The 288,358-nt window shown below is 39.6% G+C and overlaps 1 protein-coding gene across 10 annotated transcripts; it reads right to left on the bottom strand.

Moving 5' to 3' along the window:
* Positions 1–20,743: 20,743 nt before the first annotated feature.
* Positions 20,744–220,718, bottom strand: NRG1 (neuregulin 1). 10 transcript variants are annotated; one of them, XM_036011627.1, is made up of 13 exons: positions 220,103–220,717; positions 176,762–176,939; positions 167,179–167,300; positions 158,959–159,009; positions 156,649–156,699; positions 57,412–57,541; positions 44,756–44,814; positions 37,567–37,590; positions 33,030–33,132; positions 31,379–31,505; positions 28,942–29,072; positions 27,946–28,152; positions 20,744–25,242 (listed from the first exon to the last, which is right to left on the bottom strand). In XM_036011627.1, exons 1-13 carry the CDS (start codon positions 220,206–220,208, stop codon positions 24,591–24,593), a joined length of 1,941 nt encoding a protein of 646 aa, XP_035867520.1. In that variant the 5' UTR covers positions 220,209–220,717; the 3' UTR covers positions 20,744–24,590. The 10 variants fall into 10 exon arrangements, with proteins under 10 accessions (XP_035867520.1, XP_035867522.1, XP_035867521.1 ...); XM_036011633.1 differs by lacking the exon at positions 37,567–37,590 and adding an exon at positions 25,625–25,766 and having other exon boundaries at positions 25,109–25,242; positions 220,103–220,718; XM_036011632.1 differs by lacking the exons at positions 37,567–37,590; positions 44,756–44,814 and adding exons at positions 25,625–25,766; positions 45,418–45,485 and having other exon boundaries at positions 25,109–25,242; positions 220,103–220,718.
* Positions 220,719–288,358: the final 67,640 nt, after the last annotated feature.

The raw sequence follows: 288,358 nt of genomic DNA on the forward strand, positions 1-288,358 counted from the left end.
TCTGCTAATTCATACCAAAAAGTTATTCGTGCTTTGGGTCATCCCTCCCTGGTAATTATGGGCATTTTGCCAATGCTATTCTGTACATTAACTCAGAGGTGTGAGGTGTGTGGGCATTCCAAGCATTATAAAGGTGACATTGAGAGAGATGAGAGGGAAGGATGAGAAGAGTTATTTGCTGTTTTCCTCCAGCTCGATGCCCTGAAGGTCACGTCATTCTCTTCTCAAAACCCAGTGGCATTCTGCTGCCTTTACAAGGCTGCCCTTCTGCTTACACAGGCTTCCGAGGCCGCCACTTCTGTTGTATGGGATCAAGAAGGCTCCTTGGGGTCAGGATAGCCCTGGCTTCAAATCTCAATTCCTCTTACAACATAGCAGTTTTGAGCAACTCACTTAAGCTGAGGGAGCTTCAGAGTCTCATCTGAATAAACGGAAGAAATAATAAGCGTCTTACAGGCTGTGCTAAGGAGAATGAGACGCTGCAGACACAAGCTCAGGCAGCATTTGGCCCCCCCCATGCGTGGAGTTTCACTGGATGCTAGCTAGAGCTCCTAGGCCCCACTGCTTCCCTTTAGTCCCTGCATCTCAGCTGCAAGTTGCCTGCTGGTCTGCAGCTCCACACTGATCCTTGCCAATCTCATTTATCTGTTCACGTTGTGTCTTTAGCTTGGGAGCCTGCCCTTGCTCCTCATCATTACCCTTATTCGTTCTTTCATTTTGGTAACACTGATGCCCAGCTGTGTGCCAGTCTCTGTGCTTTGCACGGTGATGAACAAGAAGGACGAGAAAGCCTCTGCCCTCATGTTGCTTAGGCCATGAGGGAAGGTGCAAAACTACAAAATGGGAGGAGAAATAGTCTTGCCCAAATTCCACCCAAGCCTCAAACCGAACCAGACATGTTCTGACAGGACTGGTTTTTTTCCACAACAATGTTTATTTTTATAATTATAAATGAGTGCCTTTCATTGTAGAAAATTTGAAAAATACAGAAAGGCATGACAAAAAAAAGAAATATTACCTATAATTCTACTAAGGATACCTATTATGCTTGTTCTGAAGTGTCAGTCATCTATCTATCTATCTATATATATATACACACACACATATATATGAATATCAATGAATATGTAACATACACATTTTTCAGTATTTAAATATTAGATATTAAAACCTTAATATATTTTGAACATTAAAATTCCCACCTCATTAAAATTCTTGGCAAATGTGTAGGTTAATGACTTTATAATATTTCTTAGTATCATTCTTCAGTTGCTCAACATATAGAAAATATTTTAACATGAGAAATTACATTTTAATAGAATTGAATCATTTTTTGATTTATTACCTGGAGTGCAGTTAGGGTCTCAAAATTAAATTAAACATCCTTAAGTTCCCAGCCTATATTTTCCAATGTATATGATGAATCAGTAATTCTTTCAAGCAGAAATTTCTCTTCATTGATTTCTAGTTAAAGATGAATTCATTACCACAGGCAGGAAGGTGGGGAGGTGGTAAAGTTTGCTAGATTGAACAATAAGGAAACACCTATTTGCTTTTTAGAAAACAATTAAAATAATTAGGAATTGTTGATATAAACAAGGATTCTCTCAAATTTGTCTTACTTTAATCAGGAATAAAAATATTTTTTTAAGATTTTATTTATTTATTTTTAGAGAGGGAAGGGAGAGAGATAGAGAGAGAAACATCAATGTGCAGTTGCTGGGGGTTATGGCCTGCAACCGAGGCATGTACCCTGGCTGGGAATCGAACCTGGGACACTTTGGTTCCCAGCCTGCGCCCCATCCACTGAGCTATGCCAGCCAGGGCTAGGAATAAAAATATTGTTAGTGAACTTATATCAGCAAAGTGTTTTAGTGGTAAAACTGTTGCTTGGGATTACCCTCCTCAACAATCATATACTTCTAGTCATTTTCCCTGGAGCTATCAGGAAAAAAAGTCAAGAGATTAGTGCGCTTGTGAATCTGAATACAATTTTATCCTAAGAAAGAGAGATCATCATTACATAGCTATTCCTTCAAGTTCTGTTTAAATTACTAAGTACTAGATAATAAGCTGTTTCTGGTGTTGCTCAGTGCTGCACCTTATTTATTATTTTTATTTTTTCCTTTGAGTCCTTTTAACCACAAGTTTTATTAGTTTTACAAAGGGTAGAGGGGGCTTTTCACCACATTATCTTATTCTAACCACTATTATCTAGGACAGGGAGAGAAGTATACTAATTTCCATTTTTAGGGATACAAGAAGTGTACAGATTATATTATTTATCCTTAGGGGTGGACTGATGGAGGAAAAAAGAAAAAGGACTCAAGGACATGGTCAACAGTATGCTGATTGCCAGAGGGGAAAGGGTGGATGGAGGAGGAAGAGGGTATAAGGGGGATGAACGTAATGAAAAAATACAATAAAAATAAATTAAATTTTTTTTAAAGTACAAAAAATAGGAGTAACTCCTGAAAGGAGTTTTTTTTTTAACTCCTGAGATTTTTCTAAAATCTATGACATCGTATTTTTCTTTGTAATCATAATATATAATAAGTTGTCTCATTTTAGCTCAGTCTCAAAGCCAGTTTCCACAAATTATCTGATGCATAATTTTTTCCTTCAAAAATTTAAAGAGTGGACATCCTTATGTTAAAGACCATACTACATGTCAGGACCAGACTAATTGGGGGGTGTTTGGCATTTGTCTTGGGCAGAGCGCCCACAGAGACCTTGAAAACCCACTCCTCTAGATGGCCTCACTCACTCACACATGTTCTGGCCATGAGATACCAGTACGGGAAGAGCAACAACAAGCAGGGAATGTTGTCTGCTGCCTCTTCCCCATATCTCCAAGTTATCAATCATTTGGTTATAGTCAGGTTGTTCCGGAAGCAGACACTGAGCCAAAGATTTAGGACTAGTGATTTATTAAGGAAGAGCTCCCAGAAGAAACTAGTAAGGAAGCAAGAGAAGTAAATAAGGAAGAAAGAAGCAAGCGAGGTGTGATCTTGAAGTCCCAGCCTCAATGGCTCTCACAGAGAACTCCAGTATAAATGACCCTGGAGATCGCCGTTCCACCTGGAGGTAAGGAAGCTGGGGTCCTGTACTCCATGCCATCCAGTCATTGGCTTTGGACCAATGCAGTGCATGGTGGGCAGCTATAAATACCCTCCCACCCCAGTCACAGAACAATCCTCTGAAGTTTGTGGCTAGAGAACATTAGCCATGGGCCATTACCGACTGAGGCTGGGGCAGGAGGGTACAGAGCTGGAAAAAGAGATGGCAGGGGATTTGTTCAAAAACCTAGAGTGCCTCACCTACATTCTAAACCAGAGACTGCAACTGCCTGTGTTCTGTTCTCTGCTGGCAGAGGAGGTTCACTCAGAATCAGCCTGTGCTCTCCCCCCCCATGTCTGGCCCTTCTATAGGACCAGAGAGCTAACTGATGGGAATCCTGATCCTCTCCAAGTGCTCCAGAGATTTCTCTCATTATCTGGTGACTCGGAGTTGATCTATGTCATTACAAGGATTCTGGGTTGCAGGACATCTTTTTAAAAACTGTACCACTTGTAACTTTAAACTACTTTTATTAAATACTTCTATTACAGCTTCAAGGATAGGCCCAATCAACTTGAGCTACCGCTCTGTAAAACCTCAATTGTATTCAAAGAAACATTACTCTGATGCTAACAATAAAAAAGCAAATACAATCTTAATTGTGTGTTATGTCAAAAAGCTATTATAGTTAAGAATGCATGTATACACAAATATTACAAGTCTGTTTTTTTTTTCATTTTGCTCACTTTCCTTCTTTCATACTTGTGGTTGGAACATCAATCCTTACTCCTTCTTCATCCCAAAATTTAAAAAAGCCTTGTCTTACAAACTCAGACCTGGAAGGCTCTCTTCTGTCTCTCACCCTCTCCTCTTCCTACCTGTTCTCTTTCTGTGTCCTTTAGCTCTTAGCCTTCAGCCAGCTTCTCTGGCTACTCAAGCTCTTCTCTCACCTAAAGTCCTCAGGTATACTGTCAAGATTCCAGAACTAATGAGGCAAAACAGAATGCTCTCGATGTCACAGTAGAGAAGGAAAGCCCATGAGAGGATTCTTATAACTGCCGGGCAAGGGAACATACTGTGAACATTTTTTTCCACTTGTCACATCAGCCATCTAGATGGCCCTGGGTGCTTTCCCATAAGCCACCAGGGCACTATGTAATGGACATACCCAAAGAGCCTGGAGGCACTCTGATTGCACCATCATTCACAGTTAAATGAGTCTTGAGACCGTCTCTTCTGAAGGGGTCCTTGTGACAGTGCTGCTGAGTTCCTTGGCTAACACAAAGTCACCTGGGTGAGATTAAGTTTCCCCATGACCTTCTTTAAAGATAAGTAAGATGAAAAATTGAGGTGTGGGTAGGTACACTTTGTTTCCTTGCAAAACCGAAAGAAGAACAACAAATTTAAAAACAAAAAAAACCCAGAACTTCCAGACAACTGAACTGTATGGAAGTCCGACAACCAAGGAGTTAAAGAAGAAACATTAATTCAGACCAGTAGGAGGGGTGGAGATGGGCAGCCAGGTGGAGAGGACTTGCAGCAAGGCAGTGTGTGAAGGACCAGGGTGGGCAAGGTGGTGGTTGGCAGACCAGGCAGTCCCACATTCGCATGCAGATAAACTGGGAGAAACAACTGGGGAGTGAGACAGACCGTGGAACCCAGTATGGATAAATAAAGCCTCAAAACCTCCAACTGAAAACACCTGTGGGTGTTGTGGCAGTGGGAAAAACTCCCAACTTCACAGGAGAGTTTGTTGGAGAGACCCACAGGGTCCTAGAATGTACGTAAACCCACCCATTGGGAATCAGCACCAACTTGAGCCCAATTAGCTTGTGGGTGGTGGGGGAAGCGACTGAAAACTGGCAGAGAGTGGAGCAAGCAGCACTGTTCCCTCTTGGACCCCTCCCCCACATACAGTGCCACAAAGCAGCAACATGGGTTGCTCCACCCTGGTGAACACCTAAGGCTCTGCCCCTTACTATGTAACAGGCACGCCAAGACAGGAAAAAAAATGGCCCAAATGAAAGAACAGATCAAAGCTCTGGAAAAAATATAACTAAATGATGAAGAGATAGCCAACCTATCAGATGCAGAGTTCAAAACACTGTTAATCAGGATGATCACAGAAATGGTTCAATATAGTTGCAAAATAGAGCAAAAAGTGAAGGCTATGAAAAGTGAAATAAAGGAAAATGTACAGGGAACCAACAGTGAATGGGAGGAAATGGGACTCAAATCAAAGGTGTGGATCAGAAGAAAGAAATAAACATTCAACCAGAACAGAATGAAAAAACAAGAACTCAAAAAAATGAGGAGGCTTGGAGCCTCTGGGAAAATTTTAGACATTCCAACATCCGAATCATAGGGTTGCCAGAAGGAGAAGAGGAAGTCCAAGAAATTGAAAACTTTTTTGAAAAAATAATGAAGGAGAACTTCCCCAATCTGGCAAAGGAAATAGACTTTCAGGAAGTCCAGGAAGCTCAGAGAGTCGCAAAGAAGATGGACCTAAGGAGGAACACACCAAGGCACACCATAATTACACTGCCCAAGATTAAAGATAAGGAGAGAATCTTAAAAGCAGCAAGAGGAAAAGAGTTACCTACAAAGGAGTTCCCATAAGACTCAGCTGATTTCTCAAAAGAAACCCTACAGGTAAGAAGGGGCTGGAAAGAAGTATTCCAAGTCATGAAAGGCAAGGACCTACATCTAAGATTACTCTATCCAGCAAAGCTTTCATTTAGAATGGAATGACAGATAAAGTGCTTCTGAGATAAAGTCAAGTTAAAGGAGTTCATCATCATCAAGCCCTTATATGAAATGTTAAAGGGACTCATCAAAGAAAAAGATCAGAAATATGAACAGTAAAGTTATAACAAACTCACAACCTTGAACAATGGAACCTAAAATAACAAAAACAAAAACAATAAGCAAACAACTAGAACTGGAACAGAATCACAGAAATGGAGATCACATGGAGAGTTTTCAGCAGGGAGGGAGAAGGAGAGCATGGGGAAAAGGTACAGGGAATAAGTAGCATAAATGGTAGGTAGAAAATAGACAGGGAAGATTAAGAATAGTATAAGAAATGTAGAAGCCAAAGAATTTGTGTGTAAGACCCATGGACATGAACTAAAGAGGGTGGAATGTTGGTGGGAGAGGTGGTGCAGGGCAGAGGGGAGTAAAGGGGGGAAATGGGACAACTGTAATAGCATAATCAAATTATACTTGAACAAATAGAAACAAGGTAAGACGGACACCTAGAAGTTGGTGTGACCTCAGGGGCTTTCCATAGAGCTCCCAGTCCTACATATTCCTTGCAGCAGCAAGGAATTCCTGGCCTTGCTGCTAAAGATCTTATGATAGAGCATGCTCTCCTCTAGAAAGAAAGAAGAAAGAAAGAAAGAAAGAAAGAAAGAAAGAAAGAAAGAAGAAAGAAAGAAAGAAAGAAAGAAGAAAGAGACAGAAAGGAAAAAGAAAGACTAAAGAAAGACGAAAGAAAGAAAGAAAGAAAGAAAGAAATAAAAGAAAGACAGAAAGAAAGAAAGAAAGAACTAAAGAAAGAAAGAAAAACCTGAAAGGAAAGGGAGCCTGTTTAAACTCTCTGGAGTAGAGCCTCAGTAAACGTGGAGTCACCAGGGAGCAGGATTCTCAGGCAGGAAAGGGTGCATCATGTTGGTGAAAGGGGGGAAGAAAAGGGGTGTGGAGGTCTTCAAGTTAAATTTTCCATGTGTCAAAGCTTTACCTAAGAGCTTCTTATTGTTTTCTTTTGTCTACCTCCATTTCTGAGTTGGTATCACAGGAACATTCTAGGACGGTCACATATGTATTGTCAGCATGTGTTCTAAGCAAAAGTTTGAAGCCATGATCTGATGGTCAGGTTTGTTTTTCCCCTCAGCTTTATTTGAAATATAACGGACATAAAATCGTGTATGAGTTTAAAGTATACAATGGGATGAATTGATACATATGCCATGAAATGATTACCACAATAAAGTTCGTTAATACATCCGTCCCCTCACATGTTACCATTTTTGTGTGTGTGGCGAGAACATTTAAGATTTATTTTCTCAGCAACTTTCAAGTATTTAATGCAATTTTGTTAACTATAATCACCATGCTGTACATTAAATCTCCAGCACTTACTCATCTTATAACTAGAATGGTTTTATTTAAAAAATGTTTCCCATTATAAATTTTAAAAAATATTTTAAAATATTAAATATAAATTAGCTGTAAATAATACTTTTGTTGAGTTTACAATTATTATTAATTTCCCCTTACTTGATAAGCTTCTGCAACCAAGGTAGCCACTTGCTGATACTTGCTTCGGGCATTTGTCCGTGCCTCTCCTGGCCAGGGCAGAGATTTATTGGTTGTGCAGGGTGTGCTGTGCACTTATTGGCCACGTTGGGAGTGAAGGATGCACTTCAGTTTGCAGCACCGAACCACGTGCCCAGTGTTATTTGATCAGGTAAAAGAAGGAGGAAAAAACATAAATTAGGATAAGACATGATTCTTGGTGTCCTTTCTGAGTGTTGGCATCTGTCTCCTAAATTCAGGTTATTGGTGCTTTTCTCTCTGGATAGTGGGGGTGAGGAGGTAAAGACTATCCTGAAAAACAAAAGGACTTGGAAGGTATGGAAACAAAAATGCCCATAAGTCTACACTATGGCTACAGTGGAAACCCCAACTTAAAATTTAAATAGAGGAGGATTAAATGTTTTCATTGCTTCACGTATTCTTACTTTGTTTCATCTCACTGCAATGTTTGCATTTTTACAACCTAACTTAATTCCTGTGGGACTAAATTAAGAAAGAATTTAAAATATAAACTAAATATTTGAATTCAGGATTCCTCAGTTTGTGAAAGGATTTATTTAAAGAGAGCATCACATTGGATTCAATTTACTTTAGAAAAGAAAGCTAACCACCAATGATTTTTTTAGATACAACCAGGGGATATAGGCTCCCAAACAACCTGAGCTAGGGATTCATGATCCTGTTATGTTCAGTGGCGTTGGTTCTTTCAATTGTGCTTGTACTGGTGTTGTAGCATCCTTTGATAGCACCCTCACAGCACCACCATTTACTCCTGGTACCACTGGTAGATTGGATGCAACAATTCCCATCAGCCCTGTGTTAAAGACCACTTTGTGCTTCTGCTGCTACATTTCAGGTGCAGACATATCTCAGTGAGTATCGTCTGGATGGCACCACATCCTCCAGGCTTTGGTTCTTAGTGCTTCGCTGGACACCAATTCTCCCCTGGTACTGTTGCCGCTCTGCTATGCACTGCAATGAGTATGTTGGTGGTATCCCCTTACCAAACCGTATTTCAAATAAGAAAGGGGAAATTGCTTCTCTTCCATTTAGGTTTTAGTCGATCAGGTAGATCCCGAAGCTCTGAATTTTATTTACTCCAATGTTTTAAAAAGATATTAATAAAGCTGGTTCATTTTTCTCCACCTTTGTACATTTAGACTCCCCACTCTCCACAGCACTTAGGCTTATATTCGTGTCATTCAGCTGGGAGGACGAGCTGGAGGACAGATACCACACTGTACTCAGGCTTCCTTGCTCCTCTGTTGGGTAATGCTGTCTCCATGGGTCAAACTCTTGTTGCCAGGCAACTTCTTTCTTCTGAATGAGAACTCTCCCAAGAGGGCTCTCAATCCATATGCAAACAAGCTTCTGGCAGCTGCTCCTCTCAATTCAATAGACAGGCCCAGGCATGACTCTCTCTTATAGCTAAATTGAGATACCCATTACATAAATTGAAGGTACCACACATTCTTCATTCTGTTTTTTCTTCATTGAAAATTTTGTTTCTTTTATGCTATATTAGAGACATAATAAAAGAACAATAGGCAGGAGTCTACAGGAGCTGAGCAGGGCTGGTGAGGGCAGGACATTGTGAACATTATCCATTCATAGTGTCCCCGAGTCAGAACTGACTCAATGGCAAGTAACACACACACAGTAAAAGATTAATGTTATAATATTAGAATACATCTTTTTAAAAAGTATTTTTAATTTTTTTATTATATTAGAATACACCTTCATTTATAAAAGCATTCATTCTTCTGCCCTCTCCTAACCAACATTTTTTTTGCCATTCATCTTGGGCAAGAATGCAGGCAGAAGAATTTGGGTGAATTACTTTCTTCTGTTAAAAAAATTTTCCTGTCTACAGTTATGCTAAAGCAGTAACTCTGAACAATTTCAAGGACCTTCTAAGTTCAAGGTGCTGAGCATTTGGGATAAAGGTGATCCCGCTTAATTCCTAAAAGCTCAAGACTAGTTGGAAGTCAGCCATGAAAGTAAGTCTAATATAATGCAGTTCATGATGTAGCTGACCATCTGAAAACCAGAGCAAAGAGGTGATCCAGTCCTTCTAGAAGAAGGTGCGCTGTGTGTGGAGGGGAATATTAAGTTGCCCCTCTGATTCTCAACCCTGAGATCTGGAATTTTCATTCACAGTCATTAGACTCACCCTGTTACATGTACTAGTGTCTATATTCTGAAAGTCACAGCCTGCTTTCCATATTACACTTTCATTGAGATCAGATCCACTCATCTTCAGAACAAGCATGAATATCTCATTTTGAGAGCAGGCATGAATACCTGGGTGTCCAGAACTGTCCAGCGGCACTCATTCTGCGAACCACCATGTTCCATACGAAACAGTCACACCTGAGGCCTATGGACCCACTGATAGGCCAGCCTAGCCTTCCCTGATATGGTGGCTTTACCTAAACTAAACGAAACCAAACTGAACTAACCTAAACTAAACTGAAATTGAGACTAAAACCTTAGTTTTCTGAAAGACTGATGAGGCAGATCCCAACATAGGTCCTCAAATGCTAAGTTAAAAATGATCTGCAGCATTTTCAACAATTCCAGAAATGAGAGAGACATTTAATCCTCTGTGAGCTGTCAGAATGTCAAAGGGGTAACTGTTTTTTTCATGGAAGGTAGTAAGATGAAGAATAGCAGCCGGAGAGGTTTCCAAAAGTATCCCATACACCTTTAAATAATTGACACAGGACTGGAGAGCAAAGAGGATTGGTAGGTTGCTGCCAATAGGTGGTGGGTGAGTGAATGAGTGTTGAATGAATGAATGAGTGAATATAAATAGATACGGGGAGGGTGATAGTTTCATGCCTGGGTTAGCCAAATGTTGCTACTATAATAAATAAACTGAAAGAGGAAGACAGCCTTGCTTTAGTGAGAAGGCAAGGTTGTCTTGCTTTACACGTTAAACCAAGGAAAATAATCTGTTAGTGTGGAAATTGTCTCTTTTTAAGGAAGGCGACACTCTAAAGTGGCTTTCCAGTATAAATTCTAAAGGTAGGTATCTCTGTAAGAGAAGCAGTTAGAGGGAAGTGGTTAAGAGAGGGGGCTTTGGCATGAGGCAAATCTTGGTTGACTTCCAGCTCCAGCATTTGCTGGTTGTATGACTTTACACATGATTCTTAACATAGCTGAGCTTCTGTTTTCTCATCGGTAGCATGAGAATGATAATACCTGCCTCCTAGCATTATTGGGAAGATTAAGTGAGGATATCCCCACAAATGCTAGCACAGCACAGCACTCACAGTTCACAGCTACAATTGGATCTGACTACAATGATGAACAGAGTGCTGGTCTTGTCTCAGGCCCTGCCTCTTGGACTCCTATTAGCGTATGAAGAGTGCTTCATCAAACTTCTCAGAACAGATGCTGGCAACCTTTCCAAAGCCCAAGCTCACTGACATCCTTGGATTCTCTCCCACGTCCCACCCCAAGTTTGTTTGGTCATCCAGTGTTTTTCTTTCCACCTCATAAATTCCCCTCCACTCTACTCCATCTCCTGGTCTCCATCTTCCTTGCCACTAGTCAGATTAGGTCTGCATCATCACCGCTCACCTGCAACATTACCTTCATGTCCTAAATGCTCTCTGTTTCCGTCCCTCTCTCTACTCCGCTGTCCTAGTGCCTGGTCTCTGGAATTAATTTTATAAATCCCGTTTCTGAACTTATCACCTCCTTAATTGCCTCCAATGCTTGCACAATGACATTATTCCAAAATTTGTCCCAGCTAAGTTTGCATCTGTTTGAATCCACTCTAACTCTATCACTTTCATCCTCCATATGAACATAAGAAGATCCTGCTCATTCACTTTCCTGGGCATTTTCTCATGAAATTTAATTTGCAGAACCTTTTTTTCCCCCCACATTTAAAAATTTTGTTCAAGAATTTTCTCATTTTCTCCCCATAACTCCCCCATCACCACCTCAGGCATCCCCACTTCCCACCCTTGATCCTACCCTCATTTGGTTTTGTCCATGTGTCCTTTAAGTTGTTCCTGAAAACCCTTCCCTCTTGTCCCCCCATTGTCCCCTCCCACCTCCCCTCTGATTACTGTCAGTTTGTTCTTAATTTCAATGTCTCTGGTTATATTTGGTTGCTTGTTTGTTGTTGATTAGGTTACTTATAGGTGAGATCATATGGTATTAGTCTTTCACCGCCTAGCTTACTTCACTTAGCATAATGCTCTCCAGATCCATCCATGCTGTCACAAAGAATAGGAGCTCCTTCTTTCTTTCTGCTGTGTGCTGTTCCATCGTAAATGTACCATAGTTTTTTGATCCATTCATTTACTGATGGGCACTTAGATTGCTTCTGGCACTCGGCTATTGTAAATTGTGCTGCTATGCACACTGGGGTGCATAGTTCTTTTAAATCAGTGTTTCGGGGTTCTTAGGGTATAATCCCAGCTGTGGAATTACCGGGTCAAAAGGCAGTGCCACTTTCAGTCTCCTGAGGAAATTCCACACTGTTTTCCATAGTGGCTAATTTGCAGCAATTGTTACCCAGCTCTCTGTTGGGTGAGCAACAATTCCTCTGTTGGGTTGGCCAAAAAGTTCATATTTTTTTTCTGTAAAATAAAAGACATGTCTTCCATTTTCACCAATAACTTTATTGATTTGGATATTTTGAGTATGTCCGCTCTGTCCCACATAGTAGAATGTTGGTTTTTCTCAATTAATGTCTTGATTTGATTGCTATCAACTTCAGCTGGTCTACCTAACCATGGAGCATCATCCAGCACAAAATCTCCAGCACAAAACTTTGCAAAGCACTTTTGAAACATTCAATCAGCCACAGTGCCTTCTCCATACACTACACAAATCTTTTTTTTTGAATTTCAGTTGCATTTATACCTTTCTTGAAATAATAAAGTATAATATGTCAAAACATGTGTATTTTCTTCCATTTTCAATATTAAAATGGCTACCCCTAAAGTCACCAATTTTGACAAGTTTTTTTTAAATGTCCACTAATATGACAGCTGTCACAAACAATCTAACAAAATTATTTCAAATGGAGTTAAAGACAACTAAGTGCTACTAGAGCCATACATGGGAAAAAAAACAAATGGATTTTTGGCCAACCCCAAAAAACCTAGCTAAATTATAACACCCAGAGAGTAGCTCTCTTTTCTGTGCTCTCATAGCACTTGTGACATCATTATCATGGTACCTTTGAATTCCCATTAAAGCTATGACTGAGCTGCTGCTCTGTGCCAGCTGAATATTTGGATGCTGTTATGCATATATTAGTGACCCCAACAGTATCCTTTTAAGGGTATTCAATTCCTACAGATAAATAAACTAGATTCCAGGAGGCTTGCGATATGCCAAAGTTCACATAGCACCTATGTGGCAGATTTGGCAGCAAAAACATGGTGGAAGATCCCAAATCCTCTCTTGTGACAGAATCAGGACCTTCTCAAGCAGTCACATTGCAGTTGTTTATGTATTAGTCTCCAGAACCAGAATGTGCTCTCTCTGAAGAATTAGGTATAGTCAAGTAAGAGGTATTTATTCTTCTTTGCATTGCCAGCAGTTACCCTGGGACTATGCATATGGCAGATACTCAGCCAGTGTTTGTTCAATGGAAGAATGAGCTTTGTATACATGAATGAGGTTCAAATGCCTCTGTTGCAAGGGTCAGTTCTGGAAGGGGCTGCAGGGCTGCAGGACAGTGTGGGCAGGCAGTGTGCTGAGCTCTGAGCAGGAGCAGATGGGCTCCCTTTCCAGCCCTGCCAGGCAGGTGTGGCTCGACCAACTGACCACATCCCTGAGCTTTGTCTCCTAGACCGTCTCTGGCACTGTGACTTAGCTTGCAACCTATTCATAAATGGAATGACTGGTCACACGTAGTAGAGACATGTAGTTGGGAAGTCATTTGTCACTTATGTAAAGCTTTCCTCATTTTCATCTTAAAAACAGTCTCCACAACTTGGCGCTTAGCCAACTGGTTATCTCTCCATCTTCTCTCTCTGAAGATCGCAAGTGAATGGAACTGGAGACAAGCTTTGTCCCCACAGGGATGCCTTTCGATCCAGACTGAACAGAGCTGCCAAAACATCCTGTGACTTCAGGGCCTCGGTTTGCTTCATGTTTGAAAAACAACATCTGTGAAGCAAGCGTCCCCAACAAGGATAATCAATATCAGAATTTGTGCACATATGAATTCTTGCAAAAGCATGAGGTAACTCAGCATCTGTCAGAATAAGTAAGACCATCTTGGTCCCCTGACTTGCCTGCCTGGGCTTCATGCCCTGGAGAAGCTCCCTGCTGACTGTAGTCCGCCTGCTCTCTTGGGGGCAGACACAATTGATCAAAGTCCCAGACGGCTGGGATTTTGCTATCTCCATCAGGGTCCTCAAGGTCCAAGAATAATTTCAAGGTCAGGCAGTGGTTTGCTATTATTTCACTGTAAGCATATTTTTAGATGATCTCGTGGGTGCAGAGCTACCAGGTGTTTAGATGTCTATTCCCAGGGAAGCTCTTTTAGTCACCTTGCCTGATCCCGTTGGGGAAAAAAAAAAAGAGTTTCATTGCTTTTCCACCAGCTGATGAGTCATCCAGCACATCTCATATTAGCTCTGCTTTTGAGGTTGCCTATGGGCAAATTGGAGCTCCTTCTGTAGCACAATTTCGTTGCTGAGCTATTACAGGAGATCTAATTAAATTAAGCCATAAAGCAGGAGAAAACTGTGCCATGACCTTCATAATCTGTGAAACCTTTCATCGTTTGCCAGCAGCCATTTCCTAAGATGGGGCCTTCAGCACCTCGCCGGGAGATGAATCCTAACATGGAAATTGTGATCGTTTACCATGTACGCAGGGATGCTGAGCCACAAAACCAGAGAGGGAGTGGAGCCAAAGCGCTGGGCACGTGATGAGGAGTACACCGCACACAATGACCTTGAAATCGAAATGAGCTCCTGCTAATTGGATGGAGTGAACTATCCTTTCCATTCTGAGTTTATGACATTGTTTCTTCTCAGGGAAAAAGAAACATCTGCTCGCTGGGCTCGCTCTGGTCTGAGTTAAGTTTGCCTTCCTGTGTTTTGGTGTAGCTGGGTAAGCAAAAGGGGACTCCATCTTGGAGGCAGGACCTGGAACCCAGCTTTCTGATGACACCCATCCTCAGCTAGCTTTCCCAGGGGGGTTGTCCCCAGGCAGGCCAGAACAAGCCCAAGCTAGCCAGATGCTAAGCTTGGGGACTGTCTAACCCTTCTCCCTCCCACACAGGCGAGCTTTCCTACACAAGAAATTTATCACCATCAAGGTGCAATATTTATTGAGCACTTACCATGACAGATTATATATTCCGCTGATTTATATAGCATGTTGATTGAATGTTTTACTCAAACAGTACACACACACACACCACAAAAAAAACCCCTTTTTTGTCCTAGCCAGTATGCTCAGTGGGTTGTAGTGTCATCCCATTAACTGACAGGCCATGTGTTTGATTCCCAGTCAGGACACAGGCCTCAGCTGTGGGTTCTGTCCCTGGTCAGGGCACATACGAGAGGCAACTAATATTGCTCTCTTACATTGGTGTTTCTCTCCTTCTCTCTCTCTCTTCCTTCCCCTCTCTCTACAATCATAAGCATGTCCTTGGGTGAAGATTTAAAAAAAAAACCCTTTTTAAAAAGCTTATTGTGTGCAAGGGTTCTTTGTACCTTTTCAAAGGACTGGGGGACTGAGGTTGGGTCTAAGCAAATGGTCAATGCTCTTCATAAAACTGGCCTACTTGAATACTACCTAATTAAAGGGCTTATTTTTAAGATCTTTCAAAGACATGGAGACAAGAAGGGAGACTAGATTTGAGGGTTAATTTTAAGCCATAGAGAAGAGGTGAAACCAAATGCGAAAGGCATATGAGGTAGTCATGTGTTCACTGTAAAATCTGGTCTAAACTGTGGGCTTCCTGTCCCTCAGACTCTGACCTCTGGTGGCTTTGACTGTGTCTTCGCAAACTTCATTCCGCTCTCATAGGCTTCTCATTTGTTTTCATGGCTTATAGGCTACTGCTTTGACCTTGGCTTTTAAAAAATGCCTACGATCACCTATATTCCTCACATGCTTATCATCTGTGTAAATACCCAAGTCTCTGTTTGTTTCCCTAGTATATTTCCCATCCCTCTAACACTCGCTGGCCCCCCTGTTTGTCAGAGAGCAGGAGGTGGCTCAGATACTTTAGCAGGCAACATTATCTTCTTAGAACTGTAATTATATTGTTTCAACTTTAGTATGTAAATTTTCACCACTTTATTTTTATAGTGGCAACTGATTTCAGTTTTCCATTCATAGCATGATGACAAAGTTTCATTTGAAATAACTTTATTTTAGTTAAAAATGAGGTCAATTAAAAAACAATATGCAAAAAATAATACAGGTGGTACATGAACATGGTAATAATCGTGAAGGTGACCAAGGCTGATAAACACTGGTGTGGCGTATTTGGGAAACAGGAACTCGTAAGGTGGAGTGGAGAGTGAGAATGGGAGACACACTTCAAGGGTTTGCAGAAGCCATCTGTGAAGAGCATCCTAGGCCAGGCTGTGGAGCTGAGCTTCATGAGGAGGCATAGGAGGATTATAACAAGGAGAGCGGCACAATGAAGTTGCAAGTGAGAGAGAACCTTCTAGTAGAATGTAAAGGATATCCTAGAGGAGCTGAAGGAAGCAGACCAGTTAGGAGGCTGTTGGGGGTCATATGAGAAAGGATGACAAGGGTGAGAGAGCAGCGGGCTCTGATGGGAGGGAGGGACTCGTCTGACATGCCAGTGGTACAGTCACCATTGTCACCAATTAGATGTGGCAGGGGAAATCTGAAATATTGCTCAGATCCTGGTATGGTCAATGGGTGACATATGGCTCCTCTTAACCGGAAGAGGGGATATTTACTCCTTACTTGATTATTTGTTTGACAACTGACATGATTTTGACCCTAAGCGGAGCTCTAAATCTCAATAGTTTGCTGTTAACAGCTTAATAGGAAAGGACCAAGGTCCTCCTGCCTAGAAATCTAATTCCTCAAACAGAGCAGAACTTAGAGTGTGTGGTAGAGTTAGCATCTTTCCACATTATGAAAGAAAAGTGTTTGGTCAAGCAAATAATGGAAAGGATGCAATGCCCCGTGGCTTGCCCTCAAAACTTTATAAAGGGACTGCAACAAATCAAAGAAGACCTCTAGTTTCATAAAGTTACTTTAAATCCTAAACCCCATGATTTCTGACTAAATTTCTGTTCCAAGTATGAAGTTACATGGCGCTGTGACTTCAGACGCTATAAACTAAGGAGTTACTGAGGGAAGTCTTTGCTTTGAAAACAAACCTAAAGGGAGGATGGGATCTTTGTGGGGAGGTTCTTCAGTGAGGACGGAAGCATCTCATCACTGGAAGGGACCTGGCTGCTGGGGACTGAGGAGCTCAGAGCAAGTGGCTCTCAGACGTGGTTATTTCCTGTCTTGCTCATTCTCCATGGCGAGACTCTAGGATCCAAAAGGAAGTTATCCGTTCTGTTACCTTACTGATTACTAAAGTGCACACCAATGATGAAGATGAGAAGTTCATGTTCAGCTCACCTGTGCAAAACCAGAAGGGCTCTACAAACTCCCTCCCCTGAAGTCTCTCTAAGCAACTCACACAAGAGAAGAGCTCAAGGTTAGGGGAGAAGGAATCACCTAGTGAGAGTCCCAGAGTAGAAGACAAGTGTTAGCTTCACTCACGCTGATAATTCACAATTAAAAAAATATAAAGTTTACATATAGATTTTTTTTAGGAAAGAAGAAAACTTCCTTATTTTAAAAAGCGAAGAAGACTTTATGTCAATCCAATACATTTTTATTTAAATGAATGATACTGCATGGACAATTATATTAGATTCACTTACTATTAACAATGTCTATACCACAAGCCTGGTGATGGATATCATAAGAGCCAGTCACCCACCACCCTTGCTGGAGGATGACATTTTAAAGGATTAAATCCAAAAAGCTTGAATCTATAAATCATTCATTGCTTCATACCCAAGACGAGAACACTGTTTTATGCATAGCATGAAGAATGAGTAGGACTTTAACAATGTTAGGTTAGGTCATGGTAGTGGCTGAAAAACACCCATAAGCAACGTGGTTTCTTACATTCAGGAGTCAGTCTGAGACCTGACTCCTTTAGTTTTGTTGCTCTGCAGACCTTTGCCTGGACCTGTGGATTTTGGTTTTTGTTTTGTTTTGTTTTTTAAGAAAATGGAATATATCTGAACATCCTGGTGCAAACTAAGGCAAACGGTGTGCACAGGTATCCTGTCAATTTAGGATCTTTTTGTTTATTTGTTTTTACTAGATATTTGCAATGAAGTCTGAAGGTATAATTATGAAAACTCTACAAAGAGTTATGTTTCCATAAATTTTTGTGAAATTATAATGAAACATTAGTAGAATAAGACACTAATAATTAGTTTATGTAAAATAGTGTGGTTACACAAGAAACAAACTTACAAAATACACAAAGTTACTTGACCTACAACTTTAATGTTATTTAGTGATTATGCTGCACAGCGTATAGTTGTCATTAAAAAGGAATTTACTTGCAAATATTTGCTTAGTAGATTGGAAAGTGATAAAATATGTTTATTTGATCAGTTTTGATCAGTTTGTGCAGTGTAGTGTTTCATTTGGAAGTGAGAAACTTAGGTGCCCCAACTTAAGAAGCTGGAAGGGAAAAAGCATATGGAAGGTGGTATTTGAAAATCACGAGAGGGTGGACATTTGCTGGCTTCCCTACCTATGCTCAACTTTATCCTCGCCACACCACAGCCTTGGAAAGCTAGTTGAAATGCACTGCCATGTGAGAGATCAGAAGATAAACTGGGAGAGGGAAATCATCCGACTTCATAGAGTTGCTAAGCGCTGGGGACAGGTTTGTGACTGTGAAGTCTGTACTTTTCACTGAAGGACGCTACCTGCTTCTTGAAACTGTGGCTCCATTCCTGTGGCTACATTTCATTTTCTTAGAAAGCAACATTTAGGGAAAGGTGCAGAGAGTCACTAAACTGAGCAAATTGGGCTTTAGAGAAACTCTAAACCAAAGCCAGAGGGGCTCACTGTCTTTCAAATGGAAACTTGGTTTTGGTTGTAACTTGTACTATCCATGCAATGAAAGGCCAAAAATGGAAGACTTGTCTGTACTTGGGTCAGCAGGAAGGGAGGATTGTGGTCAACGGAAATATGAGTTGTGGTCAGAAAACCTGGATATGAGTATTATCTCTGCAACTCACAAGATGATGGGTAGCTTCAGCAAACATTTTTTACCTCCCTGAGCCTAAATTTTCCTCAGCATTTATCATATCAACATTCCATGGGGTTAGAGAATAAAAAGCAATAAAGGATTTTTAAAGCTATAGACCATTATAAAATGTTATTTATATTTAACAGGTTATTTCTCTGTATATGAGCAAACCTATCCATGAGTTATTAAAGATGCTGACATCTACAAATAATTCTCTAACGTCTTCAGCACGCCATGGGCTGGGAAGGGAAGTTGATTCCTCCATCAGGTTCTGCCTGGAGAAGTCAGCTTGAAGGGAAAGAGTTAGAAAAAGATGCTGCCTGGAGCCATTACCCCATGTGTCTCCTCTTTGGGAACTGCTGGTCTCCTTCCCCTACTCTGTTTTCAGGAGGATCAGGTAGATCATGACATGATCTGATGGATGATACTTTGGAGCTTGCTGAAGTGCAAAACCAGCAGCTCCCTAGAGAGGTCCAACACCTGCAATCTCAGAATGCCAACAGGAGCACAGAGGCACATGCGGGATTGGGCCGAACTACTTTGTCCAACAACAGCCTGAAAATTTAGGAATATTGTTGCTGTGTGTAGCAGCAGGGTGGTTCTGGCTTTCATAAACTGAAAGCATTTGTATTTCCTTCCAAATTAATCTTTGGAGTAATAGTTTCCATAAATTCATTTTATGCTATCCATTTCAGAGAGGGCAAGCCAGAGGTAGAACACAGAGTGATGCGCGTGAGACCATCAACAACTTCCACTTTTTCCAGCATCCTAAATCTCTAGATTTCAGAATTGCCTCACTTCACCCCCATTCCTTGACATCAAGTCCTTTTGTCATTCGTCATCAAGACAGAGAGCATAGAAATCTAATGACGAGGAAGACAGTAGGTTGCAAAGACAGATTGTTTGCTAGTTTGGAGAGCTGGCCTGGGTTTGACCTTCAAGAGTGTATATGGTTGAACATATAGATTGTGCTGTTTACTCTCTCTCTACCACCCTCTACCACACACGCATCTGCCTCAAATATCCTAGGTACCCAATTTTAACCTGAATTCCTAAGAAAGCTACTTGTAGTCTTCAATTGGGAAGGTAGAAAAAGCCTCAGCTTAAACTTGAAGACAGAGGAAAATGTATTTGTCTTTAATTTTTAAATACTCTGTGTAATCCTTGATTTTCTGAATTGAGTAAGTGAAAGGATGTGGTAGCTTCAGGTTAGTGTGTGTTCAGAGTGTGTGTGTGTGTGTGTGTGTGTGTATCACAGTTGACACAAATATGAAGTTTCTGAATAGTTTCTGAAAACTTAGTAATATAAATAGTAAAAACTAGCACAGAAGTCCCTCTTTGAATGTCCTAGACACCCAGACTGTTTTGGAGAAGACACTAGAGGAGCCATTAGTAGGTCATAGGAATCACAAACATACATGGGATGATGTTGATGGGAAGCCTCATGGTGCCTTCAGACTTCAAAGGGGGCCACTGTGTACCCCAAAGGATGACTGGCCTCTTCTTCATATATGTCAGAAGCCCTTACCCTGTTTGGAATAATGAGTAAAATGCTTGAAATATATAGAAAGTACCACCCATGCAAAAAGCTATTTGTTAAAATATGGCTTTTGTTTAGGCTAATTTCAGTAAGAAAAGTAATATCCTCATTTCTATAAGTCTAAAGATGTGGGAACTTTCTCATGCAAAGGCCCTTCCCTGAGTGGTAAGATGGACATTGAGTTTAATTTATTGATAGAATGAGGGGAATGAGCCCAATTTAGCCTCATCTCTTCTTAAAACTATGAACTGATAAACTAAGAGTCTGATGGAAAACAAACTGACTGAAGCTATAGGAAAGCTTAGCATGGCCCACTGCTGACGGGTGCCCTCAGGTGCGGTGGCCATGACCATTTGGGTCACAGTGACCAGTTGTCCTTTCATAACTGCGTCAGGTTGCCATACTGACATTTCCATTAGCCTGGAGAAGCTTCTTGCTATCACTACAGAACATGCTGACAACCAAGACTTAGGCAATCTTGCCCTAAAGTGTCCTCTCTGATGGTATTGTGTGGGGGTGGGGGGGGGGGGGAGGGACTCATACAGCTTGGTCGTGGCCCCTTCAGCAAGGATTATAGTGGCAAGCAGAATCAGCAGGCAGAAGATGACTGAAGAATAGGTCATGTGGCATAAGCGACGGACAGACAAGCTGATCGTGGGGTCCACCGAACACATTCCTAAATGAACACAGCTGATGCAGGAACAGGACAGGTGCTGGTCTAACAGACTGAAACGCTAGTCTGCTGAGCAACACTCCGAGGTCTCCGCGGGGGAGCATTTTTTATTGCAGTATGTCTTTCATGGAAAATGAACAGAACTTGAAATAAATCACAATTACTTATTGCTTAATATTTTGGATAATAAATTCTTTAGTTTATCAGTACCCCACGCCTTCAAATGTGCATTCTTCAAATAGTTTCAATTACATATACATTCTTTCTCCTGAACAATAAATTATTTTAAAAAAATGAAAAAAGAAAAGATACATAATTTTAAAGCAAAGGAAAACAAAAAAACATATATTTTTGACATTTATCTTAAACTTATATGAAAACGACTCTATGTTAGATGCTTAAATATAAATAATAAAAGACATTATGTTATTTACAATGTTACACAGTAAGTTGAGGGAGTAAAAATCTGACATTAACTCATAAAGACAGTAAATGATTTAGGAAAACATCCAAGTAATGTACAATGTGTATTTACAAAAGAATATATAATAGAACTTGTGATATGTGGCCATTTCCTTTTGTCTGCGTTTCTCTGCAGTGTTTCATGGATCTTTGTAGATAGAAATCTCGGTGGCTGGTGGAATGCAGCCAGCATTGAATGAAAAAACCAGGCCTTTCTTATTTTCACCAGTGTGAACCATGCACCTTTCAACCCCAGACCAAAAAAAAAAAACAATTACTGAGCAAGTTACCCTGGATAAACTCCACTTTTATCAAGACGGTCACACTTAAACAAAGAAGATACAGCGTGTTGGTGTTTGAAACACATTCACATACACCCAGGTCGAGTGCTATTTTGTGGAATGCATGAGATTGTCCAGGTAAGAAAAGTCATACCAGGCAGAAAGGAAGGGTAGGACAGAGAAGGAATCTTGAGTGAGAAAAAGGAGTTTTGCATATACTATGTTCCTTTGCATACCCCTCAGTGGGACATGATTTCAGGCCCAGGGGAAGGAAGCTGCTGTTGAACTTCTGGGCAATTTCCACTGCCTGAAAACCCACGAAAGCTTTTCAGAGGTTGGGAACATTGGTTCGAGCTCCTTTGAATTGCCACAGCACTGCCTGTGTTTATAAACAGGGTTGGTTGAGAGCCATGTGGCAATTAAACATCATAGAGATGCCCCTGTGAACACAAAGTTGGTGGCTGCAGCAGATAGCCCTGAGGAGTCAGCTGGCCTTTCTTATCAAGGGAAGCTCTTATTCTACAGATGGCAATGCTGTCATGACTAATGCCACCTCTTTGAGTGCCCAGAATCAAGTTGGAAGTGAAATTTCCTCTTATCCTAAATTTTCACATACTTTTGCAACATAAAAATTTACAGCTATTTTCAAACTGATGAAAATGCTGGTCATTGATCTCAGCAGATTTTATTTATTCCCAGAATTCTCCAGAATGAGGCATTTGAATACTCCAAAGCCTGTAGCATTTGAAACACAAATTTTAGAGTTTTAATTCATGAGAGGAAGTTTTTTTTATTGAAACAGTCTAAGGCTGACTCAAGCCCTTCAAATGTTAGAATAATCTATAGAACTTCCTTATGTTGACTTGTCTTCTTGCTCCTGCCATGAATGCACTTGTTTCTACAGACCTGCAAAATCAGTGCAACTTATGCAGCCTGTGAGGGGCCCCTCCCTGTGGAGGAGCAAGCTGACTCGGGCACTGCTGGGCACGGAGAAAGTGGCATGTGAACAACGAAGGGCAGCTTGGGAGACCAAACACTCAGAGTGACATCAAGTACCTGCGGACAGCCATCTCTGTGAGTGGCAGAAACATGGAGGAGCTCAATGATAGGACTCATGCTCAGCCTGCATCTTTCTTCTAAGACCTGCTTGCATGCTATTTTTTCCCTTTACCTTTAACATAGAGACCTGGTGAAGAAATAGGTTCAGTTCACCTTCAAACAAGAAGCAGTTACTCTCATTGACTGCATGCCTGGTATTTTGAGCCCCGTGCTAACCTGTTTCCCGTTTTGTCACATGGTTCCTAGCATCTACATGGAACCTAAGTTAGGCTCCAACCTGATTTGACAGATTTCAGGCAGGTCATTAAATGGAGCCTCTGATTTTTAAAGAAATCTCTTATTTTCCTAGATTAGCAGTTATTTCAAATGTTAATACCTATAGGCCTTTCTTGGATTTACAATCACAAGAGAACATGCAAAGTTTAGGCCCATCTTAGTCCTGTTCTGTGACAGCAAAGCAAAAAGTCAGAAAGGGGGAAAATGGGTGATACAGGCTGCGAATTGAGAGGTCAGTACACAAGAGGGGGCATTTCTGCAAGGAAATGTGCCATCTTCCAACACGACTGATGCTTCCTGGTGAAGCATGGCTCGCGGAAGGTTCTTACTAATCACAAATCACATGCACATTGGCCATTCCTGACAAGAATGTTCATGCATAGTTATGACCTAATCAAGGCAACACTGGAAAACAAGAGAAAAAGAATGAGGAGAAAGGAGTGGTCAACAAAACTGTATGAAATTGCAACCCAGTCACACAGCTGCTCTCCACCTGTGTCTTCTACACAGTCACTCCTTCTAGACACTCTGTTTCCCCATGATGACAAGTCACCACTACGAACAGCAGGCACATTTCAGTCTAGAAGTGCTTCAGACAAACTGCTGAGTGTGCTGTTTCAGCTGGGGGTTTTGTGCCATAGTATGTCTGTTTTGAGCCAAGAAGACAACCAATTACTGGCTCCGAAATCGATGAAAAATACAAGTCAGGAATGATTGCACCTTTCTCAGCCATGGTTTGCTCTTCAACTAGATGAGCCGCTGTGTCATTCCCCCAGAGAGAAAGTGGCATTAAGTCCTCTCGTAAGGTGTTGGACATACCCTAGTAGCAAGCCAGAACACAATTTCTCTGCTACTCCCACCCCAAACTGTGGCTTGCTTGTCAAAAAAAAAAATCAAAATCAAGTAAATGGTAGCTCCTTTGAGTGAGAGCAAGCTGTCTTCTCATTAATAATATAGTTTTTTAAAAAAAATCACAATATTACTTTCTTCCTAATATTTAACATTACTTAATGCAGTTTCCTGCTGTAATTAATAGTAGCATGCTGTTGGATCTACTATTATCTCAGAGCCCAGTGAAGCAAACCTTTGGCTGGCAGAGTAGACACAACTCATTTCATATACTGAAAGCAAAATAAAACTTCATACAAAAGAGGAGAGTATTTGGATGGATGTGCCATTACAAGACGTACTGACTGATTGGGGGCTACAGGAAGCAAACAGAGGAACAGTTGCAAGTCTTGCAAATCATACATCCGGTCAACATCATAATGCAATGCACGAGAAGCCAGCAAAAACTGAATATATGGGAGGTTTTGCAGAAATACTGTGGAAAAGCAATCACGGTAATGGTACAAAACTTGCTCTCGACATAACATAACATAAAGGCACCATTGATATCTTTCTCATTTTGAAATACTGTAAAAAATTGCTACATATGGCACATAACACATTTTTACATACATATATTTAATTTATAAAAGTTTTTTTTCCTGTTTTCTATTTGCAGAACTGCTAAAATAAAATAAATTGTTTAATTTAAGGTGGAATACTTTATTATATAAAATAAAGTTTTACAGGTGAATCTATGTGTTTATTTAGGTTTTATACAGCGATAGGGTCTTGGTTAGCGATTACACTAGACAGCCTGGCCTGCAAATCCTCCTGCGTAGAGAAGCGGCCTGCGGGGTTAGTCCTGCTCTCAGCCAGGCGGAAGGCAGGGGCCGCCTCGAGACTGGCTGCCAGGGGGTTCTGTATGCCCAGGAAAGGTGTTGCTTCACCTACTCTCTCGTCTTCTGTTTCGCTCTCTGAGTTACTGCACTCAGCGCTTGTGTTGCTGTCCATTTCCAACCTGTTGGCAATGTGGCCATTGGGCTTGGTTCTTTTGGCCCGCCGGCTGTTGGTGAGTTTCTTAACAGGTTCTTGAGCTGGCTCGTACTCCTGGGTCGTTTCATACTCCTCATCCTCCACTATCCTCAAGGGGCTAGGGGGCAGGCTGTTGCTCTCATGCGCGGGGTTGTGGTGGAAGGAGTTGAACTGCTGAGGGTGGTGGTCGCACTTTTCCCGCAGCCTGGGCGGTGTCACCAGAAGCAGAGGTCTCTCTTCTTCCACAAAGGGACTGATGGCCATGGAGGGCACAGACGCTGTCGTGCTGGACACAGGTGGAGACATTTCCGAAGGGGGCGATTTGGGGGAGCTTGGCGTGTGGAAATCTACAGGTGACATACGAGCCGGGGTGGTCATGGCTGACACATACCTGTGTGAGCACAGAATACCCCGCATAAGTGTGGTGGAATAAGAGGCACGGCGTAGGGAGGGTCAGGGGACAGACTTCACGAAATTATAATCAGAGAACAAAGACTCTCTAATCGTTGTATACTTCTTGACTTTTACACTAGGACATTCGGCCCCCTGGGAAGCTAAAAGTATGTAGCCAATAGGCTCCTTACGGGAAGTACATGCACAGGTCAGCTACATTGCCTAGCTCATCAAATCCTTTAGGATGTTCAATCTCATCGTGATTTTAAACAAAAACACGAGTCAGATCAAGAGGGCACTAGGTCCTGGAAACCTGTCAGTTTATAAGGACCAAGGCTCAGGGGTTTGTAAAGGAAAGAAGTATTACTTAAATACTATACCTTCCTAAAGGCCAAGGGGTCTTAGAGAATGAAGCCCAAATGGGGAATGGAAGAAGATCTAAGATGAGTTGCTGAGAGCTGGATCTGCATGCATTTGGATCTGTGTGCCTTGTTTCTCCTTAGCTCAGCTATAAGGTTATGTCTTATGAAAAAAAGAGAGCATAGTGACTTAGATTTATTCCTGATAACAGTGTAACACATTTGTGTGCTTTAAATTTTTCCACGAAATGCTACTTCTTAACATTCAGTTTGCAACTATCCATCCCGGGGACCAAGATATCCACAGATAAGCCTGAGAGAATCTTACGTTGGCTTCGTAGTATGCTCAATCTCTGGCTACCTTTCTTCCAACGCTTACAGCTGCATCTGCCTTTGACTTATCTTTGTGACCGCTCAAGGTTGGTGTCCCATGTCACTTTATGTCACGCTATGTATGATGCTCAGTGAGTCTTGTTGTCAAGACATTGAGTGCACTGTTGTTGTTTTTTTAACAATATCATGTTTTTTTTTGTCCCCTCAGAATAAGAAGACCTGACTTGACACAGAAGATGTGGCTTATTCAGAGTCACATTTCTTGGCTTTTTATAAACACGTTGCCAATGCATAGCACTGAGTGACTCTCTTCTTCACACTGGCACTCTCAGAGTCTAATTTGACACGACCTGTGATGACACAGGACATCATCATCTGAGCACTAGCTAACAGGAACCCATTCACTTCCCTGCTTCTCGGCCGTGATCCCGAGCTGCGTGGATGTGAGATCTGGCTGTGTCTAAAATGGGACGTGTCTGGAGACTGAGATATTCGGGGCTCGAGTCTTCAGACTCTTTGCTTCGAGGACACTTAAATTAACCTCTCTGAGAACTGCTAACCCAAATTTAACCAGCACGTAAAAGTGATTTATCTTTTCTCTCCATGAACCCCAGGTTCAGGTATGTTTTGCAGTCCTAGAGAACATCTGGGGTATTCAAGGAGGCCTACCATAGTAGGGAAATGTCAACCGTTAAAGAGAAATGTCACATGTAGGGATGAAGGAAAAATTTATCACTAGCTTCTTTTTCAGGTTTCAGAAAAGACTAAAATAGGACAGATAAACTTTCTTCGTACATAAAGATACAATTATATGAATCTAAGTCCAATGTTTTACACCAGATTTGGATCAATACCTACTTTCTCATACATGAACAGAACCACCTTCAATTCCGTAACACTCTGAAATACCATTTTGGGGTATTTCATAGAAAGGCCCTTGAAGAAGTGATTAGCAGGTTTTACATGACCTGAAAGCCCAGAACTGGTCTGCCTTCATTTTAAGTACTTCTCAGTCCATGAGTGGAAAAAGCCTATCAGCATAATTTCTACCCGTGTAAACACCAATAAGTATGGATGTGACATTCTGTAAAGCTTTGAACAAATGGTCAAAGATTAGACCGAGATGACACAGTAAACAAAGAGACAAACCCCACTGATTTGAAAACAAGTGACAGCTTGCTGATAGGCTAGCAATGGTGGCTGATACAACTCTCTCCCAGTTTAGGTGACAATGGGTAAGGAGAACCCGTGAACTCAATATTCCCATTAAGCATCTCTTTCAGTTTACTTTCCTGTGTTCTGTGTTTTACTTTTGCCATAGCCCCCCCCAACCCCAATTCAACACCCCCAGAAGAGTCAAAACATTCAGGAATAAAGGGTCATATGGGAGGCAATATGGCTTTAAAAACCACCTGTGAAGACTGTCAATGCAGCATATAAAAGATTTATTTATTCATCCCTTCTTGGCATTTGATAAAAGGGATATTCTATGGTGGAACGCAAGCGCTTGTTCCCCATGACAGTCAGCAGCGACATAGCCCTTGACTTGATTTAGCTGAGGCTGGAAGGTAAGAAGAGTTAGCACATGAAAACACGAGGTCAGTTCAACCAGAGTTTGGACAACTGGCCAACTGGAATTATAGAAGGGTCCTTATCAATCACTGGTGCCATCTCTCTAAAGTTACAGCAGAGGAAACAGATCTCGAGTGGGGCTGAGCCTAAGGTCAGAGCTAGGAACTCCAAGTTTGCTGCACTTTCCACATCAAATCATTCCCGCTCTTTAAGAGTCTGTTGCCTGTTAGCCACTGGGACGCCGTGAGAAGCTCAGATGAAATGAGTTCAGTCAAACAAAAAGATGACTTCATCAACTAGGAGCACTCCTAGAACAGGCAACTGCTTCCCCTTATTCTCATTAGAGTAGATTTCCTTAGGTGAGACCGCAGGTGCTCATGGGGATTCTCTTACTGGGGTTCTCTCTCCTCTGCAGTAGCTTTGCCCTTCGGTTTTACCTTTCACTATGAGGAGAGTCTCGGTAGGAGTCAGGGGTTTCTCTGGCATGCCTGAGGAAGCTGTTACATTCACGAGGGCCTCCTATGCCATTTAGCCGTCCTCTCGCGCCCCCAGTCGGGCTGCCGTGCCTACTGTTTTCTACTGATGACATCATGATTACAGAGTGGCTTTCTGAAATGATGCTTTCGGTGTGTCCATTGCTCCAGCTAGAGGGGAAATGTGAAAGGCAAAGAGGTAATTTTAAAAAAAATTACAAGCAACAATGTAAATGAAAGAGAATGACCTGACAAATATTTCAAATTATCGGTGCATCAGTAGCTTACTGTGACATTGCTTGTCTCAGAATAGAATTGCTACGAAGATACTTGGTATAGAAAAGATCTTGATCTGCACTGGTTTTGGAAGGATATAGGTTCTTCATTTGTTCACTCAATTGACACTTTTATCAAATGTCACTATGTACTAAGTAGTCTTATAATCACGTGTTCTTGAGTGGCTTAGGTTAAGGAAACACTTGTCCAGTGGGCTGCACTTAGAAGCCTGGCGTTGCCCTTGGTAGCACACGCTCAGATATGGGTCACCAGGGCATTTGCGCATTCAACTGATTTCTCAGGTGCATTTCCCAGGGCAATTCAGTCACCGCAAGAAGTTAACTTCTAAGTATCCTGCAGCACCTATGCCTTTTCCCAGCATAGCAATTCAGTGAGTGGTGGGGCAAGAGTAAAGGCAATCTCTAAAAGGGGGAACAACAATCCTTGAGGGAGGTATTATTTCCCATTTTTTGACAATGAAAAAAATTAAGGCTCGCATTTAAACCTGAAATTAAATGGCAGAACCAGTTGATGTCTAAAGTCTGTTCTGGTCCCAAACCATACCTTTAATTGCACTTCACTGCCCCGTACATGTCCCTGTCCCTTCTCAGACAAGGACAGCACAAGGATATGTGCAAACGTCCGTGCGTGGAGGAATGCCATGCAGATTTTTTGTTCTCGTACCTGTGACTAGGAGTCTGGGTGACAGTAGTGGAGTGATGAGCTGTCGAGGTGTAGTGACTGGTGGAAAAAGATGTCTCCACTTCTCGCTCAACGATTTGCTCGCTGGAGATGATATTTTTAGATACATATTGCTGGATAAACAAAGAGACACAACTTGAAGATTCATGCAAATCAAAACACTAACATTGCCATGCACAAAAAATCTAGTACGAGTGCTTCATAACAAATTTCATTTCTCCAACACCCAGATAGCAAATCCTATCCTGGCTACTATGGCCTTTACATTCAGTAAGTGGAGTTGATAAATTAATCTTCGGTAGTGCCCTCAGTGTAGGTCCTATAATTATAACTGCATATTGTCAGAAACAGACCTATTTTTTCCGTTTGTTTCCTGTTGATGACTAGAATTCAACACAAATCACTACTCAGTATTCATTTTTGTCATGGATGGTACAAGTTAAGTAAAAGATTTTGTTTAAAGTCTCTATATTTTGGATCTGCCTCTCTCATAATTTTCTAGTGCCCATGTTGCCCAAGTAATACCACTGACATCGTTAACTTGTCAGTGGTAAGACTAACAAGGCTACGAGGGATCTGAAGGACTTATGGTAGCTGTCAAGGTCATGTATCTTGGCTACAGAAAGGGCCCATGTTCAGTGCAAATGTATTCTACTTCACTTTCATCAGCAAAGCACACAGTAGCTCTTACTGCCTTCTCTCGGTGAGAGAGACACATTCTGAAATTGTTTTTAAATGCTATTCATGTTTTTACCAAATTGAGTTAAATAAGAGGATAAGGCATGGAAAGGAATACTCTTAGATGACATATGCCACTTTGTAATCTGATGGGCTGTGGGCGCTAAAAGAGCCCGGTATATTTGTGGAAGCCACCAAAATATTCAGTTGGGTTGTGCTTGAAATTCTAACTGGTTCCCTTAGAGAAAAGGCTATTCCATGTGGATCTCTCTGGGCCATACGAACAGCTAGCTTGCTTTAAGGAAAAGGTGGCAGCGTCATATGTAATGAGCTACTTCCAGTCTGCGGCCCATTTCACTCTTGCTCCTTGCAAGGCAATGTAAGCTCAGTGAGACTAATGAAAATAATATTTAACAATTATTCAACACTCATTAAATGCCACTGGGTTAAGTGCTTTTTATAGATTCTTTTATTTAATGCTAACAAGAACTTTCTGAGGTAGGTATTAGTTTCAGGCCTGTTTTCATAATGAACAAATAGGATTTAGAAAGATTAATGCCTGAAGTACCACAGCCTGAGCCGTAGTTGGAATCCAGGCAGTCATTCAGCCTTTTATATATTGTACCATTCGTGGTGACAGCTTACAGGTGTGCCTCACTGAGTGCATTTATCAACTGTGCAGCGCGTTCTAGTGAACGCTGGTCAGGGGAGGACAGCAGCAGCGTGTGTTAACACACGAGCACCTCACTCTGACAACCTCCTGAAGGTCTTTGCCATGAGACTTACTGGTGGTTTAGTAACCTCCAACTCTGAACTTGGGTCCATGATACATTTGCTCCAGACAAAATATACCTTTTCCTACAGGATAGAAAATGTAGTGCAAGACCATCCTCAAGCTTTGCTTATAAAAAACCAAGCACCAGAAGGAAATGAAGAAAACAGGAAGAAATTACAGTGGACTTGAAAGGGCCATATTTCAAAAGCCAGGAAAACTGAGCCCAGCCCTGGCCCTAGTCTGCACAAAAGGGAGTTTCGGATAGTGGCATTGAAAGGCTTTCCACAGTCTAATATCCTAGGACTTAGTTATATTTAAAAGCTGAGTGCTTGGTACATTTTAAACAAAATACCTGAATGACTAAAGGATATGTTTTGTCTGGAGGGTGTGGCACCACATAGAAAGTGGAGGGGAATACGAAAGCGTTAAATGTTCTTCCAGTTTTGCCGAGAAGCAAGTTTGATAAGTCACTCGACCTTTCCGTGCCCTAATTTCTTCCTTTGTAAATCAATCAGCAAATCCTCAAGCACGGGGCAAAGCCTCTAATAAAAATCACTCTCAAGCCTTGAGCTCTGTTATCAGTACTAATCAGTTATAGCCTGGAGTAGCCTTCATTTCCAAATTGTGAAAATAAAACATTTCCTCCTTAGTCTTGTAACATTAATTTTCTTATTTTTCTCTTTGTGTTTTTCTTTTCTTTCTTCCAGTTACGGCCTCCCTGCAGAACAAACCCGACGTTATTATTCCAGCCCCTTAATGAACACTTCAGAGGAGGAAATGTGCTGGTTTTACAGTAACCAAATCCACTTTAAAAAATGTTCCCATTATTTTCTCCTGGCAAAACCCCGGATTCCTGGAAGCCGGGGAGATTAATGGCAGTGGCGAAGAGCCTAAGAGCTTTAGAAAACAAACTCCAAGGTGCCTGAACCGAGCAGACCGCTTTCCCACCGGCCAGGGTCAACATACGTTCACCAGCTGCACGTTCTCGGCGGGTGGGTTCGGGTGGTGAGGCCCGTTGGCGATGTTCACCATGTTGTTGCGCTCCGACCGCAGACTCTGCCGCAGCCGGTCGTGAAGCTTTTTCCGCTGCTTCCTGGACATGGAAAAGGGAACGTTGATTTTTTTTTCCTATTATGTACATTTCTTAGTACAGTCGATTCTTTCTTTTACCAACACCTAACTCAGGCAGTGGGCTAGTGGTGAGGGAGGGGGGAGGGGGTGCGCTATTTTATCTCAGAATCTGCCTGTGAAGGGCAGTCAGGGAACGGGACGTTCTCCGCAAAGAGATGTAAGAAGCCAAATGGGATTCTTACAGAAATTAAACTGGACTGCTGAGAGATAAGACAGAAAGAGATGAGGACAAGAGAAATCAAGTTGCCATTTGGCTAAAACCCCAGCTTCCCTAATCCACCCATCTGTGCCTATCCTATGTCTTACAGATGTCGTGGGCAATCTTTGTGCTGTGCAATTGAGAAAGCTGATTTCACTAATAATTTCAAATGTCTGTCTTTTAAGAAAATGCAGTTAGTTTTGAATCTGCACATTATACGTGGAGCGTGTGCATGTACAACCCTGCACATGAGTGAAGATATGTGCATATTTTGCCTGTAGATTTTGGCACAGTTGTAACACGATCCTACGCTAGTAACACTTTTGTGTATGATTTGGTAATAAATATTAAAATATCTACAAAGACTCTTAAACTTGACTCCATGAAGGCTTCTCTCTATCACTTACTCAATTCTGGCACTGAATCTTGGGGTATTAAGAAAACACCATCCATGCCCTTGGTTTTATGGTATAAAAGCTTATTGTCTTGTTCTTCAATGCAACATTTAGATCATAATAATATCCCCGTGATTAGTGTTGGTAAGAGAATTATGTGATGAAGCAACAAAACCGTTAATATTATTTTAGACTTGACGTGGAGGAGGTCAGAGAGAAAGTGGAGGGAATTCATGTCACAAAGTAGTTATATTTGTGGATCTGGACCCGGTTTAAAGGGTCAAACACGGTGAACACAAATCTGTTTTAATGTTGTCCCCTTTGTTCTCTCACAGCAAGGTTTTCTTGATTTCCCTCCCACGAGATTCCTTTGGTACATCTCCTACTTGAGAGCACCTGAGCGGGAAACTCAGATGGAATGGGAAAATAATCAGTGTAATGATCAGAAACTGACATTTCAACCACCAAGTGTTACCTTCTAAGCATCAGTGCAAATTGGACGTGTCCTCAGCAGCGTTTGCCACCTACCACTCTCCTCGCAGGAGATGGCGCGTGCACCCACATCCACATCCACGCACACACATACACGCATGCCTGTAGGACCCCATACAAGCCTGTCTCTCCCACCCTTTCTCTGGTCATGGGCTGTGGTCACTTATCAGAAGTTGGCTGAACATTTTCACACACATAGGCAGTGGTTTCTAACTCCGTGATTAGGAAAGGTGCTCAAAATGGATTATTCAGAAGAAAAAATACTGGGAAAGGTCCCCCTGGTGCCCCTCTGCCCCCTTTTTTATCAAGACTGGGCTGTGGAGGTGGGTTCCCACAGAGTCCCTGCGGGTGGCACTGCCTGTGCGAGTGGCGGGGGGAGGCGCGGAGGAGGAAGGTTTACTTGGTTTTGCAGTAGGCCACCACACACATGATGCCGACCACGAGCAGGGCGATGCAGATGCCGGTGATGGTCAGCACCCTCTTCTGGTAGAGCTCCTCCGCTTCTGGAAAGGGATGAGAGCGGATGTCACCACAGGTCCCTTACATGTGCCAGGACTTACAACTGAACAGTTTGCATGCTGCATGACATTGCCCATGGTCACAAGAAAATGAATATGTGACAACTCGTTACTTTTACAGACATACTTCAAATACAGCATACTCTGTACTACATTTTGAATGTAAACTTCAAAGCCAGATGAGGCCATTTACAATAAAAAGTAGTATGCTATATAATATTACTTTAATTATAAGCTATAGATACATATGGATTAAATTAGCAAATCATACACAGATTATAAAGTAACTTTGGTTACAACTGTGGTTTTTATTTTTTTTAAATCTCTTGCAAAGACAACAGGAATCAGGTCATTCAAGGAGCTGGGACCAGCACCCCGGGACCCTGCTGTCCTCCTTCTCTCCCCACCCCCAGGCTCTTTGGATTTCCCAGCTATTTTATATTCCAGTGGTCTTTACAAAGAACCATTTCTAACGTAATAAAATAAACTCAAAGACATTTGCAAACATGAGCTTGGCTTGTAGTTAGCAACAAAATGGGAGCAGGATCCCTATGCTTTCTCAGCATAATGGGAATGTAAGCCACACGATATGGAGCACCAAGGCGCTGGCCCAGGGAAAACCCAATATGATGGGTGGCACAGTCCTGGGCCAAGGTGAACCTTTGTTCTTTGGAGGACAATGATTATTATGTCACCAACTGTACTTACAGACCTCATCTACCTGCACAAAGGAACTACTGGCACGAACGGTGTGTGACTTGGAGTAGACATGCTCTCCTGCATTGATTAAGATGGCAAATTCATTCATGCAGGTTACACTTAAGGAAGTGTGATACTGAGAACATTGAACTAAAGGTACTCTAGCATCCCAAATGCAACTAGTCTCTTATTCACGGAGGCCTGTCTATTTGCAAATCAGTTTTTTGGTGGATGATTTGATTATATTGTAGGTCAGGTTATTAACAAGATTGGCTGACTTAATGGTGAACCCGATTCCCTAGGAGCTGAGCTTCCAACCATTGTAATTACACGTGTTGGAAGGCAGTCTCCAGTTTACAGAGCAAGAGAAGCCAACCAGTGCATAATAAGCAGCATAAGATCTACTTGGTTTTCTAATTAATAAGCTGGTTGAGAACTTGGGAACATGATACAAATGAATGTCTTTTATCTGGACATCAACATGGGGCCTCATGAACATTTTCAGTTCACATTCTCAGTCTCAGTAACCACACCTTTTTTTTTCCTCTACGACAGAGGGCAATTCACAGGAAATTTTCTTGGAATGAAAAAGTGCATTTTAATTTCTATGATATAGTCGACCTTATCATTAAACACAACATTTCCTACAAGCCAAGCCCATGGTAATCAAATTCCAGTTAACAGGTCAGGAACATTGTCAAATCCAATTAATACAGCACTGATTATTAACGGGAGGAGGAGGAGAACAGAAGTCAGTGGGTAAAAGACTAGAATGCCGCAGAGATTAGACAAAAACAAACCAAAAGGTTGGAAGTGGAAAAGGAAAAACAAACCAAGAGGACAGACAGACTGACAGAATGACAGAGAGGGAGGAAGTCAGGTACAGGGGAAGAGACGGTTAAAAGTGAAGGAGTCATCTGAAGTCCCTGGCACAGCATGCCTGATACTAAGGGAGGAAAAAGAAAGAAATAAAAGAAAACCAGAGGGAGGAAATGCTCAGGTGGGAAGAAGAGGTGGATGCAAAGTTGGAAGGGTTGCCCCATACAGCATAACTCCTAACCTAGGCTGGCCGGCACGTGGAAGCCACAATTAGGAAGCAAAGCAGCTGGCGCACTGCCGTGAAACAACCAGGAGACATTAAGAGTGCTGTTGCATAGTTTTTGTGCCGCAAAAGTCAAGTGAGGAGTGGAATGTGAATGCATCTGTGTTAATGGCTTGTGTCTGCTGCCTCCCCTCCCCCACAGAAATAGAACAGGGAATTACACTGGATGGGGTGTTAATCTGGGAGCTGGTGCCCGTGCAGCCTGCTCCTTGACCTGGCATCCAGATCAGCCCTTAGCATGTACCTGCTGGTCCTTCTCCATGGAACCCAGGACACAGAGCAAGGCGCCTTTGGTTATGGAGAGTTGATTAAGAAATAGGAGTGTGAAAGTATTATTGCTGAGAAAATAAAGACCCTGCCTTATGTAGCCTTTTTTTTTTCACTCACTCTATTTTTTTCTTCCTTTAAAACGATAAGGGTTTGGTAGCACTGACCTCTCAACATCTTATCTTTAGGAAAAAACCCAGAAATTGCTTCTGCAAACTACAAAAATAAGACCTATCCAAGGACTAAAGAAGGTATATGATACCTCACCCAGGCTGCCTGTGTTGTGTAGGAAGGCACCCACCTCCCAGCGAGATCAGTTATGGGAACGAAAGGGCCCAGTAAAGGCCGAGGGGTAGAGCAAAGTGCTAAGTGAAACGATGGAAGCAAAGGCCCACAGAATACAGATGTGGGGTTCAGATTCTGCATTCACATCAGCATTTATTGAATGCCTTACATGTTTCTCATCTAAGTTTCTGTTTGATTTTCAAATGTTTTACTAGATCAGGTGCCCTCCCCACCCCACAATATCAAATGGGTTAAAAGAAAAAGTCATGGTTAAAAATAACAAAAACAATGGCTTCTTTTAACCCCACGTTTCCCCGTATTTTTTTCTCAGTGTGATGAGGCCAGTAGGGTGACAGCACACTAGAGGCAGTGCTGAAAAACAGAAGTCCTCAGTGCAGTCGGCAGATGTGCCTTCACGAGTGGAAATGCCGCTGAGGCTTTCTGGTTCGGCTGGACGCATTCCGATCAGGCACGTTTTCCAGTATGATCTGGCCAGGCCACGCGACAGAGGCCTTGCCTTTCTCAATGTTAATTGACCTTTAAGGTCTGACTTTGCTTAGCCATGGGATTGCAGGGCCTCCGGATGAGGCATGCGAGTATCAACAGGCTGTGTCTTTATTAACCCTTGAGACCTTCCTGAGGGGGAGGTGGTATGTCTGAAGTATCCTTCACCTTACTCCACTGTTTGGGAGTGGAAATAATAATTCTACAGCCAGACTCTAAAGGGCTAAGGCAGCAAAGAGGCTGTTAGGAGGAAGAGGGGGGGTGATGGTGGAGTGTTTTTCCTCCCTGCAGGAAAGGCCAGTAAGCCCTTGTAGAAGTGGGTCCATTTTTATGCTGAGGGAAGCGGTCAATGTAGAAGACTCCCCGAAAGTAGACGGCCTGCCACTCAAGTGGCCCTGTGGGCCCTCTCTTGCCTCTCACTCCTGGGAGATGTCCTCTGACATTCAAAGGACCACATACAAATGTGGGAGGGTTTTCATCAGATGAACAGTTTTCTCTTGGTTTTTTGGAGGCGCAGGTGATCGAGTTTCTATTCCTGCAACTGCCAGAGGCAGCAATAGCCTCATTTTCCATGACTTACGGAAGTACACGAGCTGTCAACTGTGATGTATCGGCCCAAGGAGGATGGCAGCTGTAGGGTGCCCTCCGTGCACGATGTCACTGACACCGGCTGAATCGGGAGCAGACATTCTGTTCATCAGGACATTGTGGACTCATGACCACGGTCCAGGAGGTCTGGGGCCTGTGCCGTGGGGCCTCTGGGAAGGTAGGGCGGCTTCTTTTCCTCCCAAGACTGGCCGGTTCTACCAACTACTTAGGATGAGGACTTCAAAAGGAGCATGCCCCAACTTCACATGCTCATAGGAGATATTTTACATTTAGTGTTCGATTACTTGGATAATCTTAGTGACTCAAGTTTAATTGCATTAACACTAGGCTTTCCACCTAAAATAGCACATGGCTTATCTCTTTCTGTGTTCTCTTTCTTTCCTCATGAGACAATGAGGTTGACCGGAGTCCTGTTCGGAGAGCTCCAGAAAATCAGAGTAATTCATGTCTGTTCATGTAGTATTGTGTTGCAATGTAAGAGCTTTCTTGATGATGTTAGATATGATTTTTATAGTGTATGTCCAACTACCAGCAGCCTAAGATTTGCTGTTATTTTAAGGTGATGTATGTCACACTTCTTTGGTGCTCGGGCCCCTGGTTTGGTTCCTCCGGCAGCCTTGTGTACCGCTCCAACTTACCCCCGCTCTGAAATGACAGCATGGCCAGATCCAATCAGTGGGTGGAGGAACGTGGGATATACGTGAATTTGCAGCAGGTGAGATGGTTTTAAACTCTAAGTGAAGCTCGGGACTCTAAAAGCTGCTGCACTCAGTAACATTTCGGTAAATTGATCATCGACCGAAAACAGAGAAATCATTGTTATAGCTGTATGATCCCTTCTAAAGAAAAAGGAAGTTTGTTAGGAACTGAAAGGGAAGAGTGGGAAGGGGAAGAGATTTCAGCTCATAGGCTCTAAATTCTGCAGGCCAAAAGGAATGATGATTGGTCCATACCCATAAATTCAATCCCAAGATGCTCTGCCAATGCAGAAAGTTGACAAAAAAAGAAAGAAAGGGAAAAAAGTTTCAGAAAAGAGCAATACACTGCACTCCAAAACACATTACACATACTATTACAGCTCTCTGTGCGTGCACACGGAACAGGACCAACGGTGCTTGTTAACGAAGCAGTGCTCAGGTACGCCTCCAACAGCCCACACGGGGAACTTCTCTTTTAAGAGGTGTGCGAATACCAGCACACTGTGTCTTTATTAACCCTTAAAAGACTTTACTGAGGGAGAAGTTGTATAGCTGAACAACTATAGTTATATAGTTGTATACCTGCTCCTATGTAATTTGCGAATAGAAATACCGTATTTACAACTGGAAAAGGCATTTGGTATTATTTCACTCCTGTCTTTTTAAAAGGCAGAAGCAAAGTTCCAGACAGTTGAAATTTTTGTTTCCTCAAAGACACACAGTGGCAGAGCCAGGAATAGAAGCCAAGGGGGTAAAAATTTGAAAATTTTATCACATTGGATGTATATTTTTCATTAGTTATGCTCTCCTGTTTCTTGTGGCTTTGGTCATTTTTTGAAACTCTGTCTCCCCTCTCCTACCCTTCCACTCTCTCCACCATTTATGTGGTATTTAACAAACATTTCTGCCCCCGAAACCCGGTTGGGCACTGGGGCATCAGAACCTGCCCACACCTTTTTCGTGTCATTTCTGTTTGGCACAGGAAAGGTTCAATGGTTTTTGCAAATTATAAAAAAAGAATAAAAATATGGGGGAGGATACAATTCCAGGGATCTTTACAATTCCAGGGGTTCCTCAAAACACAGAGAGCCAGTTTAGATGATCACCCCGCTGTGCCGAGCGCGGATGCCTGGGTGCCAGCCTGCAGGCGTGGGCTTCGGAGAACCCGCCTGAGGGCAGCCCAGTGAAGGGGCCCGAGAGGCGTGAGCCCGCAATCCTGGCCGATCTGACTTGGGGGCACCAGGATTGCAGGGCTAGAGGGACCTGCACAGGCTTACATGAGTAAAGGGGGAAGTGGGACAAAGAAGGAAAAACACCCTGGCGATGACACTTTCCGTTCTTGAATTAAAAATAGCTAATCAAGTTCCACCAGTGTGGTTGGTGGGGAGGCAGGGGCAGAATGAAAACAGGGGTTCAGGAGTGTACTGACTGGGAAGCACCAGGGCGGTCCCAAAACATGACAGGGTGCCTCTGAAGTCTGAAAACAGGTCAGCTGGCAGTGGGGTATTTCTCTGACAGATCCGTCCATTTGAGCCTGGACAAAGCATCTCATACAGAAGGGGGAGAACAGGAGCGAGGAGTGATGCAGTCACCCTGGTTTCAGGTCCTGTCTCTGCCATTTAGCTGTTCAGTGACTTTGGACAAGTTAATTTCTCATTGACAAAATGCTTACGATACTAACACGTGCCTCACGGGCAACCCTGTGGAATAAAGAGCCCGTGAGATAGGCTGGCCAAGAGCTGAAGGGTTTAACAGCTTGGGGAATAGACACATTTGGACATTTAGCTTGGGCCAGTTACTGCACGGACATTTCACTTTTGACTAATTTCATGCCCAGGAAAACTCTGGAAGCTCCTGGGATATGTCAAGGATTTAGACTTGAAAAACTTGCCACCTCTTAAGGAAACGAGGTTTCACAGATTAAAAAAATATGTGTATCAAACAGCACATTGAGTCACAATGATGATGGCAGGCCTTATGTATAATATGGAGTCCCCTCTGCCTTGGGTTGAGGGTATGAGGCAGATAACCTAAGTTTTTCATAAATTAAAAGCCAGATGATGTAGGATTAATTTGACTACACAATATTCACAGCAAAACAATTTGCTGAAATGAAAACAAATTCCTCTTGCCTCTGTGCAACAACTTGACAAATGGGCGTTGTTTTTCCCATTTGTGTCCTTCACATTAACTTTGGAGCACCATGGCATGAAAATTCATGTTCAGAGGAAATAATACGTTTCCTTAGACATGTTCATGAGGCTGTGACTCCGTTTTCCTCTCTAGAACCCTCTCCATCTCTTGCCTTTTCCTCCTACCAGTCAGTAACAATTTAAGGGTTAAAATCAAGAGATATCTACAGAAACTCTTTCCAGAGAATCATTATTCCATGCCTACGTGAACACTGCTAATGACCTATATTAGTCGCATAGAAAGCTTGGTTAGGTCTTCAATAAAATTAGTAGCATGCCCATGCATACATATTACTGCATTTACAGTTTTATAGGTAAGTCTGTGAGCCTAACTCTAATTTCATTTCAGGGGAAGTCATTCATATCAGGCAGCTCCAATTTCAAATAATTCAAAGGGAAATTGGTACTTAAAATTGGAATCTCTTCTGGCCATAAGCCCTAACAAGGAAACAAGCAGAGGAAACATGCATCAGTCATTCTAGACCTGGAGCAAACACTACTCTAATTTATTTTTACTACTGGTGGCTACATTTCTTCTTTGTGAGTCAAGAAAAGCATAATACACAAACACTTTCCATTTTATGAAGAGGTTATTACTTTCTATCTATTCTATTTAATCTAATGTTGGCTTTGGCTCATTATGCATCATACGCTTCCTATTGAACTTCTGCCTACCCACTACATTTTTCAAATTAAATTAATAATTCAAAAACACAAAGGTTACTGTAAACAATTTAGTTTCCTTTTCTACATGTGATTTCCTGCTGTGCAGTAAGCAATATAAAAAATTAATTTAAATATAAGAGTCTGCAGACACTATTAAATATTGACTCACTAATCCGTTGTTTTAGGATTTTATAATTGTTTGAAGAAAACTGATTAACCTCTAGGTTAATTTAAATTTTCAATTCCATTAGAGAAAAAAAGATGACAACTTTCTTTTGCCAAAGTTATATGTACATGCAATTATGTTTTCGGGTAAAATTTGAAGGCATTCAGGATTTTACTCTTTAACATTTTGGGTCTCCTTATAGACATCATCTCAAAGACGGTGTGTAGTCTTGACTTTCTGCCCCTCTGAGATTTCCAAAGGAGTCTGTCAATGCTCATTCTAAATGGGGCCAATTGAATGTCTGACTTTTAATTTTCAACTTACCTTTATAGATGTAGGTACTTGCTTTTCACATATACCAATCCATGTGGTCACTGAGCCCTTGGAAATGTAATAGGAGACTTTCTCCTTACTCCCGTTTCCATGTGCCCGAGAGCACACGTGCAAACACGCACACAGTGAAATCTCACTGCACTCAGCTGCCATGCATGATGATTTTGTCAGAGACTGAGTGTGTGCCTTTATTCTACTGTCAGCAAGATACATGTTTGATAAACACGTTAATAACTTCCACCGATTTTTAAAGCATTTAGAAGTCAAAACAACTTATGCAGTAGCAACCTATCACTCAAAACTACTTTTAAGGATATCTGCTAAGTTTACTCATTCTGAGAATATGCCTAAAAGTTCTAAAATTGCACTTTTTAAAGATATCCTGTACTTTGGACTACTCTATAATTACTTCCTATGATGTCAGTTTCTGTATGTCACACACTAGCCCCATGCTTCCTTCCTCTAACTGTTGAAGCCTTGAGTGTTTATGTCCCCCACTCGTGAAGTCTGTATTGAGTATGGATCACCTGTACATACATACAAACACCCACACCCACACACATTGATGAACACAATCCTTTCAGGTAGAAATTCTGTTTCATTTCTTAAAGATTTTATTTATTTATTTTTAGACAGAGGAGAAGGGAGGGAGAGAGGGAAAGAAACATCAATGTGTGGCTGCTTCTCGAGCGCCCCCTACCTGGGACCTGGCCTGCAACCCAGGCATGTGCTCTGACTAGGAATAGAACTGGTGACCCTCTCATTCACAGGCTGGTGCTTAATCCACTGAGCCACACCAACCAGGGCAGAAATTCTGTCTCAATAGGTCAAATCTGAAGCTGAGTAGCCTTGGCAATATTGTCCTAGAAAGTACTATAAATGTTTTATTTCAAGGCACATGACTGTCTCCAAGAAAACATATAAAATAAACATTTGCTCCTTTCTTTCATAGTTTAAATCAGTTTTTCTAAGTCAATAAAATATCTCATAGGACACTCTGACCAAAAAAGTTGCATCAAATCCTGAAAATGTAATTTATGTGCTAATAAGCATTGTGAAAATTGTACATTCCTTTAGAATGTTATTTTTTAACTGGAAATGTGGTTTTGCAAGTTAGAACATACTTCTCTTAAAGCTGGGGAATATCTTTTATTTTAAAATTTATGCTATGTGTTTCAGACTTTAGGTACACTAACAATTAAATTTTAAACATTAGCACTGTGGGAATGTTTTTTACTCTTTATGCAGCCCTTGTTGCTACTTGAACATAAAGTTCTTAGGACAGCAAAAATTTATTTTCCTGCTTTCTATGCGGGACTTTGCAGAAATAAAAATTGAGAATTTAAGATGTAGAGGTGAGACAATTAACTCTGGGCTGGACAGCTTTGGAAAGCAGTTTCTGACTGGAAATTGCTCACTTTTCCGGGAAGGAGGCAGCACCTATGCACTGCCATTGCATATTTTTTTCATAAGTGTGCCTCTGAGCAATCTTTGTTAAATCAGGTTAAACTGAATGCTGCTTTCCTGGATGTCTTCCAGAAGTGCCACTGAAAGCGTACTAAAGAATTTATTTAAGGAACCCCATTCTGATTAAATACACAGTATGCCTCAGCCTTGACCTGGTGTCTCAGGTGGAGTGTCATACTGTGAACTGAAGGGTCGTGGGTCCAATCCCTGGTCTGGGAACATACCTAGATTGCAGGTTCGATCCCCAGTCAGGGCATGTACAGGAGGCAACCGATTGGTGTTTTCTCTCTCCTTCTCCCCCTACTTCCCTTCCTCTCTGTCTAAAATCAACTTAAAATTTATTAAAAATATACACAGTGTGGCTTTTTAAAAATAATATCTTATGAAAAATGGTCTAAAAGAGAAGTTGAGAATATTTCTCTGATTACAACTCTCAGATCCAATGGCATTATTATTTTTAGAAATAGCTTAATTTTTAATTCTTTTCTCTACGTAGTGCCCAACATCACCTTCAGTGCACAATGAAACTGTGTAACAACAAAAATTTAAGCATAATGCGAATGTTCAGAATTTTCACTAAATTATAAAATATAATTTCATTTTATTTATATGGTGTCAGGGACTTGATAAATCTATATTTTTAAATACAAATACATTTCTAAAAGGAATGGCTTTAATATATTAAATAAAATACTATTACTTCCCTTCTATTTTTACTTTCCATATTATCTACTTAAAAAAATCAAGCTATAGTTATGGAGAAAACTTCTGTTCACTAAATTCATATTATTTTAAGATTTGTCAGCCCTGGCTAGGTAGCTCTGTTGGTTAGAGCATTGTTTTAATAAGCCAAGGTTGTGGGTTTGATTCCTGGTCAGGGCACATACAAGAAGAAACTAATGAATGAATAAACAAATGAAACAAATCGATGTTTCTCTCTCTCTCTCTCTCTCTCAATGTGTTTCTCTCACTCTCTCCCTTCCTCTTTTCTTCTCTCTCACAAATCAATAAATAAAAAGATTTTTCAATAAAGTGAAGACTGTATTTCAAAATTTAGTAATGTCAATTTGCCACTTTTTTACAACAGAAAATGGCCAAATGGCCAAAACATAATCTTTGACATGTAGTCTATGTCAAACATAATAAGTACCACTTCACTAAATAAATGATTAAATATTGTGGGTCTAATTTCCTCCAAATGCACATGGAATCTATTTTCCCATGGAATTTATTATTCTATGACTAGTAACACAAGGAACAGAATTTTATTCTCTAAATGCATATGATTAAGGGCAAATCCCTCCTTTTAGGGACCCCAAATGACCATCTCTTATCACTGTATCTTGTGTTCCACAAACTCACACTGTAATGAGCTATGTGTAATATTATTGAGGGCGAGCAGCTGACTGTCTAAATCAGTGGTGGACAAATCCAGCCCACTGCCTTCTCTGATAAATCAAGTTTTGATAGCACACAGCCATGCTCACCAGTTTATGCACTGTCTATGGCTGCTTTTATTTTTTACTACAATTACAGAATTAAGTAGTTGATAGTAATGATATCATTTACAAATCCTAACGTATTTACTGTCTGATTCTTTGCAGAAAAAAAAAGTCAACCTTTGATCTAAATGGATAGTTTCATGGAATCCATTTTAAATACAGTGCTTTGGAAGCTCCAGAATGAAAAGCTATGATCCCAATTCACAATAGAAGGACAAATACACAATTTAGTTTCCATGCAATTATATGCAATGTGAATTAGGTTGTTTGGGAGTGATGTTTAAAACTTCCTGAAGCCATAGAAACCCATCAAAATTTCTCAGTTCTTCATTTAAAAAAAATATATCTATATATACATCTAGCAGCAAACTGTTAAATTTCAAAGTAAATAATAAATATTGAAAAAACCTACTTTCTCCTAAAATTATACTTGAAACTAACAATAAGGAAATGCTAACATAAATAAATAATTGTTTAAGCTGGTTCTGAATCACTTGTTTCCTAAGCATCATAAACAGAAGCTGGGCTATCTCACTTGCTGTGAAATGTTTGTTTTTAATTTTCCTACTCAGTGCTTTTTTAAAAAATACCTAAGTGCAAACTGCTGGTTAATGAAGAAAAACATCTGAACTCTTTTTATTATGTTTATTCGTAATAAATACATTCTGCAACCCAAATGAACTTACCATCATTTCAAGTGCATATTGGTTACAACTTAGCAACATCTTTTTCAGGATGTTGTCACTTTATAAAGAAGGTGGACTGTTCAGTGGAATGCTTTTATTTTATCAATAAAAGTGAGACTTTTAAATGCCTTTATTATCATTGCACTGCTTGATATTGACTATCATTCTGTATCACATTATTCAGTATCAATTTCAGAAACATCGGGAGCCTCACACACCTATTAGATTCTCAGAGCCAACTAGTCACGAACAGAGGAAGTAATACAATCGCTTTTGTTAATGGTCTCATGCGACAGGCAGAGGCAGTCAATGTTAGCCCTGCTCAAACACATCTAGCTCTAGGTGAAATCTGAGGGGAGATGCAGCAACAAGAAAGCAGCACCGACTGAGCATGCTCCTATTCAGGCAGAGACAGAAAGGGAGTGGACGTACTGTAGAAGCTGGCCATTACGTAGTTTTGGCAGCGATCACCAGTAAACTCATTTGGGCACCTGAGAGAAGAAACAAAAAAACAATGGTAGAAAAAACAGAGAAAAAGAGAAGAGGTGAATATATGCTAGAAAGAAGCTCCTTCAGTGTCATTTGACTGAACTTGGTGAGTTCACCCTCAGGAACTGAGTCTTTGTCCTCATCATGGCCTTCGGACTCTGGCATCTCGCCCACAGGGTTAAAAATTTGGACCAAACGTAGTCCTTGGGTTTGTGTGGCAGAAAGATCCCAGCATTTTAAGTGACTGCTTTCTTTCAGAAGGAGCCACTTAAAATTAAATCTGACATTTTCTTGATCTCAGTTTTCCATTTGATCACTTTAGTCAAAAATGTTGGGAGGAAATTTTTCCTTTTGGTTGGCCTGCCTGCCATCGCTGCTAGCGTCACGGGCCATCCTGGTGGGTCATTCTTTGAAATTTATGACCTTTGGGGGCCCATGTTAAGAGACAGGTAGAACAAGGTCAGATTGAATGGTTTGTGCCCCGAGTGGTCAAACCATAATTAGAACAAAAGGAATCAGTTACAACTGAGCTGTAAAAACACCAAGCGGTAGTGATTGTTGCTGTAGTTTGGGGAGAAAGCAAATTTCAGATTATTTTAACATACTTTCTTGGTTTTGGACTTTCATTGGCACATTCTCAGTACATCTCGCTCCAGTGAATCCAGGTTGGCACCTAGAGGGTAAAAATGTCATAAGCAATAGAATGCTAAAGACATTGAACTCTCAGACTGGCAATTTTCCTCCTATGGCATATGGAGATTCCTACAAATGACCTGGTGACTGAACAACACAAAGAAAGGAAAAAACATTTAGAAAACCGTGTCCCATGAAAACTGTGGGCTATACCGTGTGGTTGTGACTATTTGCTTCAGTCTTCATCAGTTAACCAAGTGAGGTTGAAAAGTGAATGGGGGTGGTAGCTAAACCCTCTGCCCTTGGCCATTTCCTTGTTTGCCACTGATCATCAACTCTTCCTATGTTAATGGGGTGATCACACTGTAAGGCAGGTCAACGTCTAGTCACTGTTTTTACACCTGAAATTAATATAGTATCACATGCCAACTGAAACTGAAAAATAATTTTAACAAAAACACTGGTTTGGGAAAGAGCTTACATGCTTCCGTCCATAATCTTCCGTTATTTAAACGATTCTGAGCTTTTACTTTTATGCACACTCAATTTTATACTTATTTTCTAGGGTTTTTTTTATAAGTGAAATCATCGAACTACACTAGAAGTGAAACACTCACACCCTAACGATAGTACTGAGAAGAAAAACTACATTCCCTGTTTTTTAAAGATATGACAAATCAGGTCGCACTTTTAATGTTGAAAGACAGAAAGAGGCATATTTTTATTAGAACAAATTTCACTTCATTCAATTATCCCAAATCAAAGACAAATACACTTTTAACACTTAGAACGTTAACACTTCTACAGTAGTACTTGATTTCATTTTGCTTTTAAGGTAAAAATATTTGAAAATTGTATAAAATTTACATTTTACCCACTCACATGAATGTATCAAAATTCTACAGTTGATATACTACTGTTTTCGAGGTTATGTAGTGGGGCTATTGTGCCTAAATATGGAAGTCTTTTACAACTAACTGCCCTTTTTGTGTTGCTTTTTCAGTAACTAAAGCCTTTCAGATTGGATTCATTTTACCCACATATCATACTCTAATAAGTGGGGCCACCGGGAGATTCTAGGAGGCAAATACACTTACAGATGTTCAACACCCAGACCCATAATTATTACTAATAGTGCAATTACACCATGAGAATCATGCAAAGTGTCTAATATAATAATAGTTCTCATAGCACAAAGCTCACGATTTACATATAACCTTTTCTTCTCCAGAGTAAATAAGAATAAATAAGTCATTTGGCATCAAAGAAATGTGTAAGAAAAACTATTCTTTTTTACAGGTGATTTTAAAAGTTTTCCCTTAAAGCCAAATTCAATGCCAAAAAAATGTTCTCACATGATTTGATACATATACTTCTCCTATTTCATGAGGAAGGCCTGGGAGATAAAATACTGGCAGTTGCCAATTTTCAGCCCTATGCATACTTGTTTCAAGTTAAAGTATAAATGGTCATTAACAATAATACCAATGAGCTTAATGACAAACATCTTACACTGATTGACATAGCGCCTTTGAACCCTTCAAAAACACTTTTATATAAATGAACTGGTTATTTTTGGTTAGAATACTTTTGTTGCAGTAAAAAGAGGAAGATCTACCCAGAGAAAATCAGAAATAAGAACTATAACCTTGCAGGCTGGGTCATTTTTCATAAAGATGACATTTTCACAGATACATAAGAAAAATACATGGAAACTTGCTTTCTGTGTAACTTATTTGTTATTTGACAATAATTTCTGAAGCATTTTGGGGTCTTGATTTGTGTATTTGCTTCTGAACCAGGACTATAAATCCATATAGACATACCCTATAGTTAAGCAGGTGATTTCAGAATTAAAGATATATTCCATAATGATTATTTCATCTTACCTGTTTGCCTCCTTGAAAAAAAAGTGAAATCCTCATACTGATCAACAATAATCCATGTTTTCACACAAAGAATATGGTATAAGATATGTGAGTGCTGTGGGTTTGTGTGTCTGTGTATGGGTGGGGAGAGAGAGAGAGAGACAAGCATTTGAGGTCAGGAATGTATTATTTAAGAACCATGAAATTAACAAATTAAGAGAAGGAATATGCATTTTATTAGAAAACTGTCATTGGCCCAGCTGTTGTGGCTCAGTGGAATTAGTGCCAGGCTGCAAACCAATGGGTCGCCAGTTGATTCCCAGTCAGGGCACGTGCCTGGGTTGTGGGCCAGGTCCCCAGTAGAGGGTGCATGAGAGGCAACCACACATTGATGTTTCTCTCCCTCTCTTTCTCTCTCCCTTCCCCTCCACTTAAAAATACATAAATAAAATCTTTAAAAAAAGAAAATTGTCATTTATGCATCTTAAATAACGGTTTGGAGATCAGAGGGCACAGAACAACTAGGTGAAGGGGATGAAAAATCTTATCCGATCAATTTTCTGGTTAGTATGAAATTCCAAAATGATGTTTCTTAGGAAGGTAGCATTGTGATGGTTTGGTTTATCGCTATCATAAGATAAGAAATATTTGGTGCAGTAACACTAGATCTCATGGTATGCCAATTCGCTTTGGAATTTTCAGCTACGTCTGAACCAGCGCTAGCCTTCCACGAACACTGATCTTCACTCAGATACATTTTCTTCGTGTGAAGCCTTGTTGTTTCGCAAAGTGTGGTCCACGGACCAAGAGCACCAGCCTCTTCTGGGTTTTTGTTAGTAGAAATCCAGAATCCCAGGCCCCCGTCCAGGACCACTGAATAAGAATCTGCATTTTAACAAGATTTCCCAAGATATCTGTATGTACATTAAAATGTAAGGTGTCAGGGGCCCTGACCTTGGAAGATGAAGACGAAGGCCCCCTGTCCTGGCACTGCAGTGTCTTGCTTGGATGTGGGTGGCCCACTGGGCTTCACTGGGCCTCGGATTTTCTCAGTGATAAGATTAAGGGATTTAAAAAAACCCAAATAGACAGACAATAGTATGGTCACTACCTGAGAGAAATGGGGGTAGGAGATGGCTGAAGAAGGTAAAGGGGAGCTAAAGGGTGATGGAAGAGATGTGACTTGGGGTGGTGAACACACAATACAATGTACAGATGATGTGTTGTAGAGTTGTACACCTGGAACCTATATAATTTTATTAACCAGTATCACCCCAATTAATTCAATAAAAATACAAATAAATAAATTTTAAAAAGATTAAGGGATTTAACTAAGTGATTATCAAAGGTTTCTTTTACCACAAAGGTTTTGGGAATGGCTCTAGCTCATCCTAATACATGGAATCGCTGTGCGAAAAATCCCTACAATCATTTCTTCTGGAGGCATTACCAGTCAGGGAGGGCTCAAGGTCTTCGAAAAACCATTTTTGATAGAATGAATTTCTAAGACAAACATGGAGGTAAAACAAATTGCAAACCCTATCCCCTAGCAATTCAAGTGTTTGGCAACAGCGGTCATCACGTAACTTCTGTGGATGTCTAACACTGTTGCCAAGTCAAATGGACAGAAGTGGAAACTGAGACAGTTTCCGCATAAGCTGACTGCAGACTCCATTGACTGTGTAGAAAAAGCATGTGTAGGTGCAAACTCATCTCCTCTCCAAGCCCCTATTAAACTCTATGGGATTCCTTCTACAGGAACAGGGAGACCATCTGGCCTCTGACTTATTTCTACATGAGCATTATATGTGACGCATCCAATCTTCCACTTTGCTCGGAGATAAGAGGATGGTCAACTTAATCTGATTTTGAACAATATATGCTTTGGCATGAGTCTGAGCAAATTCCAAGAATTTTATTTCTTAGAAGAACCTGGCTGAATAACCACCAAGCCCCTGCCGTAGCTTCAAAAATATATATACCATTTGTTCCACTGATTAGATTAGAAGATGGAAATGATTTTTAAATTTTAGTATCTGCTCATAATGTGATAAACATCCTTTGTTCTGTATTTGTTCTTAATGAGATGGAAGTTCACAGACAGTATGTCTGAACTTAGGTAGTACTTCCTCCAACTAGCCCTGACCTGCACCTCCCCATCTCCCCACTTCCTGTCCCGATCTCTTTGGCGCCCCTTATCTACCCGTGTTGTGATTATCTTTTTGTGAGGACGGTGACATTTTGATATTTTGTATTTCTAATGTTTAGTACAGCATCTGACTCATAAAGGTCTCTCATAAAATGTCTGTGAAACTGAGCCTAAGATAGGATAGAATTGCAGTGTCCAATGAAGAACTGTATCAAAGAGACTTTCGTATAGTCAATCGATTTGCCAAGTACAGGTGAATGTTGAACGTGTGGCTCTTATTTTTATAGTTTATGACAGATTCTCCTCTGTAGACTCCTAAATAACTTTTTTATGGCAACTCCAGCACTCTCTTCACAGACTCTCTCCCTTAAATAGAAACCTTTCACATTGTGTTTGGAATTTGAAAGGACTGTAACTCTTTAACTGCAAGTCTATTATCTCAATTTTAAATCCCGTTACTGAAAAAAACCGTTTACCTAGCATTCAGTAAAGCAATATAATCTGGGAACCAAGACTTCCACACAGCATCAGGAAAATAAAAACTGTCCTTTATAATAACCTAATACATTGTGAATATCCTGATGTGTTGAGCGTGTAATTGACCATAAAGTCATGTATTTTGAAAATCAGTTTAGCGCTCAGTATATTTTTTATGTTCTCATTGAATAAATTATTTCCCATATTTTTGGTGGGGATCCTAAATATATTCAATAATATTTAAGGACTCCCCCAAACAATTTTTGGTTATTTAGAGTTTGCTAATTTTAGGGACCATTATGAATGGTTTATGGTTTTATAAATGTATGGTCAAGTTATAAGTTAAATGTATGGCCATCCTTTGACATCCTTTCTCTTCTTTATTTTTTAGTTTTATTAATTTTCATCAGGTTCTTTCCTTGATGAGGCAGGAGAAGGGAAACAAGGTTCTCCTCTGATATTTCCTCTCTCCAGTCATCGCTCTACAAAAAAGTATTTGGAAAGTTTTAAATACCTTGTCTAAAAGGGAAGAGTCCCTATTGTCTTTTTGCTCAACCTGAGTATTAGTTTTGGCATTACCATCATATTGTAAAACATCTAAAATAATTTCTTTGGTGTCTATATTTATAAATGTCAAATAAAAGAAATGCCAACAAACAGCTATTGAGGAGTACCGGTGGGTTTGAGTGTGAGACGTTCAGGCCGTGCACGCGAGCTCACAGAGTGCTGGTCTGTGTGGCTGCAGTATTATATTGCCAACGCGGACTTGCCTCACCCCTTCGCCTGTTCAGCGTTCTGGCGAGACCTCACCTCCTCACCGGCTGAGTATCTGGGCTGTAGATTATTCTTTTCCTAACGTACTGTTACTATTAGTCTGCATTTTTCCAAGATGACCTTCATTCTGTTATCTACTTTTTTAAGTGAAATTTCTAGAGGTTTGGATATGCTTTTCTAATTTGTGTTTTCGTGATTTTTATGACATCATCTGCAAAAGACATTTATTTCCTCAGGGAATGCCTTCTTCAACATCATTAAAGAAAATATTAACTATAAAATGTTCCAATTACATTTCCTTCAGGTCCAGCTCTGTATCTTCCTATCTCTGTTCAGCTAATACGTATCATCCCTTTTCTTTTTAAACTATGATCTGGAGACTGATTCTTAGTCCATGAGATAACGGGATATGTACAGTGGCAAACACTGACGGGAGAACATCTCAGCTGTTCAATGTTATTCACTGGCTCTCCAAGGTTGTTTTTCAGTGTCTAAGGCACAGACGCCCACTAATGAGGATGGCGGTGTTTGTGAACTAACCCGCTCCTGTTTCAGCCTCGGCACCCTTCCCATCGCCGTGTTTGCACAGCTTGATCTGAAATGCGCCTCTGCGCGCTAAGACCCTGCCTCTGTTTATTCTACATGATGCATCTGGGAGTGGGGGGGTCAAGCAACTCAGTGGGATGTGGGGTCAGTCCACATCCCATACATCTCCCCATCGTGTGTGACACAATGACGCATTGGCTGCTGTCTGGCGGTTGGGTCTTCGTCTCCGGAGAATGCCCTTTCCTGTCTCATCAAAGAAAATTCTCTAAGTTCACAACTTGGCAATTTGGCCTACTCTCCTCACAGCCTCGGTTTTTGGTGATACACCTAAATATTCACATTTTACTTGTATCATTCAATACAAAATTTTTTAAAATTGCGTTTTATCTTTAAATAGACCATATGCCTTTCAAAGAGAGGGCTGCAGACACTTTTTTCTCAGTCTCTATCTCTGACTAGTTGAGGTCCCTCTTTACATGTTCCCTTCGCTCCCTAAATACCCTTCACAGCATTTGGCACACCTATAACTATAATTAAATTAGTTACTTGAAATACATTTATTATTCGCAATAGCCTGGAGGCTCCATGGGGGCTCAGCACGATGGTGTTCACAACTTCACACTGAGCACCCGCACGGAGGCCGCCTCAGAGAGGGAGCTCAGTCAATTCACTGGCTCTGTAGCTGACTTTAGAACAGAGGAAGCAAAGCTATGAAGACTATTTAGTTAGTGCCCCTGACTTTACGCAAAACTGCACCTAAACTGGTTCCTGTACAAGCAAAAGGATTCCCTCCAATCAATTAGTGAGTGAAAGTCAAAATGGGTTAATATATACCTAGAAGCACACCTCAGGATTCTAGCTGCATGAGGCTCACAAAAGGGATAGAAGACACGGTCCCCTGAAGGGCTCATGGTCTTGACCTAAGCCACTAGTCCCACCCACTCGCTCTCTCACAAATGCTTCTGCATCGGTTCAATGCTACAGTATTTAAAAACAGAGAAGGGTGATAGGTAGGTGTTGCACTCATACTGCAGAATGGACTCTCCCAGGGCCGGAGCTGGAGTACAGTTAGTGGTCTGCTCTCATGGACCCTAAGTTCTAATTCAATAGATAGCCCTTTTGTCTATTCCAAACCCCTCTTTCTATAGCCAAGATGATGAGGCTGCAGGGCACAACTATGAACTTGGATCGTCATGCTCCTTTTCATTATGTTTATCCAGCTGCTAATAAGTATCACACATATTATCATCACATCGATATTTTATATATTATGTCAAGATTTCGTAAAACTTTAACCTTAGCTAGTGTCTTTGACTTTCCATCTTACCTAGTCCCCAAATTTCTCTAGCCTGTACAGAAATCTCTCTTCCCTAAATATCTGCTATGTGTTGGTGTTCCTCTCCTGCTCTGGAAGTTCCTATGACTCCCATTAGCTATCATAATGTCCAATGTCCCCTGCCTGGCCTCCAGAGCTCCTAATCTGGCTCAATGTCAAACTTGGTTTTTTGTTTCTTTACTTCTCAGGACAGAGCTGCTGGTTTAGGTATGCATGTCACTGTGTCTCACAGAAACTGTCACTGCCACTGCAATGCCTGTCTGCTACACGGAAAAGGCTCCGCAACCGTTTATAAAGTCTTCTACAACGTTTTCCCCTCTTCTCCTTCTTTAAATTCTCATTACCATAATAATCAACGTTGCATCATTTGGAATATAGTCACTCTAATTAATTCACTCTTTTAGCTACTTAATTTTCCTAAACAGACAAGGTTTCCAGGGACAGGCACCATGTATTACATTTTCTCTGTGTTTTCAAAAATGCCTGGCAAAGATGTAGCTGTTCCGTAAACACATGTTAATTAATATTTCATTTATAGAGTTTAATTTATTATGTTTGTTGTGATCTAATGTACAGCTATAGACAATATAGACAAAAAATGAACATTATTTTTCATAACTGTCTCCAATAATAATACAATATAGGTCCTTATATACACTACAGTTTCATATGAATTATAAAAATCATCAGCTCATGCTTGAAGGCACCTTCCATCTTCCCAAGATTTTTTTTTTGTGTATAAGGTATATAATGATCAGAGCTATTAAATGGTCCGTCAAACACAAAGTTATAAAGCTCACTGGTGGCCCCACCAAATCAAGTAAGAGCTGCTGGTGTAAAGGAAGATGAGAAATCGGGGGATTAAACATGATAACACCGTCTGTTAAGACAGGTGTATGTATTTTGCCAATGTCCACAGAGAGTACGTAATATTACCATTTATTTTTTATTATAAGGAAAAAAATCTTGCTTTGCCAGAGTTAGAAGTACTTTAGCAGAAATGAATTCATTTCATTTCACTAACTTCCTGGAAAGAAATTTGGAGAACATATTAACTCTATGTTATAAATTAAGATATCGTTCAGAGAGTTGATGCGAAAGGGCTCACGACCATTCACCAAAATTGGTGGTAAAACGTCTAATACCCTCACGGGGCAGCCACATCTGTCCATGGGACAACATAATGGATTTATAAATACAGTCTGGTATAAAATCATTGTTAGATTTTCAAAATCACATAAACATATTCCAAGAAAACCATTCAGAAGAACAGATACACATGAATGAGGGGGGAAGCAGAGGAAAGTTTGGACAGTGCCACGTTCCCACTGACTTATTCCTCTCAACCATGTGACTACACAGGGCATCAGAGGGTAAAAGATGAAATGTTTCTTTTCCCCTCTTTATGTAATCTGGAATAACAACTATGTTTTTCCTCAGGATGAACTTTAAAGTACAAGAGAGGGAAGAGAAATATAAAAGATGGGAACTACCACTGAAATTCCCACACGGTCCCCAGGGGGAAGTCCACGTAACCGGCAAACCCCTCCTCAGAGAAGCATTTTACCGTTTTATGGTTAATCCACTGGGGACGCCCTGTGCTACATGGAGAGACAAAGGAGATTTGCTGTCAAGTCCTCAGCTTCAAATCCCAAGAAGACAGCGTGGATTAGGCGACCAAAGAGACTACTTGGAAACGTGCATGCTTGTGGTGTTTCTGAGTCATGTCTTCAGCCAGGGGATAAAGCTGATTTTGAATGATGTAACTCACGCTGCAGCAATGTTTTGCTCTAGACAGATGGCCCATATGGAAACTATGAACTGGCTTCGAGCACAGGACCGTGAGGAGCCAAGGCAACATTTTCATGTTTTCTGCTTCCATTCAAGTGGTCTAGTGAACAATGCATTATCCTCAGATGTGCCTTTGTTCCAATTCTGAGTTGTGATTATTTTTAATGCTATAAATGCTTTTAATACAGAAATTATTTTTCAAGGCACACTTTTGTTTCACAAAAAAAGGTCTGAAATATTTTGGATGTTAAAAATATTCCAGTTCTTTCTGTAAGGTACTGGCTTGCTTTGATGCATCAATAAAGACACAGTCTAAAAATCTGGTAAGGGGGGTACTTATCAAAATCATAAACATCACAGATTTTTCTCGCAATAAGATCCAATAATAAGCTTAATAAGCTTTAACACTTTTCTGAAAGATTCTAATTACAAAAAATAAAAATACAAGATGCCCATTTGCAGAGAACTAGAAGGCAACGGAACCCACTAGACAATGAGTGTGGGGGGCACAGTGTTCCTCCATGGTTTGCTGCTTTAGTCGTTTTTAGAGAAGTAACAAACATTTAACTATAAGATTTTTAAAAATATAGCACACATTTTTTTCTCTGGATTGGACTGCAAATTTAATGAAAAACTGTGTGGGTGAAAAAAATTGCAGTTGTTGGCACAGTACCAAGATGGAACAAATGAACAACACTTCTGTGATTGCATGTTTTGTGCAGGACGTGGGAGGGCTACAGAAGGGCTGAAATTAATACGTGGAAAATGGCTGCGCTGGTTCCTTGGAGGTATTTGGAAACTATCACATGTACACACTCAGCTTATAAATCTTTGCAAAGGCTATGATGAAAAATGATCATGTTTCATTATTATAATTAAAACATAGTGGTCTCAGATGTTTCTCTCAAGAAGTAAAAATATGGGGCATAGATAGTGTGGGGACTTTGTTTAAAAAGGAGAAGAATTTATAAGGAACCATAATTTCAATGTTTTCCAAAGAGATTTATTAAAATATAATTGGACTGTATGCCTGAGATTAGGACAAAATAACAAGATTTCCCCAAATAATAAATGAAGCTCATATTTTACAGATTGTAAGTCTCAGCTTCTGATGTTTTCTATTCTGATCTGAGAAAATCTTGAGGAAAACTATAAAATTGGTTCATCTTACTTCACCATGATAAATGTGGGGGTGCCAAGTTTGTGTTGCAGTGACAACAAATGGTCAGAACCAAAGAATCAAAGTGACCAATTTTAACTCTTTGCTCTAAGTATATAGATTTGAATACACAGGTATTCAAAAAGTGAATCTCCAAGATTGATTTTAAAACAATAAATATTGATAGCCATGTGAAATAATTTAAACCTGAAAGAAATCATTGGTTTCTACTTACTCTTCCATTTTTATTTTGCTTTAAATTTTTGAAAACACTTTTACCAATAATTTTATTGTGGCTTATAACTATTACACCCTACCTCTATCAAAGAGATGTGTAGTAACTGAAGCACTCTTGTGATTCCTAGATGTTTATTCACTCCAACAGACTGTGTTGACTTTTATATGTTGTCTGATGGACAAAATCAGCTATGCCACCAACAATCCTTGTCTTCTCCTGGGATTGCTTCTACTCTTCTAAGAGAAAAGCTTTTGAGGCCACAGGCAGTTCTGGGGGGCACGTGTGTGTGAGGTCCCTGAGTTCTCTACAGACAGCCCTGTCTTGATCACAGGGGGCAGCGAAACATTTCTTATGAAACGACATTTTGTTTGCATGTTATGGTTTTTAGAAGTGTCTTTTAAGATGCACTTTATTACTCACAAATAATTAAGGGTTGGTTGTTTTTTGAGGAACTGGCACATAAATATTTGTACACTATTTACATGATGCAAAATGGAAATGGCCTTCTTAGTTCTTGAGCTTTTTTCATTTTCCTAATTGCTTTATTAGCTCTCTAACAAACTTGCTCTTCTTTGTCAACATTTGAGTCACAAGCTAATATTCTAAAGCAGAAGACAATTTTTAGGTTGGCATGATTTTTTCCTCATGTAGGACAAGCAGTGCTACTTTAAAACAGTGGGACACAGCTCTCGGTTAACTGCAAAATGAATGTGTATTTTTAATCATTTAAGTGAGACATTAAATATCTTTTACTACATCAAATTATATGAGTCCCTGTTCCACACATAGCCTAACTATCAAGAGTAGAATTAAAATGCATGAAACAGTAAACACATGCTTTTTAATGAGACCTACTAATTTTAACTACAAGGTTCAATTATTTAATGTACTGATAATATTATTGTTTTATTCTGCCTGTTGTGAAAGAATAACTGTGACACTTATGAATGATGTATCAACCCCTGCAGGCCACTGGACGGAGTGCCATTCTAAATACATCCACAAACAATGGCAGTGCATAAAAGGACATTCTGCCTGCTATACACGATGATGCCACACCCACTGAATCCATTTCCAAACACCTGCAATTTGCTTTTTTGATCATTAGCGAGATCAACCTAAACTTCATTTTTAAAAATAATTATGAAACAATAAGTTAATGTCAAGTGCAACCATGGTGTCTGTAAAGAATCTTCTGTACTTCTCTATTTCTTAGCCCACTCATTTTGTGGGTGATCACCGGGGCGAAAAGGAACGTTATCTTACAGCTTAATCCACACATTGGATGGAGAAGTAGGGATCGATAGAGACCTCTACGCTATTTGCACATCTCTTCTAGGTAACAATGTTCAAAACCATAAGGAAAGCAACTTTATAAATATAAACACAAAAAAGGAAAAGAATTGTAAAAAGCAAAAAAACAAAACAAAACAAAACGATTCTGAATATAACCGAGATGACAAATGGTGTGAACTTTTTGCAAATGGAAAAACACTCTACAAATAAAAAGCGTTATTCAACAGGATGCAACGAAATTGGAAAAAGAAGCAACACCACATCATGAGACACGGAATCATCAGAAAGAAGCAGTTATGGACATAAGCCACACAGAGGGTTTCTGATCTTACTTGCACAAGTATCTTGAGGGGTTGGAAAGGTCTTTCACCATGAAGCACTCGCCTCCATTCACACAGAACGTTTTCTCCTTCTCTGCACATTTGACAAGATGACTTGTCCCCGTTGTAGATGTAGACGTAGCTGGATGGGAGATAAAGAAGGGCGAAGGTTTAGCTCTATCTTGCTGCTTGCCGCGCAGCCTTTAATCTTAAATTCTCTTAGGAGGGATCGTTCATAGAAGGCATGACAGTCCCCACTAAACTTGCAGGCTTAATAAACAATAGCAACAAAGTTAAGTAATTTCTGGCTGTAATTAAACAGAATAAAACTATAAAAAGGTAAGTATAATGAGTTGAATTATGATAATAGAAATATAGGCTCAACATTTTTTATAACCAGTATTTTCTCTTCCACGGAAGTGGAGAGAAGATCTATTGTCATTAAGTAAAACACATTTTCCAGGAAGGCTCAAAGATAATGATACAAAGTCACATCAGTGCAACTCACTTTAGGTATCAATTTTTAATAGCAACAAATTGACAAAATTATTTATTTTCGAAAGTATGTTTTATATGTATATTGACCATATTTTTTAGACATAATATATAGCAAAAAATACAAGATGGCTCATTTGTTCCTAATGAAAAATTACACATTAACTGAATATATATATATATATATATATATATATATATATTATCATATAGATCTGGGGCCATTCTTTCCATAATGTCCATTCTATTCTAAATTTTACTCAGAAGAACATTTTTGAAATATCCAACTGCCATCACACTTTTGAGAAAATGGAAAGACAGTCTCATATTGCTGAAAATGACAAAATGGGTGAATATTGTGATATTCACTCATTGTGAATCAGGAGTAGAAATGAGCTCAGTTTGGGTTCCTAACACCTTCCTTCCTGTCATAAGCTGGACACTCACTCACCCAGCTCCACAGTTATCTGCAAGTGAAGCCTCCACCAGGAGGTGCAGCGACTGAGTGCAGCCCAAGCTCTCAGTCCTGAGGCTCTAAGGGCATTTAGTATCAGAACTTCTGCTCTGAGCACTGGGAACATCACAGGTGATGCTCAGTCTCAGCCAAAAGTAGCTTAATTCACAGAATGTTTATCACTCGCATTATCAGGGCAAAAAACAAAACCAGTATGTCAAGCCAACGAGGACTACCCCTTCAGAAAAAAAAAATCCATCTCTAGACAAATTCTTTTTTCTTGTCTAGTGATCATTCTTCATGATTTTTAATCCTTCTCTTCCTTATTTTTATTTTGTATTTGCATATGATATTCAGATGCTCGTTTTCTTTAACCTCTCATGTATTGTTTTCCCATTTTCTTTTGCCTTTCTTTTGCATTTCCTTCACTAGTCCACATTTTCTTTTGACTTTTAACCCAATTTCTCCTCTAACTCTGCTTGATTTTTACTCTACTTGATAGAAACACTCAACATCTAATTATTCCGTTTCTGAATCACTCAAGACCCTTCTCACCTCTTCAAATCAGGCATGTTTTTGGACCATTTCACTGTTCTCAGCATGGCTTTCAGGAGTAACAGCAAAGGACGGTCAAAATGACTCGAGTTGTGGAGACAGATCTGGCTCAGATCCTGTCTCCTACTAGCTTTGCATCCTTGAGCAAGTCACTTAACCACCCAGATGTTCAATTTTCCCATTTAGGGTAATAGCACTCTTACGGGGGCTTTGTAGAGACTATGAATAATCTAGGTAAAAGAACTGGCACAAAGCTGGCACTAGTGAATAATAGCAGGTATTATTACTGGGCAAATAGGGACAGTATTTACTGATCAAATAAAAGCTTGATCATGGAAGTTTGGGGATTTCAAAGATGCACACTATTCTTGAGTTATTACTGTGGATAATTAAGAAGTTGTCCAACTTGACTTGAGGTGGTGAACAGGCAATATAATATACAGATGATGTATTACAGAATTGTACACCCGAAACCTATAATTTTATCAACCAATGTCACCCCAATAAATAATAAAATTCAAATTAAGAAAATAAATGGCTTATTTTTATTATTATTGGAACAAAAAGTCCTTTCCAAGATGCATTTCAAGGTATCCATCATAGGTCTACAAACCAAACAAAAGGCACCAGGGAGGGTGTGAAGAGAGGTGATTTTACCCCCATTATCGGCTATATTTTACCACCTTTGGCAGGAAGAGGGGAGTGTAATTAGCAACATGTGGTCTGTAAAATTATAGACAACACCACCATATATCATGTAACATAACATTTAAGACACCATTTCTATATGTCACAAAACTGTTTACTTCAGTGTTGGCTGTTAATATTTTCATCTATGGCAATTGCTTCTAAAAAATATTAGGAGGAAGTTTGCCTTCAATGTTCAAGTTTTTGTACTTAAGACTTGCAACTGCTGACAGGGTTCTGTGGGATGACAAATTGGGCAGGGTATCCTTGCCGCCCCAGGTGACAGCGCAGAAGGGACCACCTGTGGTGTGCTGTCACCACTCCCGTCCCTGCAGAGGAGCTCCGAGCCCCAAGCGCGCCCCAGTGGTCTCTGCATCCCTGACAGGCTGCTGAGGATCACCCCTCACCCACGCTGCACAGCCAACACTGCATCAGGCTCTTGCAGAACAAATCCCAAGGCTTTTGCTTAATATAACAAAACCAACATCCTCCCCAAAGCAGACACTCCATACAAACTATAAACTCACAATAAGGATTAGCAATAATATAAGCAAGAGACAGATGCATCACACCTATTCCTTGTATTTTCTGATCTTGTGTTATCACATAAGCAAGATGAATATGTGTGTTAATACTAGAAATAATTCCAGGTTTTTAGTCCTTTAAAAATATTTCCCCCTAAAACAATTATCCTTTTAAGGCCATCCTGCAGCTCCAAGTTATGACACACTCATTTGAACAATTCTTAGATGATCACTTGAAACTAGCAATGGGCTCTTTGATGGTAAAATAATTCTTGGAGACAATGAAATAGGAACGATGTCATATGGTCATGGACTATCGTGCGTGGCCCTCTTATCTGTTAGCAGCAGTGAGAACAAAAATAACCACGGAATTGTAAAGCAGCAACAAACTCCCAGGTGGTGTAAAGGGTGACTGACTGGGTACAGCTGTTCTCAACCAACAGACAAACAGAAATCAGCTGTAGTTGTCAGAAGAAGCTGGATGGAGACGGTGAGTGTGCACCTGTCAGATCTGTGCCAGGTTTCTTTAATTCTCCTTAGCTGACCGCAATGTGCACTTAATCCTGAACAGGCCTATCGGTTTTGCAGTGATGTCTTTTCTCTTTGGCTTACACACCCCTGTATTGTGACGTCGCCGTGCATGTGGTAATTCTGCCAGAAATTCATGAAACGGACAAAGCAGCTTCTTAAACCAAGCTGTGGAAGCACCATTCTTCCCGGGAGCTTTGAGAGGAGTTTATTAGAGGTGAAGGTAAAGGTTTTGCAGATAGAAAGTGCCTCAATGTATAAAAGATGACCCTCATAGCTGTTCTTGGAAGTAAGTGGAGTAGATCTCACTCATCATTCAGTACTTAATAAAGCCTGCCTCCCTCCACTTTGTGACTAGTTTGTCCTCATTTGGGAGTCTGTCACCTTCTAGTAAGAGCTAAATGAACAGCAATTAGGAACACTGCAAAATACGACTTCATTTCTCTTATGTTTGCCACTTATATAAGCACACTTTCCTTATGTGTTCACATCTATGTTATAAGGAAGAAAGTGTAAATAAAGCAGTTACTTGTTATCAGAGAATGTACTTCGGGGTGTTTCATTCCTGACTCGGTCTCTCTTGGCAACTTAGGTCAGGATCAAGGCTTTGGAGACTAAGATCACCATTTCTGGACTCCTGAAATTCCTTACCACACAGTAGGGACCCCTTCTTTCTTTCCGGCCTGCCTGCTTTCCTTCCTTCTTTCCCTCCTCCCTCCATTCTCCACCCTCCTTCCACAATCTTTTAATAATTGCCTATGCAAGGCATAATGACAACAACTAGAATTACTGGGGTTAAAAATTGAAAGACTGTGAACAGTTCTCCCTAAAAGGAGACCTTTATACATAAAATGTAGTGAAATGAACCCCGGAGTTAGCCGCGGAGAATTAGGGCCAAGGCGCTGTTTTAGTAAGTATTCCTTGTGCAACTTCGGTCCCGCTAACCGGCCTCAGTAATTTCAGCTGTAAGAATGAGCTATCACCACCAGGCTGTTGTCAAGTGCGATAAAATACTTCTTCAGCTGCAATACTGCACACAAATATATAATGCTGTTACTATTACTAATGCTGTAAATATGGAACAAAGAGAAGCAAAAACATTTCTGTGTAGGCTCTGGAATTGTATATAATCAAGCCTCAAATGTTGTTTCTTAGTAAGTTATTATTCTACGAAATATGAAGAGAGATGGTCTAATTGGGAAGGTTAACCACTGAATGATTATACAAAAGTAAGTAAATATCAATAATCTGCTCTATTTTAACCTTATCACAACTGCTCGTCGTTAATTTATAACCACTAAAGTTGCCTATAAAATAAATTGAAGTAATGTGCATTAAAAGAAAAAAACATCATAAATCTGTATTATTGTCAACTTTCAAGGCCCACACAAATCTTTAATATTCCTGACCGAACTTCCCAGTTACATGAATTCAGTTTACTTATAACACTGTGTGTCATCTTAACAGTTTAAAGGCTCTTAAAATATTTTTTTAAGTGCTGTGACATCCACAGAATAACTTAACGCTGTGGAAATCATATACTATTGCACACTTTAAAGACAGATGAAATAAAAATTTGAGGAGTTAATTAAGTGTTCTCTGTTTTATTGCTAAATATTTTCCCAAGAAATCACACAATATTTCCTGTAGAATGCCAGGCTTTTTCTGCTCAGGGAAAGGCTTAAAAAAAAAAAAAAAAACAACTCTGGAAAGGATGGCTTACTTCCCTGCCTGTTTTAAGTGGTGTTTTCCTTATCAGCAGAGTAGACAGCAGCAACAGACCAGGGCCCTTACACAAATGCAAATTGCTGATAAGAAGTCACTCTATTCTTCTTTGACAATTAGCAGGAATTAGCATGAATGTATGCTGTTTAACCCCAGGAGCAATCAGAGCAATCCCTAGATCCAGTCTTCCCGGAGTGAATGAGTCTGTACTAGCGCTTTTTAGTACAATTCTTAATGATGTACTTGGAAGAAAATTAAACTAAATGACTTTGCAGTTTTCTCAAATATACACATTTTAACAATTTTTACGTTCCAATATGGAACTGTCAATCACTACAACTTTAGAGGTTTGTTTGTTTTTTAAATCTTACCTGAGATATCTTCAGTGGCTACGGATTTGGAAATCTGCATGCTTTCTTGCTCTTTGGTCTCCCAGTTTAAAAAATCTAAAACCTGAAATTGTTCTTGCTCAGAATACAGCTCCTCTGCAGTGACTTACTAGAAGCTTTGAACCCCTACTGGGAAAAAAAGTGCTTATGCGGCTCCCGAAGATGAAGCTCTGGAGCAGAAGCTGAGCAGAAATGCTTCTGCAGATGCCAAGGGAATGACATTGGTTCTCCAAGGAGAAGTTCAGAGCCAGGCTCAGAACTACTGAAGCATGGTCATTTAAGGTTGGCATTTCTATTTTTCGTGAGGAGTAATTCAATCTTACGCTGAGTAGCATATAGGTACTTGAAAAGGAAAAAAACGACAGGAGGAGATAAAAGAAACCTATGCTGACTTGGAGGTTCCCAGAGCCAAAACTGATTTAAAGGAGCATACTGTCTCCTTGCCTCTCCTCCACTGCACTCTGCTAACGACACAAAAAGGGAAGCCAGCGATGAGCCATCAGGAGACCATAGCTGGAACCAGAACTTCCTAAGAAGAATTAGGACATCTCACTTCGTGGAACTGAGGCGGAAGTTCTTAGTAGTTTGGAGGCTACGTACAAGGTTTGTACGAAGAATAAGTTGACACCAAAAGCCAATGAAGATTAAGTGGTTTAAACAATGAACTTGGGTTTTGGAATCATTTAAACACACGCAGGTTGGCGGACCAGAAAGAACTTTAATATAGCTTATGGTTTAGCCCATATTTTAAAAGAGGATTCAAATTGTCTCAGAACAGTAATTCTGTGGTCTTTAATAAAATCCCTGTAGCTAAGATCTCACAAAAGCACACAGGGAAAGGCTGCCCAAGGTCACACAAGAGAATTAGGAAATGCTGGTTTTCTGTTTTGTGAAATGTATATCGGGGCTGGAGCAGGTTAACAAGATCGCCTGTAGGTCTTTCTCCCTCCCATAGGCTGTCTGGACAGACCCTAACGTTATTTCTTCCTTCTTCAGGAGAATGAAAAGTGACCTTTGGGTGTTTCTCCTCGTAAAACAAAATTATAATTTTTGTTATAACACTGAGCTCATTTGTAGCTGAACACAAAGCAAAGCCTAAGTTCCCAGCAGCTGCTGAGCAAATGATATGGTGTCATTAGATAGTATTATCCTTAGAAAAATAAAACTGTCAAGAAAGGTGATTTTTCAAACATAGAAGTTGCTGTTCGTTTTCTTTTGTTTTCTGACAGCGTATTTCACTCATGACCCGGTGTAACCGTCGCAGTCCACTACTCCTTAGAACAACATTTTGGTGACCCGAATGCCTTGCAGGCTGTCACGGCTTTTCTGAGGACCAGGGAGAGAGAGTCTTCCCACAGTGGGTCATTGACTGGGTGAAGCTACAAGAAAGCTACATTTTCTTCCTGACAAAGCCAATAATCTAAAAGGTGAAAACTCCAGAAATATAGCCCTGCCATATATTTTCTACTAATTACTGACAGTTTTATACGTGAATCTAAAATTTCCACAGCTGGGAGTTGACAAATTTTCAAGCTGTCCCTTGAATCTTTTCCTACCAATACCTGTTCTGAAAGATTGAAATCCACCTAGCCTTCAAAGCGAAAATGAGCAGTCCATCTGACTGGCTTAATTTGATATATTTACAGGTCTCCTAAGGTTAAAAGCGGAAGGCGGCACACGTTCTTTACTGTACTCTGCATTTTGTACCAGTATCAGTTTGACTGGGAGAAGGTCATGTCAAAATAGAAAATGTTCAACTGTCACTTTCCAAATCTGTCGAATGTTTTGAGACCCAATGAAACATATCAACGTGGACTGATCAAAGATTCAGGTATTCAGCGAGCTGCTAAAATTACCATGTGACATTTAATGACACAGGTTAATTTATTCATCAACTAAAATACGTTTAGAATGAAAGGAGTTGAAAGGTCAAAATGCAGAAGCTCCGAGGCAAATTCATATTCAACGAACTTTTAAAATTTGGGGCATAGCAAAAAATAACAGCCGCATATTATTTCAATAGGTACTGAATTGACACTTGATGAGATTAAAAAATCAATTTCTATAAAACCATCTGTCAAATATTTTTATCCCTAAAATCAAGCCTGGATTTAATCAAGCATCCAAATAAAACGACTGATTTACAGGAAGTACGAGGTCAGAGGAACACATTAAAAGACACCTTGGGATGCAACTGGCAAATCCCAGACTACGAAGAACTCTCCAGGGCAAATAACCTAGTTACTTACAAATATATATCTATCTCCCTTTGCCTCTCTCTCTATATATAAAGAGGCAAAGGGAGATAGAGCAACAGAATTACTAAGAGGGTGAGAGAAAAGAAAAATCCAAAATGCAGACATTTAAAAGAGAATTAGGAGACATAGAAACCAGTAACAATTTGTGAAGCTTACTTAGAACCTGATTTAAATAGTTACAAAAGTATGCTATTTAACATGAGACTCAAATATGATCACTGATTAGATGATTCATACTACTAAGGCGTTATCATTAATTTGCTTGGTGTCAAATACATCGTGCTTGTGTTTGAAAACAGTTATTATTCTTAAGAGCTATGCGCTAAAATATTTATACATTAAATGATAAGATGTTTGGGGTCTGCTTCCAAACAGTAAGAGGGAAGGTAAGTGAGGGGGTCAAGATGAACAAAGCTGACGACTGCTGACTCGGATGACGGCTACGTGCAGACCCACGGTACAGGACATGGCAGAAGTGGGTTCGCAGTTGTTCGTGTGGGTAAGGACATGCTGGTTGTGATGATCATAAGAGCTCTGTTAACTTTTTGTTTGTTGTACTCACGACTGCAATCCTAGTTTTGGCCCGTCCTGTACTGTTCTTTGTATTTTCATATATTTGATATGCATGTTTAAATGTATATTATACATGTACATGTTTAAATATATATTTATATATGTTTGAAATAAAATGCAAAAACTGTCAAATTTAGCCTTTTCAAACATGTCTTTTAATGTAGAATTAGAATAACACTCTATATCATCTATAAATATATTACTTGTAGCCAACAGCCTAAATCATACTTAACATGGAAATTCTAGAAGGGATTTCCATTAATGTCAACAAGCCAAGGATGTTGACACCTACAGATATTATTTAACATTGCTTTAACCAGTGTAATAAAGCAGGAATAAAAAAAAACAGGTAAAACTCAGAATTGAGAAGATAAAATAATCATTACTTGAAGATGACATTATTGGATGCCAGTATCAACTAGCAAGAAAACCCAATGAGATACAGGGATCATATTCAGAAAAGCAACAGGAAAAATAAATCAATTAGATTGGCCAGGTATGAATCTAACAATAAATATGCAAAACAGGAAATATCTTAAAAGGGTAATATATTAAGAAGGGAAGTAGGTCTATGCTTGGGGGAGAAGAAAGCATTCCATTAAAGGAAAAGCCAATGAATCTGTGGAGGTAGAAAAATGAATGTCATGTTCAGTGAAAGGCAGCAATTCAGTCTGCCTGGGAGATGGATTATAAATAGAAAGGTAAAGTTAATGAAGCTATGTAATAATAATGTATCCATATCAGAGAAGCCCTTGATAACCTGGCTCAAATTAATGTGTATTATGCATGCTGGAATTAATGTTTACTATGGAAAGAGTTAGGCGTTTGAGTAGGCCCATAATTAATAGAATTAAGAGCCTATTCTATAACCTTTGAAAGGGGAGGAATTGAAAATGAGGAGAGCAGTAAAGAAGCAATCGCAAAGGTCTAGGAGACAGAGGGAGATAGCTTAAATTAGCACACTAGTGATGGAAAAGGAATAGGAGCCTGGTCAAGAAATAACACAACTTTGCATTTAGATGAATTACAATTAGGTAGGAGCCACACGCTGGCGCTCATCTGTATTTCACACTTTGTGTCGCACCTCTTCCTGAGGCCATCAAACTGCTTACCACACATTGTCTTCTTACTCTTCACACAGTCTAGGAAATACCCGTGGTAGACAACAGGACTGAGGCCACTCTCAATATTCAATACTCATACAATGAAGTGAAGCTGTCTCAGTTACCCCCAAGTCACAGGATGGCTTTCTCATGTGCCTACAGCACATCTTTCAACCTAAAGGAACCCTCTAAATATAGATGGCTGAAAGTGTAAGTTACACTGATGACCAATGCCCCTAAAAGTTCTGGGAGCATCTCCATGATGGAGAACGATTTCAGACAGACTATTAAACTTTCAATGTTTTTCTCATAAATGAGCCTTCACAGAAGTGTAGAGAAACGGGGACTAGGCAATAAAACACAACCTTCCACGTGCTGTGCTTCAGGTTTGGGTGGGGTCCCTGATCAGTGGCTCTCTAACACAGGAGCCTGGGTGATACTCTTTGGAATGTCACCTTGGCAGCTCTGGAACACCAGATTGCTCATTGCCACATACCATTTAGCTGGATCACTGCAATTCTCAGTGTGTGTGAGGGTTGTGGACATAAATAGCCTGATTCTGTTTCCATAAGCACCACATTTTCCTCACGGAGGTGAAAGGTCGCTGTACATAGAGGAATGAAGTAGTAAAAGCAGGTTCGAACATATGAATCTCGCTCTGCAACACTTGGCTCATTTCAGTCCACATATTTTCCCAGAAGTCCCAGGAGTTCCCTGTTCCCAGGTTCATGATCAGAGGAGCAAAACACCCCTCCTGTAACTCGATGCATTATTAAACGTCTATCTGCAGTTTTTAGGTTCCCAAAATGCTGGGAATCCGAGGAACACTTGGAAATCTAACTTTTTTCAGTATGGTTACTGTCACTTCCACACGGCCAGTCTGAACAGGGGGAAAACAAGGCTTCGGAAAAACACGTAATTTTAAATGCTTCACTTCAAGAAAACACTTGCCCTGCCCCCAAAGGACTACACTGGTCTCATACTATTTAGTTCATAACAGGTTTTGTTTCTCTAAAGAGCATATACTTTTTAGAGATGGGGACATTGGGGGAGGTAATAACCAGGCAAACCATGGGCCTTTACAGGAACCAGGCCAAAATGATAAATTCGCCTTGATGACATTATGTATAAAGCTTCCCTTATGCCTTCATTTTTAGCTGCTGTTGGTGTTTTTAATTTCTGGGCCTCTATGTTCTGACCTAACAGGCACCTGTGTTTCTACTGTTGGCATTAAAACTCACTGTTCCATGGAAACAGACAGGTGCACAATTTGAATTCTGTTGCCAAAGTGCACGATATTTTATAAAAACCGGGGCCATGTGTTCAGTGTCTTACTCTCGTCATCTGGCCTGGCTGTTTTCTATCTATACCTCGTGCGGTTGTTGGAGGGACTCACTAGAAATCATCTTGCTTGTAGTTAAAACTGAAAAAGGACATGTTGAATCACATCATTAAAGAAAAGTGGAGGCCTGAGTCTTATCTAAGCTGGCCCGGCTACTTCCCTGCACCGCCTGCAACAGGGGCTATTAAGAAGGTCCACCCATGAGATCTTAGTTATAATTTATTAGTTTCTTTCCTGGTGGTGATATATCTATCTGTGAAGATGGACTAATAAAACACTTCCATCTCCTGGAGCTATAATCATTCACCATGGCTGAGGTCTTCCCCCTTTTAAAACATAAACCATTTTGTAGACACTGCAAGTATGTGTTTGATACACATATTCATTCTTTACATCCATCACTAACGTGCTTCTCACCCCAACGCTAATCAAGAAAACAACTTAGAGCGAGAAGCCATGGCTGTTTGTTCAGCGCGCCAGCCGGAAAAGGCTCATGGCTCTACAAAACCACCTGAAACTCAAATCACACAGAACCAAATCCAAGGCCACGTCCATTCTGCCAATTTAATCCCGCATGTTCCCATACAGGAGTCAACTGTCTTCAGCTGAGATTTGCCATTTATTCAGAAGCTTTCGAGAAGTCAAATACTTTTCAGGACCAAATTGCACGTCTAGCAAAAATGTGCACTGGTATTCTGCTCAAGTAGGCGCTGCCGATACCTAGTGAGAGTTTTCCAGTTCAGAAACTACAGAGTCCAGTGACCGGCACGATGGAGAGGCACGTGCACAGTTAGCGAGGCTCTGCACCTTTGCTAAGAACGTCGTCCTTAACTGAGTCTCATCACTTCTGTAATCAAAGCTCTGTTCCCAGAGCCAGCAACTGACCACGATATCCCAGGATCCCAGCCCCCACCCCCATTTTTGTTTTCTAGACTTCTTGTTTGTTTTAGTCTCATCAGTTGATATTAGTTCATCATAAAACCTCATATGATTTTAAGTGGACTGAATATAAGCACACTCATTAGATAACAATACTACTACTAGAGTGCATGATTACTGTTTACATTTTTTAAAATTCCATTTTATCCTTTGACAAATTCAACCCTCCAGATATACACTTGGTAATTCCATTTGTCTGTTTTCATTTTTTGCTTGTTATGTTTATTTGCTTTGAAGACACGAAGACCATTTCATCTGTGAATTATTTTAGTTGTAAATGGCACACATTTTAGTTGTTCGAAGGTGAACAGGTGGAACACGTGGACGAACAGATGGGAATTATAAATGAATGCAGAGTGTCAAAATATTTCTTCTGAAGTCAGAACGAGGCACTGGCAAACCCATAGTAATATCTATAGAAAATGCTGGCCGCACATACTTAAAGAACATAAAGAACTCACCCAGAATGTCAGAGAGAAAGCAAACAACAACAAGGAGTGCGGGGTGGGTGTGTGGGAGACGAGGAGAGCACAGGAAGTGTCTCGGCTCTGTGAGTGTGAGCTCTTCTCGGGGCCCAACCCTGCATCTGAAGCTCAACTCAGTTAGGAGGGTCTGGGACGACAGTTTTGTCGTGTAAATAAGGCTGTGAATACATTTAGACAAGCAGTCGAGGGTCTGCAGCCTCTGGAAGACTTCCGGTGCTCACCTGCAAGGTGGTTACTTCCCTCAGTTTGCTACTTCCTGCTGCATGAATGCACCGTAGTCCTTGGGCTGAAAAACTGTGATTTATGGTAAAGTCTAGCTTCAGATCCTGACATGAAGTTGGAGTTTCTCATGCAGAACCATGAAAATAGTGACATGGCAAAAGGGAAGTTACAGCAATCGAAAAGGTCTCCTGAAATGTAATCTGCGAAATGGGCAATGTAATCTGTGCTGCCGGAATCACAGTCTAGGGCTGAGACAGGTGAACCCTGCAAAGGTGGACAGGGAGATGGCTGAGTACAGAGCGAGGTGTGTCCTCTGGCTCATGGGACCAGTGCTTCCGGCTAAGGATGACACTGCCGACTACGTCAGCAACCCTTGGAAAGAAGTCATGAATGGTACGACTCTGAAAAGTAAGAAACATATCTAATTTACTGAAACTTTTGCTCTGTTTCACAAGAAACTCTGAGACTACACATAGCATGAAGTCAGGAAAAGGTCCAGCTGTCCTTAGATCACAGAACCAGAGGAGTGGAAGTTGAGACAGATGGAATCCATCACTATCATTAGTGATTACAAGAACTCCGGGGCTGGGGGGAGGGGTGGAAAGGATGGGCATTGAAGTCTTATCCAGACCTACTCTGAAAACGATCAGGGACATTTACATTTTCTAATCAGAATAACAGAGAATATGCCCTCCATGCTCATCTAAACTGGATGACTTAATGAGGTAAACACTGATATGTTTTAAGTTAGAGAAAAGTAATTATTTCAATGAGGTTGTTGTAGACCTGTTCTAATTCCAAAGATCCAATTCCCCAGGTATAATTTAGAGTAAGAGAAACATTTCTCACAATGACCATTTCCACTGAGCATGCCATCTGCTATGTTCTGGCTTTCTGGTGGTCTTCAGGGCGGGTCAAGGGAAAAACACAAAAGAAATGACAAGCAGAGAGAGAACACATCATCTCACGATGGCAAAGATCGAGCAGTTCTCTGCCTACCATATTTTCTTCTTAAGCACCTTTCACTTTATGTGATACAAACTATCATTTCCTCCAGTAATCTTTTGAAGTTGAAATCATATTCACCTAGGACAGTAGGTGACTGGCATCAAAGTGTTCATCGTAAATTGTAAAGGTATGTATTTTGCATCTGCTCTTTTTGATCCCTTTTTTTGGAGGAGAAATAAATGCTGAAGAAAACTCAAAAGTTACCTACATGTTGAAGGCAATACAATTCTTAGCAAGGAACAAGAAGACCTATACTCACTAAATACAGTGTGCCATATATTCTAGCCCTGTAGTCCTCACCACAATCCTAAGACATAGGTAAGATTTTAGCCTTTTCAAAGGTGATGAAACTGAGGTTGAAAGAGGTTAAATATAGCATGCATTTGTTCTCAGTATAATAAATAACGTGGAGAGGAATCGGCTAAGGCCGATTGATGGCAAGGCCGACAATATATCCACTAAAGCATTTTATCTCGTGATTCTTTCATTCCAGAACTACATATTTGATCTTGAAGTTAAAAATAAACAAAGAATAGAAATTAAAATTATTTCCACAGGCTATTAGAGAAGTCGTATTCTTTTACCTTCCACAAAGTGTTACTTTCTGAATATTTGCCCATGTTTGGAAACTGTATTTCAGGGAATGACTCTTACCATATTACTTTTAGATTTTACTTTCTTAGCAGAAGACAGCAGGCCAGTGTTGGTGGCACTGATGCTATTTTTTTTTTGTCTTAGCTCAGGGAAAACACTCAGTCCAAGTTATCTAGTATTCTGTTGTCTGTTTCAGAACAGAATGTTTATCACTTCAGTTAGCTTTCCTGTGAAGGAGAAAACTCGATTGATCCTGAGCAGTTTAGTTTAAATGAGGAGAGCTGTCAGAAATTTGACGATGTGACCTCTCAGTGCCGCAGGGTGGTGATGGGTGCCATTTAACTTCCGTTCAAATTAGCCTCATTTTTCTTCTTAAATCATTTTTAGAAAAGTAATTTAATTTTCCTTTATCAATAATCTCAAAGCTTTTTTTTTCAGAGAAACGACCTCATTTCTTTATAAAGCCAAGGTAAGAGAAATTATGCATGTGCATATAAATGCATGTACAAATGAAATGAGCTGAGGTACAGACAGCTTTGAGGGGTTGTAATGGTAGGAACTACTCCAAACGAAATGCTAACTTTAGTTACAATGATGCCTGCACAATATTTAACATTTGCCTCAGATCGCTGATTGACCTCAATGCAATATTAATACCACTAGTTCCTTTAGAAACTAATTGTAATCAGCAAAGAGAGAGGGGGAAAGAAAGAAAAATGTGTATTTAAAAGTGACACACACACATTATATAAAATTAAAAGTTTCTTAACTACACCAGTGGCATGTTAAACGAGGCTCATTTTGTTGGCTGGTAATTTTCTTTAATCTTATTTTCATGTAACATATAAATTACCCACAAGAAGGTTTTAGAAATGGGTTTGGGGGTAGCACCTCTAATTGAAAGTTAAATCCTGACAACTAAGTAATTGAAACAAGCAACTCTGACAAAGATGGACTATTCTAAATAGCTAATGTAAGACTGCTTTCTTTTGGTTAAGTTATACGTAGGGATCATCTAACCAGATTTGCTTTACATATTCATCCCTAAAAAAACTAATGCTATAAACAGAGTGGCTGTATACTTAAAGTGCTTACTAGTGACAAATGACTAAAAAACTAGAATAAGAACTAATAATATAAAGTTGAATCGCTTAATTTTCATCAGCTGCTTCTTTATTCAGTAGATTTTCACTAATTTTTTACTCCCTTGATTATACCAAGTCTTCGCTTATTTAAAGTTTGAAATATTGTAGTATAAGTCACTGATTTGTTCAAAATAAATTAAAGCTATGGAAGAAATCTGAGGATCCTAGAATTTTATATTTATTTTCGCAGTAAGATAAGACAACTGAGGCACATAAAAACGGTTATACAGTTTTTCAAACTATTTAAGTGCATGTAAGAGACATGACTAAAATATTGAACTTTGTACTTTCAAATGCACCATTAACATTGTAGTTTAGCATCCTTTGTTTCCTAAAAGTAAGCAGTCAGTGTTGAGCAGAAATGCCAGGAAATCAATACAAAGTAATTAGGAGGAGTGTTTCATGTCCTTGAGAAAGGCTCTGAAGGCGGAAAGGGGAGCTTCTGCACAGTGACCAGTTAACATTCTTTAGTTTTTTTCCCCCCATAATAAAAAGAAAAGGCAATGATTTAAATTACTTTATTAAAAAGTAACCATATAAATGTCAAGTGTCACCCTGGGCCATAACGCAGCTGATGTGGCTGCTTTCCATGACAAAAGCCACAGTGGAAAGCTGCCTTGGGGAGCTGACTCCTAGGTGTAGTGTTGGGTATGCCCATGTGTGATAAGCAACAAAGAAGAAAGCCTCCTGTTAACACCTAGTGGTTTTAACTATTTCTATCATCTCGGAGTAAAGATAGTGAGAAAAGGAAGTAATTGTCGAGTGATTTCAATGTACCAGGGAAAAATACATGACCTCATAAAGTTCCCACAATATCCTGTAAATTCTGTATTATTTCTCCGACTTTCTGATAAGCAGATAGTAAACAGTATTTCAAAGAGATTAAAGGCTCTGCCCGAGTCCTACAGATGAAAAATTTCAGTTAAGATTCTAACTCTGATTACAAAGTCTTTGCACTTTCCAAGACACCAGTGAAGAATTTTAAATGGTGCTTCTTATTATTTTCAAGGGCTGGACACTCCTTTCGGAATCCGGGGAATGCTATAGCTTTTTGTTTACACAGACAAGTAAAACACTAGCCTACAGTTTGGGGACTTCATGGACTCCCCCCTTCTCTGAAGGCAATCCATAGTTACTCCATGGATCTACAGTTAAAATTCTTCATGTGAGGTCAGAGTCTGAAAGACCTTTGACTTCTATAATTCAGAATCCTCACTGTCATGGTTCCATGAGACAAGAGATAAAGCTATTTCCCTCTATTCATTCTTTTTACTTGCTTTATTTCAGAGGCCTTTCTTAATACTCTGTGTTAACTACATTAGGGACAAATATAAAAACATTTAAGAACATCTGCAAAATTATTGCAGGTCACGATAAGATAAAACAACATAAATTAGGAAATGAATGCTCATTGAGGAGTTTGTTTTTTTATGTAAGTATAATAAGGGTGATTTAACCTTTAGCAGTGGGGGTTATAAATAATGCCACTATGGTTTACAGATTAGCTAGGAAAATAAAAGAATATTTTATTAAAGGGGCCCCCATAACTTAAAAACACCAAATCCTTTGTACTTATAATTTCAGAAACTTTTGGGGGTGGGACAAAAAGGAAGAGGGTCTCCAGCTACTTAAGAGTCTTAGATATTCTTAATTTTAAACTTGGACTGGCATTATTTAAGATAGAAACTCAATTTTCTGAAAGAGAGCTGTGGCAACAACTTCATTTAATAAAAATCACATTCCTCCTAAAAGAAACAAATCACAAATACCATGAACCTTTCAGACATATTTTTGTTTATGTATGTGTCTGGTGTTTTGATGTGCATAGCTTTAAACCAGAGGGTGCTACTTAAATCTTTAAAAAAATAATTTGAATAGAAAATTCAAAGTTGGAATATTTTAACATTTAGTATGTAAATCCATTCATAAAATTCTAAATATCGTTGGCCACAAAACATAAATGTGTGTAATGGCATGAACAAAGTAAGACTTTATTTCACGTTCAATTTCATTAAAACAATCTCTTGACTAGTTTTTTCCTTCTGAATTGCTCTGAAAACAGCTTTAAGGAAGAAGTGTGTTATAGTGACATTTTTTCCTCCTGTCCTTCTCAAGAGTATGACAAAAGATCAGGAAGAGAATCTAGCTCTTATTCTGAACAATTGTTTCACCCTAGAACATTATTGTTACTGATTTTAGACAACGTTTTATTACTACTACTAATCAGAAGAAATATAACAATGCATGTTTATTTTATAGAAAAGGAAAAGCAATTCTGCTGTGTCTAATAATTGGTTATGAATTGTTCTAATTAACTGAATTAAAGTATCATTTATCAAGCAATAAGTCAACATGACATTCAACACAGAACGCACTTTGGTTTGAAACATACTGCTTTCACTATATATGGATTGCTTTTTGTTTTTCTAGAATATTCAGATAATATTGGAATAAAAAGAAATAAAAACTGATTTTACAATAGGAGTTTGTAATTGATCACTCAACTCTAACAGTACATGGCATCTTAAGTGTTTCCTTTGCTAAGTGGATGTACAATTCCACCTCCCTCACCACACACACACACACACACACACACACACAGTCATAAAAACAAACCATGAGGCTGTATTTTTTTCATTCTGTCCTGAGACTGGTTTTTATCAAAAAGGTTAGAATTACACTGCTATATTGCTGAGGTCCCTCAGGGATTTCTACTCCATTTCTGTTGTGATTGAACCAAAGACGGTGGGGGAGGCTTTCAAATTAAAACTCACTGCAGGCTAAGAAAATACACCCCCCACACATACACACGCACACTCTGCTGCCTCTTTCTTGGTGCTCTGATGATAGTCTCAGGACTCAAGTCCAAGGCAATAATAACAGGAGTCAATAACTCCTGTCTCAGTGGGAAGACCTGCTTTCGGGCTCCCAGCAGTCCAGGGCCAGGGAGCGTCCTGGTTCTAGAGCCAGGCTTTCATCAGTATTGCAAGTCTGTTGGTCTCACCACATCGTGGAGGTTAAAGCACATTTGGTATCCCCAAGTCAGGCCGAATTTGCAGTAGAACTGCTCTGTCTTCAGCACAGGCACCACAGAAGAGAAGGAACTCCCGAGTGCCCTTGGCTGAAGGGAGGTGAAGGGCGCAGGGGCAACTTCTCCCGCTGTGTGCTGCTAATACTGCTAGCAGCGTCCCTGAAGCGGAGGCCCAGAAAAAGAGGGGCAAAGTTTGGTCATCCTATCCGTATTTCGCTTGGCTACCATGCATGTCACTGACTCTGTCATTGTAGAAAACAGACTTCAGAAGAAAAGAAGAAGGAACACTGGCAAAATGTAACATAGAGGACAGAGATCTGCTAGTTAAGAGGCTCCAGTGTCACCATATAAAGAACGTAGATGAGATTGGCGTTTGCTGCAGGGGAGTCTGGAGGAATGGAACTGGTCTTCCAATATATCAGAGCTGGACATATGAAACATTTAGTTACATGGTGAGGCAAAGGCAGGTTTACAGTTGTGAGTATGAAAAACACAGAGTTTATCTTGTATCATTATTTGTTAACTATTATATTATTTTCCATACAAACAACTGTAAGCCTACTTTTACCCCAACCTGTAGATGAGGGGGAGAAACTGAATTGAATTAATGGAGGCTACAGGAACACAAATATTCAGCTGAGTATGTGAACAAATTTGTACAGCTAAACAAGGATAAAATGGGCAAGCTTTGGGAGGTTGGGCATTTCCTTGTAACAAAAGAAAGCACAAACTAGTTTTTCTTTGGTGGGACTCATGGCAATGAGGGATAGGGTTAGGCCTGGCACCATTCCAGGATTTTCCAAATTTGAGGTTCTATGATGTTAACGAGAAAATTAAATAATTTATCAGCAATGCTGATGGTTTGGACTAAATGCAACAATTTTCATATTGAAGCAAGACCTGGCATGATTTTTACAGAGCACAAAAATGCTACATCTTCATCTTAATTTCAAGCACCTGATTCTAATTCGTCAATCTGTACCTGGTGCACATTGGGACAGAAAAAAGAGCAGCAGATCAAGAAGAGACACCTCTCAAAGTGGAAAAATACCCAATGCCTCTCACAAATTTTCTACTTCTGTAAGAGCCTAAAGCAAAAATTTTGCTCTTTTAGCAGTTTTTGTCAAATACAGTAGAAACCGGTTAAAATATGTGCTCACAAATCATATGCTGATTGCTATTCCTAAAAGCTCTAATTTATTAGATATTTTTAAAAATTTATTTTGGCTATGTAAAAATATTTTTGTGTTCAGAATTTTAAAATATACTTAACAATAGGAAGAAGCTAATATTTTCAATGGCTATAAGAAGCATAACCCATGATCACAAATCTGGATTGACAGGCATTAATTGCATCTCTGTCCCCACAGATTACTAATTTCATTGACGAGACTTCCTATAGCTTTTATTGGCCATCAGCAGATGAATGGGGGTGGAAGTGACTAAATGCATCAGGACCAATAAAACCTGCCTGGAAGTGATAAATATGAGCTTGTTTGTGCTATGACTTGAAAAACACTGTATTATAGTGATGTTTTCCCAACAGAAGTACTTACACATCTTCCATTAATTTCATGACAGTAGTAGCAAAATAAAGCATGAAATAATCAAATTTACCATACAGATAGGCAGGCAATATCTATGCATTTTTCTCAAATCACAAACTGGTTTGAGCCTTGGGAAATCAGATCTTGCCTTTTAATTTTTTGTTTGTTTTTCTTTTGCTGTTGTCACATCATAACATATATAATATATGTGTCTAACTTTGGGTGTCATGCAGATTAATCTTCCAGTCTATTATACAAAAGGTCTTTCATTGTGTCATAATGCAAAGCATCTTATACAATTTAGTAAATTTTAGATTTAAGCCTGACAGAATCACCTTTCCCCAAATGAAAACATCTAAATTACAAATAAACCCTTGAAAAAAGAAATGATTTTCAAGATTCAACTCTAAATTCATTTACTCTGGCTCAACAAATCACTGTTTAAAATTCACCAATTTGCCACACTTTTGGTTTAATATGTCCTCCTGCCCCCACTTTTACAGCCTCCCCAGACGATATTGGGAAGATGGAGAAGAGGGAATAAAATCATTAAAAAAAATTCTTTTTAGCACACCTCGCATATACCACTATTCTGCTTAGATGGCTGGTGGGCGACTGGCAATTTGTTAAATTAACCATTTCCTCTGTATCATTCCGTGTTATGGAAGGGCCACTGCTCTGTACCACACGGAGCCATTAGTTGTAAGTGCTTGCTCAGCACAGTCCATTTTTGCTGATGGTATCAAGGCACCATGTGCAAACGAGTCTGAGAGACACTGGAGTGAAGACCATCTGCATTTCCCTATAGAACATGTTGCTTTTTCAAAGGCTGCAGGTGTTGTAACACTGTCTCAATGAAAACAATAGGTATTTAGCCACTAACTGTTTGAAAAGCCCCCAAACTAAAAACTAGAGCATAACTAGAGCATATTTAACTTGTGTGAATATTTTTATTTCAAATACTTGACAAAATTTTCCTGCATTAATGACAAATTTTAAGAACAGCTCACTTTGCTGCTATTATTTTTTTAAAAGTATGTTGTTTATAAGTAAGAATATAATAGATTTTCATTTCTACATTTTCCTTCTCATGATTAAACTGACCAGAAGATAATATAGTTTCATTGCCCACAAATTTATCAAAAAAAGACAATTTTACACCCTGGCTGGCATAGCTCAGTGGATTGAGTGCGGGCTGCGAACCAGGCATCACAGGTTCGATTCCCATTCAGGGCACATGCCTAGGTTGCAGGCCATGACCCCCAGCAACCACACATTGATGTCTCTCTCTCTCTCCTTCCCTTCCCTCTCTAAAAAAAATAAATAAATAAAATCTTTTTTTAAAAAGACAATTTTACCAATGAATTTTACTTAAAAACGAATTAGAACTGCCTTTTAAACCAGCCCTTATCAGTCCCCCAAATTCCCAAAGAAACTATTTTAGCAGAAAATTTATATAAGTTAAAGAGAAAGTAATAAAACACAGTATTTCTATATAAGATTCATTTATATGTGCTTATGTGTTAGGAAAATTCTTTTTCTTCTTCCAAATAATACTGCTACTTCAAAGATATACAACTGACATGTGGCTGGCAAAAAGTTTATTTTTCTCCAGCCCCAGGCCTGCTCCCGTTTTGTTTTGTTTTGTTTTGAGCCTGGTTTCAGATGCGCGATGCAGAACACTAGACCAAGGAGTACGCTTTGCATGGACCTTTAGGAGCCGCACATTTTCATCACCTATTGTTATTGGGGTGGGGAGATTCATTGTGTTTGTTTTTATTATTTTTTTTTTTTACTTCCAAACTGGTGTCTTAGATCTCACTAGAAAAGTCTAGGAATTAGAATAATCTGAATTGCTTTGCACATAGGAAAGTTATAAATATGGCATTATGGCCTAAGTCAAATATTTGTGAAAAAATAATTATTTTAAAAATCATCAGCAGGACAGTTCTACAATATCATGAGACAAAAATCATCAAAGCATTTCTCATATCAATTGGGAAACTAGAGAGATAAAAGGATGTTTTAAAATGAATAGTATTTATGAGCTTATTCTCCCCACTACAGAACAACCGAGAAGAGAAAATCTGAAGACACTAAGGGGTCGGTGGAACATCCAACCCCTGCCGCCCCGCACCCACCCTGGGCAATGTTGTTTGTGTTCAGGTTCTAAGGGGCTCAACGTCCTGTAGGGTTTCAGGGCCAGACAGTAAGGACAGAGAGGTAGGGAGTGCCTCTGGTCTTCTCGTGTTTTCTCTGAGCCTCTCCCATCCATTAGCCAAGATAAACAGCATTACTTAGGAAATCCAAATATAAAAATATCTCTGTAAACAAATAAAAACTATAGTGAAATGCTACCCTGTAAAATTATTGATTCATTTGAGGTAAACACAAACAAATTTGCACTTTTAGATACATTTAGTACTTTTATGCTCGCTTGCATTTTTTGTTGAAAAATCCATCCATTTGAGAAAGGAAAGAATAAAAGACAAAAATAGGACTGTAAGATATTAAAATAGTCTAAGCAAATAATTCACCTCCATGCTTTGACGCCTCTCTTCTTCAAGTCCCAAGAGCTGGCTGATAATTTTGCAAGTAAAATTCACAATAATACTGAAAATATGACTAACATTCATAACATCCATGAATCCATTCTCCTTTGAAGATCCACAAACATGCCCCAAACCCAGGTTGCTGTGGGTTTCAGCAGGTTCACTGGATTTCATCTCTGACTATTAGGCACATTTGAACTTAGACCCATGTGCTTTTTAAAAGCACACATGTTTAGCCATGTGCTTTCTAGAAGTGACACAGTGGAGTCATTTTTTAGGTGTGGGTAGTGTCTCACCAATGCCTTAAAGACAGCAGTTGGGACATGTTTTCCTGAAATACCCTCTTCTTTTTCTTAGATTTTCCATTATTGATATTAGGTGTGCAAGCCAAGTCTCAATGATGAGAAGTTATTAGTTTTAGGAAAAAAGTTATCCTTAGAAGCATGCTTCATTTCTGGGAAAAGAGAAAAATCCAATTCCTAGCACTTAACTTACTTTATGATGAAATAAATCATAACTTTATGATGAAATCTCAAGGCTGTCTCATTTTTGTAATCTCATGATCTTGGAATCACATGGCAGTTTATGGATTTCAAATTCAGCTGGAAGAGTTTCTATTCAAGTGGTCCTTCCTCCATCAAACTGCAACATTCGTGTTTTCTTTTTGTTCAAGCAAATGTGTGCTGGACAGTTAGAATACCTTAAACCCTCCACAGAAGGAAGCAGGGTAAAAATAGATAACTAATTCAGAAAGTGACAGCTGATAAATAATCTATGATTTTTGTCAAGTTTTGCAAAGCAATCATCTTTTAGTTGAGCACACTGTCTTTAGTTGACAGTTTTGCCTATTTCAAAATAGGTTTTAGTACATTGACAAATCAGGGTTCTAATGAGATTTTTAAAATCAGAATTATTTCAATGAAAGAGCACAGCAATCAATATTTAAAAACCATTTTTGCACATGCTGACCCTTTGGTTGTTATGCCCCTCTATCACTGAATTGTCATTCTTTTGAGAGAAAGATGCTGGTTTATTTAACAGTGAAAACCAACCAATTCTGAGAAGTAACCATTTTTGGCATTTTTGCCTTTTGATTTAAACACAGAGAATAACTCTCACAGTACTAATCTGTAAAAAAAAATTCTGAGTTCTCAAAAGGAGGTGAGGTCTGATCTATTATAAAGTCTAAAACGTAGATTTTTTCAGAATGCTACTGGATCGTTAGCAAACGTACAGTGAGCACATGAGGGCAGGCGTGTGTCTCACAGCTAAGCCAGTGTTTCCTAAGGCTTGTTACATCTTGGAAAATAATGGGGCTTCATGTAGGGTCCTGAGCGTTACGGAAATCGTGGGGCTCTGAGAACACTGACAAGGACCTGGCTTCATCTGGAGGCTGCAAAGGCTTCCGGGGGTGAGGACTGCTGAGGTGAGAGTCAAAGGACGGGTTATCTACGTCAGCAAAGGGCAGGGTGGTGCAGGAGGTGGGTGGACGAGCTGTAGATATGCACTCAAGAGGACCTGTTTGAAGATCCCGGGGCAGGAAGGGACGTAGCCAGTTCCAGGGAGCGCAGGTCAGTGTGGGTTAGCGTCTGGAGGGCTGGCCTGCGCTTGAGAAGGAGGGAGGGCAAGAGCATACAGAATCCTGCAATAAATGGTGACTGTTACTTTAAGACCTGCTCAGTATATTTACTTACATAAATTGCCATGCTCCGTTTGTACCTCATCAAATAACTTATCGAGCCCTTTTGTCCACAGAGATAAACTTTAACTCAATTATTTTAGCTGACATGCAGGGTAAACCCAAGGCACCCATTAGCAGAGGTGAACAGAAGAATAAGGATTTACTGAGTTTGTGGTGAAAGAAAGTATTTTTTGAATAAATAAAAAGGGATGCAGATTTTTAAAAGGTAATTCTCATCCGAGGTCTATTTATATGGTTACACAATTTATATTTGTGCAGTAAAGAAAAGTAATGAATTTGCTTCTTTAAGAGAATTTATCTAATATACCTAATAATTCAATTTTCTGTTTATGTGAATTTTGAGTTAGAGAAAAGCATTCCTTTTAGCTCTCTCATTTCATTCACAATATTGTAAAAGTTATTTCATCACACATATTTAAATAGTCATTAAAATGGAACAAAAACATTCTAGGAATCACATATGATACTATATATGTGGAATTAATTGTTTTAAATAAATAAAAATTTTGCTAGCTATAAACACGGAACACAGATGTAGAGTTCTAATCAGAACCTTTTCTTCAGAAGTCACTGGAACGGGGGGAGAGAGAAGGAGGAAGTGGGCAGTGACATCTAATAGGAACAAGGTTTGTTTTGGGGACGATGAACATGTGCTGGGACTAAGCAGTGATGTGGGTTGCACGATTTTGGAAACACTAAAAGAATGAATTACACACTTTGAAAGGACGAATCTTATGGTATGTTACTTACATCACAGTCAAGTTGTCAGTAAAAAATTGTTTCTCAATACCTTGACCTATTAAATCCTCAGAAGAGGAGACACATGCATTGGAATATTTTCCTACATATTTCTTGGTCCTATCAATACCCAAACCCCTGTGTTACCAATTAAGAATATACTTATTGACATTAGAGCATTAGTAATATGAACACGTTTCCAGAGAAAAGACAGCAGAAGGCAAGAAATTCTAAAAGAATGATCTCAAAAGCTGTTACATGAATCATACTCATGCAATGGCATAACACAAAAAATAAAGACACCAGAAAATCTTGTTCTCTTACATTTGAAGTCATCTCTCCATTCTTTTTTTAAGTCCCAATATTGTTACATCTACACTTGACTACATTCGAAGATGGTTCACACAGTCGGACAACTGCCATGTAACTCTATTCTCTCCTGACTTCCGTAGGAAAGCAGATTTCATCCCCCACAATGGCACTCATCACTAACCCAGGCAAGCTGTTCAACCAATCAGAATCTGCATCTGACAACTGCTTTCATTTACTGACTCCGTTTCTGTGCCACCGTGGGCACGCCGAGGCCCTCAATCACTGTCAAGGGCGGAATGGGAGGAAACAGACAAGTTCCATTTGTAATAATTACTTAATTAAAGGCAGAGTTACTTACACTTGCACAGCAGTTTTATCCACACAAAATTACTCAATCACAGTTTCTCACTAACTATGAAGAGGGAACCCAAATACAAATTTGCAGAGATGACAGTGAGAAAAGAGGTGTCATTAGTTTATAATAACACATTTAAATATCATTGGGAAAATAACTGTGGGTTAGCTTTAGGGTCTTCATCACTGGAAGCATTTATAAAGGTAATTGAGGACTTTCGTCCAGGAAGCATTATGGCCTCTCTGTGAATGGATCGGGCAGGTATTATATTTCCTTGGTCTAGCAAGGTGAGTGGTTAGATGCAACACCTTCAGCACATCCCTCCCAGCCCTAAGGTTTCAATATTATATTGAAAGTCACACCTGAGGAACAGCTGTATGCAGAGCAGTTTTACCATCTCACCTCCTTGGTAAATTTGGTCCGAAAAAGACAGGCTAGAGATTCTCTGTACAGAGCCTTAGTCAAGTAGAGAGAGCCATAGAGGATGCGAGCCATTGCCCTTACAAAAGCCATCCTGAGTTAAACCGAAGTAGGGCCCTTTCCTTCTTTACCCAGGTCGCTAGCTGACCCCTTCATAGGCCTTTATTTTATCATTATCCTCAGTTACAGATACTCAGGTTATTTTATAAGCCCCTTACTTCTTAAGACCTTCTACCCTCTGGGTTTTCTCTCCAGAGCAATCAGAGGCAGGTATGGCTGCTACTGTAATACCTTAACACTGTGCTGTTTTATAAGCTGGACTAGGGGCACATTACCATATAGCTACTTGAGAGCTAAAAGATCCTATGTGCCCTAGTAACTCTCCTGTAATGAACTTTGCCTATAGTTGAGTCACTGATGTGTATTTCTTGATGTTTCACTCCGTTATGCTTCCTCCCTTTTCCAGCTGTTCCTTGAATGCTATATAAAAAAGCAATTGTATTCTATGTGCCTCACCTATGTGTTTACTTGTTGAAAATTCCTGTTATCTTTTCAGCACATTAATGTCTAACAGATTGTTCCATATTGTACGGGGGTATCATCAACAGCGCTGAAATTTGTTTTTCTAATTCTTAATAAGCCTAAGCCATAATTCAGATGCTATAAAAAGTAACAGAGCCATACTTCCCTGATTTATGAAAATGATATCTGCATTTGCAATTTATTTTTGTAATACAGTTTTATTCTAACTGATTGCCATGTTTTTTTGATTGGTCTTCTATGCTCTGTATTAACCAGTTCCAGCTCACGTATATATAGGTTGGAGGTAGGTCTAGTTTCAGCTCTAAATGTAATCAGCTCTCTTTCTTAGAAAGACATGACGTGAAAGTTGACTGCAGTGTGCATCTGTTCTGGAGGACCACATCAGCTCCAAGAAGGTGTGTCGACATGTGGGGGTAGTTCAACATCATCACATTAATTAGTTAGAAAGTTTTTAAAAATTCTTACCTACAGAACAGAGAGAGAAGAATTTGGCACAAAGCCATCCCCTGAGTTACTCAAGCCAAACATGAATGGTTTACTTCGGACATAAAGGAAACATTTAATAATTAAATTTAGAATGTCTTTGTATTATCCATGATAAAAGAGAGAGAGAGAGTCCTCTCAGAGAGATGACTAGCCCAGGCTCTCTCTCCGGGTGCGCCACACTAATTCTTCAGCAGAAGAGGCCGACTCAGGCTCGGCCCACATGACTCTGCTGTAAGTTTTCTCATTCCGCTTCAATGTAGAACTTGAGCTCTCACGTTTAATGTGACGAGAAAGTCGGGACCAAGAATGGAATCGCAGGCAACATCCATCGAATCCTACAGTTTACAGAACTTTGATTCTATTTACCCACATCAAATGCACAAATCAGACATCTGAAACATTCTTTAAAGATTGATTACCTTGCATTTTAAGGTTCTTGGAAAAGAATCATGAGCCTTTACTACCTCTCACCCTCAATGAACTTGTGGAAAAAAACCCTAAAGACAGCTATGGATAAAAGCAGGAGAAGTTCCGCGGCTGCTTGATAGAATCAAAATTTCTGAAACAGTGCTAATTGTCAAGGCTCTTGTGTTCTTCAACATGTGGAACAGCAGGGGCTTTCTGCTGACGGAGGAGTTAAATGTCAAGGAAAAGAGGCTTGAGAAATTCAAGAGGGTTTTCCACTGACAAGTGCTATGCTCTTTTTTACGAGAAGAAAAAAAGAAACGCAGATTTCCACCACTTGTATCTTTTTCCCCTCTCTAAGGTAATTAAGGAACTTTGAAAGTGAAGAGGATCGTGACATTAGCCAACATGATCCAACTCTTGGGAAAGCTTTTCTAAGACATGACTCGTTTTTTTCATGTTCCCTGTCTTCCTGAGAGTCTCGGTTCTGATGGGAACAGCCTCCTTCGCATTATAGTTCAGTGACATAAAGCTCTCTCTTCAAAACTAAACAAATGGAAAACCGTCCTAATTTCCACCTGGGACTGGGGGTGCAGAGGAGAAACACAGAAATGGAAACCTGGCAAACACTGTTGGAAAGGAAGCTAGTGCATTCTTTTGGGTCAAAATCATCTAATTTTGTGGTCACTTTCATTGACTAGTCAGTCTGATTTTTAGCGTCCAGACACTGGCTTAAAATACTGTGGACATTCCTTTGCTTCACTCCTGGACTGTCTGCCTTGTTCGATCATATCCTCATCTGGACATTGCTTCCTCCCATATTTAAAGAGTCTCGTTTCTAAGCATCTGAGTTTTAGTAGATGGTACTTAATAATATGATCAGGAAACAAGTGGTACTTCTCCTGATCATGTGGCATTCTATGAATCTGGAGACCCACGTACACCCCACAGAGGGCCACCTCCCAAGACCACAGTGAATGCCCAGTCACCCAACTTTAAACTGGGTCTTAAACAGTGTGTGACTTTCATGATTCTGTCTTTGAATCCCAGGGGGAACATTCTGCCTGTAACTAATTCTTCCCCAACTAGTCTGCAGTGCTCCATTCGCTAGGTATAGAAGGTGTTATTATTTGCTTTTTACAAATTTCTGCACTTCCCATAAAACTGTGATCATGTTACACAGACATTTTTCAGTTTTGTTTAGCAACTCTTTTTTTAAACTCCTAACAGATATCAAAGTGCTTTTCTCTCATTTTAGTTACTTTATTTTTACAAAATTTTATTGTATTTTTTCCATTACCATTTAACCCCCTTGTACTCTCCTCCCCCAGTAATCTCCACGCTGTTGTCCATGCCCATGAGTCCTCTCTCCTTTTTGTTCCATCCCTCCACCGCCTAACCTTAGCGACCCCTGAATTCACAATCTTGCTGGCAACTTTAGAATCTCAAGGCTGATTGGTAGACTCAGATTTCCCCTGCCCTCTCCTTTGGTATCCTCAGCACTTGACTGCCAGGTGGAGTTGCAGGTCCCGCTCAGAGCTGGCTTAGAGTACAGAGGGCTGGGCTGGGAGCACAGTGGGAGACCTGGGTCCTAGTCCAGTTAGGCTGAGCTCTGCAGGATTTTAGGCAAATCACATGTGCTTTCTAGGCTGTCTGGTCCTAATCTGTTACATGAATACTAGATACACGCCAAAGCTCCTTTCATTTTGCTACAAGGACACTGTGTGGGAGCTGCCGGAGGAAATGCAGTCTCTCTGTTTTGCATGTGCACACACCCACGCATTTAGCCTGATTCACAAATGATTTGAGACATGACCTAATTTCATTTAGGCTCAGGATCTTGTCAGTGTGGGTCTTCGTAGTTGCTTTATACAATTAAAATATGGAATATGAGGCCGGAACTCTGACTTTATTATTATTAGTCGTGCTCAAAGGAAAAATAAGAAACTGATCTAGTGGGATGATGGATCAGCAAGGAAAAAACACAATGAAAAGAGCACGTTAAAAAGTGCAGCACCTCATGAGACTAAAATGATAGGAATACTACAACTCCTGAAATGTCAGGACAGTTATATATTGAAAACTCTTGAAAAGAAAATACTTAAATTGGAACACTCATCTGTGGGAAAAAAAGATACGAGAATATTGGCAAAGTCTAAGGATGAACATCTGCAATCTAGGATTTGAAATTATGATCATAATTGATACTAGCAAGTGTTAGGTATAATTTAGGACATACATATTTAAAATGTGCGTTTTAAGCAGACAGATTCTAGGGGTAAAAGGCAGAACAGCAGATTAAATTACCACTCTGTGGCCTCAGTGAAAAGAACATACTAGCCTCTGCCTGGTAGAAAGTGCTGGACGCACAGCAGTTAAGAAATCACTGCTGAACTCATGCCAAAAACCCGCTCCTGAGGCTAGACAGGAAGAAACAAAAGGTGAATGGGAAAGCGACAAGCAGGAGGTATGTACACATCATTATGCACAGTCTTTCAAAAATGGGTCCAAGGAGAAAGCAGAGCGTCCGTGCCGCTAAGGTTTCTTGTGCTTACTTTTAGCAAATATAATGTATGAATAATGAAACAAACATTTTTCTTATCCATGGGAGCATCTCCCCCTAGCCCACCATGGTTCACGAGATTTTGATTTTACTGCATCAAACAGAAGAAAAGGAACAAAAGTGATATATATGTTAACCCTCAGTTTCTCCAAGGGAAATCAGAATGCTGCAGTTTTTGTAGACTGGGCACCTTGCATTTAATGATTTCTAAAGCAGAGACTGCTGGCTAGAAAGGAAGCACGCTGCCCCTGCCTTCTATTTCCAATTCCAAGGCCTTCGAGAATGTGACTTCTTTGAAAACTAAGGAATTCACTTAAAAATGAGTGACCTATAGAGAAAAAAAATGAGGTTGTCCAGAAGCCTTTGGCTAAAACAATAATCTTTCTGCATAATGTATCTTTCTTGCATAATGTGATCTCTTTCAAGATTATGTGTATGTACAAACAGCAGCCCTTACTTCATCTTCTTTCAGAATAAAAATGGCTTCCTAGTTGTTCACAACCAATCAAAACAGCTACTAGCAAAAACCATGTGGGGACAGGGCTCTCCTCCACAAGGACCATGATAATTTGCTCTGACATGTATGATGCCTCACTTCCAAGTACCTACCTGGACTTGGACATGTTGATCCAGTGACCCCGACAGACAAATCACATGCATGGCAATCTTGGAGGGGGAGGGTGTATAGGAGTGTTCACCTCCCCTCCTGCCAAGACTTGGTCCCCTGTCCCCATCTACACTGGGCAGACTTCCTTAAAAGGAGCTGCACTGGCTTTCAACACTGGGGTAGGACTCAGGTTTATTACCAGATGCTATTCAGTCCCTTCTAGGTGTACCCGCTTTCACTATGTTTCTGCAACCTAAAATAGAAGGGGCAATTGGGCCTGGAGTAATCAAAACACAGATGCTGTTCTTTACTGCACACAGAAATACGATGCCAACTTAATACATGGTTATGTTTGTGGCCCACTTTTAACAGAGGGGGAGGGTGGAGTCCAACTCATTTTTCTAGGGAATCTTTCATTTCACCATTTCTCCTCTTAAGAGGGGACTTTGATTCCCTCTAGACCAGCCGTATGGGGCCAAAGCCCAGCTGGAGTCTAGAGATGCAGAAACAGGCCTAGCCTGTCGCAGCAGTGCCAGGCAAAGACCCTGCGTGACAGAAAATCGTGTGCTGCTGGACAAATTGACTTTGCTCAGGGTCTGAATGAAACTGACTCACTCATGATCCATTAGGCAACTGGCTGGCGTCCAACAGGCCAGAAAATAACTACGCAGAAGAAATCTCTGGGTCTGTTGCCAGCAGCCAACTGTGCTAAATTCTCATAGTGTATGTAGGTGATAGGTAGTGTTACCCTGCCCTGAGAACACTTAAAAAAATTCCTGATTGAATTTGGAATATACTTAGTCATTATGCATATTAGAATTGGGTTGGGGAGGCTAATTAAGTTATGGAAATACAGGAGGAAGAATAGGAAATAGATCTCAAAAGTTTATTTATCTGCTTGTCTGAGATTAGCACAGTGCTATGCCTACAGTGATTCTCAATAAAGGTATTTTGCTGCTAGCTGTGAAGAAGATGATGAGGTGATAAAATCAGTATCACTTTTTTCTTCATGGAAAACTGGATACATATAAACTGCTTTTGATTTTCAAGACAGAAAGCAGCCCAACCATTTACACAAAAAGCTAAAAGAAGGATGTCACTCAAGTGTCTCCTTAACACAATGCAACTAACTCCCCAATTAGTAGGGGAAAAATAGCAATTTGCAAATAAGTCACACTAACAATTCCCACAACTTTTTTGCTATTATTACTGTACTTAACTTATGCATAATCTTCCTACTTACAAAGCCTCCTTTTTCCAAAGTTTTAATCAAAGAAGAGTACATAAACACTTTTTAAGAACTGTGCAAAGCACCATGTCACAAAAATGATCTCTATCAATTTACTGGTATATTTAAAAAAATTGGCGATGGCAATTGAAATTCCCTTTTCAGAGAGGCTATTTTCAGGGTCTGTGTTTCTTACCAGCCTGTCTAGTGCAACCTGGGGAAATGAAGCCCTAGGCAAGACAGGGGGCAGTGACACGGAGCATGAGGCTCAGTGGAATCACGCGGAGAACCTGCATTTCCCCTTCTTCTAACCTGCGAGACAAAGTTTATAGATTGCCTTTTCTGCAGGCACACAGGAATTTATGATCAATAAAGGGCTAGCACACACACACACACAGAGATAGAGACAGCAAACAAGAAATTCACTAGCTTACCCTGTAACTTTCAGAAGGATGGATCGGAATTATGTGATGGATCATATAATAAATTGTGAGACAGTCCTACTGGGAATGAGATAAAGTAAAAGTCACCTTAAATTCCTAACTCTTTTGTGACGGCTACCCACCCAGCTAAGTATTCAGAGCTCGGATGGAGAGTCATTCTGCTCAAGGCCATTACTGATATTCAAAAGATAAAAAAAGAAAGGTCATTGTGTGTATCTTCCTTGCTTTCTTTACACGCCCACAGAGTTTATCTTCAGCAGTAGGTCTACATCGGTGATTTTAATCCTTTGGAACCCTGGGTCTTTACAGGCTATTACTGTCTAGGAGCTTTAGAGTCTAAAGAAAATCAATCAGGGCTGAAAAGACTGGGGTAAGTGCCCTGCCGTAATACAGCAAACCCTCTTGGTAATGCAGTAGGAGGCACTTGGCAAACAGTGATCTGATCCCTGCTGTCCCCACTGCACACACGGCCAGCATGGTTCAGCCCTGTTGAACAACCGGTCCCCGCAGTGGGTCCCGTCTGGCTGGAGGGGAGCAGAGGTTTTCACTTGGTGCTGCAGAAGGGAGTTGTCCTCAACTCAGCAAGTCGGTATAGCTGCCTCAGGGCGTGCTGCAGGGCATTAAGTAGAACCTGGGGCCAATGGAATTATGGGTTCCTGGGCTCCCGTAATCACTGCAATAGAGGACATCTATTTTATTGTTTTAAAACAAAAGAACAGAATTTAATTTGAGAAAACAAAATTTCCAATGTTTTTAAAAAATTGAAGAGAGCCGGCATGTAAACCAGCACTGATAGCTGGCGGTCGGAGCCTGACTCATGCAAGGTGATGCTATGTCCAGGGTCTTGAGGTTGAGGGTGTATGAAAGCTTGGCTCAGGAAGGTCATGGACATCTCTGACCGCCTGACCTAAGACAGACCTAACATCTCAGATAGAAGCCAGAACAAAATCAGCTTCCTATTGGTTTCCCCTATTCTAGACCAGGCCAAACAATATTATAATTCAAACTACTAAGATTAGAACAGAAGCTAAAACATTTCCAGGGGCAAGTGGTAGGAAAAACTTGAATGAACTTCTACAGTTCTTTAGGGTTTGACACACATGGCCATGAGCTATGTTACTAGTTATAAAAAAAGATGCGGAGCAGTTAATAAGCCAATGAAATGAAAATATAAATGTAATGTTGCCACAGTGTTTCTTTGTTAATTGGAATGTAAGCCAAAAAGAGCTCTCACTGCAAAAAATATATATAATTTAGCTACTTTGGGGAATAAAAAAAAACAATTTCAGGTGCTTTTGTGTTTTTGCTCACTGCAAAAATACAAAAGGCAAAAATAGAGACCGCCAGAGCAGTTTTTTCATAGTTACTGCAGTCTAAGTATAGTTCTAGAAGCAATTTTTGCTCATTCTTTTTGTTACTTGCAAATATGGGGAAAGAAAGGTAATTTTTTATCATATCACATTTACGGAGAAACAATACCCAGTCCGTGAACTCTCTCTCCTTCTTCCGTGCTGCTGCTATAATCCTAGTTTATCTACAAACTGCCAAACGCCCAAGTCTGCACTAGAAAAGCAGATATTATGAGACTCTGTGAGGCGAAAGGTCTTATCATAAAAATTTTTTCGAATTCTACTATTTGATCACAAAAACTCCAACTATACAAATAATAGGCTCGCTTTTTCTTGGACAGCTATTCAGTTGGCTATATGGCTGCTTTTTTAGTCCTATCGGTCCCTGCGGGTATTCAAGATACTATCTTGCTTTTCTTGGCTGCGGTTCTCCCTCTTGGAAAACATCTGGGCCACAAGCACATGTTGTGTTTAAGATTACGGTGTGACGACCCTAAGAGGCTGACTAGAGCCCAGACAATACAAGACCAAATACGATGCAGAGTAATGCAACATTTCAAATGCCTAATAGATGAACGCGCAACAAGGTGTGGCTTCAGGAGTACAATAAAAACAGAGACAGAATTCACTGATAACTGAACTGAGCCAACAGAGAAGAGTCTGTTTACTTATTTTTATTAACCACCTAAAGTGGCAATTATTTTAATAACCTCATTGAGTATTTAAGCAATTGTTGAAAAGCTGTCACTATTATTGCACTGGGTCTGTGGGGCCTGGAAAAAGATTTTCTAAGGGTTTTCCCAGGGAGTGAAACCTCTTGCTTATACAGAGTTGGGATTCATAACTCAGTGAGTATGTTTTGGGCACATAATAAAACAAGGGATCGGGATTGGGTATGAGGGAGGGACAGACAAGTGAAGAGTAAAAACAGTAAGTACTAATAATAACAGGATTTTTGTCTTACAAGAGTTTACAATATAACAAGAAAAGTAAGGCATGTTCAGAAGTCATCTTTATGGAAAGCGGCTTTCAGCAAATCCTTGTGGCCAGGAATAAAGGCAGGGCTGTGCTCCATGCCTTGAAAGATGGGACACTGTTGATCAATGATAACCGGTGATGGGGCGAAAAGCATTCCAGGTGGGGTGAGTGGAAGAGGTGGGAAAGACAATCACCACGAGCACTGAAGAACCAGGTATCTTAGCTCTTATTGGCTGTACATTTTCTAAGTATTACAGACACAATTCTTTGTTTCTTTCATTAAAAATATCTGTAGCCTGCCCCTGGCTGGTGTAGGTCAGCGGATTGAGCTCGGGCTGGGAACCAAAATGTCCCAGGTTCGATTCCCAGCCAGGGTACATTCCTGGGTTGCAGGCCATAACCCCCAGCAACCGCACATTGATGTTTCTCTCTCTCTCTATCTCCCTCCCTTCCCTCCCTAAAAAAATAAATAAATAAAAATCTTAAAAAATATATCTGTAGCCTTATGCCTTGCCCTGGCTTCTCATGGTTTTTCTTGCTTTATACCATCAAGCTAATTCCTATTTTTTTTTTAAAGAACTAGCCAGGATATTAGAGAAGCCCATTTCTCTTCTTCTGTGCCAGCTATGTGCCCACCCAACATTGCTCTTTGCCCACGGGCCCTGTGGATAGGCTCCTGCACGTGCACACCCACATGTAGCTCCGGGGATCATAGAAGGAAGTGATGGAGAGAGCAAAACAATGTGTTGGGTGGTGATGTTCACTATGTGCCAGGCCCTGTCAAAGCACCTTACATATAATATCACATCTAAACGTCCTGACTCTGATTTAAGTGCTATTTTTAATCCCCATTTTATGGATGGGCACACTGAGGCTTCACACCCTTAGTAAATTGTCTAGGGCTGCTTAGCTCATGAGGAAGTGGAGGCAAGAATAAACGGAGGCAGTTGTGTTCCATCTGTGCTCTTCAACACTTCATGACACTGTCTCTGACAGGTGGACAGTCGGGGATGGTGATGACCTAAAGCATGCAAAAGTAACATTTCTAAAAGCAATGATTACCAGCCTTTTTCCTCCTCCAAACACACATAATGCATTCTTTTAAAAATAAAGTCTTTCCTTGACACATTTTGAAAATAAAAGTCCAGCACCATTAGCACTGTTGTAGGAAGGATTTATGTGCATGCTAAATGGGTATGTCCTGGTAAGTACCCCCGAGCTGCAGGCTGGCCATGGGTAGGAGCATCTTAAATTTAACAATTTGTTCCATCTTTCACACCCTAGTGTGTGGTTTGGTCCTAGTGACGTTCTCAGGATGGTCATGTAAGAAGCAGTACCATTCCTGGACGGATTCTGATGGGCTCTCCCAGCACTCAGCCGGGTTCCCCGCCTGCCTGAGAGGATTACAGCCTCGGCTAATGGTTTTGAGCTTCTTGGTTTCCACTGGTAATGGATCATCTGTCTAGGCTGACAACCTCCTTAATGGCTCTTCCTCCTCACAGCGAGCTCAGGCTCATGCTCAGCTTTGCTGATCCCCTATGTGGTTTCCGGTTGTCCTTTGTTCTTTTTCTACTGAGAAGAGATTCAGGTCACTTTAGATGACAGTGCTCTGTTTTGTCTTTCAATGCACATATCCAGTTTAGCATGCATCCATCTGTCCATCCATCCATCCATCATTTATCTGCCCATTTTCCTTCGGAAATAGCTTGTCTAAAATTCTCCCAGATGATACCAAAACAATCTTGTTTCACCCTTTACTGAAATGTTGGGGATGATAATATATTTTACCAAGTCTTTATAGCTTCTCTTCTCTGCCAATGATCCATATTATCTTTGATATTTTATTAATATAGAGTGGTATGCTGAAAATGGTTGTTTGTGGTTGGTATATCTTTATAGATGTACCAGAAAATGAGGATTTTATTTTTATAAGAAGTATCAATAATCTCAAAGTCTCCTGAACCTGGTACTCATTCAGAACCAAGATTATAAAGATTAGGGTAGCTGGTACCACCCAGGCTCTTGCATTGAGATTCTGACCCTGGGTTAACACAAATCAAATTTTTACTTCAGTAGTAACTGGCTACACCTTCTGTCCCCTGTGGTATCAATCTATCAATAATACCAAATGATTTGTCTTACATACCACTCTGAATTTGCCTATAAATTGAACACACTTCCCCCCACGTCCTGTGAGTCATTACGGATGCTCTCAAGCACAGAGCTGGGCTGCCCTGACAGCCTCTGGGGCTGTCCCTCGGAGACCTCACTCAGTGCATTACTGCAGAGCTGGCGATTCATCTCCTAGGGCAGCTGTGTCACTCGACTCAGAGAATTAGAGGCTCTTGCTTGATATCAGGTACCCAGGCTCCGATCTCTCTCCCTTAGCTCTTGATAGCTCTTCAATTGCAATCCAGTGTGCGAATAATCCTGTATCTGAGTAAGGGATCTGGGTAACCTCCGAGTTATTCTAAACCTGGAGGCTGACACATGGACCAATACTTTTCTCTCCTCATCACTCTCTGCTCCACCTCTCTGAGTTGGCTCATTCCAGTGTGGGTCCAAAAATCTCATTTAGCTGTCATTTTGGAGAATATATTATTTTTCCGGGCTTTCTTCAATTTTTCTTTCATGTATCACCCCTGATGGGATAGAGAAAAACTTTATTCCCTTTTTCTTGCCTCTTTGTTTGGTTCTTAGTTCAGACTCATTTCTTGTTTTTCAACATTCCAGTAGGAATTAGATATGTAGTTTGAAATCTTTTTTTCCCCTCACATGTTTCGGCTCATTAAGGAAAGAATTAGAAAGGAGTGATATTGGTAACTTGAATCTGCCCCAGTCAAGGAGGTTGTACTAATCAGAAGAATAAAAATAAGGAGGTATAATAACCTAGACTAGACCATGGAAAGAAATATTTAAGGCAGCGATTATAATGATAAAAACACACTGTGTCTTTCTTTTTATGAAAAAGAATTTACGATAATCTGTTTTGGAGATACGACATCAAAGTTCCAGAGAAAGCGACCCATTTCTAAAGTTAAAAACAAACAGGGTCAACCCTTATGCGGAGTGACTCATTTTCTTTGGGTTCTCAATCCGGGTGATTCAGTTCCTACAGGATGGTCCCCTTGTGAACGAAGACTTCCCCAGCCCCCCTTTCTCTACCATCCCACTTAGGAGACCTGCCCCATACACCGCCCCGCTCCTGGCCAGTAGAGTGAGCACTTCTTCCTGCACTCGGATGAGTCATGTGCTCGATGTTATGAAGCAGGATGATTTTTAATTTTAGTGTTCTTTAGATACTTTGTTCTTATTATCTGAGAGTTGAAAAGTAGCTTCCAGATACTTGAGACTGACTAGCTGTTGTTAAACTAGTATATCGATAGCCCACCAGGAACACAATTGTTCTCATAAGCAACCATCGATAGAGGATGAAGTGGTTGAAGTCCTGGAAGTCCAGGGGCCAAAAATCAGGACCTGCGTGCGGTGAAGGCAGAGGTGGAGGTATGGAGGGACAGGTGTTTGGCTGTGACTGAAAAAACCCTGCAACCCAAGATTCTCACGAGCCTTCCTAAGAGAAGGAGACATGCCTCACGCTCATTCTAGTTGAGAGTCAAAAGAAATACTAGTTTAGAACAAACCCCGACAAAAGAATAAATGAAAGCGCAACGAGGCCATGACTCCCCAACTAAGATTGAACCAGTTAGTGGTGGCAGAGCTGAGAACTGAATTCAGGCTTATTGATCCCTACCTAGTCAAATTATTCTTTCCTATAAACCCTATTGTTAGTTTATCCAGATATAAGAATAGTCAGTAGTAAAACATTTAAAGATGAGAAATTCCTCCAGGTCTATTAAATTGCTCTTTTATGGCCACATTCCTGGTGGTGATGGAAATTTCCCGTATCTGGACTGAATCAAGGTCAGTACCTGCCCGAGGTACTGTCTGTGGTTCTGCAGGGTGTCACTATCGGGGGCACAGGAAAGGCTTCATGGGCTCTTGCAGCATTACTTCTTACAGCTGTAGGCGGGTCTAAGATATCTCAAATTCAGAAAGTAACTCCACCAAAAATATATTTAATTAGCAGCTGGATTCACCTTGAACTGGGGTATGGATGTGTTTCCCTCCCTCCCCGGCCCCGAAAAGGTTGGTAGTGTCAAAACTGTCAAAAGTTTACACCACCCACCCAATTGCCTCTCCACTCTCATCATTAATTTACTAGATATCTCACAATGAAATGGGCAGTTGTTAAGAGTTGTCAAAAATTAATATCAACCACTGACTGGAGTTGTTCGAATCTGAGAATTAGTCAGTAAAGTTCTCCCTATGTGTATCTGTAGAAATTATTATTATGAAAATGGTGTTTAGATGAATTTCCTCAAATAATAGCTCTTATTGATTTTTTTACTCACAGAAAAAGATATGGAGAAAGGATAAAAATATATGCAGAAGATGAGGACACCTCAGTTCCATTAAAATGTAAGCCACTTATCAATATAAATAACTCAACAGCACAAATGAAAAAGTAAACCCCTGCTCAGCTGACTTTCTTTCCTACCATTCTATTTAGAAGTGGAATTCCTCTTGACACAGTAAAAAGAAAACCATTCCATTTTAATGAGACACATTAAAAGCAAAAATTGCAGCCATCGAATATTCTCTTAAGTAAAACAATTCTTTAAATATGAGTGATGTTAAGGAGGTCTGAGTATAATCATGACCAAAATTTTTTTAAAAATGTTATGTGCTTCCTGGTTTTTTCCTCTCCTCCCTATGACCTAGGAATACCAATATGCATTTTTATTCAAGAAGCAAATTATAAGAGTCTGTATTTGTTAATGGGAATTTTGACCAGGTTCCTGGCTATAGCGCATGATGAGTCATCAGGAGACACGAGCACTATCCAAACATAAATATAAAACTACAAGAGCATTTCATCAGCATGAAGGTACAAAGGGCGCAGAAGAGATTGGCTTCAGAGTAAGTCTTTCCTTCTAATCCTACAGAGTGGGGGGGGTTGGGAGACTTCCCTGTGTAGGAAGGAGGGGAAACATCAAGATAAATTAGAATGAGACAACCCCTCCCCTGGGAGCACAGCAGGCTCCAATAAACCACTCGGACAGCAGGATGTCGAGTCTGAGTATCTATTGTGAATGAACAAATGGGATCCTATTTTAGCCTCCACGAAAGCCGCTTTGCCTAAAAAGTGCATTCAGCTTGGCCCACGGTTCTTCACTTTCCATCTCTTTTGTTCAGACTGTGAAGTTGAGGCCCATTTGCATTTACAGTCAATTTCCGAAGACTGACACTCAACCTTTCTGCAAACGCTTTTCTTCAATTGTGCCGTTCTGCAGAGCTGAGCCTCCCTGGCAGTTCTATAGTCTGTGTTTCCTTGCTTTATGACAATTTATATCAGCACAAGCCCTGAACACTGTCCACTGACAAAACACCCTAAAACACACAGTAAATAAACTTGGGAATAGACTCCGTTGGCTTCAGGACATAAACACAGACATGATGAGGTTTTCTCCGAGGTGTGTCTGCACCTAACAAAAATGTGTTTCTTTATGAAGCTGATCCAAAAATTTAATGCTAATTTTTAAAAAACTCAGAATTCTTGATGTATGGGCAATAGCTTGAACCAACAAAGGTAAATTACAGCTGCCTGCTCAAACTAGCTGTGATATTTATTATCATAAAGATAAAAGGTTAAGTATAAATTATACTAAAAGTATAGTTGACATGGCTATTAAGATTTTTTTTTGGTTCCAAAGTTTATGAAGTCCCTTAAATATTTGTCAAAATATGTGCTCTATAAATCAGTTGAGATAAGGCACATATTTTTATTCTAAACTAAGTTATAACAAGGTAGAGCTACTTAAAGGAGAGCAAGTTTTCCTACATAAATTTTGTATAAATTACAGATTTACAAATGTTTTCATTTCCATAAACCTTACCACAACTGTTTCTTATTCTAATATTTTGTACATGAGCAAAAAACAGTATACTCTGGGGAAATAGCACCTGCTGTCTTCCCCATGATTAGAAATACTCCAAGTGGCAAAACAACTTTCCATATCGCTCTGTGGCATATGAGATTTGACTTCTAGAAAGGAACCAATCTTTTCTGAAAAGTGAAAGGTCTCATCAGACATCAGGTCTACACCATATTATACAACTAATGATAGGTTACAAAATTATTGGCACTGATGATTAACTTTTAATAAACCTACTACATCTTTTCCATATCATAAAATTTCTTTTTAGTCATATCATACTGAAAACCACAAGTTTCAGAAAACTATATAATGAAAAACAACATTTTAATATGACTACAACTTCTACTTTGTTGAAAACACACCACCTTATTCTGAAGGGAAATAATTATCCAATTACTGTCATTTTTTAACGCAATCAAGGAACAATAGGTATTATTGCTGCAATTATATTACCAGGAATATGGAAGCAAAAGTAAGTTTATAATACTTCTTTTTGGGATTCTCCTTTTGGTTTATTCATTAGTGTTTAATATTTTGATCAAAACTCTATCTCCAAAAGTAAGTGTTCAGAGAAAAAAAAAAAAACACCATGGGCAAACCTTCTGAGAAACCCTGGACTTACAAAGTAGGTTACTTTAATTCAGGACTTCTCACTTATATGCTTAAGTGCTGTGTAACTCCCCAAGAATGGAAAATAATTTCCAAACTTTGCCAAGGAAACAATCCCTCTTTTGAATATTTTTTTCTGTAGTATTCCTATTAGCGTGTGTTCCACTGAATTCATTTTTTTGAACTTGCTAGATCACAAAATTGCTACCTAACTAATGGGAATATTCTGCATTTGCTTGTAATTTTTAATTTGATTCCTCAGATTGGTGTTTTGTATCAAGTATTTATTACTGAGGACTCAAGGAGTGCCGGAGACCGTGAGATCTGAAATGGAAACAACGTTAAGCTTGGGAGACAGAAGCCCTGAGTCTGAGGTCAGTTCCGTCACTGACAAGCTCTGTGGCTCCGAGGAGGTCTTTTAACTCCTACGGGCGGCCGTTTTCTCACCTAATATAAGGAGGTTTGGCTAAAAATCTCTGTGGCTCTTCCCATGTGACTAGCAAAAAGGGTATGGATGTTCCCAGGAAGCTATTTATTTATCCCATCAATGCCTGGCAGTTCATTCATCAGTAGGTATAGACTGATCGAATTTCCAAAGTATCTAAAGCTAGACTTAGATTTCTCTGCCAGTGGTAAAAAACGCCACTTATAGGTGTCAACAAGCAATATATGATAATTCAGTTCCAGAATAAATAATTTCCACAAGGTAGTATTTTTTTTTACAACAAACCAATTCTTGTCTAGTGCTTAGTGCAAAACTTACATTTCTTATCTATTCTCAGGCCAAGGTTATTTTATCAGTATAATCCTAAGTAGTATCAGTTGCACAGGATTACACTTTGTTTCTAAAATGCATAATGCTCACAGGGTCACACAAGTGTTATAAAAGAAAGTATATTTTCACATAACAAATGAATTCCTTTCTCAGGTACACTAGAATATGTTCCAGTCTACACCCCTGGGTTGAAAATATCATTGTATGTAGGGGAGAACAGTCACTCACAGTGTGATGCTATTAGTTATAGAGTAGAGAATAACTAGCTGAAAAGTTAAAAAAAAGAAAGAAAAAGGAAAACAGTCAATTAATTGCTATACATGTGCCGGCCTCTCATTCATTAGGCTTAACCGGGGTCAGGATACCTGTGTATGCTTCTAGATATAGAGTAACAAGCAAAGGCCATAACGAACTCAAAGGATTCAACGTTCAACAAAGGAATGGATGTGATCTGCTCAAATGAACTGAAAATCAACTGAAAACCAAAAAGGTTACTCTTGGAAAGACAAAAAACGTGGAAACAAGAAAACGATGGTCCTGCCACTGAGAAACACCTGAGCCACGTGAGCGGGCTGAAGTTAGGGGTTGCCGCTGTTATTGAGAGTAAGCACAGTGTGTCTGCTGCTGGTCTCGACACAGCGACGAGGGCGTGACCTGTCCAGGCTTGGGAGAAACACGTATTGTCATTGCATTGGCATGATCAGTTAACGTGATGTTCCCTATTTTAAGGAACACATTTGTGAACTGGTCAGAAATGGCAGAACACTCACAAGCATGGGTGCCTGCCTACTACTGACCATTTCAGAAAAGCCCCTTGACCATGCCTCGCCCGACCCTGAGTTTCCCTTTGCTGTGTCAGTGCTACAGTTCAAACGGAGGTACATGGAGGAGAGAAGACCCCAATTTAATTGTGGCACGTTATCAAATGCTTCCAGTCACTGGCTGGGACTGAATGAATTCAGTTCACACGAATGGACTGTATCCTATCTTTAGGATTCAGTTCTCTACTTAGGATGATTTGGGGGAAAAACATAGATGTCTGCAAATAAATAATTTAAAAGATAGAAAATAAGTTCTTGTGCATGTTAACACTATGCATTTTTCCATGAAAAGAGATAGTAAGTGGGGAGAATAACTATTTGCAAGCACATGAGGAGTTATTAGAACATAAAAAGGCCAGATAACTGTCCATTTGAATGAGAGTAAGTGAAATATACAGCTCTTCTACACGGTAGAACGAAGTACACTACTCAAATTTTAGGTTAAACGTTTCCTTTGGGGAAAATATTTATATTTATACTGTTTACTGTGTAATTCTTCTACACTACGTCAGTTAATCCTCATAGACTAAATGCTCCAGTCTCCACTGCTAAACACGTCGATACAATGTCTCCAATATTTATCCAATTAAGTTCCAATTCTTCAGCCTAGCATTTCAGGAACTTGCAGTCAAGCACTCACTATGATTCAAATCTTACCTTCCTCTCTATCCTACACGTGTTCTTTGCTTGAAAGTACCTGTGTGCCTGCTATGTGAAAAATGGACTGCAGACTTTCTACCTATGAACTGTGAAGTGGTTTTTCTATTCCACTAGGGACTTGCACATAGTAGGTCCTGACTATCTAGGTAATCAAAGAATGTGTACACTCTGTGTACATGGGTATGTGTTCCATCTCATTGTATATTGAGGATTTGAAATAGTGAACATTTAAGTCCTGGCCAATAATTGGTGATGTCTTTCATGTCCTATAAACCATAAGGCATCGCTGTATGCCTTCTTCATGTCCTACAAACTGAAGTCTGATGCATGTTTACTTGCAGGTGGTTAGTGTCCTAACTACATCCCGAATTTGCCTAAATCGCAGCATTCTACGGTGACAATATACCAAGGGCACATTATTATGAAACTTTGTGTACACATTTTTTTCAAGCAGCTGGGAAACTCTTTTTTGTTTTGTTTAATTATTAGTGCATCACTGTAAAAAAAAAGAGGTGCTAGTATAAATAAATTCTTCATGGAGGCCTGTGCTGTCTTACTATGCTTTATAGTATTGACACACTTTATTATCCTTGGTGCCCAGATAACAGGCAGAAGGAGAAAGAGAGTGAGGGTTCATTAAGGATTTCTTAGGGAGAGCGCCTCTTCATTGTGTCTAAAATAAAGGTGTACTGGTGACACAGGAGAACAGATACAGAACGTGTGCCTTATTTGCCTGAGTGAAGCATGCCTTCTGGTTTCTTTGTCTAAACATATCAGCACTGACTTTATGTATATATTTAGTCACTTCTTTTCCAAATTATCTATAAAATCTATTATGCGGGTTGCCAGAAAAATCCAATCAGGATCCATGACAAGACTAACACGATCTTCATTTGTATGGTGATTCTATTCCCCTCCCGGAGAGGAGCGGCCTCCCAAGTAGCAACACTGGCCAGTGTGATTTAATACAGAGTAATGGACCCTGGTTGGTGTGGCTTAGTGGACTGAGCGCCAGCCTGCGAACCAAAGGGTGGCGGGTCTGATTCCCAGTCAGGGCACATGCCTGGGTTGCGGGCCAGGTTCCCAGCTGGGTATGCATGAGAGACAGCCACACATTAATGTTTCTCTCCCACACTTTCTCCCTGTCTCCCCCTCTGTCTAAAAATAAATAAATAAACTATTTTAAAAAATACAGAGTAATGGAAAGACAATGGGCTCTGCAACCTGGCAGATCTGATCTTCCTCCTTTGGCTTCACCACTTACTAACTTTGTGTTCTTATGCTTGTTATATGACATCTTGGATCTCTGAGTTCCTCATCAGTAAAATAGGGATGATAAATATCATGCATTTTATTATATTATTTTGAAGAGTAGAAAAATATATAGACCATACATTCATTCACTAAACACATTAGGTACTTGAGAGTACAAGATAAATATAAGGAGGTTTCTATTGTCTTAAAGAAGATTACAGTCTGTTAGAGGGAGACAAATTAATAGTGAAATTTTCCAATACCATAATAAACTTTGGTATAGGGCCCATTTGGTACTGGAGGAAAAAAGTAGTTTTGACCTGGGGAGAAGGTATCAAGAAAAATTTCAGAAAAAGTTATCTTTGGCCAAATCTCTAAAAGACTCAATCCAGGAATTCAATAAATGGTTCCCACTGCTATTATCTTCATCGTGAGGATCTATGCCACCTGACTTAAATTGGTGGAGTTACCACTTTACTCACAGTGCATTCATTCTGAAAACGAGAAACTGGAGAGCAATTCTAGTCAACCAACCCTCAGACCCATTAACAATAATTTTTTACTAAGGATATGGTAATTATGTTAGACACTATACCCAATTCAACTCATTACTTTAATTCATAGTTAAATGTAATCAACTCATTCCTTTACTCTAATTCATAGTTAAATAGAACTGAGGGATTAACAAAAAGGTAAAATGTCACAAGTTAATTTCCAAATAACATCCTCATTGTCCAAGATAATATGACATTTTATTTGAAAACAATTAAATTTTCTTAATCTTTAAGAGATTAGATGGAAGTACAGTAATAACTTTCAGGAGTAGGGATACTTAGCTCACATGAGTCAACATACTTAGAAATTCATTAGCAAAAATTCCCTTCATTCTAATCAAAATATGTATATTTTTACTCAAGAACATTTTGTAATCAAGGAAGTGCACGTGTGAGGTCACAGAAATAGACTGGACAGCAATTCAGTCATTACGCACTACATGTTGAGTTAACACCAGTTTAACGGACTCAACCAGTCAACTTTAAAAAACAATAGATAAATATTAGATCATTTTGGTAACAAGTGTTCAAATAGTCAAATTAATCTCAAAATAGTAGTGTGATATTTTTCATGTATTATACTATAGTGGTAGGAAATGGGGAGAAATCCATTCAGTTTGTCAGCATATTAGGTTAAAAATTTAAGTGACAGTGCTTTTGAAACCAAAATGTTTAATTCTTTCAAGAAAGACAACTAAAGTTATCATGCTAAGCCAAAAAGGAGGGTATAACCTATTTTCAATTGTGAAAAGTAACATTTTATTTGTAACATTAGGACTGCTATTAGAAAATAGACCTGTATTATATATTGTTAAGAATCTACTAAACTAATCGATGCATTTAAACTGTTGGCATTAATAGCTCTGGAATTCTGAAAACTATGATGCTGCAAGACATTTCAACTTTTTTTTATAAGAATAAACATGAAAATATAAATCAGTCATCATTTGTCTAGGACTAATAGCTGATTATCTAACAGTATAAATATTTACTTTTTCCTTTTCTATGCCATTTTTTAAATATTATTTTTTATTCTCATCCTACTCAAGCAGTTGTCTGAATTTGATAGCCTCGTTTTACCCAGCTCAATTCTCCAGTGAATTGAAAAATTTTAATTTTGAGCAATTAATATTATGCAAACATCTCCTGCAACACATTTAAAACTTACCATATGCAGCAGGGGTTAGCTTTGCATGACTCTTTTTGCTGTGCATGTGATAATATCTTTGAAATAAATTAATAAAAATGGTTATCTACTTCTTGTCTCTACTGGTGAAGTGATATTAATTAATCTCACCAAAGCCCAGAAGTTTAATTTAATGTCCTTTGTTCTTCTGTTAATTGCTTTGAAGAAGGTTAAGCAATTGATTGAGACAGAAGCCTATTTCAAAAGCCTTGTGTATAATGAGAGTATTCCTGAGCACTCATTAAAGTTGACCACTATATAATGCTAGGGATGAGCACTTTAAAGAACCTTTCATTGGACTCAGAGTGAGACAGTCTGCAGGAGTCATTTCAAGCTAATAGAAAAAAAGGCTACCGAATATAGGCTATAGACCCAATGGCCAGACTACGTGATGCCGGGAGCACTCTCAGACCTGTGGGCATCCCTCGTGACGGCCTGCCCTCTGCCCCGTGCAGCAGTCCCTTTCAGGCCGGTGACTTGGAGCATTAGCTGAACAATGCTGCCATGAGATGTCCAGGATGCACTGTTGTAAAATGTGGCTTTATGCTTCACTTGACTTGAAAAAAATGTCAATATCATTAAATGTATAAAATGAATTTTTATGAGTATCATCTCAGTAAACAATTAATATGCATGGTTTACCTCTTCAGGAGGTAGGTTGGTATGTGTGTATAATACAATGTGACTAATGTGGAAAAAGATCATGAGTTTGGAAGATTTTTGTAAAAAGAATGTAAACCAAAAAGATGAGGTGACATAGCAGAAGACAGCAAAGTCTGTATTTCTTAATGACAGGTGTGACTAGGTACACTCAACACAGGGAAGTATTTTATCATTGGAAGAAAGTTTTGGTGAGGAATGTGCTTCACTTTTTATTTCATAAGAGTTAACTGTGGGGGACGGGTGTGAGTTGGGGGAAGAAGCTGATAAATTCTGCTTTTAGTTATATGGTCTCAACAGCCTGCGAGGCAAGTGGAAACTGCTTGAAGAAGTACTTTTAAAGTATCTTGAAGACATTCCAGAGAATATAAACGACTGAATGACATTCTTAGACTACATTAAGACGCTGAAGGAATCATGACTTATTTTAATAGTCATCTATAATATTCGTGCTACAGAGATGGCCAGATTATGCATATTCCTCAAATTATCTAATTTAATTATATAACCAAAAGAAGCTAGAAAATATTTGGGAAAGAGTCAAATAAGTGTTTGCTAATAAGTTTTGAAATTATTCACCTGTGAGAAGATGACATAATCAATAAACTACAAATGTAAGGACTGTCTTATATTTCAGATATGATTTAGTCTCCCTTGACATGCTTCTGGCTCACCCCAGAGCCACCTATGTAAAATGTACTTTCTGAGAATCCAGCACTTGCAGAGCACTGTGCCGATGCTGAGAGTGGAAGTAAGATCAAGTCCCTGTATTTTACAGAACTTACAGTCGAGTCACGGAAACAATATTAGTGTCATTACTATAATGTACCTGACTTGACCATCAACAATGTCCTAAATCCCATATTTACAGTCTGTTTCTCTTCCATGGTAAGTTGGGGGTGGGGTGCAAACCAGTTGGACCAAATTTAAATGTTCTCTGATGTTGTTCTTCCTGGCGAGACCATAGTACAGGAACTGGAACTGTTGTATTGACAACTGAAAACAGGCATTCTTCAGGCCCATGGCACAAGCCAAGAAAAGGGCCTAACTCAGTAGAGGCATAGGTGATAAAACCACAGGTAAGACTGATTAAATGTAAACCATTGTTAGAGTTTACACAATCCTATTCACACACATCACCTCATTTCACCCTCCCAAAAGAAGTATGTCAATTTATAGGTGACACAAAATGCAAACATTTAAATAGATTGTCACATAGTTAGTAAATGGGAGAGATGGAACAAAAATCTACATTTGCAAGCTTCTTCGTATTGATAAATTTACAGCATTATTATGAAAAAAGACAACCTACATGGCAGTAAGTCTGCCACAAAGGGGCCAGGCAGAAAGCAAAATGTTGCACAACCCCGCCTAGTGAAGTGAAGAAGGTAACACACACCCGTGTTGTGGTTCCTGATGACTGACATGGAAACACGTTTCCAGGCATCTTCTCTTTGCACTGACCCACAGAAAAGGCATTAAAAAAGGAGGAGTCACCAATTTCTGTATCACCAGATAATACCAGATGGGTAGTCATTCAAACCACCAGAACGAGACAGATGCGCTTGCCGATATTGCAACATTGACACATCCATTATGACTACTATAATAATGGCTATTGTTAAGATGATGATTATCATTAAGTTGTTAATTATTATCATTGTCATAGTCTTAGATACATTACCCAAACGAGTTAGTGAAAAGAGTTGGCAAAGTATGCAAATATTTCTGATTCTTTAGATTGATGGTCAAATGAGTAGAGACTGACTAGACATTTCTTTTCATCTAGTAGGACCAATAAAGTCCATATTAACATAAATGAGCAGCTCGAGAACTTTACAAAAGAGTACTTGTTTAATTTTAATTAAAAAAAAACTACCGTATGTTGGTATCATATTACTCATTAGAAGCCTCATTGTAATGGCCTTGATTGTGGTATTTCTCTTCCACATGTCCACATAAGCAGGCAGAACATTCCCTCTATTCTCACTTCTCAGGTACTTAAAATAGTTCTGGGATATAGTTGTTGCTCAATAAAATATCAAATTAATATGTTATAGCTAAGCAGAAAAGATAAAACTCAGACAGTCCAAATTTGAAGTAAGCATTTTACTTTCTGAATAGAGCCAAGATATTTTACCTGTAGACAGGTAAACTACCCTCATTTAAATCTGGTATTTCTTGGGAAAAAAAGATCCTCATGAAAGATCAGACAGACAACGGCTAAACAAGGTCTGAGAGATTCCACACAAGTTATTCTCTTAATTAGTATGTGAGGGGTCTTAACATTCACTTGTATTTAAAAAGCATTAATGTGCAAATAACTAGATACATACTTTGGATGAAATGTTCTTTGTTAGTATATACAAAACGAGAAATACCAAAATTCAAAATTCTCAGGAAAAAAATATAGCTTGGTTTGGGTGGGTGAGTGGAACATGAGAGAGTAATTTCCACCAGAACATACGTGGATGTGGCCTCACTCTGTTTACAGCTGGTAATAGGAATAACGCCATGCTGTTGAATGGCGTCCAATTCGGTATCTCGAAAGTCGTTCTCTCTTTATTGCATTTTTTGTGAGTGCAAAGCGTGGAATGCTCCCCTAAGGTAAAACTGCCCTTCTTATTTTTTGCAGTGGCCTCCCATATAATACAAAACCCAGCTGTTCTACACGTTTGGCCCATGTATACAACTGAGAAGTGCCTTCGTGTAGCAGATACAGCACCAGATTGTGAGGCAGACTTGGGCTGAATGACTATAAATAAGTCTTAGAGGAATCAAGGGCAAGATCCTCACATCTCTGAGTCTTAGTTTCCTCACATGGGGAAAGGGCAGAGAACTGCTTATACTAAATGATACCATTTGTAATTTAGGTAAATCTAAAAAATGGAATTAAAATCATCAGAACTTTAAAAATTACATTTGTTATATACACAAGAAAAGCAGTATCCAGTACTGCATTCAGGAATTGTGCCTTGCCTGGGTCTTTCAGACATTTAATACTTTGCTTTGGTATCAACTGCTCTAGAAAGAGCACCAGAGAACCTATTCCAGCACTTTCCCGTGGTCTACATGAAAATGCCCCTAAATTTTTTCTGGTATCATTTGTCAGTTTATTGAAGTCTTTAAAACAATACATCTACTATCGATCACTCTTTGCCTGTTAATTTCCTTAAACGTTCTCTAAAAATGGGTACAGGCTGAAAGGAAGTCTACACTCATGGAGAAGAGAGATTCAGGTGAGAAGCTTCAGGAATTTTCTGGCATGACTGATAAGCTTCGATGATGTTTTCTTAGATTTATTAAATATTACTTTCTACACATCTCTTGAATTTTGAATAATTTCAGGTTTGTTTCATAAAATAAAATTTGATGGGACTGGTAATCCCTTACGTACCAAAATAGTAATTTCTTATTTAAAACATAAAACTAGACTGTATTGATAATACAAACATGCACAACAAATTATATTTAGTTTTTCAAAGATACTTGTACAGAGTTAAAAAGAGAGGCAGATGACAGATGCTTCCATAGAAATACCCTTTGTTACAAGTAATGGAACTTTTTATTAGGCTCTAAAAGGCATGTTTCAGCATTATTTTCCAACCACATAAAAAACCTAACATTTCTAAGTAAAAAGTTTCGTCTGTACCCTTATGACAGTGGACAAAGAGCATTCAGCTCAAGCGTCCTTCTGGTGCCCTGGCAAATAATTTTGAAACAGACACTGCTACTTGACTGCATGACTCATGGGTTCTTTGAAATGACGTGGAGCAGCGCAAGGATTTGCACAGCGCACACAGTCACAACCACACTGCAGCGGCAACAGAGGGTAGATTTCTTTTCCTGCAGGTGTCTGACTTACTGTCTCTGGGTAGGAATGAACCACGTGGGAGAAAACACAGACCTGAATAGTGTTCTTTTTTTTAAGCCATTGTCAGAAAGCCATAATTTAAGATGACAATTTGCTATTTTATTCTTCTAACATTTCAAAAGGAAATGCTGGAAGGGTAACAGCAGATGACAGTGATTTGTAAAATGTAACTGTTGTTTAATGACTTGTTATATGCTATCGTTCATTACACAAGTATCATTTAATCTCTTCAGGTATTGATAAACTAGAAGGCTCCAGATTCTAACAGGACTTAGAGATGTCTTACCTGACACACTGATAGATGAACTCTGTAACTATGCCCTCTTCACATAGTGCCACAGCTATTATTAAAATAATTAATTTAATTGAAAACTTTATGAAGCTTTGAAAGAGACTTGTCCTTATACAATAAAGAAAGGGCATATCTGTTTAGTTGATGAGGTCATCCGGCTGCTTTAAAATAATTTGTTTTGTGGTCTGTCTGACGCTAAACCATGTATAAGATGTGTTTTGGTTGGTTGTTTGCACTAATATTTATTCATTACATGAATAAATACTGTGGTCATACTGAATGCTTATTCCTAAACACAACGGAATCTTCACTTTTAAGTTCAGTGACACTCATTTTTCACATTCTTGTTTTATAAAACAAATTATTGCTTTATCATTTGCAGCTAGTTAAAAAAGAAAAAAAGAGTTCTTTCTGTCTACACCCTATGAAGAGGGGAAGAGATGGGTATCAGAAGTACTTGGGCATTGCACAAGCTCTGTGTGCTAGCAGCTTCAATGGGCTGACAACCTCAGAAAGCAGAATAATCAAAGTTATAATAATAGCTGTTATGGTTTTGGTTATTATTTTAAGGAGTATAACAGAGGGGTGCTATAGTGAATGTCGATATTGCAAGAGGTTTCTTTGATCTTATGATAAAAGACTCTGAAAGTGAAAGAGACATATTTTTTAAATTAAAAATATGCTCTATCATCCATTATATACCTATGACATACATAAATATTTTTTGCATAAATATCCACTCTATATGACAATTTATTTAACTAATAAATGGTGGGCATTCAAATTTACTTACACAGTATTACTGTTACAAACAGTAACATAAATGTGGGTAATTTCTTTTTAAAACTAGAATTTGGGGCTCTCGTGTCTCCTGTTTTGTCACGTAGGATATTCTCACAGTGAAGGAATAGGGAAATGCTAGCAGAATGATGAGAGATCAATATTCAAAAATGCTTGAAAATCAAGAAGCAGATGAAAATCAGATATTGGAACAGGGGTCAGAAATGGTGGTTCCACTTTCAAGCTAAGTGGAGGAGGAGTAAATTCAGGGGAAAAAATGACAAGACACTGCAGCCAACTCCAACTGGGGGCCAAAAGGGAGTTTGGAAAAGTAATGTGGAAACATACACACATACATACATTATATATATGAAAAATATATTTTCACTTCAAGTGTATATAATAACTTTCTAATCTCATGAATATGTTTAGGTCACATCAGTTTCTTTTTACTCAATTAACTAACCAAATTGTTGTTTAAATAAAAGCTCTAGGAACTTATTTACGGAAAGATTTCAGGGAGTCCATCTTAATGCATTCATTCTTTAGAAATACATAAAATTTTGACACTTTAAGTCTCTGCTTCTAGGATTTTCTTTATACTTAATCAAAACAAGAAAAAGATATCAAGGAATTGGTAATGTGTGTACGTCTGTGTGTGCTGCTTACTGTTTTCAAAGCATTGTAAGATGAAAATCAACAGGCTCATTGTGAAGATGACTAGCTTCCATATATTCCATTTGGGCTTTAATTAATTAAGACAAGATTTTGCCTATAGCATAAACCAAAAACTATCCCCAGGAAGCCCCCAATCCGCCCCTCTCATTTGCTACAAAGGCTCTCTGGTGGAGGACACCTGGTACAAAGAAGCCCCTCACCCAATCAGCCTCTGCGTTTCCGGATGCGGCCCCACCTGTCAGCCCCGTTAAAAAGCAGAAGGAGCCCTAAAACAGAATTCACTGTAACATGATGAAGATGAACAACGGAAGAGGTAACAAGAAGCAAAATAATCCCTGGCCTTGTCATTGAGCTCCCTTCCAACATCTTCTAGTCAAAAAGTTAACTAGAACCATTCAGAAATGATTTTTTAAAAAATTTAAAGTGGCATAAAAATAAACCCAAATGCATACAGTGGTCATGAGAGAAGGAATGATGATTAAATACAAAAGCTTTCTATGTCTATTGGCAATGCAAGTCTCCCATAACCACTCCAGCTCTGGGGGCTAACATGGAAGGCCTGGGCCTGGGCAGCCCTCCTGTCCGAGCAAAGGGGTGTCTGATGGTAAGCAAACCACAGACCCCCCTGGGCCTCCACTCTCTCATGGGTGAAACAGCTTCCGGCGGGGCTCGCTCCCTCCGAAAATGCTCGAGCCATCCTGATGTGCTATGAAGACATTCATGTCAAAGTACTTCAGTATTTTTAAGAAGCTACCCATAAATAACTTCCACTTTTTGAAACTGATTTTTCACTTTCTGTGTACAAACCATGTACAACTTTTAATACTTGGATATGTTTTCCTGTCACCAGAGATGCCAAGGTTTGATGGGAGTGGGAGGAAGTGGAGGTGGGGTGGTGGGTATGAATGAAATAATTCCAAAAATATCCCTAACTGCCCTCACAGCCCTTCTCAGAGGAATACAGAGAAGGGCAGGAGAAGCTAAGGAGCTCACTAAAGATGACAAAAGGGAAATTCTGAATTGTGTTTTGGAAGGCCCTGTTGTTGGCTCAGAACTGAATGACTATACAGCTTCCAGCCCTTCCCCTCTTCTTGGCCCTCAGACTGGAACACATTTCAATCTCAAAATACCCTGGCCTCAAACCCTGAGTACACCTGCGCTTGATCAAGTGGTCGAAGCAGTTCAAGTTTGTGCTGGAGCCCTGTGGCTTGATTAGTACAGCGAGGCTGACAAGAAGGAGCTACGAACAGGCTTAATTAGAAAGGGAAATCCTTCAAAATCCACGGGAGTACTGGGTTCCATGAGTAATCAACACTGAAAGTTCAGGTGTTTGAAATTCGACACAAAAATACTAATATTGATTTTTTTAAGTTATGAAATTGAATATATCTGGATACCATTTTGGTAAATATTTGTACATAACTCCATGGGATAGGAATAAGAGACATTGGACTGCATTATGTGTTCTTTTCCAACCCTCTCTCATGAATATAAGAATAACCAAAACAATAAACAGTATTTCTAAATGGTCGGCTTCAGGTTCGACCTGGCTAGGACAATCAATCACCACTATATTAGCCCATGCCATGAGGCAAAACTGTGTTTTAAGCCCTGGCTGGCATAGCTCAGTGGATTCAGTGCGGGCTGCAAACCGAAGTGTCGCAGGTTCGATTCCCAGTCAGGGTACATGCCTGGGTTGCAGGCCATGACCCCCATCAACCGCACAATGATGATTCTCTCTCTCTCTCTCTATCTCCCCCCGTTCCCTCTCTAAAAAAATAAATAAATAAACTATTTTTAAAAAACTGTGCATTTTGACCCAATAAGACCAACCTCAATCATTTCTACAGAGTAATTAAATATTTTTTAACCAAATTTCAGGTGAACTGCAGTATTTAAAAGAAATCCATTAGAAACTGCTCTATTAACTCAAATGCCAGTCCACAGCAGAGAAAAGCTGCTTAAGTCCAGATGCCAGACTCCAATCTGACTTTGCTCATCTGATCAGCTTTTTTCTAGACACAACCACTAGGCTGTCAACGTCCAAAACAATTCAAAATAAATGTAGCTTTCAACACTCTTGGCTATTTTCTTTTTCTGGGATCCACATGAAAAGCAGTCACTATTTACAGAATGTGGAATTTACTAAGCTATAGAAAAAGGAATTTTATTATTTCCTTTTGGGTTTCCCGGAGAAAGGACGAGAGGGTTGAAGTGGTCTTCAGCAAGAAGCAAAGGCAAAAAGATGTTTGTCAAAGAGACTGAACACCACTCAGACATTACGAATGAGTCCAAGTCAAGATAAGCAGTAAAAACTTCGTGTGCTGTATACATGCCTGATCCTATCTATTGCTTTCTGCCTTTTCTCCCTATACTTTTCACATGGTCCCCTTATCAAGCTCATCCTCATCATGAGTGAGAAAGGGATAATGGACACCTAGAGCAATGTAAATTAAGCAGTATGACGGCAGGGATATTTTGAAGCTTAAGCAAGTGATTTCCCAGAAAGGATTCAGTTGTCAAAATCTCCCTTGAGTTTCTGCATCCATCAGTGGCATGCTCTGCGCTGCAAGCCTTTCATACTTTATTTCCTTATAAACATCTTTATATAGTATTGTTTATCAAGGAATATTAAGGAAAGAACCCTATTCTACATAATCCAAAGACAATTGCTACTAAATGAGAGGGGAAAGCGAGGACACTAGCGTTGATGGCAGATGTTGGAGCCACGCCAATCATAACAGGAGTATTGACAACAATGTGGCTTCCCCTTTTGTTATTTCCCAACTAAGGTGGTATGTCTGCTAGTGACAGAGAAGCAGAGATACCTCCTATTTCTTCAAAACAACAGGAATTTCTTCTTTTAAATCCTTACCTGAGGATATGTTTTATTAATTTTTTGAGAGCGAGGGTGGAAGAGAGAGAGAAAATAAAACATTGATGTGAGAAAGAAACACCCATCGGTTGCCTCACCCCAGCCAGGGATTGAACCCACAACCTTTCAGTGTATGGCACAACACTCCAAACAACTGAGCCATCTGGCCAGGACAACAGGGATATTATAGTACAGAAATTAAACAGAAAACTAATGTTTTTGCTCTGGAAACTAAAAAATAAACAAACAAAATACGAGGATAACGCTTGGTATAATTAGCTATGCCAAATAGTGATCTGGGATTTCACTGTGTCTCTGGCATTCATAAAGCAAGGAACAGTCCCCATATGCCAGGTGAGACAGCTGGGTGGTGAAGCTGGTGATCCCGGAGGCTCTCTGACAAGGGCTGACGTGGTCCACTAGCTCAGTCCGAGCTGGCACGTGGCCAAGGAGGTCGACACATCCCTGACACTTCCACCACCTACACTCATATTTTTCTGATTGAGACCCATTAGAGATATAAACTGGATTATTTCCACAAGCTCAGATGGAGAAAACACTCTGTTGACAACACAAAGCACAATAAATCTTAACAGGAAATCCTGGCTGGGACTCTTCCTAGCCATGAAACAGTTGAGGAAGGGGAATGTGGTACTCGGCCAAGTGCCTACGTTTTTAAGAAGCGGCATAGAAGTCCCTACTCCCTTCTCAGCATCATCATCATCTGCGGGAACACGTCATGAGACCCTTGTTGTAAAATCATTCAGAGGCAAATGCACTTGGAGCTGATAACCTGTTTGAAATAGCCTAACATGTTGGTCTTCAAAGTCAGTCAGCTAGCTTTAATGATTAAGGATGAGAGAAAATCTTATAAATGATCAAACAGGTTAAAAAAAAAGCAGCAGCAGCAACTGTATTCTTTCTTGTTTTAGCTAAAAGTGTCTTTGTAGCCAAGCACTTACTGCGTCTTCATAGATCCACAGTACTTTTGGAGGGAGGGACAGCTTTAATATATAATAAGGAAATTTATTTCTTAGTCCATTCCCTCAGGAAATGCCATTTTTCACAAATTTGACTAAATTCAAATTTCTGACAACAGTTGGTTTCTGGTCTCTGCCCCAAATTCACCTGTGATTTTAAGCCTCTCTGGAAAGGAGGACCCATAGGCTCACAAAAGTTACACATTCCATGTGCGCAAAGGGGAAGTAAGCAGAGTTAAATCCTAACTTCTAAGCTAAAATGTTGAAATTCGGCTTCCTCTTTACACGACTGCTTTGGACACTAAGGAATTTTGGTGCAAAAGTAAAAAAAAAAAACTGTCTACAAAGAAAGTTTCCTTTCAAGAAATACAAGATCAAGATCAGACAGTAGGCAGGAAGGAGTAGAAATTGGAATTTTTTCGTCACTGAATACATTCTAATTTCAAATGGGAATGCATCAATGAATAGAAAATATTAAATATTCTAATCACGTTAAAATAGTATACTTAACTTCTTGGTCAAGGCTTTTCTTTTTATACAATGTTTAGTCACTGAAAGTATTTTTATTATACTTCTTTCTACTCTGATTCTAAAAATAACAATTTGCTTAATTGTATTAAGAACAACTGTTTTAAATAAACAGCCAAATAAGAAAATGTGTTTAGCATTCATCACACCTGCAACCATGTTACATTTAATACACCTCCAGTATCAGTGGTTTGTTTGTGAACAGAGTGAGTAGGAATTATAATGCCTGTTTCCATTTACCAGCTCTGAAAAACCAAGTAAATGTACCAACATATTGAGTGCCTCTTTAATCTTGAAAAATTTCTTTCCCTAGAACATAGCCCATCTATCACTAAAATCACACGGATGAAAGAGCTACAAACTGAGAATGTTATTATTAATAGTATGCCAAAATCTTACATCTGCTGCAGTATATCAGAGTTCATATTTTGAACCAATTGAATAAACTAACTTGAAGAATTTAATAAATATACAACTTTGTTTGAATATTCCATAAAAAGAAAGTTAACAATGATTTTGTAAAAACAGTATCTTCTACATGCTTCTGGTAATAATCGTACAATTACAAGCTGAGAATTCACACATAACATCACAAACAACAAAGAAATTTGAAAAAGCTAAGTAGTATGCTTTGGATATACTAAACATAACCTGGGTACTGAAATGGACTAGCTAACTACAAATTCAATACGTAGTTCGGTATATAAATGCCATATCAAAATAAATCCCAGCACATAAGTTACTGGTGCTTATTTAAGAAGATATACATCACCAAAGGATTTGACTCATCAACAACAATGAATAATGTCAATATAAAGTAAAGTAAAACTGCCTTTATATTCTGTATTCTATCAATTTTAATTTTATATAATACCAGGGTAAGAACAATTAATCTTATTTAATTAAGAAGGTCCATCAAGAGCAAGCAACGACTGCTTCCTGGAAATTGGAGCACAAGTCACTTCCTGTCATAAATCTACTGGTTTTTACATTATGAAGGATACAAAGACTTGGTAGGACACAGTAAATACACATTGAATAAATGCATGATCTTGTCATGCAGAGATTCATTAACTTAACAACCATTAAATGACTAATGTATGCAAAATCATTTCCTTCCTTCCTTTCCCACATTCAATTAGTTCTGTGGATTCTTTGTCTTTATAATCTCTCTTGGACCTATGGGTTTCTTCCCATTCTCTTGCCCATTCAGATTAGGACCATCATCATCATCATTCTGATTATTATTTTAACATCTGAACCATCAGTTTCTTCTGCTCCATCAATTTGCTTTAAGTGAGACACAATAATAGTACCCAGCTCGTGTTTTTTTATGTGCATGTTTCCAGGTCAAATAACACATCCAATACATTGAGCACACAATGCATGCTTAATAAATGCATGCTATCAGTACATTCCTTCATACCCATCAAACTGGTCCACTCCCTTTGTGCCTAACACGCCTGTTTCACTCCTGGCTCTAGCGATGCCTTCCCTCTCACCTGAACTACCTACACCCATCAAGGTCCTATGTATCTTTCAATGGCCACCTTGGTTTCTTCATCCCTAAACCGAACTTAGTACCATCTTTCAAGTCTTCACTAACTGTTCCCTTCTTGATGCAGCCTATGCCGGCCAATCTACGTAACATCACCACACTTCTCTCCCTCAGCACTTTGAGCACCTTATACTGGCTATTTTCTTTATAAAATTTACCACCTTCTAAAATTGTAAATGATTTACTTACTTACTATTCTTTCATTCAGTTTTCTCTCCTGATTTCTCCTAAACAAAGCCTACTGAACCAGCACTCGATAAAGAATACAGAAAGAGGGGAAAAGGAAGTTCTTTCAGCTCTAAAAAATTATCTCATTTATGTAAAGTAGGTTGGCATACTGAAAAAAGTACAAAATGAGGTGACATTCCCATTTTTTGGACCACTCTCTGTTTGTTACTAACTATGAAAATATATAAGACCCAATTATTTCATATTTCTGTATTTTAGTTTCCTCAGGAGTAAAGAAAAATATTTTGAGCAGCGTACCTATAAGAACTCCTAAATCTTTAAAATGTCAATGGTTCTGCTGTGATCCTGTTTAATAAAATTTAGATACTTCCAAAGCACTGCTATTTCACCATGGACAGCACCAATCATCACATTAAATTAGTCAATGACCATATCTAGATAACAAGCAGATTTTTGTTTTGCAAAAAATGACAGCATTACAGAATCCAAAGCTTCTGCACTTGTTTTTCAACAACTAAGGGAAGTTCATTTTCTCCTTGTGGACCTGCACACCATTTAATGACAGAGTAAAAAGTCACAGTGATAACCTCAAATGTGCACACATGTGACTGTGCACAGCAGTATCCGGCATATGGCTGGTGAAGGTGAAGACAGCATCCTCTCCCAAAGCACCTACCCATGAAGCTCTGTTTCTGGTTGACACATGGACCGATGGCTGTAGTTCTCAACTCTCCTAATTCCTGACAACAATGCAGACATGATGGGAACACTAATCATGTAGAGGGATGAACCACACAAACAAACCCAACCAAAATGGTTGAATATCCATATAATTTGTCAATATATCCACTGGAATCCTGTTCCTTTCTTCAAGCCTGTTATAGCAATAGTAAGATATCCATTTGGAATTTAAGGAAAGGCAATTTAATTTTAAAACTGCATAATAACAGTAGCTTATGCTTACACAAGTGCTTATGTGCCAGTGCTTTATATACATTTACTCTTTCGATCCTCATTATAACCTAACGAGGAGGTAGTTATTGCCACCATTTCACAGGCAGGGAAATCAGGGCATAGGTAGTTTAAAGAACTTGTGATATCATACAGCCAGAGATAGCTTGGATCCAAACCCAATGAGAGCAATGACTTGCTCTCATTCCAAAGTGCATGCTCTTAATCACTGCACTGTCATGAAATAAAAGTCCTTGTAGCCTGAAGTCTCTTTTACGCCATGATGTGAAATTTTCAGGAATATATACATATGGAGATATATCTAGCGTGATAATGCTATAGTATACAGGCTTTGCAAATCATATATTAAAGGGACAAAAATCAGGTCTCTCTCAATAAAGTTTGTAATAGCTGAACTCTATATTGAATTCCTCCAAATTAAAATTCCAGAAATTTAAGATATGGTTTCAGATCACAGAAACCATTTAGAACAACTAATTTCCCAAGGATTTTGAGAAGCCCAAGACTTACTATATTGATACCAAAGTATTTATGTATAGTTTACTGAATAGGTGGAAGATATATAGGTTATTAGCTACATGTACTTCAGTTTCCAGAGGGCAGATCAGCTAAAGTCACAGTCAAGTGAAACTGAACTGCTTGGTCAGGGGTTACTTTAAACACCTTCCTGTTGTCACTGAAGTAGAAAGGTAAAAGGACTAACGTAATTATTTTATATAATGGTTTTGTTTTCTACGTAAACTGAAGTCTTCACAGATAACATGATATTGGTCCTCCTGTCTTCGAGTTGCGGGATGGGAAAACAATTGTAAAACTCTGGCTTGCTTTAAGGACTAGAGCAAAAAGAGATCAGAGCTGTAACACTGAATGCTGCCACTAATCACTCTTCAGACTTGCTTTGTAGGCAATACTTAGCATCACGTAAAAATCAATCGCTACTGATCCCTTTTGCTCCCAGAAGAGCAAGCAATTATGACCCAGGAAGTTCCACCAAGGGACTACAAACAAATGCTAACAAGAGTTCAGTCCCACTGTCCTTAGATCATTCCATTTATTTATGGAGCTTTTATCGCATGACACAAACATACTTTATAAAACAAACACTTCCTGTTACTTAGCAAAGGAAGGGGCAACATTGAAAGTCATCAGGCTGATCGTGGTCAAGTCTGCGGTTAAAGTCTCACTCACTCACTCTCCCCCCAACCCATCTGGTGAGAAACCACAGGTCTGGGCCTTCCATCCGCTCCATAACCTTTGATGCTCCTGGACACTGGCTTCAGATCAGGGTGGGAGAACCGAGGAGGGGCGCACCGTGACATCAATGGAGGAGTAATAGTGGGCATGAAATAGCAGGCTAATGGAGAAGAGTAACTGTGGCATTGCAAGTAAGAAAGATAGGGAGGGTAAAGGGAGGAAAACTGGATAAATAAAATCACCTCAGTATCTGACACCAATGCAGGTACCAAAGTTAAGACCTGAGGGTTGTAATGTCATCTGTTTGCCTATAAATCAAGTTTTTCTTTTTTCATTGTCTTCAGTGTTGTAACCTTCTTCCTTCCAAAGGCACATAAATATGCAAATACTCGGTTTAATTTTTAATTATGAGTCTTTAAAATAAAATGAGTTATAGAGGAGACTTTTTATTAGAGGATTATATGAGGATTAAATTCTGTACTGCTTTTTGCTAAAAATAGAGTTCATAAATTTCCCCTCTGGCTGGGATGACAGCACCTTCAGGAAGGCAGTTCCAACACTCAAGCGAATAGCACTGAAAATTATAGTAAATCAAGTCTCATCTTGTCACACTGTATTTTTGATGAAAATTTTAAAAAATGCTTCCCCTTAGGAAGACTTCTATTATAGTTCATCAAGTTTTATTGGGTCTAGCAGCTTGTCTTCACTGCGCAATCAGGAAAGTCTCTGAGCAGGTAAAATCTGCCCCAGAGCGCCATCAAGTATGCTCCCCTTAGAAGTGGCTGCCTCGTTGCTCCCATAACGACTCAGAGTTCAATGTCTGCAGTCAATCCGCTACCCTCGAATCAGTAAGAATCCCAATACTCAGAGCAAAAGTTTTCACGCATGTCTAGTTCTATGTTAAAGAATAAATAAAAACATACATCATGCTGATTACTATACATTTTTGAAAATGACAAGCTCTAACAAATTATATCCCTATGCCAGAAAAGTCATCAGGCACCCAACAAAAATATCCAGTCCTCCTGGCTGGCGTAGCTCAGTGGATTGAGCGCGGGCTGGGAACCAAAGTGTCCCAGGTTCAATTCCCAGCCAGGGTACATGCCTGGGTTGCAGGCCATAACCCCCAGCAACCGCACATTGATGTTTCTCTCTCTCTCTCTATCTCTCTCCCTTCCCTCTCTAAAAATAAATAAATAAATAAAAATATCCAGTCCTTTAGAAGTGCCTATTTCAGAATGGCACGGCCTTTTTCCTTTTTGTAGAATTGTGCCCAATAATTCAACTAATAATATTTTAAGTTCACTGTCATTGAATCTCCAGTATATATTTAAGGTGTAATTAGTCTCTACATATATAACAATTTTTCTCTTGCACTTTTTATAAGCCTCTCACAATTAGATATGAGGCGAGAGTTTTGTTTTTGAATTTATGGGTAAACAACTTTTTCCTCTATACTTTAAATTTTATTTACTCAATTTATTAATGAATCATTTCTCCCTTTTATTTAGGATATTATTTGTATATTATATGTATATATAATATTTTTAACAAAACTAAAATAACTTCTATGTTTAATTTGGCACACATAAATTATTGTAAATTGCTATTTTTTTTTTTATCTCTGAAGGAGAGAATTTTTTAAAGATTTTATTTATTTATTTTTAGAGAGGGGAGAGAGGGAGATAGAGAGAGAGAGAGAGAGAGAGAGAGAGAGAAACATCAATGTGCGGTTGCTGGGGGTTCTGGCCTGCAACCCAGGAATGTACCCTGGCTGGGGATCGAACCTGGGACACTTTGGTTCCCAGCCCACGCTCAATCCACTGAGCTACGCCAGCCAGGGCTTGTAAATTGCTATTTCCATGGATTCTGTAAAATGCTGAAAAGAACTTAATTCCTATCTTTTGGATCTGGAAATCTCAGTATGAAACAACGACAAGTGTTGGGTAAACGCAATTTTCATTCATATCAAGAAGGATAAATGGTCTTTCCAGCCCAACTCTTTCCATGGACTGCACCTAAACCGCATAAATTCCTTTCCATTACCCCAATCTTGCCATAGAATGTACTTCCTTGCCCAACACAACCGCAGTCACTACCTGTCTTCTCCCCTGTTACAGGTTATCTCCTTATCCTTCTGTCGGTAAAAAAGACCCTTACCCCGTGACTTCTGGGTATTACCCAAAGAGTAAAAATCTATGTGTTCTAGCCAATTTTTTGTGGGGTAAGTAACTCTTTTTATGGCACAAGGGCTTAAGAAATTAGTACAGTTCTACATTATTCTAAGAAATAACAAGTTAATCCAGCCATTTAGACTGCCTACAATTTATTCTTAGCAATGTCAGCATTTGTGAGCACTAGTATATATGAACCCTCATAAGAAAGGAAGGAAAAGAGGATTAGTATTTGCTCTACAATCCAGTATCTTTCTCACTACAGTAACTTACTTAGTTCTTAATACAATCTCATGAAAGTTTTAGGTATTAACATCCCCATTTGTTTGGATGTTAAAAACTAAATCGCAAGTGGTAAAGCGATTTGCTCAAGATCATATAGCTTATACATGGCAGAGTTGGAATTTGATGTTGAGTTTCCAGTATAATTTCCATTTCATCATGATACGACTTTAATTCTGACCTGGCTCCTAAGTTTTTCATAAGTTTTCCCAAACTCCCAAATGTAACTCTCCAAATTTTGATACAAACCACTCTGTCAAGGTCAAAGAAAGGAAAGAATAAAGTGAAGGAGGGAGTCACAGAATGAGGAACAAAACTGGTACTAGTTTCAAAAGTGCTATGTTTTAGTTCTAGACTTGTCATTTTTCAGTATCTCATTTATTTCCCCAAACAGCCCCAATAAATGCATACTACCATGCTCATATGTGAGGGAGAAAATAGATTCAGAGTGATGATACAACTTGCTGAAGGCCATGAAGAATTGGCCCACATACACTTTTTTTCTGTACATATATATCTATGATAACGTTTAATTTATATAGTAGGCACAGGAAAAGGTGAACACCAATAACTAATAATAAAGTAGAATGATTATAACAATATACTACCATAAGTTACGTGAATATGGTCTCTCTCTTTGATGACCAATCCAATAACTGTGTCAGGTACTAAGCAACTAGCAGGAGGGGAGCATATACGGCATGGATACAATGGACAAAGGGATGATTCATGTACCAGGGTGAGATTGATCATGCTATTCAGAATGGCACAAAACTGAAAACTTATGAATTGTTTATTTCTGGAATTTTCCATTTAATAGTTTTAGACCACAAGTGACCATAAGTAACTGAAACCATGAAACGCCAAATGGAAGATAAGGGGGGGCTTACTGCACTATTTGAATATAAATGCTAGAAGCAGCCTAGAAAAGAAAAATGTGTAGCAAAGGACAGGATTATTTCCGTCTGGGTATCAGAGCTGACACTAACTAGCTGTAATGGCCTCGTGTAGGTCACTTCGCTTTTCCAGATACGAATTTCTTCCCTTTGGAAGTCACTCAAAAAACCTCTGCGATTATAGAATATCAATTATATTACATAGAAATAACCTCTGAATACTCCCCCCCACACAAGTGATTGAAGTCACTGCAGTAAAACACTGCAACAAAATTAAGATGATGAGGATTAACTTCGTTTCTACTCAGTCACTTCTCCTGTGAATGACATGCAAATCCAAGTTTTTACTCGGTTTCAGAACCAAATAACTTAATGGCAGAATCGAGTCTTTCTTTGGACAGTGAACTACAACTCCTTGGGAATATTTTAATATTCTTGTTCTGTAAGCCAAAAGAATAAATAGAAAACATGAACAAAAAATAAAAACAAAAGCATTTACAGCTATTGGCTTTCTAGAATCTGAAAGTAATCTTAGAATCGTTACATGCTAATAGAAGTATGCATATATTTTCCACTTAAGAGAGTGTGCCTAAGGAACCAGGCAGATATCACTTTTCCAACCACTCCAGTGGTCTGCTTCAATAGTGCCACACAGTCCAACACGAGTCACCCAAAGCTACCAAGCTTCTTGGGAACAGAGTTGGGATTCATGCTATTTTACCATGTAGGACATCACCGGCAAGTCTGAGTTCAACAGTTGTAGAAGAGGAAATACTGGGGACAGGGCGAGGGGGCTGGCAGTCAAAATGTGAAAAAGAAAATGATGGCAAAAAGAAGAAATGTTGGATTCAGAGAGTATATGTTTAGGGAAATAAAGAAAGAATTCAAATTGAGTTGTGCAACGAAGCTCTTAAAATCCTTAGAACATAAGCTCCCTGAGGGCAAGGACTTCCATTGTTTTCACTGCCATAAGCCAATCTCAACCTGTGCGCGGCACACAGAAGGTAATAAACGCGCATTCATTAAAAGAAGAAAACGAGGAATAGAAGAGAATCATTGACATGAAGAACATAATAGAAGTGGAAATCGAGCACAAAAGTAGACATGGCATAGCGATAGTTTATGGTTTAATAGAAAGTCCAATAGATTCAGTGGACAAGAGTTATCTTCTTAATTCTTAGGGTTCTTCTAGCTTGAACTTTATACAAGTCATAACTTTTTATGCCTCTGTTTCTCAATTTACAAATTATCTCTTCCTTCATGCTTTAAAATGATATTATGAGGTGTTGTCAAAAGGAAAAGGGGAAGCAAGGAAGAACAAAGATGTATGATTCGGGGCAGAATGGTTTTCTGGAAATGCAGAAATGCTGATTTGTACAAACATGTAAAGGAGTCAGCTGAGCAACTGGCAGGAAGCCTAAGAAAAAGAAGAGGGCGGATAAAGAAGAGGAACAAAAATTTGAATTTATTGTGCCAGAAACTAACTAGTATACCATTCACTGACTGGAGACGTTTATTTTGCATATATCTTTGCCATATGTGGAAATATCATTCAGTATTAAAATGCAATAAAGTTATATGAAAGAAAAGACAAGTGAAGAAGCTTTGATATCTTAGAATGTAATGAAATAATGATTTCATAAAGCCAAAATAGCTGAGCTAGGAAAAATAAGATTCAAAACAGAACTGAGAGGGTGAGAGGGGAGAAGAAGGAAGAAACTGACCGGCGATCATAAAGGAACACGGAAAACCAACCAAAGAGGGATGTACAGGAAAGAGGTGAGCCATGGAGCCATTGGCTGCTCCCCCTAGGAAACCAACCTGGTTTCTAAAGCAAGCTACACATTGTGGAGATGGTCAGATAGAAAGGGGAAAAGACCACCACTATGGAAAATGTTATAAATGCAAAGCAAGGAGGTGAAAAGAAAATTTAACTGTAATGGTGTACGGCGTGCACTGTACATGCCTGATCAGTGGCCCCACGGGCAGCGCCTCCCTGACTGCTGGTCAGATGCCCCCTCAGCCAGCACAGCTCGCCTGCAGCTCTAACTCAGAGCAGGGCAAAGAGGACCGGAGACAGGGCAGCTACTCTGTCTTCTGCTTCTTGGATTTCAGTAAACCTCTCAGAGCTTGTGAATTTTAGTAAAAGAATTTCACTAACTCTTTCAGAGTCTGGGCTGCCTCATCAGGAAATTTACAAAATAATTTAGTTCAAATTAGAGATCGTTTAGCCTCTTCCTGGTTGTAATGTCTTAGGCTTTAAATAAGTATGGTCCAAGTAGAGAAAAGTTGTTTGAAAACAACATTCTGAAATACCTACACATACAGTCCCAAGGATCTAGAAGTCTCTATCGTGCTCAAAATGAATGGCGTTTTAAATGGAAGGGGAGGAATCCTTCAGTAAATTACGATATAAATGCATCATGTTGAGCTTTGCAAATGGTAGCGATTCACATTGTCACTGTGGTAACAATGGTTTTCCATGCAACCCAATACAAAGATTGAAGACAAAGCAAACAAATTTGGCCTAAGATTAAAATACTAATACGTTCTTGCACCCAAGAGCCTGTTGTCAAGCGGGCTGTACCATACAGAAATACATTTTCTTCAAGATGGCACCGCAGCATCCTGGCTACAATTTAATTAATCGGTTCTTTTTATAGTAATCTAAGTCTGCAATCTACCAGGGTCAGTTCTTTCCACACAAATAGAGAATAAGAAAAATTTTAAAAAACCCAGAAAAATAATTGTACAAATTAACGGTTCAAGTGTTATATGACTTGTTGAAAAATGAAAACTTAACTAATCTCATGATGATATCATAAGTACAGTAGTGAAAAACCACTAATCACACACAGGAAAACTTCAGAATTTTATATATATATTCTGGCCCTGTATTAGATTCCTTAAGATCTATATGTATGCATAGATTCATATAAGAAAAACATGAAATTGCATTTACCCTATGAAAGAAATACCCACTTTAGAAAATCGGGCATACCCACTGCATCTATAGGCGATTTAAAATGCTCTATCTTGTCTTTTCTTATAACAAAGACAAAGGATGTTTTAATTGTAAGGGAATCAGTGACAAACGGAGTAATTCTAGTATTTATGGAATAAAACCCTAACACTAATAGGTCGGTTGGTTTGGGAAATAACACAGCAGACACAATTACGAGGATTGTCTCTTCTCCGCTCTCTCAGGCTCCAGGATAAAAAGAATCAATTAGCCCTCAACAGACTATGACCTTGAAGGTCACAGCTCTGTGCATAATATGCTGAATATGCTGAGACAGGTAGAAAAGGGAGACTGAAGTCCTGAAACCAGCGAAGAGCCTGTTTCGGATGTGATAATGTCCTTTTAAGGATGCTTAGTTCATGTCAAAAACATGCACGATGAAAGAAAAGCTCCAGTACTTTCTGTGACTAAGCAATACTTTCTTAGTTGAAAAGAAAAAAAGTGATAGAGATTACAAAATGACAAAATTCAGTTCCAAGCCCTTTTTTTCCTTTCCTTTAGTTAATGGCTACAAGCTTTTTAAACAATAAAAGCAACCACTGATGAGTGTCTACAAACAAAGCTCCAAGGACTACTAATCTTTTCAAAGAAAAAGAGACGATTTTTTTAGATACTAGTAATTTGTTATTTTTAGGCACTATTCTGAAAAAAAAATTAACGCAGTTTCCCCACACAGAAAACCCTACAGGCTGCACTGTGTTAACCAAGTGTCCAGTCCTAACTTTTCGGGAGGAAACTATTTCCCAGACTGCATTTCCACGCGTATTTCCAATGCGCTTCCGAAGGCTGCAGCTCTGCAGCGGGCCAGCGCTGGTCACTGTGATGCTTTTAGGCAGCAGTAAATCTTCTCCACTCAATGCAAATGCCAGACAATCAATACCCTGGCTTGGGAAAAAAAATCTTTTTTAAAGAAAATACGGAATGTATAATATATTGAAACACTTAATAGAAGAATTTACCTTCAAAAATAATTCCTCAAAAAGTCAACCTATACTTTCTGAGATGGTCCTAGAACAGGAAAATGTGCTTGATGTTTCTTTGTTTATTTATTTTCCTTAAGATGACAAAATTATAGAATTTAGCTGACAAGTTTTTACAAAGCGTCCTGTTTCCTTTTCTGGACAACTAAACCTATTCAGCCACATTTTCAGTAAAGACAAGTTTCAAACCCTAAAGACAAAGAAGTAACCTTGTCTTCACAGTAAATTTTGCTTCTCCTTGCAGGATCTGTACGTGCTTTTTATAGCCTGTCATTTCATCTGGGTATTATTTCCCGGTCACTTTGCCGGGTGGGAAGAGGCGGCGAATGCAGTGATGTCTGTCAGACCTTTAATGATGCTTCGGGGATTTGATGCAGACACAGCGCAGTGTCTGAAGAAGGGAGCTTCTTCCCTAATTACACCTGAAAAACAAGCCTCAGTTTTTTCTGAAATCTTTGCCACTGAAACTGGCGCGTATGAAACCATCTTGAATCACTGGCAGAAATCAAGTTTTCCTGTGTTTCTGTAACACATGACTCTACCTCATCCTGAACATTCTGTCTGGAAGAGATGTTCTTTATTCTTCATTACCATCTAGAGGGAGAGCAGAAGGAGTGAATATTTCATCACTAAATCCTTACCCTCAGCTCACCTTTAACTCTAAGAGGTTTTACATACATGACTGAGGACCAACTTCTCGGATCTTTCACGTTTTTTTCTACTAAGGAAAAATTCACCAATGGTACATAGTGATAGAAGATAGAGAATCAAAAGTTAATTATAAACATTTTTTTAAAAAGCTACAAACTCCTCCCTTCTATACTGATGCTTAGAATATTCTGACTAGTCATGGTTTCATCCTTGTCAACTTTCCATTATAAAGCATTGCAATGACCCAGTACAAACAGCAGCACGCTGTTCTGTATTGGTTTAAAAGCGTGGGCTCTTCCCTCACAGGTTATTAAGCTGGGCTGCTGCGATCCGACAGGCCAATGACCCATGCCTAAAAAAATACAAAAACGATGTACCTTACTAATTGCCTCTTGTACTTTTTAATGACCACCAAGGAAGCTACTTAAACATTTGATTACAGAAGACGACGAGACTGCTCTGGGAAAATCCTTTCATGCGGAACTGTACAGTGACTTGAATAAAATAAGGCTGCCCCTAATAAGTGCCCAGTAACTGAAACCACAGCCTGGGCAGGACACTGATCATCTGATGTGGGGAGATGTGAGCACCGCCAATGTCTAAAGACTGGGTGCAGTATCAGGCAGGACCATTTCAGATGCACATGTGGGGAGAAGTGGTGAAGGGAACAGGAAGAGGAGATGGAGAAAGATCACAGGCAGATGGGGATTGCTGGGAGGCAGATGGGGATTGCTGGGAGGCAGAGGCCAACCGAGAGGTGAAGAGAGGTACCAGGGAGACTATATGAGGAGAAGAAAGACAAAATCGTACTCACTTCTCTATGGAAGTCACACTGAACATAAAAAATAATGATGATCTGATATTTTAACTTCAAAAAGTGTTAGAAATAAATTGAATTTAACTTAAATTCAAGCATGACTCGAAGACACTGAAGTTTTGGGTCCTGCACCCCAGATCTGGCAATCTGACCAAAAGGAGTTGCAGTCAGAGCATTGAAATATATGAGTATTTGAGAGCTTTTTACTCATCTCTTCATTGCCACCCCAAGCATCCCAATCACATGATATGCTTAACCAAAACCATGCAATTGAAACACAAGAAGAAAAGAAAACAGCTACATTGCTCTGGTGAACAATTTTTAGGACCTGGAGCCCACCCCTGTGTTTTACTCATCATTGTCTCTCTCTCTCTACTTACAAAGTTTAGGAGCAGTTTGGAGATTAGTTTCTGTTGTTTGTGGCTGAGTTGCTGACTTGGGTGTTCTCACCTCAGGGTTCCGAGTGGGTGAAGGGAAGGATGGTGCAGTGGGTGGCAGGAAAGAAAAAGAAAAAGCACGATTCTTCGGGGTTGGTACTGCTGAAGGTTCAGAGGACACCACAGTATTGTCACCAACTTGTACTGTAACTTGAACCTCAGCTTCAGACTGAGCCCTAGAGACGGGTGAAGTATATGCCTCAGATGATACCCACACAGCTGAGGCAGCAGTTGGATCCAGAGAAATAATAGGGTCCTGGCCTAACCCCCCAGGGTCAAGGTGAGTAGGAGAGTCATACTCAAATATCTTGTCCACAAATACCCACTTGAGGCCGGCAATGCAGAGGCAGAGGCTGACTAGGCAAGCCAGAATGGGGACAATGCAGATTTTCTCCGAGTTGAGGCAACCTCTCAGGCGCTCGGCTTCCAGGCAGACGCAGCAGGGAACCGCCAGGCCCACGAGTCCGGGGGTTCTCCCATCTTCCGTCTGGGTCTCTGGCATGTCTTCTGCTGCTGGAAGCCCATCAAGAGACGGGTCTGCACTCAGCTGGGTGGAGGGGCTGGAGGACCTCTCAGCAGCTCCCTCAGACATGTCTGGGGAATAGATCTCCATCGGCTCACCTCCAGAAGGCCCGGCCTCTCTCACGGTCCATTACCATGCAGGGCCCCCCCCAGCCAAATGAGACAGCATCTTACAGGGGGAAATCGATAAGTCGTCCAAGTCCAAGGCCATTATCAAAAGCAAGAGGAGTTCAGAAGGAAGGAAGAAAAAGAACAAGCCTTTAGCAACCACCAAATAAAAAGTATATTGTAATTCTTTACCGCTGTTTTGGGGCCACTTTTGCAGTTCTTTTAAATGCTTCTCCAAACCATCCGGGCTGGTCCAGAGGACAGGGGCCAAAACAGAAACCGAGCTGACGGTGGGTCGATTAAGTAAACCAGTAGCCCAAACTGAAAGGCATGTTTCTCACCTCGGGCATCTGAAGCTGCTGTCTGCTTAGATGGAGAAAACAACTGTCATGCAGGAGAAGTAAGAGCAAAAGCAGGACCAGCGCTGGCGGCGGCGGAGGCAGCAGCGGCGGCGGCAGGAGGGGCAGCAGTGACAGTAGCAACAGCATCCTGTTGTGTTAACGCGACGGCGGAACGAGGCTGAATCATTACAGAGCAGCAGGTGCCTGCCCTCTGAGCATCACTGCACACAGCATCCTCGCAGAGGGACCCGAGGGGAAGAGTGCGCCAGGAGGGGCGGTAACTCCTCTCCCCGCCCTGCCTTCCCCCCCCACCCCCACCCCCTACCACTCCTCTTTGTGCTCCTGAGCGCTCATTCACTTTCTTCCTCTGCGGCTCTCGCTTTCTTCACAGTCTCTCGCTCCTTCTTTCCCCTCCTCTTTCAAAGACGTTCTCTCTCTCAGTCTCTTTTTCCTCCCTCCTATCCCAGCCCCCACCCGCTGTCCACACTCTAGAGCTGCTGGCCGCTCTGAGTAAAATCAGTATACCCGGCAACACAGGACAGCCAGTGACTTCCTATTTTATCCAATTAGAAGGAATAAAGGCCATCAAATCAAAGAGAAGCAGGCAGGCACCAGTTCAGCTGAGTCCCCAAGGCCCCCACCCCTTTTCTTTCTTTTTTCTTTTGCTCTCTGCAAAAGCGGCTCCAGTCCTTCCACCCCCACCTTGTTTGCTTTCAGTCTTGCTGGCTCTTTCCTTCTTCACCCACTGTTGGGTCAGAGAAAAGCCAGCGATCGATGCTAGCAATCTAACAAAGCTGGGATGGGGCGGGGATGTAGGTGGGACCTCAGGGGTTGGACCTCAGGCTTGGCAAAGTCTGATATCTGATTCCTCCCCAGAGAGGTAAGCGTTGCAACAGCAATTTCTCCTGCCTGCTGCTGAGAGCTAGCATTCCTGCCCCAGCCCGCTAATAAGTTTTGTTCACCAAGAGGACTGTTAGTACCTGATTCTCAACCAACAGTCGGGACATTTTTCCTAACCATGGACAGCTCTGCCTTCAGCCCTTTGCAGACAGACAGTGTAAGACTCTGCAATGCCCAGTGCGAAGTGCTGAGTGTATGCTCACTCAGGGGGCTGCTGGGCAGGGGAGCGAGGGGTTCAGATATCCTCACTCTGGTCCCCTTTAAATTTCCATTTCCCTGTCCCACCCACGGCAGCCCTCAACTAATGTCCAGCTAATAAGAAGCACTGGTAAGTAACAGAGCTACACAGGGAGCAAAAGGCTACCGCTTGGTTTGGAAATTAGCCTTCACTGTGACTCCACACTGCGGACGCCTGTATTCCCTGGGCGCTGTAATGTGTAACACATGTCCTCACTGTCGCCGCACTGCAAGAGTTAAGAACAGCTTTCTGTAAGAGCATGCCTGGTAGGGTTAGGTTTCGGGAGTTTTGCCTTACAGGTAGTTTCAGTGCTGATTTTCCCCCCCTTTCTGAAACAGCAGTCGTTAAAAGACCAAGAGAAATTCACTGTCCTTCATGGACAGACAGGCTCCGCGGAACTTGCCGTTTGCTGCGTGTCGGCGCGCGCTGCGTGCACCTGCACCTTTCATCCGCACTTCACTGTGACTGCACACCTGGACCGTTTCCAAGGAACCATTCTGCTCACCTATGCCAAGAGGAGTCTTAAAAACTCTCTCTAAATCTGTGTTATATAGCCATCATCTGAGTCCCAGAAACAATAAAATTTAGAGCCCAAGTCCTGAGAACGTCTGCTTTCAGCACACTCTCTTTCGTACAGCGCACTCTTCACTGCTTTGAATTATTTTAAAGCTTTAAGTGGACATGGGATTCGAGTATTATCATTTCTTTCTAAATGAAATTAGTCCATAATTATAAATAATTAAAAGGATATTATCTTAAAATGTGTTTGCAGTACTAGAGCTAACAACGACAAAAGCCTGAATTGGTCTGAATAAGTGTTATCATGGCTACGACAGGCTTGTGAGCAAAATTAATTATCCTGAAGTTCACCTCTACATGACCTGCACTTACATCCCAGCAACTAGTATTTTAAAATAATTTCTGTGCCCAATTCCTAGCTTTAACTAATTAACTAATTAATTAATGGAACGATTTGATTTGAAAGTACCGAGAATTTTCTTAAAGATGCTAGCAATAGACATAAAATTTCATATGACAGAAAATCTATTTTTGAAGCATTTACAGTATTCAAACTGAGAGGTATTAGGATTTTAATTATCAATATTTATGTAAATATTAAAAACGATATAAGCAAATAAATGCTTATGCTAAATTAGGGTAATTTATAATTTCTTTAGAGATCACCCAGTTTAAATGCATGGCCCTTCACTCCTCCAATGTTACACTCAAATATAAAACATTGGCATTTTGTCCACAGCCAAAGCCATCTAAATCTCAAAGACCAAAATGGGGTTCAGGTAGCCCAGGTCAGGCAGGGAAGAGAGATACCGAGAGCAATAATCGGCAGTTAAGAAAAGTGGTCCCTAACTTGCAACAATAACAACTATTTACCTCACCTTAATCATTAAGAGCGAACATATTCAGCAGACAAATTGCTGGGCACTAGCTGTCCTGTCAAAGACACCCCACACTTACAAAGGAAAACAGTGTGTTATATAAAGGGCAAGGACAAAACAGAGGCAGACCCGTGGGCTGACACAGCCTTTCTTTTCCCTGACTACACAAATCAGACTGTGGCATGTGTGTGAGTCCTCCCTGGAGACGGACCAGAACTCGCACCTTGAAGCTAAGGCCAGCTTGCAGAGAGCCAGCATCCCATAAAGCTGCTTCCCACCAAAGTGGAAGGTGCTTGTCACTGAGGAAAGGAAGTAGAACAGGAGGAAAAGACTGAAAGGAATTCTCCAGGAGTTCTATCCTTGAGACAAGAAGACAGAAGTTGCCTTTAACCCTTTATCAAATCCTTTGCAGTAATAATGAAGTGAGGAAGGGGAGTGTATATGGGATTAAGGATCAGATTTTCCTTCAGGTAAAACATGCCTATTTGTAGGAAGAACTGCAAAGATACATCACTTTAACCCTTTATGCTTCACCCCCATTAAGCCCAGGAACACCCACATTTCAATGTCTCCTTAAAAAAGTGAACGAGACAATTTTTTACTACCTTTTAAAACTACATTACCACCTCCTTCATGACAACAAAAAGTACATTTATTTAGCTCCACCTTTGTGTCAGGAACTGCTGCATTTTTAACATACATTATTTTTTTTTATCTTCACCAATTCTGTATAGTACATATTATCTTGAAAATAAAGAAACCGATTCAGGCAGCTTAGGTGGCTTGGCCATGGATACGCAGCTATTGAGCTATGGACCCAGAGCTGAGCACAGGTCTGACTCATGCCATTTCTGCTGAAAAACGCTGCTCCTCTTTTTTAATCAGAAGAACGCATCTGATTATGTATTGCTTACCTATCGCTTCCACAGGAGAGTAAGCAAACCAGAAAATAGAACAGTGAAACAGTCATTACCTTCATTTAATTAGTAAACAAACTTACAGGCACCTAGTTTCCAAAATAAGCGCCCTCTAAAATTTTGCCTACTGATTTTCAGACATTATAAGGATTAAACACAGGCCATTTAAATAACAAATATTTATAGTTTAAATGGAATGAACTCTTCTATAGTTTCAAGTCAAGGATTTTCTTTGGAAAGCTATTTTAGTTGTGTATTGCTATGAAACAAACTGCCTTGAAAGAGCTAAAAATAACCATTGCATGTTATTTCACTAGTCTGCAGGTTTACTGGGTTCAGCCGAGCGGTTCTTCTGCTCCATTTGTTGGCAGCTGGGGCTGCAAGCACTGAAGATGCAATTGGGCTGAAACACTGAAGATGGCCCATGCACATGACTGATGCAGCTGACGCCAGATGTCAGCGGGGCGCCCAGATAGGACTGGCGGATGGTGCACCAACCTGTGGCCTCTCTAAGTGGCTTGGGTTTCTCACAGCATCACAGCTGGCTTCTGAGAGGGAGGAAGTGCCAGCTGCCAGGCCTCCTAAAGTGTGGATCTGGAAGCAGCAAAACTTACTTCCACCGCATCCTACTGGTTGAGCAGTCACAATGCTATGTGAGATGCATGGGACAAACAAATCTTGATGGACACAGAGACAAAGAATTCCCAGCCACAATTAATCCACCACAGCAAGCAAGGAAGTAAATATTAGCAAGACAATCCAAGCGGAGACACAGTAATATAGACAGGGACTTGCTTTCTCAAAATACACTATTTCTAATCCACTTTCATAATGTTCCAGCTTCCTTCTAAGCCAACTTCAATGAAGAAAGCATTCTATTATATCATCGGATTAAAAATTCTCAAATTCCTCTGCTACCTCAATTCAAGGTAGGCTCTTTGGGTCTGCATTAATTTTATGTATTCTAATTTCAGAAATATTTAGCATAGCTTCAGCAGATGAAAGACGACAGTAAATGCCATTTTGCTTTTGATCATGTCACCCAAACTTATTTTCGCTGTCTTCTTTTTCCCCATATTTTGGCTATTTCACTCCAGCAATTTTTATCTTTCAAGAAGTTTATCCTTGTTCCTCAATTTTATGGCTTAAAAAGTAGAATGTACTTCCTGGTATCTAATATCACTATGACAGCAGTGGTTTGGTTTAGAGATGCCAATCTTTGGAGCTGACTATGTTTAACTTATCATGATTTATTTGCTAATGAATTGTGAAATCATGATGTCACAAGAAACCTTCAGGGCCTAAAGATAACCTTAAAAAGTTGCTGCTTCCTGTGAGAGAGGACAAACTACTCAAATGGATCTGTTAGCCTCTTCCCACCCATATGAAAATGAACTCCAGCTCAAGCCTCAGCTCTTCCGAGGAGCCTTTCTTGCTTCCAAGTCACAGATGCAGCACACCTTCAAGGCACCCTTATCGGGGCACAGCTTCACAGTTGGTGTTATTATTTAATTATGTCATGTGTATCAGACTGAAGAATGCAATTCTTTCAAGGTCAGGTCTACAAATGTCTAGTTGTCCCAAACCTAGAGTGAGGCTACTCTTCAATCCATATTTTGTTTGGTTTTATTTTTCACTGAGATTGATTTACACAGATTATGCTACTTCTAATAAACTGGCAGACTTCTTTTCGTATCATCTATCTATCCAAAATTCCTTCTATAATCTCCTTCATTTTTTTCAGATCTTTAAATGTCCAGTTCAGATCCATCCTTATCAAAGTTTTCGGACTGTTCCCAAATGTACCTTTCATGAATTTATGTTGTTCTAGTGAAACTCTGTTACCCCAACTGTGCTTCTTAACTCTTAGGCACCACAGATCCTTTCAGTGGATGGAAAACTGGAAATAAACCAAAATTTAACTGTTTTTCCTGTAATTTTTCTCTCGTCAGCCAAATCGCAAAGTTCTCTGAGGACAAACCCAATCCACATAGTCTTTGATGCCCTTCTGCATTATTCATGATGCTAAATGCCTGAGGCGAACCTCATTTCACCTGACTGGGCAGGTGTGTTGTCCCCACTTGCAGGGCTAGTCAAGACTCTGATCACACTTTATTCTTCCCCAGTGAAAATGTATCCAGAGAAGACAACTGGGCTTCATTTTAAGAATTATTTTGTGAGATGCTGCATTAAATGTTTGATATTGATGGTGGGTCTGTGTCCTCATTTTGTCCTAAGACGATCAATTTACGCTGGCACATTTTGTTCTTTATGAGTTCAGATCCCTTCTAGCTCAAGATACAGTAAATGCTCTCAAAGATAAGATTGAGAATTTTATATAATAAGATATTTTTATCAAATGTTGTAGTTATAATGAGTCTACTTTGAGGGAACCTATTCATTTCTCACTCCCCATAAGTAGAGATAAAAATTGGTTATATGCAGCCACTGTTTATTTTATTTTTAAGTTTACAAGTCCCTTTCCTTTCACAATGACACTGGACATGTTTTGGAACCAGATGGAGATGGTGATGGCACAACATTTTGACACGTGCCAATAAATTATTCACCTTGAAGTGATTAATTTTATGTGAAGTGAATTCCAACTCCATAAAAAAATTATACTGGACATGCATAATAACTTCAGTTTCTCCAACATTTAATTTTAAAGGAAGAACATATTCTATATGACTAGTTTTACTAGTGGACTGCTGTAGAATAATGAGACATCTTTTTTAAATGTGTAGGTTGCCCTTTCTTCTACAAAATCTCAGTAGGTCATGTGGCATTAAACTACTGACAATTCTTAATTAATTATGAACTCTGAAGTGGTTGATGTTGATGATGTGGTACTGCATCCCCAAAAGCCTTAAAGCACAAATAAAGATATAATAAATTGGTATGTCCTTGAGGGTTTACATTCAAAAGGAGTTTTATGAAAAAATAAGAAAAGTTTATAACAATCTCATTTTACATAAAGTATTATTTCTTACTGTTCGACTCCACCCATTGGCTATTTAGAATATACTAGAAATATGAGCAAAGGATGAAGGAAAGTGGCAGTATTCCTGAATTACCAGTATTTTCTACACAGTATGCTTTGCTATGAAATGTGTGATAAACTCACCACCAGAATGCAAATTGCAGGAGGTCAAGAACTTGTGTTTGCTTTTATCATTGTACCTCTACAACCTAGAACATGACTGGCACACGAAAGTCATTCAGTAAGTGCTGCTGAATGAATGTATCAATATGGAAACTCTACTCAACAGGGGTGAGTAAACCATGGGAAAATGTCTTAAAGACATGGGTACTCTAGACAGAGTTTTACTTGTGTGAATAAATGCAAGTAATGTTAAATTAGTGTGTGTATGTGTGTATAACAGAAATGAGAAAAATCAAAAGGAAAATTACTTTCATCATGACTATCCCGATGTTATATAAATGGGCAGTCATTCATAATGTTTACTAAAGCAATATATGTTGTTTTAGTTATTTTGAACAAATACCTTTGCTTTGTTCCATTAATACTCACTACTTTCAGTTCAGTTCTCAGTGCAGGGCAGCAGAGCTTAGAGAGAAGTTCTGTTTGTTTGTTTTACCCTCAAGTTTTAGGGCAGATGCACCAAAACTATAAAGGGTGATTTGTACTTTTATGTGCATTATAGGTATAATCTCATTTTTAAAATAATACAGACTGTGCTTTGATGCAGAACAAGAAATTAAACTTAGGAAAAATGCCTCTGATAAATGCTAGTGTACAATACAAATTCTGTAAAGTTTTTAAAATGGAAATAATTGCACTTGATTTATATACTTAGGTACTAGCTATTTGTTTACAGTTCGGTTGTTTGCCAGCTGAGTATAAACTGCTCCCCAAATCAATCCAAAAATGCAGTGGATGACCTTTACAAATGCCCTAGAAATTTGATAGAATTTAAAATTTTCCGTTCTGATAGAAACTGTTGAGCATGAGAAGACTGACATGTGAAGACAGTCATGAATTACTTATAAAAGCGTACCACCTACTCAGGACTCTGAAACATGATACAGAGCCACGTATAAAATACACCCTCACAACATACCCAGAATAAAGGAAGCTCAGGGAAAGAAATTATCTAAAGTGTTCTACTTTTAGATATCGTCCAAATGTGCAAATCTGAGAAGACTTCAGTCAGAGGAAATATCTTACAATATATATATTTTCCTAACAGTCTACACAAGTCTATTTTTTGCTGATCAAAGGAAAAATATAAAGTTGCACCAAAGGAAAAAATGGAGGAATAAATACATATGGAGTGTTCAGCACTGATTTGACATTCTGAGTGAGCCACCTAACCAGCCTTATGATGCTCAGAGAATGCCAGCCCCGTATTTTTCTGCTGCTTCTCAGTCCAAGGGGTGGAAACTTTTTCTATATTGTTACCTTATTTATTACTTTAAAAACACAAATTTGAAAGTCAAAAGATAAAAATATCTTATAATTTGACCTCTGGTTCAAAACTTCTGATCATGTTTGTTTAAGAATAACTGTTTCTTTCCTTTCCTTTCTACTTCCAAAATTATTTGGAGTGAAAGGATTTAGGGTTAGCACAAAGATAAACTATAATCTCAAAAATAATTACATTTAAAATTTTCATTGGCTTAATGTTGGAGCTAGCATAGTCCTTACCCACAAAATTTATTTATGCAAGAAAACAAAAGGTCCCAGAAGGTAAAAAATAATCTGCCTGGAGTTACCCCAAAATGAATTTCAGAGTCATGACTATAATTCAGGTCTATTGCTCCTCTGCCTCCCACCCCAGCAAGCTCTTTGGTTATGCTCTGTCAATAAAGCAGACAATTTCGATTTTGTCATTAATACCATGGATTACCTCTGTAGAAACACCTCACTTTCACCTTTCACTGAGACTGCATCTCCTTGGGAGTTTATTCAGTGCTGCTGTGACTACATCTGGTCACAGCTCTCCTGAACACTCAGGTCCTCTTTCTAGAAGTTATTCGGAGGCCAGCATTCATATGTGCACTTACTTATTCAACAGCATTTCACCACCCTGCGGGGACTCACAGAATGTGGGCTGTAAAGCCCAATAACTTTCACTTAGAAGAGGCTGGAGATGAGAAATTAAACAACTGAAACATCACCGTGGGCTTGATGCTCACATGGGGAGGTATGGAACAGGGGCTCTAGTGGGTGGGAGGGAGCTCATCTTCAGGCAAGTCACCTCCAGTTAGTGACCAGTCTTACTTTATCGCAATGGTTCAGACGCAGACATCCAGAATTGGTAATACCTGAGACCTGGTGAGCCAAGGTCACATCTTCCTTTAATTTGAAGAATGAGAAGATGGGCACAGGGGAAGGAGAGACTGCCAGGAACAGAAAAAGGAAGGCTGTTGATGACTGAGTTCTACTCTGAAATATGATGAGTAGAAAATTCCAGGTGCAAATATGATGACTCACTCCAGAGAAACCTATATTCTGTTTGTTGGCTTAATCCATCACCTATACATATTTTTAAAGAATGTAATAAAACATATATATCATGGATACTGGGATATTTGGGGGTAAAGGGCACTCATGTATGCAACTGACTTGAAATTGCCTCAAACATAAAAAAGAGTAGATGGATAGATAAATGGGTCGGTATTTGATAAGGCAAAACAGCAAAATGTCAACTATAAAATCTAGATGGTGGGCTTAAATTGTTTGCTGTAAAATTCACCAACTTTTCTTCAGATTTATAAATTCCATAATAATAAATGCTGCAAAAACCTTTTGACAAGATTTTTTTTTCATGGCTATTTCCAGCCACCCTATAGGACAGAGAGCCCATCTTAATCTACTGTAATAAGTTTTATTATAAAAACTCTTTAGCAAATGCCAAAATCATCATCATCATCATCACCATCATCATCATCTGTCAACTGCACATTCAGTAACCTGCACCTGGTTACCTGTCTTCCTCCACTACATGCCCCCTCCCTATGCACTTTCTTCTACCACTCTCACGTTAAGAAACTGACCTTTAAGATGAATTTCAAAATTATATCAAGGATATAAGATTCATGTTATCTGAACCATTATCTAATGACAATGGAGTATCTTTACATGGCGAACCATTAGTTATTGCAAACAATCTAAGAGCTTTTCCTGAACCCTTCCCCCATACCATTTATTTATTGAGAAAGAATTTTTTTTGTAATGCCCTGCTTTAATCATTTGGGACCTGGAACACCTACGAATGATGGGAATAGGGAAATTGTAAAGTTCACACTACTGGCAAAATCAGAAAGGTTAAGCAGTAAGCTTCATTCTGTTTGGAAAAAAATAGAATCCTTTCACTGTTAAGGACGTTCCCATTCTGAACATATCTTTGCCAAGAGTCAACTGGTCAGTGAACTCTGTAAGGCTGAAGGCTCTGACGTTGTAGAGGTTGAGCTTCTCCACTGCTGTTTCTCCCACCCTGCTATGCATACAGATATCTTATAAAACTATTAAATATTTATGAGGCAGCACAAAGCCCCTCTAAAAGCATCTGTATTTAACTAAATCACGTCACTGACAGCAAGAGGCATGCAGAGCAATTTAACCTAGCAGGAGAAGCACTTCTTTTACATATCACCGCAGTGCAGAGGGTCTCAACCATATGCGTCTTGCTGCCCCCACGCACCCCTCGTAAGAAGGAAAGGCTGAAGTGAGATGGTTCAAATGGCTTTTACACAGGCTTCTCCGATGAAAGTAAATCTTCTGAAGTGTTTCTCAAAAATTCGTCCTTGAGGCTTTGCCATGACTGTCACTAGAGGTCAGACCCCATTTTCAGGTTAGGTCCCTTAACTCCAGATTAAAGACCTGAATTCAGCCCAATCTTTCCTTCTAGAGCTTTCAAATGTTTACAACTGTGGTCTGTACTGCCTGATATCAAAGTCATCCAAAAGGATACCCTCATTCTTCCCTTTCACCCACAAAGAGATTCCAAGGAAAAAGTTTTAAATGGGCATATCAAAAATTAAATTATTGTCCAGTATTCATACCCTTAAAGCCAAAGAATCTACTGAGATCAACATTACTACTTAAGCAGTTTTCCAAGGTACCAAAGTATTTGGTGATGCAAAAGAATAGCAGAGAGGTATCTCTAAAATTTGGTGAGGACATGGAGAAAATGGAACCCTTGTGCACTGATGGTGGGAATGCAGACTGGCGCAGCTACTGTGGAAAGCAGTATGGAGCTACCTCAAAAAATTAAAAATGGAACTGCCTGATGACCCAGTGATTCCACTTCTGGGAATTTATCCAAAGAAACCCAAAACACTAGTAGGAAAGAATATATGCACCCCTATGTTCATTATAGCATTATTTATAACAGTCAAGATTGGGAAACAGCCCAAGTGCCCATCTGAATGGATAAAAAAGCTGTGGTGCATTTACACTGTGGAATACTACTTGGCCATAAAAAGGAAATCTTACCTTTTGTGACAGCATGGATGGACCTGGACAGTTATTATGCTAAGTGAAGTAAGCCAGTCAGAAAAAGACAAGTACCATATGATTTCAGTTACATGTTGAAACTAATGAACGAACTAAACAAAATGGAAACAGACTCATAGTTACGGAGAACAGACTGACAACTGCCAGAAGGGAAGAGGGTTGAGGGCTGGGTGAAAAAGTGAAGGGGTTAAGCAAAGGAAAAATCTCATGAACACGGACAACAGTAGGGTGATGACCAGAGGGGGCGGGGGGAGGGAGAAGAGGGTGAAGCGGGAATAAAAGGTGATGGAAGGACACTTGACCTGGGCTGCTGAACATACAACACAGTATGCAGATGATATGTTATAGAATTATATACCTGAAATCTATATAATTTATTAACCAATGTCACCCCAATAAACTCAATATAAAATAAATAAATACTTTTTAAAAAGATAGAAAAGTACAATGAGAAGGTAACACAATTCTGGGCATCTTGGGCTCAGTGCTAGCTGTACTCCTGGAGTCAGGTGGCTTTAAAATAACCTATGGCTGTTGAATAGGTACAAAATGATTATGTTTTGTGATAAGTAAGTTGTGCAAAAAAATTAAGACTAAATGCTTAAGTTGTCCAACTCCAAATGAAATGATATTACTGAAATTCAGCCAACATGCAGCAACTGATTTGGAAATTCGCTGCTCAGCACTTAAAAGTAACTTCATCTCACATTCTAGCAGGTAAGAAATAGAAAAGCTAACTATGACCTGCTTCTCCAAAGTGGTAGATTTCATACTTAAGGTCACTGCATTGTATATAATAAAATAGCTACCATTTCTAAACACCCAAGACATATGTTAATTTATCTAGCTCTCCACCCACCATGCATCCAAAACATGTTTACTAAGTGGCTACTTATCTCCCAGATATTGTGCTGGGGCTTCTATTAATAAATCTGGTAGCAGGAAGGTAAAAGAAGTTCCATCCTATTGTCTCTTTTTTTCCTCTGACATAGCGAGTGAGGTGATCTGCTGAGAGTAAAGGCATGACTCAAGTTCTGAGAGCGGCAAGGTCTGAGTCACCTTGGAAAACAGAAGAGAGGGCTGACTGTGAAAATCTGAGCAGGTCAGACAGTGTGGGGAGTAGAATATCTCCATCAGTCCCTCCTTCTTGATAATCCTCACTGTCGGGATCCTCACTTCTCCTCTTGAAAATTACATTTTGAAAGTGTATCACTGGAAGTCTTTAAAAAGAAAAACGGTCGTCACTAACTGAAGAGATAGGGAGGAGGAGGGTAAGGGGCGATAAATGGTGATAGAAGGGAGACTTGATTCTGGGTGGCAAGCACAATGTACAGATGATGTGTTATAGAAGCATATAATTTTATTAACCACAATGTCATCCCAATAAAATCAATAAAAAGAAAAAAAAGAAAGAATTTTTCTTCTGAGCCCTCTGGTACTTGGACCCAAGCAAGACCAGTAGGGGGAGAGAGAAGGAAGAGGACAAGAACAGTTACAATTATGGTAACGCATATGCTCACACACGTAACACCATTTCCATTCTGGGAACATGAACTTCTCCTATCAGTACACCTTCCTGCAGCACCGGAATTTAATCTGCAGCATTGCGTGGTTTACTTCATCATGCCTCGTGGCTTACTTCTGCCCGTGATAAAAACCAACCCATTCAAATGATGTTGACAGTAAGTATATGGATCAAAACTTTAATTTACTACCTAGTATGATGCCCTTCTGCTGCATATTTCTTTCAATATGAACAAGATGAAGGAAAAAGACATGCCATAAACCCAGAGTTGAGTGATAGAATTTAATCTTTCCAATTAATTTTTATTCCTCACCTGAGGACATTTTTTTCATTGCTTTTAGAGCGAGAGGAAGGGAAAGAGAGAAGCGTTAATGTGAGAGAGAAACATCAACTGGTTGCCTTCCACAAGCACCTGGACCAGGGATCATGTACCCAGACAGGGGATCGAACCTGCAACCTAGGTATGTGCCCTGACAGGAATCAAACCTGCAACCCTTTGACTATGGGATGACACATCAACCGATGGAGTCACACCTGCCAGGGCTCTTCTTCAACTTTTTAAAATAAGTTAAATCAATATTTGAAAACACTGTGCAGTTACAGCATGTAAAAATTATACATAGTAAAGTGAAAAGGTTTGACTGTTAGTTAATTAATGCCTCTCTGCCACAGATTTTCCCATATAGTTTTTAAAACTTGTGGCTTTTCTCATTTGTTCAGGTACATTCTAGTTTAATCTTGTCCCTGTTGCCTTTGGTGACTTCATTCATTCACTTATTCAGTCATTCAATACTTATTCAGTAAGTTCCAGGCCCTAAGTAAGGCAGAGAAAAGGAGGGAAAGATACCACAATGAGTTCCTGCTTCCGTGGTTATACATTCTGATGCAGGGCTTAGTTTCCCTAATGCCAGTCTGGCATAAATATACATTCTTTAGAAGTGAGAGTCCACAGTCTTATAATGAATTTCATTTGTGTGGTAGACAGACTGTGGAGTGATTTTAAAGAAAATGAGCCTGTCAGGAAATACTGTTTATTTTCTATGCATGTCTAAGTTTCTGAGATTTTCCTTTACTCAGGACCCACTTATGAAAATGTTTCCTTCTGATAGTGTTTTGTTTTGACTACAGAAGGGGAAGAATGCAGAGATCCAGTTCCAGAGGGACCGTGCCTAGTCAAGAGATCTCTGGAAGGAGTGGACAATTAGAGGCATAAAAACAAATTCCACCTACTTCCATCCCCAGGAACCATCAAAACAAAACTCACCAAAACAGACTAGGCTAGAATAGTAATTTGGTGATGGGTTTATTGTCTTAAAAAGTTATTGGTCTGGTTGTTTTTTTTTTAAAGATTTTATTTATTTATTTTTAGAGAGGGAAGGGAGGGAGGGAGAGAGAGAGAGAGAGAGAGAGAGAGAAACATCAATGTGCGGTTGCTGGGGGTTATGGCCTGCAACCCAGGAATGTACCCTGGCTGGGAATCGAACCTGGGACACTGGTCTGGTTGTTTTTAATGGGAGGATTAAAATAGATGAATCAAGTAAAATACTAATGCATTTCAGTATTACCTTTTAGGTGAATTGAAGACTTATTTATTAGCGATGCCAATGCACAGTTTTAAAGTAAAGTTAGCCAAATTTCCTGAATGATTAAGGAAGTGTTTTAATTTCACAGAAATTCTGACCTTTTAAAATAAAAGAAATATTGTAGTCGAAATCAAAGAGAAAAATTGTATTACATACATACAGATACAGATCTGAATGATTTGATATAGATGTGATTTTTTCTTCTTTCAATTAAATTTGATGAAAGTACACAAGGCTCTAGACTAACCTGCTTCTCATTCAACATCTAAATCAATTTGAATTTTTTATCCTTACCACGTAATTTTAATGCCAAACACTGTCATCCTGTGACTGTCCAATAATGGCATACGCAAAGGATGTATACGGGGGTGGGATGTTCTTATTTTATATTAACATTTTCTGAAGATCCATTTTAAAGGACATTGCTAAAACAAATTTCACTTGCTAATGTGGCAATTTCCTTCTTATTTCAAATCTAATAATGTGTTATGCCATCAATCTACCTGGGGCATTAGGTGTTATCTTTAGCCAATATCCTGTTATTGTTCTAAGGACAAGTATACACACACCCAAAAAGTCAATGAATTCTGTGCAAACTAAGAGACATGTAAAAAAACAAAGAGTAAATTAGATCTAATTATGGGCAACAGAGTTTCTAAAGGTCCTAGGTTAACATTACAAGCATTTTCCATGTTGAATTAAGCATACAGTTTAGTCAGTGAAGACATTGTTTTCATATATCTTGTTTATGTCTACTATAAATATCATAAGCATTCCATTAGCATTAACCCGGTGATTAATGCATATATGATGGAGTCAGGTTCTAATCAGTGATAATAACTGCCTACAAGTATTTCCCCAACCATTCATCTACCAGCTCTTTTGCCCTGACTAACAAAGGCATGTCTACCAACGTCTACGGGTGCATGTAGTTACAGGAAACCAGATGCATTATTTATAAGGATGCAGAGGCTAGAAAGTTCGGCTATGCAGCTTACCCTAGCAGTAGTAGACTCTCAGCTATTGGCAATAGGACCTTTGCCAGTGCATTAGAAGATGAGATAGAAGGGATGCCTGCCAAATAAAATAGCTAAGTAATAACAAATGTTAAGGAGCCTTGGAGGTGGGAGGGAGTCCTGAGCTCACTGCTGAAGAGAATTCAGATCACCAAGCTGCGCATCAATGCAAAAAGAAGAGTAATCCCAATTAATTCTTTGTGTCTTATCCTTCCTGAGTGCTTGCTTTTTAATTACAGTTATGCATTCTCTTTTTATGTTACTATAGTATCTGTATGCAAATGGGAAAATTACAACAGGTATAAAATAGGCATGATGCAAACTATTAGATATCAAATTCAGGTATAATTAATTGTGTACTTGTATTGTTTACTCTGTTTAGAAATCCGTATCACTGTTTTGGTGATCCAGGACAAATTGTTAGTTTTCCCCTTGCATTTCAAAGAAAAAGAAACACACACACACACACACACACACACAGAGCCACAATTTCTTATTCTTCATGTGTTCAGAGTGGATATATTGCTACAGACAGATATCTGTATGGCTTAAGTCAATTTCTGAGATAGTGCCATTCAAGTTTCAGCTTGTGTTTATTCGTTGTCAGTCACTAGGAATTTACACCACAGCGCAACAAAAGCAGCATGCTTGAACTGCTAACAGCAGCAGGGGGGGAAATGACATCTTCACCGGAAAAATATCCTAAAAACTGACAAAAGAAGTCAACCCAAACACAAAAAAGAAAACTTACTGTAGAAATTATTAAAACAAATAACCTTCCCTATCAATCTGGAATTTACACAAAAAACTCTTGTTTTGTAAAAAAAAAATTAAAACATCACTTTTATTGATAAATTTGGCACACAGTGGACAAAAAAAGCTATGGCTGTTACTCTCCATCTCAAAATTGATCTCAATATTACCATTAAAAACATGGAGGAAGTAGTTGGTGCTACATTATCGCAAATTATGTTTATTCTTTTCTTTGAGTTTCAGATATTTAATGCGTACACCTTTTATCTACCATGACACGCTCAGCATTCTCCCTCCATCCCAAATGTGTGTGTATTGGAAGGCGAAGGAGGAGAGGTTCCTGGTATTCATTCTAAATTATCCAAGTACTGAGCAAACAATTTACTTATACGAATATATAAACTTTCTAGCTTTAATGCTTTTTATCATAGTAAATGTGTGTATATATTTCTACCTTGCTCAGGAATATTGATTCACAAAACTGATTTGGTCTAAGTAATCTCATTAGGGAAAAAGACCGTTTTTTTAAAAAAATGTATTGATTTTAGAAAGGGAGGAAAAGAGAGAGAGAGGGTAAGAGAGAAACACTGCTTTGATGTCCTACTCATTTATGCATTTATTGTTTGATTCTTACATGGGCCCTAACCAGGGACTGAACCGGCAACCTAGGCATATCAGGATGATGCTATAACCAACTGAGCTATCTGGGCAGGGTGGAAGAAGACCATTGAAAAAAGAAGCTGCAATGGCCATGTGCCCTTTACAGAGAGTAGCGTAACTGAGGTCACAAGAAGGAGCCGAGCCCTTTGAGAGTTCTTCTTTCACCCTCTACTTCCACTGTCTGTGGGGGAGAGAAGCCAGGACATGGAGTTGGAGATGCTGGAGTGAAACCCTGCTTATGCAAACACCCACTATATAACCCTGACACATTTTAAACCGCCCAAGCCCCTCAGTTTCCTCATTTGTGTAATGGGATTATTCTATTCTATTTCATCTATTCTCTATTGAGAGTACCTGACACAGGAAGGTGCTCATTAAAATGGTATTCACTTTATCAATAAACTTACTGTTTTTTAAATAATAAAAGAAAACTCAACCTGATGAATGTTATGGTGGCATTCCCCTTATTCCCAAACAAGTGGCTGACTCTTCAGCTGTTCAGCACCACAAGGAGGAACAGCGACCAACCAGTAAATACACAAAGATTTTTGTAACAATCCCATCTAAACTGAAACAGAGTCTTAGAATCACCACATAAAGACGAATTTATCATAAAATGAAGAAAACTTCCAGATAGAAAACCTAGAAAAAATTAACATTGAAGCATATATAGTATGTGAAATACTTCTCAAAATGTTAAAAAAAAACTCTCATAAAAATTTAAGTCAAGGTTATTTTTTAACTTTAAAATATTTTAATGTGTTTTCATGATTGAAGGTTTAGGTAGTTTTCCTATAAGTGCATACAAGTACAACTTTAAAAAATCATGGTACTCCAATTTTAAAAAATCACCTCACTGTTAATATTTATTGAATAAATACTTTCTAGAAACCAGTGTAGTGATACATTAGGGGAATGGAGACAAAAGTAAACCAAAATTCTTTCCTCCAAGACCTTACGCTCTGGTCTGGGAGCCGACACGCACACCAGCATCCATGGTGAGTGGCGGGCTTGTTGTCTGAAGCAGAGCTATGGGAGCACCAAGAGAGTGGAAGGTAATCTAACATCTCAATGTAGCAAAGAAATAACAAGGAGCTTGTTTTACTCCTTGACTGGGCAAAAATGCTTTTTTAATAATTTCAGTGCATCCTCAAATAAAATACACCCAGGTCTCCGCTTTGCTTGAAAAAGGAGGGAACTATGGCATTTTGAAACCTAGTAACATTACCGCTGACCCTATTCATGAAGATTCTCTCTACCAGAAGCTTCTTTCTATTAGAATCAGTCCTCCGTGCCCTTTTTACTTAAAAGGTCACAGCCAATGTTCTAGTCGTTAAAAAAAAATAGCAGAAAGTTTTACTCTAATACTTGTTTCTGTGTGTGTACATGTAGTGGATGTTATGTTTCATTTTTATTTATTTTTTTCACTAGACTGAACAGTTTTAAATCTCAGTCCCCATTACCTACACTGTAAAAAGGGTTTTAAAGGTTCCAATGAATGTCTTATGTGCCCCCGAGTCACCTATTTCCTCCCTACAGCTTATCTCGCTTTCACACACAGTCTCATTTGCACACACAAGGTAATTCCCCTGCCCCCATAATCTGTTTATCCTAAAACATACCCAAGGACTCTGTGTATAGCTTATTTTTGTACAGATAACTCGAAGAAAATTTGAACAAAGATGCATTTCTGCTTTGGAGCATTAGGCACATGAAATGAAGCAGCTGCTATGAGGAGAGCAGAGGAAAAATAACATCTGGATCAACTGAAGGGAAATGCACAAAATGTGTAAAAAATCTATTATGGCCACTTCAAGGTACGTTCCTCCTGGTACATTTCATCAGAGATGGAAGATGTTCAGTTTTACAGCTTGTTCGCTTGTTTTTTGGGGGGGAAATGCAGCAACTTCATGTTTAGGGCCTTATAGACTAAGAATTATAAAAAAAAACATGATCTGTGCTCCAAGTTACATTATTTAGGAAGGACAGGGATCTTTATAGGTTGATTAAATACCTTGATCTCTGGGCTAAAGTGTAGGGTGTTATACAGAATAAGAACACTTGAAATAGTTTCTTTTGCAGATTTTTTTCCTTACTATATCTTACTTCCCATATACAAAATTTGTAGCTGAAAGCTTGATCAAATGACATGGATACTTCTTGTCAATTAATCATTGCTCTCAATAAATATGTTTCAAGAAAATCAAGAGCAGAATCATTGTAAAGAAAAATTTTGCTTTTTGATATTTAAAAACATGTAAATGATTCATTTGCTGTACGATTTTACTCTGTGTGACATTCAAGTACAATACACCTGGACATACACTTTCAAATTCACCACCTTTCCCACTTTCAGGTCAACTGAATGCCTTTAGAAAAGAAAGAAAAAAAAAACTTGCCCAATGAAAATAAAATATACATGCAGCTTTTCCATGTATATTTACAGGCACCCATATCAAAAATAGCTACTCAGTTATGTAACATGCCTTTGGTGGTAAGTCCACCTGCATATCAAGGGTAAGTTTCTGACAAACAGCAATTCCAGTTACCATATGTTCCTCTAAATGTTTCCAGTTAAATGTCTAAATCCTTAAAAAAATTCCTCAGACTTTCAAAACTCTACTTCATGTAAATTAATTTTTGATACCTTTTAATCTTCAGTTGTATCCTACGTTTAGTGCAAAATTATAGAATTTTATCATCTTTATTTTTAAATGGGATAGGTCTCAGGGAGATGATTTGTTGGTAAAATTACTGAGTTTTTAACTATGAAACAGAAACAGTAAGTGACTGCTTAAGAAAAGACAACAGTAAAAATAATTACCCCAATAATACTCTTTTAAATTACATACCATGAAAATGAATGAATGTATTCTATCTTAAGTAATATTATTTTTTAAAAAAACAACTTAATTTTAAAGACTGCCTCCCATATCCTCCCTTGTATTACGACTATGTGTCGTTACGTACAATTAGCACAATTCACCACAATTCACCTTTCCACTTTCCTGCAAACCCCTTCAGCTCCTGTCCTATTTTCTACCCATATCTCCCCAACCACTCTCCCCGCACAGTTCCTAGCATCACGCTGGAATGCAGTAGGGACTGTGTTATTAACTATTTGTTTATTTTGTTAAAAAAGAGGGAAAGTTCTCAGTGATCAAGAATCAAACAACAGAACCAGGGCAATCCAACTTCAACCCCAAAATTGACTACTCACTTTCTGTTTGACCTTAGTTGTCCCTTAGCCTCTCTCTATCTATAGTTTACTTTTCTGCTCTTGAAATGGACAAATTAATAGCCCCAAATTCTTTTTAAAAATTAAAAGCTTGGTAAAATTTACTGTTACAAGTAAAAGTTCTTGCTATATTTAGAAAGAGAATCCCAGTCCACCCCTCTGTCCCTCTCTCTCCTTGTCACCTTTCTAAAAAATCTTGATATTCACTGAAAAAAAGGCTCTGAAATTTGTGAGCAAAGATGATGAACAAATCAACCCAAACAAAATCTACATACAGGGCCTGGCATAAATAACGCCGCTTTTTATTACAAAATCATAAGCATGTAATTCTGTGGCATAACAATATGACACTCGAGCACACCATATGACATTTGAGGTGAAGTGTTCCAATTAAAACTACAAATTATTGCACCCATATTATTACCCTACCAACCACACTCGAGCAGGCGTCACTTTCTTTATTAAAGAAATGAATTAACGCTGGTGGCAGTGTGAGAGGAGGGTGGGGAAGGGGGCATATGACCACAGACAAGCTACAAGACTCCCTGACTCACTGCCTGCTCCGGGCTTCCGTGGCGCCCTGGACGAGGCTGAGAGAGCGCGTCAGTGCCATCTCTCGCTTAAGACCCACTGAGCTGTCTATGCAATATTAAATGAAGTGGGCTGAGCATGCTTCTTCTTTTCTTACGAAGAGATAAAAAAAGAAAAAGATGAACACCCTCATCAACACGCAATTACTCTGGCGAAAGAAACTAGCAGTTTTTCAAAATCTACTTAAAAAAAACCTGGATCGAGTACTTTTTGACTTTTAAGTTGAAAGAACATTTTACACATTTCAAAATGCTTCCCATGCGTTCTAATTTGAAAACTGTAACTCATTATTTTTTTCACTCTTCTCAACTTCACAAAAGCATGACTTTGGGGATTAGAAAAGAAGGCATTACTAAGAATGATTATTGTAAGCTCATTGGTACTAACAGTCTTCTAAAAACTATATTTCAATTATCTTCAGTTTTCTACCTCATTATTTAAAATAGTGACCTTGCTTTAATTTTGTCCGCCCAACCGATTGTCAGTAACACTTGTGTTTAACTTTCCTTTGAAGTTCCCTGTGACCCAATGTCTATGTTCTGATTTTTCTGAAGTTAGCTGCAGAGGACCTTGTTGGTTTCACCCGTCGAGACACTTTCCCCTTCTTTCAGCACAGAATCCTGCTCTCGGTTACGAAACCTACTGCATGCGGTTCCCAAGGGGCCGAGTCCATCTGCCTCACTAACCCAAACACACGCAGGCCTGGATATCTGACCCTGCCCTGGCCCAATCACAGTCATTAATCGCCCCGGATACAGCAATTATTTTAGAAGTAGGCATTTGATGCAAGCAGAGCCAATCAGGTTCTACCTTAAAATTTGCTGAGGGAATAAAGGCTTAGAACCAGGTGGCAGCTCTCTCCCTGTCAGGTGGAGAAAAGCCACCAAGAATGATGCTAACGTTTTCAGAGAATCAAAGGCATAAAACTAAGAAATGATTGTATTATATCATTTGAGCCTCTGGATAAAGGGGGGACAGCTTTACATTTAAACTCATGGAGTTGATTCCTATCACTTGCAACAGAAAACCTCCAAACTAAAGATTCACCGTTCAGATTTTCTGCTGCTTTATCATGCTGTTCCTCACGCCTTTATCCTATTTCTTTTTAAAATAAATTTAAAAAATTTTAGGTGGGGGCTGTTTCTTCTAGTATTCAGGGTATTTTAATTTAAAGGCCTCTATTCTCATTTTCCTATTTCTCAGATCCCTAGATAACTTGAAAAAATAAAGAATTAAGAAAGCCACAAAGTTCAGCAAAACAAAATTTATCAAAATCTTGCTAGTTCTGCCCTTCTAGATGCTTTCCTGATACATATAGATATATATCCTCTGTCTCTATTCTCTTACCTCCACTTCACCATTTAAAAAATTAAACATATTTTGTATATAATCCGTTTCACTACTCTGCCCATATTATTAAAAACACTATAGTTTTAATACTTCTCTTAAAACAGGAAACATAAAAATGCCCTTCCCACTCATAGATGACATAAAAATGGAAGATTTTTTTAAATGTAAAGAGACTATTCCAGTAAAAAAAAAAGAGACTATCCCAAAAAATAAAATATAGAGAAATAATTGCTCCAGACCTAATAGTTTTCTAACAAACTTAGCTATCATACAAATAATTTCCAGTACATATAATATTATACAATAAATTAAATGGTAGCCTGGAATAAGGCAATGCATCTATCTCAAACATAAACCACCAATAAAGACAAATTTGCCTCTTTGATGAAGATCACATTCCCATTAATAATGGCTCTAGGATTATTCTCATCTCTGAAAATAGCATGTTTTGAAAAAAAGACTGCAGCATTCTCAAAATAACAAAGCCAAAGAGTAAGTTACTAAAATTATTCTAGACCAGCGACTTTTAACCTTTTTATCTCAGAGCATACACAAACTAATTACTAAAATTCTATGGCACACCAGAAGTATATCTTTTGCCGATCTGACAAACAAAAGAGGCACAATTTTGATTCATTCACACCAGAGGGTTATCTTTGTGTTGGCTGTTGTCACTTTTTACCTTGGCAATCTGCAGGAAAAGAGGACAGTGCTGCTAACTAAACAGTCAGGTATTGCATGTTTTAAAAAGTCGTGCAGCACACTGGTTGAAAATCTGGTTCTAGACCAATGTTTCTGTCCCCTGTCATAGCACAAACCCCTCGGACTGTGATGCCTTTGACTAAGGACCCTCCTGTCCATTTCACTGACCTTGTATATTTCAGTAACAGTTGGCTTTGGGATTACTAGGATAAATGTGATTTTATTCCTAGAATCTTTATAAAAACTTCATTTCGATGTCTTTCTTATAAAGAAAGTCTAACCATGATCTAGCTGTACGGATCCCATAAGACTTTGTAATAAAAGACTACGGGAGACTTGAAATCAGCAGATTGAGGTTTATATTTCTATTCTACTACCTACTTAGAATTTGAATTTAGTCATGTCAAAATTTCTGAGACTCAAGTCTTTCATCTGATAAATGAGATGAAATCTAGGTGACAGAATTATTGTGTGAATAAATGATTCAATAAATAAAAATATGTCTTAGAAGATACACAGTGTGATACAAATATTGGTTATTTATATATGCATAGTATACACACATATAGTTGTATGGTTCCAAAGAATAACTTTGTAGAAGTCTAATCTCAACTAAATCCAAAAAGTTTTGAGATTATCTTGTCTAGCAGTAGAATGGGCAAAGGCAGAACCGAAGACTTAACTTACAGTCGCAAGTAGTACAAAGAAAAAAAGTAAGATATATTCGCTCACAAAATGAATGAACTGAACACGAAGGCAGTAAGTTTCCAGAGCGTATGAATGGCTGTGATATATTGTACAAGTGACTTCTCTTGCTCCAAGTCACTGTATTGTCCTAAATATCTGTAAATAACTCTAGGCAATCAGAAAGACAAAAAAATACCCGGTTGGGCAATTTCCTTTTCAAATTATTCTTTTATTGCTATATGATGCATGGTAATTTATTTGTCCACAATAGACTGGGCCACCACACCCTTGAAAAATGCCATGTTTATAAGAATCTGGAAATACAATTTGCATCCAGTTAGAAGTAGCTCTCCAATAGAGACAGGGCAGAGTTCATGTTTTGCCACCAATAAAGATCTGAAATTGAAATGCAATTTTTCCAGCTGAAAATCATTTAGCAAAGGTCCAAGCAGTCTTTTCTACAATTAAAGCAGGTACGTCAGTTACAGGTGAGAGTGGACTCTAAGAATCATGGCTCCAAATTTCAGCAACGGACTAATCTAATCTAATCTAATCAATACATATTACTGCATCTCATTATAACTGAAATGTCTCTGCAGACCAAAGACATTTTTTCCCCTTCAGCTAGCTCTTTTAGGTGCCAAATTGAAGATTGAATTGTTCATTTCATTCAGAGATTTCAAAGAGGACTTCCTGGATAAGTTCCTTTGAAATGCTGCCTTAGCTGAGAGTATAAAATATTTTGCAGAGACAGTGATTTCTTGGCACGGAACTTTCAGCAGCATCATTTAGAGTAAAAGTCATTAATTTCTTTCCTCCTCCAACACTGAGGATATTGTCCCATAGTGTTCAAGTAAGATGCAAGGACTCCCCGATCTTCATTCTCTCTTCAGGGCCACGTCACGCTTTGAGGTGCTCCCTCTCTTCCATACATAGAGGGGAGACCACCTAACCGGAAAGCCTCGCCAAATGAATCACATTAGTTTTCCCACATGAGACTTCCCAGTATGGGTGTGAGATGCACAAGATTATACAGATATATGTAGAAACTGAGTCCCAGGGATGTTAAATAACTTGCTTCAGATTACACAGCAATTAACAGCAGCAGTACTGAGACTTCAGAACCTGAGTCCCTCCAAAGTCTGCGTTTTTTCTACCTACCCTTACCACCCGGCATGCTTTGATGCGTGACATAAAGATGATAGGGCTCAGCCGGTTCAGGCAATGCATTGACCTTCATCTACCAAACGCACTCCCAATCCACTTTGAATCAAAGACTACTTTTCAGTCTATTCACGGAATCTCATTCCTTTTAATACTAAAGTTTTTTCCCCTTTGAGGCGACTAAACCTCACACATCATTGTACTGATGAGGCTTGAATCCTGCTTGTGTGACTTTAGACAAGATACATCAGTTTCATCATCTGAGAACTGGAATAAGGTTTTGTGAGAACCGTGAGCCATCGTTTGTGTAAATCACCAGCACAGTGCCTGGCGCACAGTCAGCCTTTGATGAGAGTCTGCCATTATCATTACTACTATTAATATATTACTACTAAAGACTGTTTTCTAAAAACTTATCTTTATCTTTCCTATTTCTATTTATTAGGCTTTTCATTTTTGTTTTTCTTATTTATATATTAAGTTGGAATGGATGGTGCTTAATTCAGTAAAGTGGCTGGTATAACAATTGTATTTTCTACAGCATTCGACAAAATTGTCTGCAAAATGGGGTCACCGGCAGCTGGCAGTTCAGAGAGCAGTAATTAAGGTTTGCTCTAAACAATCCATTTACTTTTTTGCTGATCCTATATAAAGCAGGGACAAGAGAGTCCTACTGACTGTTCTGTAGGGCTCAAGCTCTTCTTCTAAAACCTGTCACTTACGTGTAATAGGATACTCATTTAGCAAATTATTTATACATTTTAAATCACAGATGGCCTCATTTACAAAAGAATAAAATAAAATGAAGAAAAAGAATGCTGCTCTTTATCAGGATACTATTATAGGAAACTTTAAAAATTGTAATTAAAAATTCTAAAAGTAGTGAATGTAGAATGCATGTTCCCCACTGCAAAAAAGTGGTTAAAATTTACCTCAAAAAAAGAAAGGACTATTAACTTTGATATTCTGCTAATACATACAAAATCCTAGGAAAAATAAATACAAAGATACAAAGGGGACAGAAATGATAAAGTGCTTGAAAATGAAAAATGACTCTGGCTGGCATAGCTCAGTGGATTGAGCTCGGGCTGTGAACAAAAGTGTCGCAGGTTCGATTCCCAGTCAGGGTACATGCCTGGGTTGCAGGCCATGACCCCCAGCAACCGCACATTGACGTTTTTCTCTCTCTCTCTATCTCCCTCCCTTCCCTCTCTAAAAATAAATAAATAAAATATTTAAAAAAATAAAAAAAAAAGAAAATGAAAAATGAATCCCTTAAAAACTTCTAGTCAAAAATGATTTCTTTATTGTCACAGTGACTCAAAAAATATTTAAGGATTTTAGATTTTAAAAATATTTTTTAAATTTCTGATTAGTGTTCAGTGACATGGGGAAAATGCTTATGATGCATTCAGCAAATAGAAGGAGCGTGAGCTGGAAGAAAGCCAGAATGAACACTGATGGAAGAAAATACACTAAAATCTTAGCAATATTAGTTTGAGTGGGTAGATGGGCAAATTTTTTTCTTCCCTTTGCTTTTCCTATTCCAACACAAGGAGTGAGGAACTTTGGGGGCTGGAGGGCAGGTAGGAAAGGCTTTGGGGAGAAACAGGGTGCCGGAAGGGAAGATGGCCCTGGCACCCCAGGCAGAGGGCCCTGACCAGGGCCACAGACCTAGACCCCCACCGCTGAGCCCTCTCTAAGGTGACTTGGCAGGGACAGCCTCTCCAAACAGGACTGGCAGGAGGGGGCGTTTCCCCACGAGGGTGTGCACGTCAGAACCTCACTGCGAACTCAGAGTGCAGCGCCTTTTTCACCCTGACCCAAAAAGCAACCCACATCATTGTAACACATAATAGGTTTGTTGAATCCATACTACTTCAGCACAGCTTTTCAAGATTTACTTTAAAAAACACCAATGTCAACAGTTCCAAGAACGTAGCCCACACAGACATGATTGCCCTGTAACAGCATAGTTCCTTTCGGGCTGAAATTAAACGTATAAAACCCTACTCTTCAGGGCTGATTACTTCTGACCCGTGAGAACTCTTCCCAGGCCTTTGACTCTTACATATTTTGAATCTTTCAGTCCAGCTCATTGCTGATTCTTTCAGTTTCACCTTCAGCCTTTGCTAAATAGAGATGTGTCTGCGTCACAGCTCTTCTGCAGTGCAGCGTGCTGCAGGATGCTGCCTCTGAATGAATGAGAGTCTCACCACCACGCGTTCACCGTTCTAACCGAGCCCGGACTTAGCGTCCTGCCACTGTTGGTTTATGTTGTCCAACTATAGAGCACGTTTTCATGACATTAAAAAATGTGTTAACGAATCACTTCAACGCTATTTACTGAGAGCCTCCTCCAAATTGAGGGCGGTGCACAAAACAACACACAGCTAATTTAACACAATGGTACACGAAGCCTTCTTTCTCTGTCTTAAACCTCTACCAGAAATGTCAGGGACTAATTCTGCTGAGATCAGCATCAGATTTCAAAATTATTTTCTCTCTCAACAGTATTGCAAGGAATGGAAATGTGGATGGAGAGATTCATTTCAGTTCCCTAAATCTCTGGAAAACCAAAAGAGATTTTTCTTCCATTCCATAATTACTCGACTATGCTTAAGGATAGCATCCATCACCCCATTAATGATAGCGTGAAGGGTTCCAATTACAAGTTTCAATAACTTTATTCAATGAGTCATGCAGGAGAGAAATTATTCCCAGAAAAAAAAGAACACCAAAAAGAAAAGCCTATATTTGCTCTTGCATAATAAACACTCAAATATAGAAAGCAAAGTACATGATTCCTTAATGCTAGTTAGTTAAAATCTATACAATTATACTAATCTTCCTACAAGCAGAATTAAATAGCAAATATCCTGAACTCCCCAGAGGGATTATCATTTTGGAGTAGGTAATGAGCGTTCTTGGAATTCAGAGGAGGCCGATTTAGCCTTTCCTAGCGTCACATTTCCTGTTTGATGTTACTGGACTGTGGTTACCAATCCAGTTGAATGATGCTTTATCTAGCTAAGAGATAGTCACAACATCATACTTCATGCACTGAAAAAGTATGCTTACATCACATCATCATGATTCTGGTACCACCAGCCTAAAGGGAAAGGCTCTAGGTCAAACTGGATCTACTTCAGCAGATTGACAAAACAACTCCAGTTGCCAAAAGTACAGACCTTCTTCTTTTTCAAGGGCTTCCTGCCAGGCCAATAGCCAAAGGAAACTGTTCCTTAAACACTCTCCAGGTGGGAGCTGAATAATCGAGAACATTTATTTACTGAAGAGCTGAGCAAACTGAGAAAGAGCTTTAAATATAGAGCTGAAATAAGGGAGAGAAAGACTGTAGTTATAAGTTTTATTTTTCAAGCTCTCCTATATTCCCCTGTTGGGTATCAGAATTTCATGCTATGCTAGTCACAATTTATAAGTATGAAAACTATTTTTACTAGTCCTTGCTAATAATGCCTTCAGTTCCCCTGACGTGGCACCAGGCACCAATCAGTCTAACGGCTGCAGAACTCCACAAGCACCAAGCGCATTGAACATTAAATAGGTGAAAACTAATCTGAGATCTTACCTAGGGACTCGCTCTCAAACATTTTCATAATTAGTCAGTTGCTATCCAATTTGAATTAAGGGCATCTATATATAGTTTCCTCACTGCCTCACAGCAGACTGTATACGAGAACTGAAGAGCTTTGGAAGAGAGGCCCCAGACAGCTGGGTATCATGCCTTAGGCAGTTGCTGAAGGCATCAAGACACACTTTAAAAAAAAAACAAAAACCGCACAATGTTCTTTGCTGCTCATTCAGAACTAGGCCTCAGAGGCTATTCAGTTATTTTACAACATTTAAAGGCAGTACATTATCCCCAAATTACCACGTGTGTGGTATCTCTTAATATCCAGATTTATCTTAGGGGGCCTTTCTATTTCAAATGGCAAATACCATCCTGCATCCAAGCCTGACACACGGCTCGTCAGTAACTGCAGAGGGTAGCAGTGAACACAACCTTCAGAAACAGACACTGTCTTGGGTTAAAAACTAGTGAAGAGAATATTTAAATATACTTACATGAAGAAGTATTTGCTCCTTCGGTTGTTACTGATATTCTAATGGGAGACTCTATAAGACACAAAAGTGGAATGACGCTTTATTGAGTCATGCCTCTTAGATTCTGACATTAGGAATTGGCCTGGCTTGGGTAGCATCCAGGAGAAGAGGACTAGAACACAGTGCAACTGAAAAGCTGAAGCATTTCAAAGTCAGAGGAAAATGTAGGCACTATTCGAAGACCACAAAGGAGTATTTCTGTAGTCCAGATCCAAAGACTTTTGAAAGAGGAGAAAATGGAGCGGGTCCCTCTGCAAAGATAAAACCCACACCAAACGCTGTATGCACGTCCTAGAAATGCTCTAAACAGGTCCACACTCCAGGTGAGATAGACAATTCCTTTACTGACGTGTGTAGTCTTGACCTTTAGAAACGTGAAACCAAGGAAGATAATCCCCATATTTAGTGGGAATGAAAGTCAACTTTCATGCATAGAAAAAATTAAAAAGAAAAGAAAAAGAACAAGAATATTTTCAGGCAACGTGGTCTGCATAAACATCCTGAGCAAACACAGTGCTGAAGAACCACTAGAAGAATTACATTAGGATGCAAACAAAACATGCTGAACAAGTCCATAATACAATCACCGGGGATGCAGTAGGAAGATTCTCTTAGGTCACAAGGATAAGGGAGGAAAACCAGTATGTAAGTACAGACCTGCGTAAAACATCACTCGTGCAGCAAAGAAAGCATGGGACCTAAGGGTCTTTATTAGTAAGAAATAAGAGCAGTTTAGTATCAAAGAAAGATTGAAATTCAGCATCCAGAAAGTTATAAAGATTCAAGTAATATATCAGAAAATAACAGTTACAGTCTAAATTCCAAAGACAAGCACCATGTAAATTTAAAAGCTCAGGTTTATAACAATATCTACAAAAGTTGGACAACTAAGTCCCTACATTTAAAAAAAAATCCCTGAATGAAATGTGAAGAAATTCAAATTAGTCAACGATTCTTTTCTTCTGATCTCTCTTTCCGTCCATCCTTTTCTTTCTTCTTCCCTCCACCTCCCACCTCTCTCTCCCTCTCACTCTCTCTCTCTCTAAGATCTGCTTAGAGTCCAGGCTCATCCCACCCTACAATACAGATACTTATACATAAGTAATTACCCATGAATATGTCCTAAATATGGCCAAACTATCTAGGATACTGAGAAACTTAGCTGTTATGATTTTAACAATAGCTTTAAAGGGAAGGTTAAAACTGGTGAAGGGAAGATTTTTTAAAAAAAGATTGTGCTGTGTCAGATTATATGGCCTCCTGTAGGTTCAACAAGGTATAGGCCATAAAAAAATATATATATATATAACTTTAAATACGGAGTAATGGAAAGTGTACTGAGCATGAAGTATCCACTTGCCTGAGCTTACTGAGCTATGTGACTTAACATTCCTAATGGTCATTTATATAATAAAGAAAATGTTTTCTCATTTGAATAATGAAGAAAACCAATGTCTTGTTCCACAAATCTGTTGTCATTACTGAATGAGATGCAAAAATCTTTGTAAACTGTAAAGTATCAGGAAAAAAAAGCGAGTTATTATAGTTTTGAAGTTAGTTTTAGTTTTGTATCTAGGTCTGCAAAAACTTGCTTCCAATTGAGTACAAATTTTTACATATTTTGAAGTTTTGTTTCCTGCAAAATTACAGAGGATAAGAAAAAGTAAAAAGAAATCAGAGTAGATTAACTAAATACACAACTAGTGGAGAAATGGATGACTTGTGAGGATACATGCATTAGTACATTTGAGTTGTAAGTAGTGAGTATCTGCTCATACAGTAATTGCTGTTGGCAAATATTATAGGCAAGTGAGGAATAAACAAAAACCAACAACAATGAAGTCAGTGGTTTGTTTTTCAAGTTTAGTGACCCACACCTGATCCTCATTAGGTGCCAAAGGTCAGATGTCAGACACTGACCATCATCCAGGTGTAAGCTAGGATGGATGAAAGAGAGCAGAGGCGGCTAAGAAGAGCACCTATAAAGATATAAAACCTGAACTGGTAACCAGATGTCTCCTTTACTGCACTCATGTCCCTAAATTGTATCTAAACATAGATTTCTCTTCCTCATGCATGCCTCTCAGGCCCAAGTGCAGACTCCTTTAAGGAAAATCCAAAAAGGCAGAATGAGCTGGAGAGAAATATTGGGGCAGAAAACAAGCACGGCTTAAATCTGGATGCAGAAGGGGTTCTGATTAGTAGAAGGAGCAGCCAGCAGTGATGTCTGTCATTCTGGTTAGTAACATTGGCCGAGCTGGTTTGCCTTACCTGAAGACACATATGCCCTTTCAGTTGAGGCTGGCATGCCAGTGACGATCTCTGCAAAAAAGAAAAGGTGATAGGATATTATGATGTACAGTCAGGAGGCCGGGAGCCAGTTCCACAGCCTGCCTTCAACCTAAAACTGAGTAAAAAGGAAGGAAGTATTGCAAGGGAGTGATGAAAGCAGGGTTTACCCATATAGAGTGAAAAAGGCAAAAAAAAAGAGACCGTCCAGACACGCAGTTCTCCTTTCTTGAACAAAGAGCGTGAGATGAATGGCGCTAGAGTAATTAGGAAGAATTCACTGCCCCCACCGGGGTCAGGGAAGGACAGTATACGACACAGATGTCAAGGACTCCTCCTCAGAAAGGAAGGCAGCAATTGCAGAGCTGAGAAAATCAAAGCTGGAGTCAGAATTATTAAATTACAGATCTTTGGAGAATTCCAGTTTTGTTCAAAAACAGAAACAGGCAATGTTTCTACTTGGGATTGGTGGAAAACATCAAATTCTGGCATTGAACTCTACATAAAACTGACAACAATAAGCAAGATTGGGTGCCTTATCAACTGATAGACACTTCAGCTACCGAGGGCAGGACATAAGGAGGCATCTCCCACTGGAAATAAATGAAGTGAACACTACCGTTGTGGGAATTGTGACAGTCATGTTCAAACTCTGGCTTGCATTCTCACCACTTCTATGATGAAAGAAAATGATTACACTAATTAATTCATTCTCTTGTTAAGATGTAATTTTTTGAGCAAGGTATTGTTTTATAAAGCCTTCATGGCAAGGTGTAGATATGCAATGATGAATATATTCAACATTCACTGTGTGTATAATTATTGCTATGACTGATTAACTGAATAGTATTTTACTATTTACTAACCAGGACAAAACAATTAGTTGAATCTGTTATGATTTATTATAGATACATTACAAGAGTTACCAGATTCTACTAAAATCCTAAGCAGGTCAATTATGTTATCAATTACATAGCCTGTTAATCATGGAGTTAGAAATGTTCATGATCAATATAATCATCTTTAAACATAGATATGACCATTTAGGATTTCCATGAGAGGACTAGTGTAATAGGTAAGAAAAATTAACCTAAGTGGCAATATTTCTTCAACCTGAAAGGCTTCTCCAGACATAAAAGGTTTTATGAAACTGGAAGGAAAAATGGCATGTGAGATTCAGCAGGAAGGCTGGTGAGTAAGTGTCAAGCTAAATATGAATATATGAAGGTCAGAAATATACCCTAAGTAAGACCAAATGTGTCTTTCTCATGCAAATTAAGTGTGGATGGTCCTCTCTAATCACGCATTAGGAGGACAAACCATTCAAGGCGTGAGACTATTACCAAGACACCAAAGTTGCCTATCTGGGTTCTTATACCCACCCAAACTGGGACAAAGTGAAAGAAACACGTGTGTGAGGGTATAGGATACCCTTCAGACTTTCTCAAGCACCAGGCATTAAAGAGGACATTCTGAGCTGGTAATATGGCAACATCTGTTTCTGAAATGGCTACAACTAGCTTTCTTGATTTGGGCTGTAGAAAACAAAATTGCTCTTCTTTGGGGAAAATTTAATCTGCGAGAAATGTTTTTGTGAAAGATTTACAGCGCTGGTCTATCTTTATGAATGCCCAGAGGAAGGTCCACATTCCCAAGCAAGGAGCCCGCAGGAGGCGCAATGCCTGCCGGTTCTGTCCTTCAGGAGGCACGGATGACTGACAGCCAGTGAAGACGTGCGCTCAGGGTCACAAGACCTGGGCAAGCGTCCCACTCCCAGCATGAATCAAGACTCTTCACGTTTTTTTTGACAAACTAAGTAATTGGTCACCATGACCTTCCAAGAAAAAAAAATCAGAGCTGTTTTATCTTCTGCATAAAATATCTCACATTAGAGGAAAGGTTAACCATAACGTTTCCTCTTTTAACCAAATGTTACATTAAAATACCAGAACAGGAGGTTACTACAAAGATGTATCTATACAGAGACAACTTAAAATAGCCTCCATTCCTATAATTAGATATTTATCCTGGAGACCTTTAAAAATATCTGTAATGATTATAGTTCTAATAAAAACCTTCTGAATTATCTTGGTGAAAATATGAGTTCAGAAGTTATATACTTCTATACTAAAAAAGTCTTGCTAATAAGAAAAGTTAATCTTTTTATTAAAACCACTTAGCAAGCATTTTTATGTGTGTTATTGGTAGAATTCATAGATTTAGAAAACAATCTATTGTTATAAGTGAGATTAAAAATAACTTTCTCTGAAATTATTAAATCCTACAATCCCCTTGAAGTTTAAGAATTGCATTTTCCCACAGCAATTTGGAAAGTTAAATTTGTTAATTTATAAAAGACATCCCCTTCATTAGTGCAAAATAATAAGGACTTAAAATCATCAGAAACTGAACACAACAGACAGCTCAGCAACTTATGCTGAGTAGGCAAGTAAACATAATGAACATTAGTGTTTTGTAATGTTTGAATGTTTTTTTAATGAATTGGATCTGGTCTCAAAAAAAAGTTGCAGTGTCTGAAAATACATCTTCTAGAAAGCAAATTTTCTAACCATTATATATGCATGACTTGTTTGAGACTTCACCAAGAGCATAATACAATAAATACAGCAATTTAGAAAAAATACACATGTACATGCTATGTACAAACATACATATGATGTTTCTGTGTGCACTTAAATATCAAATCATGTGACTCTGTTGTTCTAAAACTGCAGGCCATTGTGCATACAAAACATTTGCTCAAGTATCTTTTTTAAAGATTTAAAATGGGCACACTTATGTGTCTGCACTGGTAAAGATGATTTCAGGAACATCTTTGACTGTCTGAATTCTTGCTCATAGTGAGTGCTTACCTTAAAGCAGCTGGGAAATTTTAGAATTGATAAATGATGTAGGGACAGGATAGATACTATGCATTAAACAGAAAACTCTAGCCCTGGCTGCTGTGGCTCAGTGGATTGAGTGGCAGTCTACAAACCAAAAGGTCAAGGGTTCAATTCCCAGTCAGGGCACACGCCTGGATTGCAGGCCAGGCCCCCAGTGCGGGGTGTGCAGGAGGCAACCACGTATTGATGTTTCTCTCCCTATCTCTCACTCCCTCCCTTCTCCTCTGTCTAGAAATAAATAAAATCTTTTAAAAAAGACAATTCTATCCCACTAATACTAGCCTTCTTGGGACTCCCACACAATGTGCCATACATGGAGTCTACCACAGAAATCACTGAGCAGATTTGTATGCTTCTCTGTGTAACTCCAGGCTGGGCACCAATACCATAACATGGCAACAACTCTGCCAACTGGGACAGAGAATGAGGATAACCCTGTTACGCACATGAGACAGTTTTTTTAAGGGACCAATTGATATATTAATCAAATTTCATAAAAATAATATCTTTCTGCTCATCACAACCGAAACAGCTATTTTATGGCTATGAGTCCAACTGCTTTTATGGGATCTTAAATCTCATTCAAATAATTTTTCTCCTGATTAAATAAAACAAAAGAAAATATAGTAGAAGATATGACTGATTTGTTATATTTTCTCCTGCATTTACCTTTCAAAAGGCATCAGTATTTAATTAATTTGAAAACCGGCTAGGTCTATTATTCTCTTCCCTTGTCCAGTGCCCAGGAGTTTTCATGGAGCTACTTAGATAAGAATTAATTGCTAAATTAAGGTTTCCTACACACAAACCAAGCCAAATAAAAATAAACATATAGTGTATGGGCTTTGGAAGCCTAGTGTTCGTGGCCTTTTAAACTGCCATATTTGAATTCATAAAAGGAATCACTGGTATCCACCATGTAATGAGGATGCCCTTCGTGAGATCCTTCTTTATGTGAAAACTCAACTGGGCCTTGTTAGGTGTACATAATCCCCGAAGCAATTAGCAGCTTGCATAGGTTTAGATTTGTCTACTGTAGGGCCAATTCTTTTTTCCACATAAGGTAGGGACGAAAAGGCATTGGAAAGGCAGAAAACATAAGTTTCTAAACAACAGCTTAGCAAATTGATTGGCTATGTGTATATTATTTTCTAAATGACTGAAAATAATGGAAATATAGCCATTGTTTCCCTCAAGCACAAAATGATCGAAGGGGAATTCCGTGGGTTTTTTAAAAATCATTTTATTTATATCTAGTTGCTAATCAAAGTCAATTTAAATAATGAGTTGCATGGCAGAAAGTTCTGATTTTTGAAAGGGAGACTTTTATGATATGCTAATTTTATTCTAATAGTTGTAGAGCTGTCTTAAAAGGATTAAACATAGTGTCACACAGCAAGGTCACCTTGCTACATTTTGTCCACTTTTTTCTGGAAAGAAAAGTAAATATTCTCCCTTAATGTCTTCTGGCGACCCCTGCCATCCCTCCTAGAATCTTATATAAAAATCTTTTCTAAAGGTATTGGCTCAAAGAAAGTGTCTGTGTGAGAATTTAAGAAAATCACAAGGAATCTTTTGCATAGGATGGTATTAGGGTAATTAGCTCTAGCAACATACCAGGATCTCTCATCAAAGCTACCTACAAAGAAATTCTCAAACCATAGTTGTGTACTTACTAGAAAAATATGGGAGAGGTGCCAAAGACCACATAAGATAAACAAAATTATTGATATTTTATAGAAACATAAATTAAAATCTTGAGGGAGTTCTATATAATATTTGGATAACATTCCTACCTCTAAGACTTTTCTTCTAGGACCCCCGGAGAAAAAGAAATTCTTGAGAATTCCACTCTCCCAGCCCAAGTCAACAGTAAATACACGTTAGGAAGACACGGCTGAGCCATGCGGCAGTTTGTCACCGTGGTCGAGTGTTCTTTTTCTCTCTGAGACAGGTTTTCCGTGCGACCTTTGCCCAGATTCCCAGGGAGACGGGGGACGTAACGACACGACGTAGTGCCTCGGGGTCCCACAGTGCTCAGACCCGAGCTGGCTTCTATGATAATCCACCTTGATCTGGAGGTGGCCAATTCATAGATGGTGGTGGAAGAGGGTGAAGGACCACAGTGTTACATGTTTTCCTTTTGGTCACACTAGAACCAAGCCCCTGTGGTGCCGTGAGAAGAGTCTCCCAGCACACGCAATGCGCTGGCCTTCTTGGTCACGGTGCCTGCCACGCGTGGGCTCCGATGCGCTGCACTGCCCACCCACCGCCGCGGAGGACAGGCGTGTTTCCAGGCAGCCTAGTTTGTGGCTTCCTTCTCCTGGGCTGGGCCCATGGGGGGCACCTGATCAGCAGGCAAATGATTTGGAAGCTCTCTAGGTCTTCCCACGGGGTCTGGTACAATAAGCTTTACCAATCAGATTCGTGCTAGGGGAGTTTGACTTGGGAACTAAGGAAACGACCATAGAGAAGGAGTTAAAACTGACAGAATGCCTTAAAAAGAGCCATGAAGAAGACGATGGCCTCGTGGGGTGATATCCAGTCAGAGTGTGGGATTATGAAGAAGCATAGTTAAAAGCACAGGAAGTGAGAAGATACAAGAAATAGCAGAAGAGTCCAGAAGTGTCTGAGGCACATGGAAGGCAGCAACAGAGAAGAGCCGTAGACTCCCCTTGTTTACAGTCTTAGAGATGCCCCAGGCTCAGTCCAGTGTCCTGGAGGCCCCGTGCTAATGAAGGTCTACTTCTTCCCCATGGAATCTCTTTCTCCTTATGCCTCACACCATCCCTTCAGTTTCTATTTTTTACAAACCAAAGAATCAACCTGAAACAATGGTAAGCACACCACCAAGTACAGAGTGAGCTACACTGGGCCAGGAATTAAAGGAATCTGGGTTCATGTCCCCTTGTGCTACCAAATATCTTCTGATGCTGAATGTGTCTGTTTAAGGCACAGTCTATGCCTCAATTTCTTCTTAAATACAATGAGAGGGCTGGATAAGGGTTAACTCATCCTAATGTTCTAAGAAGAAAATAAAGACAAGACCCCTTACATTGCAACTGAGATCCTTCATTCTCCCTCAGATGCTTTAAATGGCTCACCCCCTGAAGAATTTTAGCTGGTTGTTCAAGAGTGGCCTTCTTACAATATTCCACGAAGTTCTCTTTATTCTTGTCAGGTATTTATGATTTATTATCAAAAACTTCCCTACTTTCATTTCTCTACACTACAGTTGGTCAATAATAAGTAGACAATCTTGAAACCAATTCTTGAATGAATACACAAAAAAATGATGTTTCTTGTATGAGAGAAAGGTAAAAAGCCATATTTTCTAACTTTTGGAACCCCCATTAATGGAGAAAGAAGCCTATGAGTTTTTTTCCAGAAATCTTATAGTGTTAAATAATTCACTGCTTAATCCAGTAAAAGAGAAAGCATGGAATAATTAATATAATACCATTGAAAGCGCTCAGCGAGACCATGACACTTATTCTAATTTTATTTTCCTGGGACTTTATGGTATGCATAGCTTCCCACATCCAATCCAAGTGTCGAAATCATAATTCAACAGCGTTTACCACAAGCAGACGCATTGAATCAAGCAAGCCAGGGACAAACTGAGAGCAAGCTATTAAACAGGGTTTAATAGGAAAAAATAAGCTGCTAATGTTAATTTATAAATTTGTGTTTCAAGTAGCATCCTACAAAATTCTACGTGGGTGAAAAATCTATTACTTAACCTGCTCTGACTAAGAAGTAAAGTGACGTTGTATTTACTCACATAAATTTTAAACGGCTTTTACATTTCTAAACTATAAACATAGCTTCTAAAAATAGTGATGGAAACTACTTTTCACTGTCATCCTTCACTCTCTGTGGGGGGAGGTATTTACAATGAAAGTAATGACCTATGATTAGACTGCAATAGAGTAGTTTGTTGGGAAATCCTGAGAAGACTAGGCATTAAGCTGGATTTCCCCAGCCCTTCCATATTTTTTCCCAATATTTTAATTTTTTCTTATAAATATTTTTTACTAATATTTGAATACAGTTGTCCCCATTTTCCCATTACCACTTTCCCCCATCCCACCCACCCACACCTCCCACCCTCAATCCTACCCCCTTTTGGCTTTGTCCATGGGTCCTTTATACATGTTTCTTGATGACCCTTCCCCTTCCATATTTTTAACTCACTCCTTTCTATCCATCCTATTAGGTCAACCGACACAAACTACGTATATCGGTCTCCTATTGGAGTTGTCCCTTCAAGTTATTTTTACTCTTCCGTTTCGGGACTAGCATTTTTACATTATCACCTTATGAGATCAGGCCTTTGCAGGGACACACCTTGTCATCTGTCTATGGCCCAGGAGCAGTGCGACGGGCTTGGTTTTATCACAGATGACAGGGCTGGCAAAGGCAGCAATGAAGTGCCACTTTCATAAAGAAAAAGCAGCACCCACTATTTCAGGAGATTTAGACGCTCACACTGCCAGGGCACTGTCAGCCTCTGTGGATGACTCCATCCAACGAAGCAGCGTTGGGGTGTCCTGGACAGACAGCCGCCAGCGGTGGGTCTTTCACTTTCCTCAGAGAACGCAGAGATGTTTTTAGAGGGTAGGTGGCAACAGGTACCCTCAAGTCACTTGTTGAGCAAATGTCTCTGGGCACCATTCTCCAGGAAGCAGAAGCTCAAGCCTATACTCAGTAAAGAAAGGCTTTGCCTAGAGTCTCCTAATTTCAGAATTAATGGGCCTAAAAAGAAAAAAACTAATAGATTTAACTTTCTACTACCTTGAGTCAGATGTACTATGAATATATCTAAACACATAAGAATTGCCAAGACTAAGTGAAGATTGTATTGTTTACACATCCAATGTGCATGGATTTACATAATATATGTATGTAAATACATACAGTATACATAAATTCTGTATATGCATATGCATTCTGTAATAAATACACACATACATATTCTGTTGCTGATAGAGCCAAAGACTTGACTGCCCTCTCCAACTAATTCAATGGGAGGTACAAATCTTTCCTTTGAGTGGCCAGTCCTATTCTCTGTCATTCATGGCTTTATCAAATCCTGTAAAAAAATCTGTGCATATTTAAGGTCTATATAAGCTCAGGGAGTAGAGCTTTCTGGAGAACATACAAGATAGTTAAAGCATATGGTTTTATTTGTTCACAATGCTACTTAACACAGCAGTTTATTACAAGTCTTACCACAGATCTCGATTACTCCTCAGACAGACTGAGAAACAGGATGTAGTAGGGCATCTCTTACCATTCGAGTCCACGATGGTGATGTTGGCAGAGGCACTGTCATTTCCTAACTTGCTGATCACCTGGCACATATATTCTCCAGAGTCAGCCAGGGATGCTTTGTTAATGCGAAGTTCTGACTTCCTATAGGATCAGAACCAAAGTGGTGTAAGTATATTTCACAGAAATACAATGATCATCAAAATATATTTCTCTGCAGTTTCAGAGTCCTCAAACGCCCCCTCCCCACTGTGCGCACCACATTAAACACAGCTTCCCAGTACAGAGATGTATTTTACCAAGAGTAAAAGTGAGTCACGTCGCATTGACGTTAAACCATGGGCATAGTCTTCATTTTGTCACTCAGATCAAGAATTTAAAAGAAGTTTAATTTTTCTTTTCATTCCTTTACCACCACCATTATGCCTCAGATTTTTTCCTCAACTCAACTGGTAAATGTTCCTTCCTCTCTATTTCTAAATGTCACCTGCCATTTCAGAAAGGAAAAATGTGTAAAATCATTTCTTCCAAATCTGGTGACGGCACTTAAGGCCAGAATAGATTAAAATGCTCTGCTCCTCTTTTCTTAGTAGAGTAATATCAGGAACTATGTTAATTCTGAATGAAAAGGGTTTATCACTTCCAAAAGAAAGGGAATCTGTCTCTTTCTTTAAGACGCTCATTGCTAGAAGCATAGTACCTTACAGACTGTTCTTAGTGATGGAATAAATACTCATGCAATAATAGCACACACTTTTATAAAACTCTACACAATAAATCAATACCCAGGACTCTCTGGGAACATGGGTAGCATTACGATTGCATTTGTCTCTGGTCTACTGTTGCACACTGCCTATCATTTACACAGTCTGTATGATTTAAAACCTCAGAAATACTGGGATTGGCTCAGTATTTACTAAAACCTTTTATTCTAATTTTTTCTGTAACTATTTTTAATAGGATGAAATTACCATTACAACAGAAAGCCTTTTAAAGCATCTTTGTGTACTCAAGCCTGGTACCGACCACCTGGGCTCCCGAGAGGAAAACAACATCAAGAAAAGGGGGCAGGAAGCAAAGACAGCGATTCGGAATTATATGCAAACCTCCCATAAATTATACCTACCTAGTTTTTTAGTGAATGTTCTGCTCATTTTGCCATAAAATAGTATTAATTAAATTAGAATGATTATTCCAAATCTAATTCCTACTATTCACCTCCAGTCTGTCAAACTGAACCACCCACCCCATTCTGCATGTAAGCCTTGCCATCTTCCACCCTGGTGCTCTGGCCTCGATTCGGAACCCCCTGAACCCAACTATCAAGATATTAGCTGACATCATCACAGGAAAAACACCTCGAGCATCAATTCCTTCACAAGACTTCCACAACCATGTAGCCAGAGCTGCTCTCTTCTGGCCTAAATTCTGACAGCTCTGCGTACCTCTCTCATGACCCCATGGTGCCTGCGGTGTGTCCTATCTCTGAAGTCAGGACATGCACACTTTAAAAGGGGAGTCTATAATTTAAACTTCTTGGTAGCCCCAAGTGTGCCGTCTCGATATCACTGCATTGTCCTTGGTGCATCCTCAAACATTATTAGAAATATGTGTGAATACATGAGGAAAATATCTGGATGTCCCCGCTTAAGCTCTCTGCCAGACACAGTGTTCCTCCCATTGGCTGTAGGAAAGGAGGGCACCACAGAAGAGGACGGAGACAGAAGGAGGTAGTCCAGGGCAAGGGCAGCAAGAGCCAGGCCAGCAAGTGGGTGAAAACATACTTCCTGAGCTGTGTGTGACTCAGAACAATGCCAACAGGTAAACTTGAGAAAACAAAACAAAAACAAAAAAGTGAAGTTTGCTCAAATAAGGTTACAAGACATCAGGTTAAACAAAGGCAGGCTTCTATTTTTTTGTTGTTGTTTTTTAAATCCTACGTGATTTCTCAAAGTCTTTAATATGCTAATGTATTCACTCTCCAAGAGGGAAATATATTATTTAGTTTCTCTCAAACTTATTTGACCATGGAGTCCTCGTCATTCACATAGCTTATCTAATAATGGTCTACAGAACACAGTTGATAAGAAGTGGGCCTGATCTAACCAGGACCTTGTTTATCTGTGCAAAAGGGGAAGACCCAAGGGCCATTTAAACAGGAATATTCACATATTAATCAGAGAGGTTATTCACAGAAAAGTTTCCCTGAAGTATATCTTTATAAACTAAAATAGATCATTTTGATGGTAAGCACCTTGGCAAGTAGATATTAAGATTTAATAATAAAATGTAACAGCTCTTAAAATTATCAAAATAAACAATATTAGGATATTCACTCCCTGTCAAGTTCTGTTAAGATTGAAGCCTGGTTTGGGGTATTCAAATCTAGTGCTTTTAAAATATATTATCAGCTATTTGTACACTTTGTTCATACATGACAAGTTTCCCTCATGACACCCATGAAGGAAAATGAGAAACAATGTAACAAATGCTACAATAAGCTTGCCCATTCCAAAGTAGCATACCTAGCAGAGAGAATTTTCACTTACAACCATGGAACCACTAACAATAACTGACAGATAAATTACAAAGAATATCAGGATTGGAATATCCTGGTTTTCAACACAGAATAAAAAGTGAATTCCTAAAATAAGATAACAGCATTTTTTTTTGGTTAAGCCCCAAAACTCTGAAATGAGATAATTAAACCAACATTCTAAAAATGTACAACACCCAAGATTATTGCAATTCCAAGAATACTCCTTCTAATTCTTATCTATCTAAATCTAGGAAGAATCTTTTATGATATGTAAAGATTCTTTCTTGACCCTGTGCCATTATTATTTTAACTCCTGAACTGAGTCAAACTATAAGAAACATGGTAATCAAACTTATAGAACATATTCTTAAAAGGATGGTTCTTAAAATCAAAATTCCCCCAATAGACATGGGCATTGCTTTCTGGAATATTATTCCAAGTAACGTAAATAAATCTTATGCTTTAAAAAGAGAGAAAGAACACGAAAAAAGAAAAGGAAAAATTTTCTATGCTCATTTAAACATTGCCTTAAACAAAATTAAACATATTTCTATACAAATATGTGCTATTAATTTCTAAGACAGGCAGGACATGTGGTAAGAAACCCTTTCTATCGAGACCACCCTTGGGAATTCTCCCACTGAAGATCAATGGGCCAAGACCAAGATTCACTTCAATCACCATAAGCCTAACACATACATTCAGGTTCAAAAACTGGTGGCAGAAATACAGGTTAAAAGAGATGCCTTAACAACAATACATACAGAAAAAAAAGAAATTAGTCACGTGTTTAACATTACTCCATTTTAAACAAGTAATAAAATAAAAAAGAAAAAGAAAGAAAGGCAGTGCTTGGTCAAATCAATATAAAAACAACACAAATCAAATTGGATAAAAGTCTCAATACACTGCTCACAGGCTGGATCTCATCTAGAATATTGAGTTACGTTTTGAAGTGGTATTTGATGAAAAATGTCAATATCTAGAGGACTTGAGAAGAGAGTGGTCAGAATTGAAGAGGGCACAGAGAAGATTCTGTTAAAGAAACAAAAGTCCCACCGGCAGGCAGTTACAAACAAGATGGGGGGGCTACTTTAATACATTTCATGGCTGTCATCTAGGAAAGGAAATTATTTGGAGAAGTTCTTGAAGGAGAATTGCATCTTAGAGGGAGAAAGAAGGCCTGTTTTAAGGGAATGGGGAGCTTGTGAAAGAGTTCGGTTTTCTTCTTCGGAAAGACGGGAGTCTGGATAACCACCTGTCAGGCACACTCTTAACAAGAATCCTTCTATGCAGAGAAAGATGAAATTAGATCAGTGGTTTCAGTCACTTTTGGGAAAAAATCGTATTTTAAAATGAAAGCTTAAGTCAGAGCCTCATATTTAAAAATGCATTAAAGAGAAAAGTGTTCAGGCCAAGGTGGCTGGCCGCCCTTCTTTCCACCCAGTGGAACCTTAAGATTTCCCAGGGAACCAAGGGAAAAAATACAGATCTAGGTGCTTGTGATTAGGGTGCCTTCAAACGTTCATTGTATATGTAACTACGAGATTCTTCAATCCTTGTGTCTTAAGGCAAGGAATGGGAAGCACTATAGCAAGAGCATAGAAATAAACAAACCTCTCTTGAAAATCATATATTGCGATAATCCGGGGCTTTGATGAGAACAGATACAACGGTTTTGCTTTACTCTCATCAGGTCCCCGTATACAGTCTGCAGGAAGGATGTTAACTTGTACAACATTAGCGAAATTCCCTTCCAATCATAAAACTAACTTTTTGCTCTTTAATTGATGAGTTATATGGGAATCTGGGAGGGCTTGATGTTTTATGGATTTTTGTTTTCTAAAAGTTATCAAAAGAGTTAATTATGTAAAGTGTTTAAAACAATGCTTGGGATGTGGTAAGCTTCTTGTTTTTAATTTGTCTTTTTACCATTTTTTAAAATTATTTTTTATTGTTGTTCAAGTACAGTTGTCTCCAAAAATATGGTAAGCTCCTGATAAATGTTAGCTATTATCATAATTACATTCTACATTCCCGCAATGTTTAGATTTTTTACAATAAGCACACACTACCTTTGAGATCAGAAAACACAACATAAAAATAAATTAATGCAAACTGATTTGTAAATAAGTTCTAAATATTAATTTCCTTTTCTTCTTTTGTATGGAAATACAAACAATGCTCCTTCAATAAGTGCTCACTAACAAGATGGATTCACAGCTCCAATACTTACTACCTCATTTTTCTTATTTAGCTAGATTTTTCCACTCTAGCTTCCATGCCAAGACAACTTAAATGTATAGAGGGGTCAGTTTATGTAATCCATTGTTATTGCTCTGATCTCTAAAGAATCATGTATGAGCTCTGTGTGTGCACATGTATGTGTGTGCATGTCAACACAGCTTCAGATACTATAGAGCTGACAGTAATTATTATACTATATAGAACCCAGCACTGCCCCAAATGCCTCGAGTAAAGCATATGCAATAGGTACTTGGTATCCCCATTTTATATGAAAGAATTTGAGATTTTCTTACATATAAAGTTAAAATGACCTCTCAGAGCTGTTAAGCTAGAGAAGGGATTATGCATTAACTTTTTCTGTTACAGAGAAAAAAGCCTGCAACAATTAACAAAAGGAGAAATAAAATTTTTTAATGTTAAATTTGATCAAACGAAGAGAGCTGATTTTAAACAAAATTCAAAATGTAAGAGCAGAGCCCTGGCTGGCATAGCTCAGTGGATTGAGCACGGGCTGCGAACCAAAGTGTCGCAGGTTCGATTCCCAGTCAGGGCACATGCCTGGGCTGCAGGCCATGACTCCCAGCAACCGCACATTGATATTTCTCTCTCCCTCTCTCTCTCCTTTTCCCTCCATTCCCTCTCTAAAAATAAATAAAAATAAAATCTTTTAAAAAATGTAAGAGCAGAAACGAGGCTCTTTTAAGGGCCCCCAAAAGTGTGCACCATACACAGGCAACAGGAACTCAGCTCAGCTCTCGATACGGCTAATAGAGAGCAGATACTGAAATGAGGCCAATCTGACAGCCCCAAATACGAACCCCCACACACTGAGCTCTCTAACCAGTTTCTTCATCAGGAGCATTCACCAGGCGAAGGAAACAAGAACAAAGGAACAAGCAGACACAATACCACTGGGGCAGTTCCCATTTCTTTTAATTGGTCCCACACTTTGCTTGGCCAAATAAAACAAACAAAGACTCAGATGTGAACTCGGAATCATAGGAGGAACATGTAGGAATGCAGTTTATTAGTCGGAGCAGGGGCAGAAGGGAGATAAGACTTTATATTACAAAATAATAAAAGCTGCATATTGGTTTGAAAGCTTTTCATAACACTAAGGGATTAAAAGGAAATTCTGGCTGCTATGAACAATCCAGATTATAAAACGTGAAAAAGAAACCTTAGACTGAGGACTAGAAAAGAGTCAGCGTTTGACTTAAATAAAGAGAATGCCAGAGAAACCCTAAACCTCACACTAAAATTCACCTCTGCTGGGTGATCACCATCGAAAGGTAAAGTTCATTGCTTCTCGGCCCCTTTGCCAAAGTCAAGTATAGAAAGATGAAGCTTAAGTCAAGCAACTAAGTAAGTAACCACTGCAGACCACTAATATTTTGAAGATCTTGGTAATAAAAAATTACACACATGCAGATAAAACTGAACAATAAAAATGTTTTTATTTAAGGCTCCACTCTAGACACGTTCCTGGCCCTGTGTTGTGACTTTATTGTAGATAGCACAATCACAAGTATTTGTTAGAGGACATGTGACAGGGAGCCAGCCCAATTTCACACCTAAGCTTTATCAGTCATCAACATGAGATGTCCAAGGAGAAACACCCTTCATTCTCAGGATCTTAATTTTAAGTGGGTATAATAACAGTAGTCATCCTCTTATATAAAGACACCTTGAAATAATAGAGCACCTTGTAAGTGTTAATTACATTTAGATTCAGTTTGTTCCCTTAAACTTAAGAAAAAGTGGCAAGTCTAATTTTTAAAAAAACATAAAGCTTCAGAAATTAACAATTGCCCAGTTCTGAAATCTGATAAGCTGATCATTTATCAAACAGCTGTCCACTTTACACAAGATGTCTTATTTTTAGATCAAACATGCCAAATGTTCTTCTAAGAGTAATATATAGTTACATATCTTGAATAAAATGTCTTTTTTTCCACTTACATCTTTCCAGCAAGGCTACTGTTTAAAAGAAGCGATTCCTGAACATTGGCCTATCTGGCATGATGGGATTTTATTAATATGTAGCCAGTGCTCTTAGCTGTCTGGACCTATGGAGCCAATATGAACTTGCTTTTCTGAATACTAATGACACTTTCATATGTCATCCAAGCCATGTAGCAAATGGCCTCTTTAATGCAAAAGAAAAAAAAAGGACTCTTTCAAAACTGTCTGTATTCTAAGCAGCTCACTTCTTTTTTGTTGTTGTTCCTTATTTTCACATTCTCTATCCAATTTCATTTACCTCTCTCTGGGCCTCCCTGTACAGACGCTTGCAGTCTGCAGATGCTTTGTTCGGGTCCTGCAGCCTGGATAAACCTCTCCTTCTTCCCTCCCCTCCCCCTCCCCTTCTAGAATTTCTAGGAAGCCACCTCTGCCCCTGACTGGGGCCCCTCCCTCTTCTGCATTAGCGTCTTTCTCCAGCATCTCACCATTATTAGCATTGTGCAACTTAAAACTGACTACTGCAACTGTTCACATTTCTCTCCCCTCTAGACCAAGCCTCTTAATGGGGAGCAGGTGTTGTTCACCTCTGCATACCCAGCATCTAGCCCAGGGTCTGATACACAGCAACTTGTCTGATAAAGGGTAAAATTCCCATCTACTCACCCACTGCCCAAACTGGCCTGGCCTCCAAACAGGGCCTGCTTCTGACTGGGATTCCTGCTCTTCTCTGGAACTGCCCACACCCTCACCCACCCCTCCAGGGGGACCCTCTCCCGGCAGCAGAGTTAAATCTGCCCTCTCACGGCTACTGCTGAAGCTCTCAGGGTTTCCCTGCTTCTCAACGCCTACGGCACTTCATGTGAATGACCTACAACTAACGTGGCACTTAGCTTTATTGTCTGATAGGATGTGCTAGACATTTCATGTCCCTAATTCAATCTTGACTTATGATAGAGTAGAATTTACTGCAATATAACTCATCATTTTCTAAAAGATCACTACTTGTTAAACTGAAGGGCTGCTTAACAATCCTGAAGCTCCCCAGGCCAACCGTGTTTTATGGCAGGATCAGTGGGACTCCCGTGTTTCATGGAAGTCTGAACTAGGTAATCTCTGTACAGTCTGATGACCCCCGGTTGTAAAGATATCAACCTACGGTGCCTCCATGTCTCCACGGTTCCAGCAGAAACCCTTTCACGGGCACTTAAACATCATCAGTATCATCTGACAGACACGTAGAAATGAAGGGGACATTACTCTGCCTGGGAAGATAACTTAATTTCTACTAACTTGTTTATTTGATGAGAAACAAAACGGATACCGAAATCCATCCAAAAGTATTTTTAACTTCTCCATAAATATCATACTTATTTTTTCAATTTATTCTCTCTCTTCCCCTCCCCACACGCACGTGCTATTAAACACCATGTGTGTTCTTCCAAAGAGGGAAGGAAGCATTAAGAAATCCAAGAAACAGATTTGTATTTCAGCTTAGTCTTACTAGTTGTGTGATTCAAGGCAAGGCACAATGCTTTTTAACCCTTGATTTCTTAGTCTGCAAGATTAGCTACCATGCCCTGGTTCAACTGCCCTTACTACCTATGGAAATGTCATAATAAAAAATATTATGCATAATAACACTTTATGCATAATATTTTACAGTATTTTTACAGTATTTTTTGTAATCTCTGAAGTATCACCCCACTGTAGAGAGTGATACCCATTCTTTCCCCCACACTTTATTATACTTGTTACTTACTTGTAAGTAACAAGACACAGTCACAAAAATGATCAATATAGTTAATAAAACCATGGAAACCAGGGAGAGAAATCCCTAACTATAGTTATTACGGCAATTAAACATTTTGGCAAAATGAAACAAAACTTCCATTATAATCCCCCTGCTTTCTCTTGCTCAGGAGTGTGTGGCAACCTTTTGGTTGCTGTCCTGTGACATCAAAGTATGGGGGGGGGGAGATTCTTTTGTTGGTGCTTCTCTTACCATCCCTGGGAATTCTTGGAATCCTCCAAAGTGTGAGTAAGCTTTGAGCTTGGAACCACCATTCTACATGCCCCAGTGACTAAAGGATGTTTCTAAGCAAAAACCCCAAATACTCTTCACTAATTTCAAAATGCAGTTTGATATTAGAAGAGAGAGTTCTTAAATAATGAAATATTTATGAAGAGTGTAGGGATAAAAAAAGGAGCATCATTCTAGAGTAGGTACAGATCACATCTACCAAGATGCTGTGGGAATCACATGAAGCCCTTCAAGTATGGACGCCTCAGGGAGTCCGAGGAAACTTAATATTCTTGCCACTCAGGATTCCCTGCTTTGTGAATCTGCTATAGCAGTGATACAGTTGTTGGTTAAGATTTCTTATTAGGTATAATTTTATGTGTCCATTTCTCACCTGAAAATAGTTCAAATTCAACCAATTACATTCTAACTATTTCTGTAAATCCAAGTAATTTATTGAGCTATTGATAAATAATAAAATTGGGATTTTGTTTGTGCAAGGCCTTGGTACTCTAAACATCATCTGTCTTATTTTGAAATTGAACCTTGGGTTCTAACCAATTACTGTTACACCAGCTACCATTAACCCCATCTTCTCTCGTCCCTTCCTTCTATCCACCCCCACGCTGTGGTTTTTCCATATCCATCCTTTCCTATCCTCGTCCAGAAGTTCTAAGAATAAGAAACTTCAAAATCCTTCCTGTATAATGACACAATTTCTGGTCATTATGCCATGAAAATCTTTTCATTTATTGCATAGCATGTTTCTGACAAATTTGTGTTTCTTTATTAAGCTGTAAGCATTTGCCTCTGCTGTTATATGCAGTAACTTACCCTGGCCGTTTTTGTATCTTGATGTTCTGTGGTTTGTTCTTTCGGTTTAATTCATTCCCATTCTTGAACCATTTGAATCTGAGAGAGGAATATTCAGAAATGGTCTCACACCGAAGCACTAGTTTAGAGCCTGCTGCGGACTCCTGGCTTCTCATCTCTTTCAATCGGAGAGGCAAGGCTGAAAAGAGAAGGGAAAAACGTTTTGATAACCTAGTAATCTGTTGAAGAGAAATACCAGTTTTGGGTGAGTTGGATCAAGACACCATTCCCAAAGATTTTACCATCTAAGGAAGAGATAGAAATGGGGGTGAGGGTGGGGGGTCGCCAGCCAAAAGTATCTCAACTTAAAGATTAGAATGCTGAAACAAAATACACTTGGGAGTGGGTGGGTAAAAAGAGAGCCTAGATTGTAAAATTCTTTACTAATATTCTAGATACTTATTTCCTCAGTCTTTACATTCTCTGGTACCATTAAAAATCCTGAGCAGTGTTCATTTCAACTAGTAAAACCTGTGCTGAAGGAGAATACGCAACTGGGCATGTTACGTATTCCCAGACCGGGCATGTTATGTATTCCCAGCCCACAACTGGTCTGCACCGCAGTCCTGCGGACAGGTGCGACAGGCGTCTCATCCGTGTTTTAAGGGGAGAAGTGTAATTTCAGAGACAGGTAAGTAACTGCTCCACGGTTACAATTTTCTGGAGAATCAGGGCTAGAAGATCCTATCATTAAGGGGAAGAACAAATAGAACTCATAAATCTTAACAACCCTCCTTTCCCAAGACAGTAATTCTTCGGTGACTTCACTCTTTAATTGGACCTACAGTTGCTGCTCCATGAGACACTGTATGACTATTCCAGATGACCACCACACTCGCGTCAAATGATCATTTTGGCTGGATTTAGCCCTTCCAAATCTTCTGCAAAGAGACTGGGAGTGCTCAAATTATGCATTAACTTGTAGAATACTTTACACTGAACACCTATATACTATTCTTATTTTAAGCAAGACTGCTTAAGAAAGTCTCTCTACTGAAATAGTATTGGGCAAACTGTTACAGTAGCTGAGATTTGCATCAAAATAAAATGGTGGTAGGGAATGAACAGGCCTAAAAATGAAACAAATTTCCCAAGAAGTTGACCATTGTGGAAGTGAGGCAGCAGGCACATGTGGTGGTTTGCCATACGGTTCTATACAGCATTTCCACTTGTCCCCAGTAAAACAGTTTAACCCTAAAAGAATAATGAATGGGCTTCCCTCTGCACACGACACTTCATTTAACAATCCCCGTCACAGAAATTGAGATCTCAGCAACTGCGTGTCCACTGAGTCTTCAAAAAGCCAACTACAAATCTACTTCAGCTCAAGTTCAGGAATCAACAGCACGCCCCAGAAAAACAAAACTCAGACAAATGAGAGCGCAGCTCCCCGACGCAGCGCCCAATCACTCACTGGGTACAGACCGGGACTCCAAGGTCAGCCATCAGAGCCGCTCTAGACACGAACAGGAAACGGGGGTCGTTCCTACTCAGGGTATGCTTGTCTTTCTACAACTCTGCTTTCACCAAGTAAATCAAAAAAGATGTCAGGAGTGAGCAGATAGAGGTTCCGATAAATTAGAGTGAAAACTGTCCGGACGTTGTGATTTCTCGTCAGTGCTCCTACAAAGACACGTTCCCTCCCCCTTTATTTATTCGGAGGCCGGGAGATGGGGTGGGGAAGCAGGCACTGGGTGTGGAGACACAGCGGCAAGTCAGAAAACGTAGTTCAGCCCTTCTCAGCCTTTGATACCTGACAGTTTTGTCTGACAGCTTGAAAGTAAGATTTATTTCCTGAACAGATTTCATAGGAGTCTTCGTCTCAAGATGTGGTTCATGAATCTTTGTTGTGGGGGTTTTTAAAAACAAACTAAATTCTCATCCATCTGGAATAGTGTCTGTCCATTGCTATAAACTCTTTAAGATCATTTTCAATTTTTTAAGCCTGGTGAAGTGTTTTAAAGAAATAAATTTGGGGGAATTAAATGGCACCAAGTAAACCGGCTTACCTATATATTAAGAAAAATAAATGTCCTCATTATTTATTCATAGAGTAAAAGAACTAGCTTGATTTGGGGGCAGAGGTTGTTTTGGTTGCTGTTTTTTAACTGGAACAGAAGAGCAAAACTCTCAAGGTTTATTCCTTTGCCTATTCCATACACACATGTGCTTATCAATATAGTCTAAACAAAAATTGACTAGGCTTGTTTCTTTACTTTGAGTAAATAATTTTCATGCCATTTGCATCTATTTTACCTTTCCTTTCATCCCCCACCCCCGCCCTCTTGTCATCATTTATTTCTTATTTTCTTATTACGGATCCTGATTTCGGCCACGAGGAAACAATTGGACAAATTCAAATTGACGCATATTTTACAAAACAACTGGTCTGGACTTTCAAAATGTCAATGTCCTAAATGACAGAAGGAGACAGTGAAACACATCTAGATTTGAGGAGATTAAAGGGACATGACCAATACATGGATCTTGCTTTATGGGAAAACAAAAGTAGATATGGACAGTATTGGGACCATTGGGGAAATATGAATATAGCTATTGTATCAAAATTATATTTCTCCAGTGGGATCACCACACCCACTGTGGTTGTGCAGAAGACTGTCCTGTTCTTAGGCTACAGTGTCTGCTGAACTATTTCGGTGTCATGATGTCTACAACTAAATACCAAATGACTCAGCAAATAAGAAACTACACACAGAAAAAGAAAAAAAAAAGCCGTCTCGGTTTCTCTTTTTTCCCCTCTGCCTTTTATACCTGGTCTTTCTGCCTTTGAATGAAAGGCTCAGTCTTACATTAAGTACTTTGAAAGTCTTGCTTAAGTTTTCAGTCATGAAGAAGATTCTTGGAAATATGTGTGTGATGGTTTATAAATGCAGCTCTTGAGAATATATCTTCATGTAAAATCTGTGAGTGGCATGGCACAGAAATCCTCATCTGGTTCAGCCTCATGACCATGACTTGGGTGTTCCAACAATCACTAAACTGGCAGGTCAATGTCTACCCTTTCCCCTCAGGTTCATGTGCAAAGACTGGTATATCCTCTGTCCTTAGACAGGGTCTGGGATGTAAAGAGGCAGACACCTTTACATACAAGGTCCTTCTTAACTAAAATATCCACTCTTTAAGCTGACCCTCAATGTATAAACATCTCTTAATATTTGGGGTGCTGGTGTACCTCTACTGCTAAGCCCGGGTTTCTCTCTCTTGCACATAGTTTCAAGCCTGTCAAAATGCACAAGCTCCCAGCTCCTCTGACTTTGCACCCCTAGAAGTCCCCTTGCAATAACGTCCCTGCCATGTGCTTCGGGGGGAACCACCTACCGCACGAGGACATCCAGCTTTTCAGAGAAGAGCTGTGAAGGAGCTACCTCAAATCTCCCGTGGCACACCTGTAGACACAAACCTGTGCACCTCCGGCAGGGCCGCCGGCTGCATCCTTAGTTCATGGGAGTTCCGCTGTCAGGGCTGCCTTCTAGGGAGGTACCGTGCAAAGGTCCTCCTCACATGGTCCTGGTGGGGACACGGTCCTGGTGGGGCCCAAACTCAGGGACCCTGGAGGCTTGGCAATGACATGAATTCTGCTTTGTCTCCTCGCAGAACCACACTGGGAGAATGCCCCTAATTATTTTTCAGATTCTTCGCAAAAATGCAAGCCAATATTGAGCGTACGTGGTTTATATAGTGTTTTTTCTCATCTGTCCATGAGACGATTTTCAAGAGTACATTTTCTTTCATTAGGTTATGAAATGATAACTACATATTAATATATTTTAAGAGTCTATGTGTTTCTCAGTTACATGGTTTACTCCCATGAAATAATCTCATTTCTTTCATGAAAAAAAAATCTAACTACTCTACCAAGTACTCTCTAATACCCAGGTGTAACTTGAGAAGGCCAGTAGGTCCTAAACTTGGGTTCCTAAACTTTTTGTTTAACTGAGTACTTGGGTTTAAAACCGTAGAAACTTTTTACTTGCCTTGCAATTCTTGTCTAAGAATAAGTGGTTTGCTCATTAAAAATCAGTTGAAGGCAAGCACAATGCAAAGTCAATGCTCCAGTGCTATAAGTGTTCTAAGAATCTCCGGAGCGATTTCCTTGCATTTGGTCTACCACAGTTCACAATTTTGCTTTCAGTGCGTTTCTGGAGAGGCAGCAGCTCCACGCCCTGAAAAAATGTAATGCTAGCGCGAGTTACAAGCAGTCTTTGCCGAAATCTATTTCAAACTTGCTTGACATTAATATGAACGTGTTCACACCCTCAGAAATGCATCAACAGAGACAGACAGTGAAGTGCAAAGAAAAGCAGCCTTTTAAAATAGAAACTCAAAAGCCCTGAGAGGAATGCCACATGCTTTGCAGGCTGTAAGTGTCTTAAAGGGTTTTAAAAGATCGCAAACACACTCTTCTGACTCGAACTCAATGCAAGTAGGTATACTAGGTATTCTTTAAAAGTCTGGTTTCTTTTGTCCACTTCTACCTTTCTTATTTGATGTGTCACACAATGTAGAGGGAAAAAAAAATCACTGGCTGTAACACAGAAATATTTATTTTACATTCCGATCACATAAAAATTTCAGGCAATATGTTCATTTATTCCAGTATTTTAATGGGCAAATAAATATCGGTCACAAAAGTGAAATACTTTTGTAAAAAGAACCATCCATCTAAGCAATCCTCTTGATTTAATCATCCTCTGGGCACTTATTTTTTAAGTACAAGCAGGGTGGGTAGATCAAATATTGTGCTGCTGTACTGTGAAGCACAGGAAACACATTTTCACTCGCGTGTGTGCGGCCACGTCGGGCTGATAGCACACGACGCTAGATAAGTCGTGGCTTCTGTCCTTTAAGGGAGGTGACAAGGCAAAGTCAGCTCCTGTCATTACCCTTCACGTCTGACTGTGCCGCTCATCTGAAGAGCCTCGACGCTTTGAACAAACTAACCAGGAAACCTGCAAAATGTGATCAAATAACAGCGAGCTTTCAGCTGGGATCCCAGGGAGGTCTTGCCTGCGTGAAGCCTTTCAGAAGCCTGACATCACCCGCGTGCGGCTCTCCTGGTGGAAATTGGGGACTGACAATTGTGTCAGTTAATGAAAGCCATACGGATGTCATTCATCAGTCCCCTAGGCAGAAGGATGTCCTTCTTTTTTTATAGTCATGTTAGAGGTAAATAAATTACTGAGAAAAGTCTGTAAAACTCCTTGACTGATCCCATTTCTCCTTCGCTGCTGTATTTTATGGAGATTATGGTCACACACAGCATGGATTAAGTTTATGCTTTGCCATCTGGTCTTCTCTTCTGAGCTGCACTCACAAATTTGACTATAAAAGGGAAAATTTATCTTATCAGATTGAAATTTGCAAGTAGAGCTGTGTCAAAGGCACAGATTCCAGCGGCGCCTGGCTTTAAAACCACTACTGCACTGAGTGATCTTGAGTTAAGTTAAATACCATCCGGCGAGGTCACCGTTTGTTGCCACAGGAGGTGACACAGTGCTCAAAGTGCCCCACGCCCCAGATGAGTCATCATATCGGTCCTCAGGAGCAGAAACGGACCTGCTCTTTGTCCCTGCGTATTCAGCAAGGACATCTGGAGAATGAGAGAAAACACGTGGGTGCCTTCATTTGAAAGTCACTATAACATTTAAGGTATTATAAAATATTCTCAAGCCGATTCCATATCATTGGCAGAAAACTAAGCCCAACCAGTAAAAACACTGAGAATATGCTTCAAAGCACGGTGAAGACAGCTAGGCTCCAGAAAACCATTTGAGCAGTTCCACGACATCCAGCTCCCTAGCCAGTGCAAGGATGTGTACGCACACTGCTGAACCATCCCTTTATGAGCAAACTGAATGGTCCTCATGACGTGCGCATGGAACATGACATTACAGAACCAAAAACAGTAAAACGGGGAGCAATCTTTCAGCGTTTGACTTCTGATATTCACAATGCGTGTGCCTCCACAGCCAAAACTGGCTTCTTACTAGTGTTAACTTGGATTCCCCAAACATATCGGTTTCCCTTGGTGGGGCTTTTTACACTTACACACGCTCCAACTTTCGCTTCTCGCAGTGAACTGCTACAAGTTGACTGAAATGGTGTGATTCGTTGTTTAACTGCTCTGTTTCAGGGTACGAGGTGCAATCAGCCCTGAATGCAACTGCGCTCAAAACTATGCTCATTCTAAGGCCACGGGAAATGACTAGTCACACTCTCTATGTGAACACCATACCCAACATGCTGCAGTGAGAAGGCACACGTGCAAAGAGAGGGCCATTTACGGAATTGATCCCCACCAAACCGAAGGGGGGATGGCAGCAGCTGTGCGTCAGGGTCCCTGTTTGGAAGCTGAGGCTGGTGGTGGTGCTGGTGCTGGTGGCAGTTGGTGGTGGTGGTGGTGGTAGTGGTGGTAGTGGTGGGTGTCCACTTTGATTGCCACAATATTCAAACATCCAATGGCCAAATGTATTAGAGGGAAGACATATAGGATCCCGGGGACCTAGCACCAAGTGGGACCTCAAGTGTTTGCTGAAAGAATAAGAGGAAGTACCAAGATAATGACCAAGACAAGAGGAGACTTAGGTCCAAAAATTATTGCAGAGGCCACTCTTACCTTCTCAAAAGACTTCTGTGTTTGAGATAGGAGGGCCCTGTGACATTATTTTTTGGTTTTATACATTTCACTGGATTAGAATTCTTATCTATTCTGGACACTAATGAAATGTGCCTCTAACTGGAAAACTAAAAAATAAGTAGTACTGTCTGTACTTTGAAATCTTCACATTCATCTGTATTTCTCTAATCTGGCCATAGCTGCCAGAATGTTGCCTACTTGACCCCAGCTCAGCCAAGGGCTCAGGTCCTGCAATCACGTTCCTTCCTGTCTGACTCAGTGCACCTTACCTCGGTTTCCCCGCAGAGGCCAGGCTCTTCTGCCATTTCAGCGAGAGGCTCACACACATAATAGTATCTCTTCTGCCTTCAAATCAAAGTTAATCATCTTCACTGACGGACCCCCAGACTGCAAGGTCTAAGTTTGTTCCCTTAAGTGTATGCTGTCATTTATGCTCAACATACTTCCACGAATGTACCATCTGTGTCAAATTCCACTTTCCCTGTGACAGCTCTTACATGTATTTCATGTAAGGTGGATAATTATTATTTCCATTTTACAGGTGATACCAGAACTTGCCCAATGTCACAAGGCTAACAAGCTGCATGCTGGGATTTACCCCGGGACCTTTCTTTCCAGGAGGATGCCTGTGGGCAACGTGAGGTGAAGGCAGAGAAAAGTGGGGAGAAGGGTAGACTCAAAAATCTAGAAAGGATTATTCCATGTCTTAGCCGCTGCGGTCATTTTTCATTTCTTATAATAAGCTGTATAAACCAGATCACCTCTCCACATATGTCTGTAAGAAAGTTACAATGCTGTGAAATTCTACAAGGGAAAATAAGTGCAGATTTATTAGGTACGAGACTTTTTCAGCCTGAAAATTGATATTATGTTTGTTGAAATTAGCAATCCTCCTCTTCTACATAGTTCTGTAGTTTTTGCCCAGTATTTCATAAACTGAGGGCTAAGGATAAAATTATATAACTACCATAACAGTGTTTCCAAGGCCTGGGAGTTCAAGTTAAAATGAGGTCCTCTTCCTTAGCACTTTCAACAAAAAACTCCTTCAGAATAATAATAGCAGACACTTGATGAGTATCTGTTTTATGCCAGGGGCTGTTCTGAGAACTTCATGTCCATTAACTATTTTAAGTTTTATAACAATTCCAGGAGATACGATTACTATCATCATTCCCAATGATGAGACAGAAACAGAGAGGTAAAGCAATCATCTATAGCCACACAGCTGGCATCCTGGGGCACCAGTATCTGGACGCACGAAGTCTTGACTATGAGGCAGTAAGCTCGTTTCTCTGCTATGCTGGATATGTTTGTAGTGCAAGTATAAGATTTAATATATTTATATATCAATAGTGAATATACTTTCCTGATAAAACATGGACTATACCCAATAACAGATTATTTCTATGCATATTTCAAGTGCAAAAAGACTGAAAGAGAAAGTAAATATAAAATTTGCTGAATTTCCTGAGCTACTTTGATGATTTATGGGGAAATGAAACAAGACAGAATACTCGAAATTAGTGTTAGACAAAAATATATATACTTGGAACTGTGCAGTGGGTGGTCTGCCACCTACAAAATGGCACAAGGGTGAGCCACACCATACCTCACTCTTGGGCTCACTGAAACGCGACAGCCCCCATGAGGGGGATATATAGCAACGAGAGGGTCTTAACAGATTCACGTTGTTCTTTCAAGGTGTAAAGGCAACAGTCCGTGACAACAGACGCTGGATGGATCGCAGAGCGGGTGCCTGAGCTTTCAGATACGTGTTCCACGGGCCCACCTGATTAATGCTGTCCCCACAGCTGGTCCCGGTCAGAAAAGCGTCTTGGTCATGGGCTCCCTGTAAGCTCCACTGAAGGCCATCCATACCCAGAATTAAAATGGATCCATTTCAGTTCGATTTAACTAATAATATAGCCAATTTCATTGACATAAAAGTATGTATACACTTGGTCTTTTCTTTTATAAAAAATCAGGTTTTTAAAACAGTTGTTATACACACTTGCTATATTCAGCTCCAATATCTCACTTAAACAGAGAAATGGAGTTATCTGGTCACTAAAAATTTGATGTCATGTTTATTTATTTTCTTACCTCGACGGGTTTTTTCTCTTGCAGTGCATTATTGCTCAAGGGAAGTTAAGACATCAGCATGCCTCGATGTGTTAATATTTGTCTTCATACCCATTATTCCTTTGTTCGAGTTGAGTTACAATTATTTAATGAACTGACAGTCACTAAAATTCTCTTTTTCTCATTTGAGAGAAGGACTTTATTTAGCTGTTCTGAACTGGATAAAATACCCAGGTAAGATGCGTTAGCACTTGGCTATAATTAGTTTTAAACAATAGCTATATAAGAACTTCTAAGCACTGCGCATCAATGAACAAAAACTCTGAGTAACCTACCAAGCTTGGTTCCCCAAGATCTATTTTTCACAGAGCCATTTAAAACTTTTTCCTTCTGTGAAGAACAAAAAATGTTAGCAGAGCTAATCATAAAAGAAACATGTCCTGCTCAGCCCTCTAAAATCAGTTTCTTTGTTATTTAGGCAGGTCAACTTTCCCTATACCATGGTTTTCTGATTTTTGTTTTTCACTCACAAATAACGTATTAAACCAAAGGACACTGAGAGGCACATGCCAGGAATGACCGACTCGCTGAGGCCCACCAGATCGGTTCTATAGCCCCCTGCTCTGTCTACCACAGTTGTGAGTAACCGACCTTGCACCCCTTCTTACTATGTAGGGCCCAAGTTTGACTTTCTGAGGCTCTTTAAAGCTTGCATAGCTCTTTGCCTTTTTAAGCAAATCCACAGACAACCTAAAAAGGAATCCTCATTTTACCATTACCACACGAGGAAGACAAGTTTCTTGTTAAGGTTCCCAGTGCCATGAACTTGTTGAAGAGGTGGAAAATGACCAGAGTCATACTGAACAGATGGTTCGTGGCAAGACAGACGATGCTCCATCGTTGCTCATCTAAAGAATCTAGTTTGAATAAACGGTGATAGAAGGAGACTCGACTTGGGGTGCTGAACACAGGGTACAGTGTACAGGTGATGGATTGTAGAATTGCACACTTGAAACCTATATAATTCTACTAACCAATGTAGCGCCAATATATTTGATTTGAAAAAAACTATAAAAAAATGAAGCAATCTAGTATGGGGACCTGCCAGAGCTCCTCGGCTGTGGTGCTTTTCTGTGCAGTCCTCAGAAGTCAGACTGTAAGAGCAGAGCCAAAGCAGTCTAGTTTCAGATAACGCACAAAAAGAAATCACAGTAAGACTTAGAATTCATTGTTTCCCTTATTTTAGATCAAAATAAATTCATTAGAGCATCTTTCTAAAGTAAAAGTGGGCCTGCTTCTCACACATTCTGAGATAACCCATTGTTTCCTAAATTGCAATAAAAATGTCTTGGCACAAAGATTCACAAACAGCACACAAAAGAAAGCTAAATGAAGTTTACTTAGCATGTCAACATGTAGCTTTCATTTCCTCCATGGAGACAGTGGCATGCTCCTAGCAATATCTTTGTTTTGTTCGTTCTTATGTAGAAAGAAGTTTAATTAGATTCTTTGTTAATAGTTTCTAGTCCAGGAATTTAAATGACTAAACTACACATAACATCCTGAATTTCTGCCTCTAGCTTTTGATAGTTTCCGGTAACAATAAGAATGAGAAGGCAGCAAACCTGGTTTCTCAGTGGGACTGGGGAGTCACATAAGTACTCAGAACCTCTATCACCTTGTGGGTAAAAGGAAGGGGGGGGGTAACGCCTTACCTATTTCACACGGTTGTGAAAATATAATTTAAAAATGAAAGTGAAAACATCTTATATCTTTAAAAAATTACTTATTATTATTTAGTGCTGATTTGACTACCACTATCTAAAATCATCTGAAAAGTCAGAAAATATGGAATCATGTAAATCTAGATGACACAAAATTACATAATTAACACCTGCATACAGCTTTGGTCATTCCTCAAGACACACACACACATACAGAAAGGCAGCTGGAAGCTATCAAGAAGGGTAGCTTCCCCAAAACGTTCAAAGGGAAGGGCTGCCAGTGTAAAGGAATAGACTAAACATTATAGAATCATAAAGACTGATACTAGGAAGGCCAAGAAAGTAAAGCAATGTGTCTTTAAAGTCATAAAAATTTTAGATTCATAAAATACTAAATACAATGTGTGGAAAACCCTTGAAGCCTGAAGCAAGTCATTTTAGAATTAAAAAGGAAATGAAGTTTTGCACAGTAAGAAGAAGAATTTGGAAAATGCTTATTCCGGGAGGCCATAGAGGAAAATGCCTCAGTAGGCAGCACACTGGAGGAAGAGACGGGCTTTGGAGTCAGGCAGGCGCAGCTTCCAACTCCAGTTTAACTCAGTCTCTTGTCTTACATGAGCCTCAGCCTGCCGTCTGCAAGGTGGGTTTACCTTGTGACGCAGGACACAGTGGGAGCGTCACGGTGCTCTATCATGTTACCTGACAGGACACTGTCAAAGCCCACCATGAACAACACATCATCAGTAAGAGCTTTTTAAAAAACAATGGGGGTTCATAAGGAATTACACTCATGGAGGGAACTGCACATGTTACTCAAGGAAGCTAAACGCTAGAGAGCTCATGGTTAGATTACTAAAGCCCCTGTCCGAGAAGGCAACTCTCGCCCTCCATGACCTGCACTAGGCCAACTCCAATGGCATTTCTTAGACCACTGGGACTGAGCCTGCTGTTCAGAAAGCACTTTCATACTTGACGTCATTTCACCACTAAAAGATGTAGTCAAGGTAGTGAAATCTGACTAAGGTCTGTAGTGTAGGTGATAGCATTGTACCAATGATCATGTTTAGTTTCGATCATTATACCGAGGAAATGGGGAGCGGGGTGAAGGGCACATGAGAACTCAGTCCTCTGCAGCTCCTCCACAGAACTCATGTATTGCCCCCCCACCCCAAAAATACTCAAGGTGAACAGCCCAACTTATTCCTTTGTTGAATGGTAAGTTAAGCATCCCTCTTCTGTTTTCCCATAATGCCATTAATATTCCATTTAATCCAATGCATTTTATCTTTAAAGGGGTTTGTTTCACTGCGGAGACAGAAGGCTCCTTTAAGTCAGGGGCTTTCTTCTTTTAATTCATCTTTTATCCTAGTAACTAGCATAGAGCTCGACTGCATTGGCTGAATGAATAAAGAAATAAAGTCAATCTGTGACTCAAATACTCCAAATCAAATGAGCCACTAGTTTCTCTCTAATGCACAAGATTTCTGTAAACACACACACACACACACACACACACACATTGGCTTTATCAGGGTTATCACTACCTTTCTTACTCATATAAAATTAACTTACTATATGGTCTTTTCTTTGCCAAACACACTACAATATTCTATATTGATAAAAACATCTGGAATCCAATGAGTTTCCAGGTCGTTTCTCATTCACATGGACAACCAGTTTTATTCTCTTAGCTCTTCCTTGATTTCCATTCTTCCTACCATTATTATTGTGTCTATTCAATAAATACCTCTGTTTTCAGTGCTCAGGATACAGACATGATCCCTTACTCTCCTGGAGCTTACATTTTGGGTTGAGGCAGAGAATAGAGGAATCATCTATTAATTGATTAAACTATAATATGATTTACGAAATAAATTCTTTTGCAATCTAAGAACATTAAAATTGTTGAGGTAGCTATATCCTTTCTAGTTAGTCATGCAATATAGCCTTATTTCCTATTTAAATTGAGACTCTAAGAATTGATCACAAAACTTTAAATAACCAACTAATACTAATCAGTTAAACATTGCTCAATTGAAGAGGCATTTTAAAAGCTTTTACTCATGTTAACCTATTATTTTTCTTATTAAAAGCAACTGTCCATTAGTTAGGTTTCTTTACATAAATTATATTCTCAATAATTCATTATACTATGTTATATACTTCTACCACTTTGTGACTAACTGTAAGTGGGGAAGTGGACTAGTTAAAAGCCTGAGTCAGACAGACTAAAATTCAAGTTGTGTTCTGCCATACACTAGTGTTGCAACCTTGGGCCAGTTATTAAAATTCTCTAGGCCTTGGTTTCCTAAAATGTACAATACGATTATGCTGGAACCTGCCTAGATTGTAATAGGAATGCACAGGGAGTGAACGAGATTATGCATTTAGAGCACTTAGCAGTGAGTGTGTGTCAAACTGCCAGCAAGCAATAAATGTTGGTGGCTATACTTATTATTTCATTATTTAAGTGCTTGGTAAGTTTGATCAGTTTACAAAGCTTTCTTCTAAATTGCTATAAAGTTTCAACAGTGACTGCCCACTTAGGGCTGAGACCAGTGAGAGCACATTCCTTCCGGCGGTGGGCAGAATAATGACTGACTCCCGGAGTGTCTAAATCCTAATCTCTAGAACCTGTAAGTATGCTGGCTCGCACTTTACCAGAAATTTTGCAAATGGGATTAAGGTAAGGACCTTCAAATAGGGATTGTGCTGTATTATCCAGTGAACTAACTTAATCCTGTGAATCCTTAAAGGCAGAAGATCTGTTTCTGGTACAAAGATTGCTCAGCGATACAGTGTTGCTGAGCCAGGGGAAAAGGCCCCAAGCCAAGGGATGTGGGCAGCCTCCAGCAGCTGGAAAGGCCTGGACAATGGATTCCCTTCTAGAGCCTCCAGAAGGACACCCAGCCCTGCCAGCGCTGATTTCAGCCTGCTGAGACCCATCTAGAATTCGAGCCTATAGAAATCTAAGATGATAAATGTGTGCTGATTAAAGCCTCTGAGTTCATGGTAATTAGTTACAGCAGAAACAGAAAACTAATACAATTCCCAAAGAGAGGTCAGTTGTGTTGGTTTTCTGATATTAAGCACTGTGGAACTCGATCTCATGGAGTGGTTTATAGGACCTCGGTGTACAAAGATAGATAATAAAACAGGGGAGGAGAACCATAAGCTATATATCACTTCACCCTTCATATCCTCCTATTCTGGGTCCAAGAACGACCCCCCAACCAAAGGAATTACAGATGCACCCCTCCAAAGGAACAGAGGTTGGAAACCCTAAGGAACTGAAGTTTAACCCCAAGGACTGACCCCAACCAGCTCTGGCCGAGACCACGATTCTGTCTCTCTCGCCTCAATTTCCTGTTCATAAATTGAAGAGGCGGGGTCGCCTTCCAGCGCTGGTGAGCTCCAGAGTGAGTCAGAGAGACCTTTTCTCCTTTTTGGACATTGTGTTTCAGGAATTTATGAGCAGAGCGCCACCGACCTCATTTCTATATTTAAACATAATTTATGAATACCAGACTCCCAATGGAAATAGTACACAAAAGAAAGAGAGAAACAGAAAGAAAGGACTTTCACAAAATTTTCCAAAAATTTCAAGAACCCAAACCTAAATATTGGTAGAAATGTGCTGAAGTGTGACAGTTAAGGTAACAAAATAAAATGAATTATTTTTCTGGTGACTGTACTATTTAAGGAGCAACACTTTTTCTTGAATTTTAGAAAATATAGTCATTTAGAGATTTTAATAAATAAAAATTTAAACAAAATCCTCAGAAGTAGACCTTACAGGTTAACATTACATTCACTTCTGGGTTAATGTCTGATAAAATATATCACCTGGGAATCCTACAGTTGTGACCTAGTTTCTGTTACTAAAGAAAGCTACTTCTTTTCTCCTTTTCCTTTTCTTTTTATATCCCACATATGAGTAAAATCATATGGGTCTTGTTCTTTTCCATCTGACTTAGTTTGCTTAGCATGATACTCTTAAGATCCATCCATGTTGTTGCAAAAGCAACAGAACACACTTGTGCACACAGACAACAGCAAAGTAGTGTCCAGACGGGAGGTGGGTTCTGGATGAAGAGGGTGAAGGGAGTCAAATACACGGTGACGGAGGGAGGCTAGACTGGGTGGTGAGCACACAATGCAGTACACAGATCATGTATTATAGAACTGTACACTTGGAACTCGTACAGTGTTATTAACCAACGTCACCCCAATAAATCTAATTTAAAAACAGAAAACTATTTCTTGCATAACTTTGGTATACCTCAAATATCTCTTACATAACACAAGGGAACATTGTGAAATAGGACCAACAGCGTGTTCAACAGTGAATCTGTTGAACAACGACTTATCTGTAAGAGGGGGGAAATCATCTGAAATAAGTTAAAAGGTATAGAAATAGGACACTTAAGAACCAAGCTTAGATCCAGCTTAGAGACACAGGTCATGAGGCCACCGTAAACAACTGCAGAGTCACCACTTTCTGAAAAAACTCCATCTGCAATGCAGCGGACCTCTTTGATTTAACCATTAGAAAGTTCCTGTGAGAACTCGAATGTTAAGCATTTTACCATGAGTGACAAAAAAAAAAGAAGCAACATTTTTGTAGCGGTTCAACCACAGCATGTGTTAATGTAATAAGAAGGTCCTAAGTAGGGGTGTGATATCAGCCCATTAATGAGTTGAATCACAAAGGAGCAAACTTTCTTCTGATAAAGGGATAGCATTAATAATACTTGAAGATCTTATGAGGAAAAAGCTGATGTCCTACAGATGTGCATTCCAAGGCATGGCTGAGTTCGTGACTTCGCGAATACTTGCATTTCTCACTGTGTTAAGCTATCTGGAGAAGCTGTGGTGCAGATGAAAAAGCTGCAAAGATATTTCCCTATTTTTGTAAGAAGTACTATAATGAAGATGTGTATCAGTCTTCTAAAAAAACTGAGAACAAAGTTAATACCCAACTCTGCTAGAACAGATGCCCTCAGGGACCCAGGCCTGCAAAATAGGTACCTGTCTCAAGGTTTAAGGGTATAAAGAGTCAACTTGTTAAGAACAAATATTATTGGAGCTGTAACTGTACTACAGTTTTTTCCCTCCCCTTTTTTAGATTTCATTTATTTATTTTTAGAGAGAGGCTAAGGGAGAGAGAAAGAGAGGAAGAGAAACATCCATAGGTTGCCTCTCATATGCACCCCAACTGGGGACCAAACCCGCATCCCAGATATGTGCCCTGACCAGGAATTGAACCGGCAGCCTTTTGTTTTGTGGAAGAACACCCAACCAGGTGAGCCACACTGGTCAGGGCTGTGCTACAGTTTCTTATCAAGATCATTAGTATTCTTACTGGTGCTCCAGTTACAGTTTCCTAAGTTTCGCATTCTCTTTACCTAGACCTATTTCTTCCAGAAGAACCACTATTTTTATTGTGTAGTTTTGCAAAATTAATTTTTCCCCCAGGAATGCAAACATAGACTTACACCAGAAATATCTGTGAATAGGACAGGGATCTGCCAGTGGTCCTGCAAATCCCCTCCCCCAGGCCAGAGGTTATCAGACCTTGTGCACGTGTAAGTCACCCAGGCATGTTTACCAAAAAGAATATTAATATTCATATACCCCATCAAAAGACTGATTCACCAGAGCTATAGAAAAGCCTAACAATGGGCTCTTTCAAAAAGCACCCCAGGTGACTCTTATGCAGATGGTCTTAAGCACAAGATTTTTAGAAATACTACAATGCTGGTGGGGGCGTGGAGGGGCAGCTCTCTTGGAAAGTTGCTCAGCATTTGCAAAAGAGTTACTGGCCACTCCATTAAGTCTTTCCAGTAACGATATTTTTTTGGAATGCATCAAGTTTATTGTCTGAGGCAAATTAAACAGCGAGAAGACTTCATTTCTCTTCTAGAGAAATTCAGAATCTTAATAGAAAGAGACAAATGTAATTTATGAGAACTTTTACATTCTTATGAGAAGTGCTCTAATGCATATCATCTGCTCAGTTCCCTCTAAGACTCGAATTCTAACACTTCCTATCCAAAATAGTAGTCAACTAAGAGTCAGTGCAGGGTTTGTAAAAAAAAAATTAATGAAAGAGGAAAGAAATGAAAGACAACAAATATTCAAATAACTTTCTCCTGAACTAGACACCTGAATGCACCTTTTCTGTGTTACAAGAGGTAGACTCTTCTCTAGGTAAGGGAACAGTGATCCCATAATATTAAAAAAAAACTGATTTAAAGTATATTTTGTTAAACGGAAACACATTTTGGATAGTTATATCATATGGAGGCTGCTTAAAAATACTTCTTCCCTAATATGTAAACCTGTGTAAAAGAAAGAAATAACTTTAAATTTGTGTTTTCTCTAAGATGAGCACATGACTATGCTAGGATTTGAATGACTACATCTAGAAAGGGCAGTGAAGGACTATAAACAGTGTACAAAGTTCTCATTCTTAGACCGTAGTTTAACCTTCATTAGAACATCCAAGCTCTACCTTAGTGTAACCACTCAATCTTTGCCAGAATACTACCACTAAGTCTTCTCATTTTCCACTTCTTGCCTAGGCGAACATGAGCAATAATTCCTACGTGGATATTAGTATCTCCGGCCTAGATCTCTTCTTTGAGATCTAGATCTTCGTGATAGTATCTTTGGTCTCAAAAAAACGACACAAGCCTCCATTCAGTTGAGTAAATTTAAAATTTTATTTTCTCACCTACTCCTGGCTCCTATCCAGTCCACTTGAAAATTCAGTCAATTTTACTAGCATTCTCCACCCCCATCCCCAACCATTCCTGGAAGGGAAATTCTGAAGTAGAAATTAAGCAATGAGCAGAGCCAATGAACTAGAAATTAGTCAACTTTAAAGCAATCGCAAAAGTAGGAAATGAGAAAAGAGGAAGTGGGCCAACCACAAGAGCAATTAAACACCAACTGAACTAAAACATGCATCCTAGGGGGAAGGGAGAAGTAACCTGAAAAGACCTGTCCTCACGAACCACGGCGATGCCCATCATGGACATCCACGCCAGAGAGGCAGGTCCAACCGGGACGGACACTAAGACCAAGGTCAACTGTGGCACCTGGACAAGAATTAGAGGCTGAACTTGGCAGAAGTATTCCCAAATGAAGAGTAAGAAAAAGGATTTATAATTTGCTATTTAGCTTTACTCTACATTAGGCTTTGGATTTGTACGTTTACTTCTGTTCCTGAGCTATCTGATTTTTTCTAATTGCATAGAACTCCATGCCTTTAAGGCTGAGGCATAACTGGCTCTCTTACAACTTGGCATTTGCACAGAATCAAAGGTTCAGCAGTTCTGCATACAAATGTGGGAGAGATGGACGGCGGACATGTAGCATAAACCGCCTAAAATAAAGAATACTCGGTGATCTAGTCTACTACTAAATTTGAGATCTCTTCAAAGCATATTGGAGTAAATTTAGCAAAGGCCTTTTGCAGGCCCAATGAAAATGCTATGAGAAGCCAGAATCCCAGGAAAAAGACAGACCTGGCTGGAGAACATAATCAACGCCAGGTGAAAGAGTAAGGACTGCCAGAGCCAACAGCAAGAATGTATGTTACGTGGCAGAATGTTGAGATGATAATAACTCTTCAAGGATATTATATGGCAGACATAGGCAAAACACGGCCCTCAGGCCAAACCCTGCCCAGCATCTGTTTTTATAAATACAGTTTTATTGGAGCACAGTCACATCCACTTGTTCATAAACGGTCTATGGCTGCGTTTGTGCTGAACTGCAAAGCTGGCTCTTTACAGAGTATACAGGGTGAAATGTCCAAAATATTCCATGAATGTGAAAGGCACTGGCTCCTCATCCAGATAAGCAGGGGAGGCTATGATAATGCTTATGATGAATGCTGGTCTTACCTACTTTGGACCAAAACATTGCTTGCGAGTACAGGTGGGAAATGTGGATTGGAAAGGGGTGGGGGATCAGCCTCGAAGCAAGAAAACAAATATGTTATGAATGTGTGAATTAACACTCCATTTGATACATATTTACATGGTGTATAAAATTTTATTTGATGACGACCTGCTCCCTAGAGAAAGAGAAAGGATGATTCACTCAAATCCTGACTGATGGAGAATCCTGAGTGAGAACTATCAGAGAGAGGAAATGAGGCCTATGGAATACAGAGTGAGAGGCATCCTACTGAAATGTCTCACCCGCTGGGATCTGAACTGTATCTACGCAAGAGGAAGATTCAGATATTACTCGATGAGTAATTTATAAACCTATCCTGTTTAAATGTGAGAGGTTAGGGCATTATGTCCCTAATGGCTGTCAGTGATTTGCAACGATAGTCAAGATAACAGAGGTGAGATATAAACACGTTAGAATAATACATTAAAGTTCAGTAGGAACTATTCCAGGATTTAACTGTGATGATGGATTATTATTTTACAAAAATATGAATTTTTGTCTTAATGAATCAAATCTGGATGGTAACGATATTAGGACACTCTTTAAGCTGTATCTTAGAGACTTCATTCTGGACCTTGCTGACACTGTGTAGACGGCATTTTGTCCAGTTTGTTCATGGAAGGTTCTAAAATCATTACATTGTTTACAAAATTATGCTCAGTTTTTATAAAGGGGATCATCACAAAGAAGTAAGTGACTTCAAAACCCAAAATTGGGAAGTTGAGGAAAAAAGATTTTACAAAGACTCGGGAAGTGCGTTACATGTGGTAAGTATTTCTAAAATGTGTTGCAATTGTTTCTTTCGAACAGGGAAATGAGAATTATAAAAGTGGATTGGGATGAAATAGTGTATGTAAGCAGTCAGGAGAGTGACAAATTTTTAAATGCAGGCAACATAAGAATATAGAAAAGATAGAAGATAAAAATAAAAAAGAAAAAAGGGATAGCAATGAACTGCATATAAAATTTACACGGGTTTTGGAATCAGATGGTTGAGAGAATGAATTCCAGCTCAGCATTCATTTTCAGGGTCAAGTGTATATCGATAGTTTCAAAAACCTACTTAAATAGGTATTGCATATATGGAATTATTTACTAACTGTGAGTTATATCACCATGGAATTCATGTCTACCTATTCCTTTTATGGAGCCATGTTGGTTTGTGTGAAGGCAAAGGAATCTAAGACTTGTATATGAAGGCTCAACTGAGCGCGAAGGAGACACTGAGGCAGGACCCAAAAAGGAAGAAGGCATAAGCCAAAACCTTGGCATTAAACCTGAAAGTCAACACCTGCTCCGCCACATTGTCATACCCCTGTGGCATTGACTACTTGAACATAGGGCCAGATCTTAAGTGAGGCGGATGGTGCTGAAAACGTCTTCATGTGCACATTACTTACAACAGAGCAAAACATAAATGTATAGGCATTTGAAAATGCAAAGGAGCCAAGATCCTAAAATATTTCTAGTGAGTTAAGAATGCTAAATAGACATTAATAACTAAACATCCATTATTGCTAGTTATACATGCTGATGTCATTGTTGTATCTTTAAATAGGAACACTGGCTTTACTGTTTCAGTGTAATTGCCTATAAACATATATACAAAGGCTGTGACAAGTTCACTCCTACCTTCAATCCTTTTGGCCCAACTTTCCCACCACTGGTTTCCCCAGTACCTAACAAGGCAGACCTCACACAGACATCTGTATATGTACTGCCCATACCCTCACTTACAAACCATACTCTTTTTTCACATGCAATAAGCAATAACAAGAGCACTTCCTAGCAATATGGTTCAAAGATTAACTTTTTGAATGTGATGAACTCAGTTAATGGTAATATCAATCACCTACACTCCTGTACTTTTCCGATACCCTATAATAGTAATTCATATTAGCATAAGTACCTTATCATTGATTCCTGACAGATCCAAATCACCAATACTTCAGTTACATATGTGATATTTTCTCTTAAAGAAAGGTTTCTTTCAAAACAAGTGTCGACACCCAAGGCTTTCTTAAGTTAACTGAGAAATTTAATTAGCAATGATACGATATTTTAAAAAAACTCTGGTTGCAATTTATTCATCTTATAAAGCTTAATAACAGAGTGCAGCAAAGTACTTATTTAGAAATTCCCATTTAAGTCATTTTCATACAAGCTGAATGAAGTTCAAGTAGTGGGTAATAAAAAGTATAAAATTTAAAGGTAAGACCTAGTTTTCTTGAAGTTTATGTATATAGGTGAGAGTTCTGTTTAAAACTACTCCACATCATTATATAAATTAATTGCTTCTCAAGAGTAAGAATCATGTTGATTATACTCATTGTTGATTTCCAGTACCTAGCACAATATAAATATATTAGATATTTAATAATTATTTGCTGAATAAGTGAATTCACAAACATCCTGTAATAAATCAGTGATTCAACACAAGTTTGTCTTCCTGATGAATTATGAAACTGGTCAGAAAATAAACCTGAGAACTATAATATCAAAGCATAGAAAAACAGTAAGGTAAGAAAAGGAAGGGTAACAGTATTCATATAAATTTTCTGACAGATATCAAACATGATGAGTCCTCTGTAAAATTTTTTAAAACAGCAAAATAGAAATAAATAATAAGATTATTGTTTCCTCCTGAGGCAATCTTGATCTAGATACACTTGCTATCCCTGTAACTACAGAGTATTGCTAAAGTGAGTGAGCCATGAAGAACAAACTCACGTGCATTTGTGCACGCACACACATACACACTTAAGGCACATCCTAGCCCATCTTGGTCTTTAAATATGATTGTATTACTTCCATAGGGTACAGTGAAAGGCTGTTTTTCCTTGTTAAGGATTCTCAGCCCCACTTCGATGTCACATGGCTCTCGTACGGATTACTCATGTGCATATTTATCATCTTTTGCTTTCTTTTTAAACTCCCTCTACTAACAAGATGTTGCCTGTACATGACAATTTGTTTGCACCCATCTGCTGAAACTATACAATCATGGAAGTCTCTCAGACATGGAATTATTTTTAAAAAAACAAGTCAACACTTTTGACTTACTCAGACGTGCAGACCTTTACACTGAACAGGGTCCTTCACAAGCACGACCCTCAAACTTTCGTGAGCATCGGAATCACCCGAACAGCCTGTTAAAACACAGGTTGCTCGGCCTTATCCTAGAGTTGCTAATTCAGGAGGTCTGTGGAGAGGCCACAGGACCTGTGTTGCCAACAAGGTGCCGGGTGCTGCCTCTTTGTTGGTCCTGAGGCCACACTGGGCTTGACACACTCAGAGGAACAGGTATAAAACGGGTAACACAGAACTGATGAAAAATCACTGGCACTGAAAATATGTGTAACTGCTAACGGAAGAATGGCAGCTAGTCTTAATTTCCTAAAACAACAGAACAGAGGATTGGAGTTGATGCCGAAAGACATGAAGGCTATTTCTTCAACCAAAACCTGGACACAAACACCCGAATCCAATATTCTATTTCACATATATTTCCTTACCAGGAGAACACTTGTATTTTGAAGAATGAATGAGAGGCGCTTTTCAGATGACCTTTATGTGGGCATACCCTTGAATGTATTACTGGAATATGAAAAGTATTCAATGGCAATGCAGTGGACTGCATGAATAATGAATCGTCAAGGTTAACTTCTAGGGAAGAGACTGAGAGTTCCACGAAGTGAACACGGCTTAAATACTTTCACTCTTTCAACTATTATGGGGAGCCTCCGCATGCCAATACTGTGATAGGATATAGAAAGATCTCCTAGTCAGAAAAGGGGCGAAGCATTTTTAAAAGATTCTTAAAAATGTACAAGAAGCAAAAAAAAAACCCCACATCACATAAAGGTATAGAAGAGATGGTATGATGGACACATGGAGAAGAAGTAATTGTGCAAACGTCTCGAAAAGCTCTGTGGAGGAGGGACATCAGTTCAACTGCAGGGAAAAGTAAGAACTGGACAGTTAGGGAGTGAGAGAGGGACAAACCATGGAATGGCAAACCCGTGATCACAGGCGCAACACTATGAACCCACATGGCTGTTCAGGGTACAGTAAGCTCCCTGTGGCTGAAGCACAGGTGTGTGGATGGAGAGAGGGACAGAAAAAAAGCCTGCCAGTGCCTGGGGCTGGGTCATGATTTGAGGGGCCACACCACCTTCAAGCGTGTACAACCCAATCTGTAGGTGAAGAGAGTTAAGAATGCTTTTCATGCAAAGAGCTGCCATTGTCCGATTCAGATTTGTAGTAGCTCCCTCAGCAGCATCAAGAACGAAAAGGAAGGGGAGCTGGGTAAAGGGAAATGTGGGAGGAAATTAGCCAATTCTTAATGAGCAAAGCAAGAGCTAGACAGAGGCGGTGCGGGAGGAGGGAAGAGGTCTTCCTTGCGAGGCATCACTGAGGTGCCCTGCAGACAGAGGACCGCCATCAGGAGCGGGACCTGCCTCAGAGAGCGATGGCACTACTTCTCTTATCATCTAACTTTATTCATTCAGTCTATTGAATTTGCCAATCTGTTCATATGTTCGATATTTACTGAGCTCTAATTATATGTAAGGCACAGTTTTAATTAAGTATAGCTCTACAATACTGTCTGCCATTGTGATGTTTATAGTCCAATTTCACTATAACTTTTGCCATGCTTTTGTCCAGAGAGAAACTTATTTTCTGAAAAAAGTCTCTAAAAGACTGCAGGCTGCCCCAGAATGGCTTTCTCCTGAGATGATCACAAAGGGAGTACCCCTTGATTCTGTGCTTGGCACAGGGAAGGCGAAAAGAGGTGGAGGAGGACAGGAGGGGGCAGATATAGATGGCACAGTTAGGGGCATTTGCAGGCCCTCTGAAATGCAAGTTATGTGTCAAAGACCACCCATGCTCCGATACTAAGGGAAAGAATGTTTCTTAGCCACAATATGGGTTAAGAATGGCTTCCTCCTACACCCATCCAAATTCATACCTAGATTGAGCTTCCATCAACATTGACAAGCACTGAAGGTAAGGAGAAGAAAAAGGAGAAGAAGAAGAAGAGGGGAAGGAGAAGGGGGGAGAAGGAAGAGAAGGAGGTAGAAGAGAAGGAAAAAGAGGGGGAGGAGGAAGAGAAGAAGAAGGAATGAATAGCCCTAGCAAATTCTATAGCACTAGATTAAGAAAAAATAAGCAGAAGGTATAAGGAAAACCTTGTATCAAATGCCACTACCAATTACCCTTCATCTGTTTCGACCCTGACTTACAAAGTTCCAAACCATCATTCCGACCATGAGAAGCATCTCTTAGGAAATGTCTCGTGGTGCTCTGACTTCCATCATTTGGTACTGGGGAATATTTCTAAAGCATATTTCTATCATCCATCATTTGGTAATACTTGATATTTTAAAAATAAGCCCAATGATTTAAAATTTCTTCATTTCAAATTTAACGTAGGGACTTGTGGATATGTCCATGCAATGTCCAAATTCCGCAGCCCAAAGCAGAAAAAGCTCAAAGAGGTTCACAGAGACAGCACTGTCTTGAAGACAAAAGTGATAACAGCTCACTTGGAGGAAACGTTACTATTGAACTAGCACTTGGAGATTTATGGTGTATTCTGGACACGCAGGAGCAACTGTCAAGAGAAAACGGGCTCTATTACAAATACTAAGTGATTCCCGAGCAGTTAGCAAGCTATTCCCTCCCCTTCAGAGCCTAAAGCACATTATTTTTTGCTTTAATAATACTTAGGCATTGGGAATAACGGAAACACCTGGAGTTGATTTTAACACTGCTCTGCGAGCCCAGGGTATAGTCCAAATCTTGTCAGGCTAAATCTCACCCTTGACCTGCCAAACATGATTACCAGAGTCCAGTCACTCCCTCACATCCCGCAGCTGCTGTTCTGCACCCCCGCTCCCCCTTCGCACACATCACAGCTACTTCTCTGCCCAGAACTCCAGAGCACATGTGGCCAATTCAAGCTGGAGCAACGACTTCTTCCACTGAAACTCAAAAGCAAAGATGCCTGTGTTTATTCCTGTTGACTATTTGTCTACATAACACATGTGGCCCAAGAACTTTACAGGGTGCTACCTTGGTGATGGCTGAAGCAGTCCCCACTGGAGCGGAACAGTGGAGACTTCAGAGTGCTACAGCAATAAGACACAACAGTTTATTAAATAGAGGCGAGGACACAAGATGTCTTTAAGTCCCAGGTAGGGCAAAAAGTGACACTCCAGTCCCACCTAAGTGGATGGTCAGTGGCAGCAGGACATGGACTAGCAGGCTGGCCCTGCTGTGGGACCCTGGTCAAGTCACCCAATCTTTCATTGTTTTTCTCCTGAAGACTAAGCACTGGACTATACCTGATTTTTTTTAAAAATCTGATTCACTGAGCATTAGCAAAGTCTGCCTTGTCTCTTATAAACTTGGTAGTGACCACAGTAGTTACATTCAGTGAAATTTATACCTTGAGCCACATTTTCTCCTTATTTCATTGAGATTTTCAGGATAGACCCCTTGGCCCTTTGGTACAGAATTTACAGAGTCCACCCCTGCCTCTACTTGAGGCATTTCTTAGAGATGTCCTCAAAACTGACCAGATGTAAGCTTGCTTAGACCCCGAAGGCCCATAAAACCAGTCAATTGGCCATCAAAATGTTACCTCCTGAAATCCCTTGAACACTCCTCAGGTCAGCAAATCTCTTCTGAGGTATTATTAATATTGCTGTAAATATTACAGCAACTTTTATTTTCTTATTAATTAATGACTTTCTCATCCAGTAATGGAGGATAAGTTTTTCTTAAAAACCCTCTGCTGTAAACAACTAAAAATGCTGAGTTAAATAAACATCATCTTGTAAGGATTTGGCAAAACAGGAAACTTGAACCCAGAAATGTAAGCAAATACCTGAACAGCATAACCACATTTTCTTTTTCTTTTCTTTTTTTAAAGATTTTATTTATTTTTAGACCGGAAAGGGAGGGAGAGAGAGAGAGAGAAACATCAATATGCGGTTGCTGGGGGTCATGGCCTACAACCCAGGCATGTACCCTGACTGGGAATCGAACCTGCGACACTTTGGTTCACAGGCTGCACTCAATCCACTGAGCTACGCCAGCCAGGGCCCCATAACCACATTTTCTTAAAGGCATTTGCACATCTTGGGGAAAGAAGCATAAGTCCCAACCCAGGGCTGCCTGAGGTGCGGCCCTGGATCCTACAGAGGATTTACTACAATCCTTTGGAGCTAGGACTCCAAAGGGCGATACCTACAGAGAACCCCAAAAAAGCTATGCCCACAGATAACCAAAACAAAACCAACACTCTTCCAAACCTAGAGAACTAGGGACAATGTCTTGACCCTGAGTGAAGCAGGAAGGGAAAGATGAGGCAAAAAACAGGCTCTTGAAGCCCAGGTAAGAAGTGTTATAGGCCTCTGAACTTCAGACCACGAACTTGGTAGGGTCCAAGCTAGCCAGCAGGATCAAACACAAGCCTCCTTGGTAAGCAGGTGTGCACTTTTATCCTACGCCTTGAAAAATGTCACAGATTATTTTTCCTGAGCAAGAACCAGCAGAGAGTCAGAGACAACCAAGGATAAAGAGAAACAAGGCATTGGGCGAGAACCAGCATATACTAAAACCATCATACAAAAATTATAAAAGAAGTGTGCTTACTCTGCTAAAGAAATAAATAACGAAATTAAAGACATCTTTAGTGACGAGGAAAGTATAAAAGGTAACCAAGAAGATTTGGAAAGAGACCAAATAGACCTTCTATAAATGAAACAAACAAACAAACAAACCCAAGAATGACCTGAAGAAAGTTAATGAATGATCTTAGCAACAGACTGTACACAGCAGAAGAGACAATGAGTGGAGCGGAAGACAGATCGGAAAGTGTAGCAGGAGAGTGAGACAAATGATGGGAACTCTGAAAGGGGGGCAAAGAGAACTGGTGATGAGAGCAAGAAGGTCCAACATACCTCTAATTAAAGTCCCAGAAGGAGGACAGAGAATGGGACAGAGGAAATGGGATACAAGAGATATGGGTGAGAATTTCCCACAATAAAGCAAATGTATGAGCTCAAGAAGCGCAATGAATCCTACGTAGGATTAATACAAAGAAAGAAACAAAACAAAACAAAAGACAAAATCTTAAAAGCATCAGAGAAGAAAGGCAGATTACCTTCAAAAGAGTATCAGACTGACAACTAACGGCTCAACAGCTCTGAACTGGTCCAAGCGTACTGGCAAGGAGCTGCATCGGGGTTTTAGACCCAACTATACACTTTATCTAATACTATAATTGCCATGCTGATTAAGCCCTTTCTCTGAGCTCTTTCTCATGGTAATGGGAACAAAGAGGATGTAAATTTCTGTGGATAATTCTGAAACATTTGGCAGCTTTTAGTGTTATTACCCAATAACGTGATAAAGCCACTGTACTAGAAATAATGGTGCTTGGCTTATAAGTTTTGTCAGAGTTAAAATCGTCCCACCAATCAATTAAAATACCTTCCTGGAGCTGTGCCACAGAGAAAGAGGAGAATAAGTGGAATTGATTCCTTCCTGGTAATAAATGGGCCTCTAGATGATACACTTAAATACATCTCCAGGCTCTGATGAAGCACCTGACGTGTGCTCATCTTTTTTTCCCTTTCAGGTTAAGTTTTTGAGAAATAAAGTTTTCCTTTCATATGCTTCTCAGATCTTTGGTCTGGACATTATAGCTTATCAATAAATCTTTAATCACAATTGTGAAATGCAAAAAAGGGCTTTATGTTTCTGGGTCTAGGTGAATCTGACGTTAAAAAAGCAATCCAAGTGATGTACCACACACACTCACAACAATCACAGCCGCTCAATCCACACCACCCAAAAAGCCGCCTGCTGCATTACTAGTAAAATACTTGCTTTATCAACAGGAGAATAAGTAAATTTGGGAACCTTAGTAATGGAAAGTTTAAGAGGTATCCTTTCAATGAACAGCTTGATGAAAACTCAGAGTTACTAGAGAGAAAAAAATATGGTATCATAAATTAGTATCATGATCTTTCCATTAAGTTGCTCCACATGATTAAAAAAACTTCCTGAGAATTTGAGTGTAGGAGATATTCTCTTGAAAATAAACAGAGCCTGCATTTTTTTAAACTGGAAATAATGTTATGGGGAAATTAAGAATAGAGAAGGACCAAAATTAAATCTAGAGAACATACACCACTGAGAAGAAATGATACAACTTTAAGTTTTTAAAGCATGTATGTTAAGGATTTCTCAAAGGCACAGTCTAGTGTCTGTTTTACTGTTTCACACACTTCTGGTCCTCAGCAGAGCGGAAACCCCATGGCTCTCCCTGTGTCATATGCTTTTGAGAAACATCAAAATTCAGGGTATCCGAGAGCTCGCAACTCACAGCCAGCACCCCGTTTCTACTGGGAACTTCACATAAAACACTTTTGTACTAGTGATTTAGAAATATATTTATTATCATGTCCTACATTTTCACTAAATAATTCATATACCTAAGCAAATCTAAGTGTTTGCCAAGACAGTCAAATGATTAGTTTGCCCATCAAAAACTACTCTTTAGAAGATCACCATTTCCTACAGAAAACCAATGTGTTATTTGCCTGCACCTTCCATGACTGTTATTTTTCAACAACCTTAGGATCTCTGAAAAGGCACTCACGCCAAAAGCCTCTGAGTGAAAACATGCCTTGAGGGCCTTACACACAATTTTGCAGGAGAGCCTTGTGGAGACCACTGCCTAATAAGATGCAGACTTTTAATCATAGTTTTATTTCACATCTGAAAATTTTACACCTCATCCAAATCAGTCTCCTTAATTATTAGACAAGGGAATGAAGCCCAGATGACCTAAATGAAGGCCGTAACCATAGAGATATGGTGTTCCTCTCTGTCTGGACCGGACAGGGCCCTTGCCACAGGAGCACACCACCTGTGCTCCTTCACCTTGGCTCCTGCCTCCTCTCTTCCTGCCAACAGATGACTGCTTCTCTTACACTTTCACAGGCTCAAACACAGACACAGACACACACACACACACACACACACACATACGTTGGGTTTTTGCTCTCCAGCAGTCCCAGCTCTGGCCCAGGAGTGCCGCCTGGTTCCAGTCCCGAAGAGCCTTCTGAGCTGCGACTGGCTGGGAATCAGTGGTCATCTGTTGTCCTCTTTGGGTGGGTTCCAGATGAACTCTTCGGTCCTGTTCTAGTCGCTGTTTAAGCCCTCATGAATGGGGCCAGTTCAATATGAATAAGCAAGCCTTATGAGTTTCTACCACCCTCAGAGGATCTGCATTTTTCTTAAGGCAAAGCTCCTTCCTGTGGCGTCATTCTTCTGTGAAGCTCAGGTGCAAAGGTTCCACGTGACCTGCTCGATACTGCACGTGAGGCCCAGACAGAAACCACAATGTGTCGAGTCTTGGGACTTTCTTTTCTTATAGTATGCTAGCTAAATACTACAAATAAAGATCTGAACTAAATAATAATCCTATAAGGGGGTGGAGGAAATAACAGCTACATCTCTCATTTCTCCTACTCCCCCTCCCACCCTTCCAAAAACTAACTAACTAAATATATATAAATCTCCTAATGCAAATTGAACTACCATTCTAGAAACGTAATAATGGACGAGAGGCCTTTGACCCCTAGGTCTCTGGGTCAAAGATAATTCAGGTTGTTAGTGATAAAATGTCACTGTGATCAGTGACTGTTCAGTGGCTCACAGATGCGAGTGAGTGACTTGGTGGTCTCAGAGCAGCTGTCAGCCACAAGTGTTCACAACTCTTTTGCAAGCACATTATTTTTCCACAAGGCACATCCAGAGAGCCCACAGAGATTCTGCTTGTTGTTAGGGCCTCTTGTATTAAGGTGTTGGTGCTAATAACATTTCAGAGACAGCGCTAACCATACCATACATGAATTCTCTTTGTCAAGTCCTCTCTCTCTCTCTCTCTCTATCTCTCTCACACACACACACACACACACACACACTACCTTCCTCTTCCACGTTATGACATTAGAACTACTCACATTAATGGCCATCTTGTCAGTCAATATTTATTGAACCCACTTTGGTACAGACACCGCAACAAGAAAACAAATAAATATAAAGGTTTGGCTGATTTAAATGTACTGCAATCCTCAAAATTATTAAGATCATATCACTGATGTAGACCAAGGTGCTACTTGATGGAACAGAAACACGGGACACCCAAAAGCACTGTGAAAGTTGAATTCACCTGCAGCGGCAGTCTTAGACCCGGAATCTGCAGCCTCACGGTAGTTCAAGTCCCCACCCGGAAACCTGGGTGCCGGGCTCTCGTGCTGGGACTGAGGCTGTGGTTGGACCTTGTGGTTTTCTACCTCTAAAAAGATGTGCTGTGAGCACATGGCCTGAGATAACCTTTTCAGTTCTAACATTTTATCATTTCCCCCAAGACTGATGTAGTTATATTTCAGAGTTAACTTTGTAGGCAGAACTAATACTGTTTAAGATTATTTTCATTACTTATCAGGAATGGTTACTATTTATTGATTCATTTTTATTTATTTATTAATTAATTTTTATTTATTGATTTTAGAGAGAAAGAGAGAGAAGTATCAGTTTGTCGTTCCACTTATTTATGCATTCCTTGGTTGAGTCTTGTATGTGCCCTGACTGGGAATCGAACCTGTGACCTTGGCATATCAGGATGGTTCTCCAACCAACTGACCTACCTGGCCAGGACCTGCTATATATTTATGTAATAAAGTCTTAACATAGCAAACATTATGCTCCAGGCAATGGTCTAACTGTTTACAAATATTAACTCCTTAAACAGCATCAGTATGATTAGTTTCTAAACTGCCTCTATGTACTTAAGAAAAAATGCAACAAAAACATTTTACGGTTAGCAAGAATTGCAGAGTAAGCAAACCTCTAATTCCTATTCATTAGCCTGAATAATGAAGCAGATTATTACTTACTGAGAACTGTAAGATAAACTGGGCACATTTAAACCAGAAAAATAATGAATTCCATTTAGGAACAAAACCATGAATCACTGGTACTGGTGATTTGCATGCATATTGCAATTATGATAGGAACATAGTAACTAAATAGTAACTGATAGTAATATAACTAAACTGTCACCCATAAACTCCCACAACTTATTGTTTTGAGGAAATTACCACACTCCCTCATTCATTCAATCCTGAAGTAAGTTCTTAAGAGCAGTACCTATGCCCCTAGCCCTGGGCTGGCCCATGGTGATACTATAATGCATAAGACAGATCAAGACCTTGTGGGACTTAGAGTGTAAAGATGTGAAATGCTAAAAAGTGCACCTATAACCACTCAATTCAAAATTCTGCCGGATGAGGATAAAATTAAAATATAGAAATGAAAAACTAAAATGGTCAAAGTAGAACTGAGATTCTTTTGACTTTTGTCCTACAAAAACAAGATAAATTATAAACAAATAAATGTTCAAAATAATAAAATACTTAGATAAATAAAATATTCAAGTTACATTCTGTGTGATAGAATGAAGAAAGTTAGCTATTTATTTATATGCACTTGATATCCTCACAATTGAATGTCTCAGCATTTATATCAACTCCTGAAATATTATTTATAGAACTAGCAATTACAAAAGTAATCTATAAATAGTAAATCTATCTGACCATTTAAAAGGTCTCTCTAGTCAATTTTAACTATAATTGTTTGTTGGTACTTTCTGAAAGTAATTGAACAGAAAGTCTGTACCCACAGAAAACATAACAGCACATTCAGGCAATGTGTAAGTTTAGGACTTGGAATCCTACACATGTATATAAATAAGCAATCATTTCTCATTTCTTATTTCCTTGACTGGCCAGAAATAGGGTAACTTTTTCCATGAAACCATCAGTCATCACTTAAAGAAGAGGCTTTTAGTTACAAATGTACCATGAAACATGACAATTCCAAAGATGTCCATTATTTGCTTAATTTGTCAGGGGAGTTTTCAATAAAGCACTGCTATATTCATAATCAAAAACTAGGCTCTTACAAGTCCCAAGTAGGGACCATTTTTTATATTTCCTAGTGAGCTGACAAACGAATACTAGCGAACCCCTGTGGATCTTCTGAAGGGTCGTTCCTCTCTGTGAGTTACCGTGAGACCTGGAAGACCGCTCAGGGATGAGTAACTGCTCTCCAGGTGCTGTTGTGACTCGCTCGCTCCCGGGCAGCAGCATCACTCAGGGGCTGCGCCATCCCGCTGCGGGAAACCACGTGTCTAAAGTGACAAAATGTCCACTCATCTTTTACAGCTGTCTCTCTCTCAGAATCCTGTGGTGTCTGAGGTGTAAGAGCCATGACGTTTTCCCAAAGGGGCACGACATGGTGCAGGTCCCCAGAAGACAGTTGCCACCATGCTTCTGGCGGCCCGGAGTTTCGGTCCCGTACTGGTTCTGCGCTCAGGGCAAAGCAGCGAGCTGGCTGTGTCCTGGTGCCTCATCACGATCTCAAGAGGGAGAATGAAGTAAGCTCCCTTCCGTGGAAGGGCCAGGGAAGCACCGAAACATGGCCTGACCCTGGAGAGGGTGACCAGCTACCAAATTCAGATGTGGGGCTTTCACGAAGCTTTTTAAGTTTTGTGAATAGCTAGGCTGTAATCTGTAGCACATTGTAAGTGGTGACATTCTCTCTGTGCGTGGTCCAGTTGAGAGGCACTGCTTGGCAGAAAGAGTCTCATGCAGATTTGATCTGAGGGGACAATGAATCTGCAGACGTCTTGGGGTCCATACTCTCTATTCTGTCCCTTTAGTTTCCGTTAACTCCCGGGAAAAGGTAAATGGCCTGTCCTACCTGCCTTCCTGAAGTGTATCACAGTTCTGTTAGAGGGGATGTAAATAATGTACATAACATTTAAAACTCTGATGTTGCTTTCCAAATATCAAATATATAAAGTAAGTATTTCCATTGACATTTTCTTTCCTGTGAGGTTAAGGGCAACTGGGAACACAGAATATAATCAACATGAAAAAAACAAAAAATAACCCTTAAGATATAAGTCCCCATTTCTATGCAATTTAATATATGGAAAATTATGTATTTCTGTTTCCTATCAACTCAATATTCAAACAATTGGCCTTCTCTCAACAAACCCACCAGCTCATTTCCATAATTCTTGTATATATAATTCTTTCCCAAAATGGATAATGCATGACCAGTTTCCTCCCCAGCACCTCCCACCCCCAGGGAAGATTCCAAATATATAGCAAGGTAACCTCATTAAAATGAATTATAATTACAATCTACTTTCTGTGTTTGAACTAATTCATCTGGGCAATACAGCAGCCTTTAATATTTTTTCTCAGAAATAGATGCCAATTATCATTAATATTACTGCTATTACAAATGTTTGGAAAAATCTATCATTTCTTGGGCTATGAGGAAATCTCCCCTTATTTATTTATTTGAAAACAACTTAAGTACAGAATTAAGGAATACTAAAATTTTAAATAATGAAATATTGTGCTTATACTGTCACTCTGTTGGCGGAGAAGAGAGAGCATACAGAAAGAATATAAAAGCAGATTTAACACATATACACAAAATAATGTCTCCTTAATATATAAATGAAAAATTGTGTCAGGTAATGAACTTACTATATCTCCCAACACAATCAAAGTATGCTCCAACTAAATCAATTCATAAACTACAGTTATCTATCCTTGTAGCTCAGGAAACAAAATAGTCAACAAATGTATATCGAAAATGATTCTCACTCATTTACTCTATAAATATCTATATGCAAAGTTCTCTACTAGGCATTATGTGCCATATGCCCTTGAATATTAAGATAAGGAATGGGAAAGTTATATCTAAAGAACTAACTGGCATATATTTTAAATGATTAAGGGCATGTACGTATGCGCAAGTGTTATTTAAAATACAAGTGCACATACCTTGTTATTGTGCCAGCCTGTTAACACATCATCACACGTGTTTCTCCGGTCTCCAAAAATCAGTGTATCTTTAGGTCAAAGTTCAAGCTAGACATCAGATTAAAAATGTACAGCTGATCTCGTTATGAATGTGTTACCTATCTGGCATACACATCTCACCAATGATCCAAAGCTACAGAATCTATTTCAAATAAATATTTGATATGTATTCTCAACAACATGATATTTACAAAGAACCTCTGTGCATAGGACCTCATGGAAGAGGTACAATATTTATCAAGTTATCTTCTAAAAGACTAAAATTCAGATGTCACTGATGTAGACAGATGCAGCAAGAAAACACCATTAGACGAATAAACACTGAAAAATGCTGATTTATTATTGATATTTAAGCCCAGTAAAATTAGTCATTTATTCCTCACTCTCCACTGGGCACAACAAAAACACTAATTAATCCTCATAAGGACTACAGAAATTAATAGTGTTATTTTCCACAATGTATACATGTGGCAACTGAGGCTTGAGGAGTTTTAGTCACGGTCAGAGGTGGGGGTCGTGTGATCAGAGGACAGAGCCAGGGCCCGGCCTCCCATCTACCGCTGTGATCTACCAAAAACCAGCACCTGCCCATCTGGGAGCGAATGCCAAAGTCTCGCTAAGTGAGGCCGCCGCCATTCTCGTGTCCCCACAACCTCCCCGCGGTGCTGCTCAAAGTCAAGTTGTCCCGCTGTCAGGTGCAGAACTGCACTATGTTCAAGTTCAAGAAAGCTGACTTGGCCTGCTAGTTCAGAGAGAACATAGCTAATTTTTTTTTAGCGACAACATTCAGAAAAGGAACTTTTATTTTTAAGGTGAATACGCCAGATTTGGGGAGAAGGCAAAACGCTGTTCCGTTCTAGAATGCTGCGGAAGGCAGATTACTGCTGGCGGGGAAGGCTGGGTCAAAGGTGTCGGGTTGGACCACACCCAGGAGAGCTTGGAGCGCAGGTGTGGCCTTTTTGGAGAATCCTGTTTCATCCTGTCCCCTGTAAAGCAGGGAGATGTGGATTCAAAATATCACTCACACTCTGTACTTCCTTCACTCCATTGGGTTTGGAGAGAAGTAAAATATGCTCTTTAGAATAAACATTATTCTAACTTAGAATCATCAAAACGATGGTTTCACACGTTCACTGGGTTTCACTGATCTGCTGACGACACTGGTGCATGTTTTTTTAGTCTCAGACTAACCTTAACTGAGGTCACGGATGGCTGTGACTCGGGCCTCCTTTCAAAAACGTCCTCCTACCATAAGCTCATGTATTACATGAATATATAAAACAAACACAAAACAATCCTTTTATTTAAACATCCATAACCTTTAAAATAGTATAAACTCACAAGTAGAAAGTAAACTTTCCAAGGTTGGGACAGGGGGAGGGACGGAAGACAAAGGGAAGGTCCACCAAAAATTTTTATTCCTACACTAACCTGTTAATTTTTTTTCATTTACTAACAATTCAAATGTTTACACTGTAGGTACAAAAGAATTCACAAAAGAATTTTTGTTCCTAAACCAACTCATGTTAAACGTCATGCAAGTGTTCACATGCAGGTGCAAATGTTTACACTGTAGGCACATTATAGGCACTATCATGTGCTGTGTCCAAAATGAGTTCCCTTATCCTACATCCACTAGTCCTAGAGCAAGCTACAACCCTGACTGTCTTCTAATATGCAGAGAGTCCGACAAATAAGATGGGGAGAAGGAAGAAGAGACACATTCAGGAACAACTAGAAATTTTTCTAAGTCCTGATACATCTTTAAGAATGGAAAGAACATTTGATTCACAGAGTACATATTGCTAAACATTAAATAGCAATATATGTATTTATTTCTATTAAAAAAAGTTCTCTTGTCACTAGCATTATTTTCTTTTAAATACTGTTGACTACATCCTTCATTTTTTTCTTTTCTGATTTTAATGCATTTGGTATTGAGCTCACATGTATGATTTCTTATTATTATATACAAATGACAATTCCTAATAAATGACATCCTAATCAGTTAAGATCCAAAATTCTAAGTTGTAAAACTTTAGGACTTTATAATAGAGAAAGTTCTCTACGCATAATTAAAATTCAAATTTTGCCTTGCATAAGGTTGGATAATATTTTTTTGAAAAAATCATAAAATATGTAGAAATTTCAACTTTCAATTTTGGAGTATTTAAATATAAAACATTCAGTATTCAAAACATTTCACTGTATTTATAAATGTTTTTGTTCTGAAAAAAAAATCATTCCAAATTGGAATTTAGACATTTCTTTTTAAAGATTTGTTTTAGATTCATTATGGAACAGCTAAGAAGACTGCCACAGCTTTTTAAGAAATGCCATTTGTCCCTACAATTGTGAGATTATATGCAAGAAACAGATGAGTTACAATCACAACCACAAACCTACACACTTTAAAAAACTGGCTTTACCAATATTTAACCTTATTTATAAAGTAATTTGGACCATTCAAAATGAGATGCAATTCCACTTGACAATGAAATTCACACTTACTGAAACTACTAAAGAATTTGAATTGATATAGTGCAGTGAAACTAGGAAAAAATTTTCTACATATTATCCCATGAAATAAAGATAGAATTACTCACCAATCATCAATATTTCCTACTCAAATCTCTGTAATCTCTGTAGAAATACGGTGGGTAAGACAAAGCATGATGACAGCTTGCTAAGATGTCCAATAAAAAGTAAAGAACAGGTTGTGGTATAAATGTACAACTTTTCTCTCCAAGGGAAAACGCTCCTTGGCTCTCTAACTTTACGCTGAATGCATTTGGTACGGATATCGTATGACTTGATCCATTTATTGGAGAAAATGCCACCAGCTCGATGATTTCCTAGTTTCCATTCCCTATATATATTACTTTAACCTCATTTAATTACCAAAGCTTATAAGAACTTTTTCAAAGCTGTCATGACTATATTATGTAAAATAACACATAAAGCATAAAGAGTTCAAATATTAGATTAAAATCTATGACACTGACGATATTCAGCCATGTATGACCTAAAAATTTGACAATTTCATATGGTTCAACCTAATAAAACATTCCCTGACTCTCACATCATTGAAACTGACACTCAGCAGCTGCCCAGAGGAGCCAGCTGCCTGCCCCCTGAAGCTGTGAAATGAAGGGTTTGGGACACTGTGGCAGAGCAAAAGCTACCTACCTCCCATCAATAATACTTTTCTCGGACCAAAACAATGTGAACCATACTGCACCTTGAAAGGAGCAGGGAGGTGATATAATGGGAGTCATTCATGACGAAGGTGACAAGTGCACGAGGGAATAAATCACGACAAGTAACAGGGACTATGTGACAGTGTTACATCTTAGCCCATGGTCCGAAAGAATGAGTCATTCAAACCCATTTTCAGAAATCTGTAACTCAATCAAAGTAGGGTTCTTAAATGTGTTGGCCAGGGGTTGACGACAGAGTGTGAAGAAACGAACACAAATATGTCAGTAAAGATCCTGTGTTCAGGTTTCATGCTTTCCCTTATAACCTGGCAATGCCACGGTGAACCTTAAATGTGACTCACTCTCTCTGTGGGTACTGCCTGAACGTATTCAAAAGGAGTAAGAGGCAACTGAAAGGTGCTTATAACATGCTCAGTTCTCTGGGGAAAAGGCGATGGTAAAATTAATCTCACAGATATCCCCTTGCGAGTTCACGCCTGCATGGTCGTCATCGGGATGACGTTTCAGAATGTTCTGATTCAGAATTCTTCATGAATTTGGACTATTTGGCCAAGCTGGAAAACAAACTCCTGCTGAAGCAGCTAACTCAAGAAATCTGCAGCCTCTTCTTGCCCAAAGGTTGCCTGGAATGCCAAAGTAATTGAAGAATAAAAGGAGCAAGCAGGTAGACATTTCTGTTTGGACAGAAGCTAAACCTTGTGCAATGTCACCAAGTGCACCTCCAGCTGTACTAGTGCCATTGGAATAACAAATTTGATTATGGCGGTGGGGAAAAAAAAAAAGGAGTCATTCTTTGGGGAATAGCAATGTGATGCTCTTGGAGCACCCTCTGGAGGCCAGAGAAAGGTGACGCTGGGAAAACAAGAAAAGAGAAATCTGATCATCTTGGCCCTTCTACAGGCTGAATCCACAGATCTCACTTGAGTGGGACTTGAAAATGTTCAACCTTATTCAAGGTGACATAAGAGACATGCACAATTAATTCATAGTTTAAATGCAAATTCAATCCAAACTGTAACAAAATTCTCAAACAATAATTTCTAAATTTAAAAAAAGAAGGAAGAAATGCCAACTGATTAGTCTTACTTTCAGCCTACATTCTGAATTTTGGGGGGAGTTGATTGCAGAGGCACCTTTAAGTATTTAAAAGGAGTGTGGAGCATAATATTTTCATTAACAACATATAAGTAAGCAAGGTTATATAAGGTATTATTAATTGTCAAATTTTTAAAGTAGCCAGCTTTACGTTTATTAAAGCTGACAATAAATTAAGCTGACTCTATTTTTCTAAACCTTACTTATTCTAAAGCAACAAACACTGACATCTATTGGCATTTTGGCAGCTTTTTTTTTTAATTGATTAAAACTCATTCAAGGACACACACAGGTGCAGACATGCGTAGGATTAGGATGAATTCAAAACATAACTTATTTCTATGAGGGAATTTGGTTTGATGTACCTAATAGCATATTTAATAGATATCATTTTTCACTGGTTAAGATAAATCTTTTTTTTAAACTAATAATATCTAACTTAATTTTTTGTACTTTCTGCTTGTCAAGACAAGTGCTCTAGGATTAACTAAAATGTTAGAAGTTCATTACTTGCTTCTTTTCTGTATGAGCATTTTTTATTTTTCAATTAAAGCTGACATCCAATATTATTTTATATTCACTTCAGTGTGAAGCACAGTGGTTAGACATTTGTATAATCTATGAGGTGATCCCTCTGATAAATCTAGTGCCCATTTATTTGTTTCTTTGAGCAAATAAAATCACTCACCCAAAATATTGATGCTTGGTTTGTTTTCTTCTATCATAATAGAACATGATAAACTCTCAGTACTGTTAGAAAAATGATATTTAACATGCTGCTTAAGAAATGCTAATATAACACTGATTTGGTAGGAATCACAGTCCCAGAACTTTAAACACTACATAAGAACTTTTGTAGTGAGGAGGGGGAGGAAAGAAAATGGCACGAAATGTGGATTTATTATTTTCATTATTTTGTTTATATCTAAAAACACCTGCACTCAATTCTATGAACCTCACTGGCAAGATACAGTTACACTTGATAAAAAGATAACAAAGAACATGTTAATACACACTCTCCTTTTCAATTGCTGCAATTTGTACTAGTCCCAAAGGAGATTATGCATTCTAAGTAATAAAGTGAGGTTTAAGCATCAACTCCTTAGTGTGGCCAGAAAAGGCGTCATGTTTCAAAATCTTCTCATAGCTTGAAATCTCAACGTTTTTCTGCCAGAGATAAAATTATGTTGCACCTCACTCTACTTTCAATATTTACACTGAATTCGGGACTGTTTTCATTATATACATAGGCAGTTATGGTATTTGACATATTATCCACTTTTCTCTATATTTACAGGTAGTAGATATTAATATTTATACTCACTCTAATCTAAGGCCAGCTTTGGATTATTTTTGACCATAAAAGGCACATTTTGAAAATTATATCAAATATCTTTGCAAAGAGACAATTTGTTTCTAAAGTGATTTTATAAGCAGAGCTAAGTAAGATTTATTGGGCACTCATTACATGACTGGCAATGTTCAGAATGCTTCTATGGATTATCTCGCTTAAGTCTCATAATAACTTCATGATAATAATAATAATATGATCCCCAACGTTACATATAAGGAGACTCAGGCATGGAGAGATTAAGTGACTTTCCCATGACTGTCCAGATAAGAAGCAGCACAACTAGGCCTGAGACCCAGGCAATCTGGCCGCAGAGCTGAGTACTAGGCACCCTCCTCTTGCTGCTGAACGGGGAGGCATGTTCCTTCCTCCCCATGCGGCAGGTGACAGAGCACACGACGCACCTGTTACACTGCTTAGGACACGGTAAGTTATTAGATAGATGTCTGTGGTCCCCTTGTCAATAAATACAAAAGTGTCCAGCAGAGTGCTTGCCACACAGGTGGTTCCTGTTCTCACGCTGCTTCAATATTTTCTGATTGTATAGGTGTATCTTCCTCCCCATCCTCCCATCAATGCCATTTTCTCATGCTGCAAGTATGAGAGTAGTATTTCAAGCTTCTCCCACTTTCTGCTTCAAAAATTCTTCAAAATAAATCCTGCTGCATTCTGTAAATACTACTACATGTTTTGAATAATTACATGAGGTAAGTGGTTACAAGTCACCAAGTTGAAACACATCACTCACTGGACATTCCTCCCGTTCTGTAAACACGTGTTGCCCTGTTACTGGCGGACACTTCATATCCAGGAATGTTTGCAAGCACCTCACCCTGGGGAGCCGCTTCGTTAAGGAAACAGGTGAGTGATGTCATCGGGAGAGCACAGGGCCCTGCTTCTACACATCCAGGATACCAGGCTTCTCGATCTTTCTACCACTTGTGCTCACAAATGCCTCTTCTGCCAGAAGTGAAGGGACACCCAGGAGTTCTAGAACTGGGCTGGGCTTGATAATCAGTTTATTCCAAATCGTTGAAGAGAATAAAAAAGAATCCTTTGCAGTGTTTTAATGAAAGAAAAATGTATCAGCAAACAGATTCAAAAGGGAAACTAGGAGCCAAATACCAGAAAGAAAAAAAAAACAAAACTTCTGGGTTTGTTATTCAGGCATCAATAGGAAAAGTGTGCTAAAGTGAATCAGTAAGGAGAGTGTGGAACATGGGAGGTCTGACATCTAGGAGGCCCTGGCTATTACAGGGCCCTGGGTACATGGATCCCTGTTACAAAGCCCAGAATCATACTGAGGTTGCTTATTTTGAGAAAAGAAGAGGAATTAATGACTCCAAGGGCTTGGGACCCATAAGAACCACTATTATGGAATAGATAATTCTGTTGAACATCTGCAGCCCTAATAGTGTGCAATTTAATATTCAGTTAATTGTACAAAAATGCAGATGCTAGGAAACATAGCCATGTATGTATCACATATCAGTCACACATGGCACATGAAAGTTAAAGAAGCCTTTTCCCCCTGAAAACTTCCCTCCAACAGATGTGTTGAGGCCTCTGCGTGTAACACAGCACACAGCAGGGCTGAGAGGCTGAGTTCTCTCACCACTGTATCTCCCCCGACCATTGTGAAGTCCTGTTATAACACTGGAAGCACGGCCTGGCTGTTGCACATGTATCATCTAAGACACACGTGTCAGTGGCTGTCTTAAGAAAGGGATGAAATTTGGGATTGAAGGGCCGGCACAGGAGCCATTCCAGAGATGGGTGTCCTCCCAAGTCCTAATTTGGGCTGGCAAGTGGCCATAATCTAGTTTTGGCACCTGGAGGCTCTTCTTTGGGGGATGCCCGACATACAAAGTGCAAAAGAGGTTGAAAGAGAGGTGCGGGCTTCTGCTGCAAACCATTAGGGCTATCAGTTTCCCATTCTCCTCAGATGAGGAAAAGTACACTGGTACTTACCATTAAAAGGAAAACGACACGAAGGAGAGAAACACTGATTTCAAAGCATTACTATGCAATGCTCTCTGCTTTTATATAGAGCTAGTTTCAAGTTGAGATTTCTTTTCCCGGTAAATGAAGGATAAATGGTTTAGCCTTATGGTTTATCTGGCTTCACAAGCACAAGGTGCCTGGAGGGGGTAAAAGTTTCCTCCCCATAGAAGACTCCTTACTTACTACCTGATACAAAAGAGAGTCAATATCCTAAAAATTAACCTAGAAATGAGTTCACTCTGAGTTTCACAGTGAGATAGCAGAGAGAATGTCAGTGAGAGAGAATGCCGATCTCTCTGGTTCAGAGTGAATCAGAGCTGCGGGAATGGAAGACATAGAGTGAGAGCCACCAAGGAAGCTCTTGAACCCAGGTCAAAAGAGATCGTCAGGCAGTCACGACACAGTTACCTACCCAGCAGACGAGACCTGCAGGGCACAGAAATACCTGCTTGCTCTTAAGTTTGTCTCTCCCCACAGAACTGCCTGCTGCTTATCTGCAATGTCTGTGTTAAGTCAATGCAGCGATGAGCCCTTGACACAATGCAAACCTGTCCCTTGAAAGGGATGCTACTTGAAGCCATTGCCCCTCCTTAATTCTTCAGACTGCCTGCCTGCAGAGGGTCGTTGAAACTTCTGAAGGCAGAATATTCCCAGGCAAGACAGAGAACACCTAAAAGGCCTTCCAGTTAACTCTTGACAGCAGTTCTAGTTAGGTCTAAGGTCTCTGTGATATACTATGATGACTTCTGAAAAGACAGTAGGGAAAGCCACTTAGAGAGGTTGCTACCCAGCTCCACATTCCACGCCTTGTTGAATGACATGCTATATAGTATGTCCAAAACACGGGGTTTTTAAAAGTAAGGGAAATTTCAGTACACCCTCATTAGGGCTAATGAAGGTAATTAAGGTGAATCTGATCAGCAGTATCTTATTCTAGAAGCATGCACAGGAATGGTCAGTGACCAAACAATTACTCTCTGTTCAATTTTTGTTTTGCTCAAAACCTGGTTACAGTCTTTGCCAGCAAGCCAGGTTCTGAAATGCTATCGGTGATGCCAACAAGAAGACCGGGCAAAGTTTGTTTTCCTACTGTGAGGGATGGCAAATACTCCAGCTTATTTTCTTCAGCTACAGCACTACCAAGCGCTCCTCAATGAAGTGCTGCGTAACAAGTGTTGGGGGATACTCTCCGTGACTTACGGCAGGAAAAAAAAGCCCTTACAACTCCCCCTTCTTCTCTTTTTTACAGCATCTTTTCCACTCAGTCACTCATAAACAACTATTTATTGGGGATGCCTCCTCTCTCCAAGGCAACGTCTAAAGCATCAACTCTTCTCGGGGGAAACTGAAGGTCAAGGTGTCATTCATGTCCATGTTGATTTTCAAATACAAGATTTGTCTCTAGAAAGCCTCAACTGCCGTTTCATTTTATTATATAACCAGTAAACAGCCGCGTTCAAAAATTCAGATAAACATTTGCTTTGGGGCACCTCTCGGGAACAAACATGGGCCGTGTATTTATCAAGGAGTTTTCTTCAAAACTAGAACTGCCAAACCGAAAGTTTTGAGAACTTATTTGGAACAGACCTGATTGCTGGCACTGGACTAGATTTCATCTGTTTCGCTGACCTCTAGGAATCCCTCTCAGCTGATCAAGTTCTAATACCGCAGGAATGAATCTCCGGCGGGGGAAGGTACGCACACACCGCTACCCTACACCTCCCGCCCCTCTGCCCAAAACCCCGATGCGTAACCGCTGAAGGGGCCTCTCTCTCGACCACCCCGTTTTTCCGAGCCCCGCACGCCGGTGGGAGGTCCGTTCCCGCTTCTCTCGCTAGAGGGCAGACGGGGCCCGTGCAAAGCCCTCCTGGCTCCGGACACCGGTGCACCACTCGGGTTCCGCTCCGGGGCTAGGCTCGGCAGAGGTGCTAGTAAAAAGCTGTACCTGGGAGCACTACTTGTCCGGTACCCTCGGAGAGTGCAGGCCGGGGCTGCTGCCCTTGCACCGAGCGCGGAGTGCGGGTGCCCGGCTGAGGCTGGGCTCCCAGGTAAAGGGCGGCCCCACGCAGGGCGAGAACCGTCCGGCCCTGCGGACGCCTGGGAGCGAGGCCAGGCATCCGAAGCGTTGGGCGCGGGCGGGCGAGGGAGAAGCGACGCCCGGGAGGAGGAGGACTGCGGCGTCCTAGCGCCGCGCACTCACCTGGGCTCTGGACGTCGCCCTCCGACGGGGTCGCGGGCTTCTTGCCGGAGCCTCGGTCCTTCTTCTTGCCCTTTCCCTTGCCTTTGCCTTCCTTGCGCTCGGACATCTCGCCGAAGTGCACACTACGCGGACGGCTACGGGGGAAGACGACGCGCGACAAGTTTGGTCCAAGGGCTTGGATCGGATTTGGGAAAAGTTTGTCCCTGGATGGGGAGAGCAACCGGGCTGCGGCGCTCGCGCTGCGCAGGGGGCGTCTCCTGTCGCCTGTAGGGAGCGGCGCGGACCCGGCGTGCGGTCTGGGCCACCTGGGACTAGTCGTCGCTCCGTCAGAGAGTCACTCTGGTTCTTGGGGCTGCTCCTGTAGCCCTGGGAAGTCCTCTGTAGTTCCCGCCGCACTGGGTTCTGCCGCTATGGGCTCCTGTCCTGGCCTCTGTCCCGCGTGCTTGCAGCCCGAAGAGGGAGAGGAATTCACTGTCCTGCCCGCACTCCCATCGACCAGGCAGCCTCTGCCGCTCTGCTCCTGCCCTCCGCACTACCCCGGAGTTCGGACAAGTTTTGGGGAACTCCTCGCCGGCTCTTTTTCAATTGCCCCACAACCACCCACCTCCCGCCCGCAGGTTGGAGGCTGGCGCCTCCTTCCCACCCTCCCCTCCCTAGCCCCCTCCCTCTTCCCTACCACACCCCCACCCCGAGGCGCGGACACGCCACCGGGAGGAGCCTGGGCTCTGCGCTCCTGGGCGCAGCCCCTTTCTCTCCCGGAGCCGGGCCTGGCGGGCGGGGGTGTCGGTGCGCCCAGCCGCTGCAGGGAACCCCCAACAGGGGTCGCTGGAACCTGCGCGGAGACTCTGCAGCCGCGGCTGCCGCGGGAACCGAAACGAGCGGCCCCGGGGAGATTCAAGGACTAAGAGGGGACCCAGGGACTCTTGCTCTCTGCTTTCCTAAGTCAGGCAGCACCCCGAAGTTTTGGCCCGTTCTCTTTAATGCAGAGAAATGTTGGAGACAAAAGTTTGGAATTCCGACACCTGCCCCCCCAAATTAAAGCTCTGGAACCCCTGGGAAGGAGGGGGATGTTTGCTGTTTCGCCAGGAGATTTGGGGCTCATTCCTTTCTTACTTTATTAGTGAGTTATACACACGTAGGGCAAAGGGTGGAAGGGAGTTTGCAAGTGAGACAGCCCTAGGTATACAGCAAGGGCTCAGTGAACCTTGAAGGTGGTCAGATCGCACCACCTTCGTGGATCTGCTGTTATATGCGTGAGTGTGTGTGTGTCCCTGCCTTCGTGGGCTTAACAAAGTGCCTGTTAAACCCCATCTTCAGTTTTTCCTAAAATAAATAATAATAACCTGATCTCTTCAAAGGGGGTGTCCTAGACCCTCTCTCACTACAACTTAATGTCAAATGAACTGTAAAAGGCGATCAACAAAATTGCCGCACTAGCTGGGCGTCCCTCAGCTCTGCGGAGGGAAAAAAAAAACAAGCAGGTAGCGTGGAGATCCATTACTAGAGGTGTTTAATTCGTTAATGCTAGCTTGCTGGGATTCAAACTTTCCTCGCAACCGCGGGGGAAGCCTGCTTCTCCGTCCCTTGTCCTCCCTCTGGCGGAGAATTCCAAAGAGCAGTGCGATTCGCGAAATGTTAGCAGCCAGCTGCGAAGGACACAAGTTAAAAGGCCAGAGTAATCCGCGCCGCAGAATGATCCAGAGTCGTGTCAAGAAAACATTCCAGGAGTGACATCACAGCTGTGGCTAGCTTCAAAGGTGCATTTACAGTGATAGATCTGTGTTGTGGTCAGGAAGAGGTGAGTGCGGACGATCCGTGTGTGAAATTAACATTCCACTTGAAAAGTGACTTGCTCCTGATCTTCCCTTGTGTGGGGTTAATGGGAACTTTGGGGTATGTTTTGGAATAGCCACGATTTGAATAAAGATGAAATCTTTACATTCAAGGGGGGGCCTCCTTGATTGTAGGAAGGGAGAGGGGCAAAAACATTCATTTTGAAACTGTCCTGAAGTAAGAATAATTTCATTCTCATTTAATGCACATGGTAATAGGAAACAAACTGCTGGGTGGCTTGAATTGTTGAAAGACATCTAAGCGGCATCGACATCATTATCGTGAAAAAGTTTGATGCTCAAATATCTTCTGATAACCTTTCAACAAACATAAATGTAAATTTTACTGGGCCACAAAAACAGCAAAATGAAGGAAAAAGTTACGAATATAGCTGAATAGCACTATAATATTCCATAGAGTCTAATGTAAAACGGAGTCCTGGCGCTGGCTGAAATAACCCTGCTTTCCCAGGAGGGGACGCTCTCAATAAGCAGGAAACAGCCACATTCAGAAAAGGGGAGTCCTTTCAAAAATGGCACTTTATCTCCAGGACAGCAGACCCTAAAAGGGCTTAGTATAAAATGGCTACATGTCATCAAATACATCATTATTTTTAAATTGAAGGACATAAAAGGAAAACATTTTAGAATTTAAAAAAAGCTTCAGGCCTTAACCCTCCCACAAAAAAACAACAACAACAAACAACAACAAAAACACAGGAAGCCTGTAGTAAAACCCCTAGCTATGGAAATACTGTAATTCTAGCATAATTCATCACTTTTGTTTTGGATCTAGATGTTTTACTTCACAAAACATTTTATTAATTCCTTATTGCTGTCATTTTGCAGTGAGGATAATGGAAGATCCCTCAATTTTGTGATAATTTCCCATTAGAACAAATCTGTAGGAGTAGGCAGTTTTTCCAGACCAAGCGTGAATGACGGACAGAACAGCTTGCTGGTTCCCAGCGCCTTTACCAGCAAACATGGCAGCCTCTAAGTGATGTCAGGGCTCCTACAGAAATGCTCAGGCCTGGGATGAACGGATAGAAAGGGAGGAAGGGGGATATTAATAAGCATTCAATAACTGTTGTTCCTCGCTTTGATGAGATAGAGAAAAAAGAGGACAAAAAGCACAATGGTAAATGTTGAAAGAACAGTAAAGAAAGATGAGGAGGTGGCAGTCGCAGGACAAGGTTGATCCCCGGGACTTTGCTCAGATTCTGGAGTCATATTTTAATGGTTAGTGGCCACTGACTGTGTCAGGGAATTCATAGCAAAATCCAAAACTTTTTTCTGCTAACACACTGCTTATAAGTCTTTATCTTTTATGTTACCTCATGTTACTTTTTCAGAGACTTGTGTTGTTTGTGACTAGCTAAAAGATTGACCAAACAAAAGTCCATTTCTTTGATAGTTAAATATTTGTGATTTATCAAGAATTTGAGATTGTCTTTAAATTATTCATCTCTGTGGTCAGGAAGTGGCAAATGAATTAAAAAAACAAACAAAATTTGTAAATGATTACAATGAGATGGAGGAAGAATACTTTTCCTTTTTTGAAAACAAAAATACTAACCTCAATCGTCTCATTGAGGACAATGGCATATTTTCATGGAATAATTGATCAATGTGTTGTGTATTGTTCGACTCTCAGAGCGTGTATCATAGAGGGGATATTGGCTCTCAGGCAAACATATGACAAGCTGTCAACAATGTCAACTCTTGAGGAACAGAGTGGAGATTTATAAATACGCAACTTGAGAAATAAGGCAAAATGGATATTCTGTATTAAATGACAGCTTAAAATAAATGCAGTCATGTGCCATAACATTTTTTTTTGTCAATGCTTAATGCTTAATTTTTAGAAACATCCTTAGAACCTACAAAGCTGGCCATTTCTCTCACTAATTCTCATTTGAAAATACCCCAAGAAAATTTTTAAAAGAAAAAAATATACAAAATGAAAAAACATTAACACATGAAGATAAATTGCATTGTTGCAAACTACTGTGCATATTAACAAAAATGAGAATTTAATCTACAATTCTGCAAATAGATATTTAAATTAAGTAACTTAAGATAATTTACATAAAGGTCACTTTTTAAAAAACTTTGCAACAAAGTCGGCATTCATAAAGATGCATGAATGCAAGAGACAGTCTCACTCACCAGAGCCAGCTCCAAAAGGAACATTGAATGTGCATATGGCTTATTCATTCATTTACCAAGCATTTACTGAAATAAATGCTGGAGAGAAGAGAAACAAAAATCACCCCTATTCTCATGAAGCTGTTTTGTGAGCAAGGTATAAAAACAAATGAATTATTATGATACAAATGAAAAGCAAGGCCAGATAAGTTTTCTAGGGCCTGAAGCTCATAAAAATTGGGAGATGGCTTTAAAGGAAAAGAACACAAAATTAAACTGCAAATTTAAGTCCAAGAACGTGAAAGGGACCATTGGATATAAGAGGACTTGAAGAGTAACCTTCATTAGCTTCGTGGTAAGTTTACCTTTAGTGGTTCCAAGGACATTCCACCATCTGCACAATTGTAGTAATGGTCAAGGGCAATTCTACGCTATCTTAGAGATTAGATAACACTATCACTATAAATAGGAGACATTAAGGAGCAATCAGAAGACATACACACAAAACTGAAACAAGCAGAGACTATCGTGTGAGGAAAGTGAGATGAAAGGAGCCTTAAGAATTCACAGATTAGCAATTATCCTGTATGTTTAGACTCTTAGAACCAACGTGCAAGTTGAATTCATTCAACAAAGAGCTTCTGACCAGTGGTAGGCCCTGGCAAAACTGGAAATGGTATCTTCCATTACATTTGGCAAATATTTAACAGAATTACTAATTAACCATATTCTGTTGGCTGTGAATAGTGAGTGAGTCAGTTTGAGAACAAAATTGTGACTTTAGAATCCAAAGATAAATACTAAAAAGAGGTAATGTTCAAACAACAGTAAATGAAATCTGTGTTTGTTTTTCTGCTTGTTTGTGTGATTTTAAAAAATTACTATATACTGATGATATTATTATGTATCATTATTATTATTGATAAGATTGTAATCTCAAGATTACTCATCATAGATTAAAAAAGGATTATATAAGCCCTGGCTGGCGTAGCTCAGTGGATTGAGCGCGGGCTGCGAACCAAAGTGTCACAGGTTCGATTCCCAGCCAGGGTACATGCCTGGGTTGCAGGCTATAACCCCCAGCAACCACACATTGATGTTTCTCTCTATCTTCCTCCCTTCTCTCTCTAAAAATAAATAAATAAAAATCTTTAAAAAAATGTTATTTCCCCTGTTTAAAAAAAAAAGGATTATATAGCTAAAGGCTGGTGCCTAATTTCTTTTTATTAACTCTATTTGATAAAATAGAGTCAGTATCATAAATCTCTTCTGTAATAAGGTGAAAATATTAGACTTAATAGTTTTTGAAACATTTTATTTTAAGAAGAAAATAGTCTCATCCAACTTGTCGATTTCACTCCCTCACCTTCACATTATTTATTTTTGTCTTCTTCAACCTCCTTGCAACATGTCCTTAATTTGAGATGTGCATTTGATGCAAATACCCCAAATTTAAATATACATATATAACGTACATACACATATACAGACACGCATGTGTGTATACAACTATACTTATTTGTATGTGAGTGCACATATATGCATGGGGGCGTATAGTTACTGTTTCTCTTTCCTCTATTGGAAATGGAAACATTGCCTTTGAATGTGAGCCTCCAAAAGGCAGCGGTTGTCCTGTTATCCGCCTCTTTCACACTGCTAGCCCTTAGCACTCCCTGCACCACACTCTGCAGCTAGAAAGCACTAAATAGTTTTACACAGAATGAATTTAAGTGAAATAGGATAAATATGAAAAGCCTGGTTCTAATACCACCATTCTCTACCAGTCAGTTACTAATTACCTATTCTGAGCACAATCTTTGCAGCGGTTTCTACATCCGACCCATCTCCGAGTCCCGGCGTTTGACGTCAGCCTCCTTTTCCCCATAATCACTAACTTCCACCCAAATCCACGTCCTTTCTTTGCTTTGACCACAGTAGAGCGTTCTACCTAGATTCCTGCTCCCTCCAATTATTTTGCCCCACATAGCAGTGAGAGGAGCCTTTTTGAAGTGTAAATCTAACCCAGTTACCATTATCCAGTGCTCTGGAAGGGTCAGGGTGTGTCTAACTGCAGCCTCTCTCCCGAGGCTTCGCCCCTCGCTCTCTGTGCGTCATTCTCGGAGGCTTCTTTGCAAAGTGCCCCTGAAGCTTGCCCTGCTTTCCCGCCGCCTCGGGGCCGGCCGTGTGCTTGCTGTTTCGTCCGCCTGAGTCTTTCCATAGCTATGCTTTGCATAGTCACACTTGCCTAATTCCACTTTGCTCAGGCTGCAGCCAGATTTTAGTTACTCAGAAAAGCTTTCCATCACCTTTGAGAACTGTTTTAATCCCCCATCACACTTGAGCATCTTCTTCCTAACATTTTTTCCTGTTTTGTTATGATATAATTATTTGTTTTATACAATGATCTGTCCCTGCGGGGCAGTAATCTCTTTGAGGCCCAAGACTGTGACTATTGCATGTTCTTTGTTATGCCTCTAGCACTGTGCCTGCCCCATGGCGGCCAATCACATACATTTTGTTAATTGGAGAATAAATGAGGATGAATAGAATTCCTTGCAGATGTCTATAAGACTATATACACATGTGTGTATGTGTGCTTATGTATATTTGGTCAACTTTTTAAAATGAGAATGATTATGATACCGGGGGTGACAGCTTGGGCTAACTTCTGTGGAAATGGCATTTCTAAGGAGAAGCATAATTTTTAAAAACCTTGACTAATCAGGATAATCTTTCAAAACTTCAAGAGGTGAGGTGATAACCTTCGTGAAATGGTAAAATGTCAAGAAGGATAATTACTTTTTTTCCTAAATTGCCTCTGCAAGTTGCACCTGTAGATTGCATTTATTGGCTCCATTTCTTCTCTTGGGTTCCTGTGACATGTCAAAGAGATCCATAAAACAGCTGGGTTTTTCGTGGATGTTCTGACAAAATTATAATGGATGGAAACTTGCAAACATACTGCTGTTGAAAACCCCTTTCTAGTATGGGCACAATACAAGGTTCCTCTCCCCATACAATTAGTTATCTCTTGACAGACTGGTGGTAGGTCCACGGGCAGTCATTTCAGCAAACTGCACCTAGTAACCACCTTCGAACAAGCTTCGAGTTCAGCTTTAATTCCTCTAACATTTTGAGCCCTTCCCACCATCCCTATCCATACAGCAAAGACAAAGGGCCCTCTCCATACATACTTGGGCTTTGGATTCTGTGAACATCTAGTATCCAGCCAAGAGATTCAGATGCTTCCTTGACTGTTAAGCATCATCCCACAAGTTCTGCTCCAAGGTTAACATCTCCCTTTCAAGAGGCACTTTATTCATTATTGTGAAAAGATTCACCCCTCTTAAATTTATAACGATGTTAAAATATAAATTTAATGTCATGAGTGATGAATTAGTACTTCAAATATTTGAACAGTGAGGGTAATTTAACATATTAACTCTTTTCTTTTGTATGTCTCCTAAGAGACACCTGGTAGAAAGCATTTCCAGATTACACTGTGTAGGAAATTACTTCATAATGTCATCATGATAACTGGGCTGGATGGAATGAAACACTAACCCATGACATTCGGTACCTGGCCCAGGCATGTAATAACACCACCATTGTTCTTTTTTCTACCTTCCCACATCATTCCTTTGAACTTCCTTCCTGAATCTTTATGAATACACTCCCCTTTTATTCAGTTCCTCCTCATGTTAGAGCCCAATGCTTCATATGTCTGACTTGAAGAGGGATTTTTAGTTTTAAGTTGAGAGCCAAGAGTGAAGTTCTCAGTGGAATGTTACAACCATCTCCACCCCTGGACCTGGGCCTAGAATTTAAGTTCCTTCACAACAGACCAAATTTCAACACACTATATATGTATGCTTGGGAATTTTGTGTATGTGTACATTAAATATATATACATATATCTTTCAATTCTCATTCATTGGGGAAAAGAATTTCACATGTATTAACAGCTCAAGAAGGCAAGTCATCTTTTAAAGATAATTTAGCAGAACAATTAGCTAAGTTGACAGAAACCAAATGACCATCCAAAAAATAACTGAAGACCAACCGTGCAGAATATTACATTCTTATGGAAAATGTTGTCCTTTCTGCTTAATCATAAAGATTGGATTTGTTCCAACTCTTTCCCATAGGTACAATGTAGAAACCACCTAATTTAAATGGTGCAAGGAGCTCTGGTCTTGTCTAGGGTCCTATTCACATAGGATTCTTTGGGGCCTAGAGAAATTCTGGGGGGTGATCCTGGACCCAGATATCTAACTGAATGTCTAAAAGATGCCTGGGTTAGCATTTGTGAGTGATCTTTGTTTGGTCCTTGAGTGGACTGCAATCTGTGAGATACCATAAAGCAGACACAGTCAGGGACCAAGAAGTCTGTCACTCCTATTGAGACTCCTGTCTTTGAGACTAAATCTAGCCCTCGTTTTGTAAGTAGAAAAAGAAAGTTGTTTTTACTTAAGTGTCATTTATCTTGCTTTGGAATTGCAGGATCTCTTTCTCTGGTGTTGTTCTTTCCACAAGCCAGTGTAACAGAATGAGGTGGAAATCCACTATCACTTCTATCCTCATGATAATAAGGAAACCCCCAAGTGCTAGCCATGTGCTAGGGTTTGTATCAGTATTGTTTACTTTGGGTGCTGAAGCTATATCGTCCTCTCTCAAAAGGGGAGTGTAAAGAACTTTATACAAATGTTCTCTGCTCATCTTTTCTCTTATAATTTGCTTTTTTCCCCTCTTACCTACAAAAACTTTCATTAAAGTATTACCAATTTTTTCCCTCCTCCTATTCACGTATCTGCCCTGCCAGTCCCTAATGGCAGGTCACCCCAGTTACCCAGTTTTCTCCATGAACATTATCTTTCCCCTTCCAACAAAGAAACCATAACAGAAACCTTTCTTTTGACCCTCCTTTCCTTTTACAAACAAACACTCTCAGTTCTTTCTTGTTCATCAGCTCAAGGAAACCCTCTCCTTCCCCTGCTCACCACAAATCTAATGAAACTGCTCAAAACTCATCCATGCCTTCCCAGTTGTCGGATGAAATGTGTGATTTTTTGCCTTGTGTCTAGAGCACACGGACACACGTGTCATCTTGAAACCTTCCCCTGGAACTCATAGTAATAACTCGGTGGCAGAATTTTCTCTGTTTTTCTTAATCTGTTTTCTCGTACCTGTTTCTTAAATGCTGGCTCATGGCCCAAGATTCAAAACTGTTTTTCTTCTTAACTACATGATAATCCTATAAAAATGTCATTCACTGCCACTACCTCAAATGTTGATAACTCACTAATGTGTGTGTATACTAGTTTTCTGAATGATAAGCCTCTGTTTCCAACTACTTCAAATGGAACATGTCCAAAAGATAGTTTATTAATTCCTGTCCTTCCTTCCCTGCAAAACAAATGCATCTATCCATACATAATAAATACCATAGCTCAGGATCAGAGAGTAGGCATCATCCTGTATTTTTCTTCACATGCCTTCCTCTCCTCCCCGATTCCAGCCACTCGGTGCCCCCAATTCCAGTGCATTCCTCTCCGAAGCAGGTTTCAGACTCACCTCCCACCTCCTTCGCTTCTCCCCAGCCTGGGTCCTCTGCCATTCTTTGGCCTGTTGTCAGTTCTATCTCACTGCTTCACCCTCACTCCTCACGCCCAGCCATCCTCCTTCCTGCTTCCACGGTTCATCTTAAATAAGATAGCTATTATCTTCTCATTCTTGGCTGAATATCTTTAGTGGATTTCTGTTGCTGTAAAGTTGAAACTGCTCTTTAGAGGGTAGCCAGGTCCTTCCCAATCTAAGTGCTGCAGAAATGTCCAACCCCTTTTCTGTCTTCTTCTGTGCAGTCAGTGTGTCCTGGTCACACTAAAGGACATCTTTTCTTCCTTCTATGCCTTTGACTCTGTTTTTCTTCCGTACCTAGAATACCCTTCCCCTTTTCTACCTTGTCCATGTCTACTCTTCCTTCCAGACTCATCTCAAAATTCACCTCTTCTGTTTTTCCAGATGCTCCCAAACAGAACCGATTGCTGCAACACATGCACCTTCCTTGTATGTGTCTTTGGTTTAGCGCCTGCATTATTTTCATTATTTTTTTTAGCGTCTGTCTCTCTGCTAAACAGGGATGTCGCCTCAGGAATCACCCCTATATCTCTTTAAAGTACACACTCGGCTTATGTATATTCAAAAAGACTCTAAGTGTATTCAGAGAATTCACAATTTATTTAGAGTTAATTCAGCTTCGCAGTGATTGAGCAGCCGTTGAAGGGTTTTGAAATCTCTCCAAATTTAACTTTTTACTCCAACGCAAACCGGACTTCCACGAAGTCACTGCAACGTTTCCAAGCTCTGCAGCTGTGCGAGCTATATCTTAATTGATTTGTTCAACCAAAGTTACAGTTAGCAGGATTGAAGAACAAAGCCCCTCGATTTCTGTCACTGCATTTTTATGTACTTAAATCCGCTTTAGCCCTTGTTTACATACTCTGTGCCTTATTTCCCCATATTAAAAAAAAATAATATCAACACTTGTTACTCATTAATCATCATAATGAGGTAATTTAAAATTTAACTAATCCCTTATTTGTAAATTCCTCTATAAAAGAGAAATGACTTTATTATGTATAGCCTTCACGTTGACTTCTGAAATATTTAATTGTAACTCTGGAAGGGAGAATAGAGTTCCTTTATGTAGTTGATATGTTTTCATGACTCAAAATGGCCTTCTTCTCAGAGGGTGCGTGTCACCCAGCAGCCCCATCTGCCATTCCCCAACCACTCTGCCCTGAGATTCTCCTCCGGCCAGTCTCTGCCTTGGGTCTGGATAGAAGCTTGATCAAGAGAGACGGTCCTTGCCCTTGTGGGTGTGGCTCAATTGGTTATAGCATCAACTCAAACCAAAAGATTGCAGGTTCGATTCCTAGTCAGGACACATGCCTAGGTTGCAGGTTAGGTCCCTGATTGGGGAGTGTGGGGAGCTGGCGGCAGGGTTGAGGGGAGATCAGGGCACATGGGGGGCCGGGCACATTCGAGAGGCCATGAGTTGATGTTTCTTTCTCACATTGGTGTTTCCCTCTCTCTCCCTCCCTGATCCTATCTCTAAAATCAATGAGCATGCCCTCAGGTAAGGATGAGGATTAAAAAGTAGAGATTATAATACCTGTTGTAATGTCACTGTTGTGAGGATGAAATGAGCTCATGTGAGTCATGTCCAGCTCACAGTATACAGTAGGAAAATGGCACCTCTTTTGGTTGCCACTGTACCCAGACTTCTGGTCATTGCTGCTTCTAGCCAACCCAGCCCAGGTTTCCCCACAATCTCTAATTTCAAACCAACTTTACTAAGGGGAGTTTTGTGCCAAAAAAAGAGGTAACTTTTAATATATTCAGTAATTCCTGAATAGGTAATACTGAATTATTCCAGGCCATTGACACTTGAGGATATAAATAATAAATAAAAACATGAATACCACATTTTTTTTATGGAGTTGAAGCTTTCATCACACTGCTCCTAATTCACCTCCTCTCTTCATCCCTTTCTGGGCTTTCTGTAGTACAGATGAGTAAACTGCCCCAATGGGGAAGCGGCAGAGGGGAAAAGGAGGTGAAAAGGAAAACTAGTACTTGAATGGCTAGAATAATACCAATTTGATGAGCAGAATTCTAATTCTAATCATAACATTTCTGTTCCTGGTACATGACTTTGATCCCTTCCACTTGAGTATGGGTGGGACCTATGTATATTATGGAATGCCACTTCTGTGATTATGCTATCAGCCCATTGACTTTAAGATAGTTCAGAGGGAGATTATATTGGGTAAATCTGACCAAAAAAGGGGAGCCCTTTTAAGGGGGTTGGGTTTTTTATAAAGTGAAAAATCATCCTATTGGCTCTGAAGAAGCAGCTGTCATGTAGTAAGAGAGTTACACTTCTAAGAACAAAGGGCATCCTCTAGCCAGAGAAGAGGGGACACCCGTCCTACAACCACAAGGAACTGAATCCTGCCAAAGACCTGAATAAGCCTGGAAGAAGACCTGTGCTCCGGATTAGAACACAGTCTGTTCAACGATTTGATTTCAGTCTCACAAGCCCTTGAGCAGAGGACCCAGTCAGGCCAGGCCCAGACTTCTACTGACAGAACTGGAAGCTAATAAATAAATGTTATTTTGGGATGCCCAAATTGGGGTAACTTGTTACACAGCAGTGGTACACTAATGCATTTATAAAGATATTTTAATTTATATAGTACTTCCAACAGGTGGAACAGAAATGACAAATAGAAAGAAATTTTGGGCCCTGGCTGGCATAGCTCAGTGGATTGAGCTCAGGCTGTGAACCAAAGTGCCGCAGGTTTGATTCCCAGTCAGGCCACATACCTGGGTTGCAGGCCACAGCCCCCAGCCACCGCACATTGATGTTTCTCTCTCTCTCTCTTTGTCCCTCCCTTCCCTCTCTAAAAATAAATGGATACAATCTTAAAAAAAAAAAGAAAGAAATTTTGGAACCTTCCATGACTCCCAGCTCTGCCACTTCCTAGCTCTGTGGACAAGGGGAGTCACTGAACCTCCCTAGCTTTTACTTTCCTCGTCTGTCAAATGAAAAAGATGAATAAAGGACAAGAAGCCTCCAACGCACTTTCCAGGCTCTAAACATCCTCTTTATATCTTACATCATTAGATTATAAAATGTAATTTTTTATAAAATTACATTTTATAAAAATGTTCATTTTTTTAAAAGGATAAAACAAGGCCCATGGGGAGGTAATTAGGAAAATTTTACAGATAGCAGAAGGTCAAATCCAAGTAAGAAATCCTAGCTCTTCTATTTGTAGACCACCTGTCTCCAGCCCTTTCTCTGAGCTTCAGCCCGACTCACAGACATCACATGGGCTGCAAGGAGGTTTATGAGCCTTGCCCACAGGTCCAAGGGGAACCTGAACTGTTGTGACTTTTTTCTATTTTTGGAGGATAGAGGTTTGTTTTCATTTTTCACACATTTTGGGTATGTGTTTTCTGCCAAAATAACCAGTAAGATAAAGTACCCTCCATGGGAATGAATGCTATAGCCCCTCTGATGTGCTATAGGTAGACAAAAAATCTTTTTATATAAATAATAACAATTTAACTCAAAAATGCAGGGTGGGGCAAAAGTAGGTTTACAGTTGCAAATACATAAAACACAGTTTGTTCTCATATTATTATTTATTAATTATTGTATTATTCTCCATACAAACAACTGTAAATCTGCTTTCGCCCCACCCTGTGTATCAGTCCAAGGATTCCTTTAGGAACTGTCTACATGTTCCAAAGGAAGGTCCGTGCTCCCAAAGCAGCAAAAACTTTGACACGGATAAAAGATGTGTTTGTGTTGTTCTGCTCTAGTACCTAAGCATTCATCTGCTGATCTGTACAAATAACCCAAGTGGAAACTTCTTTAGGAAACAGAAAAGCAGAATAAAATATTTCAAGTCCACGGAATCAGCTGGAATGAAATTATATCTGTGCTGTTTAGAAAAGTTCTTTCTGTGACCAGATGAATTTATTTCTTTTTCCCCAAACTCATTAAAACATAAAACACTTACCTAGAGTCACATTGGCTCAACTATGTATTTTTTCAAAGAAAGTGGTGATATGCATTAATTGATTCCAAGAAACCAAAATAATCTAACATTTTTGAGTCCTGGAACAATCTCAGAATGCTCAGTAATATAATACGCTTTAACTCAGCCCACACTATCTACATAAGCAAAGGGAAATGGACAATAAAAGAATACAGTGGGCCTGATTTGACAAACTGAGCACCAGTTCTGAAGGAAACATGGGAGCATGAGGTCTGACCTATCCACGTTAGTCTATACAAGTATATGGATGAAACTGTTTGTACAATCAGACATCAATGCTTCTGCAGGCAGAGCCTCAGATTGTTAATAAACGCCCTCATGAACTATCCCCTACATGTTTTAGCTCCACCATGCTGCGATGATGGAGCTAATAGTTAATTATATTTATATGTCTTCAATCACATTTGCCCTCTTTTGTGAAATTACGACGAAATTTTCAGAGCTCCACACTGGCAGGAGTCCCTTCCAAGGCCAGTAACTCATTTGTTTTTAGTGCTTTTCTGTTTTGTTTTTTTTTATAAACCACCACCAAAATCACTTCTGCTTGAAGGAGACTAAATATATTTTGAGGAATATAGTAAAATGCAGACACATTTAACAGGGTTTGCTACATTGACATTTGACTAAGCAGTTGATTATTTTGTTAACTCTTCAAGTCATGGTGGTCACAGGACCCACCCCGAATGACCGCCCACCCTTCCGCCCGCCGCCTCGCCCTCACCGCGCTTTGAGCGCACGGGTTTACGAAGCTCCTCCGAGAGCTTCTGGGTGGGGGGCACTTGCTGGACAAGACGATTTCCTCTTCCTGTGGTCAGGAGTATCACATGTGTTTGCTCATTAGCACCGTGACTAGCCCTGCTGAGAATGCAGATCTATTTGCACACATTTCTTTAAAATGGTCCAGAGTAAAAGAAATAATGAATATTTTTAACAGTACTCTTTGACCTAATCTTTCTTCCCTAACACTGCAGATCCTACAAAATAGGGGACATGCCTGGTCACATTGCTCCTTTGTCACTGATCAAAGCTTTGTCTTCCTGATGATGAATGCACGTTTACTTACACATAAATAGGTGCTAAGTTATTTGAAGGTAGACCCTGTGTTATTGGAATTATATATTTTTCATAGTACTGAATAGCGTGCTTTTCACCTGTTAGGTATGTTGAAAGTATTTGATAATAAATGTGTTTATTTTCTAAGAAATTTAGTTAACTACCAGTGTTCAATTTTGATACATTCTAATATTTTCTCTTTAAAACTGCTAAATGTAGCCCTGGCTGGCGTAGCTCAGTGGATTGAACACGGGCTGCGAACCAAAGTGTCGCAGGTTCGATTCCCAGTCAGGGTACATGCCTGGGTTGCAGGCCACGGCCCCCCGCAACCTCACATTGATGTTTCTCTCTCTCTCTTTCTCCCTCCCTTCCCTCTCTAAAAATAAATAAATAAAATCTTTAAAAAAACTCATTAGTTTAAAAAAAGAAATAAGTTTTACTAATATTAAAAAAAACAAAACTGCTGTGTGATTTTTAAGACAGTTATTTTAGGATAGAATTACATACAATTTTAATAGTAATAAAACATTATTAATTTAAAAGAGATTGTATCAGCCTTTAGATGATTCTAAAATAGTGTTCTATGATTACTTCAAAGGAAGAAAATACCACAGTTCACTTAATTATTCAAGTTAAACTGACTAAAATCAATTAATCTAGTTAAAATGGTTAGCCAGTTTGCAATGCAGACATAGCCTAAAATTAAGATATAGAGGTCTCTTATGGCTACATAATTAATCCAAATCACTTTTATAACCAACTAAATTTCTAGAGTTTCATATATTTCATGTTGTTTACATGCTGTTTCCAAACGGAAGAGTGTAGTATTATACATTCAAGGTCAAGCTCTCAAGAGTGGTAATATGTTTTGTTGTTGTTGACATTGGTAATGACGTCTTCAAATGCTATTATCATAGGAAATTGCGTATTTCTCCTATGTTTGTATATATGCATTTATAAATACACGAGAAAACATTTGCTATTTCTCCCAATGTTATGGACTGAAACTGTGGAAGATCAAGAAAACTATTAAGTGTGAAAATGAAAACAGTCTTTTAATCGTTTTTTAAGGCTTTAGAAAAACATTATCTAGTCATGTCAACATGTAGTAAACCAAGAAATTAGGTATATGTATCTTATGCCAAAACATACAAATGAAATGGAAAAAAAAAACTAGTAATTTACAGAAATTTTTTCTAGACTATGGAAATTACCTACAATTTTGGCCTTAAGGTAAAAAAAAAGTTAAATTTATATAGAAATTATTTCTTTAAGACATTTTTTAAAATTAGCATAATTATGAAAAATCATATTTAGTTATGAAATAAATTTGGGGGAAGACCTTCCACACACAAGTCTTTAAAACAATTCTCTATAAAATTTCTATTAATAATGACCTAGTCAGTTATCAGTATAAGGGTTCTCTAAAGAAATAACTGACTGAAAGAAGTTGTAAAAACATAGCATTATCTACAATGTCAGTTATAATTTAGAAACAATATATGTTAAAACAAATGTTTCCATAAGAGAAATTCTAATGCCATTAAGAGTTTGATAAACATAGCTATTTTCACTTTAGTTATAAAAACCTATTTCTCCAAGTTGGTTTAATTGCATTTGAAATGAAAACCTCTTTTGTTCTCATTAAGCATCATTTTAATTTCTGATAAGAAGTCATAGTCACTTTGAAAGAATAGCACATTAACTGCAAGGATATTTTTGAAGGAAAAAAGAGCAAACTTAAAGTGTGAAACTCATATTAGCTTCAACCAAGTGAAAGTAACATTTGGGGGAAATTTCTGATTTAAAAGAAGAGTAGATATAAGCCAAGTTTAGCTTAAAGACAAATGTGAAGAATCTTTGGTTATCTTTACTTTGATAAACATAAGCTCTGGCTCAAGGTTTGTCCAGAAAAAGTCCAGCCATTGTTAATATAACAAGAACAGTTTGTGCAACATCATTATAACTTGCAGCCAAGGAGAGTGGACTGGGATGTACATGCATGAGCAATGACAATTACACTGTCCTCATCAGTGGGGGTGGTAGACGCCATTGAGTGAACATGTGTACTCTTGGGATGTCACATTCAAAATGACTGAGCGAGTAGAGCAATGAATCTGCATCAAATTTTGCATTAAGCTTGAAAGGTCCTCCATGGGAACCATTCAGATGATTCAGAAGGCCACAGCTATGGACAACTGGTGATTGGCAGCTTCATCACGACAATGTGCCCGCTCATGCATTACATTTCCTGCAGAGGTTTTTGGAAAAACATCAAATCACCCAAGTGACTCAGCCCCACTACAGCCCCACTACAGATTTGGTGCCCTGCGACTGCTGGCTTTTCCCAAAACGGAAATCACCTTTGAAAGGGAAGAGATTTCAAACTGTTGGTGAGATTCAGAAACACATGATGGGGCAGCTGATGGCGACTGGGAGATCCGTGTGAGGTCCCAAGGTGCCTGCCTTGAAGGGGACTGAGGCATCATCGTCTTATGTGCAATGCTTCTTGTATCTTGTATCTTCTTCAATAAACGTCTCCATTTTCCATATTTCATGGTTGGATACCTTTCTGGACAGACCTCCTATACTATAATCCTAATAAATATAATTTGAATATTTGGGTGAGTTACTGGTACACTATTGAATCAAGGTTCTGCTTTTTTGGGCATATGTGATCTCCAAAAAAGAGAATGTCTATTGCTTGCTATGATGATTGATTATTGATAGAGAAACCACACATTCTAGAATGCCCTGGACCATTCTGATGTATACCTGTGACCCAGGTATAACTACTAGTAGCACATTTGTTCACTCTCTAACTTGTTTATATTGGTCTATAAATTATTATCACTGTGGGTATATTTTTCTTTTGGGAATTTTCTTTGTTTTTGTCTTAGTTAGCATCGACTTGTATGCCAGGCATTTAGCTGTCATTCCATTATTTGACCTTCACAATAACTCCATGAAGTCAGTGTTATTCTCTACTTTACCATGACAATTTAAAAGTTCTATACCTGAAAACGTTACCTAAGACTGTCTCTACACAACACCCTAAATTGTATCAAAACCATTAAAAGGTTTCAGAAGTTTTTAGGTATTTGGGAACACAGTATCGTTTTATACTGCCACAGTAACCTTTGAAAAATGGATGTTTCATTCAACTTGCATAGTTTCCCTTTAACAGATTCCTCTTTTGCAACTTTGGCTGAAAATCTTTGCCAATAAAATAGTAAAGAATTTCACTTTTCTTGACTACATTATCAGAGTAATCTCTACTCTAAAAGTAACTAATATATAATTCCCTTTTGGGAAAAAAAGTAAAAACACATAAATGGGCAGAAAGAAGTGGTTGCCTTGAAGGTACTTCTAAGTGACTGGGGTTTTATTCTTCTTAATCTTTCAGTAGATTATAGGGCATTCTCTATTTGTTTCTTTCCTTTTTTCTCCCTTTTCCTAGATTTGCTTTTCAGGATTTTTAATGGAATTTCATGGTCAGTACTTTCCTGGTTTTCTCATTTCCACTAAATCACAGACAGCATCTCTCAAACACAACTTTTAAGCCTCTAAAACCCAGTTGCTACTAATGGATAGTTTTTTGGGGGGATGTGAAAACCATTACTCACTAGAGTAAAGCCCTTAACTTGTACTCAAACGACTTTACAAAAGAACTATTGGTGGATCTGGTTACCAAAAAATTTCATATGAAAAATGAGGATGGAACTATGGAGAAAGAGAAAAGAGGGACAGGAGTGTAAATCAATTTTAATGCAGAGACCTGAACACATACTTAAATCCAACTACATGATTATCAAAGTCATGTTCAGTCTAGAAACCAAACATCTTAATTTATCATTGAAAACGGTGTTTGGGAATGTATGCTCTGGACTATGCTATAAAGCTATAGCTGTCACACTTGAGCATCAGTCAATTATTTAGTGGACTAGTTTGCCTCCATATTTTTATTCAAATTATAAATTGAGGCCAGGATTGGAATGAGCCACTCAGTTCTCCACAATAAAGATTTCAGTGAATATTATACAGGGGCCAGTCATGTGATGAATTAAAGCCATGAGATATTACAGCTCCTCTATCACCCATTCACTGGCAGGGGGAGGGGGAATTACTCTGAAAAAGAGCAAGAACAGAAAAAACAAACTACATGAGAACCCATGGGTAGAGTTTCTAATTCTGTTTTTTTTAATAAAAAGCAACTTCTATATTGTACACATACATATACACCCATATGCTTATCCTTCTGACACGTACATTATACATACACATATATATTTTAAAATCAACTTTTAATGGAGACATCTATACTTGAACAACAATAAAAAATCAACTTCTATCATACATATACACAAATATACATACATATATGTGTACAGTCACACTATATAATAAACTGGATTCCTGCCCTGCCTTCAAGGTTGCTTGTGAAAGCTGATCTCATACGGCAATCCTCTCCAATAATTTGTTTACGTGCTCAACATTTAACTGCATGCCTACTGTGTACCGTGCTTTGTTCTGGATTACAGAGACACATTGATAAATGAAACAAAGCATTACGCTCATAAAGCTTACACTCAGGCAATAAAAACTAAACTAAAAGCACAACCACAGACAATATTTCCAAGTGGTCATAAGTGAAAAATAAAACAATGAAAGAATGTTGAATAATGGAGGGTTGGCCATTTCACACAGAGTGGTCAGGAAGGCTTCCCTGAAGGAGTGTCATACTGAGGTTGGAAGGCTAAGCAGCACAAGTGGAAAGTGCAGAAGATCTCAGCGTCCTGAGGCAGGAACAAGCTTGCTTTGCAAGAGGATATGTGCCAACGAGGCTAGAGCGGCATGAACAGAGGGGTGATCGTACAAGAAGAGGATAGAAGAGAGAGGAAAGCAGAGTCAGACCTCGTGGATCTTGAGGGCCATGGTAAGAAGTCTGAATTGAAGAGGCGTGTGTGTGAAGTTATCAGAGAGTTTCATGAAGGAGAGTAACATGATTGGATTTATTTTTTGAAAGACTGCTCTACGATATGGAGAATAGATTGCAGGAAGAAGGAATAAAGTAGGACAACTAGTTAAAAGTGAACTGTAGTTATGCACTGGAGAGATAATGGTGACTGAGACTGAATGGTAGCAGAACTGAGTAAATGTGATTATATTATGAATATATTCTAAAGGCAGAGTTGGCAATATATGCTGAGTGAGAATCGTATGTGTAGTGTAAAGAAAAGAGTAAAGAAAAACTATCAGATTGTCACCTGAGCAATAAATGAGTAATAGTTCCTATTATTGAAATAGGAAGCGTTTTGGGCAGAGGGATGGTGGGTGGCAGGGGCAGATACAGAAATCAAGGATTCTGCATTAAGTTGTTAAGTTGGAGATCTCTATGAGTCCAAGAGCCAGTGCCAGCTGGGTTCTATATGGAGCTCGGGAGAAAGGTTGAAGCTAGCGATGTAATTTTGAGAAACACGGATGCATAAAATAGTGACTTCCATCTCCCTAGCTGACTCTCTCCACTGTTGACTTTGAAGAACCATGCTGCCATTTAGAGAGTCCTTTGCAAAAAGGGACTGAGGGTGACTTCTGGCAAACTGCCACTAAGGAACAGAGGCTCTCAGTCCAACAGCTCATAGAGAACTGAAACTTCCAATTACTACACCGGCATGGACGTGGATGCTTCTTCCTTGGAGCCTTCCTATGAGACCCCAGCCCTGGCAAGAACCTCGCCAGAGGCCTTGAAGGCCAGCCTCCACTAAGCCACGCCCACATTTCTGACCCTCAGTAACTCCGAGATAATTAATAGCTGTTGTTTTAATCTGCTGAGCCTGTGGTAATGCGTAACAGTAATAGATAACTATTACACCTTTGGAAAATACCACTAAAATGAGGTTAAGAAAGGAAATAAATGGGTATCAACCCAAAAGATAAGAAACCCCCTCCAAAAACAGTAGATGAAATATATTCAATTTTCCGTGAGACGGGAGGTGAGGATTTGTAATAACTAACTTAGTAAACCCATAAAAGCTGAAACCTATGTTCCTACAAATAAGGAGACAAGTAGAATGTTGGTTCCGGTTAAAGAACTACAGAAAGCTCAAGACTGGGAAGCACCAGGTGCACGGAAAGCTACGGAGAAAGAGGAGGCGGTGCTGAAAACAAGGATTGAATGCATGAAAGTATGAGTAAGACGCAGAAACAAGGATCCACTCCAGCACATCAAAAGCAGATGACTAAACCTTCCCTTCAGGGGACAGGAGGTTTATTCTCCGAAGAATTTAAAGCAGAGAGATTTTGAGGCAAGATCAGTGAGTGTAAATGTGTGTTCTCAGACTGAAAATAGGAAAATTAAGTGAAATCTAATTTGAATGATAATGACTTCTCTGTGACTTCTAGCTTCCTATCTCTTCCCAGTTCTTAGAAAGCTGGCAATCTGTCTCTCCCTCTCTCTCTCTCTTTCTCTCTCTCTCTCACACACATGCACACACACATGCTTAAGCTAAAAGTAGTCCTGTCTAGAAAAATTGACTGGCTGATGGCAAAAGCCTGGGGGTAGGAAAAGGCAGCCAGGAAAAGAGCCTCTCCCCTGCCCAGCTCTGAGATCCCCTTTCTTTGTATAGAGACAACAAGAGCCTAGAAGAAGCTTCAAACATTTCTTCACTCAAGTTTTCAGTGGTAAATCCATCTGCACAGCCCAGCTAGCTAAATATTGGGGTCAAATTTTTATGGTGGGAAAAGCTTTTAGTGGTTAAAAGTAAAAGTTGACAACCAATGACTTCAATGGTAAATGTGGTGGGCAATGTAGGGTACATTGGGCAAGTCCAAGTCTATGGGGGTGGGAGAGGAAGACAATTAATAAGTGACTATTGTAATACCCTGGATTTGTGACGATACGCTTCTCAGCATTCATTGTCAGGGAATGGATGAGAGAAACACAGAAGAAAAATAGGACACATGCATGTGGTTTGGTGGGAAAAATACAAAAACTACTCAGCAGTTTTAACATTGGTTAAGAGAATAGAGCTTCTACAATAGAAGTAGTCATGAAATTAATCGGAACAACTATTAGAGGGAAAGTGATTAAATTTGGTTGTGAACCCATTGACACAGAGACAGAATATTCAGCTGGCAATTGCAATGTATTTTGTTTGACGCCCTGAGAAAGATTTCCAGACCTAGAAAAAAATTAGGAAAAGAGATAGAAAAAAATATGTTTAAAGATAATCATGTAGAAACAACTGAGAGGAAAAATGTCCCAGGGAATTGGAACAAAGAAGGGAAAAAAGAGGGTGATCAGGGAGGTAGGGAGTTGTTTGCTGTTGTAGAAGAGAAAAAAAGTATGAAGAAAAGGGAATTCAACACCACTAACCATTACTGAGAAACCAGGGAGAATAAAAGCCCAGGGAAATGTATTTAACACAGAAATCTTTGAGAAACCTGATGTAGGATGCTGATGGGCCAATTCTACAATCAGAGGAAAGAGAATCCTGAATGTAGACCTAACTCTTCTCAACCCTTTTCATCTCAAAACTCCTTTCCATTCCTAAAATTACTCAGGAAGCCCAGGAAGCTCTTGATTTTGTGGGCCATCTCTACCGCTATTCTGCCTACTAGAAATTAAACCCAAGCAAGTAAGACATTTTTAATTAACTAATTCATTTTAAAATAACAATACTAAGTCCGTGATATGTTAACATAAATAACACAGTTTCATGACAAATAGCTATATTTTTCCAAACAAAAATGATTTTAGTGAGAAGAGAGCACTGGTTTACATTTTTGTAAATCTCTTTTAATGTCTAGCTTAATAGAAGACAGCCAGATCCTCATTGTCTGCCTCTGCATTCAATCTGTTGGAAAATGTTGTTTTGGTTGAAGGCTCTGTGGAAAATCGGGCATCAAACAGATGGGTAGTTGCAAAAAGGGACTCTCTGAAGAGTCTCACGACTGAAGATGCCCGAATTTTCAACGTGTGCGTCGAAAATTCTGACGGAGGTTACTCCTCTGAGAAATTTAACAACAAAAATACACGAGTTGGGTGGCAATTCAAGGACATACTAGGTTTGGGGAAAGGACTCGGGGTTCATGTGTTTGCTTTTAAGAATTAGGAAATTCTAAGGATGTGTGTGTGAGGGAACAAGAAATGGAAAAACTGGGGATGCAGAAGAGCTACAAGTTGAACCAAGGTCCCGACAGAAGGCAGAAGTGACAGGGCGGAGAGCAGGGCAGGAAGAGAGAGTGCTAACGTTTCCTCGTGACACAAAAGCACAAAGGAGGATCACTGATTCAGCAGAGGAAATCCAAGGCAGTGAGGACAAGATGAGGGAAGGTGAGGCACCTTCAGCCTCTTCAGTCCAGAATGAGAGAGTCATTTGCTGGAAGTGAGTAAGATAGGAGCAAAACGTTGGAGACTTAAAGAAACAGGGCTGTGGGGAGTTACAAAGGGACCAATTAACGTAATGATTAAAGGGGCAGAGTATGTGGAGACCCACAGCACAGAGCTTAGCCCATGATGGGACCCAGGAGATGTTCTTTTTAAATAAATGAAAGGGCATAAGAGAAGGGTTGCAAGTGGAGGGCACTGGGCAAAATAGCATGGCTCTCTGGTGGCCTGTATTAGGGGCTGAGGTCTGGCAAAGCTGGACACACTTCTGCTGCGTTGGGGTGACTTCACAGACAGGCAACGGACCGATTCTTTCTCCGAAATGGAGTAAGCTCATGTTGCATGGGAAATACTCACAATGGAGATGAACCTCCGGATCTGTCACTAAAAAGTGAACCCTCTGAACATAATTCAAGCAAACACTACACTCATCTGGTACTTATTTCAGGAAATCTCTTTCCAACTGTCATGTATTTATTAACAGCTCTCTCTATTTACACAGAAAAGCAAGTATTTGGAAGAATGTTTCCTAATTAGTTAGGCACATCCAGTATCAGTTTTAATTGAGGGGGGTTAAAGGAGCCAGTGCATATCTTTTTTAGAAACTACACTGGAATCCACTTATTTAACTTTTTCTTTAAGACTAGCCAAATGGTCTTCCTCATAAAATGTTTCCACTCAATTTAAGTCTTTGAATCTATCATCATTCTTATTTTAATCTTTCTTTTAAAAACCTGATTCTGAGGTCATTAATTTATAACATTAAAATTTTTTAAACAGTAACATTTGACTATTTCTCTCATGAAAATGAATAGTAGTATATCTTTTCTGTCTTTGGTTTTTATTTCCCAATTTATTTTCTTAGGTAGATACTTTGTTACCATCTGTCTTAATTGTTTTCCATGGGGGCAATAGGGAAATATTCATCGATTTGAGTAACATTCCAGTATTGTTCCATCTTGGGCTTGTTCCATGACCATGAATAAGAATTTTTTATTTTAATACTGTAACTTCTGCATTTATAAAATTAAATATCATGAAATTAGCAGTAAAAAACCAGAATACAATAAATCTATCTACAATCGATCCAAAATATATCCAAAATCAATAATTCTGATTTTCCTATTTTTTTAAAAAATAGGGTTATATACACAAAACAATTAACTCAAAAGACATCTTATGTCCATATGCATTTATTGTCATATAGATATAGTCTATAATAGTATTTTCACTGTATTTCCATATGACTCAATATTATATAAGAAGAGTAATAAGAATAAATGCTATTTGTTGCTCTTTACTAGATTGTTAGCACTGTGATCAAAGCTTTACATGTATGTTGGTCTTTTTAATCTCACAACCCTCCCCACTTGACAGGTGAAGAACTGGAGTTAAGTTGTCCAAGTTCACACCAGCACTGAGGGGTATACAGGGCTCCAGCTCCCTCTATTATATACCCTGTCCCATCACTTCTATTTGTATTCTTTAGACTAGAACTGATGATGATGGGAGGGTTGTGTGTTGGTGTGTGGTGGACAGGTATGCCCAAAAACAATGAACAAGAGGAACAGAATTCTTATGAAACCATGAGAAATATAGGTGATAATCTACCCCATTTGTATTTTGCTTACATATCTTCAACAAACCAGAAATCCTGGTAGCACAAAGAGAAAAATATAGATTTGGAGGAACTGCTAATAAAGTTACTCTGATCAAATAAGGTCACAAAAAATTCAAGCTTATGTACCACAGACTTCACCTCTCTTCGGTGGGGCTATTCTGCTTGGCTTGGTTTTGATTCAGCCTTGGCAGTCTCCTGTGCATTCTGACAGAATGTTCTAGGTGTCCTTTATACCATCAGATCAGATATTTTAATTTAAAATTTAGTAAATACAATAACTCAAGTCGTGTGTGCCATAATTGTAAATTTATCTTAGGATACCCCAGCAGAAATCTGGTTTGTATAAATCTCTATCCAAGGCCGAAAATGTTTCAAATCTCACATGAAATCTGTTATGATGATTTTCTTCAATGTTATCTGAAGCCATTTGCTTCTACAATGTAATGCTTCCCTCTTCAAAAAAACATCATTTATAAGTGATGCATTTAGCTTAATGGAATATCAACTTCTAATTTGTAGCAAGAGCTATCCATTAGATACGTGTATTTTAAAAGTTAGTGAGTTTTTAGGTAAAAGTGTCTTTTGAGCAAACTAGTCCTAATTATAAAGCTACACCAAGTTCTTAAAACAATCAGCTCCCACCTTCCTTTACAAGATTCCAGTGTGCTGCAATTATCTCAAGGAGCTTAGTAATTCTCAAACCTAAATTAACTCTAAAATAATAGCCACATTATCTGGCAACATTCAAGTGTCTTTAAGTGTAGGTCTGTCTCATATCTAGGAAAAATATCAACATCTAAAAGAATCTCATCAAGGGAAAAACAATGCACTGCTATAATAATAATAATAATTTGATGATGCTATTCACCAGTTACAATGCCATACTAATAAAATGGCTCATATGAGAAGCTTACTTATGACTTACTTAATAAGGAACATTGCGTTCAGTAGTCTACTAGTTAGTACTCTTGAAAATAACTAAACTTTCAGTGAAGTCAACCATATTTTTAGAATCTACTTTTCTTCTGCTTTTTTTTTTAATTTCCTTATTGTGCAAAAATTTTCTTACACACCAAATCAGATGCTGTTTCCTAGGAGACACTTTCCCCTCCCTACCGGCTGCCCTCTAGGCTTGCCAAGGAAACTCGACACCTCCAGATTTTTATCTCTCTGCACCTTTATGGTAACCGCCACCGACCTCTCAGTCTTTAGCAGAGTCTGATGTTTATGAAACGCCTTCTTCCTTGTGCAGCTCAGTAGGGGACTTCTGTAGTCTCCTACCTCACAGCTTCAAATGTTCTCACTCTTTGTGCAAGTTATATTTCCGTGGGCGTTAACACAGCACGAATGGGGAACTCTGAACCTGCATCCTATTCACACTCCTTATTCTTCCACAGATCAATTTGTCACTATACAATTGGGGCTAGATGTTGTGAGATTCTTTATGGCCTTAAGAACAGAATTTCCTCCTCTAGCGCGCCCAGGCACTGCACATCTAGAGGCGTGGTGCTCCGGGTCTTTGGCGCTCCCGGAAGCCTCCTGGAGGGTTGGCAGGTTTTCAGGGCAGAGGTATCCAGCATCCTAGCAATGGGTGGCATTACGGTCATTTCACTCGGCCTCTGTGTGCTCTTTAATCGCGAGGAAGGATGAGATGATCAAAATAATGAGCATGAAGAGGATGGGAATAGGTCTAAAAAAAAAACGGAGTTAAAACCCCTCCCCTAGCACTGACCCAAGACAAAATTGCAAAATATGAAAACATATATTTGAATCCAGCGCTGGCTGCCTCCTTCTATTCCGTCTTTCCCTGTGTCTTGCCATCAAGGCTCGCTCTACTGCACACTGTTCTCCGGCTCTGAGTCCCATTTCCAGGGATTTCCTGTTTTCTTCTGTTATTTCTCTGTCCTGGATGTGATCTTTGCTAGAGAACATTTAAACCAACTTGAGTTTACATGACAGTGTGGTAACATGTCTGCTTTAGCTATCTTATGAACATTTTCGTAAGTTTAATGCATTAACGCAAATGAATATTGTGGGAACAGTAGGACAAATTAAGAAATGTTACCTTAGCTCTCCAGTGAGCCCATAGGCCACACCTATGTATATCACATGATCTGACACTTCATTATGTTATACCTTTTTGTGTCTAGATAGAACATCTTTCTGGAGTTATCTCCCCAAATAAATTTGCAGCTTTATAAAGGCCATAGCTTTAATCTTGTATAATTCACAGGACGAGGTATGTTAATATACACACATTAGGAGCACAAAACCAGCTAATGCAATTTTGACCAAAAAATTAAAATAAAATTAAGGCCTTTGAAAAAAATATAAACATATTCTTCTTTTTCTTTTGATGATGCTTCTTACACTTAGCCCACCTTTCTTGCAATTGTGACACCAAAATCAAACGCTCCCTCTTCTAGCCTCATCCCAATGCACCATTTGAAAGTTACATCCTGGATACTATAAAAGTGCTTAGCAAGAGAACTAAACTAATAAACTTAGTCTTCATTACAAAGGAAGAGTTTTTCAAGGAAGTGAACTTCAATGGAGACCTAAAAGATAGGTAGTACCTTACTAAGTAAAAAGTATGGGGTGAAATTCCTGCAGGCAGAGAATCCTGCAAGGGGTTTGGTTGCATTCAAGGAAAAGAGGAGGCTACGTGGCTGGAGAACTAAGAATTTACATGAGATTCCGGCCATACCTTGCTGCTCAGGGTAACCACACAGGCAGACCATGCCTTGCCTCAAATAGGTGGAGGCAGGCAAATGGGGAAGAATTCAGGTTTCAGCCAGATTTTATGATCTTATTCTGACCTAAAATTACCCACTTTTACTTATAGAATTACTCAAATACATTCTTATTACCACAGATCTTCAATATCACCTTCTCCTTCCCCTGAATCTCTTCAATCATCTAGAGACTACACTGTCCATCACTGGGGTATAGTAGTTGCTCAACAAAAGTCATGGATCGCTTTCCTAGATAAATCCGTAATGATAACTGATAGCTCTTACTTCGTAAAACAATAATAAAACCTGGACAATTAAAGTTCAGTTTTATGTGAAACAATGGGTTTATTAGTCACCTATATGTTAACAATGAACTTTTCAGTGTATCGAATCAAAGCTTCAGTAGTAATCCACATGAGCCAAAATACTGGGTTATTCCTCACATACTGGTTTGAACAAACCAGTAAATGATGTGAATGATGTAAAAGCATCCAGTAAATGATGCTTTTACACTTAAAAAAATACCCAGATTCACTTGGTAAGATTTTAAATCCAGTTTGTGTGGCAATAAAAATTGACAATGGCTTACATTGCCAAATATGTGTTACCTACATTTGGGGATATAATAAAAATTTTCCATACAATGATAATCAAAACATTTGTTGTATGATGCATGCACCATATAAATTTTAGTATCAAATGTTTTTAAACATGAACTCTATTAGAAACATTGGATCTCAGAAAAGATCAAATGATATTCAGATGTTCAAGTGCTTTGAAAATGGTGAAGCACTATAAAATATATCAAGGAAGGTATGAAAGCAATATATACATACCATAGCAGAAACCAAATGGAAGTGCACGCTGAAAATGATGTAATGATTCTTGTTTGTCTAATTTGCATTTTCAGAAAAGACTGTTCATATGTTACAACAGCAGCTAAGTTTACAACAATTTTTCTTTGTTCTTGGCCAACAAAAAAAGGTTAAGAATTTGCAGACAAGTCTTGGCAGAGAAGTATTCTGATTCAGCCTTGCCAATCCCTGAGAGCTGTAGTATGCAGCTGGAAAATGTACTTAGGTTATGGATTTGTTAGAAAACTTTTCAATTAGTTTTCCTAATCAGTACAGCAACACACTTCTAAAGCTTCGCTCTTCCATTCCCATTCAGATGGTCTCGTTTCTGTGTGGAAATATTGACTCAAAGGAGTAAAATAGCATGCCCAATCGTTCTCTAGTCCCTGTGAATGGATAACGTGATTTGGAATACCGCTTTTTGCTGATCGACTAGACTATTTCCTCTGTCACAAAGTTGTGTTTTCTGTCCCAGATTTTCACTGATACGTGTGAAAAAGTGGTTTACTTTTAAGCCTGAAAAATGATAGAAACTATTTTTGTACTTAGTGATCCTTCTGGCTGGACCGTGTACCCACAGACCAGACCTAGAGATTCAGAGGATGTTAGAACCGGGAGTGTATAGATCACCTAATCGATTCCAGCAACCCGTTACCCCATTTGATAGATAGAGGCTGAGCCCCAGGGAGACACCTCTGTAACAACTACATTTCTAGGCTTTTTGTTTAAAGTGGCAGGTCAACTGCTCTTGGAGAAATGATGGCTACTTTTTTTTTTTGAAGACCTGACTGTTGCAAGAGTTTCTACTCTCCTTTCCCTTTCTCTTGCTTGCTCAGACAGGATACATTTCCTCTTTGTCAGCCTGTCTCACGGCCCCATATTCTTCTGCCCCTTATATGGAAAGCTATCACTTGCTTAAACACGTTGGGAAAGACAAATAAAAAGGAACTACTGAAGTGATTTAAACATGCATCTTATATATAAATACATACGAGCAGGTTCAGCAAACCAAACACTATGAAGAATTATCTAAAATAAACTAGTACACATGATACTTGATCAAGACTTCACGGCCAACTAACCTAAGATGCTTCAAATAATCTAAAGACGGTTGCTTCTTTTACTGTAAGTATGAAACACCTGTGCATAATCAGGGTTATGAAACGGATCAGAGTGTCTATGGCGATCGGAGACAGTACGAGAAAAAGGGTAGCACTTCCGTAATATTCAAGAAAGAAGAGGTTTTCCGTGGAACTCCAGGGCAATAAGCAGCTCTTACCCACTCATCATATACATGTTTCTAAGAGTCTCTATATTCCAAAGAATTACATGCACTGGTGTGTGTGTGTGTGTGAGTGTGCATGTTTGTGTGTACTGATAAGAAACATGAATGGCAGGGTCACATAAGTTTGCTTACTGATGCATTGCTGATAAAAATCTGTTGTGTGTTTTTCACAATTGTTTGAACATGTATGTGTGCTTGCTCTGTGAATTGGAACAGTTCCCATTTTATCTGGTCTAGTAGGTAAAAATCTCAGTCCATAATTCAAATATTTTTTTTTAAAAACATACCCTCATTTTCTCAAAGTTAATTTCAAATCCTTAATCTTTGGGACCTGTGAGCAAACTAACTTAATTTTTTTCAGAATCCTCTCCCCAGAGATGTATTTCCCCCAGCATACTGAAGGATGAGACAGACGCAGAGCTGAGGAGAGCCAGGCTAGCCGTTGGTCCTGGAGCCACCCATCGTCACGGAGTACTGAGAGGCCAAGGGGAGCCTGCATGGCCCCAGGGTGTGGTGGCCCTTGATGCTTAGGGCAACAATGTGAGCCTGTTGTTTGGCTGAACTGTTAACCTGTCTCTTGTTAATGTAATCCAGAGGCCAAAGAGAGTAGAGGAAAATCTTTGTTTCCCCATAATTCTGAGATAAAGATGGGATGGGTGGAGACTCCCTGCTAGCTCAGAAGCCTACAGCTGAGATTCCTGGACCTCTGACCGAGCCAGCAAAGGAAAGAAGTGTTACGAAGTCAGCCTCCCAGATGTTTGCTCAGAGGCCAGTGGAATGAGAGCAGTCACACCCTCTCCTTTCTTTTTCTTTCCAAATACAGACTGGCAGGAGGAAACATGCAAAAGAACTAGTACTTTGGTTATTGCAACTCTTGGGATTTGGGGTTTGCATGCTTTAGTTATTGATCAGAGGGTATCACCTTGGAGATAGCCATTCTTCCCTTTGTGTTGATTGTCCTAAGGAGAGAATCATGGTATAGAACACTGGCCTAAGTTCTATAAGCCTGTTGTGTGAGCTGGCTGCACAGACCAGTGAGTTTACAGTTCTTACGGGACCAGCATCTATTTGGACAAACTTTGCTGTAGGTTACCAACTTGAAAAGAAGGTTCTCCTTCTGTCTGATTTTGTGTCCTAGAGCTTGGCTTAGACCCAGTGAGAACATTCCCTCTCTGGTTTTTCACCAGGAGAGCAGGTTGCTGGGCTTGCACCTGGAGGCTCAAGATGTACATTCAATACTTTCATTTGCCTGGTTCAGCTCTCAGGGGAGTTTGTCTAAATAAAGGATCTTAACTTATAAGGGGTTCATGTGGTCTCTTTCCTTCTTGCCTTGTTACTACTGGGAAAGTCCCGTCTCAGTATGGGCTGTCCAGTGTCAGAGATGAGCAAGTCCATGGTTCCTGACATCTCACTTTTGGGGGGCACTGGAGGCACGAGCTTTTGCAAACACAATCCCCCCACCCCCACCGGCAACAAGAGTCTATCTCTCTCATTGGAACCTTTAGGAGTGACTTTGTATCACAGGGGCTGCATCTCCTGTACCCTCTTTGGGGATACGTCTTGTGTCCATCGTTAAGCCATAAAAAGGCTTCCTGGTTTTGAGTCACCCTTTGGAGCAGGTATACCTTTGGAGACCCAAAATCATCAATGGCCAGATGATGATCCTTGGATTTGGAAAAGGTTTACATTTAAAAGAATTTTTAGAGCACTCTCACCCTAAATGAATGTTCTATTGGTACCTATAAGAGGATCAGATAGAAAGAAGGAAAAAAAATAATATTATGACTAGTCTAAAATAATTCCTTTTCAAAATCAATGAGTAGAAATCAGGTTTAGAACAAAGTTAAGATTGGCACCCACCATAAACCACGATTCCTCTTTTCAAAATTCCTCCTTGGGAAAGCTTAACACTGTCAGGAGAATTTATTGCTTGTTTCAGAAAAAAACAAACAAACCTGGAAATGGGTAAATATTCCCTGAAACTCCTTAGAAGAGCTACTTGAACACTTGCATCCTTTCTCTTCCTCTTTAGACGTAAATCTACATCCACAGCTATATTCTCAAGGACATGAGGGACATTTCCTGGAAATGGAAACCTTCATGGAAATCGCTTTGGTTCCCAGGCCCAAAAGCACCTTGCCTTAACTTCTCAGTACACTAAAGCATCACCCTAGGATCAAAGCCACAGCCTCTGCAAGATTATTGTCAGGAAAAACATCTTAAAAGTCTCCCCCATATATAGTAGTAGGAAACTTGAGCCTTCACATTGACACAGTAACTTTGACTTGTTCCATCTACCAGAAATATAATTAGGATAAAGAGAAAGACAAAAACGGAAACCAATTTGTACATAAATTAGTGAATTTTGTGTTTCTATATTTATACCTGACTATGGCTAAAGTCTTAAAATAAAAACCATGAAGTCTTGTATCTGCTTATATGTTTGTGTATGTTTGCATGGTATATAGATGTGATTTTTTTTTACCTCTGGGTGGTATTACCAAATTCATAAAGGAGCTCTAATCTAAATTGACTTTGAAAAAAAAAAAACACTTTTAAGTATGCCTAAAACTCTCAGGAATATAGGAACTAACCTAAAGGCTTTTCAAGTTCATTTGATCTGGGATAATCTTTGGTAAGTAAGCCTAGTTTAATTGTATTGATTTAATAAAACAAATATGTCTTCAGGGTTGTCAAAATTAAATATAATACACATATACATTTTATTCTACTTGGGCTTACTAGTCAAATAAGCTAATATTATGACCAGTAGATATTTAAGATTATAAAACTTATATATTTGATTTTAGGGTAATTGAGCCATTGTTATTACAAATTTTACTTTAATATGTATTTTATAGTGTATCAATTTTAAAATAGTTTCCTAAATCTTTTTGGTAACTTGAAACCTTAAAGCTATACTATGTTAAGATAAGCAATAAATATTCTCTGAATATCTAGATTATTCTTAAATCAAAAAAAAATACTGAAACATGAATTACTAAACACAAATGTAAGCATATTGACTTTTAGCTTTTGAATGTTATAGAGAGAATAAAGGTATTTGGGTATATTAATAAATATATTATTTTGCCACATTGAAAAATTTACTATGAGAAAACATATGTCTTTAGAAATTACAAAGTGGTGCTACCAGAATGGCTGTCATCAATAAATCAACAAACAACAGGTGCTGGTGAGGATGTGGAGAAAAGGGAACCCTAGTGCACTGTCAGTGGGAATGCAGACTGGTGCAGCCGCTGTGGAAAACAGTGTGGACGTTCCTCAAAAAGCTAGAAATAAAACTACCTTCTGACACAGCAATTCTACCTCTGGGTATATATCTAAAGAAACCCAAAACACGATTGAAAGAATATATACACGTCCATGTTCATTGCAGCATTATTTACAATAACCAAGATATGGAAGTAACCCAAGTGCCCATCAGTAGACAAGTGGCTAAAAAATGGTGGTACATATATATAATGGAATATTACTCAGCCATAAAAAGAATGAAACCTTGCCATTTGTGACAGCATACATAGACCTAAAGAGTATTATGTTAAGTAAATAAGCCAGACAGAGAAAGACAAATATTGTGTGATATCACTTATATGTGGAATCTAAAGAACAAGATAAACTGTTTGGAAACTTATTCTTTAACTAATAAGAATACACCTACCCCATAATTCACCATTCCATTTCTAAGTATTTATCCAAAGGAATTGAAAGCATATGTCCATGCAAAGACTTGGTCAAGAATGTCCATAACAATTTTAATCTTAATAGCAAGAAAGTGAAAACAACAAAAATATTCTTCAATAAGTTCATGTATAAATAATTTGTGTTATATGCATATAATAAAATATTTCAATAAAAATTATACTCACACACAAAAAAAACAAGATAAAAAAAGAAACAAATAGAAATAGCCATAAATACAGAGAACAGACTGATGGATGCCAAAGGGGAGGGCGGTTGGGATTGGGATGAAAAAGGCGATGGGATTAAGAAGTACAAATCAGTAGTTACAAAACAGGCATGGGGATGTGCGCAGGGAATAAAGTCGATAATATTGTAATAACATCTATGGTGCCAGGTGGGCATTTGAATTATCAAAGGGAATGCTTTGTGAAGTATATGAATGTCTATCCACTGTGCTACACACCCGAAACGAATACAAAATAGTGTTGAAGGCAAACCATAATAGGAAAATAAAATAATAAAAATAAAACAAAGAAAATCAGAGATAAAATATGAAATGGTCTATTTATAAATTTGCTCATCTACTACAGAATGCTGACGTATGACAGTTACCTTCTGACTTTTTGCTGGAAACTAAGGTTACTGAGCATTGAAAGTTCTCATTCATATATGTAAATGAACTACAAGGAACAATAAAAATGAAGAAAAAACTGTACGCAAAATATACAAGGAAAGTAAAACGTATTTTTATTAAAGAAGAAGACTAGTTTTGTCCTAGAGTAGTTTAGAGGTCATGTAAAGGGTGTTCAAGAAGGAGAAAGAAAAATGAAGGACCAAAAACCAAATCACACAGACAACCGTGGAGCATCTGTGAGTCTCCGAGAGAGGCGGAGAAAGAATCTTGTGAGATCAAGCTGGCAAAGATTGATGGATTTATTGTTTTTGAAAATGAGCTCAATTCTGCACTCATGTAAAACTGCAGGTTTAGTTTGGTCTTCCTTTTCTGTTAAAATGACAAAGTTGCATTGTCGGTCTATCCTTAATGAAAGATTATTAAAAGTTTTTATCTCAGGCCCTGGCTGTCGTAGCTCAGTGGATTGAGCATGGGCTGCGAACCAAAGTGTCGCAGGTTCGATTCCCAGTCAGGGTACATGCCTGGGTTGCAGGCCATGACCCCCCAGCAACTGCACATTGATGTTTCTCTCTCTCTCTCTTTCTCCCTCCCTTCCCTCTCTGAAAATGAAAAAATAAAAATCTTTTTTAAAAAAGTTTTTATCTCTTGAGTAACCTGCCTTGAAAACAAAAATTCTGTGTGCTTCATGTAGTATTATCATTTTTTTTGATTATTTAAAAAGACAAAGTCTTCTCAATATTAAAAAGTTAAGTTTTTTTTCCTATAATGTTATCTTTTACATTATCTTTAAATCTTTTATTTTCAATTTGGTTAATAGATAACTAGGCATTATTTAACAGTGACTTATGATCCAATTAATAAAGTGTTCAAATGTCTTGACATTTTAAATAACTTCCTAAAATAAAATTCTAAAAAAGTCTTCTTGACCTTGAAGTGACCTTGGTATTTCCTAGAGGGTGCCTGGAAAATCTCAAAGGATTTGTTATTTCAGTTTGTAAAAAGATGAAGGTAAACTAGTTAGGTTTATTTGATATGTTAATTGTATGGGAACTGTTGTCAAACAAGTGATACTTGGGGGGGTGCAATGGAGGTGTGCGAAGGAGGAGGAAATGGGGACATCTGTAATAGTGTCAATAACTTAATCTTCCCTAGTTATATTTGTCTGGGGGAGAATGATATTGTTTCAGATATGGCATACAATCATGACTAATTTGTCAAGGCTCTTACTGTTCACAGTATTTCCGAACAATGTTATCAGTAATAATTCCAGTAATCAACTAAAAATGTTGTATGTATGCTGCAGAAACAACCCAATTTCTTTGTCAGCTGCATTATTATGACCTCTCATCATAAATTTAACCACAACCACTTTAAGCCTTTTGTCACTCACAGTGCCTATTTTACCCTGATGCTTTCCTGAAAGCTCCTGCAATCATCTGCGACAAATGACTGCTTTAGAAGCTGGTGGGAAGGAATATGACAGCCCCTGGAGTACACACTTCCAATGACATCGCTTAAATAACTTTAGGATTATACCACTGGGCTGAGTGAGGGTTTCTAGAACTAATGGAGGAGCCGAGGGGTTCATAAAAGCACCAACCCAAGAGCAAACAGAACAGGAATTAATTACATGGGACTGAATGAACTGTTTAAAAAATGATTAAAAATTGTATAGCCTTTTTGTTTCAAACTGCTCTGATTCTTTAATGTTTTATTTTTACAGACATAAGAATCTTTTTTGTCTATTTATAACAATTTAACTGATTATAGTTTTCTAAACAAAGATGAAACATTAATCTTTTCCCCCTATGTGATCCCTAAAAACCTAAAAAGCACTTATTGAGTATTCTTATTTTTACAGTAATGTAGTTATTCACATAAATTCAATAAGAACCTATTCTGCTTGTAACAGGACACAATCAGAAACATTGATTACACTACCAAGGCTTTGACAGAAATGTCATATTTGATAATGATGTGCATAGAAATCAGATATGACAAGATGTTTTTAAGGATCTAAGATTGGCTATGGAGCTGATGCTCACAAAGTCCTCTTGGAAAGTCTGGCTCGGTGCCAGGGTTCTCAGCCTTATGGGTAGGTAGAGAAGATCCCCTCTTGGAGGCCCAGGACACATAGGTATTTGGGGAAATTTGAGAAGAGAGAATTCACCCAGATCTGTAGGTACTGAAAACAAAGTCTGATGGTGAGTTCTTGGCTTGGTTGCCTACCCTTAAGACGCCTTTTAAAAAGTCTAATCTGAGACTCCTCATCCAAAGTTCTGGCAAAGCAAATTTAAAAAAGGCCTATGTGGTCAGATAGTATTCCAGCTGTACTTAAATAAATAATCAGGCCAGTTTTAATAAGATTAGACTTCTTTTCCAAACAAAAATTGCCTTGCTGTAATTATCTTTGATCAAAATGAGGGTGATGACAGAGGGAAATTTTGTCTTTCGATGGAAAGCCATAAGCCACCTTTGCTGGTGTTCATTGTCATTAAACTATTTTTCCCTCCTTTGTAAACTGGATCCTGCCACCTTGTAATTTATGTTCCCGATTTTTTCCCACCCTCCAGACTTGGCATCACTAAGCACTAAAACTGCTCTTTTCCTGAAGTCCTGCAAGATGCAGCTGGCTGACTTGATAACTTCAAGAGATTTATCACCACAACAGCCGGGACACTCAAGAACCTTTTTACCAACACCTGGTCCTCTGCAATCCAGGCCACAACCCTGACGGTGGGACTGCCATTACCATCCTCATGCCACCATCTAAAGACACTGCGAGCACAGCACCTAGAAATCTTCTCGACTGCCCTCTGCATCCACAAACTGGGTTCATAATCTGCTTCAGCATTCAAGTTTATTTTCCTTTTGTTTCTATAGAAATAACCATATCAAATGCCCAATTAATTGCTCACACCACAGCATGTCAGGTGGTTCCCTACTCCTTCCTATCTGCACCACTGTCTCCTGAAGGGAGATACAATGATTTAATGAAACTGACCTATTTCCAGCACTGGGAGACTGTTTTATGGAGAAATATGCTTAGATTTGTTCTTTCTGCTTATTCAGTTCTCATTCTAATCTGTGTTCTTCTCTCCTTTGCAGATCTCTTACCTCGCAGCTACAAACCTGGATCAGCATTTCTCCACAGCTACCAACTAGGTTTTTGATATGCTAAACTTTTTGGAAAATTTCAGTGGGAGAAATGAAGGATCAGAATATGCCACCCCAAAATGCCAAAATATATAACTATGGCATAAAAATGATTCTCAGCTGAAGGCAAATGAGAATCAACAGAAGCAGGAGCTCCCGGCCCTCCCCTATCTACCTGAAAGTAGGACATAAATTTCCCTTTCAGCAGGGTGCTTCCCACCACCACCCTCACCAGGAAGAAAAAGTGACTCATCATCAAAGATGGAGGCAATAACAGGATGAGTTTGCATAAACTGATCTTACTAAAATTGCCCTTATCTTCCGTAAGTTTCCCCTGTATGTTTCCTAGTTACTTCAACAAGAGTTATCATTCCTTGCAGTTAGAAACCCTTCCTTTCTTAAAATGAGTATATAAACCCCCAAGTCTAACTTTTTCTCTGAGTTTGATTTCTTTTTTGTGAACTTCCATGCATATAAATAGTAATAAGAATTATGTGTCTTTTCTCCTATTAACCTACCTTTTGTTATTCTAATCCCATGCCTCCACAAAATGAACCTAAGAGAGTAGAGGAAAATTTTTTTCCTCTCCAACTACCCCCTTGCATGATCCTTCATCCCTCAGCTACTAACATGCATTTGTTAGTTAGCTGGTCACCTGTGCGTACAGCTTGTGATGTGGGCCAGAGGCAGGTCAACTATGTGGTGCTGGAAGCTGCCTGGACTTGCTCTTTATGGCCTCTGAACCCTACACAACACTAGTAGAATGATGGCAACCTGTAAGTTAAGAAACTATAATTATGCTGAATTTAATTTTTTCCACATTTTAGCCGTTTTTAGAGATGTGCATATTTTTGTTAAGTTCCTAACAGTAAGGCTCACAAATCAATTATTAGAAAAATTAAAAACCGTGAGTGGGCATCTGGATGTGAAAACTTGGTATTTGAACCAAAAGACACGGAACTAAGATCCGTTCTTAGTTCTGACTCATGAGCTGTGTGAATCTGGGCAGCTTACGAAGTATCTGAACTTATCTCCTTATGTGTAAAAGAGAAACAAGAATTTGTATCTGCTTTTCCTATGGTACAAAATTTCAGTAAGAATTAAATAAGATGTATGCATATATTACTATCCAAGCGTCAAATAGAACTTAGTTTTTAATATAAAGAAGAAAGAGATTCTAGACTTGTTGATTCTGTCCAATATATTAAATTTAACTTGGGAATTAAATAATAATAATAATAATAATAATAATAATAATAAAGTGGGTCCCAACATGCACAATCAGATGTAAGTATGACTGAGAACTTAATGACAGATGAACTCTACTCGGGTCCATGTCCCTTGGTTAACTACCTCAGCCACACATTCATCCTTTCTTATTTTAGATGCAAATCTGAGCAATTTCTAAAGTGTTCGGGTTTTTTGTTTTTTTTTAACTTTTTTATGGTGGGCTTACCCGATAAAAGTCAGTCCAGGCAGAATTAGCAAAGCAATTGCTTTTCTAATAGATAGTACTTCATTAACCACTGTTTAGAGGAAGAATTAAAGTAGAAACCTGCTGAGAAATTTGACATGGTGTTTGGGGGTTTTGCGACAATTTTCAGGGCTTTTGTGTAAAAGCTGAATAACTGTAGTGAAGGATTTAATTCCCCTATTACTTAGTATTTTGTGTCCAGTTTAATCATACATCTTTATACAACTCCTGGAGGAACCTTTCAAAATTGCTATAAATATATTGTGTTCAGTCAGACCACCACAGAGTGGTGTTTCTGTTCAAATATCACTGGCCTGATTTACCAAAAATGTCTTCATCAGTCAAAGAGTGTAACCTGAGACCAGGACAGACTGGACTGGGAAGGCCCCTTTCCCCAGGCTGCTGTGAACATATGAACCACTTGTCAATGTCAGCGACAATTATCAGTATTACCCCTGACTTGGTTTCAGTGTTGAAACAAAGAACCAAAGGGAAACAGATCAGAACCACAGAAGCAATGGGAAATTTTGTATTTTTTTTTCTGTGCTGTTTTTTATAGGTAACTTCATGTTTACAACTCCTAAGGAATATTTAACATTTCTGCAAACCACTCCCTGGCAAAGAATTGTATAAAGGACCAGAGTTACATATTATGTAGTTTTATATGTATTGTATTTGAAAGTTTGCAAACAAGAAATGTAGAACATTAACTACTGAGTATGACAAAGATTGATGTACAGGCACAAAGAAGAGCTAAAGAATTACTCAATAATTGCCTGGAATTAAAAAATAAACCTCTCTGTGCAAATCTGGAAAAAAACATTTTTAAGCTTGTATTTTATTTTAAAAATTACATTTTTCAATTAGTATTTTTATATTAATTTTTGTTATTTGTCTCCATTTAGCTTTTATATATAGCCAATAAATAAAATTCTTTTTGACAATTTGATAACTTGGGCTTTTTATCATGGCTGATTGCTATGTAACCGATCAGATCCCCCTCCCTATACAGACAGGTTCCTTCTGGTCCATTTTATCCAGATCTGACTTTTAAAACATTATCAAATGAATCACTTTAGCTCTGTTTTGAGACACAATTCTGTTTTGATGCCCAATTATATTCTAAAGGTTAAAGAGCAGGTTAAAATATGACACAATGTGAAAAATTAGTATGAATGTGAATTTTAATACATATGGAAGAAATATACCTAAATAGTAAAACTACTAAGAATGATCTTCTCTAAGAAGGAAATTATGGGTAATTTGTATACCCTGGTGGCTCCCAAATGTTTTATAATAAACGTATATTATTTTATCATCAGAAAAAGAAGTTAATTTTACAAGGGAAATACAAATAAGCTTCTTAAAGGCAGAAATCATTTCTATGCACCTTTGAATTCTTCACGGTGCAATTAAATTGGAGAAGTGTTCTGTTATTGTAAAAGCCACTTGACTACAGCACAGCATTTGCCACAAACAAGCAATTAAAAAAATTATTATAAAGCTTATCAACAACCAAAAAATCATCACTGCACTTCCCCTTTCATTATAGTACCATTTCCTTGCAAACACTTTTAAAAGTTCTTTTACTAAAATTATGGATTTTATAACTATTGACTTTTAGAATTAGAAGGGACCTCCAAGATCATCTATTCCAACATTGTCTAGAATTATCCAACTAAAACCCAAAGTCCACCAACAGTGGGGCATTCATTACCTTTCACGTCAGCTCACTCTTGCAACTTCAGCAAAGTTCACAGCAAAACTGTTGGGCCTACTTGTATTGATAAAACGTTTTTCCACACGGAGAATTAGGATGCTTGAAATGGGTTTAGTGTTATGTTTAATAATTGTTTACTCTGCTGTACCTACTGAAGGATGCCAATTACCTCATGGAAGACTGCAATTTCAAATGAAGTGTTTACAAGGATGCAACCGGTCTCTTTGAAATGCATTACCTTTCTACGCCACTTGGTTTTTCAATCGATGTCAGAGAAGATGGAGTCCTCCATTCCACAGTCACAGAATCACTTCCACTATTTACTGTTAAGCAAATGAGCAATAATTCAGCTATAGGTGTGAAAGGTGGCTGCTCTTGCCAGTCATTTGGAATTCGTTTTTTCCGAGGTAGGAAGGGGGAGTTGAGAAGGAACGTGGCTCAGTGAGGAGTTTGTTAATCCAGACTCCGTTTCTACTTCTCTGTGGGTCTCAGACCCCCTCACTGAGCATCTTAGTCAAGCTGTTCTAGTGGCTTGAGAGTCACCAGTCTGCTTTCTTAGGAGATTTTTCAAGCATGATTAACAAGAAAGGAGGGTCTAGCTGACAGTCTCTGAAGCTTCCCCACCCTGTAAGTACCTGTTTTAACACACAGAAGGACTCTTCACTACCTCCACGTGGTCACATTGGTGAAGTTGCCATTAAAGTCCCTTGTACTAGAGTTTATCTTAAAAAAGAACTGCAAGCAGAAGTCTCTAAAGTCTGCCTTGGATGGAAAATCTCTCTTTTAACTGGAACTTTGTCTCCACTCCTATTATTCCTTTTTAAATTTTTTTTTTGCTGTCATGTTTTCAGAAACATTTCTCGTTAATATTGTTGGCTAAAAGTACAATGAATTTAAACCTCCCATCACCCCTTCTCCTCAGCCCTCCCCAAACTGATTTAATAGAACTTTGTGTAATGCAACGACTGCCTAGGTGGGGAACAAGCATTTCCAAAACACTAGGGCCGTGCAAGTCCAAAGCATCCTAAAGGCTGCAAATGCTGTAGATGAAAACACAGGGCTGAACACAGATGTTAGGACACAGGGCAGGGGACAAGACTCATTTAAAATATTTTCTGGGTTCATGCACTTTCTTTTCACCTTGGAAGTTCTCATATTTTAGAGTTTCTTTTCTTGAAAACTAAAGGATTTGTTCTAAGAGCCTTAAGCCCTTCAGCATGTTGCACAGGCTAAGTGCTGCAACTCAGCTCTGGAGAGTACGGGCTGAGATTTTCTATGTGCGTATGTGTGTCTCAAAAAAAAAAAAAAAGAAGAAGAAAAAGTAGAAGGTAAAAGCAAAATTCTAGAAGTACTGGTGGATGGCTGAAACTAAACACAAGGTTGCAAAACCAAATGTCATGTCGATCGACTGAAAGTAAATCTATCAGGGACTCGACCTCCTAATCCAAAACTTGGCTGAGGAGGTGACTTCTATATAACCCAATTCCATAAGGACTGGCTGGACACCTGTAGCGCATCTCAGCACTGGGCTGGGCCCTGATGAATCATGGAGACAATCTGGTCCCCGTGACCGTTTGGGGAGAAAGTTGCTTTTTCACATCCTAACTCAGATTTTTATGTCTCAGCTGGATAAATTCCTCTGATGAGTGAAAATATTAGAGCAATTGTGTACAAAAATGTAGATGTATGCATAATAAACATTACATACTTGTATTTCTTGGTTACATAACACATGACTTGTCACTTACAATCCAGAATTTGTCCAGTTTTCCACCTTTTCAGAGTACAAGCTGTGGTAAAAGTTTTATAGCATCCAAGGGAGAGTGACACCCCACTGAGGTCCTAGATAATGCACAACAAAAGCCACCCCATGTGCATCCCTTTGCGCTCATAACCCCAAAGAGGGAGTGGCTCTAGTTCGGGAAGTCGTTCCATAAACCCAGGTATGTTATGGTGGGTCTTCCATTGTGCAAGCGGGCATTCTGCACTTATTTCCATGAATATAATATTTCCCAAGACATTCTTGGAGTCGGCTGAGACAGCCCCTTCCTCCAGCAGCTGTGCAGATGGCCAGAGCCTGAGGATCCTTGCTAAGCCAGACCACCTGGAGAGCGAGTCTCTAGCACATGGTTCGTATCCAACAATATGGGGTTGATTGAACTGAAGGGAAGAGAAGCTTCTATTTTGTTTGCACAAGAGAATATTCTGCTCCTACCCTCCCGGCCTCAACTTAATATGCTTCTTCCATAGTCTCTTATTATAATTATTAAGGAGTAAAGCGTCTTCTTCTACATGGTATAAGTGATTAGGGAATTTACTTAAATAGCAGTTTCCTATGAGCATAAAGCATAATCGATTCAAATACTCATCTCCTGGAATACATCATCTATTCTTTGTGTTATAATAAAATAATTTTCTTGCACACTAATTCCTTATGATTACTGTAGTTCCAAAGGTACCAATGTGAAAATAAAAATAGTTTCAATAGCAACTGAAATAATTTTGCTAGCATCAAAGAATTGATCATCTGTATGGCTCCGACACTATCCTAGGTCTTTTAAAGATTTTTTCACCTCGTCTCCTCAATACATCTCTAAGTTAAGTGCTGTTGCCCCCATTCCAGAGATGACATAGGAGCGAAGCTTGAGCAGCGACTCCCTGAGGACGTGGAAGAAACTAAATGAGCCCCCTCGAACGTCTGTAGATGTTGACCCTTGTTTGCTGCGTATTTTCCTGATGCCAAAGACCTCGGCACGGGCACAGGTCCCGAGACTGAAAAATGGAAGTCTGGAGCCTGCAGGGAGAGGTCACAACAGAAGTGCCAACTGGTGCCGGCAGGGAGAGATCAGACAGGGCGGACCACCACTCCCACCTGCGGACAGAAAGGGTGGTGGCCGCTCTTCCAAACTTCACTTCTCTTTTTATTTATTTTTAAAAATATTTTATTTATTTATTTTTAGAGAGGGAATGGAGGGAGAAAGAGAGAGGAAGAGAAACATCAATGTGCGGTTGCTGGGGGCCATGGCCTGCAACACAGGCATGTGCCCTGACTGGGAATCGAACCTGCAATGCTTTGGTTCGCAGCCCACGCTCAATCCACTGAGCTACCCCAGCCAGGGCATACTTCTCTTTTTAGATGTGGAGAATGAAACAAGGAGATGAGTGTGACCATTTTGATAAAGTACTGATAAAATTAAACAAACCTTGAGAACAAAACGGGTGTTAAAATTTCTCAAGACAACGGGTTTGGTGCCTGGCAGTTCTTCAGAGACTTTGGGGCCTATGTAGGGGGCTCTGACACCCTGATCTTTTTCCATGTCACCATGAGATACGCTTCTATTCTGTGTTTAAAACAAACGGCACCAATAGAAGGCTTCCCACCTAGAGGTACTGAAGGAACATCAGTCAACTACTACCTACTTCATGAATCACAAAGATGCCTGAAGAATAGTCCTCCAAGTCATCGTGTCCTAGTGCCTGCTCACTCCCGTGGAACGCAACTGCATCAGAACCACGAGCATTAAAAACACGAGCTGGACCACACCCCCAGCTGCTGATCCAGTAGGTCTGAGGTGGGACCCAAGAATTTACGTTTTTAATAAGTTTCCAGATGACATTGATACTGCAGGTCCAGGGACACACTTTAAGAACTACTTCTCATGGGCACCTACAATTTGAATGTATTTGGAACATCTGAAGTCACGACTTAACAAACAGTAATGGAGGGAGGCAGAAGGAAGTAATGAAGCAATAAAGGCAGAGAAGTCTTTCAATCAGGATCCAAATACAATTTTTTGGAAGAGTCTTGAAAGATTAATTGCTTAAATATTAAAGTAGTGGTGATGACAACATTTTGGATAAGCCAAGGGTTGGCTGTATTTTCCACTGCCATAATAGTTGCCAATAATTGTTAAATGAAAGCCTTTTACAGACATTTGGAGAACAATTATGAGCTATTAATTTAAATATTTACCTTCCATTATTACTAACATCTTTGACTGCCTATAGCCCTCAGATCACACAGTCCTTGTCCTTCACCAGAGGGAAGTCTGGAAGGTTCTTTCGAAAAAGTCTGCCTGCGATTCCAGTCCTGGGCCAAGTACCTACCACCACTTCGAAGTGTCATGGTCACTCAAGTGCTACAGATTTCTGTGCCATCTGGGGCTCCTCCCCTCCACCCATTGTCTTTCCATTTCTGCCTCTTCGTTCCCCAGGTCACACAGTTAAGAGAGCAGAAATGAGCAATGCATAAATAAGACTTGTCAGCCGTTTCCTTGGGGGTGCTTCCCAGACAGTCAGAGGCGTAAAAACCTCTCTTTCCGATGGCCTCATTTGCTCTTCCGTTTCATTTCGTATGTTATGGTTACAACTCCAAGAGAAAGATTACTTTCACATTCTCAGTCTTCCATGAATTCCTCTGATATTGCTTTGGCAATGCACTTGTTCAAGTAGAGTTTCTAGGCAGTGGATACTGCTGTATGTTTTGTCGTGAAATTGAATTATTTATTACTTAGTAATGTTCCTATGAGGTGTTGAAATAAATGAAAACCAAATTAATCACACTGTGTGTTCCTACATGGGACTTTAAAACATGGGGTAAAATATGTCTTCTAAGGATCGCAGAGTTTTCCGGTACTAAGAAATGAGGAGAAAAAGCTTAAAATTTAAAAATCTGGTCTCTATTGCAGATACTACTCATGAAACGTAAGATGAAATCAGAGTAAGTGGGTGATTGAAACCGATCATCATAAAATATTTTGGAGAAATAACAGAAGACTGCAGCAGTACCGTTAAGAACAGGGTCTGGGTTTAAAACAACAACAGCAAAAACAGGGGGGTAAAAACCCTCCCAAGACACAATAGAGGAGAAAACGCTGCAAGTTAATTAGCCAGCAGGATGCTTTTCGTTTGGCGGGTAGACTGTGGTGTGTAAGGAGCCACGGGTCTCCAGAAAGATCCCTTTTAATGGGGCCCAACAATTAGAATCCTGAGCTGCCTTTGTACCCTGTTACACAACCTCAAGCCTTTAAAATAGATCTGTCACTAATGACGGAAGGCTGCATGCAATTTACCTCACGCCACAACCATCTGCTGAGTGTTCTTACTTCTGACTCTGGTTGAAAGGGACCCGTAACGAGTTACCCCCTCTCTTCAAAAATGCTTTAGACTCTGTGTTTAAAGAAATGCTTCTGATCCACAGAAACCAGACTGTGTTCCCCTGCAGATGCCGCATGCCTGGCGCTGCAGGGTTCAGGGCCACCAAATGCTCTGCCAGAGAATTTCTACTCCAGGGGACACGAATGCAGGCCGGCGGCCCCAAGGAGTCCAAGGAGAAAAGGGTGCACATTTCATTCATTCTGGGATTTCTAAAATCTCTTTTGACTCTTTTCCCTGGATTGGCAGAGTGCAGAGACGGTCACCAACCCTCCAGCAAGCCAACACTTCCCTGGGAAGGAAAATGAGAGGATTTAAGAGAGCTGAAGAAATCGTCAAGCCCTGCCGTACAGCAAGTACAAGAAAATATAATAAACCCAGTCTCCTAAAATATATCTTTTCAGATCAGCTTCTCAGAAAGAGAAAAGTAGTGAAATAAATCAAAGATGCATTCCGGGTCCCTTGTCAGCCAGCATCTTTACCCTGGTGAAGTGGACATTGAGCCATAGGCTGGGTTATAGTTGTCCCTTCGTTCTAACCTCTTTGTCGCTTTCAGGGGCCGACTTGAGGTAGTATCACAACTTTCAGTCCAATATCATTTTTACCCCTCTATTTCAAGTTTAATAAAAAAATGATAATCCAATAACTGGCAGGGGACACACACATACTGTTTTACATGTTATTATTGGCAAGAGAGGGAACTCGGAAATTTAAAAGATGAGATTTTTCTTTTCCAATTATGTCCACTTGACAAAAGTGTATATGCTTTTAATTTAATTAGGTTTTTAATAGTCCCTTCGTTAATGTGGATCAGGTACCTGCTATCTACTAGATCTGGAGAGAGGAAAGACTGTCCAGAGTGGGCATTACATTTTGGCAGTTTTGTAGCATCTTAAGGAAATTATGGTGCCTTAAAAAATTGCTTGTACATTTTTTAAAGACTAAAGGTCAATGCGGCAAAAGTAAAAATGAATACTTTCTGAAAACTAAGAATATTTCCCACCATACTACAGCACACCTGAAAAAAGCAAAAGTCAGTTCCTAGGTCTCCAGCAGGATGAGGACAAAACAGTACAGGGCACCGATTGAGACTTGGCTTTCAAATAGTCACCTTGACTTAGACATGCTTAAATCTGAACTCATCGTGTTTTCACCAAAACCATCTCAATTTCCCTGTTTTTGTCAGTGTCATCACACTGCATCCGTGGTCTGCTCCTGAAACCTGTCTGAGTTGACTCCCTTTTCTCACGTTTTTCTCCGCATAAGTCTGTCCCTAAATCACACCACTTCAAAGTGCGTTTCACCGTTGTCTATTTCTTCTCCTGCCCACTGACATCAGTAATACGGGATGCTTCATACGTTCTACCTGGGCACCTTAGTAGCCTAACACCTCCATCCCTCTCATCTGCATGACGTGCTATTGCACAGAGGCCAGGTATTCTCTTAGGCACACCGCTTTAGTTCTGTGTGCCATCCGAATCGAATCCTCAGATGGCTTCCTCTGGATTTCTGTGGTTTTGCCCAAACTTTCTAATCATCAGCGGACATCTGAAGCAGTAATGGGAACTATGAAAGAGACGGGATTGCTTCTGGAGGTCACGGCCTACCTGTTTCTCCCCTTCCCAGCAGTGAAATTGGCATGACAGCAGTGCCACCTACCTGAGTGGGACAAAGTGGACAAACATCCTGTTCTCCACGCCTACACTTAAGTGTGTGTGTTGAGGGGTGGGGGGAGTGGTTTACAAAGAAGTCTGACCAGAGTCCTTGCCCCGGCCTTCAAGGAGCTTAATACATGATCATAACAAGGTTAGAGATGGAGAGAAGGACGGAGGTTCTACAAAAAGCTTACATGGCGGACGATAGGGTCTCAGTCATAAGCAACTGCAGTGCCTACGGAGCACAGAAGTAGAAATAGTCACTTTAAGTCCAGAGTAATAAACAAGAGGGGACTGGGAACGTGACATTCACGGTGAGAGAAGAGGTTGGAGACAGAGGTGGAGGCCAGATTACTTGACATCCTTCCTAGCACGATAATTCTTTTGGTTTATTTTGTGGGTGTCTCTTCAGAGGTGAGGAGGGTAGAGTATTATTGGGAGTCTTCCTGAAATAGCTTCCACATCTCTGAGAATAGATTTGTACCCCCACGAATGAAATGCACCTCTAGCCAGGCTATATGTTGGAAAATGTAAGATTTAGCCTAAGTTGTGGAAGAGTAACAAGACAGTGACCTACAAGAAGGACAGTCTGGTGGAAATGCTCTGGCTCATCTGCCTAACACACACACACACACACACACACACACACACGTACACATTCATACATAGTTACAGGCACCCTCGGATTGTGCTGACTCAGCACCATCCAGCCATGAGTTGAGTGTGTACCATGTGAGCAGTAGGGGCTGGTGGGAAGACTCCAGGACCGCCTAAAACTCAGTTGCCTAACACCATCCCCCCATAGATCAAAGTCTTCGCTCAAATTAGTCATTTTGCACTTTGTTCACATGAATGTTAAAGGCCAAGTTGTTCTCTAATGCCAACCTGTTCTAGAGAAATCCTGATTGAGATGGGGAGTGTCTTTGGGGCTTTGGTTCAGCCCATCTGTTGGTAGGTTATTCCAACTAGCTATTCCCTTCCTCATTCCCACAGCTTCTAACCTCGTGACTTAACACTCCAAAATGGCTTTGGACCTCAAGTCCGTTTTGCCTGTTCTTTCTCCTTACTCCGTCCATTTTTTTCTTGTCAGGTCTCTGCCCTGGCTCCTTAGGTAAGGAAATGGGAGGGACAGTGCTCATCCCACAGAGGACTCAAAGCACAGAAGCAGCCCCTTCCTAATCATAGCAAAGCAGTGGAGGGAGGTCAGGTCAGGCTGGATCAGGGACACCAGGTCCTTGGGGCACAGGGGTCTCAGTCAGGGTCTGATCAGAAGGACATGGTGGCTTTTGATTTTTAGCATGTATCAGTGATGTACAAAGAATAAACAGGGGATACTCAAACAGTGATAATATTTAAAGATACTAGGGAACAAACAAAGACAAAGAAAGCAAACCCAAAATTTGGGTTGGGTCTATCAAAGCAATGCCAATTATGATCATTTTTATCTCCATTTATGTTTACCTACTTGCATCTGTCTACACACACAATACACAAGGCCTGTCCCAAAAGTATCCAGCCACATAATGTGAAAAATAGAGACGTTTATTAAAGAAGATACAAGAAACATTTCACATGGGACAATGATGCCTCAGTCCCTGTCGAAGTAGGCACCTTGGGACCTCACACAGTTCTCCCAATCACTATCAGCTGCCCCGTCATGTTTTCTTAAATCTCATCAATGGTCTGAAATCTTTTTCCTTTCAAACGTGATTTTAGATTTGGGAAAAGCCAGAAGTTACAGGGTGTTAAATCTGGGCTTTAGGGGGACTGAGTCACCTGGCTGATTTGATGTTTCACTAAAAAAGTCTGCAGGAGATGTAACCCATGAGTGGGCACATTGTTGTGATGAAGCTGCCAATCACCAGTTGCCCGTAGCTGCAGGCTTCTGAATCATCCAAATAGTTTCCATGGAGGAATGCTCAGACTTAATGCAAAATCTGATGTAGATTCATTGCTCTACTCCTCAAGTCATTTTGAATACAGCGTCCATACAGTACACATGCTCACTCAATAGCATCTACCACCCCCACTGACCAGTACAGTCAAGTTGTCATTGTTCACACATGTGAACAATTCCAGTCCCCTCTTCTTGGCTGCCTGGTTACATCGATGTGGTGCAAACCATTCTTGTTATGTTAAGAATGGCTAGGTGTTTTCTGGGCAGATTCTCATATAAACGTATGTATGATTCATCATCTATACACATATACATTGTACAACTACTAGGTGCTTTATGTGGGGAATACAAAAGAGAACAAGGCATAGTTACTGTTTTCAATGAGCTCATTCTGTGTGTGTAGAGACAATCCAAAGCAATGGTGTGCTGGCACCTGCTCACACCTGCTCACACATGCTCATCAGGACCGATTGTGCACATCTCTTCCCAGTGCCCTACACAGTGACATCACCTTGGTAGTTTAGATTTACCATTATGAAAGTATTTCTATAAATCAGGATTTTTTCCCCAGAGAGCTCATTATCAGCACACCACTGATTATGCATGTCATCAATGTGGCAAATTAATTCTATTGTGAATTTTATGTGATTACAGGTGCTTAATTCTGTTCAGTTATACACAGTAACCCTCTGTTCCTCATGTAGCACCATTATTTGTTTGTCTTAAAAGAAAGAGAGAGGTGGAAAACTACCTTACAGAATAAAAAATAAACTACTTAGTGTTCAGGGCACTGAATAGTCTGACCCCAGTGCATCTCGCTCTTGCTAGAACACTCGGGCCCAGGGAGAGGTCTTCCTACCACGCCCCAGACAGGCCAGGCATTTCTCCATCCCTGCATTCCCACTCAGACTAACACCTCTCATTTGATAGAGTGTGATACCTTCACCTCCCCATCCTAATCCAACCCCTCCCTATCCTAGTCCAGCCCATTCTTCAAGGCAACCAGAAGGTCTAGCTCCTGTAGAAATTGTTCCAAGCACTTTATTACTTTATTTAATCCTTACAGCAACTATTTCAGACTACTATCAGCTCTGTATGAGGGATGAGAAACTAAAACAGAGAAAGGTTAAGTAGCTTGCTTGAAATCGTGCAGCTATTAGTGGTGAAGCAGAGATCTGAACCCATGCAGCCTGACTCCAGGGTCCCTACAGTCAACCACAGTGCAATGCTGCCTCACCGAGGGCCAGGGCTCCGAGCGCACATCCGGACAGCACAGCAATGGCTCCCTTTTCTGACTTCCGCCTATTTTCTTCATCACTCATTTGGCAGATGCTCCTTAGTGGCAGCTGCAGGTATATTGCCTTGTGTTCTCATTGTTTCTGCCACTTCACGTTGTCACCTTGAAGACTGGGACACCGCGTTCTGCTCTCCATATGTGTTCTCCTTACATCGGGCGCACGATGAGCATTTTGTCCAATGACTCAGAAAATGACCTCTTTGAATTCCGCCTCATCGTCCGGATCTCCTCTCTAAGCTTATCAGAATATTGGGCATATGTTGCCTAGATTCTTACGTGTCCTTGACCGAACTTAAAGAAGATAATATGCAAAGTTGTATTTTCTTTAACCAAAACCAAATAATAATTAGAAAGAATACATAAAAACTGGAATGGCGATGGCTCGCTAGAGCTTTGAGTGTGCTCTCCCTCGTGTGCTTCAAGTCTCTTGGCTCCACTTTCTCCTTTCCTTTACCTGACAAATCAATTGGATTCAGTTTGCTCAGTTTAGTGAATTCGTTTCTCCCGCGAATTACAGGGACTGGGTACCCGACTGAGACCAGGCACCCTGCTAGGACCTGTCTCTTGCGAGTTAGGTATAGATTTCCCATTTATTTAGGTATCCTAAAGCAGGTGGGCACGGCTCCTTCTTAGTAAACAGATGCCAGTAGGAGAGCTCTTCCCAGGAGAAAACAATGCAGGAGTTTTCAGAGAGTTGAAATAACAGGTCTGAACAGGTAGCACTGGAGATAATTTCCTAGTTCAATTGTATTGTTTCCTGGAATAAATACACATACCCCAAAGAGGTAGTTTCAGCTGTGGGTGTCAAATGAAACCTAAAGTACATTGACCTTTACTGATTTTTCTCTTTAAGTTGAACTCATGAACATTTTGGATCATTTTAGGGTCAAAGGACACCTTGGACAGCCCAACCCTTGGCTCTCAGTTACCTTTCCCTTTGCCTGTACTCAGCCGCCACCACGTAGATTCTGCTCCTGTCTTCTTTGTATATAGTCTCCTTGCACGGTCATGGTCACGTCACAGCTGATGGCTGATGATTGTTGCACTGAGATGCATGCACCATAGAGTACCATTCGAGTTTAGGATACAATGATCTTGATTAAGCTTAGGGAAGTACTTGTTTTGGAGCATTTGCTTGCCACTAATGGCATCAAGTAAATAAATAATACCTAAAAAACAGCAGCCATGACCTCATAGCATAGGTGATTTCTACATAATAATTTTTATGGTATTATATTGGTGCCCTGAAACATTTAGATTGCCGCATGGAACTTAAAGCAGTCATTGAACACAGCTTGTGGAAAAAGGCCTTGGCCTGCCGAGACAACTCCTGCAGAGAGTCACCTAAAAGGGACCCCAGAATGAAAAAGGCCCCCCACACAGAAGAAGCCCACTGGGCAAATGCCTCCTTGCCTAAGGGCCAGTCCCAGTCTGGCAGCTCATAAACACCATTAGCAGAGCCTACTGCTGAGTTATTATGCAGCAGAAGGATGCTTGAAACTGCTGGTTGGCATTGTTGTTTTATTTCTCATTTGCCTGGGTCAAAGTGGCAACACTGACTTGAAAAGATCAGGCGATTTCAACCTCTCCATTGTTCCAGAGAATGAGGATTATATACAGATTTATGATATGCTGTGATTTTTCAACTCCCCAGTGTTAGTCTGGTGCGCATGGACTATGTCAGCGGTGAAGATAACTCAGCAAGCCCCGCAAAATGAAACAGAGTTACCTGTTTTAGAGTCTTTTCCAGTTTTGAACCAGTAACCAAACTGAGGCGTTTTATTCACTAAACGACACAGGCTGTTAAACTGCACATTGCGAGAGGCCAAAGAACAAATGTAATTATTTTTGTGTGGAGACACCAAATTAATCTTTCTTACCATTCAGCCCTACTTTTTGGATTTAATTTTCTTTTCATCCTTTCTTCTTCTAACAGCATTCCACCTCACCTACTCCCAAAAGTCATTAACAATTGAAATTTTGAAATGACGATTGACAGACGTAGGTGGTAAAACTAAGTCAATAGTGTGTGTGTGTGTGTGTGTGTGTGTATTCAATGCTTTGTAACTGCATTACGATTATGCTCTTGAAACAAGACTATCTTCCAATATTTTACTCATTAATATGCTCTTCTATCATCTGCTTTATGACATTAATACGTGAATATCTAAACAAAGCATTTAAGATATGTTTCAGTCTGTTTTATTTCAGAGGAGAAAACGTTTCTGAGGAAATGACACAACAATTCTAAATTGCCACATTCATTAGGGCTCATTGGTGTCGATGATGCTGAACCACTCCTGCAGAACCACGGTGTGAGCCTTATTCTTCCCGGGGTCGGGTGCGATGAACTCTCAGTGGTAGCTGCTGACCCTCCGATTCATGCCATCTTGCAGCCGGCTTTCCAGCATGAGAGCCTCCCCAATGGCTTTGTTCTTTCCTTGTGCGGACCTTGAAAGGCTGAGGAAATTTCGTGGAGGGATGGGTCTCAGTAAGACGAGTGGACTTGTTGCTAGAATGAATATTTAACTTGATGGGCTTTCTGCTTCCATAATCATCAATCCTCCCCTGGAATTGTATTCACATTTTATGAACTCTCTGTCTCTTCGGCTCCTTTGATCTGCAAACATTGTCTTCTCCTTAGGCATTTGCCTGCCTCCCAACTCATCAGCCCCTGAGTCCATCTAAATAATGTGCTACATAAGAACTTAGTGTTTTCCAAATAACAAAAGATAGATCTGAATGCCTCAGTGCACCATGAAAGGCTGTTGAAAGCATCAATCTTGCTGGCTCTCGTAGAGGTCAAGAGACAGCAGGGCCAGCTGGCCAATCAATTAACCACGAAATTCAGTTTGGAGCTTAAGAAAAGCCATCCTGTGTTATTCTTTCCAGCAACATAACTGTCAATATTTACAGCAGGTCATACATAAAGACTGAGGGAAATGAGGGGAGTTGCTATCCAGAGGAGGAAATGCTATAATCTCTGATAATTTTCATATGTTGCCAAAAAGAGTCCGTTCCGTAAAAAATGTTGTTTCTTAAATCAAATTGAACATGGAAAATTTTATAGACCTCCCAGGGAAAACAATTGTGTGGTGCCCACCCATAAAATGTTATGCTCATCTTTCCCCACAGTCATCATGGTTGCCTCGTTATAAGTCAGAAGGGAGCTTCCTTTCTGGCCTCCTGGAATGAAACTTTTCTGTATTGTATGGGATCAATTGTACTCTCAATGTCTGCGAGCTCATAAAGGAGCAAATAAATAAAATAACTGATGGCTCCTGAAAGGAGATAATATCAGCACAGAGGACCCCTGCAGAATGAATCGTTTCATCTGTATATAAGTTTCTGTTCCACCCCTGGAATTCTGTCCATGACTTGCCCTCATTTTTTATGTGATTGGGCTTTCTTTTCCTCCATTTGTTCTTGACCACACAGACACAGAGAGATTTCTTCTCAAACAGACGTTCCTTTTCCCCCAATTTCTATCATGTATGTTTCAAAATCAATTTCAGTTTCTCTCATATACTTGTGTCTCTTCCACACCCACACAGACACAGTACTTTTTCCACTTTGCGGGATCCAGATGCTACCAGTTTACTTCTCCCCAGCAAAGCAGGCATATTTGCCCTAATTTTTTTTAGAACAGACATTAAAAATCAGAGTGCTGAATTAATTGAGAAACCTCACTTAAAGCATCTAACTCAATGCCTGATCCTTAAGGATTATTAGTATTCTACGATATTAATAATCATTATTATTGTCAAATAACTTGCCTAAGATCATTTCACCTGGGATTGTCAAGATTTGAATCTAGATTCATTTAATGCTTAAATCTTATATTCCCACCCTACCGGGCTCTTTCAGTTAGAAGTGCATTTATTCTTAAGACAGAAATGATCTAAAAGTAAAAAGATAGAGGGAGGGTATCGGAGGGACTCTGTAAGGAAGGGGTCAAACTGGGCACCCAGGTACCTTCGGAGGGAGGGCAGTAGCTAGGGGAGCAGCTGCAGACTCTTGGGACTTTTTGACGAGGTATGGTAAACAAGGTCCAAGAAGCAGGTGAGAAGCAGTGCTGTAATCTTAGAGATGACGGGTTTCTAGGGGAGGGCACATTATTATCTATGTTTTCTCCACTCTAACAGTCGGTATTAGTAGAGAGCAATTCCACTGGGTTTCGATTCCCAGTCAGGGCATGTGCCTGGGTTGTGGGCCAGATCTCCAGTAGAGGGCGCACAAGAAGCAACCACACATTGATGTTACTCTCCCTCTCTCCCTCCTGCCCACCCCTCTCTAAAAATAAATAAATAAATAAATAAATAAATACATAAAATCTTAAAAAAAAGAAATCCAAAGAGAAATTGGACAGTAACAGAACTGTAAAGAGAAAGTCATTAAATAAATAAGGATTTAGCCTTCCATCCTCAACAGATGACTCCCACTGCTTCCTGCTCATCCTCAGCCTTTCTGTACAGTGTTGTAGGAGGAAAAAAGAACAAAGCAAACAAGCAGAAACACTACTAAGATGCATATTGCAAAAGTACAAAACACCCCTGAATATTCCATTTGAGCCTACAGTGTAGGTATTATTGCCCCATGCCCAGGGGAAGAAACCTGTGATCAGGAAAACTAAGACTTGCTCAAGGTCACACAAGTAGGACTTCCGTGAACATGGTCCTCCAACTATTCCGGTGTCCATTATATTATTTCAGCAACAAAAAAAACTGCTACATTTTAAAAAGATAAATGTGTATTAATTATGTTCCATTAAGGATTGATATGCGAGGAAATAAAAGATAAAGAACGAGGCCTCGAGGTCAGGTCTTTGGAAGTAAGCTCCCATTCCTCTCTCCACTGCACAGTTTATCCCTTGTGATTAATCCCTGTGAAAATGACGGGTGGCTCTTTCGGGCAGTGGAGATATCTGATGGGATATTGCCTGGGCTAGTTCAGTCATATGCTAATGAGAGGAAGTACCTGGCACCTTCGTCTCCTGTTTAAATACAAGGAGTTCAGGTGGTCACCAGGCACTCATACACACCCACTACAATTTTCTCCATTCTCATTGCTGGCTTTCTTTCCATACTTCGTCTCGAATGATTTTTGAGCATCCACCCTCAAAGATGGCTAGAAAAGAGTCCAATAATTATCTAGAACTTAGAATTATGACTTAAATCAGGCTTTTGAGGGCATTTTGCAGCTGAAAGGCTAGGTTGACTCAAAAGAAGACTTTAAGCAACAACACTTCCCCCCCTTTTTATATTTGTATATTATAAACATTAAATATGAAGTATCTATCTAACAGTGGTAGTTTCTAAATACAGAATCTGTCTTAGAGGATTTTTTCTCATTAAAAGAATTAAGTGTTTGTTTCCAAATGTTTGCTGTTTCTTATTAAACCCAAGTCAGTTCTACCTGAATCATCTGTTGTATGTGAAATAAGCACTCCTCCTAAATGAAGTCTAGGATGCAGTGTACTTCATGCTGGTTTGGTATCGTGATGGATGGTGATTGATCTATAACCACAACCCTCTTATCAGAAAAATCGATTCCAAAAAATTCATCAGAAATGTAAATGTAACAAATTACAAAATGCAGGGGGAAAGAACAGACCCAGTAGGGTCCAAGAAAAGTGATTAGAAATGGATTTTCTGAAGTAAAAAAGGCCTCAGGTCAGGTCACTGTGCCCTCCCAGCCACTAAGCCGTGTAGATAAAGAGTCCTATTGTCGCTGCAAAAGATAACTGAATGGAAGCCAAGATAAGTCCATCGATCCAAGTCAAACTGAAACAGAATTAGTGTCCGTAGTGGAAATGGACAAGTTGTAAAAAGAATTAACTATTTGTGTGTTTAAGGGCATAAATGGCTCTAAGCGTTGGTGACTTCTGTAAAGGAGAGCCAGTGGGGGCAGGGAGACAGTTGGGGTGCAAAATTCCAGAAAGATCAGCAGCAATAGGGTGAAAAGTTAAACAGTATGACAATGAACAAAGTAAGAATTCTAAAACAATTAAAACTGTGTTTTCTTTATCGTTTTAAGATCTTGCTTATTAAGAAGCAAGGGACCCATTCCTAGTTACCATAGCTAGTAGATCTTTCCAAAGGGTGATGAGCACTATAAAGCAAAAAGTTATAAAGCAGGTGATTAGACTCTGAGGTACAGATACAAAGAAGGAAGCAGAATTTAAATGTATCAAAAGCCACATGCAAAATGAGATAATTCTCTGCTTTGTGGTCTGTTGATGGAGCCAAGAGTAAGTTGTAGAGAGAATTATACCAACAAAATTGCAAATTATCTCATTCATTAGAGATCCCTGGCACATGATACGAATGAGCCAGTTTGAAAGGTAAGTGTTGGCAGTTGTTCTTCTCAATGAAATCTCAGAGTATCTTATTTGCCAGGGGAGAGTTGAGTTATCCAGTGAGGCGCACATCATGATATTAGGATAGGACTTGGACCAGAGAACATGAGAAGTAACCTCCCAACCTTCCCTCTCCCTCTGTCTGAATCCCATCCCAAAGCAATTCTAGTTTTTATATTCTGTTGGGGGGACAAAGTAGTTATTAGAGAAAGAAGAAAAAAGCTAAAACTCAGATGAGCTATGGATAAGAGGTTAAAAAGAGTCTATTTCCCAATCTGAGTGGATTAAACATTTCTCAGTACTCTTTGATCTTAATCCCTAATTCATTTATCTTTATGTCTCGCTGGGCCTCCTCTGTCTTTGATTAGCATCCTTGATCACTGGAAGATTAGCATTTGGAGGGTCTCATTCCATTCCCTGCCAATTTATAATCTCTGTTAACTTTTACTAATATTTACTATGCATCAGGCATTCGGCTAGACTTTACTGGCACAGTCTTATTTAATCCCCACTAAAATGAAGGAAGATTGGTACAATTAATTACGTCTATTTTACACATGAGGAAATTGTGTCTTAGAGATGTTAGGTGCTTTGCCTTGCACCGACAGCTGGTAGGTGATGGTGTAGTGACTTTGGGTACCAAAAGGTTACTAATACTGCTCCTCAAAGCCTGCCCATGATTACCAACAAAAACAGCAAAAGCCATTTTCCTCTGATCCCAAACTTGGTTTAACAGCCATGGCACAGATGAGCACTATGGTAACAATGTTTACTTTTACGGTTTCGTCTTTGCCTTATCTGCTCTGCCCTTTTCTCTGTTTTTCCCTCCATTGTATTGTGAATACATTCTTCTTGCTATAGACACAGGGCGGGGCAAAAGTAGGTCTGCAGTTGTGAGGAAGTCAAGCAGTTTATTGTTGTATTATTATTTTCCATATGAACAACTATAAACCTAACTTTGCCCCTGCTCTGTATATTAACTATGTTATGATGCCTTTGGTATCATGGGAAATGGCATCTCCCGATGACACCACATTTCTCTTATATCACTTCTCAAACTATCTAAGTTTCCCAAAGAGGAGGGAGGTTTATGAGTTTTTCTTGCACCGTGCTCAGACTTCTACAACCTATCATTTGCCCAGTTAGTTATCTCAAAAGGACTCTGGACTATTTCATCATTTTTGACAATCTCATTTCCTATTGGTTTTGAAGGTAGGAACCTACCCTGTCTCCACCACTGTCTTTAGGTCGAAGAACAGTGCTCAGATGATAGGTGTTAAATGAAGGAATGAATGAATGAATGAATGACTTTCCAGTGGCTTCAATACCTTTTTCATATCCTTTCCCTCCACTTAGTCCTCCACATAATTCTCTGGGAAAACGCTTTCCAAAATGGAAGTGCATAAAATTAATTTTCATTGTGTGAGAGTAGTAGCTCCTCAATGTCTGATGAATGTACTTCTTGCTGTAAAGAAAGAGAATTCTAGATTGTTCAATCTGTATGTATGTAGGTGCTACTTAGCGACAGCTCAGAGAAAGCAGGGTGAATATAATAATAGGTGGAAAACAAAAAAGTTGTTTTCTGATGTGGCTGAAAGTGACTGGAAAAGTACATTTTAAAAGGTGAGGATAAATACATATGTCCTTTTTTAAAAAGAGCATTCAAGTTATTCAGAGAAATGCTTAACAGCAGCTGTGAAAAGTTAAGCTAACCAGAAACTTAGGGCAGAACTGGAGAGAGAGAGAGAGAGAAATTTCTGGATTATGAAAATACTGAGAATATAGCTCCAATTCAAGGGGGTTCAAGTAACTAACTGTTTGGAGTATTTTTTTTAAGTTGGGGTCAAGATTAGTGCTTGGAAATGTAGACTGAAAAGGTTTTCTCAAGAACCAACAAAAAGAATTAACTTCAGTTGACCTCAGGTTACAAAGACACAAAAGCTAGGAAGAAAAAGAAGATTTATCCCTTGAAGGAAGACAAAGCTGGATTCGGTAATTATCCCGGGTCCCTGTAACTTTCTAACCCTAAGACAGAGCATCTCCAGCAGACCCCAGAAAGCCCCCTTGAAGAGAAGTCATTTCTGGTGCTCTAGTTATTGGCTGAATGTGATGCTCCTGACTAGCCAATGAAGAGGAAAATAACTGAGGAATTAGGAGGCAGAGGGACTGCAATCCCCCAGAACATTTCATACTGTTTAGTTCCTTGTGTTTATTGCCTGCTTGTAAGTGGCTGCTGAGAAGACGACTTCCTGGAGACTTCATTGGGTCCAGCTATTTATTGCTGGGATTTTCAAAGCACCTAAGAGGTATGATGTACTAGACAGTCTCATGCAGAGAAGGGAGACAATCAGCAGTCCTGACAGGCTGGACTCTGTGAAGAGCTGGGGTGAAGGAAGCCAGACGATAACATCTCAGAGGCTCCTTCTAATGCCATTGACCTTTCACAAAGCATCTTTTCTGGCTTCCATAGCCCACTAGCTCTTTCCCTTCTGTGGCCCTTGCCCACTTGTGACGTTATATTATCATCATTTATACATAGGGTAGCGATCTCCCCTGCATTGTGTGCTCTTAAAATAAAGGATTTAGATTTGGCTTCTCTGTGGCTACTTTAGCATAACATATGGCCCTTACTAGGAGCTCCGTGAATGCATTTTGAAGGAATAAGTAATTTCTCTGAATTAAGCTCTTCGGAAAAATTTCTCACACGTGGGAAGAAATTGTCTTATGCAGCAGCTGTGTGTTGGACTGAGTGTGCACTGGATTTTGCTCAGCATCCATTGTAGGACTCAGTCAAGGAAAAGCCTGTAAAAGGTACGCACTAGCAGGTTCGGGGCAAGAACCCTGGTCCACAGTAGAGATGCATTTGGACTTCGGGACTAAGGAGAAGGCTCTAAAAAGGAACATGTTTTCCTCCTAATCACTTTGTCAAACAACTATTGAAGTTCCAAGCAAAAACCAAAAAATAAAATAAACAGTACCATATGGCAGCATTCACTTCCCAGGGATACGGTTATTACCCGAGTTTCTCTTCCACATTCTTTTGTATTTATATTGGATTCATCCTAAAAAAAAGATATTGCGTGTCTTTGTACATTTTATAAATGAAAGATTTGTGTCTTCATGTGAGTGAGGCCAGGTTAAAAGTGTGCTAAGGTAAAAATAAGGAAGGGGATAGGACTTGGAGAAGATGAAGATAAAACCTTGATGGGTTGCTGTGTGCACTTTCATTATTTATTTCTGTCTCCCAAGAAAGGAGAGGAACATGTCTAAGGGATGACAGCAGGAATGATGGCAAGGACTGTCCGGTAAGGCTATGCTGTTAATTACAGACGGACTGTTGGGTAGGCCAGGTGAGTTTCCCTACTTTGCAAGTTATGGCAGATTTTTCCCCTGTTTAGGCTGCAATTTTACCTGGGATGAGGTGGTTTGATTAAAAGAAAAATAATAAAATAAGGAATGAGCATTGAAGAACACCAGGATTCTAGAGTTTTATAGCTGGAAATGCCATAGATATCAACAAGTTTTGATTCAGTGATGATATTTAATATAAACTGAGGCCTAGACAGATGTAGGGACTTGTATATATAATGCCACAGGCTAGTGACAGAACCTCTCCTGAAAGAGCATCTCATATATTGTCTGTATGAAAGATAAAACCACCCCCACATTCTATTTAAAGCATAACATCTCTGTGCTCGTGAACTCTGTTTTCTGACAAGAACATTGTTTTTATTTTGTCATCATCACCTTAAACAATATGTAGAACTGGGGTAATTCGGGACCGTGTGAGAGGACAGTGGAAAGAGATTCAGGAACCTGAGTAAAGCTCCAATGTATGAGCTAGACACTTAAATTCTCCTATTCTCAGTTTCCTAATCTCTAAAACAGTCCTGTTCTGGCTACACCATGAGCTCGAAATGAGTTTCAATTAGGGAATGCACATGAAAATAATCTGAAAACACCGAGCATTATTTGAATGTAAAGAATTCTAAGTATTAATATCATTTTTCCCCTATGCATAATACAAGATCAGAGCAGATCAATTTAAAGTTAACTTAGCTTTAGGTGGGAGCTTCTTATTTAGAAACGTTGTAGTGGAATTTAATTTTCATGCATATATTCCAGGACTTCAGAATTTAACGATGGAACACAACTGAAAACTTGCTTCTCCCAAATAAAGAAGCAAGTGAAACATGTTAAAAATCCACATTGAGGACCAGGGTGCCAACACATCCTCTACTAGATATTGGGGAAACTAGCATTTAAAACCTTTCATGTACCAGACTCTCATTTTATAAAGAAGAAATTGAAACCTAGAGAGGTGACATGATTTTATTTAGTTATTAGAAGTGCGTGGTTATTTGGTCAATTACTTGATTTTTACAGATTGTGACTAACTTACCCAAAGGAACTCACACTCACTGACACACATGCAAGCAGAGTGGCATTCAGCCAGCACGTCCGTTTACTTTATAATCAGTCCCCAGATTATTAGAGCAGTCTTCTAAGCATCCCGCATCCTTCCAGCCTGCCTTCCTCCAATGAGCTTTCTAAACCACACCTTTGATTTTAAGACTCCCTGCTGCCCTTCAAAAAACCCCTATTAACTCCTGTTTCTTGGGATGGTTTTCAAAGACTTTCATAACGTGGCCCTTCCCAGCTTTCCTGCTCAGGTGCCACGTTGCTCACTCGCTCCCTCTATTTGCATAAGCCTTTCTCTGTCTGTGGGATATATTTTCCCCTCATTTGCCTAGGGAGCTCACATTGTGATCACGAGATAATGTCTATTGGAAGCATCCCTTGTCTTTCTCTCTCCTTTCCTCTTACAGCCAGTGTGCGCTCTTGAAGAAATTTTCTGCAATCTGCTGTCATTCACTTTTACATAATATGATCTCAAAAATTACTAAATAAATAACCAAATGAATGAATAAAACATAAATTCACCTGTGTCAATAAATATTTTCTAAATGGATGTTAAATTTTAAAAGATTATAGGTTGAGGTCTTTTGTTTCTATTGCCATTTTATTGCAGAAGCCATTAAGACTTGGACAATTAATGGGAGTTAAAAATATGTTCAAAATTCTTCTGAATGGAACAAGGAATGCCATGGTTTCTTGCCTCTTTTTTTGTAGTTACCATCTTTCCTTGCACAATACTAAAACTAGTTTTAATAATTGGAATGATACCATTCACAAGGCCTGTGCCAACATTTCCAGGTGAAGAGCCAGCTCACTGTCTCTCAAATGTGACTCATTCCTTGTCTATGTATTAAAATGAAATGTGAAATGGTATAGCTTATTTTTGTCCTAGTGGCATTAAAGTTCTGATAACTTTGTTGATTCATTCTCTAACAGATTGCCTTTGAGCTGATGTTATCTGTTTGGTCCTTCTTCACACACTTCTACTCACGAAATCCTGAATTATGAAAACCATCAAGTAGGGACAGATTTGGTGTGAAAGGAGTAATTATACAAACTAAGGTATTTGTGGCTGTACACAGAGCTGGTAGTCCTGAGCCACTTAACACCCATAGTTGCAGTCCCTGCGAGGTGCCTGCAAGGGGCGCCTGCCAGCTAGCCTGGGATCGGTCATACACACCAGCCTCTATGTTCGGAGCCCAGCACAGGTTCCTCCAGGGGATGGACCTGAGCCCATCCCCTCCAGGGGATGCCACTAGTGCCCGAGCAGTGGCACTAGCATCGTGGTGGGTACATTAGAGATGCCTATCAGTCCCTTCATGGGGGGCTAGCCAGCACTCAGATTGAGTGTGACCTTGTGGCTGTGTGTGGGAACTGCAGCTTCTACACTCTACCAGTCATGTCCTAAGTATTCTGAATTTCAGTCTTGGTTTGATACAACAGTAATAGGAAACACTTGAATAAATACAGTGCTATGTTGAACAATGTTACCTTTAAAAAAAAACTGTGGTGGGAAAATAGAGAAAGTGAACAAAAGACAAAAATGTTATGAAAATGTGTGGGTGTTTGCTAACTGTATAGAGACAATATGAACAAATGGTGAATTAGCAATAACATGCTGGCTTGAGATTCCCCACAGAAGTCCACAGCCCGGGTCACTGAACAGTACTGGGGGGCGGGGGGGTGGGACTGGAGAGGAGGAAGGCGGAATCCAGGAGGGTTTCTTGGATGGTCCGGAAGCACTTAACTTTCCAATGAAATTCCTTCAAGAGCTATGATTCACAAGCAGATGTAGAGGCTAAGTTTTAAAAAATGCAAAAAGAAAAAAGAAAAAGGAAAAACACAAACCAACAAGAACCCAGTAAAGATATCTGTAAAGGCCCCCTACCATCTTTGTATATGTCTCATTTCAGAGTGAACTTTTATCCCGAAAGTCTTTCATGCAGCCTAAGTTTTTCTTGTCCTTCAAATGTCCATCTCATTGTTTTCCCCTTCTCCATCCAACTGTGGTTATGAGCAGAAACGAAACATTATTTCCTATATTGTGCTCACACTGCACTTCAAGTCAATAAATTACATATTACTGTGTCCTTCCAAAAATTATTTAATATAGCTATCTACTATTTTTGCAGTATGTTGAGCCAAGCCTTCACTCATCTATACTAACAGTTTCATGAGAACAGCAGTTCCTCACTATTAAAACACGTAACAATATAAAGTGAAAATAAATACTAAAAGGGTCAAGACACAACCTCTCAAGTGCAGCTGCCGGGATCTTTTTAGAAATCAAGCAGCGTGGCAGCCAGATTCAAAGCTTCACGTCTTCTGGAAGGCAGAACTCGAATGCCTCTCAGAGTTAGTTTAGTCTTGAGGCTTTTATACTATTGTATGAAACCAGAAAAAAATCAGCATATGAATTGCAGAAAAAACTACATACAATATTCTACCCAGGAATCTAGCCACCTGACAAACAGTTCGAAAGGCTCATCCTGAGGTTCAACAGCAAAAGGGACAGAAACTAGGAAAACCAGGAGGATAGACAAGATTTTCCCCGTGGCTTTTATTTAACCTATGTGGTAGTTTAGACCAGGTAAGTTAAAAATAATCGGCTAGATTACTGACTGAACTGTTAGAAGGACACAGGAGGTTTTTAGGGTGGTTGCTACTTGAAGCTAGATACAGAGAAACGTAAATGGTTTACATTTGAAGATACAGAATTTCTAAGCTCCTCTCTTGAATACAACCCACAGAAAAGTTCTTACTTTCCAGACAACGGCTGTAGTAGTGGGATAAGCAGTGTTAGAAGGCACTTGATTCCTATGCGGACTGTGGTTGAAATTCGATCGGAACAGATGTCTTTTGCAAACCAGTCTTCTATAATGAGGAAATTTCTTGTTTACATCTAAATTTTCCTTTAAAGGGTTTTTTAAGAAAAAAAAGTTAGCACTATCCAAACATGAGACAGGCTGAGTCAAGTCCTTGAGCTGATAAAGGTTAATGACAGAGCCGTGTCCTGAAAAGTTCAGCAATTCTTGCATCACTTGGTATTACCCCCCTTTTTAAAGACCTACGAACTATCAGTCTGATAGGATATATTGTCTATTAACATCCAGACACAGCTTCACACCGGGGTTTGTTTTCCCTACGTGAATAAAATGATGGGCTTTTCTTCTATCCTAAAGTGGGGGCAAATACACAAAAATAAAAAAGGAGAATATATTCTGTATTTAAATGAGGAACTGAGAATAGACAATTCTCACTTCTATTGTGTTGTGTTCTCGGGTATCAATAGAATGCAGAGGCAGTGAAAAATGTTTTTTTCCCCTGCATCTATAGTTAACCTCCTTTTATTCACAGGCTGGCAGACCAAACTGCTCACTGAGTTTATAAACAGATTCCCTAGAAACTGATGTATCAGGCCCTGAAAGAAAAAAGATGAGGAGATCCAGCAAGCAAAAAGTGGAATAACAGTGATTTCCAAGCATCAGATGTTCCAAGGTGAAAGGTATTCAGGTTTCATTCACTTATGTTTGCTCTCAAATTGTGAGCTTTGTCGGGTCCAAAATGCCTATCCCAGAAAGGGTTTCAACAGGTCTCATCTGCAGGCAGCCCTAATGCTTACAGCCTAGACCTTCTAGACGCAGCTCACCTCAAGGTAGGTTTAGGTACTTTCACCTGTGAAGACAGAACTGGCATGTTCATCAGCTTTGCAAGAAATGAGACAACTCTACACAGATAAACAGTCTCCAGAGTGTTACTAATCAGCCTGTGCAAGAAGCCAAATACATTTTTGGTCATGTTTTCTGATGATTTTCTTTTTTTTTCATTTCATTTTACTTCACCTCATTTCATTTAATTTTATTTCATTTTCACTCAATATGTTTACTGAGTTCCATCCCTGTGTCAGGCACTCGGCCAAGGGCAGGCGTCACTGCCACGGACGAGCAGACGAAGTCCCTCTCTCACTGAGCTTACCTTCCGTTTCAAGGGTAGGGTGTGGCAGAAGGTGAGCAAGAGATAAACCAGTGAAAGTGAACCTATCGTGAGATACTCAGAAATCCAATGACTCGCAGCAACACCAGACTGAGGTCAGAGAAGGCCTCTCCGAGGGTATGATGTTTAATCTGAAATCTCAGTGGCGAACGTCAACCTTCTGCAGATCTAGGAGAAAGTGTTCTAGTTATAACAAACAAACAAACAAAAACACAGCACATGCCAAGGCCCTAAGGCCAGGATGAGCTTGGCATAATAGGGGGATAGTAATAAATAAAAGGATAGTGATTTGGGAGTAAAGTAGACAAGTGAGTGAGAGATAAGGAATAAGATCAAAAGGGGCTGGGAGAAGGGGATAGACATTAGTCCAAATAGAGGGAAAAGCCACTGGAGGCTTTACATAGGAGAGTAACACAATCTAATTCATATTTTAAAGACATCATTCTGACTATTTCATGTGGGTTTCAACAGAAGAGGCGAATATAAGATCAAAAGTGTCAGTTTGAAAACCCTGGCTGGAGTAGGCAAGAGATTCTAAAGTCTTGGGCCAAGGAGAAGTAAAGACAGAGACAACTGAAAGGATTCCGGGGTTATTTGGAATTAGAGGTTAAAGGATGTGCTGATGGATTGGACTAGGTGGTGGGAAGACAGTGAGGGACCAGAGGAGTAACTCCCAGATGTCCGACTTGAGTATTGCTCAGACAGCAGCAGTAGTTCCTGAGCTGGGCCGGAACAGCAGGAGCTAGCTGGTGGAAAAGACGAGAGTCATGTTTTGATTATGTTAAGTTGGAGATGCCTGATGGAACGAGGGGTCTGGAGTTCTGGGAAACAGGAACTAGATCTATACACCATCCATCTGTAGATGGTGCTTGAAGCCATTTGACTGGGTATATGCAGCAAGTGAAAAGAATGAGGTTCTGGAACACTTGGGTGTTCGGAAGTAAAACAGGAGAAGGAGAGAGGGGCACTGAGAACGAGTAGTCAGTAAAATAAAAGAAAACAAGGAGAGAGATTTACTTTTTAAAAAATCATAATTTTGGGTAGAGGAAGATCCAATTCCTCTCTTGTATCTGTATTGGGGTGGGGGTGGGGGTGGGGGACAAACACAAACTCAGAGTCAATGTACGTTTCTTGGTAATGCTCGTTACCTGCCTCAGCTCACCCGCACCAATACCGTTATTTACTCCTTTCTCGTGGGTGGCTCGCTGGGGAAGGGAGAGGAAGCAGTGGCAGGAAGAAATGACTTCATCAGCAGCAGAGGTATGAGGTATGGATATTAGGCACGATAAAAATAACCCTGCAAAATTCATAAAGCCAAACCTACATGGAATGAGAGAAAAACAGGCAGAAATACTCAGGAGTGGGAGACTTTAATTCCCTTCTCTCAGCCTATGACTGATTGAGAATTGGCTTTTGAAAGCTGAAACAATTGGAATAAAGCCTCTTGTTACTTTATGCTCCTTCTAGCTTTTGATTCGTGCTATGAGAATGAAAAGCTAAAGCTGTGTAAGGTCAGAGAAAAATTGTCTGAACATAGATCCAATGCACCTTGGAAATTCTCTACATAGAGGATGAAGGCCAACCCTTAGAGTAGCTGTGGAGAATACCTTCTGAATAACTTGCATTCACCACATTAAGTAACCACGAGCACACACACGCACATTCCCTCTGTGTATGTGCTACGCATTAGCTAGGAAATCCTCCCTCCTGGTCACTAGGCCTTGTTTTGTTGAGACAAAATACAACGAAACAAACACCACTAAAAACAACCTTCCTGAATTTAATGGAGCTACTTCATCTGTATACCAGGCCCTGGTTACAGAGTGATTTGTGCTAACTTTCATGTCATTGTTAAAGGAATGCTGCAAATCAAAAGAAAAGATTAAAGTAGAAACATTTTCTCTGTATAAGTCTTTGCTGATTCTTTAAGCTAGGAGGGATCCTATTAATGAAAAAAAATAAAGTTAGTGAAATGGAAATCTGAAATAGGGATTTCTATTTCCTTTTAAATCTCTAGGGAGTCCTCTATTCTAGTTTCTATTGCTCAGGTTAAAGAAAAAAAAGTCCGTACTGTGGCTGAAATGATTTGCCTTCTACAAAAATGCAAAAATTGGAGCACTCCAGGAAAGGAACCGCTGCCCACCCAAATGCACTTTGCAGCGAGGAGAAGGGGCCACGCCTGCACATGAATGGACACTGCGCTCCACGCGGCCAGCAGCCGTGTTTCTGAGTCTACTTTACGTGGACCAGCCTCTGGCCAACAGATGCTCCAGCAGTAGCTCAGGGATGAAGGAGTGAGCGCTACCACTGGGTAGGTCGCACCATGGCCGACGGCGGTTGAGCAGGACAGAATTTTCTGAGAGAAGAGATCTGCTTCCTTTCAGCAGCAAGTAACAATAAGGATGCGTACTTTTCTCAGGTGTTTTGTAAAAATAAAAACAATTCTCTTCTGTGAAGGGAAAAGAAGTTGAGCGAACAAGACTGCATATAATGAAGGCTACAGGTCAGACCACATTGCTGGGCCGGGGCGAAACAGAAGGGTGCAAAATTCACTGTTTTCCACTTACAGAATTTGTTTTCCTGTTATGAAGAAGAAAAGTCCGTTTGAGCATACTTAGGAAATAATTCAAAACTTAAGTGACACAGCTCTATGAAGAGAAGATTGTTTGAACAGTTTTTCCTCTGCTGACTGGCATCCAACAAAACAATTAGTAACGACCAAGGGACATCAGTCATGAGTAGGGACATCCCCCTATTCAGCTGTGATGGGAGGTTTAGAGAAATGCATTGTAATCTGGCTGATTAGGTTCCTCAACTGTGATTATCAGTCTCATTTAATTATTAACTTAATTGCTATCTCAATCAAAGAAAGCTGTTCATTGATTGCTTCTTGATCCTTGAGAAAAATATTTTGACTGGTTAAAGCAATAGCTTTAATTTATGTTGTGTTTTGAGCAATGCCTGCCACACTGTCACTTTGACTTGGAAATATGTTAGTAAGACATTAAAATTAGCTGTATGTTATTATTTATGGGTCAAAATGAGCTGTGATGAAATGGATAACTCAGATCAATGGGTCCTCAACAGGGTGTTGATTCCTTGAGGAGCTGAATTTCAAGGATGGTCTCTCAATATAGTACAGATCCTTTATTTTATAGGTATAGGAACAGTGGTTTAGTACTAAACACGCTCTTATTTGGTAGACTTTATTTTGGTTGTATTATGTATAGCACCTTATT

The sequence above is a fragment of the Phyllostomus discolor genome, chromosome 11, assembly GCF_004126475.2.
Source record: "Phyllostomus discolor isolate MPI-MPIP mPhyDis1 chromosome 11, mPhyDis1.pri.v3, whole genome shotgun sequence".
NCBI classification, from domain to species: Eukaryota; Metazoa; Chordata; class Mammalia; order Chiroptera; family Phyllostomidae; genus Phyllostomus; species Phyllostomus discolor.

Bases quoted from the DNA above. Each gene is read 5' to 3' on its own strand.
- NRG1 (XM_028526567.2), bottom strand. From the start codon at position 127,994: ATGGAGATCTATTCCCCAGACATGTCTGAGGGAGCTGCTGAGAGGTCC. The intron at 57,542-127,324 runs GTAAGTAGAGAG...TCTCCCATCCAG, and splicing joins CCAAACTGCTCCTAAACTTT to CTACGTCTACATCTACAACG. The intron at 25,243-27,945 runs GTAAAACCGAAG...GTGCTCACACAG, and splicing joins GACTCTCCTCATAGTGAAAG to GTATGTGTCAGCCATGACCA.